The 284,725-nt window shown below is 45.5% G+C and overlaps 8 protein-coding genes, 1 non-coding gene and 1 pseudogene across 20 annotated transcripts in view; 6 read left to right on the top strand and 4 right to left on the bottom strand.

Moving 5' to 3' along the window:
• Window positions 1–10,628, bottom strand: part of UBE2R2 (ubiquitin conjugating enzyme E2 R2) — a 122,689-nt gene extending 112,061 nt beyond the window's left edge. Inside the window, exon 1 of the mRNA XM_047700165.1 lies at window positions 10,291–10,628. Coding sequence (XP_047556121.1) covers window positions 10,291–10,467 — 177 coding nt within the window. The 5' untranslated portion in view covers window positions 10,468–10,628. The remainder of the gene's footprint in view (window positions 1–10,290) is intronic.
• Window positions 10,629–19,625: 8,997 nt separating this feature from the next.
• NOL6 (nucleolar protein 6) lies at window positions 19,626–32,736 on the top strand. Its single transcript, XM_047700157.1, has 26 exons — window positions 19,626–19,921; window positions 20,919–21,125; window positions 21,210–21,326; window positions 23,185–23,364; window positions 24,162–24,330; window positions 24,552–24,686; window positions 24,771–24,934; window positions 25,021–25,141; window positions 25,363–25,421; window positions 25,505–25,606; window positions 25,815–25,930; window positions 26,093–26,270; window positions 26,668–26,790; window positions 26,956–27,104; window positions 27,260–27,335; window positions 27,589–27,729; window positions 27,872–27,989; window positions 28,067–28,221; window positions 28,325–28,488; window positions 28,824–28,976; window positions 29,211–29,308; window positions 30,065–30,189; window positions 30,315–30,404; window positions 30,823–31,017; window positions 31,136–31,237; window positions 31,459–32,736. The coding sequence occupies exons 1-26, from the start codon at window positions 19,868–19,870 to the stop codon at window positions 31,606–31,608; spliced, it is 3,441 nt and encodes a 1,146-aa protein (XP_047556113.1). The 5' UTR covers window positions 19,626–19,867; the 3' UTR covers window positions 31,609–32,736.
• A 9,745-nt stretch (window positions 32,737–42,481) lies between these two features.
• AQP3 (aquaporin 3 (Gill blood group)) lies at window positions 42,482–48,612 on the top strand. The gene is made up of 6 exons (XM_047700164.1): window positions 42,482–42,657; window positions 45,849–45,975; window positions 46,339–46,476; window positions 46,828–46,946; window positions 47,282–47,499; window positions 47,585–48,612. The coding sequence occupies exons 1-6, from the start codon at window positions 42,550–42,552 to the stop codon at window positions 47,751–47,753; spliced, it is 879 nt and encodes a 292-aa protein (XP_047556120.1). The 5' UTR covers window positions 42,482–42,549; the 3' UTR covers window positions 47,754–48,612.
• A 28,714-nt stretch (window positions 48,613–77,326) lies between these two features.
• Window positions 77,327–93,826, top strand: AQP7 (aquaporin 7). 5 transcript variants are annotated; one of them, XM_047700169.1, is made up of 8 exons: window positions 77,327–77,580; window positions 78,705–78,755; window positions 82,896–83,004; window positions 89,884–90,007; window positions 90,533–90,670; window positions 90,884–90,999; window positions 91,181–91,398; window positions 91,741–93,826. In XM_047700169.1, the coding sequence occupies exons 2-8, from the start codon at window positions 78,730–78,732 to the stop codon at window positions 92,009–92,011; spliced, it is 1,002 nt and encodes a 333-aa protein (XP_047556125.1). In that variant the 5' UTR covers window positions 77,327–77,580; window positions 78,705–78,729; the 3' UTR covers window positions 92,012–93,826. The 5 variants fall into 5 exon arrangements, with proteins under 5 accessions (XP_047556125.1, XP_047556123.1, XP_047556126.1 ...); XM_047700167.1 differs by having other exon boundaries at window positions 90,881–90,999; XM_047700168.1 differs by lacking the exon at window positions 77,327–77,580 and adding an exon at window positions 78,172–78,190 and having other exon boundaries at window positions 90,881–90,999.
• A 10,196-nt stretch (window positions 93,827–104,022) lies between these two features.
• Window positions 104,023–186,346, bottom strand: NFX1 (nuclear transcription factor, X-box binding 1). Of its 6 annotated transcripts, none has more exons than XM_047699664.1 (24): window positions 186,206–186,346; window positions 180,832–181,833; window positions 168,447–168,605; window positions 165,469–165,546; window positions 160,502–160,607; window positions 158,301–158,372; window positions 156,008–156,147; window positions 147,892–147,991; window positions 147,591–147,808; window positions 141,753–141,850; window positions 138,010–138,082; window positions 134,050–134,132; window positions 133,013–133,121; window positions 126,487–126,606; window positions 123,525–123,604; window positions 120,114–120,344; window positions 118,977–119,050; window positions 117,383–117,484; window positions 116,409–116,450; window positions 109,210–109,308; window positions 108,385–108,451; window positions 107,068–107,213; window positions 106,011–106,115; window positions 104,023–104,612 (listed from the first exon to the last, which is right to left on the bottom strand). In XM_047699664.1, the coding sequence occupies exons 1-24, from the start codon at window positions 186,228–186,230 to the stop codon at window positions 104,540–104,542; spliced, it is 3,402 nt and encodes a 1,133-aa protein (XP_047555620.1). In that variant the 5' UTR covers window positions 186,231–186,346; the 3' UTR covers window positions 104,023–104,539. The 6 variants fall into 6 exon arrangements, with proteins under 6 accessions (XP_047555620.1, XP_047555621.1, XP_047555623.1 ...); XM_047699665.1 differs by having other exon boundaries at window positions 134,050–134,129; XM_047699667.1 differs by having other exon boundaries at window positions 138,052–138,082.
• A 2,312-nt stretch (window positions 186,347–188,658) lies between these two features.
• Window positions 188,659–189,026, top strand: LOC125083327 (cytochrome c oxidase subunit 8A, mitochondrial-like; annotated as a pseudogene).
• Window positions 189,027–195,653: 6,627 nt separating this feature from the next.
• Window positions 195,654–211,095, bottom strand: CHMP5 (charged multivesicular body protein 5). The gene is made up of 8 exons (XM_047700491.1): window positions 210,851–211,095; window positions 209,998–210,102; window positions 208,591–208,637; window positions 205,774–205,867; window positions 205,569–205,640; window positions 201,577–201,685; window positions 198,507–198,619; window positions 195,654–196,359 (listed from the first exon to the last, which is right to left on the bottom strand). Exons 1-8 carry the CDS (start codon window positions 210,917–210,919, stop codon window positions 196,309–196,311), a joined length of 660 nt encoding a protein of 219 aa, XP_047556447.1. The 5' UTR covers window positions 210,920–211,095; the 3' UTR covers window positions 195,654–196,308.
• Window positions 211,096–211,478: 383 nt separating this feature from the next.
• BAG1 (BAG cochaperone 1) lies at window positions 211,479–235,495 on the top strand. 3 transcript variants are annotated; one of them, XM_047700489.1, is made up of 8 exons: window positions 211,479–211,803; window positions 213,158–213,286; window positions 215,350–215,432; window positions 217,394–217,507; window positions 219,857–219,964; window positions 221,108–221,170; window positions 221,665–221,755; window positions 235,244–235,495. In XM_047700489.1, exons 1-7 carry the CDS (start codon window positions 211,620–211,622, stop codon window positions 221,752–221,754), a joined length of 771 nt encoding a protein of 256 aa, XP_047556445.1. In that variant the 5' UTR covers window positions 211,479–211,619; the 3' UTR covers window position 221,755; window positions 235,244–235,495. The 3 variants fall into 3 exon arrangements, with proteins under 3 accessions (XP_047556445.1, XP_047556444.1, XP_047556446.1); XM_047700488.1 differs by lacking the exon at window positions 235,244–235,495 and adding an exon at window positions 223,858–224,111; XM_047700490.1 differs by lacking the exon at window positions 235,244–235,495 and having other exon boundaries at window positions 211,479–211,661; window positions 211,698–211,803; window positions 221,665–222,697.
• On the bottom strand, window positions 226,763–235,203 carry SPINK4 (serine peptidase inhibitor Kazal type 4). The gene is made up of 4 exons (XM_047700492.1): window positions 235,083–235,203; window positions 229,676–229,716; window positions 228,135–228,247; window positions 226,763–226,903 (listed from the first exon to the last, which is right to left on the bottom strand). The coding sequence occupies exons 1-4, from the start codon at window positions 235,141–235,143 to the stop codon at window positions 226,858–226,860; spliced, it is 261 nt and encodes an 86-aa protein (XP_047556448.1). The 5' UTR covers window positions 235,144–235,203; the 3' UTR covers window positions 226,763–226,857.
• Window positions 235,496–258,031: 22,536 nt separating the features above from the next.
• Window positions 258,032–258,138, top strand: LOC125084139 (U6 spliceosomal RNA). Its single transcript, XR_007122498.1, has one exon. It is a non-coding gene; the product is annotated as a U6 spliceosomal RNA (small nuclear RNA).
• The last annotated feature ends 26,587 nt before the right edge of the window (window positions 258,139–284,725 follow it).

Raw genomic sequence — 284,725 nt, 5'->3', positions numbered from 1 at the left:
GGTCATGATCCCACGGTCCTGGTCCTGGGATCGAACCCCGCATGCTCTCTGCTCAGCAGGGAGCCTGCTTCCTCCTCTCTCTCTGCCTTCCTCTCTGCCTACTTGTGATCTCTGTCTAATAAATAAATAAAATCTTAAAAAAAAAAAAAAGTGTTTGTTTGTTTGTTTGTTTTTCCTAATGACCTTTGCCCCCTTTAGAGCAAATGCCTCAGAAGGCTGGCCATACCTTCCCTCAAACAGTGCTACACCCACACTGCTCAAAACAATTCAGAATTCTTTTGAGAACGGGCTTCAGAACCTATTGTCCAACTTCTTAATGTTCTTATTAGTGACAAATCTTTTCCTTATTTAGTGTGGACTTTTGTTTCATTTAATATTTAAAACTGACTCAGATTCAACTTGGTAAATAAGGTAAATAATCTGAGTAATAATATTTTTCAATCAAAAGTGACTTGTGGGGGCGCCTGGGTGGCTCAGTGGGTTAAGCCGCTGCCTTCGGCTCAGGTCATGATCTCAGGGTCCTGGGATCGAGTCCCACATCGGGCTCTCTGCTCAGCAAGAAGCCTGCTTCCCTCTCTCTCTCTCTCTCTCTGCCTGCCTCTCCGTCTACTTGTGATCTCTCTCTGTCAAATAAATAAATAAAAAATCTTTAAAAAAAAAATGCCATCTTAAAAAAAAAAAAAAGTGATCTGTGAATATAGATACGCCTGAATGGCACAGTCGATTAAGTCTCTGGCTCTTGGTTTCAGCTCAAGTCTTATCTCAGACTGGTAAGACAGAGTCAGGTTCCACTCTCTGCACAGTCTGCTTAAGACTCTTTCTCCCTCTGCCTCTGTCTCTAAAAATAAATCTTTTTTTTTTTTTTTTAAGATTTTATTTTATTTATTTGTCAGAGAGAGAGGGAGAGAGCGAGCACAGGCAGACAGAATGGCAGGCAGAGGCAGAGGGAGAAGCAGGCTCCCTGCCAAGCAAGGAGCCCGATGTGGGACTCGATCCCAGGACTCTGGGATCATGACCTGAGCCGAAGGCAGCTGCTTAACCAACTGAGCCACCCAGGCGTCCCAAATCTTTTTTTTTTTTTTTAATGACATGTGAAAATAAAATACTACACACTAATTTTACCTGTGCCTCTGCCAACAATTTCAAAAGTTTCAAATTATATGAAGGATACTGTTTTGAATAATAAAACTTATTGCTTTGTCTTATTATATATATCAGGTATGACTATAAACTTAAAAATCTTATTTCTAGGGGCACCTGGGTGGGTTAAAGCCTCTGCCTTCCGCTCGGGTCGTGATACCAGGGTCCTGGGATGGACCCCTCATCAGGGTCTCTGCTCCTCGGGGAGCCTGTTTCCTCCTCTCTCTCTGCCTGCTTCTCTACCTACTTGTGATCTGTCTGTCAAATAAATAAATAAAATCTTTCCAAAAAAAAATCTTATTTCTAGGGCACCTGGGTGGCTCAGTTGGTTAACCATCTGCCTGTGGCTCAGGTCATGATCCCAGGCTCCTGGGATCAGGTCCCACAGAGGCTTCCCTGCTCAGAGTCTACTTGTCTCTCTGCCCCGTCCCACTACTGCTTGTGGAGTTCTCTCTCACACAAAAATGAATAAAGAAAATCTTTAAAAAAAAATCTTATACCAAAAACTAACGATGTACTATATGTTGGCTAATCAAAAATCAAACAAAGTTATTTCTACGGGCACCTCAGTGGCTGAGTCAGTTAGGCATCTGACTTCAGCTTGGGTCATGGTCTCGGGGGTTCTGGGATTGAGCCCTGCTGTCTGGCTTCGTGCTCAGACAGGAGTCTCCTTCTCCCTCTTCTTCTCCCTCTGTCCCTCCCTATGCTCATGTTCTCTCCCTCTCTCAAACAAATAAAATCTTTGAAAAAAAAACTTTTTTCTATAAGTTATTCTGTTTCTACAGAGGATTACTACATATTGCCCCAACTGCTGTAACTTCTCCAGTTCTTAATATTATCTTATAAATGGGGGCCATGGTTATCTTCAACAAGATAGTAATCATTTGATATTTACAATCTGAATGACTACGTATGTTACTAAGTGAGCCACATAATCTAAATTATTCCATAGGATTTATCCCTCAAATTAAATATCAGCTGCCCATGCAGCAAATACAACAAAACAGAAAAATAATGAATTATGAAATTTGGAAATCTAGATTAAAACTATGGCACTGGGCGCCTGGATGGCACAGTGGGTTAAAGCCTCTGCCTTCAGCTCAGGTCATGATCTCAGCGTCCTGGGATCGAGCTCCCTGCTCAGCAGGGAGCCTGCTTCCTCCTCTCTCCCTGCCTTCGTCTCTGCCTACTTGTGATCTGTCAAATAAATAAATAAAATCTTTAAAAAAATAAAACGATGGCACTGATCTAAAGATGCTATAATAGAGGTAACGAGTATCACTTAACAGACTCAGCTGAAAGAACAAAAAGGCTTTAACATTTAAAATTACTCAAGTTTCGGGGGCGCCTGGGTGGCTCAGTGGGTTAAGCCGCTGCCTTCGGCTCAGGTCATGATCCCAGGTCCTGGGTTCGAGCCCCACATCGGGCTTTCTGCTCAGCAGGGAGCCTGCTTCCTCCTCTCTCTCTGCCTGCCTCTCTGCCTACTTGTGATTTCTCTCTGTCAAATAAATAAATAAAATCTTTAAAAAAAAAAAATTACTCAAGTTTCCTATGACGCTTAAATTTACTTGGAAAAATATTAAGGCATTATTATTATTTTTTTAAGATTTTTATTTATTTGAGAGAGAGACAGCGAGAGAGAGCACGAGCAAGAAGGTCAGAGGGAGAAGCAGACTCCCCATGGAGCTGGGACCCCGATGCGGGACTCGATCCCAGGACTCCAGGATCATGACCTGAGCCGAAGGCAGTCATCCAACCAACTGAGCCACCCAGGCGTCCCAAGGCATTATTATTTTAAAAGCATAAACCAGTATCGCATTAAGAAATTTACACCCCCCCATCATCTTCCCACAGTCATTTCTATGAGACATGTATTCATTTCTAATTCCAAAACTAGTTTTAAGACTTCTATTTCTCGGGGTGCCTGGGTGGCTCAGTGGGTTAAAGCCTCTGCCTTCTGCTCAGGTCATGATCTCAGGGTCCTGGGATCGAGCCCCACGTTGGGCTCTCTGCTCAGCGGGGAGCCTGCTTCTCCCTCTCTCTCTGCCTGCCTCTCTGTGTACTTGTGATCTCTCTCTATCAAATAAATAAATAAAATCTTTAAAAACAAACAAACAAAAAAGACTTCTATTTCTCAACACTAGCACTAACCCACTCCCCAAAGTAATGAGAAAAGTTGCTATTAAATATATTTGCCAATTTAAAAAAAATCTTTCTGCAACAGGATTTATCATTCTCTAATTCAAGTAGTCCAAAAACAAAAAATCCATTTTTTCCAGTGAATTTATCATGACAGTGAAGTCATCATAACAATCTCGACCCATAATTTGGAGGAACAGATAATAATTACCCTTGGGACCTTTAAACTTAAGTAAAAGAAAATTTTTTCTTAATTTGGTCAGAGAAAGAGAGAGTATAGGAACAGGGGAGAGAGGCAGAGGGCAAGAGAGAAGCAGGCTCCCAGCTGAGTGGAGAGTCCAAAATGTAGCTCAATCCCAGGACCTGTGATCATGACCTGAGCCAAAGGCAGATGCTTAACTAACTGACTGAGCCACCCAGGTGCCCCAAAAGATTTAGTTTTAAATATGACCTTTCAAGCAAGGTGGAGTTCTGTAGTCCTAAGCCCTGAATTCTAATCCTTCCTCACTATTATTTCCCCATAACAGATTAGCAGAGGTGGCCCAATTTGTTAGATGGCTTCCTTTATTCACTTGTCTCCAACAAGTGAGGTTCTTCTGGAATCTTAAACTAGGAACAGTAATGCTAAGTTGCAAAAATGGAATAGAAGGTTTTATCATGATAGACTATAGTTATGTTGACAAATGCTCAAACTTTAAAGCTTTGGGGAGTGCGCTCAAACATGCCCGTGAGCTAATAGGTAAGGTATTTTTAAAAAAACCATAAAAACTTTAAAGTTTGATTTAAGTTACAATTTACAAACACGTACCTAACACTTACGCTTCACATTTCTGTAAAGTCTGCACAAAGATTTTTTTTTAAAAGATTTTATTTAAAAAAAAAAAAAAAGATTTTATTTATTTATTTGACAGAGAGAGAGATCACAAGTAGGCAGAGAGGCAGGCAGAGAGAGAGGTGGGGAAGCAGGCTCCCCCCTGAGCAGGAAGCCTGATGCGGGGCTCGATCCCAGGCCCCTGGGATCATGACCTGAGGTGAAGGCAGAGGCTTAACTCACTGAGCCACCCAGGAGCCCCAGCACAAAGATTTTTAAGAAGATCATTCATAAAAGCTCTATGGTTACCAATATCCTAATACTTTCCCTTACTATAGCTATTCTTCATATGGCGCTTTGCCTTTGGTGAGTACTCAGTAAAAATTACTAACACAAATCTCTCAAAAACAGGAGTCAACATGCTGCAATCAAAGTATTAACTAGGGCTCAAATCTTTCATTCAAAAAGTAACAATACCGGGGCGCCTGGGTGGCTCAGTGGGTTAAAGCCTCTGCCTTCGGCTCAGGTCATGATCCCAGGGTCCTGGGATCGAGCCTCACATTGGGCTCTCCGCTCTGCAGGGAGCCTGCTTCCTCCTCTCTCTCTCTCTCTGCCTGCCTCTCTGCCTACTTGTGATCTCTGTCTGTCAAATAAATAAAATCTCAAAAAAAAAAAAAAAAGAAAGAAAAAAAAGAAAAAGAAACAATACCTTATCGAATTTAAGACACCGAGTCTGGCATTCAAAAAAAATTTATTAGAAGATTTCAGTGAAAGGTTCTCTCACAACTAGGTCTCAAGTGCCACCTGGTTGATAGCAATTTTAAGGCACATCCCAATTTCCAACAAGTTAAAAACTTAAATTAAAAGAAAAAAAAAAAAAAGGCAGGGCGTCTGAGTGGCTCAGTGGGTTAAGCCTCTGCCTTCAGCTCAGGTCATGATATCAGGGTCCTGGGATCCAGTCCCTCATTGGGCTCTCTGCTCAGCAGGGAGCCTGCTTCCTCCTCTCTCTCTCTCTCTGCCTGCCTCTCTGCCTACTTGTGATCTCTCTCTCTGTCAAATAAATAAATAAATTTTTTTAAATTAAAATTTTTTTTAAAAAGCATATTGGAATCAACAGGATAAAAGAATATTCTATAAAATACTGAGGTGCTATACTTTTGCCATGTGGGGGCAGTGGGGGAACACTAAAACTACATTTACAGTAGTGCCCCAAACCACTGGACATTAACTATGTTTCCATTTACAGTGTTGCCTTAGTTCACTCAGCACTCAAGCCAAGTTCAGCTTCCAGAAAAGGTTACAGCTAAAAGCTCTAAGAGGTATTCTCAGAGAGACTGAGGAAAAATTAAGAAATAAGATACCTTTAATTTCAGAAAGACTCATTATATGATTATTTTTTAAAAGCACTATTTTTATGATTTTAAAGTTAAGTTGCCTATCCAAATCCTTTAAAACCGGAATTCTTAACCCGTCAGTTACCCTCTGAAAATGTATACAAACTAGTTTATATGTACCAATGTTTTCCTAAAGAAAACTGTTTCTCAAAAGAAACCATATAACAAAAAGACTAAGAATCACTTTTTTAAAATAATTGTTTCAACTCTATCTTAAGAATCAGAGTCACAAAATAGAGTATGCTATTGCCAGGCCTAAAGGTTAGTTTTGGTAGGGTTTTGGGTTGGGTTTTTTTTTGGGGGGGGGGCACCACAAAGTACAGAAAAGATTCATTTTATTCCAGAACAAATTAAAATAATACATATCCATTATTTTGTAAAACTATTGAGGAGTTTCTTTAATATAAATCAAAGTAGGGGCTCCTGGGTAGCTCAGTTGTTAAGCATCTGCCTTTGCCTGGGGGTCATGATCCCCGGGGCATGGGATGGAGTCCCACATCAGGCTCCTTGCTCAGCAAGGAGGAGTCTGCTTCTCCCTCTCCCTCTACCCCTCCCTCTATCCCACCCCTTGCCCATGCATACGCTCTCTCACTATGAAATAAATTAAAATCTTTTCTAGGGGCGCCTGGGTGGCTCAGTGGGTTAAAGCCTCTGCCTTCGGCTCAGGTCATGATCCCAGGGTTCTGGGATCGAGCCCCGCATCGGGCTCTCTGCTCAGCAGGGAGCCTGCTTCCTCCTCTCTCTCTGCCTGCCTCTCTGCCTACTTGTGATCTCTGTCTGTCAAATAAATAAATAAAATATTTTAAAAAATAAATAAATAAAATAAAATCTTTTCTAAAAGATGAATAAATAAATGAAAGTGTTAAGTCTGATAAAGAAGCTTCGATTAAGGAAAACTTATAGTATACAACAAACACTTTCCTAAATTATCAGTTTGAAATTTTCTAAAAATGGAAAAACCTGTATTTCACTGTCTCAACCACATTACTGAATAAAATCAACCTATGAAAAGTTAACTGCAATATTTTAAGTCTTCTGTATCATTTAAACTTTTAAGTTATGAACATCATGAAAAATACTTTCCTTCTTTTTTTAATCTCTCCACCCAACATAGGCCTCGAACTCATGACCCTGCAATCAAGAGTCACATGCTCTACCAACTACTGTGCCAGCCAGGCACCCCTAGGCACTCTTCACTTTCTGATCTCTAGACTCACTGCTACCGCGCTTTCAGTACATAATGCAGGAGCTCCAAGGAGTTCTATACCAAAGCAGCCATACTAAGTTATGATCACTAGCAGAAGTACTTGAAAAGATAGTGAACTTGTTAAGTCATCATTAACTGCTCACTTGATCAACAACTTATTTATCCAGTAACATAATAAAATTCCAACTTGCTCCACAGCAGCAAAATTAAGTTCAGAGGTGTTCTCTGTTCCAAGCCATTTCCTACTTTGTGTTTTTTAATGAGTGACCCCTAGAGGAAAAAATAGAAGCAGCAAAGACGTTCACTCTCTAAGTCTTAAGAGATCAAGACTGGGCAAAAATCAAGGCCAAAAAGATTTTATAATATCCAGAAATACAGGAACAAGAAACTACCTATACCCATCACACATGCTACCCCCAAATCCCAGAGCTAAGAAACACACAACTTGAGATTTTTTTTTTGAGATGTTTAAAAAACAAAAGCAAGATGAATAGAAAAAAATTTGTGAAATACGAAGTCCCAGTTTCTACCACAACAGATGCCATAGTTAGACTGGAGCCAACTATTTCATGGTGAAAAAGATCAATAAGAAGCCTATTAATATATAAAAGTAAAAGAGTAACATTATGAAAAATTTAAAAATGAATGGCGGTCTCACTGCCTTCAGAATCTATTATGCAAAATAAAAGAATTTAACTTGAAAATAAATTATACTAAATGTTCAAGAACTATCATTTGATATGGGAGAATAGTGGTAGAAAAAGGTCTGTGCCAACTTTTAACTGCAGCTGTAGTGGAATACACTAAAAGCCTTGTTTTATGACAAAAGCAATGAAATAAAAAACAATGGTTTTAGAGACCTGTCACCAGTATTAACTGCTCGTGACCATAAATTTGCCTTTTTTCCTTTTTTTTTAAAGATTTTATTTATTTATTTGACAGACAGAGATCGCAAGTAGGCAGAGCAGTCAGAGAGAGGAGGAAGCAGGCTCCTTGCTGAGCAGAGAGCCTGATGCGGGGTTCGATCCCAGAACCCTAAGATCATGACCTGAGCTGAAGGCAGAGGCTTTAACCCACTGAGCCACCCAGGCACCCCTTACCTTTTTTCAACAGAAGACTTTTGGGATAAAAGGCCATATGATAAGAAATAAAATATAAGAAAACAAAATTGACAGAATTCTCACACAAAACTAAAACATAAAACCTAAGAATTTTCATACATTATTAAATGTCCTAATTAAAGGTAAAAAAGATTGGGGTGCCTGGGTGGTTTAGCCAGGTTAAATGGTTAAGTGTCTGGTTAAGTGTCTGCCTTTGGCTCGGGTCATGATCTCAGGGTCCTGGGATTCACCCCTGGGTCAGGCACCCTGCTCAGCAGGGAGTCTACTTCTCCCTCTCTCTTTGCCTCCCCACTGCTCATGCTTGCTCTCTCTCAAATTAAAAAACAAAACAAAACAAACAAAAACTTTAAAAAATAAAATAAATGTAAAAAAATTAAGAAATCTAACATATACAAAGAAATTCAACCATTCTTTCTAGTAGGGCTGAAATTACAAAGCACTTAACTGAAATCAATGTTTGCCACCGTAGGAAATCCTCTTCCCATACTCCCTATTTCAAACTGAGAGAATTCTCCACAGTCCTTTTCCTGCTACTTAAGCAAAAATATTGCAATTTGCACCCATTATTTCCTTTCACATAGTTTTCAAAACACTAAAATAGAGATTATTCTAATTAGTACCCATTCACCTTGACTCTCAACTGTCCCAAATAATGACACTTCATGGAAATTAAACTTCATGTCACTAAAGTTAGCCAGCAGACACAGCAATACCTTCTCCAATTTGTCACTAATAACTTGTTCGTTAATATCTGCATCTAAAAGGTATAATGTACGGTGACCACAAGACATTAAGCATATAGTTGGTAAGAGAACTGCTCTTACACAATCTTCTAAAAATGTGTTTTTAGGGCGCCTGGGTGACTCAGTGGGTTAAAGCCTCTGCCTTCGGCTGAGGTCATGATCCCAGGGTCCTGGAATAGAGCCCCGCATCGGGCTCTCTGTGCGGCAGGGAGCCTGCTTCCTCCTCTCTCTCTGCCTGCCTCTCTGCCTACTTGTGATCTCTGTCTCTCAAATAAATAAATAAATAATCTTTAAAAATAAATAAATAAATAAATAAAAATGTGTTTTTGCTAGGTATTCACAGACTACCACAGGCGTGAACATTAAACATCTCCCTGTCAATTTTTCACATTTTCTACAAAGTTGACCCAATTTCAAAGCTGACAGTGAAGGTTCTACCTTAAGAAGGACAAAAAAACAAAACTGGATAGTCCTAAAAATGTACATCATAACTACATGACTAAGACACTCATTTTAAAACTTATGCCAACATAGCCCCTCCCTTCAAAACAAAGATTGACTCACTGCTCTATTTTACTTACTTTTGGAAATAAAATTAAATGGATTCCCTAGCATTAATTTTCTGTCTCTGCCTCCACTATTTAAAACATTCTACCTTCAATCTATGATTTGTCCCTATAAAAATGATAAAAGAAAAACAGAAAAAAAACAAAAAAAAAACAATAAACCCCAGTATCAACAAGTTATCTTAAAATTTAAAAAAAGAAATGGAATTTTTAAAAAAGAAAGAAAACCACTGGATTCAGGATATCATGATAATAACCACTGTTCTAAAATAATGGGTGCATAAGGAACAGTCCTACTCAGTGAAAACCTCTCACCTCAGATACTTTTCATCTGTGAAACCACCCCATTCGCTAGTGCTAACCACCTGAGTAAAACGTTTCTCTTCTGTCTCCCTGAAGTGGGAAACTATCAATCTCCCTACATAACACGTTCCACCGTCTGCAGATATTCCTACATGGGGGGGGGGGGGGGGGTAGGAGGTAGCCAGTAAAGTTGGTGGCGGGGTGAGGACAAAGGGCATTTTGAAATACCACTGAAGTAAACAGAGAGGGGGCTAAATTAGCGTTCCCTCAAGTAGAGAAAGACAAGGAAACGCTGGCACCCTTGTTTACCACCCCAGGGTCCTATTCATTACCGCCTACTGGAATGCGAAGTTGGAACTACCACCACGCAAGAGGCCCATCAAATCCTCAAAGTGTCAGGTCTCCAGGCAGCCACTGAAATGACAGACTAATACCCTTCCCCCACCCTCACCCCCCAAAAAAGAAAGATCCAATCCACTAAGCGCAGGTCACTCTGCCCTCTGGGGCAGTTCCAGCCGGCGCGGGGATGGTTCTGATGCGAAAACGAGACAGGAAAGACCACCTTTCTTCCCACACACCCTCAGCTGGGGAAACAAAACAAAGACAGCCCTCCTCCTCCGGTAGCCACTACCCTAGCCAGAGAGGCTTTCCTATTTCCCGGTGCAGTCTGGCCTCCAGCCCCCGCCCCCATGACAAAGAAAAGGCACTTGGTGAGCAAGGCCTTCCTGCTTCCACGGATGGGGGGAGGGGGCTGCCGAGGTGAGGAGCCCCCTCTACACACTCGCGCTCACACTCTTGGTCCCACAAGCCGCGGGGAGCGGAGGCCTCCGCCTGGGGAAGCCTGCTCTGGGAGGGGGTAGGGGTACCTTGAAGTAGCCGCCTTCGTAGAGGGTGTTGGGGGGTCCGAAGATGGCAACCTCCCAGTTGTAGAGGTCGGACTCATCCACCAGGGTGATCCGGAAGCCCTCCACCGGCTCCTCCTGCAGGGATTTCAGCTCGAGCATCAGGGCCTTCTGCGAGCTGGTCATCTGCTGCTGGGCCATCGCGGCGGCGGCGGCGGCGCCGGGCCGGAGCCCCAGTTCTTTCGCACCGGCCGGGCCGGACGAGGCCCCTCCCCTCCGCTCGCCCTCCGCCGGGCCGCACCGGGCCCCTGTCTTCACACAACCGGCGGGCCGGACCAGGCCCCAGAAGGCCCGTGGGCCGGCCCGGGTCCTCCTCACACACGACGCGGGCCGGGCCGGGCCCTTTTCCTCACACTCCGGCCAAGTGGGGGGAGGGGCCGAGGGAGTTAGGGGAATTCGCTCCCGGTCCCGGGCCTCCCCCCCCCGGAGGGGGCCTCAACTTGACGGGGGGGGGGGGGAGAGGGGGTGGAAGCGGAGGAGGGCGGCGAAGGGCCGGCGATGGTGAGGGGAGGGGGCCGAGCCGGCCCGGGAGCGCCGCGCTCGCTCGCCCTCTCGTTCTCCTCAGGGGCTGCCGGGGCCGAAGGGCGCGCGGGGCCGGAGGGCTGGGAGAGCGCGGCGCGCGGGGGTCTCTCGGCGGCGGCGGCGGCAGCGGCTGCGCGGGGGGAGGGGCGACGACGGAGGAGGAGGAGGAGGAGAAGAGCGAGAGCGCCTCGCGCCGCGGGAGCGACGGAGCCAAGAAGAAGGAGGGAGGGAGGGAGGGAGAGAGGGAGGAGGGGCGCGCGCCGGGAGGGAGGGCGGCTCTCGGAGGCGGGCGGCCAGACGCGCGTGCGCACGCCCCTCCCTCCCCCGCCCTCCTCGTCCTCCCCCGCCCTCCTCCGCTCATTTCCCCGCCTCCTTTCTGCCACCCGGCGCGGTGGCGGCGCTTTGTGACGCCGACGTGTGTCCCCCGCCCTTAAAGGGCCAAGCTGCTGTGCCCAGCGAGCGTAGCTACAGGGGATGCCCTTGGCCCCAAAATGACGGTGTGCGGCTGGACGCCGCGGTTTCTAGGGAGCTCCCAGGAAGGGACCACTGGTCCTAGAGCTGTCAGCGCCTTCCCTTCCACTCCCTATGCGTAGGTATCCACAGGCTTCCACAGCCATCCTCCGTGGAACCCTGGTCCTCTTCAGGCCTCTCTCCGTGACACAAAGTCGGCCGTACCTGCACTCAGTAGGTGCTTGACACGAATATGCTGAGTTTATGAATCTTATCGGTGGGAACAAGTGTCCCGACATATCTTATGCAGGGCCCTCAAGCCCGTGTGTTCTTTGGAGAGCAGTGTGTCACCCACCGGGGTGTGGAGGGGTGGGGTGGGGGAGCAGATTCCCATCCGAGAAATGGGGAAGGCAGATAGGCCAGCTTCTACTTCTCTTCTTAACTACAAAGAGGAAGTGGTGAGAAATAAAGAGAGAAGTAGTAACGCAGACTAAACCTGGGTTCCTAGACCTTCCCTGTGATTTGGGGCAAGTGCTCTAGGCAACCCTGTTATTTGTAAAATGAAGTACTATGGGAGCACCTGACTGGCTCAGTCCCGGAGCTTGAGACCCTTGATCTTGAGATAGCAAATTCAAGCCCCACCTTGTGTGTAGAGATTACTTAAAAATAAAATCTTTAACGAAAAAAAAAAATGTATACACACACACACACACACATGCAGGCGCTCTGTGGTTGAACTTTGACCCCTATAGATCTTTCAACTGGAAGGTCTGACGTGGAACTGAGGGACTTTTAAGATAATCATAACTGAAGTGAGATGCGGAGACAGTCTTAAATCCTCATGATTTAGAGTAGCCTGTTCTCTTGGGAAGGCATGTCCTGTGATAACCACTGAAATTTTTCCTTAGAAAAGTCAGGATAGGGGCGCCTGGGTGGCTCAGTGGGTTAAGCCGCTGCCTTCGGCTCAGGTCATGATCCCAGGTCCTGGGTTCGAGCCCCACATCGGGCTTTCTGCTCAGCAGGGAGCCTGCTTCCTCCTCTCTCTCTGCCTGCCTCTCTGCCTACTTGTGATTTCTCTCTGTCAAATAAATAAATAAAATCTTAAAAAAAAAAAAAAAAAGAAAAGTCAGGATACTGTGATAATTCCACACATTTAGAATTTGAAGATCAAAAAGATCCTAAGTTCCAACCCTAGCCCCACCATTTACATTATCCATTCCTTATTCATCAGCTTCTGTAATAAAGGGTTAATTACACCTAACTTAAACTATTATAAATATTAAATGAGATCATCTATATACAGCATTTGACACAATGACTAGCACAGGGTAAATGATCCATAAATAGGAGCTTCAAAGAAAGAAAAAAAAATTGAAGACATAGCTGTATTCTGGCTACCAGCCCTCAACCATTCTTACTTCCCTTCCTCTACCATTCAATTTAGGGACAAAAAGATTGCTGACCTGGAAACGTGGGAGATGATGTTGACACCTTTAATAACAAGGATGTGAGTGGACAAATAGGCAGAAAGTTCATCTTCAAAGCATTTCACCCTCATAAACTCATCACAGTCCCACCCTGACCCAGAAGATGGTAGATCCCTAGTCTAACCCACTGTAACATACACCTGACAGCCAGACCAAAAGCTGCTCCCTGAGTTCAAATAAACTCACAAATTCCTAGTTAACATCTGCAATGATCATGGCCCCAAGGTAGAGGGCTAATAAAGATGTATCTGTTGAAGGCTCATAACCTAATGTGATAATGAAGTGTGTACTAAGGTTCTCCATTCTCAGGTCAGAGGAAGTCTAGAATTTGTCTCATGCCTTTTTATCCTAGCAGGTAAGACATTGTATATTAGTAGGTTGCAAGTGTGTCTTATTCATGCCTGGAATTACAGCAACCAGCACATTGTTTGAAACAAAGTAGACACTAAGTAATTGTTCTCGTGAGCTTACAGCAAGAGCAGGAAAACAATCAGTAACAACAACAACAAATTGAACCCCACCCTCCACACCCATGTCTAATAGGATCTTTCAGATGCATAGTAGGTGCTCAAGATTATAAATTCCATAAGGATGACAGGTCTTGTTTGTACAAGGTTCTTTTTTATATACAAGCTACTACAGTGTTTGGCATGTTGTAGGTACTCAAAATATATTTGTCAGACGAATGGATGGCAGAAACAGCTTCCTAGAGCTTTCCTATAGTGTTTTGACAGGTAAAATGACTTGACTGATTGGTGCCCTCTGGTGGTAAAGAAAACAGGACACTTTCCCCCGTCTGTAGGGCATCAACTGATGCCCTTCAACCAGGGCTCTTTTTTTTTTTTTTAAGATTTTATTTATTTATTTGAGACAGAGAGAGAGAGGAGCGCACAACACACAGCAGGGGGAGGGGCAGAAAGAGAGGGAGAAGCACTCACCCCTCTGACCAGGGAAGCCCATCATGGGGCCAGTCCCAGAACCCTGAGATTACCACCTGAGCTAAAGACAGACATTTAACTGGCTAAGCCACCCAGACACTCCTCAACCAGGGCTCTTCTGAAGAATTGATTCTTTCTAACAAAGAGAAAAGATACGGAAATCTTGGAAGATAAATGAGAGGTAGGGGTATTTGTTTTAGAGAGGTTAATTCTGACCTTATAGAGTGACACGTTTTAGGGGACCAGCTTTTTTTTTTTTTTTTCATACTGTGTATGTTAACACATGTAAGTCAAATAGTGCTCTTAAGGAGCTACAATCTTTCTTTAATAATAATAGCTAGAAAAAAATAGCTAGCACATACTGTGCATCAGTATGTAACATGCTCTTTACAAGCAGTATCCTGTTTAATTGTCAAAAAATCCATGACATCCATACCAGAACATCTGTTTTCCTGAGTATAATAACTCTTTTCTTTAAGATTTCATTTATTTATTTGACAGAGAGAGATCACAAGCAGGCAGAGAGGCGGGCAGAGAGAGAGGGGGAAGCAGGCTCCCCACTGAACAGAGAGCCTGACGTGGGGCTCTATCCCAGGATCCTGAGATCATGACCCGAGCCGAAGGAAGAGGCCCAACCCACTGAGCCACCCAGGCTCCCCATTCCTGAGTATAATAACTTTTAGAGGGGAGCTTAGGTGGCTCAGTCGGTTAAGTGTCTGCCTTCAGCTCAGGTCATGATCCCAGGGTCCTGGGATGGAGCCCCACATTGGACTCCCTGCTCTGCTTCTCCCTTTCCCACTCCGTCTGCTTGTATTCCCTCTCTCACTCTCTCTTTCTCAAATAAATAAATAAAATCTTAAAAAAAAAAAAAAAGCGTTTAGAAAAGTTAAGAACGTTACCAAGGTCACCCAGTGCATAAATGTTAGAACCTGGAGTTGAACCTTGGCCATCCCACTTAAGCATGTCTGCTTTTAACCAAAGTATTATAATATTCCTAATCTAACATGCCCATAACAATCTGTACATATCATATCACTGCCAATGCTATATTGCAATTATTTGTTTACATCTTTCTCCTGGACTCTGAGGAGCTCTTAAGAAAGAGCCATTCATTTATTTGACAAATATTTATTGAGAGCCTGCTATGTGACAGGCCCTATGCTAAATGCCAAGGATACAGTAGTGAATGAGATGGAAATGATTTAGTCATGCTCTCATGGAGCTTACATTCTAGTGGCTGAGACTGAATCACACAAAAACAAGTAATTACTAGATAAATAATATCATTGCCAGTTTGGGTGAGTACTAATGAAGGTGATTAAAGTAGGGCCTAAAACTGAAAATTTTGGAGTGAATGCAATTTTACTTTTTACTATTCTTTTTTGGGTGGGGGGGTGAATGCAGTTAAAAAAAAATTATTTTATTTATTTTAGGGGGGTGGGGCAGAGGGAGAGAGAGAATCTTTAGCAGGCTCTACTCCCAGCACTGAAAGCATTGCAGGGCTTGATCTCACAACCCTGAGATGATGACCTGAGCCAGAATCAAGAGTCAGATGCTTAACCAACTGAGACACATAGGTGCCCCTTAAGATTTTATTTTTAAGTAATCTCTACTCCCAACGTCACCTCAAATTCACAACCCCTGAGATCAAGAGTTGCCAGTTCTACCAACTGAGCAGCCAGGTGCACCAGGGGTAAATATAAATTTTAAGTGGAGGCAGGAGAAAGGCAGAATAAGCCTCTTTGAGGTTACATTTAAATGAATACAGGGGTCAACGGCCTTCATATGCCCACCCTCTGCCCCAGATGGTGGATTATATACAGCTGTGGCGGGAGGACAGGGAGTCCTAGTGATTTTTCTTTGTTTGTTTAAGAAAAAGTTCCAAATCAATAAAGTGAGTTTGTTTCTTTGTTTGTTTGGTTGGTTTTGTATTTTTCTTTTTTTAAATGAATCAATAGCAACTTCCAGTTCTCCCAGGCTCTCTCTGCCTGCACCTGAGATGGTGGCAAACAGGATCCTGGGGCTAAGGCTGCAGCTCAGGGCAAAGCAGGACCAGATGTGGGTTTCCACCTTTGCTTGGCCTCAGGGCTGGCAACCAGATCCTGGAGCAACCCATCTGGTCTCTTGAATAAAGGTCAAAACTAGATCCAAAAAAAAAAAAAAAAAAAAAAGGAATAGAAAGACCAGCCTATAAAATGTGAGGGCAAGATCATAATTCCAGGTTTTTGACTTGTGATCATCATGTCTTATTTATCTCTTTATCCTTGAGACTGAACACAGTGCTTGCCATTTCTTAAATGGCAACCAGTGTGGAATGAGTGGTTGACTTAGCTATCTGATCTTCCTCAGTGCTTGATCAGATTACAACAGTGCTGCTTCTTCTATTCAGTCAATTCAAACCCAAATTATGCTTCAAGACTTAGCACAAACCCATCTCCTCCAGGAAACCTTCCTTAACCATCAAAACATTCTTTAACCATAAAGAAGGAAATCCTGCCTTTCGTGACAGTATTGACGAACACTGAGAGCATTATGCTAAGTGAAATAAAGTCAGATAAAGACAAATGCTGTATGATCTCAATTATATGTGGAATCTAAAAAAGCCAAACTTACAGAGAGTAGGTTGTGGGTGTCAGGAAGTAAGGGTAGGAGAAATGAAGAGATGTTGGTTACAGGATACAAACTTCCAGGTATAAGAGGAATAAGTTATGGGAATCTAATGTACAGCATGGTGACAGTAGTTAACAATACTGTATTACGTACTTGAAAGTTGCTAAGAGAATAGACCTTAAATGTTCTTACTGTAAAAACAACAACAAATGGTAATTATGTGAGACGAAGGACGCGTTAAATGTGTAAACTAACCTTACTATGGTAATCATTTTGTAACACATACATGTAACAAATTATCACCTTGTATACCTTAAACTTAAGGTTATCCAACAATTATATCTCAATAAAGCTGGGGGGGGGTCAAAACATTAAGCAAAAAGGATAGCAAGTTCAAAGGCCCAGAACAAAAAAGCGAGATAAGTAGGGAAAATCAAATAGTTCGATGGTAAGAGAGAAGATTGGAAGGTTAACAGTGGCTACATCCATTCACTCATTCATTCATTCATTCAGTAAACATTTATTGAGTATTTACAGTGTGCTAAGCATTGGCTATGTAAAACTGGTCCTTGTTTTCATGAATTTACAGTCAAGGACTAAGAGACAATTGATAAACAATCAAAACCTATTAAAAAAAAGAAAATAATGGGATCACAAGATAGGGGAAAACATATTTCAGATTAGATGGTCAGGGAAAGCCTAATTAAATAGGTGATACTTATCCTGACAACTGAAGGATGAAAAAGAGAAAAAGACAAGAAAAAGCATTCCAAGCAGAGCAAACAGCTTGGCTCAAGTTTCCGAGATGGGAAGAATGTGCTATAATTGAGAGGCTTATTTTGCTGAAGCTAAGTGAACAAGGGGTGGAGTATCAAAAAAAGGTTGAATGGGGCGCCTGGATGGCTCAGTCGGTTGAGCGTCTGACTCTTGATTTTGGCTTAGGTTGTGATCTCGGGGTCCTGGGATTAAGCCCTGAGCCCCAGTTGGGCTCCCTGCTCAGCTGGGAGTCAACTTGTCTCCCTCTCCTTCTGCCCCTCCCTCTGTTCTCTCTCTCTCTGTCAAATAAATAAATAATCTTAAAACGAAAAAGAAAAGGGATGTCATAGCCAGTAAAGCACTTTATATAAACTCATATCTCATCCTAAGTACATTTGGGAGCCACTGCTGAGGTTTTGCTTTTTGTTTTTTGTTTTAAGCTGGCTCCATGCTGGGCATGGAGCCCAACATTGGTAATGAAGGATAGGTGGAAGGCAGGCAGGTGGGATAAGGCCCCCCGACAAAGAAAACCACCCTTCAAAGGATTTTACACACAAGGAGCCCTCCACCCTTTCTCACAGGACAAAAACCTGATTGGATAACAGGCACAGGGAGGGTTAATCAGATTAAAACAGCCTGCCAACAAGCCCATAAATACTCCTAAACTTAGACATTCTGGTGGTAACCCCTTTGGGTCCACTCCTTCCTTGGGAGCTTTGTACTATCACTTTGCTATCACACAATAAACCTTACTTTGGTGTCCATCACTCTCTCTTTATCTCTTCATTCGTTTATCTCTTCATTCTTCAAAGTGGCATGATCAAGAACCAATGGAGAGAAAAATCCTGCAACAGGGGGATTGAACTCAGGACCCTGAGATCAAGACCCAAGCTTAGATTGAGTCAGACTTTTAAGTAACTGCGCCTTCCAGGAGCCCTGGAGGGGTCACTGGTGAATTTTTAAGAGGAGAGTGACATGATAGAGTGATAGTTTTGGAACACTCATTCTGGCAACCACATGGAAAGGGCCTGAAGGAGGACAAGACCACTCTTGTGAAAAACTCCTTTAAAAGCTATTGCATAAATTAATAAATTATTCCATGCTATTAGAAGTCAGGGTAGTAGTTACTGTTGGGGCATAATGACTAGGTGGCAGAATAAGGGGAAATTCTAAAGGTTCAGGAAATGTTCTTTTCTGGGAGCTGGTTACATAGGTATGTTTCATTTATGAATATTCAAGCTATACCCTTATGTAATTTTCTATATGTATATATGTAATTGTATGTATATGTAATCATATGCTTATATAATTATATGCATAGATATAATTCTATATGCATGTGTTATATGTAATTTTTATGTATGTATATTGTATATCACTTGTAATTACATATACACATATATACATATATATGTGTACTGTATGAAAAAGCTATTGAATGAAACTGTCCTATACTCTTCAAAAGTGTTGTCATGAAAGACCAAAAAAGGGAGAGCTCGCAAATGTTCTTAGATTAAGACAGAGAAAGGAAACATGACAACCAAACTGATGCATGATATTGCATCAGGAAATAAAATGCTACTATGTAAAGGGCATTATTGGGATGATCAGTAAAATTTGGATAGTATTGAATCAAGCTTAAATTTCCTGAATTTTATAACTGGACTATGATTAGTCCTTGTTCTTATTACATATAGGCCAAAGTATTCAGGGATGTGTGCAACTAATTCTCAAGTGGTTCTGCAAAATAGTATGTAAATACATAAAGACAAATTTGACAAAAGTTTTTCTTTTAACTTAAGATTTTATTTATTTGAGAGAGAGCGAGCGCGCAACAGAGAGTGCACAAGCAGGAGGAAGGGCAGAGGGAGAGGGAGAAGCCAACTTCCCTTGAGCAGGGAGCCCCAAGTGGGAATTGATCCCAGTATCCTGAGAGCAAGACTTGAGCAGAAGGCAGATGCTTAACCAACTGAGTCAGGGGCCCAAGACAAACACTAAGTTATGATGGGTAGGTGAAGGATATATGGGAGCTCACTCTATTATTATTACAATATTTTGGTAGATTTGGAAAAATTAATCATAAACTGGAGAGAACGTATTATAATTTTTAATATAACTTATTATATTATAACAAATTATATATATTATATTATATTATATTTATATTTTTAATGTTATATTATACATATTATAATTTATAATATAATCACAAGATGATGTGACTTGGACTAAATTTGACACTAAGGACAGAAAAAAATGAGTAAATTTAAGACATATTTTGAAGGTAGAACTGACAAAACTGGCTATTTGATAAGATGTAGTACACGAAAAAAAGAACAGAAGTCATTGGTGTAAAGAGCCCTCAGCGCCCAAACTAGCTCCACCCTTCGCCTTTCGACGCAACCTGCGGAAGTGAAGAAAAGAGAGCGACTGATAAACTGCAGAAAGGCTTCCGGTCTGGCGTCGCAAAGAGACCGTAAATGGGAGAATCCAGTTTGGCCCCTCCCCCATGATGGGCGGTCCTGGGGAGTGACAGATGCCAATGGCCAGCGATTCTTCCGGCACTCACCCAATGGCTCTGGAACTGGGCGGAGTCCTGCGGCACGAGGCTTGTCCCCACGCGGTGCGGGGAGTTTACCGCAAACCTTCGGCAGTTCTGTTGCCAGGCTTCTGTAATTCTGCGGAGGGCTTGGGCACTTCTGCCAACGTGGGAAGAAATTGTACAGAATACGTGGGCTTTGAATCCGAAGTGCTGGAGCAAGACCTGGACCCAGAATTATGGGGCCGGCGCCCACGGGAGGGCAGGATCGCGGAGCTGCTGGGGAGCCAGAGGTGAGTGAGCTGTATGGGAGGAAAGAGGACTTTCCACGTGCCAGAGGTGGCAGAGACTGGCAGTTCGCCGGCGAGGGGCGCGAAGGCGGTAGCTTCTGGAAGAGCCTTATTCCGTCACGTTTCCAGTCTGGGGCACTGAGACCGTCAGGGGAGATGGAACCTAGCGTTATTTGGATAGAAGCAGTAAAGCTTATTAAGCTTACTCCTTCGAGAACTGTGCACTTGGAAGAAACCAAACCAGGTCATTTTCCTAACCAGGTCTTCCTCGTCATTGTGTGAGATCTAACCTCTTGTGCCCGGTTCTGTGCTCGCCGCTGTAACAGGGCACAAGGTGGTGCTTCTGGAACCCTTCAGTAGAGCTCTCACCCGTGTGGGACCGTGGAGTGGGGGCGGGGCCCAGGGCTGTAGGGCAGAAGGTTTGGGATCCTACAGACCAGGCTGTGAAGCCTGCTTACAGCATATGCATACTAACTGTGGAACCTTGAGCTCAGGGGCTCCTTTCAAGTGTGTATTTTCTGTTGGGATTACTGAGGATTGGATGACTTACTGAGTCTATTTTACAGAGGCCACTTATACTGATGTAGACTATAGTCAGGCTTTCTGGCAGGGGTGGAGCCTGAGCAAGAGTGGAGGTGGCATTTGCAGATTCCCAGGACTAACTGAGCAGAAGAGGAAACTCCCTGGTGCATGGTACCGAAAATACAAGGAGCTCAAGCATTGCTTAGGCTTATTCAACTACTAACCCTACCAACTCCAGGCAGGGCTCCATGCTTGTGCTGTCACATAGAGGAGCCCTCAACTCAAGGTGTTTTCAGCCTAGGGCTCAGTAATGTTCTTCTAAGTAATGATAATCCTGAGTTTTACAGTTGGACTCCCATTCAAAAGAGTGAACAGGAGCCTGTGAAGATTCTGCCCACATCCTATCATGGTGGCACTTCAGGCAGTGGATGCTAGACATCTGTGACCTCACAGTGGCTTCTCTCCTCATTGGCCACAGGAGATGGAACCAGCTCCAGAGAGCACAGGCAAGGAGGGAAAGAAGGAGTCCTCAAAGAAGCGTACCTTGGCGGGGCCTCCAGTGGAGGGCCTCCTGCAGCCAGTGAAGCTTAGCCGGGCAGAACTGTATAAGGAGCCCACCAATGAGGAGCTGAATCGGCTTCGGGAGACTGAGAGTCTCTTCCATTCCAGCTTGCTTCGCTTACAGGTACTATTGGGTGGCTGGGGCTTTGGTTAGACAGTGGGCCCAGGACCCTGATGCTGAAGGACTCTCCCCTGTCTGTTTTTTCAGGTAGAGGAGCTACTAAAGGAAGTGAGGATACCAGAGAAGAAGAAGGAGCGGATTGATACTTTCCTACGGGAGGTCAACCAGCGGGTCCTGAGGGTGCCCTCAACTCCTAAGACAGAGGTAAGGCAGGTAATGTGAAGAAATGAAAAGCCCCGGAGAGGTCCTCAGTGTGGGCCTCTGAAACAGGGCCTCCTCTTCTCCAGAGGGGGTGGGGTGCTAGGGAGCTCATTTTCGCTGCCAGGAGGCTCAACTGGAAGTCCAGTCAGCCATGTGTTCATTTGTTCAGCAAACACCTAGTTCCTTGCAGTACTTGTATTCTTAGGATACATTAGTGAACAAAGTGGTCTGTTTTCTAGTGTTGGACTTAGAGATAGTAGATAATAAGCATGGCAGGTAAACCGTGTGGTAATGTTAGAAAGTGGTAAGCACTATGGACAAAGGAGAAAGTAGGGCAAGGTAAGGGAATTGTGGGGATATCAGAGGATGGGAATGGTCTGCAACTTTAAATAGGGTGGTTCAGGTAGGCCCCATTGAAGTGACATTAGTGTGAAGATTTGAAGGAAGTGAGTCAGCCATATAGATACCTAAGGGAGGAAGAGCATGCCGGTAAGGGGAAATAGTCAACACAAAGGCTCAAATGTAGGAGTAAGTCTGGTATATTCCTTGGATTGAATGAGGAGAAAATAGGAGATGAGTTCAGAAAGGCAATGGGGGAAGGAGGCATTTCAAATGTCAAATAAATAAAATCTTAAAAAAAAATAAAAATAAAAATAAAAAATAAAAACGTTCTCAGGGCGCCTTAGTAGCTCAGTTGGTTAAGCCACTGCCTTTGGCTCAGGTCGTGATCCCAGAGTCCCAGGATTGAGTCCCACATCAGGCTCCCAGCTCCGTGGGGAGTCTGCTTCTCCCTCTGACCTTCTCCCCTCTCATGCTCTCTCTCACTCTCTCTCTCTCAAATGAATAAATAAAATCTTTTTTTTTTTTTTAAAGATTTTATTTATTTACTTGACAGAGAGATCACAAGCAGGCAGAGAGGCAGGCAGAGAGAGAGGAGGAAGCAGGCTCCCTGCTGAGCAGAGAGCCCGATGCGGGGCTCGATCCCAGGACTCTGAGATCATGACCCGAGCCGAAGGCAGCGGCTTAACCCACTGAGCCACCCAGGCGCCCCGAATAAATAAAATCTTAAAAAAAAATAAAAACGTTCACTCAGACTGTTGTGTTAGTAGAATAGAGGAACGCGTGAGTGGCTCAGTTGGTTAAGTATCTGCCTTTGGCTCCCGTCATGATCCCAAGGTCCTGGGATCCAGTCTCCCATCGGCCTTCTTGCTTATCAGGGAGCTTGCTTCTCCCTCTGCTGCTCCCTGTGCTTGTGCTTTCCCAGACAAATAAAATCTTTTTTTTTTTAAGATTTTATTTATTTATTTGATAGAGATCACAACTAGGCAGAGCGGCAGGCAAAGAGAGAGAGGAAGGGAAGCAGGCTCCCTGCTGAGCAGAGAGCCCGATGCGGTCCTGGGCTCGATCCCAGGACCCAGGGATATGACCTGAGCCAAAGGCAGAGGCTTTAACCCACTGAGCCACCCAGGTGCCCCTGGCAAATAAAATCTTAAAAAAAAAAAAGTAGAATGGCAGGAGATAGAGGTAAAATCAGGGAGACTAGTTAGAAACCTATTATGTGATGATCCCCAAGAAAGTGGTAGTATCTCAGACTAGGATGGAGAAGTAGAGAAGTGGTCGGTGTCTAGATGCTCTTGAAAGTGGAATGGGTGTTCTTAATGGAGATGAGTGAAGGTGATTTAAATGTTTTGGGCTTGAACAACTACTGTGAAGTTGCCTTAATGAGGAGGACATGTTTACAGAAAGACTAAGAGTTTTCAAATATGTTGAAGTGTTTAATTTCAGATGTCTACTAGACGTCAAGGGGGACATGTCAGAAAGGCAATCAAATTAATATGTATCACTGTCTCTGTCCCCACAGCTGACTGACCAGACCTGGCTCCCAGCTGGGGTTCGAGTACCCGTCCACCAAGTGCCCTATACCGTGAAGGGCTGTTTCCGCTTCCTGCCTCCAGCCCAGGTCACTGTTGTGGGCAGCTACCTTTTGGGTACCTGCATCCGGCCGGACATCAATGTGGACATGGCAGTGACCATGCCCAGGGTGAGGTCCAGTATTTGGGTGATGAGGGACCTGTTCCTTGACCACCTGCAAATTCCTGGGTCCCTCTTTCTTTCCCATTTGCCACTTGCCAGGAGGTTGAAATCTGAACTGGAAAAAGGGCAGAAGTCCCTGGGTGGCTCAGTTAGTTAAGTGTCTACCTTCGGCTCAGTCATGATCCCAGGGTTCTGGGATTGAGCCCCACATTGGGCTCCCAGCTCAGTGAGGAGCCTGCTTCTCCCTCTCACTCCTGTTCGTGCTCTCACTCTCTCAAATAAATAAAATCTTAAAAAAACAACAAACAAAATTTGTTCTTTTGCTGTCTTCTTGAGGGCAGCTTAAATGTGCCCTTGGATCAGTTGCTGCTGTTTGGAATTTTGCCTTCCTTGTCTGAGAGCTAAGTATATTGTTGTTAGCCCTGGTTCGGACACTCTGGCCAGGAAAGACCCCTAAGGTTTCTTTCTTTCTTTCTTTCTTTCTTTCTTTTTTTTTTTAAGATTTTGTTTATCTATTTGGCACAGAGAGAGAGAGACCACAAGTAGACAGAGAGGCAGACAGAGAGAGAAGGGGAAGCATGCTCCCCGCTGAGCAGAGAGCCTGATGTGGGGCTCAATCCCAGGACCCTGAGACCATGACCTGAGCTTGAAGGCAGAGGCTTAACCCTCCAAGCCACCCAGGTGCCCCAAATATCCCTGAGGTTTCTAACTGTGACTCACCTTGTCTTCATCCTGGCCCCCCAGCTCTCTCACAACTAGCAGTTAAGTGCCTGGTCATCTCTCCCTTCTTGTGACCCTCCCCAGGAGATCCTACAGGACAAGGATGGGTTGAATCAGCGCTACTTCCGCAAGCGCGCTTTCTACCTGGCCCATTTGGCTCACCATCTAGGCCAAGACCCCCTCTTTGGCAGTGTTCGCTTCTCCTACACCAACGGCTGCCACCTGAAACCCTCATTGCTGCTTCGGCCTCCTGGTGAGAGGCACACACTGGGCCGAAGGCACAGTCTGGGGTGACAAATCCAGTGGGGGAGGTGTGGGGACCTCAAATCCAAGGTGAGTGGTTTGGGCCTCAGGTTTGAAGGGGAAGGTATAAGGACCTCAGATTCTAAGGTGGGAGGGCGTGGGCCCTCACTTAGGAGGAGGGTGGTACAGGGCACCCCCTGGCAGGATCTCAGCACTCCCTGTCTCCCCCAGGGAAGGATGAGCGCCTGGTCACCGTACGTCTGCATCCGTGCCCTCCACCTGACTTCTTCCGCCCCTGCCGCCTGTTGCCGTCTAAGAACAATGTGCGCTCTGCCTGGTACCGAGGGCAGAGTCCCCCAGGGGATGGTAAGCAGGCAGTGGTATCAAGATAGAGCTGAAGGGAAGGATGTTGTGGGGATTTCTCCTCCCGAGGCTTCCCCTCTCCCACAGGTAGCCCGGAGCCTCCCACCCCCCACTATAACACATGGGTCCTGCAGGACATGACCCTTGAGTCCCATATGCAGCTGCTGTCCACTGTGCTGGGCTCAGCCTTGGGGCTGAAGGATGGTGTAGCACTTCTGAAGGTCTGGCTGCGGCAGCGGGAACTGGACAAGGTGAGTTGGGAGTGGCACAGCTTCCATGCCTCACTTGGTGGCGGGCTGACCCTAAGCTTGGGCCGCTCTCTCCATCTCATTTTCAGGGCCTGGGAGGGTTCAGTGGGTTCCTTGTCTCCATGCTGGTTGCCTTCCTTGTGTCCACATGCAAGATCCACACCACTATGAGTGGCTACCAGGTCCTGAGGAACGTCTTGCAGTTTCTGGGTAAGGTGGCTAGACCCCGAAAGGCCAAGGATTCCACTCTTCCTGTGAATCCTCTCATCCTACCAGGGATCATTCAGTTTGTTGCCATCAAACAGTTGAACAAACTGAATTCTGGAGGCAGGCAGTTGTAGTCACCTGACCGGAGGCACAGTGTCATTAGGGCTGGGTCCCCTGGGAAGAAGATACCGTCTGATACACCCATCTTCTCTGGCTCACTTCAGCCACCACAGATTTGACAGTCAACGGGATCAGCCTATGTCTCAGCTCAGATCCCTCCTTGGTGAGTGGGGCAGGGTTGGGTCTGGACAAGGAGGCTTGATGGTAAGGCCCCAACCCTAACTGATTTCTCTCTGTGCCTCCAAGCCGGCCCTGGCTGACTTCCACCAGGCCTTCTCTGTTGTCTTCCTGGACTCCTCAGGCTTTCTCAATCTCTGTGCTGATGTTACTGCCTCTACTTACCACCAGGTACGAATCGAGTCGTCTCCCTCTCCTGGGTACCCCTCATGTCCCGGTCCAGATTCTGCCCCTTCTGCCAGTCCCAGAGCCCCAGAAACTCCTCTCCAAAGAGCTTAGGTCAGGCATGTCTCTTGGTCTGAGCCCTCAGGTCAATGAAGAGAGGGGTAGAGTGGTGATAGTTTCACATGTGAGTTACCTGTTTATCCTGTGGCCCCAGGTACAGCATGAGGCACGGCTGTCTATGGCATTGCTGGACAGTAGAGCTGATGACGGATTCCAGCTTCTGTTGATGACTCCCAAACCCATGATCCGGGCTTTTGACCATGTCTTGCAGTAAGTTTAGGGGTGGCAGGCTCTGTCAGTGGGGCCTTTTCCCCTGGGGCTGCAGTGATGGGGCAGATCTTTAGATCTTTAGATCTTCCTTGTTTTGAGGGGGGTGGTCTTTGAGGTCAGCAGCACCTCATTCTGTCTCTTTGTCCCTCTATGCCCCTCTAGTATCCATCCATTGAGTCGCCTACAGGCAGCATGTCACCGGCTAAAGCTGTGGCCAGAGCTGCAGGATCTTGGTGGGGACTATGTTTCTGCTGCTTTGGGCTCCCTGACCACGCTCCTGGAGCAAGGTCTGGGGTCCCGTCTGCACCTGCTGGCCCATTCTCGGCCCCCAGTGTCAGAGGTGAGGTGCTGTGGTGGTGGGGAGTTTGTGGGCCTAAGGGGGACTAGATCCAGAGTCCCATGGGATACAAAAGACACCATTCCTCTAGCTAGATCTACCTACCTACCTACCTTTCTTTATTTCTTCTTTCTTTCTTTTTTTCTTTCTTTTTTTTATCCATTACACAGAGAGAGTGTGCATAAGCAGGGGGAGGGTCAGAGGCAGAGGGAGAAGCAGGCTCCTCACTGAGTGGGGAGCCCGATGTGAGGTTTGATCCCAGGATCCTGGGATCATGACCCAAGCTGAAGGCAGACACTTGACCAGCTGAGCCACCCAGGTGCCCCTAGATCTTTATATCTGGGTTTCCAATCAAGCTGGGGCATTCTTGAGTTGAGCTCAGCCTTTTTACACCCTTCAGTGGGACCTCAGCCAAGATCCACCGAAGCACAGAGACTCTGGGACCCTGACCCTGGGATTGCTCCTCCGGCCTGAGGGGCTGACCAGTGTCCTTGAGCTGGGTCCAGAGGCCAACCAGCCAGAGGTGAGGAGCCGTGGTCTGGGGATGATTTGGGCCTGTCTTGGGAATCCAAGCTGTGCGCTGGCAGAAGTGTGGATTACCCTCATCCGCTTAGATTGCAGCCTTTCAGGGGTTTCTGACAGAGTCCATCTTTGTTGATTTCTCCTACCACCCATTGCCTTTCCTCAGGCTTCTGACTTCCGCCAGTTCTGGGGATCTCGCTCAGAGCTTCGGCGTTTCCAGGATGGAGCCATTCGGGAAGCTGTGGTCTGGGAAGCAGGCTCTATGGCCCAGAAGCGCCTTATTCCCCACCAAGTGGTCACCCACCTCTTGGCACTGTGAGTCTTAGCATCTGGATGCTGGGAAGCAGCCATGGATTGGGGAGCCTTTTAGGAGGGTCTGGCCCAGGCTTTGGGCTGAGCAGCTAAAGTCCAGTCGCTTATTCCAGTAGCCTCAATGCCCACACTGAGTCTGTGCTATGCCCCTTTCCCAGCCATGCCAACATCCCAGATACCTGTGTCCACTATGTGGGGGGCCTTCTGGACGCATTGATCCAAAACCCAAAAGAGGTAAGGGTTGTGTGTCAGGGCTGGGGTCAAGGTGGGGGGTGGTTGCTGAGCAGCCTGTGCGGTGGAATTCGGTAGCAGGTGGAGGGCACTTGCTATACCTCAGCCAGACTGCACTTCTCATAGTGTCCAGCAGAGGGGATGCTGGCTCTACGGCAGCCTTAGCTGTGGTAAAATCCCAGGTGGTGGGGGTGGAGTGGGGGAGGGGGGATGGGTTCCTAGGGTCCTGGTCTCCTGACTGTGTTCTCCTTCTTAGACCTCCAGCACAGGTGAGGAGGCCCTGGCAGCAGCTGTGCGTTGCTATGATGACCTCAGTCGCCTTCTGTGGGGGCTGGAAGGTCTCCCGCTGACTGTGTCTGCTGTGCAGGGAGCTCACCCAGTGCTTCGGTATACTGAGGTGAGGTGCAAGGGGACAGGGAGCCCTTTCTGCTTGGTGACCCTCTCGCCTCTGCCCCACCCACCCAGTATTGTCCCTTCCAATTCCCATGTTCACTCTCTCCCTGTCTCAGGCCCCTTCCTCAGCCCTACTTCTTCCATAGGTGTTTCCACCTACCCCAGTCCGGCCAGCCTACTCCTTCCATGAGCAGCTTCGAGAGCGGGCCTCACTGTTACCCCGGCCTGACAAGCCCTGTCCAGCCTACGTGGAGCCCATGACCGGTGAGGAGCCCTTGGGAGGGATGAGAGGAAACTCCCACTCCAGCCCACAGTCTCGAGACCACTTACTTTTCTTCTAGTGGTATGTCACCTGGAGGGCAGTGGTCAGTGGCCACAGGACGCTGAGGCCATACGGTGGGTCCGAGCTGCCTTCCAGCTGCGCCTGGCAGAGCTGCTGACACAACAGCACGGGCTGCAGTGTCGTGCCACGGCCACGCACACAGACGTCCTCAAGGTTAGGCTGGTGCAGGGTCAGGAGGCCCCAGGGAGGGAGGAGATGGGATGTGAGGGTGCTCCAGCCTGACCTGGATCTCTCACCCCATCTCCTCTTTCGCCAGGATGGGTTCGTGTTCCGGGTTCGTGTGGCCTATCAGCGGGAGCCCCAGATCCTGAGGGAAATGCGGAGCCCTGAGGGGTTGATCTCCTTGAGGGACACACCTGTCTCTCTCCACCTCGAGAGGGAGACGAGGCACTTGCCCCTGCTCACCAGCGCCTTGCATGGGTATGGCCCTGTCTGAGAGGCCAGATGTTATAATAGAGATAGGAGTTATGGAGTCAGGCAAATTCTAGAACCCTCGCCCTGCCACTTCACTGGCTATGTCCTTTTTGGGCAGGGCAGGCCCCCTGCTCCAGCCTTATTTCTCATGTGTGAAATGGGAATTTTATAGGACCAACCTGTTGGCATTAAATAGGGGTATGTGAGATTCTGTATAGAATGTGTTAGCACAGAGGGAGACTTCTGGGAAAGGTTGAGTGGAGAATGGTGGTGGAGATGAAGTACTGTTCTTGGGCCCTGATGGCCTGAGGCTCATTGCCACTACTCTTCCCCATCCGCAGGCTCCAGCAGCAACACCCAGCCTTCTCAGGTGTGGCGCGGCTGGCCAAGCGGTGGGTACGTGCCCAGCTTCTGGGTGCGGGGTTCACGGACGAGAGCCTGGACCTGGTGGTTGCTGCTCTTTTCCTGCATCCTGAGCCCTTCACCCCTCCCAGGTGATTCTCTTCATCTTTACCTTAGACAGAAAGTTCCCCTTGGGGCCAGCTTTCATCCCTTAGGCTATACCTTCAGTCCAAATGGGAGAGGGTAGCTGAAACAGGTGACAGAAGGGGTTCTGAGACACCCCCCACCCCCTAATCCCTGTCAAGGGGTCTAGGTTGTCTAGACCACTGGGTGAGCCCTGGGATGTGTGGTTGGGCCCAAACTCTTTGCTCACTCTTTTTTCTCAGCTCCCTGCAAGTCGGCTTCCTTCGGTTCCTTTTCTTGGTGTCAACCTTTGATTGGAAGAACAACCCTCTTATTGTCAACCTCAACAACGAGCTCACTGGTAAGTGATAGGACTGGGGTCAGACTACCGCAGGAAAGACAGTTTATGGATTGCAGAGAGGGCACATGAGGTTCTCCCTGTCAGTCTGTGAGGTGCCTTTATGTGTGTATGCCCAACCTTTCCCGGATATTTGTGCTTGACCCCAGTGGCCTTGGCGTGGGGGAATTACTAGGAAGAAGAGGCCTAGTCCCAAGTCTTTAGGGAGTTCTGAGGCTGGAGAGCTATGGTTTGCTCACATGATGATCAGAAACAGAATGGGCTAAGGGTGGTAAGCAGGCTACCTGGTGGGGGCTGTGAAGGGAAGAAGGGAGTAGAAGGGGACACTGAATGCTGAGTCAGAAGTCTTGTGTGGAGCAGGAAAGGGCCCATATTAGATGCCCAGACCTCTTGGGGAGTGGGGGTGATGATTTCCAGTTGTAACATGAGGAGCTCTGGTCCCAGCAGAGAGGAGGGTGTCAGCTTCCTAATTCCCCAGGTGTGTGGGAGCATAGGGTGGGAAGGGGTCAGGGGCAGGCCTCAGCCTGTGCAAGCCCGGAAACTAGACTGGGGTGCCAGGCAGTGGAAAATTCTGCCTCTGGGCTGAGCTTGGGAGTGTAGCGCCCCACCCAGCAGGGGCAGACATGGTGTCCTTTTCATTGCTTTGTCTGTTGGGGGAGGGCCATCAGAAAATCCCTGCAATGGGCTAGCAGAAGACCTGGGGCAGTAGAACACGTCGGGAAAGGAGCAGGCTGACCCAGGACCCCCTCTTGTTCACAGTGGAGGAGCAGGGGGAGATCCGCAGTGGCTTCCTGGCAACTCGGACACAACTCCCGGTTATGGTCATCGTTACACCCCAGGATCGTAAAAACTCTGTATGGACACAAGATGGACCCACGCCCCAGGTGCAATCCCATCCCTACTTCCAAATTTGTGTTTTTCTTCCCCTAAGGAAAAAGTAGGCCCAGTCTGACCTCAGAGAGACCCATGGTTAGGTCTGATCTGTTTGCTGTATGTGTATCCCCTCTAGATTCTACAGCAGCTTGTGGTCCTGGCTGCTGAGGCCTTGCCTGTCCTAGAGAAGCAGCTAATGGATCCCCAGGGGCCTGGAGACATCAGGGTAAGCCCCTGACCAAGAGTGGCTCTGGGGTTCTGGGGAGTCTGCCTTTGAACATTGGAAGTTTGGAGGTGTGGGGGCCCTCACTTGATGCTCTGTCTCCTTGTTTGGTGAGACTGAATCCACAGAAGGCATCAGAGCTGCCCACGGTGCCTGACAGTGCTGGAGCCTGCAGGACAACCAGGGTCCTGGCTCTCTCCAGGCTGCATGCCTCTAGCCTTTGCTCCTCCTGAGAGGGTAAAGCTGACCCCAGCTGGGGCTTGGTGTTCCCACCTTTAGATGAGCATTTGGGTCCCTAATTGGGGCGGGGTGGGTGACAGACAAAAGAGAAGGAGGAAACCGAGGTGGGCATGTAGGAGGCTTTGTGGTCCACCTCTCAACTCCCAGTGGGCACTGCTGACCCTGTCCTACCCTTCCTCAGACGGTGTTCCGGCCGCCCTTGGATTTGTATGATGTGCTGATCCGCCTGTCTCCCCGCCATATCCCCCGGCACCGCCAAGCTGTGGACTCGCCAGCTGCCTCCTTCTGCCGTGGCCTGCTCAGTGAGCCAGGGCCAACTTCCCTGATGCCTGTGTTGGGCTATGATCCTCCTCAGCTCTATCTGGCACAGCTCAGGGTAGGCCCTAAGGGACTGACTAAACCTGGGGAGGGGACTTCCAAGTGAACCTGGGGCCATGGAGGTGATTCTCAGGTGTCCAACACCTGAGTCTTATCTGTGTCCTGCCCTTTCCTAGGAGGCCTTTGGGGACCTGGCCCTTTTCTTCTATGACCAGCATGGTGGAGAGGTGATTGGTGTTCTCTGGAAGCCCAGCAGCTTCCAGCCCCAGCCCTTCAAGGTGTGCTGGCTGGTGATAACCATGTGTTTGTGAGTGTGTGCTTACAGTTCCATGTGGGCACGCCTGTCTGTATGTGGCGTGCTCTCTGAGTGACTGTGGGTCAGGTGTGGAGCACGTGTCTTGCATGTCTGTCTCCACTATTGCTGTTCCCCTCCACCACCCGCATGTCGTCCCTGGTGTACCTTTGGGACACTCAGTCTACATTTCTCTGCTTCCCCTAGGCCTCCAATGTGAAGGGGCGCATGGTGACGTCTCAAGGTGGGGAGCTGGTGATGGTGCCCAATGTGGAAGCGATCCTGGAGGACTGGGCCATCCTCGGTGAAGGCCTGGTGCAGGCCGTGGAGGCTCGAAGTGAAAGGTGGACTGTGTGATCTCCAGCCCTAGGAGCAAGCTGTAGGTGACAGCTGGACTTCAAACCTCTGGAATGGCATGACCTCCACCCTTGCCACATATGGATCCTTCGTGGAGTACCTGCCAGTCTGAACACACTGAGATATTCTCCCAAAGAAGTCCTGCCCCAGTTTTCTGTCTGATGCCTCAGCACTGGGGCAGAGAGTTCCCTGGGCCTGTCTGAACTCCCAGAAGAGGAGGGTGAGCCAGCTCAGAGAGGGAGCTAAATGAACCCAAAAGATCCATCTACCTGTCAGCCCTGGCCTGTCTTCCTAGGATGTTTCCAGAAGCTTGGAGAGGAGGACATGTGTCCAGGGCTGAGGCTCTGTCTCCTTCCTATTGCCAGGATATGTGTCTAGACCTTATAGTATGCCCTTCAGTGTAGGGTCTGAACTTTAAATAGGGCCCAGAGGAGGTGAGATACTTGCTGAGGGTCCCAGAATTCCCACATTGAGAGGGGTGCTGCTGCTTTCCAGGGTGGAATATGGAAACGGGACAGAGGGCAGAAGGGGCTGGCTGGGTGAAGGGGCGAGGGGGACAGCTGGTCCTCTAGTCCAGGAAAGCTGCAGAGAGCACCTGTGTCTCAGTCCCTCTGGCTCTGTGCCTCTGCCCGTTCATGTCACAAACTGCCCCCACCTCGTCCCTGCAGCAGGCGTGCAGAGGAGAGCAAGACCCTGATCCTGCTCTCCAGGAGCTCTCCATATCGGGGGTGTAGAGGGGTTGCTTCCTCCTTTCAGCCCGGTACACACCCCTCTTCCGGCAGCCTCTCCCTTCTCCATCTCCCCTAATCCTGGATGTTTTACAGACTCAGCTCAAATAGTGCTTCCTCCAACCCTTCCCATGCCCCCAGCCTGAGGTGCTCTTTCTCTTCTCTGAAACATTGGAGCAGTTTTTGTCTGTTCAGCTTACTTGGTGGTCACATTCAGTGGCATGCACCCTTCTGTTGTCTTAAACTTGGATTTTAAATTAAATTACTTACTTTTGGGGTACCTGGGTGGCTCAGTCGTTAGGTATCTGCCTTTGGCTTAGGTCAGGATCTCAGGGTCCTGGGATCGAGTCCTATGTTGGGCTCCCTGCTCAGCAGGAAGCCTGCTTTTCCCTCTTCTGCTTCCCTCTCTTGCTGTGTCTCTGTCAAATAAATAAAATCTTTAAAAAAATAATAATAATCACTTTCCCCATGTTCTTGGCTCTTCTGCCTTCTTCACATGGTTTTAACCTTGTCTTCTACACCTCTTTGGGGACACGTGACACGTGGATTTCTTGGTGCCTTTGTGGCACCGAGGACAGCGCTGTGCTCAAGAAGGATACAGATGTGTACAGAAGGGCTGATGGGAGCAAGCACCAGATTTCAAAGAAAGAGAATCAGGATTTTTACTCTGCCTAGAATGCGCGGGGTGGTGATGGTGAGCAGACGGTCATAAAGGGCTCAGTAAATGCCGGGTGCTATTAGGTTTTTTACATATCTTCTGTGTGGGAATGTGCTCACACAGTAATACCAGCCCCATGAAGTATGTGCTTTGACTTCTCATCTGAATGAAGGAGCAGGTTCAGCAGCAGGCAGGCCCCCTTGGCTGCCTGGCCATCAGGCTTCATCCTCAAGATGATAAGCCACCTATGGGAACCCTGATCTCCTTTTGTCCCAATTTTGTGAGTCTTCGTGAACCTATGCCAGTCCCTAGCTGTCACTGTTAAGCGATTAGAAATGGGCATAGAGAATATACCGATGAGCTATGTGAGCTGGAATTGGCATTTCCCCATGCCCCTGAGGCATAATCCCCAAAGGAAAGCAGGCAAGGCTTCACTGTCAGAGAAACACCTTTCAGCGCTCATGGATCTTGGGTGTGTGGTTGTCCCTGGCTGCTCCTCACTCACTTTTCCCCACAGCCCGTCCCTGAGGCTCTGAGGAGGGACAGTGCTGGCCTACTTCAGGCAGTCCTGCTTCACGCAAGGGTCAGCTTCAGTCCTTGGCTTCTGGCCTTTCCACAATTCAGTTCTAGAAGATCCCAGTGCAGGAAGGAACAGAATCTGCTCCTAGGGAGAATAGCAGGTGGCTCCAAGAGGGGCGGGCAGTGGTCTCCACTCAGGAGATGAGCCCTGGCCCTGCTACCTCCTCATGTGTCCTCGGGCAGGTCACACACCCTTGCTGGGCTCAGCCTTCCCACCTTGAAAATGGGTATGGTACTGGCCTTTTCAGGTGCACAACATGGCAAGGGAGGAGGCTAGAGGACTCAGACTCAAGAAGCCGGGCCATCCTTTTCTGCACTCCCTGCTTAGAGGGTGGGGTGTGGAGAGTGCTGGAAGCCCAGCCCCTAATCTCAGTCCCTCATACTGCAGCCCCAAGCTGTTTTCCTCATATCTCTGGGAAGTAGGTGAGGAGGCTGGTGTGGTCTAAGATGATCTGGAAGTGGGGGTGGCCTGAGGAGCTGGACCTTCACTGGAAGGGAAGCAGAGAGGACTAGAAGGAACTGTGTAAGTGAGGGTATAGGTTACAGCTCCCCATGGGTGCATCTGCCTCTGTGGGCTTCTGCATTTAACTTTGAAGGTGGACAGAGATGGGGTGGGAGTCTGTGTCTGATATATGGATTTGTCTGCTCCGTGTTGGCGGGTGTGGACATGTCTGTATGTGCCAGTCTGTGTGCACATTTTTGCTTCTAGTTCTGAGTTGCTGTAAAAGGGGAAATCTTTTTATTTTATTTTAATTTTAATATTTATTTATTTATTTTGACAGAGAGCACAAGCAGGTAGAGCAGAAGGCAGGGAGAGAGGGAGAAGCAGGCTCTCCGTGGAGGAGAGAGCCCGATGCAGGACTCGATTCCGGGAACCTGGGATCATGACCTGAGTGGAAGGCAGACACCCAACCCACTGAGCCACCCAGGCACCCAAATCTTTTTTTTTTTTTTTAAGATTTTATTTATTTATTTGACCAAGAGAGAGATCCCAAGTAAGCAGAGAAGCAGGTGGGGAGGGGGTTGGGAAGCAGGCTCCCTGCTGAGCAGAGAGCCCAATTCGGGGCTCAATCCCAGGACCCTGAGATCATGACATGAGCCGAAGGCAGAGGCTTAACCCACTGCGCCACCCAGGTGCCCCAGGGAAATCTCTGTTTTTGAAGAGCAAGTTAGAAAAGAGCTCTCAGATAAAAGGCAAAAACTCATTTTTTTCCCTGTGGATTTAAAGGCTTTAAACAAAAGCCTTTTCCTTGGGGCTTTGGTTTCTCCAGTTCTGTCAGACTTTTTTTTTTTTTTTTAAGATTTTATTTTTAGGGGCACCTGGGTGGCTCAGTGGGTTAAGCCTCTGCCTTCAGCTCGGGTCATGATCTCAGGATCCTGGGATCGAGCCCCACATCGGGCTCTCTGCTCGGCGGGGAGCCTGCTTCCTCCTCTCTCTCTGCCTGCCTCTCTGCCTACTTGTGATCTCTCTCTCTGTCAAACAAATAAAATAAAAATCTTTAAATATTTTATTTTTATTTGTTTGACAGAGATAGACATAGCAAGAGAGGGAACACAAGCTGGGGGAGTGGGAGAGGGAGAAGCAGCTCCCCACTAAGCAAAGAGCCCAATGCGGGGCTCAATCCCAGGACCCCAAGATCACAACCTGAGCTGAAGGCAGAAGCTTAACAACTGAGCCACCCAGGCACCCCTCTGTCAGACTTTCTAAGCCTGTCTACGTAGTTAGATTTAGGGAACTCTCAAACGGTCTGCTCTTCTGCCTGTGGTATCACCACCTCCTCCAAACCAGAATCCTTTTGGGACTTTTGGGTGATGCAGTCGGTTGGGGATCCGACTTGGTTTCAGCTCAGGTCGAGATCTCAGGGTCGTGGGATTGAGCCTTGGGACAGACTTCACACCAAGCCAGAGTCTACTTGAGACTCTCTGTCTCCCTCTGCCCCTCCCACTCATGCTCTCTCTCTCTAAAATAAACAAATCTTAAAAAAAAAAAAAAGTATTAAACCAGAATCCTTCTAGCTGAAGACCTATTTTCCTCTGCCCCATACCTTACTTTGGAGTAGAAGAGCAAGACCCTTGGGGTCCTTGCGGCAGGTTACATTCAATGAAGTCCTGAGGGCTGCTGAGATTTGGGCTAGCCGGAGCGCCCCCACCCCAGTAAATAAACATGTAACCTCCCCCCAACATCCGGTACTTGCTTTGTGAGTCATAGATTAATCCAGGTGAGAGATAAAGGGGAGGGGAAGCCTGGGGCACGTGAGTCACCCCTACCCTACTCACTAATAGGCTAGCCTGCTTGCCCATCCCTCTGCTGCAAAGAGAGAGGAGGGAGTGTGGGGGGAACAGGACTCTTAGACTGCCCATGGCTCTAATGGGGACCAGGGTGTTCCAAACCCAGAGGGAGACTCATTTCCCTTTCCCACTTCAGCTTCTGAGAGCAGGATGGGGAGGATAATTTTTTTGATTTGCACGAGGCCCAGAGAGGTGTCAGAACTTGTCCGGGGTCACAGAAGGGGCTAGGGGTGGAGACCCAGAGAACCCAGGCATCCTGGCTCCAGGCCTTGCTGCTGAGCCTGGGCTTTCCTGCCGCCAGGGGCTGGAGTGAGGAAAATAAAGGAATGGAGAGCTGAGTTCCAGATCTGTGCAATGGGGCGGAGAGGAGTACAAAGCCTGGCCCCGTCCCCTGTTCTCGACCACCTGCCAGTCTTGCTGCTTTCCGTCCACCCAGGGCAGTTGACCGAAGCTGTTAGCAAGACCTAGAGGAGCAGAACCAAGGATAGGGGAAGGATGGGAGTGTGCACACTCTGGTCCACCTTAGCTCAAGCCTAATTCTCCTCTGTCCCCCTAGCTGACAATATGGTATTATAATCAACAAACTTGCTAAGATACTAGACCTTACTTATTCCAGTCACTTAAGAAAGGACAATTATGTGATGGACGTCTAATTATCGCTACAATGGCAATCATATTATACGGCATAGAGAGATATGGCATCTTGGCCTTTGTCTAATCTGCCCCCACAAAATCCCCAACCCCATCTCCCAATCCATGGGGTCTCCCTGGAGTTCGGTTCCCACTGATCCCAGGTCTAGCGATCCTCAGGAAGTCATACTTGAAGTCTGACAGCAGAACCTCCTGCTGGAGCCTGTCCCCTCCCTTAGATCCTTCCCCTTGTGATGCCTCTTCCCTGGGGGCAGGCAGCTGGTAGCTGCCCTGTAATTAGCGCCCAGACTGGGCTGGGATGAGGGGAGAGAATACTGGGTCTCACACATGCCCATGACATTTCTGGAACACCAGATGGAGCCTCCTTCCTGTTCCCCATCCTTCCCTCTTCAGACCACAGGCCTCTCAGAGAGCAGTTGTCTTGGGCCCCATCTCAGGTTCAAGTTCCTGTCTTCCCAATTCTGCTCGCCTCCAATTTTAGTTCCTTGCCGACCTGCCCTCTTCTCTCCGCCCCCTAAATGCCCAAATCAAATCCTCCTCACTCCCCATAGCTATTGCCCTGCATCTGGCCTCTTCCCCTCCTCCATAGCTTCCTTCCAGGCCTCCTGGCCTCAGCCTCTCCCCTCCAACATATCCTCCACTTCACAGCTGGAGGGATCCTTCTAATGCCTTCCATTAACTGGCAAATGGAGACCATACCACTCCCCTGCTTTAAACCCTCAGGTCTCCGATCAGCTTTTACTCTTAGCAGTGAAATATTTGTCAATTATCATCCTGTTTAGAACCCTGATATAACATGGTTAAAACACTGTGCTTGAAGCAGGAGGCAAGGCCAGGGCTCTGCCTCCTTGGCATCCCTCTCCCCATTTCCAGTGGCAGAGTTACTTCGAGAACTCCCTCAGAGCCCTGGGGATTACAGAAGCACAGTTTGAGTATCTCTGGATCCTCAATAAGGTCCAGGCCCTTAGTACAGAACCCAAAGTCCTTCCCCAGTGGCTCTCCCTGGCTTGATGCACTACAGGTGCTCTCATCATGGCCTGGCCCAGCAGGCTCTCACCTGGAAGACCCTCCTTAAAATCCCCAGTCAAATGTTCCCTCCTCCAGGAAGCCCTCTAGTTGCCTCAGCCCTGCAAGAGCTCCACGCTCTCTTCCTGGCTGCAGGGGCCAGGCAAATGCCAGGCCTTAATTCAGGCCCCCCAGGAAGCCCATGAGCTTTTCTTTCTCCTAAAATTCTGGTCGTAACCCCTCATTCTCTGAGGCACCCATCTTCGTTCCAGAAGTTTCCTGCTAGTGAAGAAGGAGATAGGAAAACAGAAAACCCAGGGGTTCCGAGGATCTATCCCTGAGGTGTGAACCTGAGCCTTCCAGACACCCTAAGCCTGTTCACAGGGATAGCCTGGTCTGTGGCAGCTCCATGTCACTAACTCCCCTCCTCCCAGGCTGGCATGGGGCAAGCCCAAAGTCTCCAGATTTCTCAACAGATCCCCATCCTCTATCTCTGGTATAAACACTGGACCCAGACCCACAGCCAGGCCCAGGCAGGGACACACAGATATCATACAGAGCCCCTGGGACACACAAATGCACACACAGGCCCTCATGGATACACACACACACATGCATGGACCCCATGGTTGTCCACGTGTCCACGCTGGCCTCCATGGATACACACACACAGAGTCAAGAACACACAGGGACACGTATGTATATTCATGTAAGAGGACATGTGGCTCGGATTAAGGAGGCAGCATCTAGAATGAGCCTTTCTTTCTATGTTGACTACGTAATACAGTTTTTTTTTTTTAAAGATTTTATTTATTTATTTATTTGACAGAGAGAAATCACAAGTAGGCAGAGAGGCAGGTAGAGAGAGAGGAGGAAGCAGGCTCCCCGCTGAGCAGAGAGCCTGATGCGGGGCTCGATCCCAGGACCCTGAGATCATGACCTGAGCCGAAGGCAGCGGCTTAACCCACTGAGCCACCCTGGCGCCCCCGTAATACAGTTTTTAAAGCCTGAAGCACCCACAGTCTTGTTTGGTTCTTACAGAGGCTCTGGGTTGGGGGATGGGAGGACCCCATCTGGAAACTTCCAGGTGACTGATGAAGAAACTGACACTCTGAGGGCTGGGAGAAGAGAGTTTCCTCTCTCTTCTCCCAGTTGAGAAGTGGCCAAGCCAAACTTGGAGCTGAGATTCTGGGTCTGTGAAAGGGCTCTGTCCCATCAGCCTAGACTTTCTGACTCTGGGCCCTTCCTCAGCAAGGATTCTAGGCCTCTGCCCCATCCCTCTGCCTCCTCTAGGACTTTTTGCTGTCCCCAACTGGTGCCAAGGGCACCTGAGGGACACCAGAAGGTGAACCCACAATCTCCAGGATATAGGTCTAAAGGTAGATTTTTCTCAGGTTCCAGCTGAGGTCTAGCTGGAGGTGCCAAGGGGGTAGTTTGTGTTTATGGACTCTCTGCCACCTTGTCTGGAGACAGGGGGTGACTGTTGGCGCAGTGGGAGGAGACGCTTGCCCCTCCCCCAGTCTAGGGACGCTCATAATAGGATGATTCATCTCTGCTATCCACTCCCAATTCCAGTCCGGAGCCAGCCCCCAACTCTTGAGGCCTAGGAGCAGGAATAATGTCTAGCAGTGGCCTAAGAGTGGGACACATTCTAGAAAGGGAGCTCAAGTGTGGAGAGACTTAGTGGGTTCCTATGTTCTGGCTCCCCACTCCTCCTAGGCCTCAGACCTGAGGCTCCTGGCTTCTCTGCCCTTCTCTACCTCTCCTCCTCATCCCCATGGGGTTTGAGAATCCCAGCTTAACACTTAGTGGCTGAGACCTTAGCAGGTAACTTCTTTTCAAACCTCAGTTTTGTCCTCTGTGAAGCGGGGAGGGATACACTCATTTTTGGGGGTGGCTTTGCAAATGGGGGGATGTGCTTTCTAAATTTGAAAATGTCTGCATGTCTGCTTTGGTCTGCCACTCCCCCGATCCACTCCAGTGCTCTGGAGGAGACTAGGGGGTTTGAAGAGGCTGGGAGGACTGTAGCATGATTTGTTTTCCAATGTCTACACTCTTCTCTACCCCACTTGCTGACAGCAAGAACCATGTATCTTCTTCTTCTTCCTTTTCTTTTTTTAAAGATTTTATTTATTTATTTCACAGAGAGAGATCACAAGCAGGCAGAGAGGAAGGCAGAGAGAGAGATAGAGGAGGAAGCAGGTTCTCCGCTGAGCAGAGAGCCCGATGAGGGACCCGATCCCAGGACCCTGAGATCACGCCTGAGCCGAAGGCAGAGGCTTAACCCACTGAGCCACCCAGGCGCCCCGAGAACCATGTATCTTCTGATGGTTCAGGCTGCTCCTACTGAAGCAGAAAGAGTTTGGGGGGCAGGAAATGAAGGGTGTGCCACCATATCCCTGCCCCCTTACAGGGCCCCAGCCGGCCCCTCTGGTCCAGCAGGCTGAGACTTGCATCTTTAGCCCTTCCCTTGCCTGGGAACCCACTCCCCCAGCTCTGACCTCAAGGAGTCACAGCCTCCCACAGGGTGGATGGGCTGTCGAGGCCCCTTCCTGGGCTCAGCCCTCCCGCCCAGGTGAGACATAGACCTTGCTCAAGACGCCCTGGGAGGAGGTGGTGCCTCATCTGCATCCTCCCAGAGCTCCCAGGTGGGCTGGCTTCTAGCCTGCACTTGGCACTGGTTTTCCTTCTCAAAGCACAGGAGGGAGCCCAGAGGGCTATAAGTAAGCTATGTGACTCAGAGCCAGGCCCTACCAAGCTTCAATCACTTCTCCGTGAAGACATGCTTCTTTCTATCTTTTGCCCCAGGGGGCGCCATTGACATTGAACTATAATGCCCTACTGTGAGGTCCGGCTTCAGCCCCCAAACTCAGGCCAGCCTGGCACTTCTGGACAAAATCCCCAGGTCCTGACCCCTCTTAATCCCACATGAGGACTTGTAGGAATAAGGGACCCTTGGAAGGAATTGTATCCTTTCCCCTCTTTCAGGCCGACTAAGAAGCACGAAGCCCCTACCCATATCTTATCTTCTTAGCTCTGACCCAAACCATCCAATGTGCATGCATATGCATATGTATTTGTATGAATGTGTGTGTCCACGGGAATTTTAGATAGGGATGAGTTTGATGGGAGCACTTGGTGCAGCACATGTGAACACCTATAAGCTGAGTACAAACACGCGTGTTTAGGGGCCTTGTGTGTGCCTGCTGGTGGCAAAGCTGCCTCTGTCTTTCTCCTGTGCTCCGCTTCCAGGCCAGGCTAGGATGGGCCACGGTGAGGATGAGGTGCTCTGGGCTGGGGTTCCTTACTTTCTTCTAGTGCTGAGGAGCTCCTTGCCAGTTCCTGTCCTTTGCTGCCTTTGCAGCCCCATCTGAGGAATCAAGGGGCTGAGAAGCACAGCACATGATGGGGAGAAGAAAGGGCAGCACCATGGAGGGTGTGCCCCATATCCACAGTCTGGGCTCTGGCATCAGGAGTCTAGGGTTGCATCTTGAGTCACAGACTGGCAGTGGGGCGGTGGGTAAACACAGTGATGTGCCCGATTCACCATGGGGCCTCCCAACCCGTGGGGGCCTGGGGAGTGGGGGCGCTTCTCCTTGGGCCTTGGGGAGACCTCTTGTGTGGGTTACGTATATGTTTAAGCTCATGGCAAGGCTCTCACGTGAATGGGATCCCATGAACATGTGAACAGAGCTCAGTGTTTATAGGTGAGTGGCTGCCAGCTTTAGGATGTCTGTGTGTGTGTGCATGTGCGTGTGTGTAAATTTTCCCAAAGTGTGTTGCTAAATCTCTGGGCATGAGTCATCTCTGGAGCCCTCATTTCTGACAGCCACTCCGCAAGGGATAAGTCCCCAGGGGATTTAGACCACCTGGATTAAGGACCTCTCCAAAATGTGGTCTCCTCAAACCCATGGAAGAACAGCCCAAGCAACCACACCTCAATTTTCCAATTATTAAATGCACTATGGGGAGCAACATGGCCGCATCAGATGGCACTTCAGATGGCCTCATCAGGTGGCACCTCACCTCAGATGGGGCCGGCAACCCTCACAGTTTAGCCAGCTTAACCTCTTAAAGGGTCAAACTTTCCCCTGGCTGGGGATCAGTGAAGAGTGGGGGAAGGGAGGGTTAAAAACAGTTGGGACTCACCCTGCTGGCAAGCATATGGCACGTGGCGTGTCAGGACAACTGCCGCTCGGCCTCTGGAGCCATGTGCAAAACACAGGCAGGTCCATGTGTGGCAAATTGAGTTAAGCCAGCCAGGTTGGACAGGCACATGCACAGCCATGAGAAATGTCCAAGTGCGATCTGGTACACAGGTCAGACGCCATGTGTGGACACAGCTGTGGACAGAGCTGGTCAGGACATGCAACATGGGACAGGTAGTCAGCACAAGGAACCATGGCCCATGAATGCTCAGTATATGTTCTGTGAGCCCACCCAGGTCCGGACTAGAAGAGGGTCTCTTCACCTTTCCGGGCCCAGAGCCTCATCCCTCCAGCCCCGGACTGAGGAGGACTTGCTGGGGCCCGCCATCCTGTAGAGCTGGGTGGGGCCAATCCTTTCCTTTCCGACCTGTCTCTCTCACTGGCACGGTCGTGCGGATGACTGTGGGGCTCCAAGGTCTCTAGTGGCGGCTGCATGCTCCCCAGCCACGGTCCCGCACCCGCCTGTACCCCACCATTACCTCTCGGACCCGCGCAATCCCCTCGGCCCCTAACACGCCTCCTCCCCTAAGTGCCCTCCCCGAGCAACGTCGTCCCTAAAGCTCCTCACAGCCCCCCGCAGCCCCCTCCCTTCCTCCTCAGCTTCCCCCAGCCCAGCGTCGCCACCTGCTTACCCGGGCAAGCTTTGGGGGGCGGCTGCCCACACCTCGGGCGGGCTCGTGGCTCAGCGGGCGGGGCTGCGGGGCGGGCGGGCGGGGCGCGTGCCTCCCGCTCCTATAAAGGGCGCCACCCGGCGCTTCGGGCCACTGCTGCTGGCCCGCCGCGTTCGAGAGTCCGTCCCGCCCGATCCGGTGCAGCTGCAGCCATGGGTCGACAGAAGGAGCTGGTGTCCCGCTGCGGGGAGATGCTCCATATCCGCTACCGGCTGCTGCGCCAGGCTCTGGCTGAGTGCCTGGGGACCCTCATCCTCGTGGTGAGTGGAGGGACTCGGAGAAGCCCTTCTCTCTCCAGCCCCCATGCTCCCCGACCCCTCTGTTCACACTGGAGGCGCTTTTTTTTTTGAGGCAGGCGCCACCCCTCTCCCAGCTTTGCTCCTCACCTTGACCCATTCCAGAGTGGTCTTACCCCCTTGCTTTATCCCCGTCTTGGCAGTTCTGACTCCTGCCAGAATGCCAGCTGTTACTCCCACTGTCAGCTCTGATCAGTGGCCCTCTCACTAGGGCCCCAGCCCACCAGCTGGGGGCAGTGGTCTCCCCTGTAATCTGAGACCTCCAGGGTCCTCTCCTGGTCCTCACCTTCCTAGGTTCCCCAAGTCTCAGCCCTGGAAGGCAGTGGAGGCATTGGCAAATGGGCCAGTATTAGATTATTTGGGTCCTGGATATCTGGCCCCTAATGAATAATTAAACTCCAGAAAGTCCAAAAGTTCCTGTGATGTGAGGACAGTTTGCCATGGGTGGGGGCAGAGGGCGGAGGCCACACAGGTGAAAAGAGCAGAGCTGGAAGGAAGGAGGATCCAGAAGATAAGGAGGCCGTGGAAGGCAGGTGGACCCTGGGCGCAGAGTATGTGGTGTCACTCTTCCTGTCCTGAGTTGCTCCCAGACCAGACTCTGTCCATCACCCAGACAGATGCTATCATTCTCTGTGCCCAAGCACTCTGAGTTACTCCCCACCCTCTAACTCAATCTCTGAGTTTGTGGGTTCTCTGAATAGGCCACTTCACTGCCTGGGTTACTCCCCAGTCCATTTACTCCCTGGTTACACCACTTTTGTCTCTAGGTTGTTCCTGGGTGACTTTGTTTGCATATTTTGGGTCTGGCAGACAACACCACTTACAGTCTCTCATTTCCTATCCCACCTGCTCTCTGATTTTCAGCCCCTCATGTGGTTACACCTGTTTTCTTCTGGGTTACTTTTGGGTTCAGTTGCTTTAATGGGGTGAATGGGTTATTCTTTTCCTTGCCCCAGCTCCAACTGTAGGACTGTAGACCAGCCAGCACCCTGTGGACTAGGAGCTTAACTATAGAGGCAAGTAGGTAGGACTGGGGTGGCCCAAATGGGTAGTGGTGGTGGAGCAGGCTCCATGGTGAGAAGAGGTCTTTTTTTTTTTTTTTTTTAAGATTTTATTTATTTGACAGAGATCACAAGTAGGCATAGAGGCAGGCAGAGAGGAGGGAAAGCAGGCTCCCTGCTGAGCAGAGAGCCCGATGTGGGGCTTGATCCCAGGACTCTGGGATCATGACCTGAGCCAAAGGCTGAGGCTTTAACCCACTGAGCCACCCAGGGGCCCCGTGAGAAGAGGTCTTAGACTCACCTTTGGCTTCTGGGAACAGCAAGGGAGAAACCAGGTGGGGCACTCATCCACAGCCCCTAACAGGGCTAGTGGCCCTACCGTCATCCTTTTCCTTCTCTCCCCCTGCCTAGAAGGGAAGAGGGGCAGGTGCTTTTCATTGTGTCCCTCACTCCCTATCTGATTGATTGTCCAAGACATCCTTGTCCAAGAGCAGCCAGGACAGGGGAAGTCATCTTCCACATTCATAGAAGGGCCTCCAGAACCCCTCACACATCTCTGTTAGCCTCTCCCACAAAGGAGCAGTCAGATCTTTCTCTGAGCCCCAGGATCATTTGGCTTATCCTCAACCACAAAAGGAGGGTGTTACTTCTGTGAAGGCTTTCGGGCTCAGGTGAGTGGAAGGCATCTGGTGTCAGTGAGAAACAGAACCTCAAAGGCTGCCTAGAGAGGAGGGGCTTAGGCCTGGGAGACCCCAGAGTGGTGGTGGTGGGGCTTGCCTGCATACCTCTGTGGGCTGGGGACCCAGAGCCTGTGGTGGCAAGATCAGGGCTGGCCTTGGGAGGAGGGGAGCCCCTTTCTCTGGGGTACCTAGCAAGGCAGGGAGTGGGGGAGGAGGAGGAAGAAGAGGAAGATTAGCCCCAAGGTGGTGGAACTGGCTCTGACAGCTTCTCCCTCCAAGGTCTCCTGGGATGAAGCCAGGTTTGGGCCTCAGGCATGAAAAGAGCTGAGGCCAGGGCCTGCCAAGCCGGGCAGGGTGCCCTGGACCCCCATGTCCCCCCCTGCACCCCCCTCCACATACTAATGGTCTCTGATCTTTGCTCTCACCTGCCTCCACACCTTTGCCCAGCATCACTGCCGCTGGCTTCTCCACTATCTCTTGGTCATTCTGAGGGATGATAATCAAAATGCTTAACAGCTCAGTACAGCAGGACACTGACCCTTCCAAATGGATAAGGGCCCTTAGCACAAGTCTTGGGAGCTGCCTGCTGGCTAGGCATAACACTTAGTTATGGGGAAGTAGAAGAGGAAGCGTAGGGCAGGGGCTGGAGTAAGCTTTAAGGAACACTCTTCGAGGCTCAGGGCAAAGCTCTTTGTGGCTGGTGCAGCAGCATTTTTACATTTAAATAAGAGGAACAGGGTGTTCTGTACTTGCGGGACATCAGGGACCTTAGTCCTCTTGAATCTCCCCATCACTGCCAGAAACCTTAGAACCAGTCTGCCCACTTCGCACTGCCCTGCTGCCTCTAGTGAGAGGGACCACTGAGATACTGTCTTTAGGACCTCCACATCTGAGTAGGGAACCTGGACCCCTGAAGGTGGAGAGGTCAGGGTGGGTGGAGAGAGGAGGCTCTGGTACAGGAGCAGGGGCTCTGACATTCCAGATTCAGGCCTAACTTCTGGTCTTTTCCCTATTTCTCTGTGCCGTATGACAGCCCCCCCCCCCACCCCTAAGCTCTTTGGGACAAGGAAGGAGGCATGTGTAGGTGGGGGATTAGTGAGCCGGTGATGGGCTGCAGGAGAAACTGCTAGGGTGAAAGCTGCTCCCCTGTACTCCACTCCTACGGAGATTCCGAAAAAGTCAGAGAGGATGGTCCAGTCATTTTTTGGGCTCCCGGTTGTAGACTCTGCTTCCAGTCCCTTCCATGGGGCCCTGTTAAAGTTTGGGCATTGTGGGTGGGAGGGCATGTCTGCTTACTCTGCCAGGTACAGTTGCTGCAGGAGGGGTGTGGGTTGGATTCCCCTGAGAAGGGCTTCCCCAAAGTCTTCCAGATGACAGCTGGTGGAGGTAGGTGGTGGAATTCACCCGTTTCCTCTGGAATCAGAGAGCTGCTGGGCCTCACTCTCCACCTGCCTGGTTCTGTTTCCTGATACAGATGTTTGGCTGTGGCTCTGTGGCCCAGGTCGTGCTCAGCCGGGGCACCCACGGTGGTTTCCTCACCATCAACCTAGCCTTTGGCTTCGCTGTTACCCTGGGTATCCTTGTGGCTGGCCAGGTATCTGGTAAGGACTTGCTCCCCCTTCAGTCTTTACCCTCAAATGGCATTCCCACAAGGAACCCAGCTGGGGAAGCGGGTGGTGGAAGACCTTCCCAAGGACAAAGCATAGTTGTGGGCTTAGCTTTTTGAGCCTTTGGAAGAGGAGAATGGAGAAGGAACTCAATACTTTGAACCTTTGACTCTCACCTTGGAATCCGATGGAGGTTGGCCTATTACATAGTCCAGCCTATCCTCTGGTACAGGAAAACCCTTCTCTGCACCCCTGCTTACGAGGGCCAGAGAGGGGGACTAGGGAGGTTAGGGATCCTGGCTTTCCCCACTGTGGCAAGCTACAGTGACTAATAGGTCCCATCTCCCCTCTGCCCAGGGGCCCACCTGAACCCTGCTGTGACCTTTGCCATGTGTTTCTTGGCGCGTGAGCCCTGGATCAAGCTGCCCATCTACGCCTTGGCTCAGACGCTAGGAGCTTTCCTGGGTGCTGGGATTGTTTTTGGGCTGTATCACGGTGAGCATTCCCCACCCTGCCATCCTCCACTACCTCCCTCCCTCTGCTTGGGACCTGTTGGCACCCGGCCTTTTGATGACAGACAGCTGGGACCTGCCCAAGCCCCAGGCTCTTGACTCACTCATCTCCCTCACGGGCCCAAGGTGGGGGGCATCAGGGGAAAGAAACAAGTTGGGCAACAATAGAGTCCCAGGCTGTCCACCCTCCCACCCCCTGCCCCTCCACAGACTCCTGAGTAGTAACAGCAGCGATGTACCTCACCTGTGATCCCCCAGGAGGGTGGGTCCAGCCAGAGACGGGAGAGCGGGTCAGCTTCTGCCTTCACTCACTCTGGGTCTGATCTGTCACCAGATGCAATCTGGGACTTTGCCAAGAATGAGCTCGTGGTCTCGGGCCCCAATGGCACAGCTGGCATCTTTGCCACCTACCCTTCTGGACACTTGGACATGGTCAATGGATTCTTCGACCAGGTATGGGCCAGGGAATTGGGAACACAGGGGAGGATCAAGCTGCTCAGCTGCTCATGGGTGGCAGGAGGACAGGACTCCTTGTCTACAGCAGGGTTTCTCAGTTGGGTTTTGGGGGACACCTACCTCACAATCATGGCTGCAGGTACTTACAAAACAGGAATTGGCATCTTTAGCCAGTTATCCAGGGAATCCCTTTTGCTCGATCACATTCTAGCACCCCTGCTGGAAAGAGCTGAATATGGGAAATGGTAAGACTCTGGGAGCCCAAGGACAGAGGAAGGATCAGATGATGGGATGGGAGTAGCTCCTCACCCTGTTCTCCCCACACTCCCCAGTTCATTGGCACTGCCTCCCTCATCGTGTGCGTGCTGGCCATCGTTGACCCCTACAACAACCCCGTCCCCCGCGGCCTGGAGGCCTTCACCGTGGGTCTGGTGGTTCTGGTTATCGGCACCTCCATGGGTTTCAACTCGGGCTATGCTGTCAATCCCGCCCGGGACTTTGGTCCCCGCCTTTTCACCGCCATTGCTGGCTGGGGCTCCGAAGTCTTCACGTGAGTGCATTCCCCACCCAGCCTGCCCTAGCCTGACACCCCTCTGCTGCCCCACCCGCCCCCGACTGCCTCTGTCTGTCCCCAGGACTGGCCGCCACTGGTGGTGGGTGCCCATCGTCTCTCCGCTCCTGGGCTCCATTGCGGGCGTCTTCGTGTACCAGCTCATGATTGGCTGTCACCTGGAGCAGCCTCCACCCGCCACTGAGCAGGAGAATGTGAAGCTGGCCCATGTGAAGCACAAGGAGCAGATCTGAGTGGGCAGGGGCCCCCTCCCCACCCCCTCCTTCGAGCACCCACAGACTGTGCAGGGGCTGCTGCCTTTCTAGGAGCTCCCTCCTTCACGGCTCCCTCCCAGATGGAGAAGCTCCTGGTCTACTCCCACTCCAGTGGACAGCCCCCTTGGGGATTCTCCCCAGGACCCTCCCCAAATGGGCCATTAGGACACTGTCTTTAAGCAGTGGTGGGACAGGGAGTAGGGCCAACGTACCCTTAGTTTCCCAAAAAGAATGGGCTGTGTGTGTGTGTGTGTGTGTGTGTGTGTGTGTGTGTGAAGTTTCTAAGACATTCAGGGCAAGGGAACAAGTGGAAAGGATACTAATTGTGGGGGGAGCACAGAGGAAGGGGAGGGTCTGTCTGCGGTGTGTCCTCCCATCAGTGAGTGAGGAAAGTGTGAGAGGTCAGCGTGTTTCAGGGGCTCCATGTGGAGAAGGGTCCAGATATATGTGTTCTGGGTATGGGTGTGTATGTGCCCTTTTTTCTAAGCAGGGGACTTCTCTAGATTTTAGGGGAGGGCGGGTGGGACTATGGAGGGAGGGTGGGGCAGAGGAGGCCACAGCCCTGGTGTGTGTGGAGCTCAGAGCTCTGGCTGTATATAAGTAGAAACAGAGAACATAGTTCTGTCATAATGTAGGCACAAGGGTGGTGGGGTGAAGTCCAGGTCGTAAGTTTCTCGTGCTTGATTTTTTTTTTTTTTTTTTAATACAGCAGATGTTTGTTTTAGGGATGGGGGTTGGGAGACTCTATTTAAAATAGAGTCTTTACTCCTTTAATCCTCCACTCAAAAAAAGTACTCTTTTCTCCTTTTATATAAAAAAAAAAAACAATAAAATGTGTTCCTAAAACTGCCAGTTGTGCGAATTTCTCCCAGCTTGCTCCGCTGCTATTCTGGGGCTAGCTAAGGTGCTTCACTACGTCCAGCCACAAACGCCAGCCACGGGGCCCCTGCTTGGTGTTTCACCTGGCCAGGGCAGCAGCCTAGGGCTAGTACTTGGGGGCCCTGCTGGTGGGGTGAGGGGCAGGAGTCAGTCCCACAGACAGGTCAGAGCCTCTTCACCAAGCCTTTCAGTTTGAACTCCGTGGCCCCACACTTCCCCCAAGCTTTGAACCTCTTGCACAATGAACGGCAGATCTCCTTCCGACTCCTGCACCCACCCACCATCCCATGAAAGCAGGCTTGAACCTGGCTTAAGAGAAAAACATTTTCTCAGGTAGAGCTGGCCGAAGGGGAGGAGGGAGGACTGCTGCTCAGGAAGTAGTGAGCTTCCTATTGCTGGAGGAAACCAATCCGACCATGGCCCTGAATCGTCTTCTATAGCTTGCTGTTGAGGCTCTATCACCTCCACTCCAACCTTGGCCACAGCCCCTTTAGCGGCCCTCCTGGCGCCGGGCCTGCCCCAGCCAGACTCTATAGGAGCAATGAAGGATCTTTCTGACACCACTGTTGAAGTGGGCTTCTGTCCATGGCTCTGCCCGCTCTTTAGACACAACCCAAAACACTCCTGCAATCAGCGCCCCCACGACCGGGCCCGTGGTTCCTGTTTGTCCTCTCACCATGCTCCGTCGCCCGCAGACTCCTCAGTGCCCTTCTGTGCCTGCCTCCCTTTGGACCTTTGCTCCAAAGTGTTCACTTCGGAACTCTTCCTGGTCTTCTCTAGCATCTCCTCCTCCAGAAAGTCATCCTTGCTCTTCCCACCCTTCCACCATTTTCTAGAGTCAGTCGTCTGAACTCAGGGACCACATTTAATCCTGCCTCCCCCTCTTTTCAGTTCTTCAGTCTAACACTTCTGCTGCCCGTAAGCCTGGGATGGGACCTACTGACGCTGGTATCTTGACTGCCCCCAGGGAGGCAAGGGGCTCTGCACACCTGAGCCCAGGAAGCTCTGTGAGGAAATCATGTGCTCCTTCTCACCTTCTCCTTCCCTACCTCCTTACCAGATGCTCTTCAAGTTTCACTGGGAATAAAAGGGAAGGCGGGCCAAAGCTTAGCCCTCCTGCAGAGTTAACTCCATGGCAGCCAGAGGATCTCTGGGTCTGGCAGGAGAAATGTGGCCTTTAGAGATTAAGCTGGTGATCCCCAACCACGTCATAGATGAGGGGACTTGGTCCAGAGAGGGTGGGTGGCAAATGCAGGACCACACAGCCAAGACTCTGGGGGAGGTGGCGATGGGAGAATGCAGTTCCATCTCAGGTCTCCAACCCCTCCTTGTCCCCAGCTCCCAAGAGGTGTGTCTGGAATGTTGGAGAGACCTGAGCCAGAGGGAGTGTCCCCTTCCCAGGCCCTGGGGGGAGGAAGGGCCACCCTTGGGAGGGGAATGTGGTTTCAGAATTTCATTCCAGCCACACCAGTCCTACCTCTGGTGCCCCTAATCTGCCGTCCTCCCCAGTATGCCCCAAGCCTTCTCAAATCCTGCAGCTGATCTGGACCAGTCAGCCCCAAGAGTGGCGGGAGGCCGTCTGGTGCAGTGGTTAAAGAGTGGTCAAACCTGGATTCCAGGCCCAGCTTGGCTTCTCTTTAGCGGTTTGAATTTGGGTGGTCATTTTTCTTTCCCTGAACCTCAGTTTCCTATGAATTGGGAGATATTGAGTCGAGGAGGTAGTGAAAGATAAGTCATGAAAAGCACTTAGCAGAGTGACCAGCAGAGAGCAAATAGTCAATAAATGTCACCTTAAGATTTTTCCAGCAGAAGTGGGGAGGAGGGGATGGCGGTGGTGGAGAGATGCTGAAGGCTGTTTTTTAAAGGTCACTGAATTCAACATCCTCTTCCGCCTCAGATTCTTTCCATGGCTTTGAATTTCCTGAGACAGGGAGGAGGAATGGGGGTGATAGTTTGCTGTGCTCTGACTTGGGCCTTTCCAAGAGGGATCAAAGGGAAACACAAGAGGGTCGCATGCATAGGTGAAGGGGAACAGGCAGCCCAAGGAATGTGTTAGACGGAGGGTCAGACCGCCTGAGAAGGGGTGGGGCCTGATCAGGTCCAGAGCAGGAAGTCAGGGCAGGGTCTGGTAGGCACAAGAATCAAGCCGCAGTGTGCGACCCCTCCAGGCGTGGGAGGGAACCTTCCCCCCTCCCCACTCCTGTCCAGGCTCTGCCTCTCATTAGTAGTTCCTAGCTGATAACAAGTCAAAGAAATGTCTTCATCTAGTTTAGGAAAGTATTTTAATCCACTTTCCAGGGTGGGCTTGGAGGGAGTACCACCTTGCCGGAGGGTAAGGACCTCAGCTCTGTCCTTCCCATCTGGAGTCCTTTGAGCCCTCTCCACCGCTCACTTTGGAGTTACCTGTGTTTCTTTAAAGTTCTAACTTGTTTGTATAGAAATCAGCCTCCCTGAAACCTGAGCTCGGTTCCTGTTTCCTTGTGTGCCTGCCTCTGTGTGTGTGCACATGTGCGAGTGTGCATTTCTCAGTGTTTCTGGGTGTGGCTGGCTTTCAGTATCTTATTATGTCTCTGTGGGTCTGTGGCTCTGGCCGACCACGTCTCTGCCCCTTTCTGTGTTTCTGTCACTGCCTGGCTCTTTGTGTCTGGGTCTTTCTTTGTGTACCTCTAAGTGAACATCTTGTGTACCTCAGCCCTTCTGTGTACAGCTTACTTAGGAGTGACTCTCCTGCCAGCCCAGTCCCGCTCGTCTGACCCCAGGGCATGCCTCCTCCTTAATTCCTGGTAATGAGCTCCCTCCTTGTTGCTAACTCTTTCCCCTTGATTTTGTTTGTCTGAAAACCTGGGTGGGGCTCCCCCAGGCTTGGGGAAGCTTGGGTGGGGTAGAGTTGGGTGGGGTGGGAAGGGGAGAGTAGGGATGACTCCACCCCAGGCAGAGACCCCAGAGGCCAGAGGTGCCCTTGATCTTCCAAGGAAGGGGCTGTGGGGGTGCTACCCTAGGCAAGGCCCTGAAAAGCCTCATTGGGAGGAGGGAGCCTGTCCTGGGGTAGGTCCCCGAGCTGTGGGCCAGGGAATGCTGGTAGTGCAAAGAGAGGAGAGGCTGAGGCACTGGGGCCCTCAGGGAGACTGAAGGGGGGCTCTCTGTAGAACACCTCTGAATCCTAAATGGATAGCAGCTCGGGGTGGTCTCCTCTGGGACTCAGTATCACCTGAGGCCTCAGGCTTTGGTGCCAGGTTTATTTGAGGTAAAGGAGAGAGTGGCAGTGGGAACAGAGGCTCTTTCTGGTCTCTTGGCTCCTTGGCTGTCCCAGAGTGGCATGAAGGGGAAACTGAGACCCAGAGTCTCACTCAAGATCTCAGAGCAGCACGGCAAAGCCTGCATTAGAATCCAGTCTCCTGCCCCTAACCTGGATGCCTGCAGCCCCTTTCCAGACAGTGCTTTGCAACAGCTCAGGGAGCAAGGCTTTGGGTCCAGCTCCCCAGCCCTACCAACCTGTGGGACCTTAGGCATGTGGAGTTCTCCATTTCCCCCACATGCAATCTCTGGCCTGCTCTATGCCGAAGGAGGCTGATATCTATGGAGTGCACCCCCTGGGCCATCTTGCTGCTGGCTTACCTTGGCTTTGGCAAACTGGAGACACAGGCAGGAAACCAGAGGGCAGGGCAGATGGAGTGAGGGGAAAGGTCAAGGCCTTCACACTTTTTCCTGAGCTTTCACTGCATCCCAGTAACACTGCTCTGTTTGGCTGCCTGCTCTCAGTCCTCAGGCTTGTTCATTCCTGTGACCCCGATGGTGCCTCTGTACGTCATCCCATCCACAAGCTCACGTCAGTGAGGCCCTCTGAGGATACACTGTTCCCGCTGGATCCCTGACAGAGTCCCCCTCTCTGCTCTTCAGTTTCTTCATCGGTGCAATGGGAATAGTAACAGTCCCTCACCGGCTTGCATGAGGTAAAGATTAAGTGAGTAATGTCTGTATACAACAATGCCAGATGCAGAAGTAAGTGCTACAGAATGTAAAATAATATTGTTATTACTGTTATTATCATGCTTCCTTGTGAGCTCCCTGTATACTATGGGGAGGGAATGTGTGAAGCCAAGGTTGGTTTGGAGAGAAGTGCCTGACTCTCCAAGGCCCTCTCTTCCAGCTCCAGGCTGTTAGCCACTTCTGTGGGGCCTTAGTCAGCCAGGGGTCTAGCTTCAGTCCCTCCAACTCACTTGAACCCAGCTTTCCCTGAGAGGACTGGGGTGAGGGGAGATGGAAGCCAGAGCCCCCTTCCCACCCCGGCTCTTCTCCCGAAAACTCAGGCTCCTGAGAAACGGAGAGGTGACTTTCTCCACCATCTTGTGGGGCTTCAGGAAGCTGGTAAGGGTTGAGAGTGGTTGTAACAATGAATTAGGGGATCAGAGGGTGGTATATTTGGGATCAGGGAATAGAGTCAATCCTGGGGAGGTTGAATCCCAGGGGGAAGCAAAATCCCGATCTGTGTTTCCTAGTCTTGTCTCACAGCCTTATCAGGAAGTCCCACCTCAGGTCTCACTGCTGGCTTGCTTCAGCTACTCAAGAATGAGGCAGACCAGGACAATTAGCATGATCGTGGGGGGCCTTTGCTAGCTCTTACCAGTACACTGGGAGTTCCAGCAGCTTTGGGAGTAGGGAAAGAGTCTTGCATATGGTCAAAGCCCAGCAGGCACCAGGGGTGGGGGTAGGGAGGCACCAATGGGGAGGGCAGTGGCCAAGGTTGCCAGTGGGATGAGGTTATGAGCAGGCTATAAACAGACTCACCTGATCCCTCTTGGGGTCCCTTCCCTTGACCATATGGTCCCTTCATTTGTCAGAATGAGGTTTGGTGTGGTGTAGAAAAGGGGTAAGTGTTACCTTTCCCATCCCTAGAGCTCTCTGGGGACAAAGACTTAAACTAGATTAATCACCTTGATCAGCTCCAATTCCTTGCTGTGGTGTATTCCCACCATCCTCTAGCCTCTGTGTTTTTCTGGAAGCCTGAGACTAGTGATAGGCCTTTGCCAGGCTTCCTCACTGCTCTCAGGACCAAGGAGGCCTCTCTGGGAGAGGTTGGGTGAGGGGAGAGAGAACTCTGAGAGCCCCGATAATCATCTGGACATGGTCCACCTCTTGTCTCTACGGAGACGCCCCCCCATAGCCAAGGAGGCACCTGGAATGTCCCGCCCACCGCCCTCATCCTCTGCCTCTCTGCTCAGGGTCACTGCCAGGGCCTGGCCGGAAATGGGCTGAGGGAGGGGAGGAGGTGGCCTGGCCCAAGTTGGGAGGCAGGCTGCTGGTCAGACAGAGCTCTTTTCCTGGTAGAGGCAACCTTTAGATGGAAGATCCTTAGTTCCATGTCAGGAATGGAAAGGGGAGAGTGACCCCTGCCTGTGGATAAAATTTTCCCTTTAGGGGCGCCTGGGAGGCTCAGTGGGTTAAAGCCTCTGCCTTCAGCTCAGGTCATGATCCCAGGGTCCTGGGATCCAGCCCTGCATCGGGCTCTCTGCTCGGCAAGGAGCCTGCTTCCTCCTCTCTCTCTGCCTGCCTCTCTGCCTACTTGTGATCTCTGTCTGTCAAATAAATAAATAAAATCTTTAAAAAACAAAAATCTTTTTTTTTTTTTTTCAAAAATCTTTTCTTTATGGGAGTAAGGGTTTGAACGCAAGCCATTTTGGGCCCTTAGATGTGCATGTGTGCCCACATACACATGAAGGTATGTCTGCTGTGCCCCGGGGAAGACAGGGTGTGTGTTTACACTCACACAAATGCATTTACACCCTCACTCACCAACACCACCCCCCACTCAATCCATACTCAACCCATCTATACCCATGCATGCACACTCATACTCTGACTGATTCACACTCAGCGAGGCACTCAGGTGCTCAAACACATTTAGAACCACTTATGTGCACTCACATATGCACATAATCATATGGACACCATGTTTATACTCCATGTCCTTATACTTACACACACTCACAGTCATGAATGCTCACTCACTCTTAAACGCACACTTACCAACACTCACACTCGAATACACTCCTACTCATGGGTCTCCAGGAGCCACACACCTGTGGATGAGGGCAGCAAAGGCAAAGGATGCATCTAGCAGCTGAAAGTGTTGGGAGGCAGAGGTGGTGCAGAGACTGGGGACAGAGAGATGGGGGTCACAGGATGTGGTGTTGGTCCGGATGTGGAGTTCAGAAGCCTTTAGGTTTTGGGGTCACAACCCAGATTTTCAGAGCCAAGGGTCAGGAGGCAGGAGGTTTAAAGAATGTGGCTGAGAGTCCCAGTGTGTGGGCAGGGCACACAGTAGCTGTTGACAAACACTGGCTGAGTAAGAGAACAGCAGGACTGACTAAAACTCTCCATTTCTAGCTAGTAGAGCCTCCTGTCCGTCTCACTGAAGTTTAGAATCCCAGGCAAGAAGACAGCGAGATGGCAAGGGCCATTTCAACCCCAGCAGTCAATGGGCCCACATCTTCTCAGGCAGTTTACCCAACACGAGGTGAGTATAGTTGTGAAGGCTCTTCCACACTGCAAGATGACTCAAGTACAGGTGACTTGGACAAAGCTACTGCATAGGCCCGCCCAGGCAGGGGTCCCCGGTCTCAGAGTACAGCTTCTTCTTCTTTTTCATTTCTCTCTCTCTCTCTCTTTTCTTTTTTTACAAGCTTCATTCATTTATTTTTTTTTTTAAGATTTTATTTATTTTTTATGTATTTGACAGAGAGAGAGCTCACAAGTGGGCAGAGAGGCAGGCAGGGGTGGGGTGGGGGGGGAGCAGGCCCCCCGCTGAGGAGAGAGCCTGATGAGGGGCTCGATCCCAGGCCCCTGAGATCATGACCTGAGCTGAAGGCAGAGGCCCAACCCACTGAGCCACTCAGGCGCCCCTATTCATTTACTTTTTAAAGTAAGCTCTACACCTAATGTGGAGCTTGAACTCCCAACCTCAAGAGTCACATGCTCTACTGACTAAGCCAGGCACCCCTTAGCTTCTAAACCCAGAGAGACCCAACTGCAGACAGAAGCCACAGCAGACCCATCTGCCTGGGGATAAACAGAAAGTGACTAAGCTCTGGGCTGTCCCAGAGATTTGAGCCTATCCAGGAAAGAGGGGAACCTGTAGGAGTCTCTGGAGGTGTGCGGGATCAGGGAGACCTGTAGAAACTCCACTCAGGGGCTCCTGGAACCGTCTTGTGTGTAATGTAGTGTCTCTGTTGTTTCTGCCAGAGATCTTGGGTTTATTCATTCATTTGTTTGTTTATTATTTCATCAAATAGTTGTTGAGGATCTTTTTTGTGCCAGGTTGTGGAAGGTACCAAGAGTGCTAGAATGAGCATGATGCATATGATACCAGGTAGGAAGTGTCTGGATGCAAAAAAAGTGGAATTCTGACTCAAAGTGGCCTAGGCAATGACCCTAACGCACTGGCTTACGTAACTGAGAAGTTAGAGGAAACTTCAGGTGAGGCTTAATCTAGCACCCAGGTCCGTTCTCTCTCCCACAGTATCAGCCTCCCTGGAAGCCTTCCAGCAGGGAAGAGGGAACATGGGCCTTGGCTGCTCCACGGTGGCACCTCTGTCCCAGCACCTCATCCTATCCAGCTCCCTGGCCTCTGGCCACATCCCTGGTTTTCTTTCCTTTCTCATCTCCCCTCCTCACTTTCTGCCCCTTGGCATACCCTCAATTTTGTTTTGTTTTGCCCAAGTATTCAACTGAGCAAATGTCAAAAGGGTCACCAGCACAGAGCCTGAGGTTTCCTTTAATGGGACCCACTTTCCTCAGGTTTTGAAAAGCAGTTTGCAGCCCCTTCCCCACCCCAGCCCCCATCACAAGGGAATAGCACTCTCTCCTTCGATGATGATGATGATGACTGCCATTGACGTATCTATTCCCCAGACCAAGCTTCATGGAGATAGGAACCGAAGGTCTGGTTGTAAAAGCTAGCCCCTCGTATGCTGCAGGGGGCTCAATAAATATTTGTGGGATGAGTGGATGGGAATATTCAGACACCCCCATCTTGAAGCCCACCTTCCTTTCTCTCTCTTTCCAGGGAATGGTTATGACAAAACATTAGAAGCCCCAGAAACTTTTAATGGGGTCAGCTGTGGCAGATTCTAGTGGAATACACCTGGCTAGGGCACTTGTGGCAAAAGTTGTGTTCTCCAAGGAGAGGAAGGTTAGTAGTTCTCGGTGGACCTCAGATTGGTATGGATGTGAACCCATGGGGGAGGAGGCAGAGATGACGCTAAGGTTCCATACTTAGGTCCCTTGATGGGCCTGGACATAGCCAGGGAGGGCATCCAGCCAGCCCCTTTGGCACTGGCTGTGCCCGCAGATCTTATCTGGGACCGGCTATTGCGTGGTACTGAGTCATTGGACCTGCGGCCTAGGAAACAGTTCTCATGTTGAAATGGGCCCAGAGGAGGGAGTGGAGTGGGTGTCTCTAGTTTTGCCACAGCAAGACATCATCACCACTCACGCTTCCTGTCATCCCTGGGTCACCTTCATGGTCATCACTCATCTCTGACCTTGTCACTCATTTGTCACCCTCACTATCACCCCTGCGTCACAACCACTGGTCCTTTCTTAACCATGCTGCCACTTGACCCAGTTCCCATCCTTGTTTTACCTTCTTTAGAAAGCCACCATCCCTGTCCCCTCCTCGTTCTCAAGGCTCTTGCTCTCTGAACCAACCCTGTCTTCTTTATCAACTGCCTCTACCCCAAACCTGTTACTGGCTAGTTCCACTCCCATCTCACCTGTCACCTTGATGTCACCACCTGTCCCTGTTATCCTCATCACCTTTGTCACCCACCCCTACCACCTGTCCCAGTTTTGCCCATCACCTTTAAGTCTTTGGACTATAGTGGCTCCCCCGTCCCCTCTGTTGGTTCAGCAGCACTGTCCATCTCTGCCTCCCCGCTGTTGCTATTATCAACATCCTTGTTCTCTCTAGCTCCTCTTCTAGGTCCCCAATGGGCTTTCCTCTCCTGGTATAGATACCTCAACGTGTGCCGCCTAAGACTTTGCCCCAGCCTTTCCAGTCTCCAGCCTCCTCTGGGCTTCCCTAGCTGGGATTGCCACGCTGCTTCCCTGCACGCTCTGCCCTGACACTTGGCTTCATTTCACTCCTAGGGTAGCCAGACCTGGGGGCCTGGCACTTACTCCTAGGGTATCAAGGCTTACTGTCTGGGAGCCTTGCCTGGAAAACCCTGACTCTTCTCTACCTGCACCCAATGACATTGGCAATGTTTCACACCCCAGCCTGGACATAAAATCTCCCGCTTATTAAATTGATTATTATTTCCCTTTTAGAGTTCCCTGATGCCCCCTCAAACTATCACCTATCCCCTTATAATACACTCTCATGGCCCCCCAGTACCTTGTCATATCACACTTAGGATCAACTGCTTATTTGTATAATCGGAAGGCTGTCTTGCCCACCAGAGAAGGACACTCTGGGAAGGCAGGAACCTTGTCTGTCTAGGCTGCTGCCAGTCCCCAGAGCCTGGCACAGTGCCTCACTTCTGGTAGGGGCTCAGTGAATGTCTGTTGAGTGAATAAATACTATTTATTGAGTACTTAACAGTACCAGATACAGTGGTAACTGCTGTATACATACTAACGTTCATTCTCTGTCATGTTTTGGTCTCCCTTTTCACTTTATTTGCTTTTGGGCATTTCAAGGGCTTTTAGCTGATTTGGCACAAGCTATTTTGACAAAGTTCAAGCAGAGAAGCACATTTCCAGTTACTCATCAGAAAGTGAGGACACTTAGAGAAAGTTAGTTACTCACAGAACAAGGAAAAACACTTCCTTGTAATTAGGGCAAGAGAATTGCAATTGTAAGGTAACCTCTTGATTTCATTCTTCTGCTCTCTGAGGGATAGGTAGAAGAAGCTGGGGGCTAAGGTGAGGGGGCTGGGGGGTACCTGAAGAAGATCCCTTCTCATCTCCAGAAAGCAAGAATTAGATCCTCACCTTACACTATTAAACTGTGTGTGTGTGTGTTTTTTAAGATTTGTTTATTGGGGCGCCTGGGTGGCCTCAGCCGTTGAGTGTCTGCCTTCAGGCTCAGGTCATGATCCCAGGGTCCTGGGATTGAGCCCCACATTGGGCTCTCTGCTTAAAGGGAAGCCTGCTTCTCCCTCTGCCACTCTCCCTGCTTGTATTCCCTCTCTTGCTGTATCTCTCTCTGCCAAATTAACTAAAAGATATAAAACAAAAAAAAAAGAAAGAAAAGATTTATTTACTTGAGAGAGAGAGAAGGGGAGGGGCAGAGGGAGCGTCTTAAGCAGGACTCTGTGCTGAGTGGAGCCAGTGTGGGGCTCAGTCACAAGACCCTGAGATCACCACCTGAGCTGAAACCAAGAGTCAGTTGCTCAACCAAATGGGCCACCCAGGTGCCTCCAAACTGATGACTTTTTTTTTTTTAAGATTTTATTTATTGACAGACAAAGATCGCAAGGAGGCAGAGAGGCAGGCAGAAAGAGGAGGAAGCAGGCTCCCCGCTGAGCAGAGAGCCTGATGTGGGGCTCGATCCCAGGACCCTGGGATCATGACCTGAGCCGAAAGCAGAGGCTTTAACCCACTGAGCCACCCAGGTGCCCCCTGATGATTTTTTTAAAAAAGATTTTATTTATTTATTTGACAGACAGAGATCACAAGTAGGCAGAGAGGCAGGCAGAGAGAAGAAGGAAAGCAGGCTCCCCGCTGAGCAGAGAGCCCAATGTGGGGCTCGATCCCAGGACCCCGGGATCATGACCTGAGCTGAAGGCAGAAGCTTTAACCCACTGGGCCACCCAGGTGCCCCCAAACTGATGATTTTTAAGAGATAAATAAAAAAGCGTTAAAATAAAGCTGGATGTTTCTTATATTCTTTGTCCCAGTTATTTCATCCCTGGGAATTTATCCCTGGGAAAATAACTGGAGACGTACACAAAGCCTTTGTCCAAAAATCTTCATTGTAATGCTATCTCTACCACTGAAACATTGAAATACAAATATGTATTTATGAATGAAAAATATATAAACTTTAAAAGTTGAAAAGACAGATGGAATAAAGTGTGGTCTGACTCTTAGTTCCTGAAATCATCGTCTTGAAGAGTTCATTATTCTATAACCATGGCATTCAGTGAAAAGGGCATCATATGAACAGGAATCCGCAGAACTGTTTTCAGTTATGTCAACAGAGTACTCAGAAAGATCAAAGCATGAAAAGGAGCGAAAGGATTAATAGGTATTGTGTGGTTTCTGAATTGTGAGTAGTTTATTTTTATTTCTTGTAGTTTTCACCTATCTATAGTTGTCATTATCACTTTGATAATAAAACTTATGCATTTGTAAAAATAACAAGGGGCACCTGGGTGGCTCAGTTGGTTGAGCAGCTGCCTTGGGTTCAGGTTGTGATCTCGGGATCCTGGGATTGAGCCCCTGGCTGGGGGCTCCCTGCTCGGCAGGGAGTTTGCTTCTCCCTCTTCCTCTGCTCCCCTGCCCCCCACAACTATGTGCACATGCTCTGTTTCCAAATAAGTAAATAAAATCTTTATAAAACAACAACAACAGCAAGGAGGCAAGAATAATGTTTTATGTGAAAGTGTCAGTAGTTTATAGCCCCGTTTTTTGATTTACTGGATTGTCAATCCCAGGAGGCCAGGCTACTTGTCTATTTCTCAGTAGTAGGCCTGAAGGAGAGAATGACTGGTAGAGTGTGATGGAGTTAATGAAATATACTTTTCTGGGGCCACATCTCTCACTAACTTTTTTCCTTTTTTTCTGTTTTTAAAGATATCATTTTTTTTTAAAGATTTTATTTATTATTTATTTGACAGAGAGAAATCACAAGTAGACAGAGAGGCAGGCAGGCAGAGAGAGAGAGAGAGAAGCAGGCTCCCTGTCGAGCAGAGAGCCCGATGTGGGACTCGATCCCAGGACCCTGAGATCATGACCTGAGCCGAAGGCAGCGGCTTAACCCACTGAGCCACCCAGGCGCCCAAAGATATCATTTTTAACTGATCTCTACACCCACCATGGGGCTTGAACTCACAGCCCCGAGATCAAGAGTGGCATGCTCCACCAACTGAGCCAGTTGGGGGCTGTTCACTAATTTTCATTTTAATTCTTCAGAATAACCCCTTCCTACCCAGAAAGAGTGTTTTGGGGGCTGCCCTGATCTGCAAAACCAAAAACGCTCACACACGTGACGGCACATTGAAAAAGCAATGCGAATTTGAGCAATTCTTATCAGAAATATGAAAACGAGACCTGATTATGCACTAAACCTGCCCCTCCTTCTTTGTTCCTGGTTCAGAGCAGGGCACTACCCAGCCAGAAACCTGGAGTCACCCACACCTACTGCTCCCGCGCTCCCACAGTCCATCACACTACAGCACTTTGCGGCAGCCCAAACCCTTTCCCATCGTTAATGCTACTCTCCCTGAGGCAGCCGCAGCTTCCTGCCTTCATCAAGCAGAGCTGCCTCCTGACCAAGTTTCTCTGCTCCACTCTTGCTCTTCCCACCCAGATTCATGCCTTACAAGCTACGGCCATGCTGAGCATTATTTCTAATACTCTGATCCACCCTGTCATTCCCCTGTTTACAGCCCTTCAGTGGCTCGCCATCACTCTCAGGAGCAAGTACAAGATGGTTCACAATCTGGTTCAGGCCACTGCTGTCATCACCATGCTTCCCCCCATCTGACCACACAGAATTTCACTGGGCATGACCCAGGCAACCTCCGGACCTTTGCATGAGTTGTCTCTTTTCCTGGGGAAAATTATCCTTTCTGTCCCACACTTCCCTGCCTGGCTAACTCTTTCTCACCTCTCAGTTGTGAAAGTGGACGTCCCTTCCTCCAGGAAAGCTTCCTTGATGCCACTCTGCACTCGGTTCTGTCCCCCTCTTCTCAACTCCCACAGGCTTCTGTGCTTACTGCCTCTGATATCTGCATTGTACCTTCTTATTTTACTCACCATCTTCCCTGTGTGCCTTGGAATCCCTCCAGCTCTGGGACTGCGACTAGCTCTCCGTTGCAAATAGGCACCTCACCTTGGTGGGGCTTCCATGGCTGTTGATGAATGAATGAATGACAAATAAATCAAATACTCTTGTAAGAATTGGTTAATATTTCTAATATGCATAGGACCAGACATTCAGAAAAAGATGTCCTAAAAGGACCCATAAATTCTACCAAGGAGGTGAAACTGTCTTATGATCAAAGAAATACTGTGGATTTGATAGACCAGAATTCAAGGGTGAATCTGTATTTAGGAATAGTGGGAGGGGGCACTGGGAGTGGTCCACCCCATCTGGGAGAAGTATTTTATTACTGACATTGTTTTAGGATTACTGTTGTTGGTGATGGGAAGAAGCAAGATTGCTTTTAATCAGTTTGACTGTTTTTATTTTTTTTTAATTTTCTATTTATTTATTTATTTATTTATTTTTTAAAGATTTTTTAAAATTTATTTATTCAACAGAGAGAGATCACAAGTAGACAGAGAGGCAGGCAGAGAGAGAGAGAGAGAGGGAAGCAGGCTCCCTGCTGAGCAGAGAGCCCGATGCGGGACTCAATCCCAGGACCCTGAGATCATGACCTGAGCCGAAGGCAGTGGCTTAACCCACTGAGCCACCCAGGCACCCCAGTTTGACTGTTTTTAAATTGTCTGCTGCTGATACACTCTTCCTGCTTGTCCCCAGGTCGGACTGCTTCCACCCTGTCCCCATTTAGTATGCCACTGGTAAGAAACCCTGATTACGGAGTGACCCATCCTTCATTTATTTATTTATTTTTAAGATTTTATTTATTTATTTGACAGAGAGACAGTGAGAGAGGGAACACAAGCAGGGGGAGGGAGTGGGAGAGGGAGAAAAAGGCTCCCTGCCGAGCAGGGAGCCCGATGTGGGGCTCAATCCCAGGACCCTGGGATCATGACCTGACCCAAAGGCAGACTTAATGACTGAGCCACCCAGGCGCCCCTGTTTTCCTCCCTTCAGCTCAGAGCCGGGAGTAATTTCAGAGGTGTCCAACCTCTCAGAACTCCGCTGAGCATTGTTGTCCTTGACCAGAGTTGGGACCCTTCTGTGACTCCTCTGGAACCCAGCTTCCTCAGGGGAACCCTCTAAGTCTGTGACAAGGAGGCAGAGATGGAGGACTATGCATGGGGTCCAGCCCCAGATCGAGCCCTGTCTTTCCACAAACACCCTTGAGGCCTTGGGCTGGTCTCAGGGCCCACATTCTTCAGTCCTTCACGGCTTCACTTTGCCCACTCATAAAACTGGGGCATTTAGTGACCTGGGCCCTGGGGTCCTTCATGAACTTCCCAAGTTGAGAAAGGGATGCCAGCCATGGGCACAACGGGCATTTGCTCCCTCAGGCTCCCTCTTTCTGTTCCTCTCTCTAACTTGAGTGAGACATTCAACCACCTGGGACTCACTGGTTTGGGTGTATCACCTAGCAGGATGGCAGGCGAGTCTGGACAGGTGGACAGTGGAGCCTGGGCTCCAGGTTGGGGTGTGTGTATGTGTCGTGGAGACTGGGTAGATGAGGTGTATTCCAGGCAAAGGTCAAGGATGGGAGAGGTGGCTCCAGCAGGCCGGCTGCCCTTTCTTGGTGACAGCCTTCAGGAACTGCAGAGACAGAAGCTGGGTTGGGCCAGGCCCTGGCTCTGCCATGCGGCTAGGGGGTGGAGAACAGCCCTTTAGTGAGGTCACTTCTAGGGTGGGAGCCAAGGGCCCTTTCTGGGAAGGAAATGTGATGTCATGAATGCAGAAGGGATTCAGGTTAGACTGCCGGAGGGGCAGGTGATGGTGGATCAGGGAACGTGAGGTGCTTTTAATTAAGCTGTTTCCCAGAAGGGAGGGGAAGAGCTCTACTATCTAGCCCCTCTATGGGAGAGAGGACTGTCTTGTCAGTAGGCAGGGGAGTTGGACAGGATGAGCTGAAGAACAAGGTAGCCTGTAGCCCTTAGCCAGGTTTGCAGAATTCATAGCTGAAGAGGAAGTCCTGGGACATCTAGGGCTTGGGTCAGACACCTGCCAGCCCTGGATCTCAGTCATTCCTCAGTGAAATGGAGAGAATCTTCTTGGTCCTTTGCCTGCCAGAGACAAAGTGTCCCCTAACCTGGTCACAGAAGACCAGGGATCTCTGTTATAAGTTACTTGTGAAGTCCTGGGAGCTAAGAGAAAACTCAGCTGAAATTTGGGCTAAGTAGGGTGGAGATGGGGGAGCCTGGACCTTCTGGGGGCAGAGTGGTGCCTTTGCATGCAAGCACCTGCAAGCTCCCTGACAGCTAGGGAACATTCTTACCCTGTCTTCCCAGACATTCTGAGCCCCCGATGAAGTCCCTGTCATCAGATCCCCACTTCCCTAACCCTGTCTCTTTCCCCCAGTGTCCCTCTGCAAGTCTCCTCAGCCCCTCCTGGTTGCATTCCATGAACATTTATTGAGTGCCTTCTATCTGCCAGGCATTTTCGAAGCCCTAGGGATTCAGAGGTGAACAAGATTGTTGGTCCTGGTGCTCGTTCCCTCCCTCCGCCACCCAGAGGGAAAAAAAGCCAGAAAGTGAATGAGGTAGCTTAGCCGTCACTGGCCATGAAAAAAAGCAGCGAACATGGCTGTGGGAACCCAGGGGAGGCCCCACGTCCACCCTAGGAAAGGTCGGGGCAGAGGTAACAGACCAAGTCTAGAAGGGCCAGCTGGCCTTTGCTGGGGAGGCTGTGGGGGATGGGCGGGGCAGAGGTTCTGGAGCCGTCCCAACAGGCTCACAAGAGCGGTTCCAGGAATTTTTACAAACCGCTTACTAAACATAGCCATTATTAAACATTAAATTATATAAATTATTTATTTTTAATATTTAATTTTATTTATTTTTAAATTTTATTTATTTATTTGACAGATAGATCACAAGGAGGCAGAGAGATAGGCAGAGAGAGGAGGAAGCAGGCTTCCCGCTGAATAGAGAGCCCGATGTGGGGCTCGATCCCAGCACCCTGGGATCATGACCTGAGTGGAAGGCAGAGGCTTAACCCACTGAGCCACCCAGGCGCCCCTATTTTTAATATTTAATTTTAAAAAAGATTTGAGTGAGAGAGAGTACACGAGCATGAGCAGGGGGAAAGGGCAGAGGGAGGGAGAGAGAGAGAGAGGATCTCCAGCAGAGTCCCTGCTGAGCATGGAGCCCAACATGGGGAGGGACTCGGTACCAGGACCCTGAGGTTATGACCTGAGCCAAAATTGAGTCAGATGCTCAACCGACTGAGCCACCCAGGCATTGCTTAAGATTTTATTTTTCAGTAATCTCTACACTCACTGTGGGGCTGGAACTCACAAGACAGAGAACAAGAGTTGTATCTCAGCCAGCCAGGAACCCCTAAATATAAATTACTTAGAACAAAGGTGATAAACTCATCACTTTCTAATTGTTACTGCATTTTACTATTGTGTGTGCTCTTGAAGTTATTTACATCAATTGTACTTTTTTTAAATTGTACTTTTTAAAAACTGTATTTACTTGTTTATTTAAAAGATTTTATTTATTTATTTATTTGAGAGACAGAGAGAGCACAAGCGGGTTGAGGGGCCGAGGGAGAGGGACAAGTAGACTCCAAGCTGAGCGCAGAGCCCTTAGGTAGGACTCGATTCCAGCACCCTGAGATCATGACCTTAGCCAAATTCAGACACTTAACCAACTGAGGCACCCCAGTGCCCCTTTACTTATTTATTTTTAAGTAATCTCTACACTCAATGTGGGGCTCAAGTTCATGACCCTGAGATCAAGAGTCGCATGTTCCATAGCCTGAGGCAGTCAGGTGCCCCTGTTTACATCAATTGCATATTTTTTTTTTTTTAAAGATTTTATTTATTTATTTGTTAGAGAGAGAGAGAGAGCATGAGCACAGGCAGACAGAGTGGCAGGCAGAGGCAGAGGGAGAAGCAGGCTCCCCGCTGAGCAAGGAGCCTGATGTGGGACTCGATCCCAGGACGCTGGGATCATGACCTGAGCCGAAGGCAGCCGCTTAACCAACTGAGCCACCCAGGCGTCCCTACATCAATTGCATCTTTAAGATGGAGAAGCCATATAATAGCGCGCTGCTACTCACGTCTTCCCAACTCCTTGTTCAGTGACGTCATGTAGGCAGAGGAGGCAGCTGAGGCAGCTGAGGCACAGAGAGGTTAAATAAGCACCAAGCGGCAGAGCTGGGATTGGAACCCAGGGGTCTTCAGAGGCTGTCCCTCAACCACTAGAGGTCACATTTTCAGACTAGGAAAATAATGAGACCCAGAGTAATGTGTTTTGTTTTGTTTTGTTTTGTTTTTGTTTAAGATTTTATTTATTTATTTCACAGACAGAGAGAGAGGAAGAAGCAGGCTCCCTGCTGAGCAGAGAGCCCGATGTGCAGCTCGATCTCCGGACCCTGAGACCATGACCTGAGCCGAAGGCAGATGCTTAACCCACTGAGCCACCCAGGCGCCCCTAGAGTAATGTTTTTTTATCTTAATTCACACACAAAGTTGACCATATATTCACAGACAAGCCTGGAATATAGTAGGACCTTGAGAACAGTCTTCAGAGCAGTGGGACTTGAGTTGGTGGTGATAACAGATTATGAGGAACCAGGGAAGGGGGCATTTACTAGGCTCCCCCATTTGTTGGGTGATACACTCACATGTGCTACTCTGCCCTTCTGGTTCTCTGTTTGTGGACTGTGCCTCCATCCTCAGGGAGCTCGTATTCTCAGGGACATATCTCCTGAGCAGGAATACAAAGGTGGGGTGCACTTGGGTGGCTCCATTGTTAAGCGTCTGCCTTTGGCTCGGGTCATGATCCGGGGGTCCTGGGATGGAGCCCCACATTGGGCTTGGGCTCCCTGCTCATCAAGGAGTCTGTTTCTCCCTCTCCGTCTGTCCCTCCCTCTGCTTGTGCTCTCTCTCTCTCTCTCAAATAAATAAAAAAAATCTTAAACAATGACGAAAAGGAATACACAGGTGGGAGAGGGCAGTGAGACTGCCCAGGCCCAGAGTGGGGCTGTCGGCTCAAGTATATACAAGCTAAGAGGAGTGAGAGGTGTGAATTATGACGGACAGGGAGGGTTTCTGTGGAGGGGCATAGATGGAAGGCTTGGGTTTGGACAGGGGAGAGGAGAGACAGTAGGTCCTGCTACCCTCTTGGTTTTTCCCACCGCCTGTATGGCAGAAGTTTGATGGTAGCCTTCGAGGCACAGTGACAGACAACTCAGCTGTCGATACATATATAAAAATATTATTTATATATATATACATACATATATAAAATTGAAATTTGAAAGGAATAGAGGTGTTTTCTGGGGAAATGGGGTATTGGGGTTTGCTGGAGGCAGGTGGCAGGGCGGACCCCACACAGGGTGTTGGTCCCTTGAAGCCACATCTGTCACCTTCGGGCTTCCCATTCTGCTGGCTCAGCAGGTCCCACAGGTTGGCAGGTGATTCACGGCTCTCCCTCATATGACCTTGGTCCAGGAAGGGGCAGGGGGTATATGGAATGGAGCCCCTGTGTGCTCCTGTGTGTAGGGCATATGCTGTGTTATGTGCTTGTGTGTGAGATGTGTGCCCATGTCTGATTATGTATATAGGCTGGTAAGTCCCTGGGCACACAGCCATGGGAGCCACACAGAGATGTGGGCCATAGGTGTGGAGGGTGGGCACAGTATAGGCAGGGGTGATGTGGGGGAGCACATAGGTCTCCCTAGAACACATGTGCATGGGTGCAGGTCTCTCCCTGAAAAAGAAAGGCAGCTTCAGAGCCTGGTGAGCCACCAGAGGAGGCTTGGGTGGTTGGCAGGTGAGAAGGGTTCTCTGATGACAGCTCATCCACGCCGAGGAGGGCTTGGCAGAGCCAGCTGGCAGGGCCGGGCAGTCTAAGCCCATGGTGACAGCAGTGGTTTTCCCTAAGCTTATTCCTTAAGCCCCTGGCTGCAGGCCAGGGTGGCTCCCCCATCTTAGCCCTGAGAGGACATGCACACCCTACATGCCACACAGGGAGGTCAGGAGCAGTGACTGTGTGATGGGTGGGCGCTGAGCCAGAGCTTTCTCTCATCCTCTAAGGGCAGGAAGGACAGAGGGTCTGCATGACGTCTGCTCTGTTGGGATATGAGGAAAGCATGTCAGCCCTGGGCTGCCCATGCCCCTGGTTTGGGTGGGATTGTGTGTGCCGACATGCAGTCTATGTGCGTACCCATGTCTGGGTGTGCTGGTCCCTGCCTCAGTGCCCAGGGCCTTGGGCTGCCTTCCCATCATGCCTGGGCCAGGGCCTGGGTTAGCACCTGGGAGGCCGGGGTTCTCCTCCAGGTTTTCTCATAGTGACTTCGGAGAGGTCCCTTTGTCCTCTCTGGGGCTCAACTTTCTCATCGTAAAGTGCAGAGGGGCAATAATCCCTTCAGGGCCACCTCTCGAGGCTGAGGTTTGGAAGGCCTGGTCCAGGGGCTTCACAAGGGGAAAGGCAGCATTCCCTGTGTTGTTCAGCTGTAGGACTAGGGGGTGAAAGCAGGTAGCGACCTCTAGGGGACCTGCACTCTGCCCTACAAGGGGTGTTCAAACCTCCTGGGGAAGTGAGGTCTTTAGCGTTCCGGGGCTGAGCTTCAAAACCAATTAATGTTACAGGCCAAGACCTGCCCTTGGTGAGGCTGGGAAAGTCTGCCTACCCATCTCTGCACCTCCCAGCCCTGCTTGCCTGCTAAGGGAGGAAGAGCAGTGCCCCCTAGGTGGAGGTTGGGAACCAGCTCACAGTTCACCCTCTCTCATATTCCATCCCTTCTCTCCACTCCCTGCCCCCCACCCAGTCTCCACCCCCAGCTTGCTGTCTTTCAGGTTCACACTTCCTCCGTTCAGAGTTTTTCATCCTGGGGCTGTAGGCTTAGCCAGAGCAAACAGATAGCACTAATGTCAACAACACCAAAAGAAAGCTGCACAGGAGATATGGAAAAGAAAACTTGGAAGCCATAATGAAGGTGTGTAGGCTGGGCAGGATGGAGCCATGTGTCTCCTCTCACAGCAGCACCCTGGGGCTAAGGCTGGTCCTGCCAATATCTTATGGGGTATCTGAGAAGGGGGTTCATGGGGGTGCCTCCGGGGGACCCAGGTCAAAGAAGTGAGATGAGATCATCAGCAGGGGGTTCTAGTGCCCACACTAATGAGTGCTGTAAAAAGGATGTGGTGGCTAGGGAGAGGGGATGCTTCTGACTGCCCCCCCCAACACACTCCACGGTTGCTGCTACCTGGAGGCTAGGGTTGTGGGTGGAAGCAGGTAGGGATTCGGTTAACAGTCTAGAACAGGAGCAGAATTGGAGTTGGGGCTCTGTGCCCTGCCTCAGCTGCTCACCTCAGGGCTCAGGATCCTGGAGTCACATTCCCGGGATTCCCAAAACATGCTCCCCTGCCCCACCCACAGGCATAGTCGTCCTCCCTGACAACCTATTCCTCTCCACTCAGGGCAGGTGGAGCTCAGTTCTCTTAACATATGTTTGTTGTGCACCTGCTAGGCACAATATGCTATCAGGCTGGGGCATCCCCAGCAGGCGGCCTGTCCCAGGTCCTGTCATGCCTGGATCCCCCAGAGGCCTGGGAAGCTGACTGCTTATTGATGGAGCTAGTGATTGTAGGGCGCCTGGGGCAGCCCCACCCCTGGACCTGAGAGGGCAACCAGGGAGTCAGGTCCAGGTTGCTGAGTGGCCAGGCTGCACTGGGAAGGGCAGAGAGACCAGACTCACCTGGCTTGAGCAGCCTGGAGTCTGGGTGGAAGTCCACTGGCTGTGGTCTTGCTGTCTGTGGAATGAGGGTCATGTACTCCGCGCTCAGCCCTTCTGGCTTGGCCCTGGCGTCAGGCAAGAGTTGGTCAGGGCACACGGGTGGGGTGCAGGGTCCCTTTCTCAAACAGGCATCCTCTCCACCTCTCCACCGGGTGATTATTCTCTACCAGGCACTTGTCACGCCACCTACCAACTCAGTCTATTCTCCAACGCCCCTCTGAGGTGAGGAGTAGTAGATCTCCATCGCACAGATGAGGACACACAAATGTCTTGCTCAAAGTCACCCAGCTCCAGTTAAGAAGCTGAACCGGATGGGCGCCTGGGTGGCTCAGTCGTTAGGCATCTGCTTCGGCTCGGATCATGATCCCAGGGTGCTGGGATCAAGCCCTGCATTGGGCTCACTGGGGAGCCTGCTTCTCCCTCTTCCACTCCCTCCATGTGTATTCCCTTTCTATCAAATAAATACAGAAAATCTTAAAAAAAAAAAAGAAAGAAGAAGCAGCAGCAGCTGAACTGGATTCAAGCTCAGGTCTGCCCAGGTATAAACCTGAGCCATGAACCATAACTTACCACCTGGATGGGGGAGGCCCCCCTCAATAGCCAAACCCCAAACCAGCCCCAGACTCAGGCTCCAGAACAGGAGGTCCGTGGGTTTTCCACTGCTCCTTTCTGCCACCACCTCAGTCTTTCACCCCTCTCAGAAAGCCTCCCTGATCCCGACTCTCCTCTTCATTCTACTTAAGCTGGTACCTGACACCCCACCATTATTAGACCCCTTCTTTTCTACTGTGGAAGGATTTTGAAGTTGATGAGGTAGAAATGAAAGAAGAGGAATGGTTGATGGGGAACTTGACAAGGGAGGGATCAGGCTGCCTCTGTCTGGACCCACTGACTGGTCAGCCTTACTAAGCAATTGGACATTATCTCTGAAAAGGACAGGAAAGGAAGCACAGAGCACTATCTACAGGATAAAGGATCCTCTGCCCCTCTGCCTGCCCTTGACCCTAAATAAAATCACACCGTTAAAACTAACTTCCTGTATATTCTACAAAATGCAGGGGATGGAGGAGAAGTTAAATGGCAGCACAAAGAACCAACAAACAAAACCAGAACATGGACTTCCCACAGAACCACGTTTACTCAACAAGTCAGTGACGTGAACAAATCAAAGGGAGATGGGGAGCAGCTGTTTAAGAGAGACCTTAATCCAGTGTAACGTGTGACCTTGTTTGGATCTTGACTCAAACCAACCAACAAATTAATGCATAGAGACATTTTGAAATAATTGTGGGGACTCTAATTCTATGGGCTTGTTCATTTTGTTAGTATGGCATTGTGACTATTTAAGAAAATGTTCATATATTTTAAAGATGAATATTGAAGAATGTAGGAGGAAAATGACAACATGGCTGGAATTTGTTTTAAAATACTTCATAAAAAATGGGGCGCTCAGGGCACCTGGGTGGCTCAGTCAGTTAAGCGGCTGCATTTGGCTCACGTCATGATTCCAGGGTCCTGGGATTGAGTCCCATGTCAGCCTCCCCGCTCAGTGGGGAGTCTGCTTCTCCCTCTCTCTCTCTCTGCCTGCCTCTCTGCCTACTTGTGTTCTGTCAAATAAATAAATAAATAAAATCTTCAAGAAAACAAAAACGAAAAAACCGGGGCACCTGGGTGGCTCAGTGGGTTAGGCCTCTGCCTTTGGCTCAGGTCATGATCTCAGAGTCCTGGGATTGAGTCCTGTGTTGGGCTCTCTGCTCCACGGGGAGCCTGCTTCCCCCTCTCTCCCTCTGCCTGCCTCTCTGCCTACTTGTGATCTCTGTCTGTCAAATAAATAAATAGAATCTTTTAAAAAATAAAATATTTCATAAAAGAGAAACTGATGAAACTAGAATGGGCAGACTTGGGAGAAGTTTCAAGGAGGCTGGACTGAAACTGGTGAAGGTAGACATGTTTATTAGATGAACGAAAAAGAACAAGAGAAGGATGTTAGAGCAGTGGGGTGACATGTGGGCAGGCGACAGGCCTAGGGAGATGGCAGCATTTGTGTGGTGGGAGAGGACACTGGGGACGTTTGGGGCTGACTTTTCCATTGGACACAGAAGGTGCTGTGCCTGCCAAGATATTCTATTTAAGGACCAACAAAAAGATGTTTTGTTTTACAATTTAAAAAATGGACTCAGGGCGCCTGGGTGGCTCAGTGGGTTGGGCCGCTGCCTTCGGCTCAGGCCATGATCTCAGGGTCCTGGGATCGAGTCCCGCATCGCGCTCTCTGCTCAGCAGGGAGCCTGCTTCCTCCTCTCTCTCTCTGCTTGCCTCTCTGTCTACTTGTGATCTCTGTCTGTCAAATAAATAAATAAAATCTTAAAAAAAAAAAACTTAAAAAAAAAATAAAAAATGGACTCAGTTGAAGAAAAGGTTTTAATACACAACACTGATATATTTGTCTTTACAGCAGTGTGTTTGTAAAATATAATTTTTATTTATTTATTTGTTTTTTTATGGAGGAAGGGGCCCGAAAAGGCAAAGGTGACAAGGGCAGTAGTTCAGAATGTGGCCACAGGGTGGGAAAGAAATGCCCAGAGATGGAGTCTGAGGGAGGTGAGAAGCCTCTAAGTCTGCACTGTGGGGAGCACTCACCGTCCTGGGGGTCCTCCTCCTCCTGGGAGTCATCCTCCTCCTTCTGTGCTCCATCCTTGCATCTCCCAAACAGAGATGCCTTAGGACCATCCTCAAGCTGGGCTAGACACCAGGACACCTGGTTTGAATCACTCTGGACCCTGGGCTGTGCTCAGAGCAGAAGACACTGTCTCCGCTTGTCCAGCCCAGTCTGGCCCAGACTTCACTCCAGGGACCAGGGTAGGGTTGGGAAGAACCTCCACGGACACTGGGAGATGCCTGGGAACTGGGAGGCCCCACCCCGCCTGGGGTCTCCGTGTTCCACTGAGCCTTCCTGGTTGAGGCTCAGTGCCTGTGGGTGCCTGTGCCCTCGGCCTTGCCCACATAGACTTATGCACAGGCTCTTTGCGCAATCACTGTGTGCCCCAAAAGCTGTAAATTAAACCCCCTCTTCCCACACGCTAACTCAGTCATTTTCAAAGCTACTTTCCTGCTGAAGGGGGGGCACCCTGTGGGCATTTCCTTAGGGTCTCTACCCTTGTTTGTCCTCAGTGGCACGTCTGTGTGTGGAAAGGCCTCAGGATTTGGGCAAAGGTGAGGGAGGCAGGAGGTAACTCAGGGAGCAGCTGGCTTTACCCTTCGGGAGGCAGGCAGGGAGGCTGCCCCTTCGGGAGTCCCTACTGTGAGTTGGGAGATAGGGAAGTCGTCTCACATTGGAGCTGCCTGGCCTCTGGGCCAGACTCCTTTCTCAGGCAGAGCAGGAGAGTAGAGAGAGAGAGTAGCTTTCTCTGGGGAAGCTGAGATGGGCTCCCGGCCACCCTGAGCCCCCTGTTCCAGGCCCCAGCTCCTGACCAGATCAGATAGGGCACGTTCCTGCTGTGAGCTGCCTGCTGACTGGGACTGGGCTGACGCAGGCAGGAAAATATTAACCCAGTGGAATGGGCACATGTAAATGTGTGCATGACTCCGTGTGTTTGTGTGTGTGTGCGTGTGTACGTGTGTACCCACAGAGGTTTTCACATGCAAGGCCAGACACAGATATGTAGGTATACATACACACCTGTCCATTCACACATATAGATGCTCACATACAGACATACACAAAGACACAAATGCTTCTCACACATGCAAATTCCCTCAGGATCATCCTCCAAATTCTGTCAGTGAGATTGCCTCCACTAACAAGCCCTCCCTGATAGCTCTAGCTCATACTGGGAAGTAGCAGGCCTGAGCTCTGTGCCTGGTTTCTGATGCTAAATTAGGCAACATGACATAGGCCTTAGAGTGGAACAGGCTTGTTTTGAATTCTGGTTCCTTGTTTGTCCTTGGGCCAGTGGCTGTGCCTCCTGGTCCTATCTTCATCGGTCTCTGTTCCCTCTGTCCTGGACACCCACGTATGACTCTGAAAAGGATGAGAGGCTGGGCTGTGGGAAGGGGAGTCTGGTCATTGGAGAAGGTCAAGGTTACATGCTGTCCTGGGTCGTGCTTGTGCCCCTATCCCTCCCCAACCTAGCCCCTGCTTCTCCTAGGTAGGGGGCCCTGGCCTCCTAGGGCAGGGGACAGAGCCCTGATCTGGATATTCTAGGTCTGGGTGATCTTGAGCAAGTTGTTACCTTGCTCTGAATCTCAGTTTCCCTATCTCAAGAGTTTGAAAGGTGACACTTACTTGGGTGAGACTTAAGGGTCCTTTCTTTTTTGAGAAGGAGAATCTTTATGACTTCAGGTGATTTCAGAGAGACCAGGGTCCCTTGAAGAACGCACGTTGTGTTCCCACAGCCATCCCCGCTCCTTCAGCCAGAGCATTTTCTTTCTTACTGATTGATACACAGGCTCCTAAGTTATACACCGTATTCGGTGGCTCAAAAGAGTCTGAAAAACCCCAAGCGTAAAACAATTTGGTTTTTTAAAAAATAAAAATATCTATAGTTATATATATATATGTGTGTGTATATATATATATGTGTGTGTGTGTGTGTGTGTGTGTGTATATATATATATAAAATCTATAAGATTTTATTTATATATTTGACAGAGAGATAAAGAGCACAAGTGCAGCAGCAGGCAGAGGGAGAGGAAGAAGCAGGCTGTCTGCTGAGCAGGGAGCCCAATGCAGGGCTCAATCCCAGGACTCTGGGATCATGACCTGAGCCAAAGGCAGATGCATCACGGACTGAGCTACCCACGCACCTCCTTAAACAATTTGACTGAAAGTAGTTTGTGTGATAAGTTAATCAAATAGAATATTGGTTGAAATAAATAATTAGCTGAAATGATTAGGTTTTTTACACATCAACACTTTGGTGGATATTTTGGGGAAAGTTCAGAGAAGTTTTAACATCTTTTGGCAGTTTTCTTTCCTTATTCTGATTTTTAAAAATTTTTATTTGCATTTTCATTCCTAATTTTGGATTTTGGCCTCTTGTATCTGCTCCATGTTGTTCCTAATAGGGAGGAATTGGAAACATTTAAAATAGGGGACAGGGGCGCCTGGGTGGCTCAGTGGGTTAAGCCGCTGCCTTCGGCTCAGGTCATGATCCCAGGTCCTGGGTTCGAGCCCCGCATCGGGCTTTTCTGCTCAGCAGGGAGCCTGCTTCCTCCTCTCTCTCTGCCTGCCTCTCTGCTTACTTGTGATTTCTCTCTGTCAAATAAATAAATAAAATCTTTAAAAAAAAATAAATAAAATAGGGGACAGTTGTGTCCTGTATAGTCACATATAAGATATGGATATAGACCTGTTAGCATGGAAAGATAGTCTCAATAATGTTAGAGGGGAAAAAAGGCCTTTACAAAGTAAGTTTCATTCTACTTATTATTGACCAAGTAGGAAGGGGATATGTGTATATATAAAAGGATTAGAAGGAAATCTACCAAAATGTTAATAATAGTTGTCACAGACGGAAAATGGGTCTTTTAAGTTTTCTTTGGCTTGTTTGTATTTTAGCTCAAAACAGAATAAAAGTATCTGAGATTCTTTTTATTTGTTTTCTATTAAAAAAATTTCCGCTCCAATGATAGACAATTATATCTGCTCGACTTGCTTGGCTATGTGTTCATAAATGTTTAAATTTTCAGTTAGGTTGAACATTAATGTCCCCAATTACCAATTCACATTGTAAGATTTTTAGTGTAGTGAGTAAGAAACAGGAGGTGGAGAGGACCTGGCTGGCTCAGTTGGTATAGCATGCAACTCTTGCTTTTGGGGTTGAGTTTGAGCCCTATGTTAGTTAGGCTTAGAGCTTACTTTAAAAAAAAAAAGAAATAGAAGGTTGATGAGCACTGGGCTATTTCCAAATTTTCACTAGCAAAAGAAAAAATGTATTGCAGACAAAATGAGAATAAGAAAACTAAATTTCTTCAAGAGGGACTAAATGCTGAGAGGTACATCACCATTTGACAACTTGCCCTGTAGCACACTAATATTACCACTTCATTTTCAACCCATTTATATTTCCACTAAATTTGTTTCTTACTTACTGGGCCACTGTGCCTCCATAAACCTTTTCTTGGGCCTGGGTGGGAGGGACCACATATCCTCCCACCCCATTTCTCAGGTGAGGAAACAGAGGCCCAGGGGCAGGATGGAGCCACTTCTCTAGCCCTCTGCAAGCCACTCACAGAATGTGTTAGGTTTTCTCACAACCCCTCTGGGGTTCAAATGGCTTCACATAACCACCAGCACCGCACCCTCCCTCACTCACCTTGGAGCACTCAGCTTCCCTGTCATCTCTTCCAGATGATTCTTGCCTCCCTCCAGGCTGGCTTAGCTGCTGCCTATATTCCGTCCACCTTATCGCGGCGTCTCCTGTGTCACCTGCTGTTTATCCATCTCTCCCAAGAGACAGACAGGACCGTGTCTTCTCTACATCTGGGTCTCCAGTACCTCGCCCAGTAAATGAGCCAGGGTCTCGATCCCTGACTAACCAACATGGATCCTGAGTCCCTCCTTCACCAACCTGATACCCGCCCAATCCAGGTCCACCCAAGCACTGCCCTCATCCAAGACCCCAGCTTCACTTTTGACCCTTACCTTACTGTGACCCTGACAGTACACACCAGAAAGGAATAAAGGCATGTGTCTCATATGTCCAAAGGTTATATCTCTCCCTTCCTGAAAGAAGCAGTTACTATCCTGAGCCCACCTGAGTCTGCAGAGTGGAGTGAGGGGCAGAGCCTCAGTTGCAAGGGGGCAGCAGTGGAAGAGTTTGCTCCTTAAGGACAGCTTCTGACCGGGAAGCCCTCAGATTGCAGCCTCCCCCTGCCTCTGCCTGCAGAGTGACCTGCAGGGCAATTTGGGGTTGGGACACGGACAATGTGCGTTCAGACCTGGCTTGGTCTATTGGCACCCTCTAGAGGACAGTTCTGTTACCAGAGCTAGCTTTGGGCACCCCAATCCTATATGGCCTCCCCACCAGCCTCAGTGCTCCCGGACTTACTGCCCACTGCCCACCACTCCCCCTGGCAGGTCTCCTCACAGTCTGCAGAGCAGCAGCCACTCCCCGTGTCTCAACCCGAGTCACCCGCTCAAACACCACAATGCCCCATCCTTGGAGGCCCAGTAATGCCCTGGCTCCAGAAGTCCACTCAGATGGCAGCTAATCCCCTAGCTCACTCCTGACCCCACCTTAGTTACTAAGTTTCTGTAGCTCTGCCCTGGGGCCCCATACTCTGGTCCAGCTTTGGCCCCTTCACAGAGGTCTTGCTTGCTGTTCCCAAGGGAGGCATTTTCCTGAAGATGGGGCATAGGTTTTCCCTTCCCCTGCTCAGATGGGGGTTCCCAGGAGGTGGCCCAGGCTTCTCTCTGCCAATAGACGAGGGACCCCAGAAGACCAGGCTTGGCTCTGTCTCCCTTTTCAGAGCGGGGTTTCCCTGCTAACATGGCTTATGTGTCCTCCTTCCCCTGAGATGGGGAGGGGCCTGAGTTTCTCTTTCCTTCTCCAGAATGGGGGTTTCCTGAGGATTGAACTAGGCCTCCTCCCCAACCCCTCCACCTGGCTGTTGATCTCCAGATCTTCCCATCTCCAGTCCCCATTCTGCACAGCTTTTCCCACAACCAGGGGCTCCAGAGCCTCTGTGCCCTCCCTCAGGTCTGGGGCCCCGGGAGGACTTGCTCTGGCTTTGGGGTTGACACCCGGCTTGGAGGACAGGCCCTTCCTCTGGGACCCATCCTGAGCTCTACCTCTGACCTCACAAGGGCTGCCTCAGAACCTGGTCTCCGTGGCGCTGCTGGCAGGAGAAGGGATGCTATTTTAGGCAGTGTGTCTGGACTTGGCCCAAGTGGCACGGGCCAAACCCCTGCCCCACTGACCTCTCCCCTAGAGGAGCAGAGCAAAGCAGTGCGTGGGGCCACCCCAAGGGGGGGCCGAGAGGCGGGATTTAGGCTGGGGACACAGGGACAGTGGCGTCACAGCCAGGGGTGCAGCCAGAGCCCGGGCCAGTCATGGAGGAACAAGACCAAGACCTCCTGTAACTGATAAGCCGCCAGGGTGGATGCTGAGGAACATAAGGCCTTTCAGTAGAGTGAGTTGTGTTCCAGGCAGGGCTGGAACAGGGGGCCTCGCCTTCGGTTCAAGCCTCAGTGCTACTTCCTAGGGGACATATGGTTTCGGGAGAGATGACCATGGGACTAGCTGGGGAAGGAACTCCAGCTGGGAGTTAAAAGCCAGGATGTTGGTTCTGGTTTAGTCCTGAGTTGCTGTGTGACACAGGCATGTCCCACGCTCTCTCTGGGCTCTAGTTTCCTTACCTAGAATTTGGCTATTGGGAGGAACAGCAGTGCCGCAGAGGCCGGGAGGCCGTGTAGGGCTGGGGTGTCAGGAGAGCGCTGGCCAAGGAAGAAGGAGAGCAGGCAGACCAGACCCTGGACCAAAGCAGAAGGCATGCAGATCAGAGAGATGGTTCGATTGCTGGCTTAGCTGGAGTGGTTTCTCCCCTGGGAGTTCCCTCCTGAGGAGCTGGGGCTGGGGGTTGCAGGGTCCTGCAGTCAGGACTAGGGATGTGATCTTGTGCTGCAGCTACAGGGAATCTGGCTAGAGAACCAGGGGACTTACAGAATGGGGAAACTCAAGGGTTACCCCTGTGAGGTCATTTGTGTGGACAATGGGAATACGCTGGGGAATTTTCAGGAAAGGTAAGAGGGTGGACTTTGTTCTGAGGTGGCACTATGGACTAAATGAATTCTCAAGACTTCACTTGTGAGTGTGTGTGTGTGTGTGTGTGTGTGTGTGTGTGTGTGTGTGTACTGGAGGAAAAGGCCCTGGAAAATCAGAATTGAAGTCAGCAGCAAGAGGGCTTGAGGTTAGACTCAAGGCAGTAATACCCAGATATATGAGGGTGGCACCACTGAGGGGAGGCTGTGGGCATCTCCACTGTCCAAGCTGGCAACCTGGGGAAATCAGGAGGACCTGTGAAGAGCCTGGTCCAGGGGTCCCGGAGACCCGCAAGGGTGAGGGGGTGGGACTCCAGGGCCTTTCCCCATTGGCTGAAGCACAGCCACACCCCTCCTTGCCAGCTTGGCTGGTTGAGAGATTGGAACTGGCAGGACCTGTCCCTGTGTCTTCCCCGCTGGGAGACTGAGGTCTGATGAGAATGTGGGGCCAAATTCTGTGCCCCCTAGCCCTAATGACCTCTCTTTGGCTCTGCAGCATCTAAAACTCTCAAAGACGGAACATGGCTCAAAGAGATAAGAAGAGGAGGTAAGTACCCTACTCGTTTTCCTCCTCCAGCCTCTCATCCCCCACCCACCTGCACACCCCTACTCTCTGCCTCTCCCTCATGGCAGCTGACCCTCCCCAACCCCCCTCCTTCCCATTCCCCGCTGGGTCAAGAGGCTTAGAAGAAGGGCCTTTCCCTCCTGGGCCCTAGGCTGGGCCCTGGAGGGTGACAGAAGGCTGAGAAAGAACTGGGTGAGGGCCAAGGAGTTGGTGAGTGGATTCCAGCTGCCTTTATGTAGGTGGTGCTCAACAGAACTGAACTCACCGCTTCTCATCCTCGCGGGGTCAAGTCTCTTTGGGGTACAATAAAAGCCAAGGTCCTTGCAACGGCCCAGGGCCTGCCCTTCTAGTCCTGGTTTCTTCTCTGACCTTCCCCCATGCTGTCCCTGCTGTCTCCCACTCCAATCACACTGACCTCCTTTCCTTTCCCTCAAATATGCTCAGAATCCTTCAGTGATTTCCCCCTCTGCCTGCAATGCTCTTCCCTCACCTCCTCCTGTCACCTTCTCAATGAGGCTTTCCCCAACTGCTCTACTTAAAATCATACCCCACCCCGTTTCCTTGCTCTATTTTTCTCCATAGGCCATACTACCTTCTTCCTTCCTTCTTTCCTTTCTTTGTAAGATTTTTAAAAATATTATGAGAGAGGGACAGAGAGCACAAGTGGAATGGAGGGAGGGGCAGAGGGAGAGGGAGAAGCAGGCTCTCAGCAGAGCACCAACTCTGACACTGACGCGGGATTCACCGCCTGAGCCGAAGGCAGCCGCTTGACCACCTGAGCCACCCAGGCACTACCCCCATAGTACGCAAATGTACTTGCTTATTACATTTCATCGCTGCCTGCCAGCTCTGTGTGAGCAGAGAGTTTTGTCTGTGCACTCCTGCACAGACAGAATGAATGGCTCCCCTTTGTGTTGGACTCTCTCTGGGGCCTTAGACACTGTTTCCAAAGATCCACTGGCATCCCAGTTGAAAACAGCCTCCATACCCCAAGCCCACTCCTCTTCCCGTGACCTCAGCTCAGCCCAGGATCCCTTTCTCCACTGCTCAAGCCAGAAGTCAAGACCCTGTCCTTGACACTTCTGTCTCCCCATGCCTCGTATCAGGTCACATCTCCTAAAATATCTAGACTGTGCTCACTCTCACCATTCTTTCCCCCTCGACCCTCCTCCCTCACAGGCACATTAGGCCACCACCTGCCCACTCTTCAGAAGTCTCTGCAGGCCTCACCTCCCACCCCCGGCTTCTCAGCTCTGATGGCGCTGCCGTTAACCATCAGACCCACTAGATGAGTGATCCAAGGGTGGAGACTCGGTTTGTACACTGACTGCTGGGGCCCGGCTGGCTTACAGGTGGTTGGTTGATTAGATCATTAAATGAGCTGGGGAATAGGAGACTCCGTTAGCTGGCCAAGTTGCTAGATAAGTCGTTAGTTGAAGGGTTGGTTGGTGAGTTATTAGCTATTTAGCTCCTTCATAGGCAGGTACTTAGATAATTATCAGGTTGGCCGTTAGCTTCTTGGCTTGTAGGCCGGTTTTTCTCATTCTACACCCTTTCCTTGAGCTATCTCATCTCTGCCCAAGGATCAAATGACCACCTGTGACCTCTGGATGTGTGTCTGTAAATAAGACACTACCAGCTGCCTCCACATTACCGGCCATCTCCACCTAGATGTCCAGGAGGCTCTTCAAACTCCACACAGCCGTAGGGACTCCTCATGCTCTGCCTAAGCCTGCAGCTTATCTCCTCTGCTCGCTTGTCATTCTGCTGTTCTGCCCGAAGCTGAAGACATCACTGACCCTTCTTCCCTCTTCATTTCCCTCTTTAGCCAAACACAAAGTGTGTCATTTTGACTGTCTTCTGGCCCTGAGGCTTTCTGCCATCTGGCCTTGTGCCCTCTCTGCCCACCTCACGCTACTTTCTCTCTTTCTCTCTCTCTCTTGCCAGCCCATCCTTGGGGAGTCCATCTACACACTGTCTTAGCGGCAAGCCTCTGCCATGCCATTCCAAGGCCCAATTTCCCCTGACTCCCAGGATGCTCCTTCATCTGGCCAGCCTTCCATTCTCAGCCCGTTTCCTCTTCTCTGGGTCCCCCTCCCACACCCCTCCTCGAGGTCATTTGTTTCCTCCCTGCAATCCAGTGATGCCACCTTTCGCCTGTGGCAACACTCCTCACGCTTTATAGTGATTACTTCATTGTTTTTCTTCTTGAGAGTTTTTCTTCCTGAGATCAGGGGTCCTGACAATGTTTTCTATGACAGCGCTTGATTGTAGTAGGCATTTGATAAATCTCTGGGTGAGTGGCTGGTTGGTGATTTGTTGCTTACTGTGTCTCACCAGCTGTGTGGTAAGGAGGAAGGGGTCACGGTTGGAAAGTTCTCTTGGTGTCCTTGGCTCCCGCTCTGTACACCTCTCCACTACCTCTGTGGTACTTTCCCAGGACCATCTTGGGTACCTGCCTGCCTTAAGCTACTCACAGGCCCTTCTTCAGGGCTGAGGAGCTGGTAACAGGGGCAAAGAGACCCCCCCTCCCGTGCCCCACCATGATGCTGCATGGGAGCTGGAGCTGGATGGACATTGGTAAATTGTCCCTTGACTCTATATAACCCTCCATATGCTCAGCCCTTGGTTTGTTTTCCTGGGATGAGAACAGAGCAAGGACCCGGGTGGGTGAGATTAAACACAGGGTCTCAGCCAGGAAAATGGAAGGTGTTTTATTCATGCCTGATTTACGATTCTTACTCCCTTTACTTATTCTGTGCTGCTGTAGGGCCGGGGAAATCTCGGGAAGCCTGGGGTGCGGTGGGGGTGATGTTGCTATCCCAGGATGAAGAGGCAGTTGAGGGCCTGGGGTCAGCTTCAGGCATTCAACAGGAGCAGGGTCACCAGTCTGACAAGCACTAAGGCCACACTTAGAGGGCTCTGTAGCCCTCCTCCTCCTCTTTAGCCTCCAGACCTCATCTCCTTCCCCAAACCAGAACTCTCTACCCCACCCCCAACAGATGATGGGACCCGTAACTCATTTTTTTGTCTATCTCTTCATCCAACCATGCATTTATTAAACAAATATTTTTCAAGCATATACCATGTGCCAGGCCCTGTAGGAGATTCTGGGGATCTAGCGGAGAGTACAAGAGATGAATTCCCCAGTTTTTATTCAGTGGACAATATCTGTTGCACACCTACTCTGTATTTGGCCCTGTGCTGGGCAGGTGAGCATACAACAGAGGGGAAGACCCAGTCCCTCCTTGCCTCCCTCTTCTCTCTCATTTGTTCATTCCTTTATTCACGCACAGAAGTCTGTTTGTGTCAACCTGGTTGCGGAGCCTGCTGTACTTCGCAGATACTTTCCCCTCTGGCAGAACCTGATGCAAGTTTCAGGCCTCAGTGTTTAAGGAGCCCTGAGCGGCCTTTGCCACACCCTGTGTTTGCAAAGTGCCTTGCTATTAACAGGTCCTGCCTGATGCCTGCCCTGTGTTCTCAAAGCTTTGGCTCCTGCAGACAGGCAGGCAGACAGACTGACGGGCAGCTGAGCCCCCTCTTCTGCCTGCCCTCTCCCATCTGCTTCTCCTCTGGGACTCACTGGCACCACAGATGGCACTTTTCGGCTCCCCATTACCTTCTCTGCAGAATGACCTCTTTAGTGCACCCTTCCCACTGGTCCAGTCCCCTCCAGAAAGAAGGGACCTGGGGCACCTGGGTGGCTCAGTGGGTTAAGCCGCTGCCTTTGGCTCAGGTCATGATCTCGGGGTCCTGGGATCGAGTTCCGCATCGGGCTCTCTGCTCAGCAGGGAGCCTGCTTCCCTCTCTCTCTCTCTCTGCCTGCTTGTGATCTATCTCTGTCAAATAAATAAATAAAATCTTAAAAAAAAAAAAAGAAAGAAAGAAAGAAAGAAGGGACCTAGCCTGGCCATCTAGCACCAGTCCCTCTCCACATTCCTGTGGCTCTTAGTCATCTCTCATCCCAGCTCTACCAGCTGCCCTGGGCAAGAGGAGGTGTGTGTGGGTAACCTCTGGGTTACCCATTAACTCAGCCATGACCTAAAGGGCCTATGGCAGCGAGTACACTCGAGTCTCTTTCCTGCCCATGGGCTTGGGCTGCTGCTCCATGTCCATCTGCAGCTCCAAGATGGTCTCATCGCCCACGGTAATCACAAGGATGCAAGCAATCATGCAGAAGGAGATGGTGCGAGAGTTCCTGGCTGAGTTCATGAGCACGTATGTCATGATGGTGAGTGGGTAGATGGCACAGGGTGGGTGGGTTCTGAGGGAGGGACAGGAACCTCAAGACCTCAGGAGGGTGGGACTCAGTGAAAGCAATCCATGACCCCCTCCCCACCACTGACCTCTGGGTCACATTATCCCTTCTCCAGCCTTGGAGCTGGGCTCCTGAAGGAGAAGCATAAGAAAGTAAAGAGAGAGCTCTCTTTTCCTGGCCCTCTTTTTGGGAAAGAAAGAGATCATAGTATGTGGGTAAAGAACAAAACCATGGGCTGGGGTGCAGGTGTCAGAGGGCATGGTTGGAACTGGAGAGAAGGGAAATTAAGAATACAGAGATTAGAGAGAAGTGTCACTGAGCACCACACTTTGAGAATCCTGAGAGCCATGAAGAGGTGTGGAAGGTTTTCACGCTGGGGAGTGATATGTTCACATTTGGATTTTAGAAGGTGTCTGGGGTGCAGTGTGAGCCTTAGCAGAACTGGCAGAACTGGTGGGAGGAGAAGCAGTTAGGAGGCTGTTGACCTAGGATAGAGAGAGGGTGATGACTGGTCCAGGGATGGAGGAGAAAGCATACAGTTGAGGGAGCTGTGGAGGAACCAAGACTTTGCAAGCAGCAGATGAGGGTAAGTGTTGAGGAGGCCACTCTGGAGCCCAGGACCCACTTCAGGGTGAGAAGCAAGGTCAGTCTGGGTGTGCTCAGGTGAGGTGCCAGTGGAGACGTCTGGGAGCTTGGATATGAAGGTCTGGAGCTCCAGAGAGGGACCTGGGCTGCAAGTAAGGAGTTAGAGCTCATCAGAATATGGATGGTGGTTATAAAAGTGTTCGGTGAGAGTGCACAGAAAGAGAAAAATAAGTTGAGGACAGAACCCTGAAGAGGAGCACGCAAAGAAGCCTGAGGAGGAGTGGTCAGAAAAGTGGGAGGAGAAGGGGGGGCTGTTATAGAAAGGAGGGCCCACAGGGAGGGAGTGGTCAGCAGTGGGAGGCTGCAGACAGGCCAGAGAAAGTGGCTGCTGGCAAGGGTCTATAGGGATTAGCAACATGGAGGTCACTGGGGACCTCAACAAGGGCTCTTTTACTGGCTGATGGGACAGAAACCAGACTGCAGGTGGGATGTGAGGTTTCTTAGAAACACCCGCCCTCTCTCCACCTACAGCAGTCAGCCTCTGCCCTGAAGCTGTAGCCATCCCTGTCTGAATCTCATGGAGGCCCCAAGTCCATGAAAAGAAGGGGCAGCTCTGGGAAGGAAAGTCAACGTGGAAGTGGGGATGAGAGAGTATGAGAGTGCCTGAGTGCATGTGGTTATGTGTGTGCACAGGGGGGAGTATTACTGGTTGTATGTGTGTGAGTGTGCATTGAGCCACAGTATAGGAGACACTAAGTGTAGGAGACACTGGACCTAAGAATCCTGATTCTGCCACTGAGTCACCAGCTGGACCTGAGCCAGTCTCTCTGCGACTGAGTCTGTCTTCTCAGGTATTTTATTTTTATTTTTAAAAGATTTTATGTATTTGTTTGTCTGTTTATTTGAGAGAGAGAGAGATAGAGAGAGAGCATGAGCAGGGTGCAGGGGCAGAGGGGGAGGAAGAGAGAGACTCTTTCAAGCAGACTCCACCCCTGAGCTGGAGCCTGATGCGGGGCTCGACACCATGACCCTGAGATCATGATCTGAGCCGAAAGCAAGAGTCGGACGCTCAACTGTCTAAGCCATCCAGGCGCCCCTGTCCTGTCAGTTAATTAGCATGTTGTTGAATTGGACCTTCGTGGGCTGTGGAGCTGTTTGAGTCCTGCTGTCTTCTCAATGTGTGATCTTTTGCAAGTGTCTTGACTCTTTAGAACTTTAGCTTCCTTGTCAGTAAACGTGACACTAACATCAAGCTGGCAGACACCCAGTACACATGCAGGACATATGCGCTGGTCTCTGGTCATGACATGTGCTCGCAACTGCCCTCCCCTCCCCGCCTCCTGTGCTTTTCCCTTTCCCCATTACTTGCCTTCCTGTTTTGACTCCTGAGCAGTGAGGACAGCAACTGGATGGTGTCCAGCCTTAATCCAGGGCAAAGTCATTCATTTATGACAAGACATTCCAGCCTCGTGAGGGCTGTTAAACCTTGGAACCATGGAGGTGGGAGGGCACCTCCTCAGAGTGCTCTTAGGGGAAGCCGGCACCACCCACATGCACTGATGCCTTTCCATGTCCCTGTTTCTCTTCCTTTTTTTGAGATTATTATTGAGCTGTATGCCAGGCACGATGATGACAAGTCCCTTACATATAGTATCTTCTCAAATCCGCACAGCAAAGCGTTGTGCTCCTCCTATGAGGGAGGTTCTATTATTATCCCCACTTCACAGGTGGGGAAACTGAGCCTCCATGAGACTAAGTTACTTATCCAACGTCACATTTTAAGTTAAGATCAAATCCAGTCCAACCTAATATCACAGCCTTGACCCTTAGTTTCTATACTCTCTATCCCTTAGCTTAACTACGGCAGGATTTACAACACTCTGGCTTGTTTGTTCTCCCCCCAGCTGAGGTAAGGCCCTTACTTTCAGGCTTTTGGTAGTCTCTGGGCCTCAATTTCCCCATCTGTAGAACAAGAGCAGAAACATTTGCCAGGCAGATCTGCTGTGAGGTTGGAAGGGAAATAACACTTACAAAAGAACTCTGAGGTTTAAGCTCATATAGGACATTGTGTTGTTGTTTGCAGTTGTTGGGCCTGTGCCGAGAAGTGGGGGCTTTTTCGGTTATAGAAAGCTCAATGAGTCATCAGGGCGAAGGTTTTGCCAGAAAAACTAGTGTGACCTTGGGCCCCATTTACTGCAGCCAGGATGAGGGACATGGACTGTTCTTCCGGAGCCTCCCAGAGTGCTGTGCTCAGGACTGGCCTTGTGGCGATGGGGACTGGAATGGGCTGGGCCACATCCACCCACCAGGGAGAGGAGGAGCTGGGCCATTAGGGCCCTGGAAAAGCAGTTGTCAACAGGAGCCAGAGAGGGAGGAGTTGCAAATGTACACGCCATGGGGACCAGACAGTGAAGTCAGAGTGGTGGGGACTGTGGCAAGCGGCAGAGTGCCGGCCTGCACAAAGGCATCTCTGCCACTAGCCCAGCAGACTGTCGACACACAGGGCGGGACGCAGGCCAGCGTTGCCCGGGCTTCTGATTTTTCAAGGAGCCTGAAACTTCTGGTGGTCAAAACCAAGGTTCCCAAACAAAACCTTTGCTCTGGATAGACTGGCCCATGGGCTGCCAGTTGGCAACCTTGACACAGGAGATCATGTGGGGTTTAGTGACTCATTCATTATTTTTAGCAAATGGTTTTGAGCTCCTGCTTGGAAATGTGGACCCTCGGTCTTCAGACCCTCCATGTGTGCTCCAGCCTCTGCACCTCCTGTCAGCCCATCCTGGCCTCACACCCTACACCCTACCCCATCTGTTCCTGTCCTCTCCTGCCTCATCCTACCCTTGACCTAAGTTTTCCTACGTCTGGGCTCCCCTGCACCTGTCCTAGAGCCCTTGGGGGACCTACGTGGCCCTGCTCAACTCTTTCTCCCCTACCCTATGCAGGCAATTCCACTTATTCTCAGGCTTTCCCAAAGCTGCTCTGTACTCTGCCCCCCACCCCCTGCTTTTTTAAATCAGCAAATGGCTGGATTGCTAGCTTGACGGAGAAAACCATCAGGCAGGCTTCCTGCGTCTGGCTTCTCACCCACCCATCCCTGCAGCACCAGGCTCCACTTACCTGTGCATCCACATTTTTGGCGAGGGCGGGGTGCCTCCTTCATGGAGAGCCCCCCACTCCGGCACCAGTCCCACCCTCCAGTCCACTCAGGTACTTTGTTCCATCCTGAGGCAGAGCGTCTCCTTCTCTCAGCCTTGCCACGCTGAAGTCTCTCTACTTAAACCGGCACAACACAAAACATTCCTCCCTTCCCCCGTGAGCCCCTTCAATGATCATGCTCTCCCCCTCCCTCCCTCCTCAGGCAGGTTCTCAAAGAGATGTCTGCACTGGTACCCTTCAGCTCTTCTTCACCACCTACTTACCTCTCAATTTCTGGGATCTGGTTTCTGTTCCCATGGCCTGATGATGCGGTGCTCAGCACATTATAAAGGACTGCCGGATTGTCACATCCAGAGGGATGCTTTTCAGGCCTTCATGCACTTGACCTGGAGGCTGCATGTGGCCTTGGGGACCACACCCTCCTGGGAAACTCTATGTCCAGGGCACATTCTCCCTTTGTTCCTCTCCCATTTCAACACCTCCATCTGGGGTTTCTGACGCCAACCTACATGGTGCAGCTCACAGTCGACCATCCTCTTACCTTCATCCTCCCTGAAGGCTCAGCTAGAGCTCCCATGTCCACAATTCTCTAGGCTTTCTTTTTTGAAAACACTAGAACAGAGCTGTGCAAGGGACATACAATATGAACCACATATGTAATTAAAAATTTTCTAGTCCTCACATTAAAGAGGTAAAAAGCAACAGGTGAAATTAATTCAAAAAAATTATTGCATTTAATCCATATAGCCAAAATATTACTACCAGTTCAACATGTAATCAATATAAAATTATTAATAAGATATTCTACATTCTCTTTCTCCTACTAAGTCTTTGAAATCTGGCATGTACTTTATTTACACTTAGCGTGGGTCTCAATTTGGACTGGCCACATTTCAAGTACTTAGAAGCTGCCTGTAGCTAGTGACCATCATATTGGAGGATGAATCTAGACTTCCATTTCCAGCAGCCTTGATATGTATAGGTCCCTCAGAGACAGCGTATCGAAAGCACAGGGAATTTTCAAAGGAGGTGCTTTCCAGGTGTGGCTTTAGAGTAACGAGTTTTCAGAATCTGGCATCTGGAACTCCAGACAGAGGGAACAGCACATGCTAAACTACAGAATCATTCAAAAACAAGGCACGCAGGGAGCAGTGTGGTTGTTTGGTGTTGAGGCTGTTTGGCATAGCTGACTGCCTAGATTCGAATCCTGGCTCACCCCGTGAGGGTTGTGTGCTTTGGACAAGCCGCTCAACTTCTCTAGGACTTGGTTAACAATCTGTCAAATGGAGAGAATAAGAGCACCTAACACACAAGCTGGTGTGGTGTGAGGGTTAAAGGAGGTGATAGATACAACTTGCTTACAAGTGCCTGACACACAGTAAGTGATCAATAAGTGGTTATTATGGCTTAGTAGTAATACTATTGCTGAACGTAGAGAACACTGGAGCAGATAGGAAACTGAGAGGCACCATTTATACAGGGTCTTAAATGGTGCCCTACTGAGTTTGGACTTTATCCTAGAAATGGAGGGGAGCCAGTAAATGTTTGAACAAGGGCAGACAAGATCAAATTTTTCTGCTAGAAAGGTCACTCTGGCTGCAAGAAGGAGGCTGGGTGAGATCTGGATAGAATGAAGGCAGAGCTGACTGGTGTGAGGGATGAGGAGGAGGAAGCTCTCACTTGTGACATCTAAGTTTCTGGCTTGGCCGACTGGGATGGGGAACATAGGATGAGGATCACATTTTCTGGGAGATGGTGAGCTTTCAACATAGAACCTTTGAAAAACCCATAGATGCCTTTGAAAAACCCAGGCTCCCAGCAGGTATTTGAAGATAGGGATTTAGCTCGTAGGTGGAAGTTTGGGGCATTTTAGTGCATCAGGCTTATCTGAAGCCATAGACATGGTAAGAAGGCCCAGGAAGAGTGACTGGAGAGAGACATGAAAGCGGTCAAGGATGGAGCTCTGGAGTCACCCATATTCATGAGGCAGATGAAGGAAGAAGAATGTGGGAAGGAACTGCAGAGAGGGAGGCTGCGGAGGTAAGAGAAAACCAGGGGAGACAGAGATGTCGTGGAGGCCAAAGAGGGACTTTCCAGAAGCCCAGAGTGGTTAAGAAGGTCAAAGTTAGCAAAATCAAGTAAGACAATGTCTGAAGGGATCATGAGGAAATCAGGAGGCTGGAGCCCTTGGGGAGACTTTTGGTGTCTGTGACATGTGGAAGCAGGAGCCAGACTGAAGAGGGAGAGCTAAGGAAGGGATCAAGGAGCCAGCCAGTGTGTCTTTCCTAGACCCTGGCCCACACAGGGAGGGGGTGTCCAGGGGTCCATGGCAGGAAGGAAGAGACCCGAGCCTCTGGGAGCTGTCAAGGGGAGGGTGGAAGATACAGGCAAGAGGGAAGTGACTGGAGAGGGATAGAGAAGCTAGGCACAGGACCAGAGCTAAAGGGGAAGGCGGATATAGATTCCAGTGGGAGCTGCAGGAGGTTAAGTGAGGGCCTAGCTTCAGGCCTCTAATCTTCCTGTGAAGGGGGTCAGTAGGGTTTATTTTCTGAGGCGATCCAACAGTTAACGGATGAGCAAGGGCAAGAAGTTCAGAAATGACACCCAAGGGCATTGGAAATGTTGCTGAAGGCAAAGGAAGTAGAACCTCATTGGGCTCCCGGGGCCACTATGTGTGTAGGGGCTGGGGTTCTGGCAGAGTCCAGTCCAGAAGTTTGAAGATCCCTTGAAGAAACTTCCTGCAGGTTAGGCTGAAGTATAAGATACTCTGAGGGGTTCAATCCACACCGGCCATGCCCTCCTTGAAGCCCTACCCCTACCCTGAACATCAGGTGGGCTTGGGGACTAGGGGCCTGGATGTGTCCTTAAGAGCCCCTCACATTGCCACTTTCCTCCCAGCTCCTTGTACAGCCCCACTTAGCTCTCACTGGTCACATCGTAAAGGAAAGTCAGGGAGGAAAATTTCTGGAGGAAGAGGGCATGACAGAGGGTCTCCAGCAGCAATACATGGTGGCCTGGGGCATAGGGGTGAGGAGCCCAATCTGAGCCCGAGCCCTCCTGTGAGGTTGGGGCTTCTGTGCAGGTGATCCCCTCAGAGGCCCTCCCTTGCAGGTGTTTGGCCTCGGCTCCGTGGCCCATATGGTTCTAGGAGGTAAATTTGGGAGCTTCCTCGGTGTCAACTTGGGTTTTGGCTTCGGAGTCACCATGGGAGTGCACATGGCAGGGAACATCTCTGGTGAGTGCTCCCGGGGCCCCATCTGATCAGCAAGGCCAGGTGTCCCCTGCAGGCTCTTCCTGCCTACCTTCAGGCAGCCCCTTCTCTAAGTCCACCCAAACCCAATACTCATTGGCCTCGGGGGAGGGAGAACACCCTGAACCCCTTTTTTCTGACCCTCTCTGCCCAGAATCTAGAATCTTCATAAGCCTGGCCCCACATTTTTACTAGCTGGGTCAACTTAGGCAAGTTATTTAACTTCAGTCTCTCACTTTCCTCAATGGTGAAATGGGGATGGTAGTCCTTGCCTCGTGGGGTCTTTGTGAGGATTAAATGAATCCATTCCATAAATACTAGCTGTTATTATTATTATTAGGCTAAGCAGGGAGCCTGATGCAGGGCTCAATCCCAGGACCCCAGGATCATGACCTGAGCAAAAGCAGACGCTTCACCGACTGAGCCACCCAGGCGCCCTGCTCTCATATTGTGCGTTATTTTTGTTTGTCTCTGTTCTCACACCTCTGACACTTCTGCCCCTCCCCGCAGGGGCCCACATGAATGCAGCCTTGACCTTCACCAACTGTGCACTAGGCCGCATGTCATGGAAGAAGTTTCCTGTGTACATCCTGGGTCAGTTTCTGGGTTCCTTCCTGGCTGCTGCCACCATCTACTGCCTCTTCTACTGTGAGTGTCCTGCCCTGGGTTGTCCATCTCTGGCCTCAGCCTCGTCCTCTGAAACATGGGCAGATCCAACCCCAGTGTCCTCGTCTGTGAAAACATCTGGGGGAGAAAGCCTTGGAGGTGCTCCCCACCCCTGGATCCTACAGCTTTAATCCTGGGACTCCAGTGGGGTTTAGCTGGTGGTAGGTTCACACTCAGTCTGTGTCTCCACAGCAGCCATTATCGAATTTTCGGGCGGACGTCTGACAGTGACTGGCCCCATAGCCACCGCCAGCATTTTTGCCACCTACCTTCCTGACCACTCAACGCTGTGGAGGGGCTTCCTGGATGAGGTCAGTGGCCCAGCGTGGATTCCCCTCCTCAAGCCCTCCTCACCTAACAGGCAGCCCTCACAGGAGAAAGGACAAGAACTCTGGTTGGGCTCTCTGCTTGTGGGTTGGGGCTGGGGGCACTGCTGAAGCTCTGTGGTTTGGCTAGGGGCCCCAGAGGGCTACCACGGTGTCTGCTCCCCAGGTGCTGGTGACAGGGTTGCTCCAGCTATGTCTCTTCGCCATCACGGACAAGGAGAACAACCCAGCACTGCAAGGGACGCAGGCCCTGGTGATTGGCATCCTCGTTGTTGTCATTGGCATATCCCTGGGCATGAATACAGGATATGCCATGAACCCATCCCGAGACCTGCCCCCCCGCTTCTTCACTTACATTGCTGGCTGGGGTATACAGGTCTTCAGGTACTGCCCTGCCCAGCCCATTCCTGCACATTTTCTTGTGGGTGCCCTGCATGCAGGGGGTTGGGGGTGATGTGAGGAGCAGCTCGGGAGAGTCCTGCCCAGCTCCCAGGTGGCCTGGGGAGACAGGTGTGGGACCCCATTTCCCCCAGATGAGCACCAATGCAAATCCTGCTCTTAGACTGAATGTCAGTCCTGCCCCAGGACAGGCTCAGGGGCAACTCTAAGGCTAGAATGGGGGTCACTCCTCGACTCTCAGGCCCTACTCTCTGTCTCAGCCTGAGTGGACATGGGTACTATGCTGGGGATCAGTGCCTTCATCAGGCCTTTGCCTCTTGCCTGCAGGGCCCGGGACTGGTGGTGGGTGCCGGTGGTGGCACCGTTCCTAGGTGCCTACTTAGGTGGCATCATCTACTTGGTCTTCATTGGCTCCACCATCACACGGAGGCCCCACATATTGGAGGACTCCATGATGTCTGAAGACCGCAGAATACCTGTGTTGCCCAAGACCATGCCAAACCCAGCCATGACGTCTCCCCTCACCCCTGTTTCTGTGTCTCCCACAGTCCAAACTGTCCCCCCCTTAAGTGACCCCATCCTCCTAGAGCAATTCTAAGAAAGATTATTTGTGACCCTATCCCCCCACTCCAATAAAGAAAGCCTTGTCCAACACAGCGGCACCCCCACTTCCTGGGTGCCTCCTGTGGTTGGGCTTCCCTACTGGATTCTTCCAGGAACTCCAGGGTTATGCAGTAGTACAAAGCTGGAGCACAGAGCTGAGGGGTCTCTAACTCCTTCCAGCTTTGGGAACTGGGGTGGAATGGGGGAAGAACTAACCTATGGCCTCAGTAGGAACAGGAGATTAAAGGATGCCAGACACAGAATGATGGACTTTCGAGGCATAGGGTAGGGGAGGGATGGTTTTGGGGAAAGGACAACAGTTAGCTGGAGGTAAGCTCTGGGGATACTTTGAGCTTCCCTGGGATGGGACTCCAGACTCTCTCAGTTTTGGCTAGTCCTAGACCAGACAAAGCAAGGCCCAAGCATGTAGATCCGAGTTTCTCAACTTTTTTATTTTTTTTTCATTATTGCTCCCCTTAGAAGCCTTTTAGACATTTTCTTTCTTAATCACATGGTATTTTAATACCACAGATGTACTATATGTGTTTAAGTATTGTGTGTGTATATATATATATATATATATATATATATATATATATATATATGTGCTTTATACAAAATAGAGTAAGATTTTTCCATCTTCCTCTTCCAAGAATCGATGTTCTTACCTTTGGAGGAAAAACCACCCCCCACCTTGAAAAGGTCTAATGTAGACTGAAAGTAGGTGAAGGGTTGGTTTCCTCTTTTTGCCACCAGTGCCAGAGCTCTCCTACACTCTTTCCAGAGTCAGAAGGAAGATGCGGAGAAGGAAGTTCTTCCAAAAGATGCAGAGACAGGAAATGGCTTCATGGGGTTCAGGGGACAGGCATAGAGGCTGGGGAGCGGGCGGTGGCAGCCAGCATCCCCACTCACTCTGGGATCAAGCAGGAATTACCCGGCTTTCTGGGACTCAGAAAGCATCATCCATGGTTCCTGTCATTGTCCATTTAGCCTTTCAACAATTCCTGAGAACCTCCTGTGTGCAGGCCCTGCCTGGGCAACGGAGATGTTGAAGTGGATGAGGCTGAGCCTCTGCCTTAGAGGAGCACAGTCTGATGAGGATGGGTAATCATGAGGAAGGAGCTAAGTGGCAGAGAGGGGGGCTGTGGGGCTCAGAGGGGGCTCACCATCCAGCTGTGGGGCAGGGGCAAGGGATGGCTTCCCAGAGAAGGAGGCAGAGCCAAGTGGAGGACAAGTGTTGTCCTTTCTGGGGTTGGTTGCTGCACTTTGCAGTTTGAGGAGATGGAGGCGAGGAGGCTGGGCTTTCTTTGGGAGTTGGGACATGGTGAGATGAGATTTAGCAAGCCCGCCTGAGCTGCAGTGTGCAAGCTGCTGGGAAAGGGGGAGATTGGAGCTTGCGAGGGTGTGGTGAGAGGCAATAATCCAGGAGGAGCAGCAGATGGGAGAAAGGGGATTCACCAGATACGGAGGAGGTAAAGCCCACAGGGCTTGGGCTCAGATTGGGAGGAGTGGGCAAGGATGCGCTGGCGATCAGGCTGACTTCAGTTTTTGGCTTGGGCCTGGGGCACTGGAGATGTGCCACCTGAGCGTTCATGGGAAACAAACTGATTTGGAGAGGAAGATAAGTTACATCGTGGGCATGTTGAGTTTGAGTTGCCTGTGGGACTTGGGGGTAAGAGGTGTGTATCTTGAGCAAGTTATTCCACCTCTCTGGGCTTCTGTTTTCTCATTTGTAAAAGGGATCGTGTATTACCTACCATTTGTGTTGCTGTGAATATTCAATGACATAAAATGTGTACTATGCTGAGAACAGTGCTTGGCACAGAATAAGTGCACAATAAACAATTATGACTTATATGTGGTCTGGAGATCAGAAGAGAGTTGAAGACAGCGATTGAGGAAGTCATGGTTGTGTGGATACCACGGGGGCCATGGGAGAGTGAAAGGAGGGTCAGTGAACCGTCCTAGGAGCATGGCTGGGAGGTGGCTGGGAGGTGTGGAGTGCGCACCTGACTGAGGAGGTGCGCAAGGTGGGTGATCACAGGGCCTACAATCAAAGACAAATGTCCATCAGGAGGGGAGCAGATACTTACCTTGCCGTACAGTCACAGACAACAGGACATGACACATCGGTGAAAACTGAGGCACGACAGCTTCCTATAACAACACGGACAAAGTGTGGAAGGCATAAACAGTAGACTATATACAGAATGACACCAGGGGTATCATTGAAATACAAGCCAAAAGGAATATATTCTTTGGGCATACACGTGCGATAAAACTACTTTATTTTTTAAGATTTTATTTATTTTTGCAAGGGAGAGTGAGCACGAGATAGGGGAGGGGCAGAGGGAGAAGCAGTTTCCCTGCTGAGCATGGAGCCTGACATGGGGCTCGATCCCAGGACCCTGGGGTCATGACTTGAGCCAAAGGCGGATGCTTAACCAACTAAGCCATCCAGGCATCCCCAGATAAAACTACTTAAAAAAAAAAAAAGGGGGATAGGGGTGCCTGGCTGGCTCAATCTGTGGAGGTGTGACTCTTGGTCTTGGAGTTGTGAGTTTGAGCCCCACATTGGGTTAAATAAAATCTTTAAAAATAAAAATAAAACAAAATCTTAAAAAAAAAAAAAAAAAAGGATGATTCGTCCAGGGAGACAGAAATGGGAGATGAAATGGGGAAGAGCTTTGGGTAGTACAAACTATTACTTTTCTAGTTCTGGAGTTGGAGGTCAATTTATAGGTTTGTAAATGATTGTGCTTTGTAACATATAACTGTGATATATATTCATTTGTAGGTATCCTATGTTTTAAAAGATGAAGAAATAACCACAGCATGAGAACAGGTTATTGAAAGTGATAGGTATGGAAGGTCCAGGGATGAAGGGGAGAGGTTTGACTCCCTCCCCAAGTCAAGAGGCTTGACTATGTCTGACATCTCAAAGTGAGAGGAGCTGAGCCAGCAAACCAGGCCTGGGAGTGACCAGGGAAGGGTCCACAGCTGGAAGTCCCAGCGAGATGCCTCCCTCTCTCTGCCTCAGTGACGTGGTGAACATGAGAAGGGTGGCCTTTTTCATTCCTGGCATTCCAGAGCAGAGTGACCCTAAGGCCTTAGTCACAGGTGGGAGGTGTATGTGAGTCCAAGGGCTCTGGCTCCTTCTCTCCTATCCCCCTTGCTGACCACTTCAGCCTTCTGCCACCCTCATGTCCCAGGGAGGTGGCCTTGGAGGTAGGACAGTCAGTGGGTCCATCCAGAACCTGCCTGCTGGCTACCGCTCTGCACAGAGATGCACTAGGCCCATTATCCAAAATACCCTGCAGATTCTGATCCTGATGTCAGGCTCTGATGAGCCCTGACCATGGTCACAGAGTGTTTCTGTGCACAGATCCCTTTCATTTTCTTGGCAGAAGTTGGTTGAAATTCTACAACATGCCAGACACCATTTTGGTGCAGAGGATATAGGCACAAAAAAAGAAACTAAATTTCTTGCTCTCATAGAACCAACATTCTGTGCAAGACACATGGTGTGTTAGTGATACATACTAAGGAGGAAAAGTAGCAAAGAGGGATAGGAAGCATGTGGGGCTGTAAAGACCAAAGACCTTACTGAGAAGGTGACTCTGCTTAAAGACCTGAAAGGGGGGAGGGAGTGAGCCATGTGGACACCTGGAAAGGGAGCATGCCAGGCTGAGGGAACAGCCACTGAAAGGCCCTCAGGTGGGAGTGTGGAGGACTACTGCTGGAATGGGAAAAGGGAAGAGTGGAAGAAGAGAAGGTCAGACAAGCAGGTTAAGGTGAACTGAGGGGCCAGGCCCAGGGGAGAGGTAAGGCCAAGGCCTGGCGCAGAGGTAAGGGAAGTCTCTGGAATAGAGAGGCAGATAGGCAGGCAGTCAGGCAGAGGTAGGGTGAGATGGGGTGGATATCACCATCCCTGTGGATTCCTGGCTCTTAACTCTGCTATCTGTCTGACTGACAGACAGACACACACGCAGAGTCTTTTGTAACCATGCCCTGGCTTGGATCCAGGAGACACAGCTGTTTAGCTCTGAGAGCCAGGTTGGGATATGAGACAAGGAAGTCCTGTCTCTTCTCTCATTCTCCTAGGTGCTGGCCCAACACAGACTGGCTGTGTGACCTGGACAGAACCCCTCTCCTCTCTGGGACTCAGTTTCCCTCTCTGTGCATTGAGGCTTGGATTTGTTGGGGCCTGGGGGGAGCCCACAATACTTTGCAGTCTCATGTCATGACCTCACTTCCCTTTCTCCCACCCCAACTGAGGCTGTGGTTGAACGGCGGACAGGGTAGGGCAAGAGCAACTCCCAGCCCCAGACCAGGCTCCTCCAGGACTTTGCAGATGAAGGTTTGGTCCTCAGCCTGGTGGTCCTGGCTTTGGGAGGGACCCTGACTCCCTGTCCTTCCCTGCCCTCCCACTCCCACTCAGGCCCTCCAAGGGACAGGAACTCACAGACAGCATTCCGTTCTGGCTAGTCTGTCTGTCTCCCTCAGATGGGGTCCTGCAGCCCAGAAAGAGATGGGAGCAGCCATCTCGGGCAGGTTGGGGTGCTGATGCCCCCAGTGGGAGGAGGCTGTGGCCCCTGAGAGCTGTGCAGCCTGACCATGACTAGGCACTACCTCTTTGCTGACCCTCAAGTGGGAAAGAGGAATAACCCAGCTCCCCTGGGTGCCACAGGGCCTATACTGTGGCCCCCGAGAGCACAAAGAGGGCAGCCAGGCTGGACGCAAATGCTGGCTCTACCGCTCACTAGCTGGATGATTTTAGGTAAGACAGGGTAATAACAGCTCCCACCTCACAAGGCTGCTGGGATGAGAAAACGAGCCCTGCCTGGCATGTGGGCAGTGTGTTTGCTGTTACCACTCCACACCCTCCTGGTCCTCACATCGTCCTGCCCATCTTACATCCAAGGAAGCTGAGGTCTGGGGAGATTGACTCGGTAAGGGGTAGACAATAGGGATTTCAGTGCTTACCAATATGGGCTTGGCTAGTTTTTTTGTTTGGTCTCTAAATTGTGAAATACATCCTATAAACAAGCATATATAACATACAGGTATAGTTAAAATAATGAAAAACTCAAAACACAAAGACCCCTAATGAACAAATAACCCCAAACAATCAAGTACCCTCCACTGAGATTTGGCATGTTATTGAACCTCTCTGGGCCTCACTTTCCTCATCTGTAAAATGGGGATAATGAAAGTCAGAGGAGTGAGGTTTCAGTTTTGCCACTGTCCTTTTGCTGTGATGAAGCAGGGTGAGGAAGAATGTGCCAGAACTCATGGTCTCCCCTTGTGTCTGTGCTCAGGAGTCAAGGGGTGGGTGGGTGCTGGAGAGTGTGTGCAGGGCTTTTGGAGGGGATGCTCAGGTTCTGGGCCCAGTGGGGGATCTTGATGAGGGCAGCTAGAGCTTCACAGGCTGGGTCAGGGGCAGAGAGGGAAGGCACACAGCTCAGAGCCAGGTACACCCTGGCACACAGATGAGGTCATAAATCTAGGACTGATACTTTGAGCCCTCCAGGGACCCAATGAAACCTCCATTGGTTGATAAAGAGGATTCCTCAGATGGGGGTCACTGATGGCCCTTGGCACAGTTCAGCCAGGGCTAGCAAGAATGTGTTCCTGTCCTCCCCACTGCCCCAGAACCCCCACCTCTATTCTGGCCTCTGGCCCCAGGTCAGGAACATTAGGGGAAAGCTGAATTCCTGAGGGAGACTCAGTGCTGGGGTAGTGGAGACTGGAAGGTAGTGGATATACTAGGAGACAGTTTGGAGGTTGGACATGCTGAACTAGAGGTGCTTGTGGGGCATCCAGGGATAGGCACAGGCTGGGCTAGAGATAGATAGAGCCTTTAAGCCCAGAGTGGCAGGTAAAGGCTTGCAGGTGGATGAGGTGGCCCAGGGAGAGATGATGGAGTTCTGGGGAGTGCCCATGTTTAAGAGATGACTAAAGGGGAGGAGGCAGCCAGGACCCCTGATCACTCCTGGCCCCAGGAACCCAAATACTCTGGTGCCTTAACTGACTTGTACCATGGGGCCAGTCCCTTCTCTCCAATGAAGGTTCCAATGATCAGGGCAAGCAAGAGAAGCCCCAACTCTCCTAGGCAACCAGGAGGAAAACTCCAGAGACCTCCACCACACAGGACTTCCCTTTAGCACCGAGTCTTCCAACTTCAACCCCCAGCTCTGGCTCCAGAATTGTCAGACTCCTGCCCTATTCCTCAGCTCCCTGGGCTCTAAATGATGGAGCACCCAGGGCCAGGTCCTTGGACCTCTTCTCTTTCACCCTCCTTCCCAATGTGACCTTACCAGGCTGTAAATACTATTATATGCCAACAGCTCCCCAAATTAGATCTCCTGTCCAATCCTGTTTCCAGACTTTAGACTCCCATGTACAACCACCCACTGGACAGATTTTCATCCCTCAAGACTGTTCCTCCCACACTCTTTCCTATCTCAGTAAATGGCAAATTCAATCTTCCCGCTGCTCAGGCCAAAATCTTTGAAGTTGTGCCTGACTCCATTCTCTCTCACACCCCACCCACATCCCAGCTGTTAGCAAACCCTATAGGTGTTACCTGCAAAATTATCTAGAAACCAACCCCTTCTCATCACCCGACCACCATCAGCCAGGTTTGAGCCACTGTCACGTCTCTTGGATTACAGAAGTGGTCCTCTGATCATCTTCCAGCCTTTTTGTTCTGAGTCACCCCTATAGTCTCAAGACATCAGCTGGAGTATTCCTTTCAAAAAATAAGCCAAATCATAACCTTCATTCCTCTGCCCTAAGCCTTCCAAAGGCTTCCAGGCACCTGCTTCTCTCTCCTATTCATTCCCGTATAGCTGGATGGCTTTGCTGTTCCTTCAAGGTACATAGCATGTTTCCACGATGGAGCTTTGCAATGGCTGTTTCTTCTGCCTGGGATTGTTCTTCCTTCAGATATCTGCGTGACTTGTTTTCCCCCGTGTTTACATGGTTTATGTCAACAAACAGAAAACTGTATTAAAAAATAGGGAGGTGATAATAATGATACTGGTTATAAACTCTACTAAAAAGTTTTAAGGGGCGCCTGGGTGGCTCAGTGGGTGAAAGCCTCTGCCTTCAGCTCAGGTCATGATCCCAGGGTCCTGGGATCAGGCTCTCTGCTCAGCAGGGAGCCTGCTTCCTCGTCTCTCTCTCTGCCTGCCTCTCTGCCTACTTGTGATCTCTGTCTGTCAAATAAATAAATAAAATCTAAAAAAAAAAATTTTTTTTAAGTAAGAGGTATTTTGAGGCCAAGAGGAAGCACTTACCCCACTCCTCCCCAGGCTTCTGGTTTGGGGATACATACTGCCCCCTCGTGGCCATTCTAGGAAAAGTACCATCTTCAGGTGGTTGCGGCATTCTCTACGTTAGGACATAGTGTATAAACTTCCATCCCACCTGTCCTGATCTGCCAGACATTGCAGTATCAGCGACTCCAAGGTAAACTGTGTGAGCTGTCCCTGTCCTGTGTATGTAGTGGAGGACACAGGTTTTGGAGTCTGGCCTTACAGGAATTTCAGATTCCCAATTATTCATCGGCTGATCTTGGGCAAGTGACCTAACTTCAAACTTTAGTTTCCCCATTGGTAAAAAGGAGATAGTAATATGTAGTTCAGGGGCACCTGGGTTATGCCGTTGGTTGAGAATCTAACTTTTGGTTTCGGCTTAGGTCATGATCTCAGGGTCGTGGGACTGAGCTCTGTGTTGAGCTCAGTGTGGAGTCTGCTTGAGATTCTCTCTCTCTCCCACCACTTGCATGCATGTTTTCTCTCTAAAATAAACAAATGGCTCTCCAAATATATATATGGATGCCTGGCTTAGCTGCTTAAGCATCTGCCTTTGGCTCAGGTCATGATCCCAAGGTCCTGGGATTGAGTCCTGCATTGGGCTCCTTGCTCAGTGAGGAGCCTGCTTCTCCTCCTGCCTGCCAATCCTCCTGCTTGTGCTCTGACAAATAAAATCTTTTAAAAAATTAAAAAAAATATATATATATACTTTAAGGGTCTTTGAGGAATAGATGATCACAGTGCTTGGTGCATATTAAGTGCTCAAAAGTTATTACCCACTATCAGAAGAGATTGTTGGGCAATTTGGGGTGCTGCATACTTTGGACTCTCTCACCCTTGCATCAAGCCTGGGGTGACTGAAAGGCCCAGCTCTTGCCAGAGCAGCTTCACAACTGCTCTGTTCCTTCCCCCCAAGCAAGCTATCTTCTGAGACGGTCCTGGGATGGACTGGAGGCTTGATTGTGCTAAGATGCCACATGACACTGGAGACTCTCCCAGCCTCTCAGATCCTACCATTGCCCTTCTAGCAGGTTGGGACGACACACGGGCAGGAACTATTACTGATGTCACAGATGGGGAAACCAATGCCCAGACACTGGAAGCAAACTGCCCACGGTTCTCAGAGTGAGTTGAGGCAGCCAATCAGGCATCCTAGCAGTTTGGCTGGCTTATATTCAGCCAGGTCTCCCAAAAGGGTATGCCTAAGAAGAGTACCCACATAAAGCCTGAGGCTGAGGGTAGCCTGGGCCACTGGGAAGGACTCCCAAGGGAATTCTGTTTGGGGAACACAGTTTCCCTTTCCTTGAGGACTCAGACACTTCCTGACCTAGAGGCAGTTCTAGGCTGTGAGACCCGAAGCCTGGATTCAAGTCTTGGCCTGGCTCACAGAGGGACGCCATGGAGCCTTGTCCCTTCTGGGCTAAACCTTTGTAGCCTGAGGGGTTGGGCTAGCTTAGAGCTCTCTCTGGGGACTTGTGGGCTCTAAAAAGCCATGAGAGATTGTCTGGGATACCCGTGCTAACATCATGTAGGGAGCTTGGAAAGAAAATTTGCTATGGATATGGCAGGACATATGGGAGGATTAATAAAGAAAGATCTGTGAAGGTGACCAGGCATTCACACCCCAATTTCAGAAAGAAGGCAACACTAGCAGGCTCCCCATTAAGAGAACAAGGTCTCTAGGCTTTCAGGCATGAAGCAAGAAGGCTAATACCATGCTGGAAGGATCCCCTCCCCCAAACCTTAATCATAGGACCCACTGTTTGAGACTTTGAACCTCTCCCACAGGACTGATATTCTTTTTCCCCTCCCATGGTCTGTTCTCTGGCCTGTCCAGGACAGGATCCAGAGCTGCTTCACACAGACCCTGAGATCAGGAAGGCTGCTTTCATCTCCAAGCCTGAAGACAATCTCCCACTGCACCTCAGACTGGCACCACCGCTAAAAGGAGACAGTCCTGCTGGACAAGCCAGAGGGAATTCCAGAGATAAGAACTTGGGTCTCTGAAAAGCTCTGGCCCCATAAGTAATCTCCTGCCTGAAGGAGGATAGGGCTGAAAGGGGAAGGGATGCTATCACCTGATTCTCAGGGAACAATAATGTGGGGTCGTTGTGCCCACGGGATTCCTCCACAAATGGCTCCTTTTAGTCCACTCACGTAAAGTCTTGCCAAGGCCACTACTCAGTGGAGAATCCGTCAAACCCTGAGAAGCAGCTTCCCCTTGCTGAGGAAGTCTGGGGCTCCTTTAGTGACCCTAGGGGTTAGCTCCCTGCTGTCCCCAAGCATCCAATCTCCTGAATCTCTTCTCTTTGCAGCGCTAACCCCCCACCAACCTCATCTTTCACTTGGATCACTCCCTATAGCTCTCGGCTGGGTCTCTTGCCTCCAAGTTAATCTTCTAATTCCTTCTTTACACTCTGCCGAGAAACTGCTCTAGAAGGGGGTGGGCAAACTAAGATCCTTGGCCAAATCCAGCTTGCTGCCTGTTTTTATACAACCCATGAGCTAAGAATGGTTTTTACATGTTTTAATAGCTGGAAAAAATATTATTTTGTGACACATAAAAATTGTATGAGATTCTAATTTCAGTATCTGTAAAAATAAGGTGTTGCTGGGACAGTCATGCTCATTTGCTTATGTACTGTCTGTGGCCACTTTCACAGCATGATGGCAGAGTTGGATAGCTTCAACAGAAACTCTAAGACTCACAAAGCCTAAAATATTTGCCGTCTGGACCTTTACAGGAAACATTTGCTGATTCCTACTCTGGATCAAAAATCCAGTCATGCCATTCTCTGCTTAGGACCCTCCAGTGGCTCCTTGTGTTTTTCCACAGCTGACCACTTCCTTCCTACCTGTCCAACCTCATCACATGTCCTTCCAGTTGTCTGTCCACTCTGGACAACTAACCCTTCCTCAACTCCACCACAAACCAGATCCCTGGGCTTGTCTTATGCTATTTACCCTTTCTTGCCCTGCTTCTCTTCTCCTAATAGCAGTCTACCGTCATTAAGACTCAGACCAAATGTTTCCTCCCGTTTCCCTTCTCCCAACCATGAAAGCGATCCCATATCCTACCATGCCACAGGAAATTCCTCTCATCGATCTACTCAGCTTTTAATAACAGACTATGGACTTATTTGTGCCAGAACAACTAATTCTATTATAATTATTTGTTCAGTTATGTGTCCTCTGCTGGCTTACTATGAAAGAACAAGCCACAGCCCTAGCATAGGGCTGTATGGGGTAGGCATATACACGTTCACCGGAAGGGGCCTGTTTAGCATTCTGTACCTTAACTTGGCTAATAGTATGAAGGAAGAAGATGCTTATGTATTTTCCAGATATTAAGTATCTTTTTTCTTTTTAAAGAGAGGGAGAGGGAGGGAGACAGGAAGAGGTGGGTGGAGGAGGGGCAGAAGGAGAGGAAGAGACAGAATCTTAAAGCAACCTCCATGCCCAGTATAGAGCTCAATCTCACAACCCTGAGATCATGACCTGAACTGAAATCAAGAGTCAGAAGCTTAATGGACTGAGCTAACCAGATGCCCCTCATTAAAAAAAAAAAAAAAAAAAAATCTTGAACTTGAACTCATGACCCCAAGATTAAGAGTCAGATGCTCTGCCAGCTGAACCAGTTAGGTGCCCCCAAGTATCATTTATATAAACTTTCAGCATTCATGACAGATCAGGAATCTACATGTATCGCAACTCATTTAATCCTTACGAGGCAGGTGATACCTCCATTCCACCAAGTGGCAAGCTATGTATGTGGCAGAGCTGGCAACTAGAATCAGTCTCCTGCCTCCTGAATTCTGAGATGTTCTCCATGAGCAGTTCATCCACTGAACCACTGCTTCAAAGATGTAACAGATGCTCATGGGCTTCCTGATGTCTTCACGGCCACTGACCCTGTGCTAAATGAGTCCAGAGAGAAGTGGTTTTTAGTTTTCCATCTCTTCCCTCCAGTTGCTTCTTCTTGCTCCTGTACCGGCTGCCTCTCAAGGTAGACTATCTGGGTCAGGATCAAAGAGTGACCCTGTTCTTCCTGTGAAAACCAAGTGCCCGTTTCGTGATGTCACTTCTGAAATCTGTTGCTCTGGGGCTCAGGCTTGCTCTGGACAAAGAAGTTGTTGGAAGTCTGGCCTCTAAGCCAAAGGGGTGCCAAGGCAGAGATGACCAAACTAATGTTAACTGTCAATGCACCTGCCTTAACAAAGACTCAAGAATATCTCCAGAGGGCTGCTGGGAAAAGTCCTGGACCATCCATATACTTCTATGATTATTTAAACCGAAGTTCAGAGCTCGGAGACAAGGAGAGCCAGGACAGCTGCTCCTGGCCTGGGAGAAAGCAACACAGGAAAGGTCAATCCACCTGAAACCCTTTCTCAACCAAAAAGGAGTTAGAGCTAACTGGTCAGTATACAGAGGCCACAGTGTGAACCAGGCAGGAGGAGCGTGCTCTCTGTCCTCTACCATCATGGCATATCTAGCTAAACTGTCAACAGGATAGGCCCAGTGATGTAGTATGAGCCACGCCCCTGAGCTCCAGAAAATGGGAATTCTATAAAGCATCCTGACTCCTTTCCTAGGTCTAGAACTGATGGCATTAAGAACCCCTAAGATAAATTCAGCCAGACAGACCTATGAGAGTTTTTGGTTAAAGACTCAGATATGATAGCGGGGTTTAACACAACACGTGTGATTCTGGATGCATCTGGTATTTTGGACTAAGAAGTTCACTTGTGCTCTTCCGAAGATTGTGATCAGTTTGGATTAATCCAAAAAGTGAGGCGCAGCTGATGTTGCATTTTTAAGAAGAGTATGGAGAATTGGGACAACTGAGTCTATGACTAAATACCACTTTTAGGCTAAAATTCTGGTTTGTTCAAATCAAACCCAATGTTCCCCCAGCCCTCTGAGCAATCACAGTGATGGTGGAGGCTCTGCAAATACATAACCGAATCACCAGTGACCATCTAGTCAGAGATCTGGCCGTACTGAAACACTTTATACACACAGAATAGAGGACAAGGAGATTTCTGACACACTCATGCTTTGGACGTATCAGTACAAGACAGTATCTGAGATTGTGTGTGAGTCCACCAGGCAGTTAACTGGGAACAAGCATGATTTATCTGCTGGCAAACGAGTCTCCATCACACCTAATCATTCTTTTATCTAAGTGCATCTTGATCTTCTCAGTCCTGGACATCAAAGTAGTCAATTACTGGTTCCTTGGCTATTTTCTGTAAATTACTGCTTGCAGGATTTCTGAAAAGCAAACAAAGAATAATCAATCTTTTCTTGTTTGGGGGAAATAGACTGAAGCCTACAGAAAGTTAAGAACAGCTAATTTACCATTTGCAAAGCTTTGATAAGACAGTGGGGCCCACCTGAGCAGGGAACTGTTTAAAATTTGGTGATGGGCACACAGGGGTTCACTCTATTAACACTATTTCTCTACTCTGAGAAGTTTTCCACAATAAAGTTTTATACTAAAATAAAGCAAACAAAGGGGGAAAAAAGCATGGCATGAACAGGCCAAAGATCCCACATGGTTATGATGAGGTGGTACTGGACACAGCTGTGGAACATCATGTGGAATACCTTCATGTTTCCCAAACCACTGCCCATGTGGATATGGAGCTAAGCTGACTAGAATCCATGCCATCTGCTCTCCAGGGGTGAAGCAGGGCTGGTTCTGGGGAACTACGTTAATCCAGACAATCCCTGCCAAGGTTATACCCAGTGGGCAACACCTAGCTGTCCTGTCCAGTCCTCGGGAACACAGACTGCCAAGGCCACCATGGTGACCCTGTAAAACTGCCCTTTCCACCCTCCCAGAGGTTTTGTATAAGAGGTTCTGGTAGGGCTGCTGTGCGGAAGGCCAGAACAGCATTAGGGGACCCTGCCTGGTTTCAGAGCAACTTTCGGCAATGCTGCCTCAGTCACAATAAGGGAAAAAGGGATGGTGCTCCATCCCTGCTCCTGAAACCTGCTGCTTGCCAATGTGGTTTTCTTTTCTCTTTAAATTATGAATACTTTTTTTTTTTTAAGATTTTATTTATTTGATAGACAGATATTACAAGTAGTCAGAGAGGCAGGCAGGGAGAGAGGAGGAAGCAGGCTCCCTGCTGAGCAGAGAGCCCGATATGGGGCTCGATCCCAGGACCCTGAGACTGTGACCTGAGCTGAAGGCAGAGGCTTTAACCCACTGAGCCACCCAGGTGCCCCTGAATACATGTTTTTGTTGTAAAAATTATTCAAACCATATAGACGACAGATCAAAACACAAAAGTATCCACTTTCACTGCAACCCTGAGCCACTATCTGACTTTCACCTCCAGAATAACTTTGTGAACCATGTCATGTTCCTAAATCCTCTGGTGTGACCGACTGAATCCACTTCCCAGTGTCACCACCTACATCACAGAAGTTATGTCCAGTGATTTTTTCCCCAGAGGGGAAGTGGGCACTATGAATATCGAACTTGGGAGCTCTCTGGCATGAACAAATGTCTGACATTCCAGTCAAACCTGACTTATTTGAACCAAGCACCCCAAGGTCAGGTCTGAGAGGCAGCCAATGGCTAGTGGAGTTCCGGACAATACAGCCCCTCCTGTCTCCTCTGAATACAGGGCCTTTGGAAAGCAGCTGAAGGATTCTTACTTGTCGGTCTGATGTCTGTGGTGAGGAATTGGTGGTGGAGGCCGTGACTGCATTTCCCTTTCAAGGACACCTGTCAGCGTGGTAGGAGGACAAATAGACTTCCCTCTGATAAAAGTCAGAACACAAAGTATTAAAAAGTAAGAATTGTTTGTGGAGATAGGCAGACCGCTGGAAATCCAGTCATGACTTTCAAATGTGCTGCTGCTGAGTGCTCTGATGTGACCCATCTCCCTTCAGGCATGGTCACCTTCATTTAACCCTCATCCTTCCACCCGCCTCTCCCTGGGCCTGTTATCTGCTCCCTCTGGTCCCGCGCTTAAGTTTTCTTCATTGGTAAGGACCTACTCTGTCAAGTTCTGACAGTGATCCTAGATCCTATCACTTCCCAGCTCACACTACAGCCTTAGTTTCCTCTAATGGCAAACACTGTCTATGGGGGATGCCCTGAATCAGAGTCCAGCATTTTTTGTTTTCATCATGCCAGAAGGACAAGGGAAAAAGGGATAGATAGATGTGATGGCCAGGCACTCAACCCAGGCCCTTAGGGTCTGTTCCCTGTGCCTGGCGAAATGCTACCTCCAGTGTTGCATAAATTGGGCAGACAAGAGGCTTGAATGTCTTTAGGCATGTCTTTCCTGTGGACTGAAACATGGGCTTTGCTCTCTGTTTCAGACCTTTATTTATTTTGTTTTTTTTTTTTTTTATTTTTTAGAGATTTTATTTGACAGAGAGCATGCACAAGCAGGCAGAGTAGTAGGGAAAGGGAGAAGCAGGCTCCCCACTGAGCAAGGAGCCCAACGTGGGCTCAATCCTAGGACCCTGGGATAATGACATGAGCCGAAGGCAGTTGCTTAACTGACTGAGCCACCCAGGTGCTCCCTGGCTCAGACCTTTAGATCAGACCTTTTGATCATGTCAGAAAGGCTAGCCCAGAAGCAGATTTTCTATCTATTCTTCTAGGAGAGGAAGTAAGGCAAGCAAATGTTGATAGACCTTGCTTCCGAGGTCCAGTTTGCTGCAATGAGCAGTTCCTCCTGTGATAGAAAGATCAACCCACCTGACTGCAGTGACCACGACATTGCGCTTTGGTTCACTGTCATAGCTCACGCTCTCCAGGCCATACACTTGGGCCAGGTCATGGATGATCCGGCGATGGTCTCTGTTCATGGGAGGGAAGCAGTGGCTCTTCTTACTATTCTTTCCCTGTATTGAGGGAAAAGATGACGGATTGAAAAATCATCCTGAAAACAGAATATACTTACAAAGGTCCTTCCCACCACACCAAAACAAAGAGGTTTTTGGGCTGACAAAGAGGTGGATGAGTTTTAGAGCATAGAGTATTCTGCTGGCTGCTAAGCAAGCCGAGGAGTTTGGGAGGATGAGGTCTGATGCACTTCCTTTATCTATTCTGTGAGTCACAACAGTAGCAGCTGGCCAGGATTAGGGATCAGGGGAAGTGAAAAGAACCTAAGAGGACAGTATAATGGTTCCTCCTAATGGGCTGGTAACTGGGGAGTAAGTGATATACCGAAGAAATGACTAAATAAATTGAAGACATAAAACCAGACAGTCTCATTTCTTATAAAAATACGTCCTATGCTAAAAATTTTTAATGTGCAGATACACTGGAAAGCAGGGAAATACATTAGTGTATGTTTGCTAGTTAGGAGAGGAACAATGATTCCATTTTCTTCTTCACGTCAGTATCCCAGGAAATGGGAACAGAAGGAAGGGAGAGAGGAAGGGCAGGGGCTAAGGGAGATGACGGGAAGGAACTCCACCTTCATTAGATATGGAGCTAATACAGGCATCTCATCCTCACTCATAGTCTCCACAGAAAGAGAGAGCGCCACCCTGGGGTTGGCTGCTTCTGACTAAATTCGAGACTTTTCTCCTTAGAGCTACCTCCAGGACAAGGGCTTCACTATCTTAAGGGAGTCTATCTCACTACTCTTCAGGTCTAGTCATTCAACTTTTGATCTTTACCCAAGGGCTTTTAGCCTGCCTTGGAGGTAATAAAGAACAAGTGTGCCCTCTCATACAATAGCCCCTCAGAGATCAAGTCTTCCTAAGTACCCCACAGTCATTCAGCTGTCACTACTAAATGCCCCCTGTTGTCCAGAGCTTCTTCACCCAATCTTAGCCACTGAGCTAAGATTTTTTTATTTATGCTGAATTTGATCGAGAATATCTTTGCTGAACCAGGACAAGGCTTCCATGGATGTTATAATGGCTGGGCTTTTGGGGAAGATAGGGATCGTCAAGAAGTTGTGATTTTTTCCTATAACTACTCTACACTGATGGTGTTTCTGGGACTTGATTTTTTATCAAGCTGGCCTTAGAGACATGTCCAGTTGGATGTTTTGACTTCAACCTTATTCACGGCCTCCACAAGGGCTTCCATTTCTTTTTCAATGTCACTGACAAACTTTAAATCCTTCCTGAAATGAGAAATCATCACAGTTAATTTCATTTGTTTCTGCTCTTTGAGAATCCCTTCCACCCACATTCTCTGCCCATAATCTGCAGACAATGAACAATGTGGGCAGAAAAATGGCAAAGGGCAAGAACTGTCAGATAACAGAAGGCTGACTGTGACTAACGAAGAGAAAAAGAGGAAACAAGTATGGGAGAGGAGAAGACAGAAGGAGAAAGAGCTGTCTGAAAGGCCAGGAGACAGGAGGAAAATAAGAGCTGTTACTGCCCAAGTGAGGGCCCATGTTGGCAGCCCATCACTCAGTTCAGGCTAGTCCAACTGGGCCCTAGGCAGGCCCAAACTTCTACTTCAAGGTCCACACACCCACAGCCCCCAAAACCCATGCACAATTCTTCAAGGGGACAATTGTGAGAAACCAAGAAAGGATTTTTATTAAACATCATAATCACTTATATGTATAAACTTCAACTGGCTCAATCACAGAGGAGTACTTATTAGTTACTACAACTTAAAAGAGCAAACACTCTTGCAAACCACACTTAAGAAAGCTGGTAACAGGGGAGCTTAAGTGGCTCAGTTGTTTAAGCATTTGCCTTTGCCTCAGGTCATGATCCCAGGGTCTTAGGATCAAGCCCCACATCGGGCTCCCTCATCAGCAGGAAGCCTGTTTCTCCCTCTCCATTTCCCTCGCTGTCTCTCTCCGTCAAATACATAAATAAAATCTTAAAAAGCAAGCAAGCAAGCTGGTAACAAGTTACATACCTGGCATCCTCTTTTAAACTGTCACTGAATTTTGACCCTGAAGAACGTACATTGAAAGGATCAGAATCCTCACTAATATGAAACGCCTCTGCTAACCGCCTGAAAATAAGAGAGAAGTAAGTAAATAAAAGGAAAAGGGCAAGAAAACTTTTTTTTTAAAGATTTTATTTATTTATTTGACAGAGAGAGATCACAAGTAGAGAGGCAGGCAGAGAGAGAGGGGGAAGCAGGCTCCCCGCTGAGCAGAGAGAACCCGATGTGGGGTTCGATCCCAGGACCCTGAGACCATAACCTGAGCCAAAGGCAGAGGCCTTAACCCACTGAGCCACCCCGGTGCCCCAAGAAAACTTTTTAAAGTAACACAGAGAGCCCACCATGTCTTAAGTTTTTAATGTACTAATGACGCCATTTCAGCAAACATAATTACTAAGGAAGGAATAGCAACAACTTGGGAGAAGATATGATTTTGTCTTCCTAGAAGAAAATAAACAAGACAAATCTATGTGGGTCTGAGTGAACCAAATGGGCTGATACTGGCAACTTGAGTTATCTGGTGAAGAGAAGGGGGGCAGAAAATGAGAGCACTGGGAGTGCAGTGGGGCATGGCAGTCTCTGAGGTTTCACCTAAACATCACATACATACATACATAAGGTAGACATGTACACATTAAAACTAGAATCATCTTACAGAAAATGTAAATAAAGAGAAGAATTCCATTAACAACCTACGCACAAAATTTTAGTACACTTCCTTTCAGATTTTTTTCCCTTTAAGTCATTGCAATTAGTGTTTATAAAACTTGGCATCTGGGGCACTTGGTTGGCCCAGTCAGTGAAGCATGTGACTTGTGATATCTGGGTTATAAGTTCAAGTCCCACAGTGGGTGTAGAGATTACTTAAAATCTCAGGGCGCCTGGATGGCTCAGTCAGATGGGCATCTGCCTTCAGCTCAGGTTGTGGTCCTGGGATCGAGTCCCGTGTCAGGCTCCCTGCTTGGTGGGGAGCCTGCTTCTCCCTCTGCCTCTGCCCTTGCTTGTGCTCTCTCTTTATCACTCTCAAATAAATAAATAAATCTTAAAAAAGAAATAAAATCTTAAAGGAACACAATTAAAAAATCCCAATTTGGCACCTTTTTTTCACCTATCATTATATGATTGGCATTTCTCATATTACATTTGTTTTTCACATTTACTGTTTTAATAGGTGCATAATCTTCTAATTATGTATTTACCAGAATTTACCTAAACATTCCCTAGTTTATTTAATAGTTCCCCAGTTTCTGAATATTTTAAGTGACATGATATCACTGGGCAAAAAACTTTTAGGGTTTTTCCTCTGGAAAAGATTTCCAGGTGTGGGATTACTAGATAAGATGGTCAGACTCATGAGCAACACAGTCTGAGAGCTTTCCGCAGCTGCCCATTTGTGTTTTGACTGCCAGTGAACGAATCTCACGGGATCTCAGCAATATCCAGTTATGTCTTTCTTTTGTAAAGTGAGATAAAATTCAGGTTAGCACTTAGTACAATTTTTTTTTACAATGAAATAGGGGTCTCTTGCAAGTTTAATGCCCATACATATGAAATCTGACTTAAGCTTAATTTAAAAATTTTCAAGAGAAATTTTTTTGAGAGTTTTGATGTTTTGATTAGTCAGCCAAGAATTAAAATTTAAACACCAATAAAACCTATCTGTGGGGTGAATTTGGCCTGCCAGTTTTTCATTTCTGCAACAGAATATATGTTTGCAACTTGAGATGGTATTTTAAGACTTAATTTTTTAATTTTTATTTTTTTGAAGATTTTATTTATTGATTTGACACAGAGAGAGAGCACAAGTAGGGAGCACCAGGCAGAAGGGAGAGGGAGAAGCAAGCAGCCGATGCGGGGCTCAATCCCAGGACCCTGAGATCATGAACTGAGGTGAAGGCAGATGCTTCACTGACTGAGCCACCCAGGTGCCCCTAAGATTTTTAATTTTTTTTTTTAAAGATTTCATTTATTTATTTGACAGAGAGATCACAAGTAAGCAGAGCAGCAGGCAGAGAGAGAGGGGGAAGCAGGCACCCTGTTGAGCAGAGAGCCCGATGAGGGGCTTGATCCCAGGACCCTGAGACCATGACCTGAGCCAAAGGCAGAGCCTTAACCCACTGAATCACCCAGGCACCCCAAGATTTTTAATTTTTTTTTTAAGATTTTATTTATTTATTTGACCAATCACCAGTAGGCAGAGAGGGAGGAAGCAGGCTCCCTGCCGAGAAGATAGCCTGATGCAGGGGTCGATCCCAGGACCCTGAGCCGAAGGCAGAGGCTTTAACCCACTGAGCCACCCAGGCGCCCCAGATTTTATTTATTTATTTGACAGAGACAGACACAGAGAGAAAAGGAACAGAAGCAGAGGGAGCGGAAGAGGGAGAAGCAGGCTTCCTCCTGAGCAGGGAGTCCGGTGTGGGCCTTGATCCCAGGATCCTGGATCATGACCCGAGCCGAAGGCAGCTGCTTAACAATTGAGCCACCCAGGTGCCCAAGATTTTTAATTTTTAGAAAATAATCTCTACACCCAACATGGGGCTCAAATTCGTAACACTGAGATCAAGAGTGGCATGCTCTACTGATGGAGCCAGTCGGGCACCCCATATATTTTTTTAAATTGGCATTTCTTTTTCTCCTAGGTCAGTGGGTATTAAGAAAGAATCTCTATATAGTGAGGACCATCATAGGTCATCACTCTAAAATGGAGGAGAAATTCAAAAACAGAGAGCCAGTTATTTTTCTTAAAAAGATTTTATTTATTTGAGAGAGAGAGAGAGGCAGAAAGAAAGCACAAGCTGGGGAGAGGGAGAGGCAGGCTCCCTGGATCCCAATGTGGGGCATGATCCCAGGACCCTGGGATCATGACCTAAGCCTAGGGCAGATGCTTAACTGATTGAGCCACCCAGGCACCCTGAGAGAGCCAGCTCTAATCAATAACTAAATTTACTGAGGATAACTAATAACTAATTTAATCCTCACAACAACTGTGGAAGGTACATATTGTCACTGTTTCCACAGATTTTTAAGAAAATTAAAGCTTCAAAAGAGAACATGACTTGCCGAAGGTTACATAGCTAAGTGATTTGTGAAGGCAGTATTCAAATTCAGGCAATCCGACTGTGGTCTACTACATAAACTGTCTCTCAACTACACAAAGGTGCATTTCTACGCTTTAGAAGCCTTCTGTGTATTCACTACAGCCATTTCTGAATACTCATGACTCAGTTCATATTTTTTAACTGAGAACACTTCGACTGATGGTTCCTAGAGATCAAGAGTTTGAACAGCAGTTATTACAGAGTTCACCAGAAGGGTCAAACCAAGGGAAATTTGGGCAGCACCATTATTTATTATATACTTCCTATGCATTTAGCCATTTAAAGAGGTACTGTTAACAATAATGGAAAGTCAAATTTCAAGATAAAACAGGACTGTACTTTGTCTGCACTTGTCTGTTTTTGTTTAACAAAATATGAGAATATGAGAAATTTTCATATTTGAGAAATTTTCAAAGTGACAAAGTATTATTTTATAATAATAAAACCATCATAAATTCAAAATATTTTAAGTCAAAAATGCATTTAATACCTCTAACCTACCAAACATCATGGCTTGGCCTAGTCTACCTTAAAAGTCCTCAGAACATTTACCTTAGGTTACAGTTGGGCAAAAAATCATCTTACATAAAGCTCATTTATTTTTTAAGATTTTATTTATTTATTTGAGAGAGAGAGTGTGTGTGTGCTCATGCAAATTCGAGAGTGGGGACAGAGGGAGAGGGAGACAGTCTCAAGCTGACTCCCCACTCAGTGCAGAGCCTGACATGGGGCTCAACCTCATGACCCTGAGATCATGACTTGAGCTGAAACCAAGAGTCGGACGCTCAACTGACTGAGCCACCCAGGCACCCCACAAAGCCTATTTTATAATTAAGTGCTGAACATCTAATGTAATTTACTGAACACTGTACGGAAAGTGAAAAACATGATGGCTATATGGGTAGAGAATGGCTGTAAGTGGATGGGTTGTTTACCCTTGTGATTGCATGGATGACTGGGAGCTGTAGTTTGCTGTCACTGCCCAGTGTCATAAGAGAGCACTATACTGTATATTGCTAGCCTGAAAAAGATCAAAATTCAAAATTTGAGGCATGGTTTCTACTAAACGTATATTGCTTTTGTACCACTGTGAATCTGAAAAATCGTTAAGTCACTATAAGTTGGGGACTGTCTGTATCCCAGTTCACCTAAATTCTCCAACTGTTAACATTTAGAGGGCTATACCTTTTAATCAATCTCTGTTAGAACCAGGAAGTCTGCTGGTCACTGAATAAATGCCCCTTAATCTAAGAAAGAACATCCTCAAATGACTAACAGAAAACATCATATTTAGTGGTGAAATATTCAAAGCTGTCTGATATCAGTAATGTCTATTATCACTACCTCCTACTCAACACTGTGCTGGAGGCTCTAGCCAGTGCAAAAAGGCAAGAAAAAGAAAAAAGTTAAGAACTGTAAAGAAATAAAACTACTATTATTGGAGGAGGGCATGAAATAGTAAGTGAATTTAGCAAGGTTGTGAATACAGGTCTATAAACACCAATTCTATTTCTATACAGCAGCAATAGGCAATTAGAAAATTAGTTTTTTTTAAGAAAATTAAATTTTAAAAGTGATACAGGAAGGGAGAGGAAAGGAGGTAGCTGAGCAAAAAGAAAAAAGAAGTGATACAAGAGAAATTACCATTTAAAAAAGTGTCCAAGAATATCAAATAGCAAGGAACAAATCTACTGCAAGTTGTACAAAATCTGTATACAGAAAACTATAGAGTATTATTGAGAGAAATCAAAGAATACAGGAATAATTGGAAGGATATACTTTGCTTATGGATTAAGAGACTTAACACTATAAAAATGTCAAATCTTCCCCAACTGATCTATAAATGAAATGCCAATTCAATAAAAATCTTAGTAGTTTTTTTGGGCAGATATTGATAAGCTAACTCTAAAGTTTAAAAGGAAATGCAAATGTTCATGAATAGCCAAGTTAATCTAGAAGAAGAACCATGCTTGAAGAGACATACTATTAGATATTAAGACCTTTATTGTTATAAAGGTACAACAACTAAGAGTGTGTGATACTAGTGTGATGGAGGATAAGGAGTTCAGCAATAGTATGAATATGTGATTTAAGACAAATGGCACTGGGGCGCCTGGGTGGCTCAGTGGGTTAAAGCCTCTGTCTTCAGCTCAGGTCATGATCCCAGGGTCCTGATATCGAGCCCCACATCGGGCTCTCTGTTCAGCGGGGAGCCTGCTTCCCCTGCTCTTTCTGTTTGCCTCTCTGCTTACTTGTGATCTCCATCTGTCAAATAAATAAACTATTTAAAAAAAAAAAGACAAATGGCATTGGAAAGACTGGGAAAAGGACATCTTGATGACAGTATTGGTCACATGAATATGCATATGGAAGAAAACTGAATTGTAAACTCTCCTTAAACCATGCTCAAAAAAATCAGTCAACTGTAGCTCTAAATGTGACAGGTAAAATGATACAGCTTTGAGACAATAACAGAGTATCATCATGACCTCAGGAAAGACATGTTTACTTCTTAAACAGGACATAAAAAACATCAGTCTCTAAGGAAAAGACTAATAAACTGGACTACATTAAAATTAGAAAACTTCTGCTTATGAAAAGATACCATTAAGAGAGTGAAAATTGAAAGCATGAAGTACAGGAAAATATACTATATAAAACCAGCGGGGCGCCTGGGTGGCTCAGTGGGTTAGGCCGCTGCCTTCGGCTCGGGTCATGATCCCAGGTCCTGGGTTCGAGCCCCACATCGGGCTTTCTGCTCGGCAGGGAGCCTGCTTCCTCCTCTCTCTCTGCCTGCCTCTCTGCCTACTTGTGATTTCTCTCTGTCAAATAAATAAATAAAATCTTAAAAAAAAAAAAAAAAAACCAGCAAAGGATTCACATCCAAAATATATAAAGAACTCCTACTGATCAATATAAAAAAGAGAACACAATTACAAAATAAGCAAAAGAGCTGAATATGTACTTCACAAAAAGGGATATCCAAATTGCAATAAACATATAAAAAAGTATTCAACCTTATTAGTCATCAGGGAAATAGAAACTAAAAGCTCAATGATATCTGGGTATACATTCACAAGAATAGATTAAAATTAAAAAGACTAACAATTCTAACAGCTAATAAAAGTGTAGAGAAATGGGAACTATTACCCTGGTGGTGGGAGTATAATGTGACACAATCATTTTGGATACTGTTGCATAGAGCTGACTAAAGTTGAACGTATGAATACCCTGTTAAATCAGTAATTCTACTCCTAAGTTTATAACTAGCAGAAATGAGTATGTATATACAGCAAAGGGAACATACGGATATTCTTAACAGAGCATTATTTGTAACAGCCCAATATTTTTAACAGCCCATTATTTGTAACAGCCCAACCACACACGTACCTATTAATGGCAGAATGATAAATTATATTATCTTAATACAATAAAATATCATGGAGGAATTCAAATGAACAAAGTATTGCTACATGCAACAAGAGGAATATCACAAATGTCATAAAAGCCAGACAAAAATGCAAACTGTAAGATTTCATCATTTATATAAAGTTGAAAATAGACAAAACTAATCCAAAGTGTTAGAAGTCAGGATAGACATTTTAACTTGGTGAAGTAAATGAAAGTATTCTGGTAATTTTCTATTTCTTGACCTGGGTGCTGATTACACCACTGTATTTACTTTGTGATGACTCACTGATCTGTACACTTCCACTCTTTCTATATGTATGTTATACTTTAACATAAAAGGTCATTAAAAAAATTTTAAGCTTCTTATCTCCACTGGAATCAGGAATTCTGCCAGTCAGTGAGTGAGTATGCTGTGGCATGTGATGTTTATACCATGCCCCAAACCAACAAGCCCATGTTTCAGAAATATGCTGAAATCACCTAAGTGCTTTATCCTTAGATACTTATATTTCAGTTCCTGATGATTGAATTTCTCCTGATCTCCAACAGCAGCAAAAGACTCAGAGCAGGTGCTGAGTGAATGCTTGAATGGTTGCTCCTTCCTATTAATTTCACAGAGCTCAAGAACAAGTAGATAAAAAGCAGGAAATGACTTACTTTTTCCTTTCCAAGGCTAAACACTCCTCGTCACACTCCAGCCTTAAGAAACAAATGAAACAGACAAAGTCAGGGCACAGATTTTCACAACTCCTACCCAGCAGTAAGTTCTTTGTCAACCTGGAAACAGAGCAGACTCTGGCCAAAAACATGGTTACATGAGGTCCCTCTCAAGAACAGGTTGGGGGGCCTCTGGGTTATTGGACCCGAATCTAGTAGGAGTCCTCAGAAGGGCCTCAAAGGGTCTCCAAAACACTCCTAATGACCCCCTGATAGTCCCACCTCTCCCCCCGCCACTTTTTAAAGATTTTATGTATTTATTTGACAGAGAGAGAGATCACAAGTAGGCAGAGAGGCAGGCAGAGAGATGGGGGGAAGCAGGCTCCCTGCTGAGGAGAAAGCCCGATGTGTGACTCGATCCCAGGACCCTGAGATCATGACCTGAGCCAAAGGCAGAGGCTCAACCCACTGAGCCCAGGCGTCCCCTACCTCCCTCTCTTGACACAGCTGGTTCTCTTGGGTTGGGCTGGACACATCTAGGTCTCTGCTCCCTCTGTTTGAAGAGAGGCCTAGAAAAGTCTCTTCTAGTCATAACTATATCCTGAGTAAGATTTGTGGCATTGGAGTGAGTGTGGTCTTTTAACATCAAGTGTCTGTTGAAACACCTGTGTGTGCAAGGCTTTGCTGTGGGAGACAGACAAATGAATGGTTCCTGCCCTCTGGAAATTAATTCTTTTTCTTTTTTTTTTTTTAAGATTTTATTTATTTATTTGACAGAGATCACAAGTAGGCAGAGAAGCAGGCAGAGAGAGAGGGGGAAGCAGGCTCCCCGCTGAGCAGAGAGCCCAATGCGGGGCTTGATCCCAGGACCCTGAGATCCATGACCCAAGCCGAAGGCAGATGCTTAACCCACTGAGCCACCCAGGCGCCCCTGGAAATTAATTCTAACACAACACATACATTTTAAAAATTACCTGGCTTGGTGAATTTCCTTCTTAGTAATTAACTTGCTGATTTCCACTGAATCGCCAAGCTGCATGTCTGTTATTTTAGAGGCCATGGAAATAGCAGCTATTCTGAAGTATAAAAAAGAAAGGAAGAAAAGGCATTGCGGTTTCACAGGAATGTCCTAATACTAGGTATATAGAAGACTTCAAATCGAATCTATGCTGGACAATTTGTGGGCCTCAGAAACCTACGTACTATGAACTACCCACACGCTTATGTCCTATCTCCTTAAATTCTAAGTAGCTCCATTAGAAGCAATGAGACCGTCTATTCAATCCCCCTTGCATAGCCAGGCCAATGCCTGGCATTCAGTCAGTATTCAAACCCACTAATGTCAGAGCCACTCTGATGTCTTCTTCTTACTCCAAAAATCCCATCTCCATGACACATCTCTGCATGTAATCAGAGACACACACAACCACCCATCCCTAACACCTTCATCTCCTTACTGAGATCCCTTTCTGGCCACCCAGTCCCAGGATTTAAGGAAGCTGCAAAGACAATTCAGAGAATAGTCAGAAACCCCCACTACAGAGGAGGAGCACAGACTTTTCCTGGCTGTGCCACCACAAGTGGCAGGATGTTAAAGCAATTCATGAAACTTCAGGACATCTTCCCTTCTGAACCCATGGTGTAATAAGACCAGAAGGGAAAGAGACAAAGAAAGAGGAGGAAAAAGAAAAAGGATATTTTACAAATGAAAGTTAGGGAAGGAAAGGGATACAAAGCAGTACTTTTTTCTTTGAACCAGAAAAACTAGATTCAGGAAATTTTATTTCATTAATTAATTATTTTTAGAAAAATTTATTTTAAAAAACTTTTCAGGGGGCAGCTGAGTGGCTCAGTCAGTTAAGCATCTGATTCTTGATTTTGGCTCAGGCTGTGATCTCAGGGTCATGGGAATGAGCCCTGTGTTAGGCTCTGCACTCAGTGGTGAGTCTGCTTAAGATTTTCTCTCCCTGGGGTGCCTGGGTGGCTCAGAGGGTTAAGCCTCTGCCTTCAGCTCAGGTCATGATCTCAGGGTCCTGGGATTAAGCCCCGCATCAGGCTCTCTGCTCGGCAGGAAGCCTGCTTCCCCCTCTCTGCCTGCCTGCTTGTGATCTCTCACTCTCTCTCTGTCAAATAAATAAATAAAATCTTAAAAAAAAAAAAAAAAAGATTATCTCCCTCCACCCCTCCCACCACCCCCCAGCTTGTGCACAAACTTTCTTTTCTATTAAAAAATATTTATTTATTTATTTATTTGAGAGAGAGAGCTAAGGAGCACATAAGTGGGAGGGAGGAGAGAGAATCTGAAGCAGACTCCACGCTGAGTGCAGAGCCTGACTCAGGGCTCTATCCCATGACCACGAAATCATGATCTGAGCTGAAACCAAGAGTTGGATGCTTAACCGACTGAGCTAACCAGGCGCCCCTGCACAAGCTCTTTCTAAAAAAAAGAAAAAACTTTCCAAACTTGACAAAAGTTCCAAGGACTCCACAATAAACACATGTATACACATGTGTACCTTCTGTAAACTGAGATCCACTACTGTTAGTTAACATTTAAGTAGCACTAACCTTTGATAAGTACTGGAAGCTTCGGAGCAAACCATCATCTCTTTTCTTCGTCCACATTCACACTGCAGCTCTATCTGCAATAAGATTAACATGGAGGAACTTTTAGCACATGGAAACCATAGGAATAGGTAGGTTTCACTTTTATTTTTTTAGAAGATTTTATTTATTTATTTGAGAGAGAGACAGTGAGAGAGAGCGTGAGAGGGGAGAAGGTCAGAGGGAGAAGCAGGCTCTCCATGGAGCTGGGAGCCTGATGTGGGACCTGATCCCAGGACTCTGGGATCATGACCTGAGCTGAAGGCAGTTGCTTAACCAACTGAGCCACCCAAGCACCTAGCAGGTCTCACTTTTAAAGCCTCTCTGAAATCAAACCATGGCAGAGGATACAATGAGTGTCTACCCTTCAGCATGGAGGAAGCTAACCATGCATGCAAACTGATGTGGTAGTTGACATGCTAGGAGCGAACGGTTCACTGTATGGTGACTCTTTCTGGGAATTACTACTGGCCTTACTTAACCCTACCTGAAGGGGCAGGCCTAGAATGAGGTTTTTACCACTGAACCTGGCCAGGACCACCCAAAGCCTAATCAAGTCCACCTCATCCGTCTGCTTTCATCTCCTCAGGGAGGCCTTGCTTAGATCCCTCAGAACAGACTAAATTGCCCACTCCCATGTTCTTATAGCACCCTCTACAAAGGTGAAATTTCTTGTTCACCACAGTCATAATTCATTATCTGAGTAAGGAGGCAGTATCTGTCCCAACTCAGGGAAGCGAGCATGTGTTTCCTGTTTACTGGTATAGCTCCAGCACCTAGCAAAACATCTTGCACAAAACACTTATATATTTGTTGAATAAACAGAGCAGGCAATTGGAGTCTCTCTTCAGAATCTGCTCTAAGGGAGAGAGACCAGGTCAAGTGGCAGTGGGTACCTCCTGAACTAAAAGGCCGTTTCAAGCTGGGCACAGAAATCTGTGTAATTTACTCCACCTTCCTCTTGCTAACTTAACTTGTGGTACCTTGCAATCAGTGATTTCTGATTAGAACGTGTGCCCAGGTGCCTCTGCAAGCAGTTCTGGACTCACTAGCAGCCCTAGAAGCACAGTCAACGTCCTATCTGGAGCCAGAAATACGCACCTTGGCTTTACAAGCCGTCATGGGGCAGGGTGAGCTGGGGTGGCAGGGTGCCATACACGGGTGGCCACAGTTAGCTCTGGGGGTGGTGCAGGGCTGCTTGCAGGCCTCGTCCACAAGACACTCGCCTTTGTGACAGAGTCTCTGACACTTGTGCATCCCACATGGTAGTGTGGCATTGCAGGGTAATCCGCAAGAGATATCAGCCAGGTGACAGGGGATGTTGCTTCGTAACTAGGAGAAACAGAAGTAGCCAGATTCTTATCTCCATGTGGGATTTGAGAGGAGTTTTAACTTCGTATTTAAACATTTCTGAATTTTCAGAAAGTTACTTTTATCTGAAAAAAATTAGGCTGATATTCAAAATTTGAAAGGTTAGCTTGAAAATAAACAAATCTGAACCTTATTTAATAATACTTGTTATGATCCAAAAGAATTTGTGCTAGAAACCAAGTGTGACTTAAGACATACACTTCCCAGGGTGGGTAACAAGTACATGACACCAGGTAACTAGGGAGTATCTGAAAATGCTATGACCAACTGAGAGGATCAGATGATCCCCGCCCACTCCCACTCCCCCAACCCCCTCCCCCGCAACTCTGCGCAAACAGCTAGGGCACTAAGCTGACACATGAACCCTGAGGGCTGGGGACACCCTTGACCCAAGGTTTCAAGACTGCTGGCAGGACCATTTTATATAAATACATCATCAACTCTCCTCACATCTCTTGACTCATGGTCTCCATAGCTTTAAGCAGCTTTGTCACTTAAAAAATTAAGGGGCAACATGCCATGAAACCCCAAACTCATTTTTTACATCTTCCAGGATTCCTTCCTCCAGGAAAAAGATGCTGGAATTTTATTTCTGTGGAACCAAAGCTTACTCTTATACATTCACTCAAATTCTTTTGAGAACCCTCAAAATGAGGAATATACTTTGACTCTAGGGACACATACCTTTTACTCTTGAAGAGGCGTCCAAAGTCTAGGACATACATGCTTCTAATTGCTTTAGAACCATTTTAGAAGTATTTTGGTAGACTGTAGTTCCCAATTACTAAAAACCTACTTACACTATTGCCAGGGTCTAGAGATAATTTTTACACACGCTATATCCTCTGTTGTCCCCTCCTATCATTACTTGCCTACCTTCTCATTATCCTTTAGGAGGTCACTTCCTCTACAAACACCAACCCTGGGTGTGGGATCCTTCCATCCTGCTCAGTACTTTGTACTTCCCCTGCCACTGCACTTATAATTGACTGTTTAAACACCTGCCTCCTGACCCACAGAGAAGGCTCTACAAGGGCAGGAGTCACACCTATCTTGTTCTCTTCTGAATCACTTGAACCAGGCCTGTTATACCAAGCACTTAATAGGTATGCAATAAATATTTGTCATATGAAGTCCAAATGAGCCATCAACACAAAGATAATACATGGATGTGTTAGAATGGGTACTCTCAAAGGAAGTGAGATTTATAGAGATTTATAAGGACTATAAGATTTATAAGGACTATGACTTGAGAACCACTCACAGGAAATAAGGGGAAAAAATATGTCCATCAAGATAAAGATACTGAAAGCATGTTGTCTTAGATATTAAGAGTTTCCAAAACTGTTGACTAACATGTTATGAAGTAAAAAGGTTACAAATAGGGGCGCCTGGGTGGCTCAGTGGGTTAAGCATCTGCCTTTGGCTCAGGTTATGATTCCAGGGTCCTGGAATAGAGCCCTGCATTGGGGCTCTCTGCTTAGCAGGGAGCCTGCTTCCTCCTCTCTCTCTCTGCCTATCTCTCTGCCTACTTGTGATCTCTCCCTCTCTCTCTGTCAAATAAATAAATAAAATCTTAAAAAAAAAAAAAAGGTTACAAATAGTATAATCTTTTTTTTTTTTTAAACGTAGGCTCCTTGGTGGGCATGCGTCTTGCAACTCACAACCCTGAGATCAAAACCTGAGCTGAGATCAAGAGTTAGGACACTTGAGTGAATGAGCCACCTAGACACCCCATAAAAACCGTATGAACTTAATAGAGTATGAGAAAGTGTGTGTCACATATGCCTGATAATCTAGGCATAAGAATGTTAAGAGTATTTCTTTCTGGACTGCAGAATTGTATATTCTTTTTTTTTTTTAAAGATTTTATTTACTTATTTCACAGAGAGAGAGATCACAAGCAGGCAGAGAGAGGGGGAAGCAGGCTCCCCGCTGAGCAGAGAGCCAGACGTGGGGCTCGATCCCAGGACCCTGAGATCACGACCCGAGCTGAAGGCAGAGGCTTAAACCACTGAGCCACCCAGGCGCCCCAGAGAATTGTATATTCTTAATTGTCTACAGTGAATATGCGTTTTTTTAAAATAAAGAATTTTTAAAAGTGCTTTCAAGGGTCTATAGTCAATGGTGCCAAATAAGCTTACAAGTTGAGAATGAGGATGAAAGTCCTTCATAGTAGTGGCATTGCAGAGGCATAGATGAACCTGGAGGAAGGTATTTTGATCCAGTGGCCAGGACAGGAAGCTGCACAGGGCATAGAGGAAGGAACAGCAGCAGGTGGTGGAGAGACCACCTCCACTCTCTGGGTGCTCTCACTGTTAACACCTTTACCCAGGCTAGCAACCTCTTCCATGCTAGTTAACCTAAAAGTTGTCTCTGAACACAGCCCACGTTTCTCAAGGCCACTGACTTTCATTTGATTGCAACCAGAGTCAAAATGATAGCAAAGAGGCCTAAAATACTACCCACTGTATGATTTCATTTATGTGACGTTCCAGAAAAGGCAAAACTACTGGGACAGACAGATCACTGGTTGCCAGGTCCTGGAGACAGAGAGCAAAATAACTAGAGACATGAAGGAATATTTGGGGGTGAATGAACTATTCTACATCTTGACTGTGGTGGCAATTCCATGACTGTACTAAAGTTTTTGTCAAAATTCAAGGACCTGAACACTTAAAAGAGTAAATCTTCAGTTTTTTAAGATTTGTTTATTTTAGGGAAAGAGACAGAGAGAACAAGACCATGCAAGCGAGGGTAGGGGCAGTTGGCTGGTGGGGGAGAGAGAGAGAGAAGCAGACTCTATGTTGAGCGCGGAGCCTGACGCAAGGCTCGATCTCATGACCCTAAGAGATCATGACCTGAATTGAAACCAAGAACTGGACACTCAACTGAGCCACCTAGAGGTCCTGGATTCTTCTATTTCTTCAACCAGCATTTAGCCACAGTGTGGTGGTAGATAAATTTTATTTTGTGCAAATTATATCTTAATTTTAAAAAATAAAGAAAAAAGTGGCAAAAGCAAAACTCTACTTCTTGGAGTGTTTTTTACTTTGAGAAACAATAAGACTAACAATTCCAAAAGTAATTCAATCATAAATCTCTAACTGGAACAATAAACACTTGAGAGAGAAAACTTACCTCGTGTTTTCCCATGCACCATTTCTGAGTTAGGAAAGTACAAGGGGGACACTTCTCTTCACTATGACAAGAATGATACACTGTTAAAAGAGAAAGGAAATTAGGAATTATATTTAGGAATAATGTTCAAATAAAGCCACATAAACTGAGGCACCTCAGTGGCTCAATTGGTTAAGCATCTGACTTTGGCTCAGGTCATGATCTCAGGGTCCTGGGATTGAGGCCCACATCAGGCTCCCTGCTCAGTGGAGAGTCTGTCCCTTCCTGCCAACCCCAGTTGTGCACGCACTCTCTTTCTCTCAAATAAATAAATCTTTAAAAAAATAATAAAGCCACGTAAACAATTATATATGTTATAATGATATATAACATGGAACTGTAAAGTTTAGAAGCTGGGAGTACTTTTTGTTTTATTTTATTAAAGATTTATGTATGTATGTATGTATTTGAGAGAGACAGACAGCATTAGAATGAAGGGGGAGGGGCAGAGGAAAAAAAGCCTGATGTGGGGCTCAATCCCAGGATCCCGGGATCATGACCTGAGCCATAGGCAGATGCTTAACCGACTGAGCCACCCAGGTGCCCCTGGGAGTACTTTTCAAAATGGAAAACAGGAAAGTAAAAAGTAGGTGCTTTAAAGTGTTGAAGGATGAGCATGAGTGAGAAAAAGAAACCTCCACTGAGGCAGGACAGACACATGAACAGAGAAGCAGAGAGGGAGGCAGTTTCTCCACTCATCTCCTTCGGCACAGCCTCTGGTCTGTCCATTCTACTCCATCATTCTTTTGGTCCTACCTTACATGGTAATTGCTCACTCTTGCTTAGCTATCTTTACTACTCATTCCATCTGACATGCTCCCGATTTCTCTCAATTTCCTTGCTGCCTGTAAGAGACAGTTCATCTGGGGGCACCTGGGTGGCTCATGGTCATGATCCTAGGTCCTGTGATCGAGCCCCACGTTGGGCTCCCTGCTCAGCAGAGAGCCTGCTTCTCTCTCTCCCTCTGCCTGCCTCTCTGCTTACTTGTGTTCTGTCTTTCTGTCAAATAAATAAATACAATCTTAAAAAAAAAAAAAAGAGTTCATCTGAACTCATCTCCTACAACAAAGCCTTCCTTGGCTGACCATAACTGACCTTGAGCTCTCTTATACTCCCTGATGTCTGAGATCTTTTACAGATGGTTTGCTACCATATTATCTGGCCCATTTTCATGTAATAGTTGGTTGTGTCATGGGCATGTAACTACCACCCTCTTCCCCTTGGGAAGAATGTAAGAATTTCTACATCATCGGCTACTTTTTTCTTCCTCTGAACCTCTGTGTGTCTGATACCATGTTGGATATACAACACTTAAAGACCAGTTAAATGAATGTTAACAAATGCAGGCTAAAACAACACACCTCATAAATGGGTTAAGTTCTCACTATGGACATTAACCACCAGAATATGGACTTCATCTGTATCATCTGCAAGGGAGTGTAAAGGAGGAAGTGGGTAAGTACTGGCTTGGGCACTTAATTCATGCTGGTATGAACACTGAAGTATGGGCTTGCAGACTAATCTGGGAGGGCCATCCTAAGGTCCCCAGGAAAGGAGGGACTCTTTACTTCATGAGGAATTCACTTAAAATTCTATTTTACTCTAGTAACTTAAAAAACTGAGAACTGGTTGCCTATTTGTCAGTCTGATTCATATGGAATCTGGTGACTGGAGTTATTTCAGGTTTGCCTCTGGGACTTGGTAAAATGAAATGATGAGCCCAATATGGTCCCAGAGGAAAGCCAGTAACTAGAATGGACAGAAAATGGATGATGTTAAGTAGCTACAGGCCTGGTATCTCCAGCAGTTTATGAGAGAAGATTTGGAAACAACTTAATTGTCCAGCAACATGAGACTAAGTTATGGCCCATCCATGTAACAGTGTACTCGCTTAACTATTAAAAATCTATACTGTAGAGGGGCACCTGGATGGCACAGTTGGTTGAGAGTCAACTCTTGGTTCTGGGTTGAGATTGATCCCTGCATCGCATTGGGCTCGCATAAGCAGAGAGTCTGCTTAAGATTCTCCCTCTCCGGGGTGCCTAAGTGGCTCAGTGGCTTCGGCTCAGGTCATGGTCCCAGGGTCCTAGGATCGAGCCCCACATCAGGCTCTCTGCTTGGTGGGGAGCCTGCTTCCTCCTCTTTCTCTGCTTACTTGTGATGTCTGTCTGTCAGCTGGATGAATAAAATCTTAAAAAAAAAAAAAAAAAAAGATTCTCCCTCTCCCTCTGCCCCACCTACTCATGCATGCCCTCTCAAATAAATGAATCTTGAAAAAAACCTAAATATTCACTGGTAAGAAAAGAGATTCAAAATACAGTAAGAGGAGAAAATCTAGTTAAAATAAATTCAGTGGGATCTCACTTTTATGTTATGCAAAGGAAAAAAAATGCAAATGTATATTTTTGCCCATGGGAAAAAAGCACCGAAAAATACTAGTATATAGTAGGGTGTAATTCCTGCAAGGCGGGATAATAGATTGTTTAATTCCAATCTTTTGACTTTATTGACTTTATCTCACTCTCTTTCTTTTTATACAATAAACACACATATTACTTTTATAACAACGGTAACAACAAAAAACAAGTAGATTTCAATTTTGCAAAAAGATGCTCAACCTTGAAATATACATCCAAATTGGAGGTAATGAGAAAAGAAGAAAAGTCCCTGAAAGGTAAGACCAGATGGAGATTCTCCCAGCTTTTCAGGTGTGTGTGACATCCACAGAGTACAGATAGGGACGGCACTGTGATTCCTAGCTGTGGCCCAGATCACACACTCACCTTCACAGCAGTAGCCCCTGAGAACAGGGAACAAGGGGTGGCAATCACAACATGACCTCAGAGCAGTGAAGACTGTCATGCTACCTTAGAATGACAGTGCGGGCAGGCTGTGAGGTGCAGAGGAAGGAGCTGGGACCCACCTGGATGGTCACATTCATGGACTCTGGCGCAGGTCTGGGTACACTCAGGGGGTCTGGTACCACAGGGAACTGGCGGGTAGATCACTGATGCACCACAGTGGCAGGTTAGTTCATCAAAACCTGATGGAGAGGTGGGTGAAACAAAACAACCTTTCTGAGTTTGGGATGTGCCCACACATATTCACACAGACACAAACCACACACACTTTTATTTTTGGCTTTTTTTTTTTTTTTAGGGGACTGCTTTTTTCACAAAAGGTTTTTATTTTATTAAAGTTGAGCTGGTGCCAAAGGAGCAGAAAGGTATGTTACTTGCAACAAACTTTAAGTCCATGAGTAACCCAGGACACTTTCGCCTGTATTTTATAGACAATAGATCTATAAACCATCTCTTTTAAAAGAATAGGAGACTTCTACTAAAGTATAGTGTTTTTTTTTTTCTTCAAACTCCTTTGGTTAGAAAAATGGATAGAGATTATGAAAGCCACAGATAATTAGCAAACATACAAAAATATGCACTTGAATAGAAACCTCAGAGAGACACTGAAGCCATTAAAAAAATTTTTTTTTAATTTAAAGATTTTATTTATTTATTAGAGAGAGAATGAGAGTGGAGAGGAGCAGAGGAAGAAGCAGGTTCCCTGCTGAGCAGGGAGCCTGATGTGGGGTTTGATCCCAGGACCGCAAGATCATGACCCGAGCGAAGGCAGACACTTAACTGAATAAACCATCCTGGCGCCACCCCGCCACAAAATTCTTATAGGTATAATCAACATGTATCATGTTAGAAATATGAAGTTGAGGGCGCCTGGGTGGCTTAGTGGGTTGAGCTTCTGCCTTTGGCTCAGGTCATGGTCTCAGGGTCCTGGGATCGAGGCCCACATCGGGCTCTCTGCTCAGCAGGGAGCCTGCTTCCCCATCTCTGTCTGCCTCTCTGCCTACTTGTGATTTCTCTCTCTCTCTCTCTCTGTCAAATAAATAAATAAGTAATTCTTTTAAAAAAAAAAGAAGTATGAAGTTGAAATGAAGCACAGAGCTGCATTTGGGTTCATGATGCACAGTTCCCAAGGTAAATCAAAATGATGACTCACACTGGATAGTTCCAACAAGCAGCCCACCTCAAGAGCTCTAACTCCTAACCCACTCTTCTTCTCCGGTCAGTACTCTTTCCACGAAACCCTTCAGAGGCTACACAATGTGGCAGAAAGAGCCCTATAAATATAATCAAGAGACTTTGGCTTCAAGTCCTAGACCTACTACTTACCTGCTAAGTAATTGTGAGCTGATAAAATTTTTTAAGATTTCATTTATTTGACAGAGAGAGACAACTAGAGAGGGAACACAAGTAGGGGGAGTAAGAGAGAGAGAAGCAGGTTTCCCACTGAGCAGGGGACAAGATTCGGGGCTCGGAACCTGGGATCATACCCTGAGCCGAAGGCAGATGCTTAAGGACTCAGCCACCCAGGTGCCCCAGTGTGGGCTGGTAATTTAACCATTCTCAACTTTTTATTGGTGAGGTGGGGATACCAAACTTTGGCTTATCCACTCAACAAGCTTATTATAAGAAGTAGCTATGTAAAGGGAATGGGGCTACATAAGTTGTTTTCATGGAATCCATGTGTGTGATTTATTTATTTATTTTTAAAAGATTATTTGACACAGAGAGAGAACAATCAGGGGGAGCAGCAGAGGGAGAGGGAGAGGGAGAGGCAGATTCTCCACTGAGCAGGGAGTATGATGTGGGGCTCAATCCCAGGACCCTGAGATCATGACCTGAGCTAAAGGTAGATGCCTAACCGACTAAGCCACCCAGGTGCCCCCACGTGTGTGATTTTTATTAAAACACTGACACAACTCTTCTTGAAAATGAAGTAGGCCTAGCATTCTAGCAAAGACATTTTGGGAAATCTTGATCTAAGCCAATCTTTTAATGTAGCAGTTCTCTAAATGTGCTGTTGATTCCTAAGGGTCCCTGAGCTCCTTTCAGGGAATCCGTAAGGCCAAAATTTTTATTTTTTTAAAGATTTTATTTATTTGACAGAGAGACAGTGAGAGCAGGAAAACAAGCAGGAGTAGTGGGAGAGGGAGAAGCAGGCGTCCTGTGGAGCCAGGAGCCCGATGCTGGGCTTGATCCCAGGAACCTGGGATCATGACCTGAGATGAAGGCGGTTGCTTAATGACTAAGCCACCCAGGTGCCCCAAGGGGTGCCTAATAAGACTAAGATTTTTTTTTCCCACTATGCTGACATTTGCATTGATGGTGCAAAAGCAATGGTTAGTAAAACTGCCATGGCTTTAGCACAGATCAAGGCAGTAGTGCCAAACTGTAATCATGGTATTTTTCACTGCCAAGCACTTAGAATAAATAAAAAATGCGGGGCGCCTGGGTGGCTCAGTGGGTTAAAGCCTCTGCGTTTGGCTGAGGTCATGATCCCAGGGTCCTGGAATAGAGCCCCGTATCGGGTTCTCTGCTCAGTAGGGAGCCTGCTTCCTCCCCTCTCTCTGCCTGCCTCTCTGCCTACTTGTGATCTCTCTCTGTGTGTCAAATAAATAAATAAAATCTTTAAAAAAAAAAAAAAAGAAAAGAAAAAAAGAAAGTCCTTGATGAAGCAGTAAAGGAAAAAAACAACCTAGCCCTTAAATATATGTCTTTTCCATTATCTGTGAAACAGAGTGGGAAATCTGCATAAAGCACTTTTGTTGCATACTAAAATATAACCTGGTTGTTTTAAAGAAATGCACTTGTTGGAGTTGTGAGCTAGAATGCCATTTTTACTCAAAAGAATGACTTATAAGCTATAGTTATTTAGACTTAGGCATTTGGCATACTTTTATAAAAAATTACCAAAGTGAGCCTATCATTTCAGGAAAGCCAACTTTGTTGCTAGTGATAAAAGCTTTCAAGCTTTCAAGTGAAAACAGAATTTTGGAAAGTATGTATTTACCACTATGAGCTTGACAACTTCCTAATACTTTTCCTAAGACCTTTCTGGTAAGTTATATTAATGAATGTAAATGTTTAATATTGTAACATAAAATTTTTCACTAGTTCAAAAATTTGCATAACACAGTGAATAATTCATTTCCAAATGATCAGTATATGATGCTATCAAATTGTGCATGGGTAAAAGATCCATTCAAAATATAAGAAAAACCAATGAATTTTAATGTGACTAAAACCCTGACTCAAGTCCTTTCTGAAGTGAGGCTCAGGTTTGGTGTAATTTCAAAAAAAAAGAATATTCATGGGGCGCCTGGGTGGCTCAGTGGGTTAAAGCCTCTGCCTTCGGCTCAGGTCATGATCCCAGGGTCCTGGGATCGAGCCCCACATCGGGCTCTCTGCTCTGCGGGGAGCCTGCTTCCTCTTCTCTCTCTCTGCCTGCCTCTCTGCCTACTTGTGATCTCTGTCTGTCAAATAAATAAATAAAATCTTAAAAAAAAAAAAAAAGAATATTCACCATTATTACACCTTCTTTTTCCACTATATATCTATGTGAGGCCAGATTATTTCATTTCCTTCAACTCTATACTGCAACAGATTAATATATAAATAGATATGAGACTCCAACCATCTTTTTTTTTTTTTTTTTAAAGATTTTATTTATTTATGAGAGAGAGAGAGAGAGAGCATGAGCACAGACAGAGTGGTAGGCAGAGGCAGAGGGAGAAGCAGGCTCCCCGCCGAGCAAGGAGCCCGATGTGGGACTCGATCCCAGGACGCTGGGATCATGACCTGAGCCGAAGGCAGCTGCTTAACCAACTGAGCCACCCAGGCGTCCCAGAGACTCCAACCATCTTTTATTAAATCAAGCATCTGTTCTTTTAGTTAAAAAAAATAGTTTTAAAAATATGTGTAAGGGACGCCTGGGTGGCTCAGTTGGTTGAGCCGCTGCCTTCGGCTCAGGTCATGATCCCAGCGTCCTGGGATCGAGTCCCGCATCGGGCTCCTTGTTCTGTGGGGAGCCTGCTTCTCCCTCTGCCTGCCACTCTGTCTGCCTGTGCTCACTCTGCGCTCTCTCTCTCTGACAAATAAATAAATAAAATCTTTAAAAAAAAAAAAATATGTGTAACGGGGCGCCTGGGTGGCTCAGTGGGTTAAAGCCTCTGCCTTGGGCTCAGGTCATGATCCCAGGGTCTTGGGATCGAGTCCCGTGTCAAGCTTTCTGCTCAGCAGGGAGCCTGCTTCCTCCTCCTCTCTGTCTGCCTCTCTGCCTACTTGTGATCTCTGTCAAATAAATAAATAAAATCTTTAAAAAAAAAATATGTGTAAGGGTGTCTTTGTGTCTCAGTTGATTAAGCATCTGCCTTCAGCTCAGGTCATGATCCTAGGGTCCTGGGACTGAGCCCCACCCACACTGGGCTCCCTCCTCAGGGGGAGTTTGCTTCCCCCTCAGCCCCTTCCAGATGACTCAAGCTCTCTCTCAAATAGATAAAATCTTAAAAAAAAAAAAAAGTCATTTATGTTAATATGCAATGAGTATATTACCTTTTTTCTTTTAATAATTTTTATTTATTTATTTGTCACAGAGAGAGAGAGAGAGAACAAGCAGGGAGAGCTGCAGGCAGCAGGAAAAGCAGGCTCCCCACTGAGCAAGGAGGCCGATGCAGGACTCGATCCCAGGACCCTGAGATTATGACCTGAGTTGAAGGCAGACACTTAAATGAATGAGCCACCCAGGCGTCCCTATATTACTTTTTTTTTTAAGATTTTATTTATTTTTTGACAGACAGAGATCACAAGTAGGTAGAGAGATAGGCAGAGAGAGAGAGAAAAGGGAAAGCAGGCTCCGCACTGAGCAAGGAGCCTGATGCAGGACTCGATTCCAGGACGCTGAGATCATGACCTGAGGCGAAGGCAGAGGCTTAACTCACTGAGGCACCCAGGCGCCCCCCTATATTACCTTTTTTTTTCCCTTAAATATTTGTTTAGGGCAGCCTCCTGGCCCACCATCTTTCTTTTTTTTTTTTTTTAGAAAATTTTATTTATTTATTTTGACAGAGATCACAAGTAGGCAGAGAGGCAGGCACAGAGAGAGGAAGGGAAGCAGGCTCCCTGCTGAAGAGCCCGGGGCAAGGCTCGATCCCAGGACCCTGGGATCATGACCCAAGCTGAAGGCAGAGGTTTTAACCCACTGAGCCACCCAGGTGCCCCTATATTACCATTTTTGAAAAGATTTTATTTATTTGGGAGAAAGAATGAGTGGAGGAAGGGACAGAGGGAGAAGCAGGATAAATAAAACCCTCAAAAAAATTTCTCAGTTTTAATTTCTAATATGGTAAACAGATATAAATCACATAAAAAGAGCTCTTTGAGGGTCCTTGATATATTTTTTAAAAGATTTTATTTATTTATTTGACACAGAGAGAGAGAGAGACAGAGAGAGGAGACACAAGCAGGGGGAGTGGGAGAGGTAGAAGCAGCCTCCCTGCTGAGCAAGAAACCTGACCGGGGATCGGGGGTGTGTGGGCGGCAACGGGCACACTTGTTCCTGAGCCAAAGGCAGATGCTCAACCACTGAGCCACCCAGGTGCCCTGTGAGGGTCCTTGATAATTTTTAAGAATGCAAATGAGTCCTAAAACCAAGCTTCCAAGCAGCTGCTAACAATATAGAGAAAGAAGACTATTGAGGACAGAATCTGTCAATGATCTTTTTTTTTTTTTAAAGATTTTATTTATTTATTTGACAGACAGAGATCACAGTAGGCAGAGAGGCAGGCAGAGAGAGAGGAAGGGAAGCAGGCTCCCCGCCGAGCAGAGAGCCCGATGTGGGGCTCGATCCCAGGACCCTGGGACCATGACCCGAGCCGAAGGCAGAGGCTCTAACCCACTGAGCCACCCAGGCGCCCCTGTCAATGATCTTTAAGAGTAACCCAGTAATGGGGCGCCTGGGTGGCTCAGTGGGTTAGAGCCTCTGCCTTCGGCTCGGGTCATGGTCCCAGGGTCCTAGGATCGAGCCCCGCATCGGGCTCTCTGCTCCGTGAAGAGCCTGCTTCCTCCTCTCTCTCTGCCTGCCTCTCTGCCTACTTGTGATCTCTGTCAAATAAATAAATGTTTAAAAAAAAAAAAAAAGAGTAACCCAGTAATGAACCAGATCTCATCTTAGCATTGTTGCTGTATCCCAAGCTTTGTACATTCGGGGAAGACAATACAGCACTAGAATAACTTTTTTTTAACATCTCAACATATCTGAGATACTTAGGCTTAGTTCAGTATCCCACACCAAGTTAAGTAAATCACTCCCTCAAAATATACTATGCTTGGGGGCGCCTGGGTGGCTCAGTGGGTTAAAGCTTCTGCCTTTGGCTCAGGTCATGATCCCAGGGTCCTGGGATTGAGCCCTGCTCTCTGCTCAGCTGGGAGCCTGCCTCCTCCTCTCTCTGTCTGCCCCTCTGCCTACTTGTGATCTCTGTCTGTCAAATAAATAAATAAATAAAATCTTAAAAAAAAAAAATATATATATATATATATACTATGCCTGAACTTCTAGAAATCTCTTATAATAAAGCATACAGTGAAGACACTCACTGGCTTGCCAGCATGACTGGCAGTTCCCGCGATGACAAGGTTCTTCACATCTATGAAGGCCACAACGGAGTTTCCTCCCACAAATCAAAGGACACTTGTGCTCCTTATCCTACAAAGAGATTCATATTTGTTTGTAAAATTATCTCCATTTACACTTTCCACAGACAACAAGAAGGTAATAAAAAAGGCTCTCCAAATTTATGGTGAAATGATGTCTGGGATTAGCTTCAAAATAATCAGAGGGAGTAGGTGTGGATGTGGATGAAATAAGATTAGTTAAGAGTTGGTCATTACTAAAGTAGGATGTTGGATATGTGAGACTCATACTAATCTCTCTGCTTTTGTATATGTTTGAAATTTTTAATAAGAGGAAGTCTTTAAGCCTTCAAATACTGATTCATAAGTAAGTCTTGATACGTTGTCCAATTTTATCACTCTATATCTTGTCAATATGTAAACTTTAAAAATAACAATTACATGCAATATACATATATAGGTGAGTGTACACATGCACTACTTTGGTACTGGCACTGTGTTGCCTTGTTTATACACAAAACACACACGCACAACATGGTAACACATTACTGCTGGGCAGTGCTTTCTTTATTTAGTTCCATATAAGTCAATTATTCAGATAACTGAAACGTGCTCCTTTCAAACTGCCTTACTCATTTTGCCTACTGACCTGATCCATATTGTATGTGAAACCCAAAGCCTGACTTGCTAAGACCAGCCCAGTCTGTATGTTGGGACAGCACATAATCTCCTGTGGAGGACTGTATGCTTATCTGGTGATCTTGGATTCTGGAGCCTGAGGCCTTCTGTCTTTCTTCTTTCTGTCTTTCTCCCATATTGCCACAGGCTGACCTGGCTAGGACCTAAAATGGCCTGTCTCTTTGGGCAACTCTCTTACTGCTGCCCAGGGGCCCCTCCCAGTGATTTCTAAATCTGGGCTACATTCCAGATGGCTGAGGCTTCTAGATGCCCAGCCCTTGGATGAATGCAATCTGACTGTACCTAATGATAGGTCCACTTACCACACAGCAGATCTCATTACATTTATGCCGTCCACACAACCGTTTCTTGTTACACCGCTTATCACACATAAATGTAGCATCTGCTGTGGCCAATTAAAAAGAAAAAAAAAAGGGCAAAGATATAAACATTCAGCAAATATTTGAGTGACTACAAGCTGAAGAAATACAAATGTAATAACGTAAATTAGTTAGTTATGGTGAAAATACATATAAAAGATACTTTTCATTTGTCAGTCTGTCAAAAAAAGACAATGGAAGACTGAGTAATATTCATTATGGGTGAAGGTATAGAGAACAAGGCACACTCAGTGGATAGGAGTATAAAGTTTTGGTGTACATAGTATCTATCAAAAATTTCACTGGAAATTCTATCTTAAGGAATCATTCCTACATATATACTTTCAAAAGTGGCTAAAAAAAAAAAGTGTCTAGAGCACCAAAAGCACAAGCAACAAAAGAAAAAAAAACAAATTGGGATAGATCAAAATTAAAAGATTTTGTGCACCAAGGACACCATTAAGAATGTGAAAAGACAGCCCACATAACGGGTGAAAAGATTTGCAAATAATCTATCCATACGGGTCCAGGATCCAAAATACATAAAAACTCTTACAACTCAAAGAGAAACTACCCAATTAAAAGACTGGCAAAGGACTTAAAAAGACTATTTTCCAAAGATTATAAATGGCAAAGTACATAAAAAAATGTTCAATGTCACTAAGGAACAAATGAAAACCTTAATGACATATCACTTCATATATATTTAGGGAAGCTATAATAATAATAAAAAAAACCATAAAAACCCAACTAAAACAAAACAAAAAATAAGCATTGGAGAGAATGTGGAAAAACTGAAACCTTCAGACATTGTTGAGGGGAATGTAAAATGATGTAGCTGCTATGGAAAACTGCTGTGGCAGTTCTTCAAAAAATTGCACACAGAATTACCATATGATCCAGCAATTCCACACGTAGGTACATATCAAAAAAATTTTTAAACAGATATTTATTTTATTTTTTTAAAAGATTTTATTTATTTATTTGACAGAGATCACAAGTAGGCAAAGAGGCAGGCAGAGAGAGAGGAGGAAGCAGGTTCCCCGCTGAGCAGAGAGCCCAATGCGGGGCTCGATCCCAGGACCCTGAGATCATGACCTGAGAGGAAGGCAGAGGCTTTAACCCACTGAGCCACCCAGGCGCCCCTAAACAGATATTTTAACCAAAACTTGTGTACGAATGTTCACAGTAGCACTATTCATAACAGCCAAAAGATCAAAACCACCCAAATGTCTGTCAACAGATGAACGAATAAATAATTGTGATATATTCACACAATGAAATATTATTCAGTCATAAAGAGGAACGAAGTTCTGATATGTGCTACAACATGGATGAATCTTGAAAACATGCTAAGTGAAAGAAGCTAGGTATAAAAGGTTACATATTATGAGTCCATTTATATGAAATACTCAGAATAGGTAAACCCAGAGACAGAAAGCACATTAGTGGTTCCCAGGGGTTTGAGGGATGAGTGAGTGAGGAGTGAAAACTTAATGAATACAGGGTTTCCTCTTGGGGTGATGAAAATGTTTTGGAACTAGACAGAGGTGATGGCTGCACACAACACTGTGAATTTACTACATGCCACTGAATTGTATACTTTAAAACGTTCTCTTCTATGTTGCGTGAATTTTATCTCAATTTTTAAAAATGGGCTAGGTACTGAAGTGTTTATGGGTGAAATAATGTTCGAGATTTGTTTTCAAAGTATTCTAGTGAAAATAAAAAGTAGAGAAGGGAGGGATGGGTGAAACAAAAAAGGAAAAATGCTGATAACGGATGATGGGTGACAGGTACTTAGGGGTTTATTATACTAATCTTTCTACTCTCACTTATGGTTGAAATTTCATCATAAAGTTTTAAAACATCAGACAAGATGGCTACTGCATTATCTGTAATGGGGAAAAACTGCAGACAACCCGAATGACCACCCAAAGGGCAATGGTGAACTATAGGTGAACTATAGGGCGGCATCCCCACATACAGAATACTGAGAGGGAGAGCTATATACACTGACATGGAAAAATGTCTTTGATATATTACTGAGGGGAAAAAAAAAACCCAAGGTGAAAACAGCATGTTTAGTATAAATGTAAGTTTAGAGGAAAAAACAAAACTAACGGGATGTGTATACATCTAAATGAATAGAGAAGGGGCGCCTGGATGGCTCAGTGGGTTAAGGTCTCTGCCTCCGGCTCAGGTGGTGATCCCAGGGTCCCGGGATCGAGCCCTGCATCAGGCTCTCTGGCAGGGGACCTGCTTCCCTTCCTCTCTCTCTGCCTGCCTGTCTGCCTACTTGTGATCTCTGTCAAATAAATAAATAAAATCTTAAAAAAAAAATAAATGAATAGAGAAAAAGATCTAGATCCATACCCAAGAAACTAATAACCGTTTCATCAGGGAAGTGAAACTAGGAGGGGAAAATTGGGTTAGGGTATATTTTCACTTTTTACTTTATATTTTATTTATTTTTTCACTTTAAAAGTGTATTAGTGTTATTTTTTCAAATTATGTCTTTAATAACCAGAATTTTGACTATGGGCTTAAGGCGGATATTTCTAGTCCCCTCCCAAACAGCCACTCCCCACCTCCTTAAGGCTAATAGAGCCTTAATTTTGTTCAGAAATTGGGTGCCCCTGTGCTCCTCAGTTCAAGGTTGACTGTAGTCTATCTACCCTGTTAATTCCATTCCCCTTGTTAATATCCGGGTTAGGTAGGAACATGTGACACAGAGTATACTAAGAGCCTCTCAGGACTGTTTTCCTTGCTGGTAAGAAGGAAGGGAAGCTTGGGGCACCTGGGTGGCTCAGTCAATTCCACACCAGACTCTTGATTTTGGCTCCAGTCATGATCTCAGGGTTGTGAGATCAAGCCTCAAGTTGAGCTCTGTACTCAGTGGGGAGCCAGCTTAAGATTCTCTTTCCCTCTGTGCCTCCCCACCTCACTTGCTCTCTGGGAGGGGGGGGGGGGGACAAAGAAAGGGAAGCTTAAGAATCTCTTTCCTTTAGATGTTGTTGGGTAAGATGTGTGGATTTGCTGTAGCTAACTTACACCCATGAGGAGAAAACCAAAAAAATCAGAGAGGCTGACTTGGTGTTCTGCAATCAGTGAGACTGAAACTACCCAAGCCTGGACTTGTTCTGCCTCCATACTTCCTATTATGTGAAACAGTAAACTCCTTTACTGCTGAGGTTACTTTTCCCTGGGTTTTCAATACCTGCAAACAAAAACTTCCTAACCCAATACAGCCTTCTTCCTGGCCAGAATAACAGCTTTTATTTTGTACACATTTAACTTCTATCACTTTTCCAAGAAGGTTTTCAGGTGGCTTAAACAAAAGACTATGAGATGGTTAGCAAAGGACAGAATCATAATAGTATGGAATGTCAGATCAAGGAGAGAGGAAGAAAGAAAATGGTAGTCCTCAAGGCTAAGAAGGCTGCTGGTTGAGTATCTGTTCCAGGTATGCAACAGCCATATCAAGCCTTATGGGGATCAAGCATCAGAGTTAGTGTGTAAGAAGTTTACTGTATTACGGATTATTCACCTTCACCTCTACTACAATCATTTTATTATGAAAATTTTCAAACATATAAAGAAGTTGAAACAACTTTACAGTAACTATCCACATGCCCATTACTCAGATTCTATCACTACTTTTTCACATATCTACCATTCTATTTATCTTAATATTTGATGAATTTCAAAATCAGCTGCAGATATGAGTACACTTACCCTATCCTAATTTTAGCATTTCATTAACTAGAATTCAATTTATGATTTTTACTTTTCTTTTGAGGTAAAAGTTATATACAATGAAATGCATAAATCTTAAGTGTACCTTTACTGAGCTATGACAAATACATAACCCAAACCCCTTTCAAGATAGAGAACAATTACTTTTATCCCAGAATGTTTCCTCTTGTCCCTTCCCAGTCATACCTTCACTTTTGAGACTGGTACATGGAAGCTCCTATGGAAAAAGGAAAAAAAAAAGTGACAGTAACTCCTTTAGGAATAAATGAAATGACACAACTATAGTATAGTGCTAAATGTAGCATGTATATCCTAAATATCCTGTACTTCCCTGGCAGTCACTTATTGACTATCTGTCTGGAAACTAGGTTGGCTCAGTCTCTGTATTAATATGCTTTACTCACAACAGGGCCCCAGGTTTACTGACACTTCATAATATAATTGTACAATCTTTGTGGTCTGGCCTCCTAATTTAAAGTAGATAAGGAATTATAAAATCTGAATGGAAAGAGGGGCTGCTAAATGTATACAAAGCAAAGAAAAATAATTGCCTGGCAAGGGTAGACAGAAAAAGCCATAAAAAGCAGAAAATGTGAAAATATGTAATAATGTAGTACTAGAAGCAAATAGCTCAACACACTTGAGAGCAGCCCTGACATTGCTGAAATGCAGCAAAGAAGAATACAGTAGTTATTCAGTATTCAAAGTATTACTGTAGTAATTATATATGAATGACCCCAAAGATCACACGTAACTTGCTGAGGCATGATCCCAAGTAACAGGTGTGGAAAGGCAGCTGTGTGGGAGCAAGCCAGTCATCTCGGGGAGAGGGAGGCTGGCTGCCTACCATCTACAACTCAATTTGTCTTTGATGTCTCTCACAGGTTGCTATGTACTCAGAAACTAGCAAAATGACAAAAATATGCTTTCTTAGTGAAAATGACCCTGAAAAAAGATGCAGCTGTTAGAGTTGAAAACAGAGGTAAAAGGGTCTAAGAAATGGAAGATTCTGGCTAGAAAGATGTTTTAGATAAATTTGTTGGCTAGGTTGGATGATAAGAAAAAGTTCCCCATATGTCTTCTAGAATCCTGAGTAGCCTCAAGTAAATTGCTTGAGTGAATGTTCCAGCTAATGCAAACACTGGATTATAGAGTAGAAATGACACACTAGAGTGGTATCTATAATTGCAGGGAAAGGCAGAGTTCCTATAGATTCCTAAAATCAGAATGAATTACCAACAAAAACTTAAATACAGTACTTTTTGTTAAGAGGTAGTAAGATGTAGCATACATTTTTCAAAGACCCCCACCAAAGTGATTAAAAGAAAACCACCATTGAAGCTTTAAGAAGTAAGTTTTATTTATCGAGAGAACTCACTTCCAGGGGCGAGGGGTAGCTCAGTCAGTTAAGTGTCTGCCCTTGTTTGGCTCCGGTCATGATCCCAAGGTCCTGGGCAAGAGCCCTGGAGTTGGGTTCCCTGCTCAGTGGGGATCCTGCTTCACCCTCTCCCTCTGTCTCTTCCCTACTCATGCCTTCTCTCACTCTTTCTCTCTCAAATAAATAAAATCTTAGTTTTAAAAAAAAGGAAAAGAGAAAACTTACTTCTAATAGAAAAGCCCATTCCATCACAAAAGACATTTCACGAAAAATTTGGCTAAACAACACGGCGATGCTTAACAGTTTCAACGAGATTTTTCACTTTGTCAAAAGGTTTCAACAGAATTCATACTGATAGTGAACGGCTCCAGCAATTTTAGAATAAAACTTATTTGCAAAAATTCTATTTACATGGGGCACCTGGGTGGCTCAGTGGGTTAAAGCCTCTGCCTTCGGCTCAGGTCATCATCCCAGGGTCCTGGGATCGAGCCCCGCATCAGGGAGCCTGCTTCCCTGCCTACTTTTGATCTCTTGTCAAATAAATAAATCTTTAAAAAAAAATTCCATTTACACACAGCTTTTCATGAGTACACTCACTGCCATGGGATTCACTATTAGAGAGAGTGAGGAAGGATAGTGAATGAAAAGCAAAAAAGCAGAGAAATGGGATTGCAGGGGAGAAAGAAACAAAATGACAGTAGACATTGCTAGCTCACACACCCCAACCCTGCCTGTACATCTTGGTCACAAAGAGCACCTCTGTGCATTACTAAAATTGTGATTACTACATTACAGTACTTCACAGTCTTCAAGGTGCTGTAGCTGACATTCAAAATATCTCTACTGCCCCATGTACTCTGCAGTTTCTTTCAGAAAAGAAACACACGGGGCACCTGGGTGGCTTAGTCAGTTAAGCGTCTGCCTTTGGCTCAGGTCATGATCCCAGGGTCCTGGGATTGAGCCCCATATGGGCTCCCTACTCAGCAGGGAGCCTGCTTCTCCCTCTCCAGCTCCCCTGTGCTTGTGTTCCCTCTCTCACTATCTGTCATAAATAAATCTTTATAAAAAAAAAAAGAAAGAAAAGAAACACACACAACTTTTGCCACATGTAAACCGCATTATTTTTACATTTTTATTCTAAAGCTTACCTAATAAGCTAGCTCCCAGTTTATGGACTATATCCTCAGAATCATTTGCAAGTCAGCAGCTACCCAGACCTTGGGCTTGGTAGCAGTGACTATGCACTGAAAGTGGGTCAGAAATGACAGACTTATACTTGGTATGTTCTCCAAGCTGGATTACCCAAAGATTTGCACAGCAAGGCTCCTACCTTTGGTTACAAGCAAAGGAATGGTAAAAATGTTAAGATGTCCCTTTTCTAACCAAGAGGCCAATAAAAACTGCCCTGGGCAGAAAGTAGAAATTGACAAAACAGTTGTATAGTTAAGAATTAACCTTCCTCAAAGGATGGTTGACCTTTGCCATTGGCTTCAGGGAGGTAATCTCTAAACCCTTGGAATATCATGCCTGACAGAAGGAGTGGCACTCTTTGCCTGAGGCCTTGGGTCATCACACAGTGTAACATAACTTAGGGTACAGGCTGGCTATACTGAAAAGTCTTAAGGTGGGGACTGGCTACACCACGAAGACCAATGATTTACTTCAGGGTGGGACTTTGGGTCACACAGTAACCATAGACCTCTGGTGACACTGAAGATTGATATCAGCCACATGGGCAGTCAACCATGTGTACACAATGGAGCCTAAGTAAAAACTGCACACCCAGGCTTGGGTGACCTTTCCTGGTTGGCAAAACTCCATGCATATTATTACCAACTGATGTTGAGAAAGTAACATTGTTCCAACTCCACAGGGAGAGGACAATTAGAAGCTTCATACTTGCTATTTCTTGGACTCTGCCCGGCATGTTTCTTCCTTTGGGTGATTATTAATCTGTAACCTTCTCCCATAATAAACTGTAAGCACCATTATAACAGCTTTCAATGAGTTCTGCTGAGTCCTTTTAGTGAATTATCAAACCCTGAGGGTGGTCTTGTGGACACTGGACTTGCAGTTAGTATCAGAATTTAGGGTGGTCTTGTGGACTATTCTAATTCAGCAGTGGTCTAAACTCTTGCAGTGGGTATCATAAATGAGGGTGATCTTGTGGACTGCGTTCTCTCCAACTTCTTAGTTAGCTAATCTCTTGTAGTAGTGCTTTTGCTCTATACCAGCATCTAGCATTATCACCACTTGTATTTGGTAGAGCTATCTGTATGCTTGCTTAGCCCCATTACTGGTCTCTGAGCCTGGAATGCTACTTCCCTCTACCCCCAATACCTACCCTACAACTGGCCCCTGGTTGCTGTCAGCATACACCGGCTGGATTGAATGAATCATACATAGTATGATAGGAATAAAACATTATGATGTTATATTGATTCTTCCCATCCCATCATCACTAATTTAAAAGGTATGGGTGATAACTCTAACATTGTTTATGATTTACCTTTGTTCTGAAAGAGCATCGGCAGGAAATAACTGATGTACGAGAGCATGGTCCACAGTCTCCTTCATGGCAGAGTTTTTCGCAGGTATGAATGAAATCTTTAAAAAAATGAAAAGACCTAGGAATGAACACTGCAAGTACTCATTTTCAGACTCTCAAGTTCACTAGCCGCATTAGTCTTCTAATTCTATGCCCCGCAACTCCAGAATCAGAGTTGAGGGAAGAAGAATGTGTTCGAAGCCTCTTCCCTTATCTTTCCTTCATCTGGCAGGCTGGGCCTTTTACGGCAAAGGCAGTGCTCAGAATTAGTCCCTGGAATAGTCTCTGGAATGCATAATGCTTTGCCTAAGTAAAAAATCAGTTCTGACTTCCTTTAGGCCTCAAGCCTCAAGGCTAGACTTGAGAAGATCCTTAAAATTAGAGCCATGGATGACTTTACTGAAGTACTCTTGACTCTGAAAATCTGGGGATCATAAACAATCAGAAACCATGATCCATAACCTCATTGACTCCAGCTCCGCGACTACCTGATGGTAAGAGGCCCACCATTCATTCTGCTAAACTAGGTTTAGGACAAATCCTGTTTCAAGGACCCCTCAGGGACCAGCCACAATCTCTTATGGCTGCTATTTAAATGTGTTTCTTTCCATCCTTTTATTTTTCGGCCTAGTTTTATTTTTAACTCTAAAGTCAGTTTTCTAAAGATACCACATAGTAGGATCTTGTGCTTTTAAAAAAATTTTGGTTGGATAGCCTCTGATTTTTAGTAGTTTAATCCATTGACACTAATGTTATTATTGATACAGTTGGATTATATCTGCCATTTAACTTTTACTTTTCGTATGCCTCATGTCGTTTTTGTTACTCTAATCCTCCTTTACTGCTTTTTTGGCATTAAGTTAATATTTTCTAATATAACATTTTTTCTCCTTTAATAGTATTTTTCACTATTTTTAAGGTTTTTTTTTTTTTTAGTTTTTTTTTTAAATTATTTTTATTAACATAAAATGTATTATTTGCCCCAGGGGTACAGGTCTGTGAATCATCAGGCTTACACATTTCACAGCACTCACCATAGCACATACCCTTCCCAATGTCCATAACCCAACTACCTCTCCCTAACTCCCCCACCCTCCAGGAACCCTCAGTTTGTTTTGTGAGATTAAGAGTCTCTTATGGTTTGTCTCCCTCCCGATCCCATCCTGTTTCATTTTTTCCTTCCTTACCCCCCAAACTCCCGCCCTGCCTCTCAAATTCCTCATATCAGAGAGATCATATGATAATTGTCTTTCTCTGATTGATGGGGGTGCCTGGGTGGCTCAGTGGGTTAAGCCTCTGCCTTCAGCTCAAGTCATGGTCTCAGGGTCCTGGGATTGAGCCCGGAGTTGGGTTCTCTGCTCGGCGGGGAGCCTGCTTCCCCCCTCTCTCTGCCCGCCTCTCTGCCTACTTGTGATCTCTCTCTCTGTGTCAAAATAAATAAATAAATAAATAAATCTTTTTTAAAAAAATCGTCTTTCTCTGATTGACTTATTTCGCTCAGTCTAATACCCTCTAGTTCCATTCACGTCATTGCAAATGGCAAGATATCATTTCTTTTGATGGCTGCACAGTATTCCATTGTATATATATACACATCTTCTTTATCCATTAATCTGTTGATGGACATCTAGGTTCTCTCCATAGTTTGGCTATTGTGGACGCTGCTGCTATAAACATTTGGGTGCACATGCCCCTTCAGATCACTACATTTGTATCTTTAGGGTAAATACCCAGTAGTGGGATTGCTGGGTTGTAGGGTAGCTCTATTTTCAACTTTTTGAGGAACCTCCATGCTGTTTTCCAGAGTGGCTGCACCAGCTTGGATTACCACCAACAGTGCAGGAGGTTTCTAGGGGGATTATTTTATGAATAGTTGTTCTAGGGCTTACCATACACATCTTATCAGAATCTACTTCAGATTTATACAAATTAATTCCAGTGAGATATAGAAGACTTATTCCTAGGTAGCTCTATTCTCGCTTCTTTTATGCTTTATTGTTGTATATGTCTACATGTTATAAACCCACAAATACATTATTAGATTACTTTCTATAATTTCTATTAAAGCTAGGAAAAGGAAAGCAAGCATATATTCATGGTTTGTTGTATTGATCATCTTATCTACCATTTCTGGCTTTCTTCATTTGTTCCTACTGATCTGAGGTACCACCTGGTACTACTTCCTTCCTCCAGTACAAGTGTGGTCCCATCCACACCCTTTGTGCTCTTATTGTCAAATGTATTTCCACATCTTATAAGCCTAATGATATAATTACACATTCTTATACAACCGCTTCTTAAGTCAGTTGCAAAGAGAATATGCATTTACACTGTCCTTCAAAATTACGAAATTACTGTTACTTTTTGATTTTTCATATGAATTTAAATCTGGGTTTATTTGCTTTATCCTGAAGAACTTCCTTTAGTATTTATTATGAAGTGATCTACTAGCAATAAATTCTCTGCTTTTATTTTCATTTCTGGAAGACAGTTCTGCTGGACAGAAGCTTCTCAGCTGGCAGTTCCCCGCGCACCCCTTCCTCCAGCATTTGAAAAGTTCATTCCAGTGTCTTCTTATTGTGATGTAGTATTCTCCATTGATTCTGATGAGAAGTCTGCTGTAATCTTATAGGGGGTTCTCTTGTATGTGAGGAATCCTATTTCTCTTGCTTTCAAGATTTTCTCCTTGTCCTTGGCTTTCAGCTTTTTACTTGTGTCTAGGTGTGAATCTCTTTGAATTTATCTTATTAGGTAAGTTGAGCTTCTTGGATACACAGATTAATGGTTTTCTTTTTTTTTTTTTTTAAAGATTTTATTTATTTATTTGACAGAGAGAAATCACAAATAGGCAGAGAGGCAGGCAGAGAGAGAGGAGGAAGCAGGCTCCCTGCTGAGCAGAAAGCCCGATGTGGGGCTTGAACCCAGGACCTGGGATCATGACCTGAGCCGAAGGCAGCGGCTTAACCCACTGAGCCACCCAGGCACCCAGATTAATGGTTTTCAATAAACTTGAAAAGTTTTCAGTTATTCCAATACTTCTTTTGCTTTCTACCATTGTGATATTCCCATTATACATATGCTTATGGGCTTAAAAGTGCACTCCATTTGTATGAGGTGCCATTCACTTTTCTTCATTCTATTTTCTCTCTGTTGGGCATAAATTGCTCAGCGCTCTGATCCAATGAAGTGTGGGTAGGGGTAGTCTTTGAGTCAAGTCTGTGAAGTTTGTTCTGACCTCAGAAGGGCTCCTCTTAGCTATCTCTTTCCCTGGTTCTTTCTGCTGAACTAGCTGGCTTACATTTTAGCTTATTGCCCTTAATTAAAAAGAGGTGTTATTTTTTAAAAGTCCTTAAGGTCTCAACTTCTCCACAGTGTTTCAAATCAAGGTCTATTCCTTTGGGGGACTACTTTGTAGACTTTTGGAAAAAGTCTCAGTCACTTACTCTTGGTGTCAAGTGGGACAGGAGCCTCTGGTTTTCTTGGCTTATTTTTCCAGCGTGGAACATCTGCTCTAAAAAGTGAGCTGTGCTGAAGATGACTGGTGCCCCAACAGTCTAGCCTGTTGTGACTGGGGAAGAACTGACTTATGGGTGGGGCTGTATGGAAAGGAGCCCCCGACCTCTCAGCTGTGCTTATCAGAAATTTAGCCTCTTCAACTTAGTTAGAGGGGATGAAAAATGCTGGCAGTCTGTTCTTCCCAGTGAGATATGGTAACCCTTGACTGGGAGCTTAGGGGTAGAGGCAGCCTCATCTTCCTGGCACACCTATCCTGAGTAGAGCTTTTGTTAAGTTGAGCTCGGGGAGGAAGAAAGGAAGTGGACTATGACTTAAACGACACAGACTCTTGCTGTTCTTACTGAATTTTAGATTTTCTTTAATAAATACTTCTCCATTTGATGTATGCTCATAGGACAATTTCCAGAAACTTTAAATGATTGCTTTGTAGTAATTTTCCCTAGCTTTGCCTGTTTTGCTGGGGAGTGCGTCCATGTAGCTCATGTTCCCATCCTGAAAGCAAAACTCTCCCTAGTGTCTTGTACTAAAGTGATCTGTCTAGGATAGAAGTTCCTATTGAGTGAGCTACTAAAAGATCCCACCAAGCTTTCTACAGATAAGCCAGATCTGAATAAACTTGACATTCATTGTTTTCACTAGCCATAGGCTTATCTTTGAGCTTCTTAATCCAACAGCCTAATTCCTTACAAATTTTTCATGATTAAAAACTTGTTGAGGTACAGTGGTTAACCTCAAATCCTTCATCTGGTCTTGTCCCACCCCTGGGCCTGTTTATACAGACAATTACTATCTTTCTCTTGGTCAAGTCCCCATGCACTACCCAATTTACATTTCCTCTTTCTCTCATTGCCAACATATCTTAGCCCCACAGTGGGATTTTTGGTCTTCATATATGAAATCATTACAAAACTGACCCATGAGCTTTCTGAAAAGGGAAGACCCTTACCATCCTGGATTTTGAAGCCATTTGATATCCATTTTACAGAGCTTATCTGAAGATACATTTTTATAGTAGGCAAAGAGAACCAACACACTTGTTTTCCCAATGCAGTAAAAATATGTATTAAAATATGAGAAAAGAGCATTTCTCCTCTATACATAATTTTAAAATCACACTGAAAAAAATAATTAGGGTGTACCTACCAGTTTTTGCTGCTTCTGGAAAAAGTACGAAATCCCTCTTTTTGAGAAACATGGAAACCAAACCCAAAGATTTTAGCTTCACTAATTAGTTATAGGAACACCTCTCTTATATAAACTCCATTGCCCATGTCTATTTTACACAGCCTCTGAACACTCACCCAAGAGAGAAGGTGCCAGGTCATTGTAAAACTATACAGGTATATTCCCCAAGGACTGCTTCAGAATGTCTCAGAGCTCAGACTATTACTTTAAGGCTAATTCCAACAAACTTTTTTTGGTTTCTATATCCAAGTAATCAGAAGCCACAAGTCAGAAAAAAGGGAGAGTCACTAATGGTAGGCACACAGACATACTAAAAGCAATGACAGGAAAATAAACAACCAAAAACTTTAACTAGTAGATAAAGGAATTCAAACTGCACATTGGTGTAGGGAAATTGCCTGAGAAACCTCAGCAGACCCTAAGGGCATCACTGTACCCAGCATACTACAGTAACTGAGGTTCCGGAAAATGATTACTCTGGGTCAATAAAGAAGAAAGAAATTATCTTTAGTAATCTCTGTTTAAAGAAAGAAAATGTAATTTTTAGAAAACCACCCTTCCAAAATGATGTTTAGGAGGTCTTTTCCAACTAGATGGGAAACTTACCTATAGAGGAAGTATTTTTTGAGTATTCCAAATGGCTAAAGTTTTATTGTACTTATTAGCATTTTAGTTCTTAAATATCTCACCCATAGTAATTTAACATGTTCTTATTATATGAAAATGCCTTTAAACACTCACTGACCCCTAGATTGGTAAAAGGATATGTGGTGTTCATATTATGGCAGGCTACTAAGAGAAGTTATAACCCACCCACCCCTACCCCACCCTGCCACCCCACATGGGACAGTATCTCACAACTGTCCTTAGTTAGTAATAAAATATCCGAAGCAGAAGGAGAGATCACTTGGGCATATTTGAGCTTTTACAAGTATACTTTGAGGAAGAAAGGAAAAACGCCCACACAAATTTGATCATTAATATTTTCAAAAGCCTCTGATATTATAACTGAAATTTAACACTATTCTGCTTATATAGTCACTGCTGCCAAACATTTCCATTCAGATTGTTAAAAATAGCTATATGCCTACTGGTTACCTAGGGAACCACATGGCAGAGGCTTGCCACACACTTTTCCACATGAAGGGACAGGATCCATGCAAGTTTTCCGACCACTACTTCCAAGTTCTAGCAATTGGCTTAGAGGAGTTTGGCCACAAGGGCAACATCGCACCAGCTGGGGGAGCCGTGGGCATGGCTGGCAGGGCTGAGGGTGGCACACTTGAGAACATGTATGGTTCCCACATTTCAAATCCCTGTTAAGAAAAACAACAGACTATTATGTAACTGTTGCATAAAACATGGCTCTATTCTATCTGAGAAAAACATAAAACCTTACTTGCCACATATCTTTAAACAGCCAAAGTCGCCAAATCCATCAGACTTTCCTACATCTGTTCCACATAACACATCTCGGGAAGTGCTGCCACAGTAGCATACTTGAGGACACAATTTCAAAAACAAAGGTTAGTAAACTGTATGGGTTCTTAAAATATTCCAAACAATCTATAAGAACCTAGCACAAAATGCTACTCATTAGTGATTAGACCTGATGCAGAAACAAATGTGGCTTCTACAGCAGCTCTAAGGACCAGCTAAGAGGCTTTATCATAGGAAGAAGTAAAAAAGGCCTTGTAAGACTGTCGGTATCCCCTGGTGCCTCTGCAGCACATCCTCAAAACATCATTAAAGTGAAGCAACCTTCTAAATTAAGAGACTATCTGGCTCATAAGGCCATGGCTGAGAACCATCCACCCTCAGGCTCCCTGGGGTCCTCTGGTTACAGGAGATGGAAGCTAAGCTGGTGACAGTCATGGAGTGAGTGGAGTGAGGACTGGATCCCCACAATCTTCACTCCAACCCAAGCAGCACAGATTTAGTACTTTATATATTGGGGTACACTTAAAATGCTCAGAAAAACTTTCTATTGCTAAAAAGGATTAAGAAAAATCAGCGTAATATAAAATCCTTAATAATCTGTATTCTACTACCATTGAATTTGAAGTAATCATGTTTGAGTATTCACACCGAGTAGAAAGCTCAAACTCTTAAGACTTTTATTTGCTAGATAAAGAACCCCATCCAACATCTATAGATCGTCCTGTGGGTTCAAGAAATAATGAGTTCCTTTATTTCTTTTTTTTTTTTAGTTCCTTCATTTCTTAATATTAGCAAGAAATATGTGTTATATTTAAGGAGTTAGGTTTCTGATGTATTAATATGTAACAAGGTGGATAAGAATTAATTTTCATCAATTTATATAGTTTTTTCTAAGTGTCACTTCGCATTTTCAATTTATAATAAAAAATTTATCTTGTTAAAAATCAATCTGGCAAATACAGTTGGCCCTCATAATAGATGCAGACCAAAAGAGTAGAAACTAATTGAAATCTTGCAGACTTAATGATGCTCTCCTTCTTTCTCAGTATAACTTAGATATCTACTTGCACAGAAAATCAATATCAAAATAAATGACATCTTAAAATCACATATTAGTAACATTAGAAATGTTTATAAATAAAACACTGTCGTGAACAGACCAAAAACTTTCAATAAGACACGAGAAGCAGGAAAGTCTCAAATCAATAAAGACCTAGATGCTTGATTTTTAAAATCTACATTCCATCTTCCAGTAAGTACATTTGCAATTTCATCTCCTGTTCTGAAACTGATTCATTCATTCAATAAAGATTTACTGAGTGAATACAGATGTAGGAAATACAACCGATATTATGGAATCAACAAACCCTAGTAACTGGGAATTTCTGCAAGGAGGCTTTTCTTTGTTAAGTTTCTGCTCAGACAGAAGAGAAGCACTTTTTTTTTGGCGGGGGTATGAGCAGACAGCTGTGAACAAAAGAATTGAGGGTCAGAAATAAACTCACACCCAGGAGCACCTGGGTGGCTCAGTGGGTTAAGCCTCTGCCTTCGGCTCAGGTCATGATCCCAGGGTCCTGGGATCGAGCCCTGCATTGGGCTCTCTGCTCAGCAGGGAGCCTGCTTCCCCCTCTCTCTCTGCCTGCCTCTCTGCCTACTTGTGATCTCTGTCTGTCAAATAAATAAATAAAATCTTAAAAAAAAAAAAAAAGAAAGAAACCCACACCCATATGGTTATTAATCTATGACAAGGAGGCAAGAATATGCAATGGGGAAGTCTTTTCAGTAAATGGTGCTAGAAAAATTTAATAGCTACATGTAAAAGAATGAAACTAGACCATTTTCTTACACCATACACAAAAATATCCTCAGAATGAATTAAAGACATATATGAGAGACCTGAAACCATTAAACTCCTAAAAGTAAACATAGGCAAAATCTCTTGGACACTCCCCTTAGCAACATATTTATGGATATGTCTCCCCAGGCAAGGGAAATAAAAGCAAACATAAACCATTGGGACTACACCAAAATAAGAAGCTCTTACACAGCAAAGGAAACCATCAACAAAACAAAAAGGCAATCTAATGAATAGGAGAAGATATCTGAAAATGAGATGTCTATGAGGGGTTAATATCCAAAATATATAAAGAATTTATGTAATTCAACACCAAAACTACAAACAATCCAATTAAAAATGTGTCAGAAGCCATACACATTGCTGACAGATACGCAACATCACTCATCATCAGGGAAATGTAAATCAAAACCACAATATCACCTCATGCCAGTCAGAATGCCTAGTATCAGAAAGGTTAGGATGAGGCACCTGGAAGGCTCAGTCTGTTGGGTATCTGTCTTCTGGTCAGGTCATGATCTTGGGATTGAGCCCCACATTGGCTCCCTGGTCACAGGGAGCTTTGCTTCTTCTCCTCCCCGCTCATGCTTTCTCTCTGGCTGTTTCTCCCTCTCTCTCTCTCAAATAAATAAAGAAATAAAATCTTAAAAGGAAAAAAAAAAAAGAAGATAAGGACTAACAAGTGTTGGTGAGAATCTGGAGAAAAAGGAACCCTTGTACACTGCTGGTGGGATTATAAATTGGTACAACTACTGTGGAAAACTGTATGGAGGTTCCTCAAAAAATTAAAAACAGAAATACCGGGCCACCTGGGTGGCTCAGTGGGTTAAACCTCTGCCTTCGGCTCAGGTCATGGTCTCAGGGTCCTGGGATCGAACCCTACATGCTTTCCCCTCTCTCTCTGTCTGCCTCTCCACCTACTTGTGATCACTGTCTGTTAAATAAATAAAAAATATTAAAAAACAAACAAACAACCAGAAATACCATGATCGAGCAATTCTACAACTAGGCTTTTATCCAAAGAAAACAAAAACACTAATTCCAAAGATACATGCACCTTATGCTTGTTGCAGCATTATTTACAACAGCCAAGATATGGAAACGACTCAAGAGTCCAAACAGATGAATGGATGAATATGTGGTATGTATGTATGTATGTATGTATATGTATGTATGTATGTATGTATACACACACACACACACACACACACACACACACACAATGGAATATTACTTAGCCACAAAAAGAATGAGACTCTGTGGAGAGCCCAGGTGGCTCAGTTGGTTGGGCGACTGCTTTTGGCTAGGTCATGATCCTGGAGGCCCTGGACTGAGTCTTGCATTGGGCTCCCTGGTCAGTGGGGAGTCTACTTCTCTCTCTGACCCTCCCCCCATCATGTCCTCTCTTTCTCAAATAAATAAATAAAATTCTTAAAAAAAAAAGAAAAAGAAAAAGAAAAAGAAAAAATAATGAGACCTTGCCATTTGTAACTATATGGATGGACCTAGTGGGTATTGTGCTAAGTGAAGTAAGTCTGACAGAGAAAGGCAAATACCGTATGATTTCACTTTTATGTGGAATCTAAAGAACAAAAACAAATGAACCAACAAGCAAGCAAAAAACCAAAGAGACTCTTAAATACAGAGGACAAACTGGTGGATGCCACAGGGGAAGTGGGCAGGGGGATGGATGAACCAGGTGAAGGGGATTAAAAGGTACTAATTTCCAGTTACAAAATAAGTCATGGAGATGAAAAGGACAGCACAGAGAATATAGTCAATAATACTACTACAATAACGATATATGGTGACAGTCTACACTTATTGTGGTGAGCACTGAGTAATGTATAGAGTTGTCAAATCAATATGCTATATTAATGTAACTAATGTAACACTGTTAATTCAGCTCAGTAAAATACAAAAAATAATCAAGGATCAGAAAATTGTGACAATAAAACCAAAACTGAGCCCCTGATCAATCAGGAAATAACCTGAGTACAACATTAAACCCTGTTATGTATGCCAAGCCACAAGAGACAGCAATATGAGCTGGTGACAGAAGAGCTGGGTGGTCACTGCTGGTTGAAGATTATTAGAGAATCAAAGGCAGTCTGGAAAAAGGTCTCCGCTGCCAGCTTTAGCCTATTCAGCATTTTTGTCAACATATGAATGAACCCCTGGGAGGAATGCTTATTAAATCTCTAGATAAGGCTGAAAGGGATCCTAGAAGAATTACAAATGAAGATAAATAAGTATACTTGTAGCCCTAATAACAGTCTCCTAGATATTTACTGCAGACAAAAAAAAAATGTTTTCAACTGGGTTTGAAAAATCACCTACACAAAAACAGAAAAGGCAGAGACTGGGATCCATACAAATCCGTACAAAAAAGACCTGGGTGAGTTAGCTGAGAAAAAGCACAATATTCATCAAGAGCTAAATATGGGGGCACCTGGGTGGCTCAGTGGGTTAAGCCTCTGCCTTCAGCTCAGGTCATGATCTCAGGGTCCTGAGATGAAGCCCAACATCGGGCTCTCTGTTAGGCAGGAAGCCTGTTTCCCCCTCTCTCTCTGCCTGCCTCTCTGCCTACTTGTGATCTCTCTCTGTCAAATAAATAAATAAAATCTTAAAAAAAAGTGCTAAATATGGTCCACAAAGGGACTCTCCCACACCATAGTCTATACTGCTAAGACCAAATGGACAGTATATACTTCACTCCTGTCTTATCTCAAATGGATCTGGGGTAGCATATAAGGATATATGAAATATAACAAAGGAATATAAATTTAAAGATGTGAAAAGTAGAACAATGGCAGAGATATTGAGTAAATTATAGCTAAAAAAAGTACACTATAAAGACAAACATTAGGTCTGTTACCCAGGGTTCCCAAGATAAAAAGATCAATCATCTTTGAAGAAGAACAACTAGTCTTGAAACTAAGGCCAGACAGGAATTTCTCCCAAGAGGACCCATAAAGAGGACAGTTAAATAATATACAGCACAGTTCCTTACACGAAATCCTCATAGTACACAACATAAAACATTTCATAGAGCTGTTACTTATTTTAACGGCCAACATCGATCAACAGCATCACACCAAAGTAAAATTTAATAAAATGAAACTCCATAGGGCACCAATACATGGTAGCCCACGATCCCTGCAGGTCAGGGGCTATTGTAAAAACAGAAGTATGTGTTTCTTTGTGGCTCACTTCTCTCACACAGCATTGCGTTTTGGAGATTCACCCACTTCATAGCATGTATCAATATTACATTCCTTTTCATGGCTGAATAATAATCTGCTTTATGGTTACATTTGTTTATCCATTCATCAGGTGAAAGACATTTTTTTGTCTTGTTTTAAAGATTTTATTTATTTGAAAGAGTGACAGAGATAATGAGAGAAAAGCATGAGGACAGAGGGAGAGGGAGAAGCAGACTCCCTGCTGAGCAGGGACCTGACATGGGGCTCAATACCAGAACCCCAGGGGTCATGACCTGAGCCAAAGGCAGACACTTCACCCATGGAGCCACCCAGGCGCCCCAGGTGATAGACATCTGAATTGTTTCCACATTTTGATTATGATGAACAGTACTGCTATGCACATGCATTTACAAGTTTTGTATGGACACATACTCCCCTTTCGGTTATATGACTAGGAGTAGAAATGCTGGGTCATATGGTAAAATTCTACATTTAAACTTTTAAGAAACTACCAGACTGTTTTCTAAAGTGGTTATACTATATTACTCTTATTGTGGTTTTAATTTACATTTCCTTAGTATTTAAAGGTTTTAAGCAACTTTCACATGTCTATTAGTTATATATATATATATTTTTTTAATTTTTTTAAAATTTTATTTATTTTTTAAATGTTTTATTTATTTGACAGACAGAGATCACAAGTAGGCAGAGAGGCAGGCAGAGAGAGAGAGAGAGGAGGAAGCAGGCTCCCCACTGAGCAGAGAGCCCTACATGGGGCTCGATCCCAGGAACCTGGGATCATGACCTGAGCCAAAGGCAGAGGCTTTAACCCACTGAGCCCCCAAGGCGCCCCTATATGTTTTCTTTTGAGACGTATCTGTTCAAGTCTTTGTTCATTGTTTAAGTTGTTCCTATTTTTTTTTGTTGTTTCATAGAAGTAATGGGATCTGCAAGTAATTTGTTCATTTTGTTAATGGTATCTTTTGATGAATAGAAATTTTAAATTTTGATTAAAGCTCAATGTATTGGGATCCCTGGGTGGCTCAGTCATTAAGCATCTGCCTTCAGCTCAGGTCATAATCCCAGGGTCCTGGGATCAAGCATCACATCAGGCTCCTTGCTCAGCGGGAAGCCTGCTTCTCCCTCTCCCACTCCCCTGCTTATCTTCCCTCTTTTGCTGTCTCTCTCCATCAAATAAAATTTTTAAAAAAATAAAAAATAAAAAAAAATGAAGTTCAATGTACCAGTTTTTTCTTTTATGGTTAGTATTTTTGTTTCTCTGTCCAAGAAATCTTTACCTAACCCCAAAGTTGTGAAAATATTCTCTTATAGTTTATTCTGGAAGCTTTGTGTTTCTGGGTTTTTACATTTAAGTCTGTGATCCACGTAGAATTCATTTTTGTGTAAAGAATAAGACAGAGGTTGAGGGTTTTTTTCTGTTTGTTTGTTTTTAGTTATTTAATTGACAGAGAGACAGTGAGAGAGGGAACACAAGCAGTGGGGAGTGGGAAAGGGAGAAACAGGCTTCCCGCCAAGCAGGCAGCCCAATGTGGGGCTTGATCCCAGTACCCTGGGATCGTGACATGACCTGAGCTGAAGGCAGATGCTTAAAGACTTAACCACCCAGGCACCCCAAGAGGTTTGTTTTTTCTTATGTATACATCCAGTTGTTCTAGCAACATCTGTAAAAAGACTCTCCTTTTCCCACTGAATTAACATTGTGGTTGAAAATCAACTGACTATACATATGTGGGTCTATTTCTGGACTTTATTTTCTTCCATTTATCTAGTGAGATACCAATAACACCAATAACTGCACTGTCATGATTACTGTAACTTTATAAGTCTTGAAATCAGATAGTTTAAGTCTTTCAACTTCATTCTTTCTCAAGACTTTTTTGGCCTTTCTAGATCCTTTTTTCTTCTTTTTCTTTTTTTAAAGTAGGCTTCATGCCCACTATGGAGCCTAACACAGGCTCTCTCTCAACCCTGAGATCAAGACCTGAGCTGAGATCAACACTAGGGGCGCCTGGGTGGCTCAGTCATTAAGCGTCTACCTTTGGCTTAGGTCATGAACCCAGGGTCCTGGGATTGAGCCCCATGCTGGGCTCCCTGCTAGGTGGAAAGCCTGCTTCTCCCTCATCCACTCCCCCTGCCTGTGTTCCCTCTCTTGCTGTCAAATAAATAAAATCTTAAAAACAAACAAAAAAGAGTCAAACACTAAACCAATTGAGCTACCCAGGCACCCCTCTAGATCCTTTTCAAGAAGTTTCTTTTTAAAATAATTTCCCAAACACTTACTTTTATTTTTATTTTTTTAGATTTTTTTTTAAAGATTTTATTTATTTATTTGACAGAGATCACAAGTAGGCAGAGAGGCAAGGCAGAGAGAGAGGAGGAAGCAGGCTCCCCCACAGAGCGGAGAGCCCGATGTGGGGCTCGATCCCAGGATCCTGGGATCATGACCTGAGCTGAAGGCAGAGGCTTTAACCCATTGAGCCACCCAGGCGCCCATATTTTTATTTTTTTTTTTTTAAGATTTTATTTATTTATTTGACACACAGAGAGAGATCACAAGGAGGCAGAGCAGCAGGCAGAGAGAGAGAGAGAGAGAGGGAAACAGGCTCCCTGCTGAGCAGAGAGCTTGATGCGGGGCTCGATCCCAGGACCCTGGGACCATGACCGGAGCTGAAGGCAGAGGCTTAACCCTCCGAGCCACCCAGGCACCTCCCCCAAACACTTACTTTTAAACAGCATTTCAAAATCTACTGTCCAAATTCCATAGGACAAAGGCCTATACTGGTATTATGAAACTAAACACTGAACTTAAACAATACAACTAAACACTGAAACCATCTAAGCATTAATGTATCTCCACTTTTCTCCACCCAGGGTACAGTGCTACTAGAGGCCTTGTAACTATAGGCCTGAGGCCAATCTATGTCATCAAGAAAACTATAAATAAGGTTCTAGAAAATACACAAATATCGCTGGCTACTGTGCCCACCACTTACCCTGGTTCAATATGATCCGACAAGGCTGGCATTGACCCCCATGGCACAGCTCAGCACAGTGGTGCTGACCACAATTCAAAAGATTCTCACATGGATTGGAACAGTGGACTGAGGCGGCCTGACCACAGCGAACTGTGTGTCTGGAAAGAAAACAGATGTACAGACAGTGTTGGTCTGATGCTGGACAAGTTTCTACTGGATAGCTAAACTAACAATGAAGCCCAAAGTTTACCTCCCAAAACTATGAAACCTTTCTCTTGACCCCATTTCCCTTCCTTTTCTGTTTACCTCCTTTAATCTTTATTTCCTTAATAACTCTTCTCCCCTCCACTCTTTCTTCTTCTGCTTTGCTTTCCTTATTTCCCATCCTGACTTTCTCTCTCCCTATATTCTGACCAGTGAAGAAATGAAGTTCCTCTCTGTAGATTTCTTCACTGAGTTCCCATGAAGTAGCATACAGGAGGGGAAAGAGCCGGGAGCTCCCACAGTATCTTATAGATGGAAGTAGGAAAGCTGGGGGCGGGATGGAGTGGTGAAGGGTTAGTTTTAATGTATACACTAAGACTGGAAGTACAACGGCATTCTCCTGGGCTTTGGTACTCCAGCATTTTGTGTAGTTATAATACTTAAGAACTATACCGTATATGACTTTGATTCAGGATGGGAAAATCATTCTGGCTTTGTTCCAATAAGCGTCCTAATTTAATTTTGCTGACTTATTGGCTAGAGAAGGATTTTTGGACAACTATCTTCAGGTTTCTTTCCAAGGTAGTGGTTTAGAGCTTGGAGTCTACTCTCCTACAAGAAGAGTTTTATTCTATCCCCTACTTTCATCTCAACTACGTATTTTGTTTTAAAAAGTCATTGTTACATACACAGATGATGTTTCCAGTGCTCAGCATCATGGCTAACATCAACCCCTGGAGGTGTACACTATTATTTCTATTCTGTGATTAAAAAAATTAGGCTTAGGCGCCTGGTTGGCTCCATGGGTTGAGCGTCTGCCTTCGGCTCAGGTCATGATCTTGGGGTCCTGGGATCGAGCCCCGCATTGGGCTCTCTGCTCAGCGGAGAGCCTGCTTCTCCCTCTCTCTCTGCCTCTCTGCCTACTTGTGATTTCTCTCTCTCTCTCTCTGTAAATAAATAAATATAATCTTTAAAAAAAAAAAGAAAGAAAGAAAAAATGAGGCTCAGTGAGACTAAGCAACTTGCCCAGGTCAACAGCTAATTAGTGGCACAGCCCAGATACAACCTGGTCTTTTGACCCAGAGGCCTTACATGTGATTCTCAGGCCACACTACTATCCTTGTAAGTTCAGACAAATGTGATTCACTGATAATTGGCTGAATCCCATTTTGTCTTGTGGTTCAGAAATCGTATGGGCCTCAGAAACATTCCATAACTATCAGTGATCCTTGCCCTGATGACGGAGAACTTGTATTATAACAAAAAGAGGATGGGCTCTGGGGTTACTTATTGGTTCATTTAACAATATTCATAGAAAACCTCGTTGGTGCCAGATATAATGCTAGGTACAAGTAAATGGTCCCTGTCTCCTGAACCTTAATAGGTCTGGATTTATTGTTTTTTTTTTAATTATTATTATTTTTAAAGATTTTATTTATTTATTTGACAGAGAGAGAGAGAGAGAGAGGTCACAAGTAAGCAGAGAGACAGGCAGAGAGAGAGGGGGAAGCAGGCTCCCTGCTGAGCAGAGAGCCTGCTGCGGGCCTTGATCCCAGGACCCTAAAATCATGACCTTAGCTGAAGGCAGAGGCTTAACCCACTGAGCCACCCAGACGCCCAACAGGTCTGGGTTTAATCCTGATTCTTTCATCCACAGACAAATTGAGAAAAAAGTTCCTGTCATCTTGGCATTCAACTGAAATGGGTAATCTCACTGTGCAAATAACTTCTTAATCACCTATAAGACTGCAAAGAACTAGGGCAGCAGAGTAAACTAATATTTACAAAAAAGTACTATTTAAGAGTGCGTATGTGGCTCAGATGGTTGGGCGTCTGTCTTTGGCTTGGGTTGTGATCTCTAGGTCCTGGGATTGAGTCCCATGTCAAGTTCCCAGCTCAGTGGGGAGTCTGCTTCTCCCTATCCCTCTGCCTCTCCCCACTTGTGCTCTCTCTCTCTCAAATGAATACATAAAATCTTAAAAAAAAAAAAAAGTATTACTTATGCCTTCCACTTATTTATATCTACCTACTAATTCTTACTTTAGAAATTCACACATAAATCATCAATGTGAAAACTGAAGTCTTTAGAGAGCAGTTCTAACTTTACCTGGTTCGTCCACATTCGCATGTTTTAGTCATAAAGGCAGGGCAGGGTGGGCAAGGTCCAGGATGGCAGAGACTAAAAGAGAAAGGCTTAGATTAGTAAATCATACTCATGTATCCAAACCTGAACGAAGTTGCTCCTACTGGGTCTTATTGGGAATGTGCCAACAAATAAACCTACCATGAATGTTTTAGTATTTGCCTAAAGTTGATTAAGCTATTTAAATGGAAATATCAGGGGTGCCTAGGTGGCTCAGTGGGTTAAAGCTTCTGCCTTCGGCTCAGGTCATGATCTCAGGGTCCTGGGATCGAGCCCCACATCGGGCTCTCTCCTCCTCAGAGAGCCTACTTCCTCTCTCTCTCTCTGCCTGCCTCTCTGCCTACTGGTGATCTCTGTCTGTCAAATAAATAAATAAATAAATCTTTAAAAATAAATAAAATAAATGGAAATATCAACAATGTTTTCATATAGGAAGAATTGGTGGCATTATCATCTTAGACTATTTAACCAGGGGGCGCCTGGTGGGTTAAGCCTCTGCCTTCAGCTCAGGTCATGATCTCAGGGTCCTGGGATCGAGGCCCGCATTGGGCTCTCTGCTCAGTGGTGAGCCTGCTTCCCGCTCTGGCCTTGGCCTGCCTCTCTGCTTACTTGTGATCTCTCTGTGTCAAATAAATAAATAAAATCTTAAAAAAAAAAAAAAAAAGAATATTTAACCAGAAAAATAAAGCCCAAGTCAAAATACTGGTTTTATTTGGTTCTGACATTCAAAGATGACATTTCCAAATATGGTCTTAGCCCATTTAGTGAGATGTTTTAGGGCCTCCTTTCCCTTCGGACATGGTGTTGACCACCTAATCTGCGTAACTTTAGATGTTCTCTGGTAGTCATGACAGTAGGCCATTTCTGCAAAAGAGTTCAGAAAGAGGGTTCATGCACAGGGATAATTTATTATTGAATATACCTAAAATGCCAACTGAAGGAAGGAACAGTTTAAACAGATGAGTCCCTGGGTTTTAAGGAAGGACCCATGGAAGGAGTAAAAGAGCAGGCAGCAGGCCAGGCTGTGTAACCCTGTCTGGGCAGCTCTCCTATCACAGGCAATTCCCTAGCACCTCCCCCACATCCTGACCCACAAGGCCTCTGGCCCAACATTTAACCCTGCTCTGAACAGCAGAAGCACCAAGGTAACACTTTGACGTCTGTTTTACTTTTAGATTTGGGTAATAAAAACAAGTTACCATTACTTGACCATTTACCATATGCCAGATTCTGTACCAAGTCTCTTAGATGCATTAACTGAATATTCATAGAACTCTGTAAGTACTGATGCTCATATCATTATTATTTTACAGATGCAGAAAGTGAGGCTTAGAGAAGTTAAGTAACTAGCCCAAGACCACACAACTGTTAAGTGACTTGACCCCAGGAGTTAAATATTGGTCTGAAGTCAAAGCTGTAGAAATTTGTCCTTTGTAACTAATCAATTGTTAGTATTGGGTATTCCTCTCCTTATTTAGAAGCTGACTACATACACTGTAAAGCTGGCTATTTATTGGATAGAAGGGATTCACGACCTAAAAACACTGTGCAATAGGACCCTACACAATTGCCTTTTCAGGACAGAAGTCTGTCCTATTCCCTCTTGTGAACCTGGATATCACTGAGGGATATTTCTTCCTAAAAGCCAGCAGTATAGTGCCATGGAAATCCCATCTCCACCATGTCCTAGCACTATGACTTTGGGCAAGATATTTGGTCTTTCTGAGCCTCATCGGTAAAATGGAGATGATAAATATTTATACATAACCAGGGTGTTGTAAGGATTCAATGAGTTAACTTTTTTTTTTTTTAAGATTTTATTTATTTATTTGACAGACAGAGATCACTAGTAGGCAGAGAAGCAGGCAGAGAGAGAGGAGGAAGCAGCCTCTGCTGAGCAGAGAGCCCAATGCAGGGCTCGATCCCAGGACCCGGGGATCATGACCTGAGCAGAAGGCAGAGGCTTTAACCCACTGAGCCACCCAGGCTCCCCTCAATGAGTTAACTCTTACAGAGTGCCTGGCCCAGTGTTAAGTGTTCAGTAAATGGTACCATACTGCCCTTCACCCCATCCTGCTACACGCTGACCAAAAGATATAGGTACTCAGAGTCACGAGCAAAGTGTATCTACCAGGAATCCCCAGGGGTCTAGTGTTCCAACTTACAGGTTACAGGAATGCGGGCAGTCCTGGCCAGGCTGTTTCTTTCTACAAACCTCACCACAACTATGTGGAATTTCATTTCTGCTCCATTCAGGGTTCTTCACCTTGCCTAAAACATATCAGATCAGAGAGTCAATGGTATAAACTTCAACTGCATCTTAGACTTTAATGAAACAACACAATATAGCTAGACAGCATGAACTTCAGTGTGGTTTTCATTAGTGTGACAAACATATCACCCCACATCCTAAAATAAAAAGATGACTGTAATGCAACTCATCAAAAGCTTCACTGAAAACAAAAAACAAAAACCAAAAGCTTCACTGAGTATAATAAATCCTAAATTCTGGAATACCTGGAAAAGAGAAATAAGTCATCTTTACCTTGACTAACTTTGACTAACAGACATATTTAATCTAAAACAAAAAACCCCACAACTTTTGTAAATGGACCCGTGAACAGATATGGGAACATCTGCCATAAGGATTTGAGAGAAGAAATAAGGGAAAAAAAAAAAAAAAGATGAAAGAAGAAAGAAGAAATAAGGGAAGAGAACAATGGGGTGGGAGACGGGGCAGCACTAAGAGATGGAAAGGACAAAAATCCCCCATACAGTAGGAACTTGCCAAATCTAAAGCTATGAAGTAGGCATAAGAGGGCTATAATTTTATAATTAGTGTGTATCTGGATATCTTTTTTTTTTTTAAAGATTTTATTTATTTATTTGGCAGAGAGAGACAGAGATCACAAGTAGCAGAAAGGCAGAGAGAGGGAGGGGGAAGCAGGCTCCCTACTGAGCAGAGAGCCTGACGCGGGGCTCGATCCCAGGACTCTGGGACCATGACCGGAGCCGAAGGCAGACGCTCAACCGACTGAGCCACCCAGGCGCCCCGTGTATCTGGAAATCTTTAGTGACTTCTATGAACTTAGCACAGAGGTAGGAAGTGTAAAACTGAGGCACAGGACTCCTCCATGCCCTTGAGGACTCATCTTTACTTGGGCAATTTACACCCAAATGATGGCCTGTCCCCAATGTTTGGCCTCTGCTGCTCTATCTTGTTTCTTTCAGAAGCTTTATTCATGTTGAGAGGTTTGTTATACCTAAAGGCCTATGAGTCCCAAATCTACATTTTTTTTTTTTCCTTTTACCCCCCCAAATCTACACTTTCTGCACTGCCCTGAATCCTCAGTTCCGGCCCTCTCTGTCCAAACATCTGCTGAACATCTCTGTGTGAGGTATCACAGTCACCCCAAACTGTCTACATTTACAGTCAAAGTTAGTATCTTCTCTCTGAAGCCCCTCCTTCTTCAGTGTTCTCTATTTCTGTCAGCAATACCATCACTGTTAGAGTCACAGACTTAAAAACTAGAGTCATCCCCAACTCCTCTTTTTCTTTCCATAATCTACTTAATCACCAAATTTTCTTAATTTCCCTACACAGTGTATCTCACACCTCATCTCCCTTGCTACTTTTACTCTTGTCTATTTGCCAGACTCATCTCCAGTCTATTACAAAAACTTCCCTACGGGGCGCCTGGGTGGCTCAGTGTGTTAATAAGCCTCTGCCTTCGGCTCAGGTCATGATCTCACGGTCCTGGGACTGAGTCCCTCATCGGGCTCTCTGCTCAGCAGGGAGCCTGCTTCCTCCTCTCTCTCTCTCTGCCTACTTGTGATCTCTGTCAAATAAATTAGTAAAATCTTAAAAAAAGAAAAAGAAAAAGAAAAACTTCCCTGCTTCTGTGCTTTCTTGCTTTATTACAGTGCTCTGGTTTCCCCCTACCATCTTTCAATGGCTCCACTTCTTTTCCCTGACTCTAAATGATGTTTTTTCTTCTTTCTGCCAGGGTTCTGCATTAGGCTCTTTTCACTCCTTACCCTTCTATCCACTACTCTCAACAACAACTATCATCCCTAAGTCCTCATCTCTCTTTAAATATTCCTAACTCCCAAGGAACCTGGGTGGCTCAGTCAGTTAAGTGTCTGCCTTCAGCTGGGGTCATGATCTCAGGGTCTTGGGATCAAGCCCTGTATCAAGCTCCCTGCTTAGTGGGGAGTCTGCTTCTCTTTCTCCATCTGCTTCTCCCCCAGCTCATGCTTTCTCTCTCAAGAAGTAAAAAAAAAAAAAAAATCTTTAAATTTTCCTAACACCACCTCTTACTGGAGGCCTTGTTCACTCATCCCATTCAGTGTTTATAAATTGAACTCACTGTCCCCATCAGTCCTGGTGGTCTGACCTGCCTTTTTCTGTCCTTGGTATCATCATTTTCAAAAGCATGAAACTTTGGAGCCACATTTGGGTTCTTCCCTTTCCCACTGTTATTAATTCCTATTTACCTTTGAAATCTGGTACCCCCTTCCTTTTTCTCCCACTCTAATACCCATTATAGACTTTTATTATTTTTCACCTGGGTTCTTACAAAATCCCCAATGTTTAGGCCCCCAAACACTCTATTCCCTCCCACCAGACTAATCTTTATAAAAAATCACACTGACACCCTCAGTGGCTTCCCACAGCCTGCCAAATGAAGTCCCTGCATCTAAGCCTGGAATCAAGAAGTCAGCCCTGGGGCGCCAGGGTGGCTCGGTTGGTTAACCATCTGATTCTTGATTTTTGGCTCAGGTTATAACCTCAGGGTTTTAAGATCCAGCCCCACAATGGACTCTGTGCTGGGTGTAGAGTCTGCTTAAGATTCTCTCTTTCCCTCTGTTTCTGCCACCCTGCTGCCCTTGTATGCACACACGGGATCTTTCTCTCCCAAAAAACAAAACAAAACAAAACAAAACAAACAAACAAAAAACCAGTCAGCCCTGCCTTTCTAGTCATTTCCCATGCCTTCACCTTTACAGATCCTGGGTTCCATAACCAATGACTCTCGTTCTCCTAAAAGATCCTAAGCCTTCTTATTTTTAAACTTCTGCTTATGGGCGCCTGGGTGGCTCAGTGGGTTAAGCCTCTGCCTTTGGCTCAGGTCATGATCTCAGGGTCCTGGGATCGAGGCCCGCATCGGGCTCTCTGCTTAGCGGTGAGCCTGCTTCCTCCTCTCTCTGCCTGCCTCTGCCTACTTGTAATCTCTCTCTTTCTGTCAAATTAATAAATAAAATATAAAAAAAAAAAATAAACTTCTGCTTATGCTACTCACCTCAACAAATCTTTCTCCTACCAAGATTTTACCTAGTTTTCAAGCTTAGTTGAATTGTACCTCCTTTTTTAAGGATTCCCTAAATCATCTAGCCCAAAGTGAGAATTCACCCCAAAGATCTCCCACAGTTCTTTGGACTTACAGAACATCAAGTTAATTGTGTCTTAGCTCTTAGACTGTAAACTCTGGGAAGTCAAAAGCAGTTTTATTCCCCTGTTTCTTCATGATGTCTGCTACTAAGTTCTCAATAAAGTATATTATATTAATGGTTTCCCCAAAGAGCAAAGTGACGCAAAGTCATTAGGTAAATATAAGACCATTATTTGCATTCCTACACCATTTTACCTTACTCAGATCATCTTGACCTTCAGCTCTCATCTTCTACCTTCTTAAGGCCTCATATCTAATTTGTCAGTGAAGGCTTTAACAAGATTTTTAATTCCAGTGTGGTGCTTTTATGTTTAAAAATCCTTTAAAATAAGGTAATTAAGCCTTGGTATTGGTCCAATTTGTATAGATTTACATGGATTTCTTGCTCCCAGCTTCATGTTGCCTTTCCAATAGTACATTCCAAAATACTCATCCCTTCAACAAATATTATTTTAGTATCTTTTAAGGCTCAGATTTTGGCAATAAAAGATCAGATTTATTTGGCAATAAAAGATCAGACATAAAAGATCAGCAAATTCCAAATAAAAGAGTGGCCAAAGTGGGAGAGGGGATAAGAAAGGGAGGCTTCCTTTGGAAAACAATGTTTGGGGTCTGATATTGAACGGATGAGTCAGTGATGGAGATTTTAGGATGGGAAAGAACATTCTAGATAGTTGAGTTCACCAAGAGACTGAGTCTAGAAGTTGAAGACTTCGTGACCAACTTTTAGTGAAATGCTAGTTAAGTAATGGGAAAGAAGAAATAGGAGCAAATTAAAGCTTACAGAAATAAACAGGAAGAGTTAGTCATTTCAAGAAAGGAATGGCTAAAAGCTCCAAGAGCTACTGTGCTGCCAAAAAGGTTAAGAACTTATAAATCAGCCCTGGATTTGTCAGGAAGGAGCCACTGATGATTTCTGAAAACAGGTGCAGCAAGGTGAGGAGGACAGAAGCAAAAATGCAATGGTCAAGAAGGGTGACAGATGGTTAAGAAGCAAAATTTGAAAAAAATCAAGAACTATATGAAGGTTAGCCATTAAAAGGCAGGAAAGAAAAAAGAATACACGTAAAAGAAAAGACATGCAGAAAACAGACTAGCAGCAAGAATGGGCATCTAGACTGCAGAAAGTTCTCCCTAACACATAGGGGAGTTGAGTTATTCAAAAACGGGAAGAAGTATTCCATAAAGAGGGAGGATAGAGTTTGTAATGTAAAAATGTAAAAAGAAAATTTTTCTTTATTTTAAAGACCCCAATCACTGATTTTCCAGGTTAAAATAAAGTATTTTTCAACACCACTCTTTCCTCATACTGCTCAAATCTGGAGTATCAAAACTGTTACAGTTAAGGGTGAGAAAGAGCCCATGTCTAAGCCTGCCTCCACCATCTGGTCAGCTCTGGTCTAAAGGTAAGATCAAGGAGACCAGAATCACAGCTCAGAAGTTGCATTAGCCTGGTGGGCATGATGAGAAGGCCAGGTCCAGAACAGCTTGCCAAAAGCACAAAGGCCTGTGACTCTGGCTGTGTGATGGACCACAGGCAGATGATGTTGGTAGACTCCTGAACTTTTAAGTCTTATTAGGAACTTCTAAAACATGCCTGGCACATCACTTCTTCTGGGCTGGAAAATGAGTTACAATGCATGAAGTGGAAGAGACTGAAGTGAAAGCAAAAAACTCACCACAGAAACAAGTGTAAGTATTAGGAACATGTGCAGAAACATTCTGACAGGCAGGACATCTCCAACCACTTTGGCCATCTGTCAAGAAAGACAAGAGGAAACCACAATAATTTCCTTACAAAAGCACATGTAATTTTTAAAAATTTAAACCTAAAAGAAGCCTTAATATTTAAGTAACAGTAGTCATTTTATGTTAAAAATATCAGATATTAAGGATATCAGGATTTTTTTTTAAAGATTTTATTTATTTATTTGACAGACAGAGATCACAAGTAGGCAGAAAGCAAGCACAGAGAGAGAGAGGGAAGCAGGCTCCCCACTGAGTGGAGAGCTCAATGCAGGGCTCAATCCCAGGACCCTGAGATCATGACCTGAGCTGAAGGCAGAGGCTTAACCCACTGAGCCACCCAAGCACCCCAAGGATATCAGGATATTAAGAAACAAATTCACAATACTGAATGCTCTGCTTAAATATTACATTTGGGCTTATATTTATAAGGGCTTTAAATACAGTAATCAAACAGGTACCCATTTTTTAAATGTCAGTTGAGATATAATTGACATATAACACTAAGGTGTACAACATGCTGGCTTGATACATTTATATACTATAATAAGATTATCACAGTCACATTAGCTAACACCTCAATCACCTCACATGATTATCAATTTATTATGTGGTTCTACTATTGAGATAAACACTGAACTACATCTTGGCTTGAAAAAACAAAAGGATAAAATATTTGAGTGAAGGGGTGCTTGGGTGGCTCAGTGGGTTAAAGCCTCTGCCTTCGGCTCAGATCATGATCCCAGGGTCCTGGGATTGAGCCCCGCATCGGGCTCCCTGCTCCTTGAACAGCCTGCTTCCTCCTCCCTCTCTGACTGCCTCTCTGCCTACTTGTGATCTCTGTCAAATAAATAAATAAAATCTTCCAAAAAAATAATTTGAGTACATTCAGGAAAACCCAAAGTCTTCTGTTTTTAAGACTTTAAGTCATCTCTACACCCAACACAGGGCTCAAACCCACAACTCTGAGATCAAGAGTTGTATGCTCTACCGACTGAGCCAGCCAGGTGCCCTCAGATGTTTTAAATTAGAAGAGTCACAGATCAGAAAACAAATGATATTTTTTCTTAAAAGGAAATTTTAAAAGATTTTATTTATTTATTTAAAAAGCTTTTATTATTCACTAGAGAGAGAGTGTGTAGAGCAAGCAGGAGCAAGCAGAGAGGCAGACGGAGAGGAACAAGCAGACTCCTGGCTAAGCGGAGTGCCTACGGCAGGGCAACATTCCAGGATCCTGAGATCATGACCCCAGCCAAAGTCTGAGGTTTAACAGAATGCGCTACCCAAGTGCCCCTATTTTATTTATTTTAGAGAAAGAGAGAGAGCATGAGCTCACGGGGCTGGGGGCAGGGGAGGCGGGAGGAAACACAAAGGGGGCCAAAGTGGCAGAGAGATAATCTTTCATCCAGACTCCACACTGAGCACAGAGGCTCAGCTCTTCAGGGCTCAGATCTCATAACCCATGAGATCATGACCTGAGCCGAAATCACAAATTGCCTGTTTAACCAAATGAGTCGACCAGGCGCCCCAGCAACTGCTTTCTATAAATTTCGAAAGCAAGCTATACAGGAAATGTTTTCTGTAATTGATACCTGGATAAAAGTTACCATTTTCAATAAATGTGACTGATTTTTTGTATTCCAAATATACTTTGGTATTGTTAGGTTAAGCTGTTTTTAAAAATCTCCTTCTTTAGGAGTGCCTGGGTGGCTCAGTTGGTTGGGCAACTGCCTTCAGCTCGGATCATGATCCTGGAGTCTCGAGACTGAGTCCCACACTGGACTCCCTGCTCAGCGGGGAGTCTGCTTCTCCCTCCGACCTCTCCCCTCTCATGCTCTCTCATTCCCTCTCTCAAATAAATAAAATCTTAAATAAATAAATACATAGATACATAAATTTCTTTCTTTAAAAAATTTTATTTTGGGGTGCCCGGGTGGCTCAGTTGGTTAAGCGACTGCCTTCGGCTCAGGTCATGATCCTGGAGTCCTAGGATCGAGTCCCACATCAGGCTCCCTGCTTGGCAGGGAGTCTGCTTCTACCTCTGATCCTCCCTCTTCTCATGTTCTCTTTCTCGTGCAAATAAATAAAAACCTTAAAAAAATTTTTATTTTATTTTTTCACTTTTTAAGCTCTATGCTCAACATGGGGCTTGAACTCACACCACTGAGATCAAGAGTTACATGCTCTACCAACTGAGCCAATCAGGTGCCCCTTAGTTCTTTATTTAATATCTACAGCTTCATACTAGTCATCTGAAACATGTGTTCAAGGAAACAGAGCAGATAAAATATTCAAGAGGAATTAGTTATTTTTATTAAAGATTTTATTTATTTATTTGACAGAGAGAGACACAGCGAGAGAAGGAACACAAGCAGGGGGAGTGGGAGAAGGAGAAGCAGGCTTCCTGCTGAGCAGGGAACCCGATGTGGGGCTTGATCCCAGGACACTGCGATCATGATCTGAGCTGAAGGCAGACACTTAATGACTGAGCCACCCAGGCACCCCAAGGAATTATTTATTTTTAAATCTAAGTTTAAGGGGTGCCTGGATGGCTCAGTCAGTGGAACATGTGACTTGATCTCAGGGTTGTAAGTTGGAACCCCACGTTGGGTATATTTAAAAATAAAATCTTAGGGATGTCTGGGTGGCTCAGTTAGTTAAGCATCTGCCTTTGGCTCAGGTCATGATCCCAGAGCCCTCGGATTAAGTCCCACATTAGGCTCTTTGCTCAGCTGGGAGCCTGCTTCTCCCTCTGCCTGCCACTCCCCCTGCTTGTGCATGCGTCCTCTCTCTCTGACAAATAAAAAGAAATAAAAGAAATAAAATAAAATCTTTAAAAAAAAAGCTAAGTTTAAAACCTGAACATATCAAATGAGTGAGAATAACTATTCAGAAGAGGAAAACAACTGACCTGCTTGAGATGCTGGAGACCTTGCCCATTTCTTTATGCAGTTCAAATGAAACACATGATAACAGCTCTGACAACTCCACACTGGCGCTGTGACACGAACCAATTCACAGCACACCATGCACTCATATTTTTCTGTAGTTAACTGTTCAATTAGAGAACCTGTTTAAAAACAAACAAACAAACAAATTAATTCAAACACAGAAAAACATTCCTTACTTTAGTCAGCCAAGGATCAGCAAGGGATTTAAGGGAAATCTCCAAACACAAAGGTTTTAAGTATGTCTGATTCTGAGTAAGGTGGCTGTTCAGTGTTTGGGGCAAAGAAGAACAGGAGTATGCTGAGGAAGAAGACTTAGGAAGTGGAAATTCAGGTGGGGATTTGCACAATTGAGGAAACAGTCCCAGGAAACTGCCCAGGAATTGCCCAGAATAGCCAAATGCCCCTTATAATACAGCAAGTTGCTTCTGTTCCTCAGAAGCAACAACTGTAGCACCTTGTCCTACCTCCTATGAATCTGATCCAGATCCATGAAGTCAGGCTGGGAAAAAGCTCACGAAACTGCAGTGGTCAACCGAAAGAAACCTAAGCCTTGATAGGTTCCAACCACCCAGGGTGGTAAACCTCTTTTCTAGTAGTTGCCATGAAAGTCTCATCTCAAAAAAAAAAGATGTCTCATCTCTTCTAGTAGTTTCCATGGAAGTCTTCAGTTGATCTACTCAAAAAAGATGTTCTTGGTGTTTACCATAATGCCATGGAGGGGTTACTAGACTGAAGGAGACACAAACCCTGGTTCCAGAAGCCCAGCATCTGGTGAAGGAGATCAGCATCATTAGGAATCCTCCCAGGTGGATTCCTTATTACCTTCGCTGACTTCCAGATTTTTCCTCAAACACGATCTCAGCAAAGCCTTTTTAGATCCGAAGTAGAGTCAGGCACTATCAGATATGTGTATGTGTGTGTGTGTGTGTGTGTGTGTGTGCGCGCGCTAAAGAGAGAGAGAGAGAGAGAGAATTTCTTCTGAGCAGGGAGCCTGACATGGGGCTCAATCCCAGGACCCCAAAATTATGACCCGAGCTAAAGGCAGACGCTTAATTTACTGAACCACCCAGGCGCCTCTTTCAGTCTATACTTAAACAGCATTTATTTCATAATACTATTTTATTTGTTATTGGGTCCAAATAGGTTTTAAGAATAAACTAACCTTAAATACATCATGCCAAGTGCTGTGCTTATGCACTTTACATATATTTAATTTTCGTAACAAGGCTGTAATATAGGTACCATTTTATAGATGAAGAAACTGAGGCTCAAAGTAGTTCAATCACTTACCTAAGGTCACAAAGCTCACATTTTAATCATTTTAGAGTATTAGCTTTCGTAAGATTACTTTCTGTTTGTCTAATTTAATGGCAAAAGAAATACAAAACACAAGAACTATAAGGTCTGTGAGACAGGGTCAGGGCCTTGTCTGCCTTGCTCACTGTTGTATTTCCAGTGCCTAGCCATTAGCAGGTGCTCAGTAAATATTTATTAAATGAATGGATGAAGAAATAAATGAGTATCAGCTCTCTCCCTTGAAAGTTTCAGGCTTCAGTAGTTTCTATCTATCTATTTATTTATTTGACACAGAGAGAGAGAAGCAGCATGAGAAGGGGGAGTGGCAGAGGGAGGGGGAGAAGCAGGCTTCCTGCTGAGCAGGGAGCCTGATGTGGGACTCGATCCTAAGACTCCAGGATCATGATGGGAGCCGAAGGCAGTCGCTTAACCAACTGAGCCACCCAGGCACCCCAGGCATCAGTAGTTTCTGAGATAGCTCTTTTGTTCCGACAAAAGCCCGGAATAAAGATTTTGTGTGGTCGATAAAGAGAAATCTACTTGCTTCAGGTAAATGATAAACACATCAAAAAACTGAATTATATTGGGGCGCCTGGGTGGCTCTGTGGGTTAAAGCCTCTGCCTTTAACCTCTGGCTCAGCTCATGATCTCAGAGTCCTAGGATCAAGCCCTGAATCTGGCTCTCTGCTCAGCAGGGAGCCTGCTTCCTCCTCTCTCTCCTGCCTGCCTCTCTGCCTACTTGTGATCTCTGTCAAATAAATAAATAAAATCTTTTAAAAAGAAAAAAACTGAATTATATAAAAAAAAAAAAACAAAGAACCAGACTTAGATTCTTTCTTAAAAGCAGGGACACTCTACCCTGCATTGGTTAACATCTCTGAATAACAAAGTTAATTACATTCCTACCATTTAGTATGCTACATATGAAAGATTCTGAAGGGGTAAGTAAGAGAGAGCTCATTAAAGAGTAAGATTATGAGTGAGTCATCTACATACAAGAGCCTGACTGTGCAGAGGAACAATCTGTGAGAATTACATTTGGAATAAATTTTGTAGAAAGTGCTATTGACTATTCTAGGACAGAACTGAGAAGTGAAGGACACAAAAAAGTAAGTGAGGTTGGGAACATACATGAGAATCCTATGATTGACTGTTGTTTTGATTTTTGCCCTGAAGGTTGTCTTTTTATTTTATTGTTTCTCTTATTCATTAAGTTTCTGGTTTGTTAATAAATAATTATTGTTTTATTTTTTTTTTAAATTTTTTTTTATTTTTTAAAGATTTTATTTATTTATTTGACAGAGAGAGATCACAAGTAGGCAGAGAGGCAGGCAGAGAGAGAGAGAGGGAAGCAGGCTTCCTGCTGAGCAGCGAGCCCGATGCGGGACTCGATCCCAGGACCCTGGGATCATGACCTGAGCTGAAGGCAGAGGCTTAACCCACTGAGCCACCCAGGCGCCCCATAATTATTGTTTTAGATGTGATGTTTCTAAATCTAGTCACAGTGAAACTGACCACTAGGATGCACATATATATAGCAAAGTGGGAACAACTGCCAACTTTGAATAACCCACAAAGCTCTACTAAGCCCTCTCCAAAGGCTGTTTCTCTCACATCCCAGTTTGAATCTGACAGTAAATCCTGCTAGCACTATCTTCACAATTCATCCAGAATCCAACCCCTGCTGCTATTACTATGGCCCAAGCCACTACCTATTCACCTGGATTATTAAAATGGCCTCCTAACTAGTCTTCCTACTTCTGCCCTTGCCCTACTTCAGTCTATTCTCACCACAGCAGCCAGAGGAAGCCTGTTAAAATGCAAATTAGATAATGCCACTCAAGTCCAGAACTTGCCAATGGTTCTGACTTCACATGTCTGTAAAAGCCAAAGTCCTCACAATGGCCTTTATCACTTCCGGTCCCCACCTGCTATTTCTCTTTCCCTAAGTCACTACTCTAAGAACACAATGGCCTCCTTCCTGGTCCCAGACTAGCAGGCAGATTTCTGTGTGAGGGTCTTTATAACTTGTTGCTCCCTCTGCCCAATACTACTGCCTAGACATTGGCATAGCTCAGTCCCTTACCATCTTCAGGTGTTTACTCAAAATGTGATCTTCTCAATGAGAAGACTGGCCTTGGCCATATTTTAAAAAATTGCAACCCGCTCCCTCATCATTCCCTATCACTTTCCCATACTGTATTTTCCTCCACACCACTTGAATCTTATAGATCATTTATTTTCTCCACACCACTTATATATCCTGTCTTTTATAGCATATATTTTACTTTTTTCATCTTATTTCCTAACTCTATACATAAAATGTACACTCTCTCTTTTTTTTTTTTAGAATGTACACTCCTTGATGGATGAGGTTTTTACCTACTGCTGGTTGGGACATAGTGGGTACTCAATGATACTTGTATGAATGAATGAATGAAAAGAAATAAAAATATAGCAATAAGTTCCCAGAAGACCTAGGAAGAGAAACAATATAATCCTTTCACCAATAATACTTCAGTTTTATCAAAACATGTGTAACACATGTAAAATATGGTACTGTCCCAGAATAGCTCTGTCCTGGTAAACTATCACATTTCAGGCCCAAGACACTTGTCTGCTGGCTGCCAGCCCTTGCCTGACCACTGGCTTTTCTTCAATCTTAAATTCTTTTCGATTAGGGTTTCTCCATAATTACTCAGTCACAGCAATGTCTACTCTATACTTCTACTTTGAAAGCATGTCAGTTAAGAGGGTGATGTGCCCACTGAAATAATCAGAAGAGAACGGAGTGAAGTGTTAACTGACTACAAACTTCTCAGATGTACCAATAAATAACTGTTAAAAAAAAACCCAAAAGCAATTCTGCTTTGAAGAATCAAAGAGAACACTGTGATTAAGTATAAAAAGAAAGAAAGAAAGAAAGAAAGAAAGAGCCATTAAAAAAAAACACATGTACACTAAAACTAATCTGATATCTGGAATTTAGTTTAAAATCAGCAAAAATAAAAAACAGATAAAAAATGGGAGACTGTGGGGGTGCCTGGGTGGTTCAGTCGGTTGAGTGGCTACCTTCGGCTCGTGTCAGGATCCCAGGGTCCTGGGATCAAGCCCCGCATTAGGCTCCCTGCTTAGCGGGGAGCCTGCTTCTCCTTCTCCCTCTGCCTGCCACTCTGCCTATTTGTGCTCTGCCTCTCTGTCAACTAAATAAATAAAATCTTTAAAAAAAAAAAAAAAGGGAGATTGTTCAAATATTAATGCTTATCTATTTTTATTGCATATTATATGTTTAGAACAAAGTGTAAAGATTTCTTAATGAGCAGAAAAATATATAACATAAGCAAAAAGATGAACACTGTTTATATTACATGATTTTAACAATGTAAAACTGAGCATTGGAAAATTCTATAAGAAAATAGAACAAAAGGTTAAAGCTGGTTATATCTGGATGGTGGGACTAAAGGTGAGTTACCTACTACACTGACTTTATTAAGTTACTTCATTTAACGTGAGGCAGCTGTTTTTAAAAAGCTAATACATGGGCTCCATGCTCAGTGCGAAATTTGCTTGAGATTCTTTCTCCCTCTGCCCCTCTTGCCCGTGTGCGCTCTCTCTCTCTCTAAAGTAAATAAATAAATTTTTTTTTTTTAAGATTTTATTGATTTATTTGAGAGACACAGCGAGAGAGAGGGAACACAAGTGGGGGGAGTGGGAAAGGGAAGCAGGCTTCCCATGGAGCAGGGAGCCTGATGTGGGGCTCAATCCCAGGACTCTGGGATCATGACTTGAGCCAAAGGCAACTGCTTAAGGACTGAACCACCCAGGCACCCCAAGTAAAAAAATAAATCTTAAAAAAAAAAAAAAAAAAAAAAGAAGCTAATACAATATAAACATGGTAAACATGTTCAAGATGGTTATGCTGAGAGACTCCTGGGTGGCTCAGTTGGTTAAGCATCTGCCTTCTGTTCAGGTCACGATTCTGGAGTCCTGGGATCAAGTCCTGCATCTGGCTCCTTGCTCACTAGGGAGCCTGCTTCTCCCTCTGCCTGCCTGTTCTCCCTTGCTTGTTCTCTCTCTCTCTGACAAATAAATAAACAAAATCTTAAAAAAAAAAAAAAAAAGATGGTTTTGTTGAGTATGAAGCATACGTCAGATACCACATTTATTTATATGAGTCTGAAGCTTGTGGCAGAGCTTAGGGACTGGAGGTAAAAGTTTAGAAGTCAGCACAGCACAGAGGCAGTGGCTGAAAGAAATGGAACCAGTTGTAATCTTCCAATGAGACCTTAATCAAGTAAGAAGAACAGAGGGCTAAGATAAAGCCCTAGGAAACACCAACATTTAAGAAAGAGGTGGGGGGGGGCCACCTGCGTGGCTCGGAGGGTTAAGTCTCTGCCTTCGGCTCAGGTCATAGTCTCAGGGTCCTGGGATCGAGCCCCGCATCGGGCTTCCTGCTCAGCGGGGAGTCTGCTTTCCCCTCTCTGCCTGCTTGTGATCTCTGCATGTTAAATAAATAAAAATCTTTAAAAAAAAAAAAGAAAGAGGTGGAGGGGCGCCTGGGTGGCTCAGTGGGTTAAAGCCTCTGCCTTGGGCTCAGGTCATGATCCCAGAGTCCTGGAATCAAGACCCACGTCGGGCTCTCTGCTCAGCAAGGAGCCTGCTTCCCCCCTCTCTCTGCCTACTTGTGATCTCTGTGTCCCAATAAATAAATAAAATCTTTAAAAAAAAGAGGTGGAGGAAGAGAAACTTGAAAGACACAAGCAGGAATAGCCAAGGAGAACAAGGAGGATCAGAAATGTGTAATATCAAGGAAGTAACATTTCAAGGGACTCCTTTGCCTAAAACTCAAAGGGAAGCCCAGGATAAGGACTGAAATACATCTGTCTGATGGGTGTGACAAATAGAAAGGCAATAAAGATTTACCAGTAGCTGCGAGTCAAGGGGTGATGATGGCAGAGGACTGAGAAGTGAACCAAAATAGGTAACAGGAAATAAAGTGGTGATTCTTGATTAGACTAGAATGGAAGGAAACACGGGGCGGAGTGGGGGGACAGCGAGGGGGACATATGACAAGGGAAATTTTTTCTTTCAGAGTGTGTGCAGACTTGGGAAGAGAGCTTCAGGCTGAAAACTTGGAATGGTATGTGTGAAAAGGCTGCTGAAAGAAAACAAAGGAGATTTCAGAATGGGTGAAAGAAGAGGATAGGCACAGATGTCTCCGAGTTTGCATTAAAGGGAGCAAAATGCTGAGAAAATTATGCCTGATGATCTCCCCTTTGTCTGTGAAGAGGCAAGGAGGTCCATTGAGTTTGAGGGAGACGAATGGCAAGAAGGTCTGAATAAGACTGGAAAAGATTTGGAGTAGTCTTAGATGAAAATGAGAAGGGCAGCTAACCAAGGCCATATAAGGGGAAATGTGCAGTACTCAAAGTCAACTGAAGTTGGAGAATCACAATCAAAAATGTTTACTGAGAACCTACTGTGTGCCAGGCATTGTTTAAACACTAAGAATACACGGTAAACAAACCAGACAAAAATCTACTGCCCTTAGGAAGTTACTATCCAGTAGGGGAAGGGAAACAATAAATAAATAATGAAAAGTTATTGAAAGTACATGAAAAAGCATAACCATAGATAGTATGAATTTCAATTCATCATTGAATAGTGATAAGTGCTACGGAGAAAAATAAACCAGTAAAGGATAGGGAGTGCTGGTGGTGGGGGAAATACTCGAGTTCTAAACAGGGTGATCAGGAAGACTTCCCTGAGAGGGTGAGTCTGTAGCAGCACCAAATCTGTACTATCATATGATTTCCTGGAACAGCATTCTGTTAGTCAGATGGAGCAGAAAAGGTAGACTGCAGTATCAACACAGGGTGGGGGTTCTGCCAAATGGCTTGGCAGAAGGATAATACTTTAAAATTACATTAAGGCCCAGCCTGAGGAGGGAATAAAGAATGAGAAACAGCTGATGATACAGTTAGTGGGTGGAACAGACTCAGAGTGTCAGAGGACAGGAGGTTATGGTCAGAAAGTAGTAGTGGGTGTGGAGGGATAATGAAGGTGAAGGTCACTATGGTTGAGAAGATCAAAGAATGTGAGAATGGTATAATCCATATGATCACTAAAGTCTTGCAGAGTAATAGCAGGATTTATGGTAAATCAGTGGTTCTCAAATCAGAGTCACTTGGAGGCTTGATAAAAAATAAGACTACTGGGCCCTACTCCCAGAATTTCTATTTGTTAAGCCTGAGGTGAGACCCAAGAATGTGCTTTTCAGCTGCTGGTCTGTAACTATACTTTGAGGATCACTGTGGAAGAGGAAAGATATAGGCAGGAGGCATTAATAAATGACACTAGGGCTGGGAGATTGGAGGCTAAAACATGACAAAGATAAAGAGACGTGGGAGGTGATGTAGCCAAAAAGTGATGTACCGGTAAGCTCAAAGGAGCAGGGATTCTGAAACAAGGTAGAAATATAATGGTTCAGAAAGGACACTGGGAGAGGAGCATGCTCTTCCCGTCTTCCCGAAACTAAGGAAAGTGGGATAAAGGAAAAACGCATGCTCTGAACAGGCTGCAAGGAAAGGGGTGAACTTAAGAGAAGGCCACAGATTAATTAAAAGCAGGAGCAGAGCAGAAATGGACTAAGGATATAGGGGATCCTGTTACCAGAGAAAGAGGGATCCAGAGAGCTTGGGAGAACGGGAGCAGTGCTCATTTCTCTCGGTATAGAACAAGAGTAAGCAAAGACCACTCTCAAGCAGCCAGGGAGACTTTTATCTGGGGTCACCCTCTCTTTCCATTCTAATCAAGCTTTCACCTCCACTACTCCACCAAAACTGCTCTTCTCAAGACCAATAACCTTCACACCACCAAATCCAACAATCAATATGAAGTTGTCCTCTTGCTGGATGCATCAGCAGGATTTGGCACAACTGATCCTTCTTGAGCTCTTTTTTTAGTTTGGTGTTTAAAACATGGTTAACTTCTGGGCACGTGGGTGGCTCAGAGGGTTAGGCCTCTGCCTTCGGCTCAGGTCATGACCTTAGGGTCCTGGGATCGAGGCCCACATCGGGCTCTCTGCTCTGCTCAGCCTGCTTCCCCCTCTCTCTCTGCCTGCCTCTCTGCCTACTTGTGATCTCTCTCTGTCTGTCAATAATTAAATAAAGCCTTTGGGGTGCCTGGGTGGCTCAGTGGGTTAAAGCCTCTGCCTTCGGCTCAGGTCATGATCCCAGGTCCTGGGATCGAGCCCCACATCAGGCCCGCTCAGTGGCGAGCCTGCTTCTCCCTCTCTCTCTGCCTGCCTCTCTGCCTACTTGTGATCTCTGTCAAATAAGTAAATAAATAAAACCTTTAAAAAAAACAAAACAAAATATGGTTCACTTCTGTGATGCCTGGGTGGCTCAGTTAAGTGTCTGCCTTTGGCTCCGGTCATGAACACAGGATCCTGGGGTCAAGCCCTGTATCGGGCTCCCCGCTCAGAGGACAACCTACCTCTACCTCTCCCTCTGCCATTCCTCCTGTTTATGTTTTCTCTCTCAAATAATAAATAAATAAATACTTTAAACAAACAAACAAAAACATGGTTCACTTTCTAGTTCAATTCCTACTCATTCCCCATCTCTTTTGATGGGCCCCTATCTTCTAACCTTAAAAGACTGAGGTATAGAAAAGCTCTACCCTCCAACCTTTCTTCTCTAACTACACTCACACCTTAGGTGACCTCTAGTCTGTTAGAGGACTCAGTGCTGAGAGTTCCCAAATTTAAATCTCCAGTCCAGATCTCTGCCTGAATTTTTAACTCCCTAATTCTCTTAATTTTCTAAACAAGGAGTAGACAAAACAAAACATATCCAAAAACATCTTTTCCAACAAGGGAAGACTAAGAAAACCTTTCCAACAAAAAGACTAAGAAAGACTGAGAGGAGATCAAGGAGACATGATGGATGACTAATTTCAACATGGTATCCTGGACTGGATGCTGGAACAAAAAAGGATGGTAGTGGGAAAAAAATGGCAAAATCCAAATGAAGTCTACAGTTTAGTTTGTACCAGTGTTAATTTCTTAGTTTTGACCAAAGGCCAGAGTTGGTTATATAAGATACTAACATTAGACAAAGCTGGGTGAAGGATATATGGGAATTCCCAGTACTATCTTTGTAACTTTTCTATAAATCTAAAATTATCTCAAACTAAAGAGTTTTCAAAACAAACAACACCTTTTCTCTCCCAGCAGTTTTACCACTTCAGTATCTGGCAATTCTGTTTTGTTTTTTTTTTTAAGATTTTATTTTTAAAATAATCTCTACAGCTAATGTGGGGCTCGAACCTATAACCCAGAGATCAAAGTCACATGCTCCACGGACAGAGCCAGCCAGGCGCCCCAGCAATTCTAATTTTACATTACTCAGACTCAAAAGCCTTGGCTTGGTCCTTGACCCCTCTCATTCTCTTGCAGGCAACATCTTGTCTATTTGCAAATCCCAACAGTTTTATCTTCCAAATACATCCAAAGTGTAACGCTCTTACCTCTTCCAACACTACTACCCTAGTCCAAGTCTCTATCATCAACTATGTGAATTACTGCAACAGCTTCCTAACTTGTCCCCTTGCTTACTTAAGAGCCAATTCTCCAAACAGCAGGCTAAGTGATTGTTTTAGAGTGCTAGTGATATCATGTCATCCTTTTCCCCCAAAACCTCTAGCTGCTTCTTCATATTCTTTTTTTTTTTTTTAAAGATTTTTATTTATTTATTTGACAGAGAGATCACAAGCAGGCAGAGAGGCAGGCAGAGAGAGAGGAGGAAGCAGGCTCCCCGCCGAGCAGAGAGCCCGATGCGGGGCTCGATCCCAGGACTCTGAGATCATGACCTGAGCCGAAGGCAGCGGCTTAACCCACTGAGCCACCCAGGCGCCCCTGCTTCTCATATTCTTAATCAGAACCAAGTCCAAGGGCTTCACATGATCCAGTCCTTGTGACTTCTCTGACCTCCTCTACTGCCTGCCTCTTCTGTTGCTCACAATGTCTCCCCTCCCACCCGAATCTAAACTTGATTCTCCCTCTGCTTGGATAGTCTTCAGAGAGCCACATGGTGCGCTGCTGCATTTCCTTCTGGTCTCTATTCAAGCGTCTCCTCAAACAGACGAACCTAGTTAGACAAATGCTGCTGTTACTGTCCTTTTAACCTGCTTTATATTCTCTTTAGCCCTTACCCATCACCTGGCATATTAAATATTGGTTTAAGAACTTTCTGCCTGCCTTCCCTACCAGAATGTGAATTTCACCAGTACTGTACCCCCAGTATTGAGAACAGTGCTTGTACATAAATATTTATTCAATAAATGTGAATAAAATATTCTCAAAAATATGTGGGTATGTGAGGTCAAGAGAGATTTCTTAGAACTCTAAGATGGCCTCTCTACAGGTGTGTGTGCCCTGAATAATCTCCTCCCCTTGAGTATGGATGGGGCTGATCTAATCAGGTGAACCCTTTAAAAAGAGTCTAGGGATCAAAGATAGAAGTCAGAGAGAGATTTGAACAATCTGTAACACATGTGTTCTTATAGACCTTGAAAAAAAAAAAGTACCATGTTGTGTAGAGGGCCATGTGGTAGGAAATTGCAGGTAACCTCTAAAAGCTCAGTGACCGCCCCCCAGCCAATAGCCAGCAAGAACATGGGGGTCTCATTCTACACCCATAAGGAACTATATCTTACCAACAACCACTGAGAGGAGAAGAGAATCCTATGACTCAGATGAGATTGCCTCCCTGGCCAAATTCTAGTCCTGGGAAGCTCTGAGTAGAGAACTTGGCTAACCCCTAACCAGACTCCTGACCCAAAGAAACTGATACAATAAATGTGTTCTCTTAAGCCACTACACTTGTGGCAATTTGTTATAAAGCAAAAGGAAACTATTAACCAACCTTATGAATTCAAAAACAACTCTAGTATATCATTACTTTGGTTCACATACAGGTTGACATCCCAAGAGGAAGAAGTGCCTAATGAAGCAAATGAGAACTAGAACTATTAAGCCAGTGTGAAAACAGACCCAGGCAGGAGGTAACTTCATGTGTTGGGCTGGGCTATGTACATTGAACTGGAGGGAGACCAGATGGTGAAGGTCCATGAGGAAGAGCTACTGAAATGAAGATGGTTAGCCTAGATGAAATACATACCTAGGGCAAAATGAGAAGTGTCTTCAAATACCGCAAAAAAGTTGATGTGCAATTAGGGGGAGGGAAACTGTGAGGAGAGAGACTGGTTGCTGTGTTGCTTCAGAGGGGAGAACTTTAACCAGGGCATAGAAAGTATTTACTGGAAAGAAGTTTTCAGTTCAATGTAAGGAAGAACTTTCCAACAGCCAGAGCTGAGTACTTATTATGTTCTAAGAGCTTTGTTAAGCAACAGGGATATAAAAATGAAGAAAGAGGGGTGTCCGGCTGCTCAGGTGGTTAAATGTGGGACTCCTGATTTTGGATCAGGACATGATCTTGGGGTCGTGAGATTGAGCCCCGCATTGGGCTCTGTGTTCAGCTGGGAGTCTGCTTGGGATTCTCTCCCTCTACCTCTCTCTGCCCTCTCCTGATGCTGGTGTGACAGATGGACTAAGAGAAAGAAACCGAAGATGGCAAGAGTGGTCAGGACCTCCTGCAGATAAGCAGACAAGAGACAAGTTCCTTGCAGGCTGGAACGAGGAGAGGTAGTGGAGATGTCATCATCCCCTACTTGTGCTTTCATGATTAAAAATAAAAAATCTTATAACCAAACATCTGTAAGACCCGTATCTGCATTTTAAAAAACCCTTACTAAATTTCTTGTCTGTTAAGAAAAGAAGTTCCCTATTTGTATTTGCTTATGATATATATAAACTAAGTGGTTACCTACTGGGGTGGGGAGCAAGTGGTGGCAGGACCCAGGCAGATGATGAACAAGGATAGAAAGAGCCGTTTCACTGTGATTTCTGGTTCCTCAACTGTGTGAATTTATTATCTATTAAAAATAAAACAAAACAAAACATTTCCACCCTCTAGATAGATTTACCTGTGTGAGTTTCCACATTCTTTAGCACATGGTTCTGTTTGCCTCGGGGGAAAGATGTTACTTGAGGATCCTGCCTCCTTACAGCACATTTTTCTGGGTCAACCCTTCTGGAAGACTTGTTGATGACTGCCAAGTTCCCATTGTCACAGGCAGATTTTGCTGGTCTTTCATTAGGATTATCCTTTGGAATGGGGGCCATGTTGTTCCTGGGTCCGGCATTTGTAAGTCGTTGGCCCTCTTGTTTTGGTGGATTCCTGCCTGGTCGTGGCCTGGCCCCTTCCACTTCCCAGGGAGGCCTTTTCTGTGGGTATCTTCTCTGCTCGTTGCGTCTGGCTGCATATCCATCCAATACTCCTTTTTTAAAGGATGTATCCAAAGAGTCAGGGTGCATAACCCCCAGAGGTTTGGTATTTTCAGGTCCAGCATCCTCGGATTTTGGAGTCATTCTGTAACTCCACTCACATTTGAGTTTTCCCTTGACTTTTGGTCCTCTACCATAGCTGTACACAAACTGGGCTGCTTTTTTGGGTTTTGCTCCCCTGGGATCTGCACCAACAATTTCCTTCTCATTCTCAGAAGGGCTGTGTTCTCTGGGGTTTGTCCCACTCTCTGACCTACCCACACTTTCTAAGCCAGCTGCATCTGAGGTCTGGTCAGTGAGATTCTGTACTTTCTTAACTTTGATATGCTGTTTTTCACTCCTCAATTTCTGCCAAGGTTGGTTCTGAAGGCCATGGTTCTTGAGTGATTTGTTAGAAGCAGAGGACTGAAAAGAAATCTGTTGACTTTTAGGTTTGCTTCCCAAAGGATAACCATGCTGATGAACAGCAGAGATGTCATCATAAGGGACTTGCCTGGAAAGATGACAGGGAGGTGGTGAACTATAATTTCTCCTACCAATCCTATTAGAATCTAGTCTCCTTTGACTCCCACAACTTAGGCCAGAATTTTTTCTCTCCTGAGGAATAAACTCAGCAGCATCAGTGTTGAATTTAAAAGTACCTAGGACATAAGAAAATAGACATGTCAGTGAAGAAATAAATCATCACCCATGAAGCCCAGAAGACTCTAAGTCATTATCTAAACATTACTTTCCTAAAGACTTGTATAAATACAACAGGCTCTTAGTGAGGCCTGTGTTTCCTGTGAATATGATGGGTTCAAGATGCTTGTGGAACGCTGACCATTCCATGTCCAGTAACCTCACCAATAGCCACTGATAAGAACTACTAACTAAAACTGCTCACCTGGGTGACCAAGCATTATTATTATTTTAAATATAAGCTCCATGCCCTATATGAGGCTTGAAATCACAACCCCAAGATCCAGAGTCGCATGCTGTTCGGACTGAGCCAGTCAGGCATCCTGATCAGGCATGATTTATGTATCTAGTTACTTTATCAAAAAATTTCAAGTCAGCAAACAATTTGGGGGTGAGAATCAACGAGCAGATTCCATGTGGTCTTTCAAAACTCTTAAGGTAGCATTGCATAATATCAAGTAAACAGGTTTTGGAGTCAGCCAAAATCAGTTTGAAGTCTGGCTCTCCAATTTATCATAGGAGCTTAGGAATATCACTTGATTGCTTTTAGCCTTCATTTCCTCATCCTGAACAGAAGATGATACTATTTCAAAAGGCTATTGTGGGGACGCCTGGGTGGCTCAGTTGGTTAAGCCGCTGCCTTCGGCTCAGGTCATGATCCCAGCGTCCTGGGATCGAGTCCTACATTGGGCCCCTTGTTCTGTGGGGAGCCTGCTTCTCCCTCTGCCTCTGCCTGCCACTCTGTTTGCCTGTGCTTGCTCTCTCTCTCTCTCTCTCTGACAAATAAATAAATAAAATCTTAAAAAAAAAAAAAGGCTATTGTGAAGTTTAAGTAAGATTTCATATAGATAGTACTTAACATAATGAGTATATTAGTTCCCATCTCTTCCCCCAACCCAGGAATATATTTTAGGTTTACCATATATAACCTTTATAATATAGTCCAGAATCCGAGTCCCCAAAATTAAGTATATGCCTCTTCAACCCACTCATTTCCTTCCCCCAATGTGATTTTTTTTTCCTGAAGCCCAAAGAGTAAATGATTTGCCTAAGGACACAACACTAGTTAGTAGAAAAGTCAGAATTATGTGTAACATATGGATTATACAGTTGACCTCTGAACAACACAAGTTTTGAACTATACAAGTCCACTTATATGTCAATTTTTTACAGTACAGTAAACATATTTTCTCTTCCTTATGATTTTCTTGGTAACATTTTCTTTACTCTAGCTTACTTTATTGTAAGAGTACAGTATATAATACATATATCATGCAAAATATGTGTTACTTAACTGTTTATGTTACTGGTAAGGTTTCTAGTCAATAGTAGGCTGTTACTTGTTAAGTTTCTGGGGAATCATAAATCATCATGCGATGTTTAAGGGTCAACTACGTTACGAATCAGTGGGGCTTGGAAGACATGGGTTTATGACCCTGCCATCACTTGTGTCTTTATGCAAATGACTTAACCCAAATTTTCTTATAAGGAATGGAGAAAGTAACAATCCCTACATCAGAGAGTTGCTATGAAGAATAAAGCAAATTAGTGACATACATAAAGTGGTTAAAATGGTGCTTTATTTTTGCAGTTAGGACTACAGACTAAAACACACAGACCTGACCTCAGATGGGTGCAGTGCAGAGTGTGGGTTTCAGGTTTAATAATAAATGCTAACACTTACTAGGTAATTAACATGTGCCAGGCACTATTCTACATACTTTGCATCTGTTAACCTATTTAATCCTTACATTCCTGACGAGAAAGGTGACACTGAGAAATATACTTGCCAAAGGCCACAGAGGTGTTCCAAAGCAGACTCAGGATTCCACCCCAGGCTACATGGCCCTAGAGACCACACTCTTACACAGCACTGTCAGAGGCTGGGAGGTGGGTACCATAGAAACATATACTGAAGAACTGAACGAGATCATAAAGGTCATAGGATAACCTCTCACTCAATTCAGGATGTGTCCTGAAAGCATTCACACAGGCAATTCTGGGGATTGGGTGGAAAGCCTTACAAAACAAAGAGGATTATAAAGATTCAGAAGGTGGCAAAGGAAATGTTCCAGAAACATAAGAGAGAACATAAAGGTGGGAATGGGTAGATTAGATCAAGTGGGTGTCATATAGTCCGCTCCTTCTTGAAGAAACAAAGTTGGAAAGAGGCAGAAGAAAAGTCAGTTAAGTTGTCCGAACAGCCTAGTAAAGGATGGGAAGAACGTGTTCCATGCTAAGCAAGGAGTCGATGCAACTAGGGAGTCTAAACAGGGCAGCACTATTCAAACACAGTATGGTTCCATTAGACATGAGGTAGTTGGTAATGCCTTCAGAAAGACCCTTGAGAGATAGGAGGAAGGGAAAAAAGAGCACAAAAATCAGGAATCTGCACCTGAGACACAAAGATGTGAGATACCTTCTTTTTCTCCTCAGTATTTTAAGTAGCTGGAAGTTACTCAGTAAACAGGATATAAGTGGTACCCTAGATCGAAGATAACACAGCAGCATAGTAAGTGTCCAACAGGTGAGAGGAGAAGAAAAAGGGGAAATCCAAGAGATTATGAAGTCAAGAAACAAAGCTGGCATTGGAGAATCTGCCCATGGGCAGAAAGATATACCTGAACCTGTTATTGAGGACAGAAGTGGGCAAGAGAACTAAACCCTGAGTGGAGATGGAGGTGTGGGCTAAAGATGATGCTGAAATAAGAGCATGGAATAGGAACCAAGACAAAAGCAAACTAAGGGGGACACCGGGGTGGCTCAGTTGGTTAAGTGTCTACCTTCGGTTCAGGTCGTGATCCCAGGATCCTGGGATTGAGCCCCGCGTGGGGCTCCCTGCTCAGAGGGGAGCCTGCTTCTCCCTCTACCTGCTGCTTCTCCCTCTGCCTGCTGCTCCCCCCACTTGTGCTCACTCACTCTCTCACTTGGGCTCTCTCTCTGACAAATAAGTAAATAAAATCTTTAAAAAAGAAAAGAAAAGAAAGTAAACTAAGGAACAGGAGAGGGACTAGAGAGGTCTCTGGACTAGGGAAACATGCCATAGTAGATGTGGGGGTGGATAGCCGGAACCTGGGGCACAACAAGGAAGGCCAAAACTATACCTCACAACTGGCCTCATCCAATCCTGCCTCAAACACTGAAGGGTGTAGAAATGGGCCAGAAGGGAGCCTGAGGATGGGAAGATCAATGGATCCAGTTTAGAAGATCTGGGGGGAAAAATGGGTGGGAGAATAACAAAACACCACACTAACCTAAAAGGTTCCCATCCCGCAAGATTTAAAACCTAAATCAGGACTATGGTTTGACAAATAAAACTTTTCTGACCAAGACCCAAAGTAACAAGTACATTTTAGTGGCCACCCAGTACACAAACATACATATACTCTTCTTGGTGCCCCAACACCAGTAAGTGGCAGAACTAAGACTAAAATCAATGTTTACAAACCACATGCTGCAAACTGCTCTCCTGTTTTTCCAGAAAGAGTGGGTCCTGAAATGAAATCAATGTAGTGGGTTGTGACAAGTATTTCTTCAAAGAAAACAGAAAATAGTGTATTGCAGTTAGTAAGAAAAAGCATTACCTCCTAAAACTTTCGGTTCTTTTTTATATTATACACATATATGTACTAAATCAGATGTAAAATGTTTCTTTTTGGTGTCTGCCCAAAAGTTTGGAGAACAAAGACCTAAAGTACACCTTGAAGGAAATGGAAATGGATGCTACATGAACAGCCAAACGAAGCTGTTCTACACACAGAACCAACCCCAAGATAAGTGAGCTAACAATTACGGAACAGGTACCGTACAGGGCGGGAGCCTTCACAGGAATTTACTTATTTACCCCCAGACGACGGATGAGGAAACTAAGACTCAGCCACACTGCGTGGCAGTCTGAGAATGGAAACCATTGGTGTTCGGCTCGCGCTCGTTCTGCTGCCCCAGGACGCGCCAACCCGCCACGCATCGAGAGCCCGCCACCGTCACGGGCGGTGACTCGGCCGACGCCCGCCTGTTGGAGATTAGTGCGGCCTCTGCCCCAGTAGAGCCGGGCTGAAGGCGGGACGCCCACATCGATTCACTGGGCGCCGGGACAAACCCGCTCTCCCTGGAAACCCAGCTGCGGGGCTTCACGACCCAGTGGAGGACGGTCGAGGTCTTGGTACCCACGACGCGCGTGGCTTGGCCCTTCCGAGCCACTATTCCGAGCCCTGGTTCCCACTATCCCGACCGCCACTCTCGCGGTATGAATGGCCGGAGCCCTAGGACTCGCCACTGACCCAACTTCCGCCCCCCGAGAGGGGCCCAGTCCCGCGCGAGCCGGGACAGTACCTGAGACAGGAGGCGCCTCCGCCATCCCGTGCCGCAACACCTAAAGCGAGCCCTGCAACCTAAAGAGGGCTGTCACCCGGTCACGTGTCTTTGACTTCCGGCGCCGCAAGAATATCCGCATCTGCGCGCGGGGTGGATGGCCACGGAGGTTGCGCGGCCCAAGTGAACTGGGAGGTGCGTCCGTGACGTCAGACACAAGCGCCAGGCGCTGGCCTGGAGGAGGAGATTAGAGGCTGTTTGTAGGTGGGGAGGATCACGTTTGTGTGCTGGCAGGAATTTGCGTAGTCATTGTTTTTCATTTTGAGATTCACGGTGTTTTTTTTGCTACTGTGCCCTTCTGTCCTGGCACCCAACTAACTTCACCTGGCCTTCCGCAGTTAACTGAGACATCACTTTCTACCTGGAGTAGTGTGGCTTTGGGGTTAGAAAACAACAACAAAAAACCCCGCTAAGTAGTCAAAAGGGAACCTGAGTGAAAATAGGCGCAAAACAAACAAACAAAAACCCGATAAAGGGCTAATATACGAAGAATGCTTAAAAATCAGAAAACGATAAGTCAAAAGAACCTAAAAAAAAAAAACCCACAAAAAACCCCGATTAACCATGGATTAGAAATGGTAAAGAACTTGAACGGGCAGATGACAATAAAATACAGATGGATACTGAACGTGAGGGGAAAACTTTGGAGGCACCAATAATTTACAAAGTAAAATTTTAGGGGCGTATGGGTGGCTAAGTTGGTTAAGTATCGCCTCACGCTCTCTGCTCAGCGGGGATTCTCCCTCTTCCTCTGCTCCTCACCCAGCTCATGTTCTCTCTCTTAAATAAATAATAAAATAAGATCTTTAAGAAAAAGCAACAAAATTTTATTTGACATAGAGATGCCGAGAGAGAGAACACAAGTAGAGGGAGTGGGAGAGGGAGAAGTAGGCCTCCTGCTGACCAGGGAGCCCTATGTGGGATTGGATTCCAGGACTCCGGGATCGAGACCTGAGCTAAAGGCAGATAGGCACCTCAAAAATAACAAAATTTTAAATGAATGTATGTAGTTCGTTATTGCATTACTAAGTAGAGCACAACATGTAAGCGTGAAACATGTGTATTTGTAACCTAATTCACTGGTCCAGGCTTCCCCCAAAATACAAAATAGATTCATTTATTCATATGTATTTTAATGCAGACTCTCCTAGGCATTGCTTTAAGTGCTGGAAGTAAATGGTGAAAAAGACAAACATGGTCCCCACCCTCGTGAAGTGGATTGTCTAGTAGAGGAGATTAAGAACTAAGTAATTAATATTTACAAATTAATACGTTTGAAATAATTTCAAATTATGTTAGCATTGTGAAAGAAATAACATAAATCATTAATTTTGACAGATCAGTTCACCAAACCAACCAACCAACCATACAGTCACCTTTAGAAATTACCAGATGTTGGGGTGCCTGGGTGGCTCAGTGGGTTAAGCCTCTGCCTTCAGCTCAGGTCATGATCCCAGGGTCCTGGGATCAAGCCCCACATCAGGCTCTCTGCTCCTTGGGGAGCCTGCTTCCTCCTCTCTCTCTCTGCCTGCCTCTCCGCCTACTTGTAATCTCTGTCAAATAAATAAATAAAATCTTAAAAAAAAAAAAGGAATTGACTAATAAAAAAGTAAAAAGAACTCAAATAAAATAGGATTAGCAATATAAGGAACAGCCACTACCTCTATGGTTAAGATAAACTGTCTAATGAAGATCACCCCAGAGCTGAAGTGCAGACCTTGTCAGAGAGCATGTGGTCCTGGCTCACTAGATGGCAGGGAAGTGGCTGTGGTGCTGCAGTAGCAGAAGCTGCCAGAAATCTAGATTTCTGTAGGGGAAAGTCATTCTTGGGGAGGTGTCTCAGAAGAGGCACTCTACTGAAAACCACCTGAGAGGGTGCCAAGAGAAGTTTGTGGCTGTTCACCACCATAAACTGAAAAGGCCAGGTCCTGAAGAAGCCCTGTAAGTTGCAGGAGCCAAATACTGGAGAAACTGCCCACAGCCCAAAAGCTTGCCTAACTGAAACACTAAAAACAGGAAACAAAAGCTTTTCCTCCTGTAATATCTCTCTGGTGCCCTCTACTGACAAATCTTCATATCTGCCAGCTGATAAAGGATAAATTAAAAGGGTGCTAATCATTTCACAGAGCAGGCAACAAGCATAAATTTGGAACAATGGCAATATTCATAACTGGAATACTAGGGAATCTTCTCATTATTTTTTAAAACATCTAAAAACTGGAAGCGAACATTTATCCTGTCTTTCCTAGACAAACAGTACTTCATACAATATACCAAAACTTATGATACACTTGCATTGGAAAACAAGTGCAGGGCCTCCCCTGGCGCCAGAATTTCTGGCCAGTGTGGCCATTTTGGCTTCCCGACCTTGGACTACTACTGCTGGTCACTGTCTGCAGCCATTCCGTGTGGCCATGTCTGTGCCTACACCGAAGCTGCTGAGGGACCTCACAGGCTTCACCTAGCGGCTCCCCTACAGCATGCCCAGATCCATTCCAAGCCACTGCTGGAGGAGCTCGGGACCATGGATGTCGCCATTGGGATCACTGCCTGCTTCCTTTTTCCTCCTGCCATCAGGTTGGGTCCTGTCACATCTGGAGTGCTACAAGAAGCGGGAATGAATGGGGGTGTTCTGTCCCTCACCCTGTGACCTGAACACCCCTGCCCTCTCCTGATCATGTCTACTGCATTCCTGGCCAGCCATCCCTCGATCATGTCTTTCAATTACAGTGACCTCTTTGGCAATCATGAACTCTCAATTTCTCCATGGTCACATCCTCAGACCACATATATTGGTGTATAAGGCCCTACTCGTTAGGGCTCTCCTTGTAACAATAAAGTCTATTTTTTTTAAGATTTTATTTTTATTTATTTGACAGAGAGAGACACAGCAAGAGAGGGAACACAGGGAGCGGGAGAGGAAGAAGCAGGCTTCCCACTAAGCAGGGAGCCCAATGTGGGGCTTGATCCAGGACCCTGGGACCATGACTTGAGCCGAAGGCAGCCACTTAATGATTGAGCCACCCTGGCGCCCCAATAAAGTCTATTTAAACCAAGGGAAGCAAGGGCAAAAATGAACTATTGGGACTTCCATCAAGATAAAAAGCTTTTGCATAGCAAAGGAAACAGTCAACAAAACCAAAAGACAACTGACAGAATGGGAGAAGATATTTGCAAGTGACATATCAGATAAAGGGCTAATATCCAAAATCTATAAAGAACTTATAAAACTCAACACCCAAAGAACAAATAATCCAATCAAGAAATGGGTGGAAGACATGAACAGACATTTCTGCAAAGAAGACATCTGCTCAACATCACTTGGCATCAGAGGAATACAAATCAAAACCACAGTGAGATACCACCTCACACCAGTTAGAATGGCTAAAATTAACAAGTCAGGAAATGAAAGGTGTTGGTGAGGATGTGGAGAAAGGGGAACCCTCCTACACTGTTGGTGGGAATGCAAGTTGGTGCAGCCACTCTGGAAAACAGTATGGAATTTCCTAAAAAAGTTGAAAATAGAAGCTACCTATGACCCAGCAATTGCACTACTGGGTACTTAACCTAAAGATACAAATGCAGTGATCCGAAGGGGTACGTGCACCCCAATGTTTATAGCAGCAATGTCCACAATAGCCAAACTATGGAAAGAGCCCGGATGTCCATCAACAGATGAATGGATGAAGAACATGTGAAAAAATACACACACACACACACACACACACACGCACGCACGATGGAATATTATGCAGCTATTGCAATTTGCAATGATGTGGATGGAACTAGAGGGTATTATGCTAAGCGAAATAAGTTAATCAGAGAAAGACAATTATCATATGACCTCACTGATATCAGGAATTTGAGAAGACAGAGGATCATAGGGGAAGGAGGGAAAAATGAAACAAGATGAAACCAGAGTGAGCGACAAACCATATGAGACGCTAAATCTCAGGAAACAAACTGAGGGTTGCTGGAGGGGAGGAAGGTGGGAGGGATAGGATGGCTGGGCTATGGACATTGGGGAGGTTATGTGCTACGATGAGTGCTATGAATTGTGTAAGACTGATGAATCACAGACCTGCAACCTTGAAACAAATAACACATTATAATGTTAATTTAAAAAAAGGAAATGCAAAAAAGAAAAGTCTATTTAAACCTTAAAAAAAAAAAAAAAAAGTCCAGAGGTGCCTGAGTGGCACAGTTGCTTAAGCACCCAGCTCTTGATTTCAGCTCAGGTCATGATCTCAGGGTTGTGAAACTGAGCCCATCATCAGGCTCCACATCCACCAGGGAGTCTACTTAAGATTCTTTCTCCCTCTCCGTCTGTACCCCTCCATAATAAATAAGTCTTTAAAACAAATAAAAATAAATAAAGTCCAGACACTGTAATATTATTTGCTACTAAGAAGAAATGAGCTGTCAAGCCATGAAAACACATGGAGGAAATATAAATGCATATTACTAAGTGAAAGAAACCAATCTGAAAAGGCTATATTATATATGACTCTAATGATATAACATTGTGGAAAAGGCAAACCATGGACATAGTAAAAGCTCAGTGGCTTCCAGGATTCAGGGGGAAGGGAAGGATGAATGGGCAGAACACAGAGGATTTTGGGGGCAGTGAAACTATTCTTTATGATACAATGGTAGTTACATTGTCAAAATCTATAGAATGTACACCAAAAGTAAACTCTATGTAAACTATGGACTTTGGGTGATACTAAAGTGTCAGTGTAGGCTCATGGATTGTAACAAACGTACCACTGTGGTGAGGGATGTCTATAGTGGGGAAGGTTGTGCATGTGTGGGGACACGGCATATCAAAAGCTTAACTTTCTACCTTAAGAAAGTAGAAAAAGAAGAACAAACTAAACCAAAACAAGTAGGACGGAAACAATAAAGGTCAGAACAGAAATAAAATAAAAATAGAAAATAATCAACAAAACAAAGTGGTTTACTAAATAACGAGACCAAAATTGACTTACTTTTAGCTAGACTGACAAGAAAAAGAAAGAAAAACTCAAATTATTAAAATTAGAAATCAAAGAAGGGACATTATTATTGACCTTAAAGAAATAAGAATTATGGGCTGCCTGGGTGGCTCAGTGGGTTAAGCCTCTGCCTTCGGCTCAGGTCATGATCTCAGTGTCCTGGGATCGAGTCCCGCATCAGGCTCTCTGCTAGGCAGAGAGCCTGCTTCCTCCTCCTCCTCTCTCTCTCTCCCTCTCTGCCTACTTGTGATCTCTTTCTGTCAAATAAATAAAAGATCTTAAAAAAAAAAAAAGAAATAAGAATTATAAGGGGGTCCTATGAACAACTTTACGCTAACAAATTAAATCACCTAGATGACATGGACAAATTCCTAGAAATACACAAACTACCAAAATGGACTAAATAAAAACAAACAAACCCAGAAAAATTTGAATACACTTATAGCAAGTAAAGAGATTTAATTAGTAATAAAAAAGCTTCCCCCAAAGCCCAGGCTCAGGTGGCTTCACCAGTGAATTCCACATATATATTTAAAGAATTAACACCAATCCTTCACAAACTCTCCCTAAAAATAGAAGAGAAGGGAATATGTCCCAACTCAGTTTCTGGATGAAAACTGCCTTAGAGTAATCAGTGCTTAGCTCTCCATTTGCAGAAAACGATGGCAGCATGCCCAGACTCCTTGTCCATGAAAACAGAGTCAGACTGATCAGGCATCCTAGGGCAGTGGTTCTTATTTCCGGCTACACATAAAAACAGCCTGGGGAGCTTTAAAAATCCGAGTGCTCACACCATATTCAGATCTATTATACTAGAATCTATGGGGAGAGAAAATATAAAAGGAAAGCTATGGGATATGAATAGAGGCTGAAGTACCAAACTTTTACTTTCTTACAGGATCATTCCAATCTCCTCCACCCTTGCTAAAGCTGACAGATTACAACTTAAGGAGACTACTTGCACTCAATTCTGCGTCAGAGATGCTGACTGGTAGCAGCTATAGGACTGATCAGCAGAGACTATGCTGTGTCTGGGACTGACTCTATCACAGGAGTCATCTTTTCCACTTTCCTTAAATTCACTAAGACTGACACAGACCAAGGCCTGGCTTTGGTCTTTTCCAAGTACAGCAAGAATTAGCAGAATGATAAAGGTGTTAAGGAATCTCCAGGGAAAGATATGGTTAGAGGCAGGGAATCATGACTTTATGATGGAAGTGGGGGAACTGGAAGCTATTAGTACAGCATAACAATGAAAAGTGGGACACAGCACAGAGAGAGGCTGCAGAGAAATTTTGCAGACTTTTATTGGCAGGTGACAGGAACCCAACTCCAACTAGTTTAAGCAGAAGAAGGGGTGTGCTAGCAGAATTCTCAGAGGGTTCACATAATTAAAGGAAGAGTTGCCAAGACTTGGAGCCCTCTGGGAATCTCTAGGATCAGAACTCAGGCCTTAGTGCCATGAGGATTCTTTCATTTGGCCTCTCATCTTGTCTCTTCTCTGGCCTCAATATCTTAAGCTTCTCATACTGACAAAGAATTTGGGGGGTAGGGGAAGAAAGTTATTTCCCTTAGGTTTCCATTTAGAAAATTCAAGGGAAGAACTTCCAACAGGCACAGCTGGGTCACAGGCCCACTCTCACAGCCTGGAAGATTAAGGGTCGGGTTACTCTAATTGGTATTTTTGCAATAATCACGTGGTTATATTGCGGAAGCAGTTCTGTAAAAGAAAAGAGAATGTTGGGGCACCTGGCTGGCTCAGGCAGAAGAGCATGTCACTCCTGATCTCAGTGTCATGAATTTGAGCCCCACACTGGGTGTAAAGATTCCTTAAATGAATAAATAAAAAATTAAAAAGAAAATATCTCCATCTTAAAAAAGTGAATGTATTTTTTTAAAGATTTGTTCATATGAGAGAGAGAAGAGAGAGAGAGAATGAATAGGGAGTGGTAGAGGGAGAGAATATCCAGGCAGACTCCCACTGAGCATGGAGCCCAATGTGGGGCTCAGTCCCCAGACCCTGAGCTCATGAACTGAGCTGAAACCAGGAGTTGGATGCCCAACATATTGAGCCACCCAGATGCCTATTATGTTTTTTTTTTTTAAGATTTTTTTTTTTTTAAGTAATCCCTACATCAAACATGGGCTCAAACTTATAACCCCAAGATCAAGAGTCACATGCTTTACCAACTGAGCCAGCCAGGCACCCCAGAGAATCTTGTTCTGAAAAGGCTAAGCAATAATATTACAGAGAGGTAGGGGCCAAGTCGCAGGAAGCTTTGTGTGTCTTGCTAGAGGTGTCAGGGAACCATAAAAAACTTTAAGGAGTGACTAGGTCAGATTTGTATTTTAAAAAGATAAATGTAGCTGTATGCGATGTATGGACTCAAAGAAGTGAGACTATGCATGAAGAGAAAGCAAATCATTAATTCCAAAAGACACTTAGGGTTAAAAGCAGGGTTTGATGATTAATTGAATGTGTAGGGTGAGGCAAAATATAGGCAACAAGGATAACTCAAGAGCTTTCTGTTTTGAATGATGGAGAATAATGGTTCCATTAGCTGAGATAGGGAAAACTGGAGGAGGAGATTCAGGTCCGAGGGAAAGATAATAGTTGTCTTAGCCATTTGAATGTCATGTGTTTGTTGGCTTCAGAAACCTCCAAATAATTGCTAGGCAAACAGCTGCGTGTGAATAGGATCCTGAAACTTGGGCAAGATCTGGGATAGAAGTATAGATTTAAAAGTCAGAAGTTAAAGCCAAGAGAATAATTGAGCTCAGTAAATATCAGTGATCAGAGAAAGTATGGTGGATAAAAACTAGAATCCTTAAAAAAAAAAAAAAAGTTAGAATCCTATGGAACACTAACATTATGGATTTGGAGAGATGAGGATTTCAGAAAGAAGTCTTAGAGAAAATAGAAGAACAGGAAAACCAGAGAGTGTTATAACAAAAACCAAGGCAGTGGAAATCTTGTCAGAATGATTGCTCACAAGTATCCAATGCACTAAAGAGGTCTAGTTGGAGGACTAAATATCACCCATTAAAACTGGCAATATATGGCACACTGATAACATTAGCAAGATAAGAAATAGAGTGGGAATATTTGCTAAGAGTGAATCCCAAGATAATAAGCTTAATTTGGATGCCAGATTTTATTTTTTTGAATTAAAAAAAATTTTTTAAAGATTTTATTTATCTGACAGAGGGAGAGATCATAAGTATGCAGAGAGTCAGGCAGAGATAGGGGGAAGCAGGCTCCCTGCTGAGCAGAGAGCCTGATGCGGGGCTCAATCCCAGGACCTTGAGATCATGACCTGAGCCGAAGGCAGAGGCTTAATCCACTGAGCCACCAAGGCACCTCTGGATGTCAGATTTTAGATAATGGTGGGACATTTAATTAGTAATGCCCAGGACTGAAAATAAGAATAAAGAAAAGGTCTAGGCTAGTGACAGTTATTTTGAGTCCTTAGGTACAGGTAATATTTAAAATCTTGGGTGTGATACATTTCAAGGATATATCTTTTGATATATCTCAAATCCAAGATTGAAACTATAGTGGAAGAAATATTTAGAGCTGAGTGAGAAACTGTAGAGAAGCCAAGGAAGGTTTCAAGAAGTTAATGATGAACAGCACAATGTTTGATCCCACTGGAAGGTTTCTTGTGAGGGTGAGATTAGTCCCCACTAATGGATCATTAAAGACCCTGAAATTGGGCAGGAGTTTGGACTGGCTGTAGCACTTCTGGAAACTTCCAAGAAAAGAATGAAGCTCCTATTTTTTTGTTGTTGTTAATAGCCCACATATGAGAATAGCAAGTTGCAAAGTACAGTTAACACATGAACAATGTGGGGAATAGGGCACAGTTGAAAATCTGCAAATAACTTTCAACTCCCCCCAAACTTAACTACTAATAGCCTACTGTTGACCAAAAGCCTTACTAATAACATAAACAACTAACACATATTTTATATTCGTATTATACACTGTATTCTTATAATAAAGTAAGCTACAGAAAAGAATATGTTATTAAGAAAATCACAAAGAAGAGAAAATACATTTACAATCCTGTACTGTAAAAAATCCATGTAGAAGTGGATTGTGTTCAAACCTGTGTTATTTAAGGGTCAACTGTACTCATGCCCATTACCTCAATTATTCCTCATAAAAGCCTTCTGAGGTAAGCATGATTGTACTAATAAGGAAAAAAAAGTTTAACGTAGTGTGTAGGCTGCTTAGAAGTTATTAGATGGTAGATCAGGGCCCAGGCCTGGATTGTTCTTTGTTCCTTCCTCTAATGCTAACACTTAAACTTGATTACTATAGTGGAGTTTTTAGGTGAATCAACATTAAAACTATGTTAAGTTTTTTTCTAGAGGTTTTAGGCTGAAGTGATATTATTAAAATTATATCCTTTTGAAAAATATTTATTGAGTATAAATAAATGTCCTATACATTAAATATCAAGAAATAGTCATTATTGATTACAAGTCAGGCTGTAATACTGAGGGAACCACAGAATCAAAATATCCACTCATGATACAGTAGTGATAATTCCATTCCAATATCAGACATAGTAATGATTTACTCACAAGACACAACAAAACCCATCAAAAAAGGCTATCACTTTAACCAACCTATAATACCACAATAGAAAATGGTTTTGAATCATAGTATGAACCATCCCAATAATCTCATCTTTGTCTTATCAATTTGTAAGGTCAGTTTGAGATTGTGGAGTTACACTATCGCAGGATTTAAAGATTCCCTTTCCTTGGTTTTATTTCAAATTATTATTAATAAATGAAAACAAGTCATACATAGTCACTGATACTTTTAAGTAAGTTAGTCTTTCATAAGAGAAAGGAAATAAAATTTTAGTATGAAGAAAGCATCCCCCAAACAATGAATCTTTTAACGGAAAAAAATGAAAGAGTAATGTAATTAAACTTTCCTTTGAAGAAAGGAAAGAAACCTAAATCTGTTATGGTAAATTTGGAAAGATAAATATTTCCTAGTCCCACAATATGTGTTTATTTTACACGATGTACTTGAATGATGCAAGTCTATGAAGCAGGGATCTGTGGCAATCCAAATTCATCCACCAGGACTCCATCCTGTAAAAAGAAAGCAATGTTCAGTGCCACTGTTTTTCAATTGATAAAGCAGATGATTACGAATATTTAGTAGTCAAAACTCTTTTCTGAGTGTTTAACCAATGAACACCAAAATACCCCTAAGAAGATGAAAAAGCATTTTCATGAAAGGTAAAGGGGGAAGTATTAAACCAAGGAAAGACTGAACAAGCTCAAAATGGGTGGTTGTTTGCAGGGTAAAGGAAGAATGAGAGAGAAATAGACTTAAGAATAAACCTAGGTGGGGCACCTGGGTGGCTCAGTTGGTTAAGCATCTGCCTTTGGCTCAGGTCATGATCCCAGGCGCTGCATGGGGCTCCTTGCTCAGCAGGAAGCCTGCTTCTCCCTCTCCCTCCGCCTGCTGCTCCCCTGCTTGTGTTCTCTCACTGTCTCTCCCTCAAATAAATAAAATCTTAAAAAAAAGAAGTAAACCTAGGAAGGGGACATGGGGGCTGGGAAGGTCTGGGAGGAAAGGCTGAGGAGTTAGTCCCTGCCTCCAGATTCCCGTTTTCACTCTGATTCTTAAAGTGAGCCACTACCTTTTGTAGCTTTCCCAATCTTTAAAGGAGCAGTGCCCTAGGACAGGCAATTACTTCCATATCGTACTTTACTACAAACTTACAGGCAGTGATACCACTATCAATTAAGAAATCACATCTCAACAGCACATTTAACTCAGGAATCTGTGACAAATAGATGATGGAAATATAAATGATTGAAAAGGTTGAGTTGTGGTAGGTAGCATTAACAAAAATTATTTCAGATATGTTGAGAAAAAGCAACCTATGCTCCTGGAACCTTGAAATGTCAGAGGCAGGGGTGGGGTGGGGTGGGTGGGGTAGAATGGGTGGTAGAGAAAGGTAAGATTACTCTAGACTCAAGAAGGGAGGAGTACAGCAGGAGAAGATGCACATTTATAGAAATTAGCTAGAAGGGACCTGAGAAACTACCTACTCTCTACCTTTTGCTCCGCACATTTCATAGGTGGGAAAAACTGACCAGGTTCAGACAGAAAACAAGAATTTTTAATTTGTGCCAAATCAGGGCCCCTGGGTGGCTCAGTTGGAGGCTGAGCATCTGACTTCTGGTTTCGGCTCAGGTCGTGACATGATCTCAGGGTTGTCCAGGTCTGTGCTGAGGGGGAGTCTGCCTCAGGATTCTCTCTCTCTCTCTGCACTGCCCCCACCCCCGCAACCTGTTTCAAATAAATAAATAAATATATATATATATATATGTGTGTGTGGGGGTATATATATATATATATTTCTTTTTATTTATTTTTTTTTCTCCAAGTCACACAGTGAATAAAAGCAGAGCTGAGGAGACTGGCTCTCACTCAAGGATTCTGTACACTCAGTGTGCACGCTGGGAGATAATGCAAACTCAGGACAAATGGCAATAGAAAAAAATGACATTTATACCAGGAACTAAGATGGAATGAACAGGATTTCATAAGTAACAAAATTTTATCTGTTTATAAAAATGACAACCATGCAGCTTTGGACAGGGCTTTCATATCGCCAAGTCCTTTTAATTATAAGATCTAACTTGGGTCTATACAACAGTTATGTGAAATTATTATAATTATCTGCATTTTAGAGATACAAGGAACAGAAGAATTCAAAACAGTGATTTGCTGAGGCCTCACAGTCAGTTAGTCATGGGGCTGAGACTTAAACTCTGGTGTCCTGATTCTTTACCTTGTTAAATAAGAACCTTTCTACATTAAGTTTTATATTTAAATTCTTAATCCTCATTTAAAAATTTCACCCTGCAACTAAGCAGTGTGTATGGAGGACAGACTCTCCTTGCCGTTGCCTAGCATGGTTCATGTGTCAGTGATACTCTTCCAGGAAACGCTGTCTAAAACCTGTAAATGGAACCCAGTGCAAACCCACAAGGGTAATTATGTCGATTATACAAATTGTTAATGTATAAAAACACTCCTGGGCTTCAGTGACACAATGTACACCGCCTGTCCGCAGTTTAATGCAAAGGGTCCCAAAATAATGACTGAGACAGTCTTTCCTTCTTCTAACTTAAGACTACCTTGCAGATTCCCAGACTGGTGACCAAGCATAAAACCTTTACCTTTTTGCAGAGCTAACGGAAAGAGAAAAAGCTTTCACCTTATTCTTTGTGTCAGTGGGAACGCCTTCTGGAATTGCAGGTGCAGAAGCTGCTTCATCCAAGTAAGAGCTGTCTTCATCGGCCAGAAGCTCATCACCCAGGGCATCCAACTCTGAGTTGAAATAGTCAACATTTCAGTAAAATTTACACACAAAAACTGGCAGCTAATGGTAAGAAAGTTAGCCAAATTATTTGCTATAAGACAAAAATTTCAAAACAAAGGGAAAAGGATTATTAATTTCTATTTTCTTTTTTTTTTTAAAAGATTTTATTTATTTATTTGACAGAGAGAGAGCACAAGTAGACAGAGAGGCAGGCAGAGAGAGAGAGAGAGAGAGAGGGAAGCAGGCTCCCTGCTGAGCAGAGAGCCGGATGCGGGCCTCGATCCCAGGACCCTGAGATCATGGCCTGAGCCGAAGGCAGCGGCTTAACCCACTGAGCCACCCAGGCGCCCTAATTTCTATTTTCAAAATAAAAGATGACTGGGGTGCCTGGGTGGCTCAGTGGGTTAAAGCCTCTGCCTTTGGCTCAGGTCATGATCCCAGGGTCCTGGGATCGAGGCCCGCATCCGGCTCTCTGCTCAGTGGGGAGCCTGCTTCCCTTCCTTTCTCTTTGCCTGCCTCTCTGCCTGCTTATGATCTCTGTCTGTCAAATAAATAAATAAAATCTTTAAAAAATAATAATAAAAATAAATAAATAAAAAATAAAAGATGACCATTATAAGAAACTTTCAAGGGAACTGATATGGTAAAATCTATGAGAAACAAAAATCAAAATAAAACAAACAAAACAACCATTCCCCACAGGTTTAAAGGCCCTAGTCTTCATGAGAAGATTCTATAGCTATCACTTGGCCAATTCAAATTAGAACATCTGGACAATAACAAATATACAAAATTCTCTCTCATTTATCGATGAACTTGAAGGAGGCAGTGAAAGGAGGCAAGAGATTGTCATCTACTGATAACCATCATATGAAATCAGGCTTTAAAAACACGTCTACAGTAGGGGCGCCTGGGTGGCTCAGTGGGTTAAAGCCTCCGCCTTCGGCTCAGGTCATGATCCCAGGGTCCTGGGATTGAGCCACGCATCGGGCTCTCTGCTCAGCAGGGAGCCTGCTTCCTGGGCAACCTGCCCCCCTGCCTATCTCTCTGCCTACTGTGTGTCAAATAAATAAATAAAATCTTAAAAAAAAAAAAAAAAAGAAAAACACGTCTATAGTAAAGTGAGTTGGAAGTGACCAAGAGGAATGACAATACCAGACAGAGATTCATCAGGGCAAACTCAGGATGGGAAATAAATCAATGGGGAAAAAAAATACTACAAAAACAGAATTGGGGAAGAGAAGGAATGGGGTGGGTGAGCGAGGGGGGAGAGAGAGAGAAGGAGGAGGAGGAGGAGGAGGAGGAAAAGGAAAGGAAGAAGGAGGAGGAGGAGAACAACTGAGACATGGGAATCATGTGACAGAAAATCCAGTGTGAGGTACTTTTGCCATCTACCTAGTTACTCATGCTAGAAACTGACATACATCCTTGACCTCCCACTCCTTCCACATTCACTTTTCTGTTTCTGCTATTACCACCTTAGTTTTAACTACTATCATCTTTTTAGATTTTTTTTTTAAACATTTTATTTATTTATTTGACAGAGAAAGATCACAAGTAGGCAGAGAGGCAGGCAGAGAGAGAGAGGAGGAAGCAGGCTCTCCACGGAGCAGAGAGCCTGATGCGGGGCTCGATCCCAGGACCCTGGGATCATGACCTGAGCCGAAGGCAGAGGCTTTAACCCACTGAGCCACCCAGGCGCCCCATCATTTTAGATTTTTAATTACTTTTTAAATTCCAGTATAATTAACTGTTACATTAGTTTCAGGTATACAATATAGTGATTCAACAATTCTATACATTACTCAGTTTAGTACTCAGTGGTCATCATGGGTAAGTGTACTCTTAATCCCCTTCACCTATTTCTCCTATCCCCCCACCCATACCTCTAGCACTTTGTTCTCTATAGTTAAGAGTCTGTTTCTTTGTTTCTTAAATTCCACATATAAGTGAAATCGTATTTGTCTTTCTCTGTCGGACTTATTTCACTTATTTTCACTTACTGTTTCCATGTCTTGGCTATTAAAAATAATGCTGCTGTAGACATAGGGGTGTATGGATTTTTTCAAATCAGTGTTTTCGTTTTCTCCGGGTAAGGATTCCTCTCCCTGAGGCCACTCAACAACACCTCCCATTTTTTTCCTGCTAATCCCTACTCATCCTCAGGACCATGCCTGTCTCCACTCCCAACCAGGTTAAATTCCCCAGCTATGGGCGCCTGGGTGGCTCAGTGGGTTAAGCCGCTGCCTTCGGCTCAGGTCATGATCTCAGAGTCCTGGGATTGAGCCCCGCATCGGGCTCTCTGCTCAGCGGGGAGCCTGCTTCCTCCTCTCTCTCTGCCTGCCTCTCTGCCTGCTTGTGATCTCTCTGTCAAATAAATAAATAAAATCTTTTAAAAAAAAAAATTCCCCAGCTATGTGCTCCATAGTACCCCATAATTCTCCTTCCCAACAGTTTGTGTTCTTGCTATGAATTACTTGAACCAGTTTCTTACCCCTGGCTAGAGAAGCTTCATGAATGCAGGGATCATATCCGCTTTCTTCAACGTTAAACCCCTAGCACCTAACATAGTAACTAGCATTCGGTATATGCACACTAAGTATTTGCCTGTGACTATTTCTTGATCTGCTTTGCTGTTCCTCTAAGGGAGAGCACTCTAATAAGAAGGAGAATAAAATCCAAAGAAAAATGGCAGGGAAAGGCAGTATTTAAATATCAAGAACCAGGTCAGCAGAGACCTTTGCCCCGCCCTACCTTTGTAGCTTTTTCTTCCTGGAGTTGTTGGTGAGGCACACAAATCTGACAGGCCTGCCTCCCAAGCTCTTTGCCCAGAGACTGTGGCATAAACTAACTCTCACAGAACCATCACAGGAATTTTCTCTAGCATTTGGGAAAAAGTCCCAGGAAGTCATTCCTTTCAACTCCGAAAACTTTTTCCCCCCTAATTGCTTTTCCCACAACATACCTGCTTCCAGGTCATCTTCATCTAATTCTGGGGTGCCATAACTACGGCTCAGCGCTTCTTGGATTTCATTGGCATCTTCCATCATGTCTTCTAGCTGGTCTTGTAAATCCTTATAGAAATACATATGACAGCTTCCATTCATTTCTTTTTTTTTTTTTAAGATTTTATTTATTTATTTAAGAGAGAGAAAGCACAGAGGGAGGGTGAGAGGGAGAAGCAGACTCCCTGCTGAGCAGGGAACCTGAGGTGGGGCTCAATCCCAGGACCCTGGGACCATGACCTGAGCGGAAAGCAGACGCTTAACTGATTGAGCCACCCAGGCGCCCCCTTCTGTTCATTTCTTACTATTTTCCTCTAATTATCCCTCCACCCTATTCTTTCCTCTGAATCTTAGAAACAATTTTTAAAAAGATAATGTGCATAAAATGCTGAGAACGTATCAGTTCTTAATAATTGTTACTTCCCTTCCCTTACTCCAGTCCTTGCCTACTGATTCTTTTTAGTCAACAATGGAGCACGTGTTCCTCTAAAGGATGGGTCTCAGTAACTCCTGAACGTCCTTTCCAATTAAAAGTATAGGAGAGCTTAATAAAAGCTCTATATAAAAAATCATAAAACTGAAGATTCCCCTAACAATAACTGTGAATGCCAATGATCCACATAAACCTCTTTAAAATTTATTTATTTATTTATTTATTTGACACACAGAGAGAGATCACAAATAGGCAGAGAGGCAGGCAGAGAGAGAGGGGGAAGCAGGCTCCCCGCCGAGTAGAGACCCCGATGCAGGGCTTGATCCCAGGACCCTGAGACCATGACCTGAGCTGAAGGCAGAGGCTTAACCCACTGAACCACCCAGGCACCCCTTTTTGGTAATAATCCTCCTTTTTGGTAATAAAATGTAAACTCAAAAATAAAAAAGAATTAAATTGGGGGACCTGGCTGGCTCAAAGAGCATGTGGGTCTTTGATCTTGGGGTTTTGGGTTTGAACACCACTCAGGTGTCTGAACACCACCCTAGGTATAGAGATTACTACAAAAACATAAATAAACTTAAGAAAAATAATTAAATTGGTGATCTTGCATTTGAATTTAAGGTGCCTCATGGAAATCCAAAGTCCTATTGCAAGAACAGATGCGTATCAGCACTCTGTCACTACAGAAAGTTTACCTAGAATGTTAACTCCAGCAACATCTACACTATCAACATATTTCCAGTTTATGGAGAAAAGCAGGTAATAGAGACAAGCAAATTAATCTCAAGTCAGCTAAAGACTGACTACACTCTACAGGGGAAAAATACAGTAGTGGAAACAACTGGATGGTACTAAAAGTTCTACTAGGCCTAGGCCCACCCTGGTTGGAGAAACAGAAATGGGATTAGGACAGGCTTGATATCAGAATCCAGGCTGGTGAAAATAACTGACTGAGAGCATAAGTCATCTGTGAATGATCTACCCATGATTAACTGGAAGACTACAAGGCCAAAAATAATGTAAAACCAATCGGAGAAGTGCTACAACATAACATAGGGCAGCTAATATAATGGTTAGGAGCACAGACTCTAGAATCAGTTATATAAAAGCTCAAATTTTGCCTTACTTAATGAGAAATAAAGTCTCTAAGCCATAGTTTTCTCATCTGTAAAATGAGATTACTAATAGGCATACCTCAGAGGGTTATGTAAGGCTTTACTGCAGTAATACATGTAAAACATAAGCACTTAATACTACATATCTTCCATTGTATTAAAGATATGCAGAGAGGAGTGCCTGGGTGGCTCAGTTGATTAAGCGTCTGCCTTCAGCTCAGGTCATGATCCTGGGGTCCTGGATCGAGCCCCATGTAGGGCTCCCTGCTCAGCAGGGAGTCTGCTTCTCCCTCTCTCTCTGCAGTTCCCCCTCTGCTTGTGCTCTCTTTCATGCTTTCTTGCTCACGCTCTCTCTCTCAAATAAATAAATAAACAAAATCTTTAAAAAAAAAAAAGGATATGTAGCGTAATAATGTGCTGTCATAAACTTAAATTTCCACAGAATGGGAACAGACTAGTGTTGATAATGCAGAAAGTCCAAATAGGCACCCTTTATCCTTCAGAATATTTAGAGCAATGCAAAACATCTGACAACTCCTCCTGGCCCCCAAATTGGAGGTTTGTTTTTCCATTTAAAGAAGACAAGACAGAAAATAAAATGAAAAACACGAAGAAAAAGAAAACAATATGCTTTTCTGTGTTTTCTAGTGCCAAACTACCACACTGTACACATGTGACATTCTGCTATATAGAGAAGCACTGGCTTAAAACAAAACCACACAAAAGTGAAAACACAGAGTAAGCTAATCAAGTCAGTTTCTGCCATGCTATCACACATATCGGGACAAGTATCCTTGTGGACAGGATTCCTCACAACAGACTCTGTGAAAGACACACACACACACACACACACAATGATCACACAAAGAATTAACAGGTTCAGTAATAGATAAGTAACACAAAAGTAGTACGAACAAATACAAGCAATAGACTTAATGTGCAGAAACTGAAAAACAGGGAGGCTAGAAACAGAGAACACGGGCAAAATCCAAAAACATGAGAATTATAAAACAATGAAAATGTTTTATAAAGTATTTTAGGAAAACAAATGAAATTCAAAAGGGATAGCCCATCCGACAACACACAAAGACAGAGGCACAGGCCAAAAGGGAGAGAAAGGAGCTCTCTACCTGCCATATGGGCAAATCTACGAGGAGACAGGAAAAGGATAATTAGATAGTGAACCAGACAGACAACTACAGATAAAAGATGGAGAGACGTACAAAAACCCCAGAAAGACCATAATTTCTATCTTGTTGACATTAAATAGCTCTAATTAAAACATAAGAAACCGTATAAACAGAAAACAAAATTCAGTTTCATTATATTATTAAATAGTATTGTACAAATAAGACAAATGTACTTGGAACATGTCACTGAGCTTAACTCCGTGTAAGCAGAGACTTGTGGAGGATTAGAGAAAGACAGCCACGGGCAGTCCAAGGCAGGGTGCTTGAAAAAAGTAAGATGGAAGGAATGCCCTCACTTCTAGATCTGCACTCTCGGAGACTACCTCTTCAGAGGCAGTAAAATGCCAGGAAGATAGTAAATAACCAACAAATACAGCTTGAATCAGGCAGGACTGCTTTAGCTCCTTTAATAGTCTCTTGTTCATTTGTTCATCATCCATCAAAAACTTTCTGAGCACCAACTATGGTCAGGCATTGTTCAAGGCATGACAGTGAACAAAATCAAGTCCCTCCCCTCATAGAAAGAGACACGTTACTGGAGTGGGGTGGTAAAGTAAAGACCACCACCATTCTGGCAGAAAGGCCTCTTTCCTCTGATCAGTCCCGCTCACTCCCTCTGCTATCCCTGCCTGCCATCTAGGCTGTTCACCTGACAGAGATGAGGAGCTAAGTGCATCAGGCTCATCTCCCAGGTAAAGCACAATCTAAAAAGACATGTTAATTTTAAGAACCTAATGGCGTTATTATTAAATATCTAAAGAGAATTACCAGAAAAGGGAACTAGCTCTGCCCCAGGAACTGTGTCAAACACCTGACATATACATCTTCAATTTAATACACGTGACAATCCTGGGGGATGGGTGGCAACATCACTACTTTTCAATTGAGGAAACAGACTCAAAATCATTAAGTGAGTCAGAAGTAACGGGAAACTGGTAGCTTATTTACTGAGTGTCTATTATTTGCCAGGTATTGTGTGCATAGAGACACCAGCTCATTTATTTCATCCTCGTAATAACCATATGTGGCATTAGGATCCTTGTGTTAACAAGGAAACAGAGACATTTGGTACCCTTTCCCAAAGTCACTCTATTAGTAAATGGCAAGCCCAAGATTCAAATAGTCTTCTGTGTTGTTTACATCACATACACATTCATTTAGACTCTTTCCAAACTCGTGTACATTCTTGCAGAAACCAGTATATAACTCACCTCAATCTGGTCGATTTTCACCTGCTTATATGCTTTCTTCATTTCCTTTACTCCCAGTTTCATAGCATCAACCTAAAAAAAGATAAAAGAGAATACAATGTCTTCAGAAGCCATGTTGGTGAAATTGTCTTTTAAATACTGTGGGAAAAAAACAGAAGAGTAAGAAAATAAAATAAAATCATGGGAAAAGATGCTATGGAAATACCGTGGTCTTGGTGTCCTTCAATGACTGGATGGTGTAATTGGCTTGTTCCATGTTAAATGACTGTTGGGCAAGATTGTCCCGCTGCTGCTCATACCTTTTTAGAATCAATTAAGAATGGTAAATATAAGAAAGATAGAAATCCTCAGGAAGAAAGTATCTCTAACACTAAATAGGAATTTTCTTTAAAAAAAAAAAACCTTAAAAAAATTAAATACACAGAAAAACTAGCAAAAACAATGTAATCACTCTAACACAAATATCATTTGATGTACCCTGGCAGTCTTTTGTCTTTGTATCTTAATTATGAGACTATTTTCCACTTAATATTATAGCCTTTGCTGTTATCTATGTTACTATATAACCTTATTGTGTCTTAATGATGTTTCAAATGATCTCCTATGATCAATCCGCAAAGTGGAATTCTTTGGGGCACAGGGTAAGATGATTTTTTTTTAAAGATTTATTTATTCATTTGAGACAGAGAGATAGAGAGAGAGAGAGCACAAGCAGGGGCAGAGGCAGACGGAAAGGGAGAAGCAGAACCTCCCGCTGAGCAGGGAGCACGTTGAGGGGATCAATCCCAGGACCCCGGAGATCATGACCCAAGCCAAAGGCAGACGCTCAACTGAATGAACCACCCAGGCGCCCCAGGATAAGACAAGATTTATGGCTTTTCATACATATAACTAAACCAGTTTTCCAGTAGACTGAAGTTCTTGAGGACAGGTATTATTTTTTATTAATCTTGTATCCATAATTAGGTAATTCATCTAGCCTGATGTAATACGTGGTGTTCAAAATGTTTTTTTTTTTAAGTTTTTTTTTTTTTTAATTCATTTATTTGACAGAGAGAGATCACAAGCAGGCAGAGAGGCAGGCAGAGAGAGAGGAGGAAGCAGGCTCCCTGCTGAGCAGAGAGCCCGATGCGGGGCTCGATCCCAGGACCCTGAGATCATGACCTGAGCCGAAGGCAGCGGCTTAACCCACTGAGCCACCCAGGCGCCCCCAAAATGTTTTTTTTAAACAAAGTTTTATGGGTGCCTGGGTGGTCAGTGGGTTAAAGCCTCTGCCTTCGGCTCAGGTCATGATCCCGGGGTCCTGGGATTGAGCCCCAGATTGGGCTCTCTGCTTAGCAGGGAGCCTGGTTCCCCCCCCCCCGCCCGCCTGCCTCTCTGCCTGCTTGTGATCTCTGTCCGTCAAATAAATAAATAAACTCTTAAAAATAAAATAAAATAAAATAAAGTTTTATATCAAAGTATGATACTACTCAAAAGATTTATGTCAGTATGGTCTTTACATAATATTTGGAAACCATCTAACTATCCAACCAGAAGAAAATTGGTCAATTCACGGTGCAGGCAAATGGTAGTAGAACTATCACCACCCCATTAAAGCTTCCAAAGAATGTGTAAAAGGAGAGAAATGCTCACGATATAATGTGAAGTGGAAAGGGACAGCCTATATTTACACAGTACAATTTTTCTTCAAAAAAGCTATATGCAGATTCCACGCATGCACAAGCACAGAAAAGAAACTAAGAAATGGTTATTTCTGGTAGTAGGACTCTAGGTAAATGTTCTTTTCTTCTGTTCACGTTTATGTATTTTCCAAGCATCTATGATGAATATACATTCCTTTTGTTAAAAAAAAAAAGTTACTTAAATATTGCAGTGCCACCTACTAAGAAGAACAGGTTTACCGTACTCTCACCATTATCAATTTCTTTTTCCAATTTTGTCTAATTTAGACGGAGGAAGGTGGTTATCTGATAAAAACGCATTTTAAAAATAAAAATAGGGGCACCTGGGTGGCTCAGCGGGTTAAAGCCTCTGCCTTCAGCTTGGGTCATGATCCCGGGGTCCTGGGATTGAGTCCCACTTCAGGCTCTCTGCTCAGCAGGGAGCCTGCTTCCCACCCGCCCTCCGCCTGCCTCTCTGCCTACTTGTGATCTCTGGCTGTCAAATAAATAAAATCTTAAAATAAAATATAAATAAAAATAGAGATATCGGGCGCCTGGGTGGCTCAGTGGGTTAGGCCGCTGCCTTCGGCTCGGGTCATGATCTCAGGGTCCTGGGATCGAGTCCCACATCGGGCTCTCTGCTCAGCGGGGAACCTGCTTTCCTCTCTCTCTCTCTCTGCCTGCCTCTCTACCTACTTGTGATCTCTGTCTGTCAAATAAATAAATAAAATCTTTAAAAAAAAAAATAGAGATATCAACAACCTTTCTGGCTCCTTATAAGCTGCTTACATCTGACCCCTGCAAACCTGCAGAAGGTCTCATCAGCTTACAGGGGTAAGCACCAAAGATGCTACTTGACTTCTGCTCAAACACTGAGACATAGTCACCTAAAATAAATTAAGGACCCTTAAATCTATTCTGGTTGGGAGGGAACAAGTATTCAGGATTCTCAATTTTACAGACAAACAAAAAGGCTTATGTAATTAAATAAATAATGGAAGAACCCTATAGATCTGGGTGGTTTAATACAGAAGCCACTAGCCACATATGGCTACTTAAAGTATTTATTAAACACTTTTCAAGTGTTCAAGACCACACGTGGCTAAGAGCTACTGTACTGAACAGCGTAGATACCGAACATCTTTATCATAGCAAAAAGTTCTGGTTAGACGGACAGTGCTGCAACAAATAGTGCTGAACATGCAGGGGGAGAAAAACCCAGCTCACCAGATAGATAAATGAAATTTGCAACTAAATCAAGAATGCTTATAAAATAGTATGAAAAACTGAAGAATAAAAGACCATTTCCCTTTTAGTTAAACCTGCTAGAGGAAAGGACGTCACACTTATAAACTTACATCCGCTTTTGCTTTAAAACCCTCAAGGCTTTCTGTTTGACCATATTCTGGGGAGAAAAACAGATTTTAATTAAAAGAAGTAGAAAACACACATATAGTAAAAGAAATCTCCCATATCCTTGGACTTACATATCTACTTTCTTCTTCAAAGTCGTAGACAGAATAGCTCCTGGACTCTTCTTCACCTCCCAAGCACAGTCTTTAAGCCTCAACTCGTCTCTGTCTTTGGATCCTACATCTCAGGGTACTGAACTGCACTCCCTTTAGTGCATAGTTGCTCCATGGTGACCCCTAATACTGCCTATTTGTACATCCAGTTGCCTTAGGGAGATTCTCAACTTGGACATCTTGCTATCCACTCAAACGCAACATGCCCCAAATCCTCAACCTGCTCTCACCAATATTAACAATGGTCCCACCAATCTTTCCCTTTTCTAGGTTAAGAAGCTTTATATCAACCTTGTATTTCCTCTGTCTCTTCATGCAGCATTCTTGTTACTGATTTTCAGAACTCACTTGCAAACTGATTTTCCTGTCATTTTCCTGACCACCACCATGGTTTAGGCTTTCATCTCAAATCTAGATGAGCTTTCCTGCCTCTGGTCACTCTTCATTCCATCCAACTAAGATGGCTGAAAAAAGCCTCTTGTCACTTCCCTTCCTATACGGTTTCATAAATCATTTTATTTGTCTCCTCCAGTGAAGAAGGAAAAGCAGATATTATCTCACAAATGATAACAATATCAAGCATTTATTATTTATGAATGTTCCTATGTACCAGACACAGTGCTAGATGGGTCACATGAATTACCTCATTTAATCTTCACATTAGAAAGTAGGTGTTATCCCCATTTTACAGATAGGGAAATTGAGGTTCAATGACACTAAATAACCTAGCTCAAATAGTTAATAAGTTACAGAGATGGGGAAAAAAAAGAAGGTAGTTCTATATCCACAGTCCATGCACTTAAGTATGGTAATCTCTGTTTCTACCTAATAGAAGAGGAAAATAAGGTATTAAGTGATTTATGATGGCTACAGCTAGTAGATAGTGATGGTGTTATTAATAAAACACTGGTCTCCAGAAGCCTAGTTCAGTAATTTTCCCAGCACGCCATTCCTTAACCAGCCTATTATACCCGCCCAGCCTGGCAATACACTGTTCTGAGATTGCCACCTTCTCAGTAGAATGTATTAATTCCCTGTACATGCTTCTGGACCAACTGCTAGCAAATTCTCTCCACCAGACTAAACCCCAGTCTTCCTCTCATATCAAGATGCAAACCCTCCTCCTTGAAGGATACACCTTCACATGTTTTCTCCTTACCAGACTACCAGTGGGCCTTACTTCCAGAGGTGCTCAAATTAGGCTACTGCAGCAACTTCTGCAGCTGCCGCCTACCTTACCTTGGCGGGACCCTCTCTCATCTTCTTGATCTGATCCTTATACTTCACAAGCTCAGCATCCAGTCGAGAAATCTTCTTGTCAATGGATTCTGCCCTGCTGTCCACCTTGAGGAAACAGAAGTAGTTAGGACAATACACTTAGATGAGAAGGGGCAGGAGAGGAAAGAAGGAGGGACGGTGGTTCCCAACTAGGGGGAGATTACTAGTCAGAAACACGGAGAGGCTTTATAAACTATATTCCACTCCTCAGATTCTCATATTCTAGGGCCCCTTTCAAGTGTGCTTGAGCAGAAAAGAATTCAGGAACCACTGGGCTGAGGTGCCATTCTTCTACAATCAGAGACTAGTCAGGCTGGGGACTCAACCAGGTGTGTGAAATGGGCTAGGCCTGTAAATCTATTGCTGTTCGCTTAAATAAAGGGTGGTGGCTTAATGTGAGGGGTCAGAGTCCTGAGTTTCCTGTTACTGAGATCCAGGATTGGGGTACGTATACGTTGACCTAGGATACCATGTTGAGGATCCTGATCTGGGCGAGGGATGAAGGACAAAAGGGGGGAAGGGGTCGGGCTGGACGAAATGGAAACGATGTGGGCCTATGGCTGGTTGGGGCAGAAGGAAAAAGCGAGTAAACACGGCAGCGGACCTCAGAGGGGGTTGGGTGCAAGCAGGGTTGGGGGGTTCCTGGTTTGTGGCGTCAGGAATGACCTGGGTAACAGGAACGAAGATAAGGTGGAGAGGCCCGAGGTGTCCGGAACCGAGAATGGAAAGGACGAGTAGGAGCTTGGAACCGAGGGTGGGCGGGGTCGGGAGTGTCAGAGTCCCTAGGTCTAGTTATGTGTGGTCAAGTGCCCACCGTGCCAATGCAGTCAGTCAGGCTGGGCGGCGGAGCCTTGGGTTTCGCTTTCCCGAAGAATCGGTTCATCTTGGGCGGCCACGAAGAAAACCTAAACACTGGAGCAAAACTAGAAACGGAAGCAGAATCACCTCCGCCTCCTCCTTGACTTCCGGCCCCCCCTGCGCAAGCGCAATGTGCTTATTGGCGTTTCCCGACTCTTTTTCCGGGTTTTCAGCGCGGCCTTCCGGGGAAGGAGAGCTCGGGGAGGTTGGAGCTGGCGGACAGTCAACAGGGGCGTGGCCTCGGTGAAGGGCGTGGGGCGGGGTTCCAGATGAGTGGGGCGTGGCTTCGGTTGAGTGGGTGGGGCCGGGGAGGCTTTGGCTGAATACAGCCGGGCCAGAGCCGGGCGTGCCCCGAGGGGCGGGGCGGGTAGGCCGGGCGGGCCGGGGCGGGCCCGGAGCCGGGCGGGCCGGGGCGGGCCGGGAGCCGGGCGGGCCGGGGCGGGCCGGGAGCCAGGCGGGGTTGCAACACGCCGAACTCAGCGCCCTCCGCTGAGTGGTCAACAAGCGCGGGTCTGGCGGAGCGCGGTGGCGCTCGAAGACCGCGAGGCGACCGGGGGCGGCTGGGTTCCCGGCGGCGCGACCCCCGGCCGGGCCGGGAGCCACGCCAGTCGGTGCCCCCGGCCGAGCGCGGTCCGCCTCGCTCTCAGCGAACATCCATCCGGAGTGCGGCCCGCGGACATGCCAGAACCACCAGGGGCGCCGCCGCCGGCGCTCGAAGGCCGCGGATGAAGAAAGTGCGGCCTCGCTCGGCCGGGAGCGAAGAGGTGGCCCGAAGTGAAGAGGTGGCCCAGAGCGAAGAAGAGGCCGGGAGCGAAGAGGTGGCCCGGAAAGAAGAGGTGGCCCGGAGCGAAGAGGTGACCCAGAGCGAGGAAATGGCGGCAGCCGGGCTCAGCGTGACCGTCACCCACAGTGAGCTCGGACAACCGGGTGGGCTCCGTGCCGGGTGGGCGCGATGCGAGTCTACCAAAGCCCGACGGGGGTCTGTGGGTTTGGCCACGTGTCCTCCAAAAGGATGTGTTCTTGTGTTGGTCCTGGTGTTCGGAAGTGTGGGATCTTGTTTGTATTTGAGACCTGCTTTTGTGCGGGTCTTGTATCAGCACACCTGTCCAGTGGCCGCTGTATTTTGACTCAGGCCATTTGTTTTATCGTCTATGTCCGTACTTCATGTCGTCGTCTTGGTTGTATGCGTTAGTTTGTGCCTGAGCAGTTATTGTGGGTCTTAGTATCAGGGTTGTATTTGGTCGTGCATGTATGACTGCTCTGTGTCTGGACACCTATGTGTGTGCGGAGCCTAAACTCACGTCCGTTCTTTGAGTGGGCTGTGGATCCAAGCATACTCTCTGGGCACCCTCTGGGTCTGTCTAATGTTGGACTTGACATCGATCTAAAAAGTCAGTTTTCTCAAGAGCTCTTCAGGACTAGCGGAGACCCGAGGGCCTCAGAATCTGAAGATTAGCATTCTAGATCCTTCAGTTTTGAGTAACCTTGGGATGTCTTCTTTCGAGGCTTCTGGTTTCTTCCCTGTGAAGTAGAGTTGGTAGCACTTGTCCCACTAACTGCATGTGACTCTTGTGCAGGCTCAAGGCTTGGCATAAGCTCTGGGCATGGGCTGTCTCCTCACTGTCCACATACCTGGAAAAGAATTGACATTTCTGGGCAAAAAAGTTTTTTTGCTGTTTGAGTTTACTCACTCGTTGTCTATTTACTGAGCACCAACCACGTATGTGTCCAGGTGTGCCCAGTGGGAGAGACTTGGTTGGAGGAATCCCTTACTCATGACAGCAAAGGAGACAAGAACATTACAGAGTACAAGGCAGTTAGGCCACAGGAAGCAGATGGCTTCTGATGAAAAAACATGGCCTTAGGAATCAGATCTGAAGTCAGGTCTTTACTCCTCATTTGAGTCTCCAGGGGCAGGTCTTAACTGAACGGAACTTAGTTTGCTTATCTGTATATGGGGTTGTTCTGAGAATTAAGTTAGATAATGTTTGAAATGAGCCTGTCAGTCCTTTATGCATGTTAAGTGCTTAAAATGCTAGCTGATATCACTAAATTGTTAGTTATTATTATAGAGGAAACAAAAATTCTTGGACAGGTCACCAGATGAAGCTGGGAAGATTGGGGGGGGGGGTGGGTCAGACTGTTTGGAGTAGGTGGCAAATGAACTGGGCCTTGAAGGCTGGGTAAATAAATATAATAGTGTCAGCCTGTAATGGTTTATGTGAAAGAATTTTCTTCATTGAACACTCTTCTCTCTCCCCAGGCAATGAGAAGCACGATCTTCATGTTACCCCACAACAGGGCTGTAGTGAGCCAGTTGTCCAAGACCTGGCCCAGGTTGTTGAAGAGGCCACAGGAGTCCCACTGCCTTTTCAGAAACTTATATTTAAGGGTAGGCATTTCTCTTTCAGCTTTGAGTCCTAATGGCTAAAGGGCCTGTTTAAAACTACTTAACCTTATGTAATGATAACTCTTAGTTTTTAAACTGGGATAATTCTTTTTTTTTTTTTTTAAGATTTTATTTATTTATTTGACAGACAGAGATCACAAGTAGGCAGAGGGGCAGGCAGAAAAGGGGGGTGGAGCAGGCTCCCTGCTGAGCAGAGAGCCCGATGTGGGCCCCCCCTAAACTGGGATTATACTTACTTGCTTGTTTATTCATGCATTCCTTCAACACATTTTATTGAGGACCTACTATATACAGGACACTTTCAAACACTTGAACAGGTGTTAGAGTTGAAGTCCCGTGAGGATGGCAGAATCTTACCATTTTGGGTAAAAGCACATGGGTAGTCTTCCCTGGCTATGTTAGATCCTCTTCCCATCATATGTGCATATGGCACTTCCTATCACTTCTGCATAATTTGTATTGAAATTACTATTAAATAATTGTTTTCAGGGGCACCTGGGTAGCTCAGTGGGTTAAAGCCTCTCCCTTCGGCTCAGGTCATGATCCCAGGGTCCTGGGATGGAGCCCCACATCAGGCTCTCTGCTCTGCAGGGAGCCTGCTTCCTCCTCCTCTCTCTCTCTCTCTCTGCCTGCCTCTCTGCCTACTTGTGATCTCTGTCTGTCAAATAAATAAAATCTTTAAAAAATAATAATAATTATTTTCATAGTTGCTGAACATCTTATTTCTCTGTTAGAATAACTAACTCTTTGAGGGAAGATACTCCTGTGTCCAGTGCTCAGCATAGTGCTGACACAGAGAAGATGTTGAACAAACTTACCAGGGGTGGATGTGGCAAGCCCAGTGGATGATGCTGATTTCTACTAGGACCCACTCCCTTTCTATCCCATTCTTTCTTCCCATTCCCATGGGAACTCATTATAGTATCTGATGGGGCCAAATTTATCCCATTTGGTGCCAGTTATAAAGGATTTAGTGAAGGGGGTGGAGAGGCGCCTGGGTGGCTCAATCGGTTAAGCATCTGCCTTCCGCTTATATCATGTTCCCAGGGTCCTGGGATCGAGCACTGCATCTGGGCTCCCAGCTCAGAGGGAGCCTGCTTCTTCTTCCTCTCCCTCTGCCCCTTCTCTGCTCATGCTCTTTCTCTCTCTCAAATAAATAAAATCTTCAAAACAAGAATTTAGTGATGGGAAGCATTTTTATTTATACATCATAGTGCAACTCCTTGTGTTTTTTTTTTTTTTTAAGACTTTATTTATTTATTTGACAGACAGAAGTCACAAGTAGGCAGAGAGGCAGGGGGAGAAAGCAGGCTCCCTGCTGAGCAGAGAGCCTGATGTGGGGCTCAATCCCAGGACCCTGAGATCATGACCTGAGCCAAAGGCAGAGGCTTTAACCCACTGAGCCACCCAGGCGCCCCTTGTGTTTTCTTTTAAAAACTCTTTTATTATGGAATTATAAAAGGCAGTAGACACCATGTTTCAAAATAGAGGAAAGCACAAAGAAGAAAATGTTCTTCTGGATAAAACCCCTCATCACATTTCAGGATATTCCTGTTGATTTGTACAGGCATCCTGAAGTGTGGGTTTGTGTGTGTGTGTGTGTGTGTGTGTGTGTAGTTGATAAACTGAGATTATATTGACTATACAATTTTTATAACATTTTTCTAATAAAACTGAGCCATCAACATTTATTATGGCATTAAAGTTTCCTGAAAAAATTAGCTTTAATGCCTACAAAGTCTTCTGTTGTACTGATGTATAGTTAATTAGCCCCAGTTCCTAAACATTTATCTCTTTCTAGTTTCTCGCTATTATGATTAAGCTTTCATTGAAAATTATAACACTTACTGTGCAGGCATATATTCAGTTATTTGTTTAGGAGAAAATCTGAAGTGAAATTACTAGATCAAGACACCTGCGGAAAAGGTTATACCAATTTATCCTCTTCTTATTAGTGAACACACTTGTCTATTTCCTGTAACCTTGGTAGAATCTATTTTCAGTGTTGTACAGTTGTTACCACTTGGCTTATCTTCTCTTTCCAGGAAAATCTCTGAAGGAAATGGAGAAGCCACTGTCAGCACTCGGAATACAAAATGGTTGCCGAGTCATGTTAATTGGGAAGAAGGTAAATTGCTTTTTCTACCAGAATACCCCAGAATCAAATGACTAAGGTCTTTTTTTGTTTTTTTAAAAGATTTTATTTATTTATTTATTTGTGAGAGAGAGAGAGAGAGTGAGAGCGAGCACAGGCAGAGTGGCAGGCTGAGGCGGAGGGAGAAGCAGGCTCCCTGACGACCAAGGAGCCAGATGTGGGACTCCGTCCCAGGACGCTGGGATCACGACCTGAGCCAAAGGCAGCCACCCAACCAACTGAGCCACCCAGGCATCCCTGACTAAGGTCTTCTATACATATTTCTATTTAGAAGGCCTAATTGGGGACCTACATTCTACATTAGTGAAATAGTTCTTTCTAAACAGATGTAGTTCCATTTATTTGATGTCGCGAGGTTTGTTATTCTCATGCCCTCTGGCTCCTATTGGTTATGGCTTTTGTTCTGGGAATTATGATCAGTTATGCCGCATCAGTAACATAGCTCTTATGTTGGTGATGGATCTCAATCTGGTTAAAATGGTGCCTGAGTCAGGTCTTACTCACATGGAGGGGATTTGCAAGAGAAACTTCTATTGAAATAAATCCTCTGCAAATTTCATGAATCTGTCTCCCTTTAAACACCCTTTCCACTAAAATCTTCCACAAGGGAAAGCCCTCTTTGGTTAGAAAGAAAGGTTCAGACTAAAGAACCAAGGGAGGAAGGGGTGCCTGGGTGGCTCAGTCAGTAAAGTGGCTGCCATTAGCTCGTCATGATCCAGGGTCCTGGGATTGAGCCTTACATTGGACTGCCTGTTCTGCAGGGAGCCTGCTTCTCCCACTCCCTCTGCCTGCTGCTCCTCCTGTGTTTGCTCTCTCTGTCAAATAAACAATATCTTTAAGGAAAAAAAAAAAGAGCCATGGGAGGAAAAGAGTCAGTTGGTGAGGACAGTAGCCCCTGGGGTGATGAGAGAGGGTTATGGCCAGCCCTGCATTATGACACATTGAAACTGCTGGTCATAGGAAGTTTCCTTACTTTGAGTAGGTGGCTGATTCAGCGTGGAGAGGGGACAGAGATTAGCAACATGAAGGCAAAGAAGATCTAGTCCAGCCGCAGAACAGCCAGAAGTCTGGCACTCAGGATTTGGCCACAAAGAAGAATGTGAACAGTTTGGGGTAGTGTAAAAGCAGGAAGCTGCTGGCCCTGACTACTAGTTGTTGAGATGAGAGAAGGGGAAGTGTTCTAGATTTCTTGCTCAAGGGTCGGGGAGAATAGTTCTGGGTGATGGGCAGAACCTAAGGGTTGAGTCTGAAGAAATTATAGAACCCCTAATTGGAGTTGCCCTGGGGTATGTGAAGCCAAGTCTGATTCATGTCTCAGTTCCACCTCTTTTGGGATGTGTGACCTTACCTTACTTTATATTAAAGTTCAGTTTCATCATCTAAAGCACTACCTTCCTCACTGGCTTGTAGTAAGGCTTAAAACAATAGTACAGATGAAGTGTTTAGTATAGTGGAGGGAATGCCCAACGAAGGTATTCATCATTATCATCGTCTTATTAAATGGGAGAGCTCAGCTGGTGGGTGACACTAAGGAATTCATTTAAAGGAATGGTAGGATTCCACCTGTCTCACCGTTCTGGACTCCTCACAGGTGTTCACTGTCATCTGTTCCCCCGGAGGCTTCAGTCTGGAGTCAGCTGCCCCAGCCTCAGGTTGACTCTGGCACTTGGTTTGGCTCCTTTCTCTCAACCCAAGCTGTCTGGGTCCTTGCAGAATGTTTACTTAGTTTCTTCACTCTAGTCTAGAGTGTTTGTAGGTAGGAAACCTCCATGTGTAAACCCTCCAGCTTGCTTTCCAAGGAGCAGCAGAGTTAAGGTTATTTTTTCTAGGTGAGTGGTTTAGTCCAGTTATGGTCAGAAATTATTTTTTTCTTTCCAGTTAGAAGCCAGTATTCTTGGTGATTATTGACTTCATTTTATTCTTTAACATTTTAGAATAGTCCAGAGGAAGAGGCTGAACTAAAGAAGTTGAAAGGTTTGGAGAAGTCTGTGGAGAAGATAGCTGACCAACTGCAAGAGTTGAACAAAGAGCTTACTGGAATCCAACAGGTCACTGTCTCTGGGGAGATACAAATGTGTGGTTGTGAGGGCAGGCTTTCTAGTCTCCCTGGGTTCAGATCCTGGCTTTACCCTTTCTACTACTGTGGGCAAATTTGCCGGGTCTCAAGTTCCTTAAAAGGGAAAAATGATGGTACCTCCTCTCAGGGTCGGTGTGAGGATTAAATGATGCAGTTCGAGGGGTACCTGGCTGGCTCAGTCGGTAGAACATGTGACTCTTGATTTTAGGGTCGTGAGTTCAAGTCCCACTTTGGGCATAGAGCTTATTTAAAAAAACAAAAAACTGTAGTTTGAGTCTGATGCATACTAAGTGCTTTAGAAGTATTCTTGTCATTGCCATTTTCAAACCCCAGCCAGCATCCATTTGTGCTCCTAGGAGAGCACCTGCCATTCCAGGGTCACATACTGTCTGAAACAGAACAGGTAGATTTTCTCAGGCCCAGCTGTTAGAATGTGTTTAGCAAGACAAAGAACATTTAAGGTCCAAGTTGAGCTTGATCTTAGCAGGGAAGGCGGGGGGTCATCCTGTTCAATTCCTTGTATTAGAGAAGGGGTACTAAAACTAAGTAAGGGGGTGCTGGGTGGCTCAGTCAGTTGAGTGGCTACCTTCTGCTCAGGTCATGATCCCGGGTCCTGGGATCGAGTCCCACATTGGGCTCCTTGTCCGTGGGAAGCCTGCTTCTCCCTCTCCCTGCCTGCTGTTCCTCCTGCTTGTGCTCTCTGTCAAATAGGTAGATGAAATCTTTTTTTTTTTCTTTTAAGGATTTTATTTATTTATTTGACAGAGACACAGCAAGAGAAGGAACACAAGCAGAGGGAGGGGGAGAGGGAGAAGCAGGCTTCCTGCCAAGCAGAGAGCCCAATGTGGGGCTCGATCCCAGCACCCTGGGATCATGACCTGGGTCGAAGGCAGAGACTTAACTGAGCCACCCAGGCCCCCCGGTAGATGAAATCTTAAAAAACAAACAAACAAAAAAACAACTAAGTAAGGATTGTGATCTAGCCCCAAACCACATATTTTTTTCTCCTCTCACTTTATAACGTTAATAGATGTAGGTTTCTGTTTTAATTACAAAAGTAATACATGGAGGTTGTATAACTTTTAGGTAAACATATGGGCACTAATACCTATAAGGTCCTGACTCAAAAGATAACCAGTACTGAAGACTGGAATATGCTTTTTCATCTTAAAAAATTTGATACAGTGTTATGTATACTTTGTAAATTGTTCTTTTATTGGATAAAAAAATTGAGCATTTTCTTGTCATTAAAAATGATCATACTTGGGGTGCCTGGGTGGCTCAGTCGGTTGAGCATCTGCCTTTGGCTCAGCTCATGATCCAGGGTTCCTGGGATCGAGCCCTGCATCAGCCTCCCTGCTCACTGAGGTGTCTGCTTCTCCTTCTGCCCACCCCCCTGCTCATGCTTGCTTGCTCTCACTCTCTCTCTCTCTTTCAAATAAATAAAATCTTTTTAAAAAATCATACTCTCTGAAACTTGCATAGTAATGTTAATGTATCATGGTTTACCTAACCAATTCTCTATTGTTTATCACCGAATGTTATTTTACCATTATGCGTTAATGCTTCTCTGAACATCCTTGAACATAAATCTTTTTTGACCATTTCTGATTTTTTTTGGGGGGGGGGATAGAATAAATTCTTTGACTTGGAATTGCTGGCTAATGTTTAAAGCTTTTACTCCATGTGGTCAAATCTATATCTTCGATAAACATCCTCAGAGATCCTGGCTGTCTACCCATTGTCACCAGCTAACTGGTCACTAGGCCAAGCAATGTGATAAATGGGAAGACAGTTTAATAAAAACAGTGTAAATGCTGCCAGTTGTTAGCACATGTCCGTGTCAGGAATTCTATTAAGAGTCTGCTTATGTGTGTCTTTATCCTCAGAGTAATCCTCTGGGGTGTGTGTATCATAATCTTCATTTTAAAAATGAGGACAGTAAGGCTCAGATGGGTTAAGCAACTTGCTCACGATCACAAGCCAGTAAAAGGCAGTTAGAATTCAAGACTGGGCCTGTCGGACTTTACACCCTGCATTCTTAATGTCTGCCTCTTACGTGTGGGTATACGTTGGTGACTGGAGCTTCACCAGAGCCAGGCCCCAGGAAGCATTAGCAGCCCCAGTGGGCCATGGGAGGTAGAGTGGCCTGCAGCCTATTGTGGTGCATGGGGTGGTGCACCACAAGAGATAAAGTTGCAGGTCTGAGGTCTGGCCCAAACTATTGGGCGAATGTGGGTGGCTGCTTCATCAGTGCCTTGGCCTGGAGTTTTCTGTCAGCCTCAGGAAACCCTTGCAATAATGCATTATTCCTGCACAGGGTTTCCTAGCCAAGGATTTGCAAGCTGAAGCCCTCTGCAAACTTGATAGGAGAGTAAAAGCCACTATCGAGCAATTTATGAAAATCTTGGAAGAGATTGACACACTGGTAAGTACATATTCAGCCGAGAACTAGTTTGCTTTGACTGTGTTTCAGTCAGTTTCACTCTTTCATTAATGCACTCTTATTTTCTGAGCGTACTGGGCGCCTGCCATGTGACAGACACTGCCCAGCCCTTGCTGGGTACACAGAAAGACAAGATCGTTCCGATTTTTAGGCACTCACCTCCCACCAACATAGGGATTTTTCATTTTTATTTATGTATGCTGGGGCGCCTGGGTGGCTCAGTGGGTTAAGCCGCTGCCTTCGGCTCAGGTCATGATCTCGGAGTCCTGGGATCGAGTCCCGCATCGGGCTCTCTGCTCAGCAGGGAGCCTGCTTCCTCCTGTCTCTCTGCCTGCCTCTCTGCCTGCTTGTGATCTCTCTCTGTCAAATAAATAAATAAAATCTAAAAAAAAAAAAAAAAGATTTATTTATGTATGCTAAAAGCATCTAATCCTCACAAAGTTGGGACCCAAATGGACGGCGATTTTATAGGGCTTCATGCTACTCATGTGACCGGTACCCCACTGGGCTCATTACCTGAACAGAAGTCAGTCAGACCCGCTCTTCTGAGACTGTTGAGGGTCATCGACTCTCATGTTCCCTGTTATAGAATGGCAGTAATGATATTTCTAGCCTGCTGCCTCATTTTAAAAAAGATTTTATTTATTTTTGAGAGAGAGGGAGCACAAATAGGAGTGGGTGGCAGAGGGAGAAGACTCCCCCACTGAGTAGGGAGCCCTGTGTGGGAGTTAATCCCAGGACACGGGGATCATGACCTGAGCCAAAAGCGCCTGAGCCACCCAAGTGCCCTGATGCCTCATTTTTGACGGTGAATTACTCTGCCTGGGATTCTGAGGGAGTGCGGGTGGTTATAAAGAAGCACACGGAGCTCATGACGTGGCCAGGACACAGTACCTGTACACAGGGAAAGGACAAAGTCCATGTTATACATCAGTTTCCATGACCCAGACCCTGAGAACAAAGGATAGGGGTAAGAGCCATGGTAACGGCCACATAGGATACAGATCAAGGAAAATCATTCTTGAACATGCACGTCTCATTCATGTTGGTGGACTGTGGGTATTCTGTCATGTTGTTATGTCACTTTTATTGAGATGATTTATGTGTCAACTTATTCTTCCACAGATTCTGCCGGAAAATTTCAAAGACAGTAGACTGAAAAGGAAGGGTTTGGTGAAAAGGGTTCAGGTGAGTTGTGTGGTGAAGCATTACAAAGTTTAATGTCTTGGTGTGTGTGTTTATCTATTCAGAGTAGGATACGGTAAAGGTGTGCTATGTGGTGTGGACTTTCTTTTGATTGTGATTTCGTGAGCCCAGAACATAAGAGCTCCTTTCATGTCCCTGTAATTATATTTGGATTTAAACTCACTGGGGAGGAAGATCAGTGGAGAACAGTTATGATGCCACATTACATAATTCCAGGAGGCACTATTCATGTGAACACTGTTCCCTGAAATTGTGTAGTACAGTGGCAAGGCTTCCTGTCCTCACCACCCTTCTGGGGGGTTGTTGTCAGAAGCCCTGGTCCTATGCTGTGCTCTGCCTCCCTCCCCTTACCTGGGAGCTCAGGCTAGCTCCATCCCTCCCCGCGGGTTCCCCATAATGGTTGAGCAAAGAGCCTCGCATGGGCAGGGAGAGGTTAGCCCCAGGTGGTCCTTCACTGTCCTGCACTTGTGTTTTAGGCATTCCTAGCTGAGTGTGACACGGTGGAACAGAACATCTGCCAGGAGACAGAGCGGCTACAGTCCATGAACTTGGCCCTGACCGAGTGAGGTGAGGTGGAATGAGGCGGGGCTGCCCGAAGAACAGTGCCACCAGCTCTGCCCTCTCTGGGACAGAAGTGACCTGATTTCTCCAGGGCTGCTGGGGACAGTTGGCCACTTCGCAGTTTTCCTGCACCTACCCTGTTCCCGATGAACAAGTATTCTCTACAGTCCGCAGTGGAGCTCCTGTCTTGTTTTCTTATTCTGTCTCCATGTGGCTGTGCCGTCCAGCAGCCCACCTTGTCTGGGGGACCTCTCCTGCCCATCTTGCCAATTCTTTCAACCTTGGGGTGCTTTCCTTGGGCTGGGGAGACCTCTCATTTGTGTTGGAGTAATTCCTATAGGGCACCCCTGTCTTCAGATTCATGAGGCCTTTTTGCCCTTATGATTCTGTAGCCTGTCGATGTTACCCAGAATCACCAGGTTACATCTAGGGAGTGGCTCAGAATAGGTATTTGGCTCACGGGGTGGTCCAGGTATCCCTCATTGTAACCAAATTCTAGAACAGGTGGCTGGGTTGTTGTTTCATAGACCTTGATCTCACTTCCCAGTGACCCTGCCCAGCCACAGGCCACGAGACCTCAGGCCCATTCCTGGGGTTGGGCTTGTATTGATGTGTGGACTTTTGTGCTTAAGTAAATCTTTAGAAGGTTAGAACCTAGTAATGACCAAAGCTCTGCTTGAAACCAGGTCACAAATACAAAGTGGGGGGACAGAGAAAGGAACCACAGTGATGCAGGTGGTGAAGGCAACCATAAATTTCTAAGGCGTTCCTCAAAGGTATTTCTGTTCACTGTACCCTTCTGAGGTCAGTGTTTCCTTCAAGGCTGTTCCTGTTTGTTTTGTGGCCCCCTCCACTGTTACAACATTTTTTTTAAAAAGCAGTTTATGTATCATCAGCAAACAAAAGAATGTTTAAACCTTTTTTGATTAAATAGGAGCAGCAAAAGCCTTCTGTGGTTCTAGCTGTAATTTGTGTTGAATAAGTCAAGAGTGGCCTGTAGGCTACAACTCTTAACCGAGTCAGCTGCTGTCACCCCATTTTTTCCACACAGTGCCCGGGAGACAGGCTTCCAATAGGCCACTCTGAGGCCAACCTTATTTGGCAGAGAGGAGTGACTGAAGCCCCAGGAATTTAGGCCTGTGCGGGTGGGACCTAGGACAGGGGTGGATAAGTGGATGAGGTTCAGCTCAGCCTAGCCCACTCCCCACTTTAATCAGCAATTCAGTATTTATCTGATAGTTTTTATAAGCTAGCTGTGTGGCGCTGGACCAAAGCATGTAATGAGAGGTCCCTGTGTGCGAGGTACTGTTCTGAGTTCTTCAGGTCTATTAGTCATTTAATGCTCATACATTCTAGGAGGCAGACAGATACTGTCCCCATGTTAGAGGTGAGGAAGCAGAGAGCTTAGGTAATTTCTCAAGGTTGTAAGTGGCAAAGCCAGGATATAAAGCTGGTAGTTTGACTCTTCACTGTACTTCCTCCCCACAGCATGGGCCTGCTGGCTCTTATCTCTCTCCCTCTCTCTCCCTCTCCCTTGTTGGTCTCCACTTCCTCTCTGGCCTTCCAAAGAGCAGCTTCCCTACAGAGCAGCCAGAGTGGCCATAAAGTACCAATCTTAGCATGTCAGGCCCCTGAGGATAAAAGCCAAAGTCCTTACCCTATGTGCTCTCCCTTTTATCCCCGGCCACTGGCCTGTTTGCTCTCTGCTGGTAGGCACGCTGGTCTTCCAGATGCTGTGTGCCTTCTGCCTTGGGGTCTCTGCATATGCTGTTCCTCTGTTTGGACAGCTCCTCACCATCTCTCTCTGCCCCCACCTCCCCGACCCTTTTCCTAAGAAACTCCTGTTCATCCCTTGAACTTAACTCAAATATCTCTCTTCCATGGAGAAGCCTCACCTATTGTCAGGGAACATCTTAAACCCCCCGGTGATATCCTTTCACAATTTGCTGTAACTTTTCTTTATGATAAGTAGCATGATAAACCATGATTTATTTGTGGAATTATTTGATTAATATTTACCTCTAACCCTAGACTCTAAGTTTCTTGGGTTAAGGGGCTTTTTGTCTTGTTAACAGCATATTTCAAGCACATTGTCTATTTTATAATAGGTGCTCAGTAAATATTTGGAGAATGAATGAATGTCAGACGCACACATCTACAATGATATTCCCACAGCTGCATTCCGTCAGCGCTGGAATTTACTGCATCAACAGCCATTGTTTGATTAAAGGGTGGAGAAGAGAGGCCCTGCGCCACTGGGGACTGGGCACGTGTGCAGGGTGGTGACTGGGGCCTGTGCACAAGCCCCCCCACTCCCCTCCCCTCAGATCTGCACATCCACAGGGTGTCTCTGCCAGTGAACAGGGAAAGAACACTCCCCGCTGCCCACTTTTCCTGGCACATAGCCAGTCTTACTATAAGGGGAACCAATGGGGCTCTGTGATCCCATAAACATCCTCAGCCAATCAGAGCTGGAAGAATTCTCCCACACATAGTTTTAATCAACAATTTCTACTTGCGGGGCACCTGGGTGGCTCAGTGGATTAAAGCCTCTGCTTTCAGCTCAGGTCATGATCCCAGGGCCCTGGGATCGAGCCCCACATCGGGCTCTCTGCTTGGTGGGGAGCCTGATTCCTCCTCTCTGCCTGCCTCTCTGCTACTTGTGATCTCTGTCTGTCAAATAAATAAATAAATAAAATCTTAAAACAAACAAAAAAAACCACAATTTCTACTTGCTTTAAGACTCAGCATTAAGGTTACCTTCTCTGAGACACCATTCCTGCTTTGGTAGTCAGGATTCTTTTAACTGAAAGCACCAGAAACCAAATTCCGAAGAGAATGTTGAAACAGAAAATGTACTGGGGCACCTGGGTGGCTCAGTTGGTTAAACATCTGACTTTGGTTTTAGCCCAGGTCAAGATCTCAGGGTCATGAGATCGAGCCCCACCTGGGGCCTGTGCTCAGCAGGGAGTCTGCGTGAGATTCTCTCTTCATCTGCTCCTCCCCCTGCTTAAACTCACTCTCTCTTAAATAAATAAATCTTTCTTTTAAAAAAGGAAAGAAAATTTATTGGCAGGATGTCAAGTGATCCCACATAGCTTTGGGGTGTTCGAGGGCAGTTGGGCTTCAGGGATTCAAACACAGCCTGGAATCAGTCTCTGCATCTCCTTCTTTGCATGCCGGCATCATTCTCTCAATCCTGCTTCTTCCACAAAGTAGGAAATGTGGCTGTCAGCAGCCCCCACATCACACATCTTTCAGCTTCACTATGAGAGAGGAACTGCCTGTTTCCTTATTTGCGATTCAGAAAATCTGGCGGAGAATTTTTTGGCTGATTGGTAATAGCCAGGGCAGCAGGGTCATGTGCCACAGATAGGGCCTTTGGGGACCCAGTTATGTTTCCAGAGACAGGGCCAAGTTTCCACATCTGTAACATGGGGAATTAGGTATTTCTTCCAGTGTTGTGCTTGGCACCTGGGCACATTGTTCAGGTGTGATCTTTGGGATCCCTCATCATGGCTGTGGAAGCCTGGGAGGGGAGGGTCACTGACAGGAAGCTTGGCTGAGAAGCTGTGCCCCCTGAGTGTAAGAGGGGCTTCCCACTTAGGGCAGAGGCTTAGAGATCACCAACAGTCACTCTCCTATAAGTGAACTAATTTCCACCTTAGCACATGGCTCACCAGATAATGGTTTTCCCCAGTCTTCTTGTGCTAGCATGGCCAAGAGACTCCATTTTAGGCAATGGGCTGTACACACAGTGTGTTTGTCTTATGGGGAATCATCTTCAGAGGCAGTATAGTGCCCTTCTTAGAGCAGCTGTCATGTACACTGAAGGGGAAACTAATGAGGATAGCAGAGTAACTATATAAGGAGCATGAAGTTAGCACACTGCAGAGGTCCATGTGTGAGGAAAATGAACTGTTGAAGCCACTGTTATTTTGGCATTTGGGTTTCTCACAGCCAAACTCAATACCGCCATCATTCCTATGCAGGAGAGGAGCAAAAGTTTCTGTTACCAGTGGCAGTAAGTAGTAGGGCCTGTAGATGACCTCTACCTGCAGGTCTATCAGCAACAGTTCCTGTCCATGCCCCCATTTCAGTTGTCTGGGGAATGCTGGTTCCTGCCTTTCCTGCCCTGGCTTTCTTCCCAATGTGTTTTCCCACAGCACATTTCCTGCTCAGTCGGGCCCCCCTAAAGCAGGAATCTGAGTCCAAGTGACCCTGCTTCTATTGGCCAGGACTTGTCTCCACACTCTTTTACTCAGCCACCATTATCAAGTGGCTCCTTCTATTCACTTTGGCCAAAAGAGGGTTATTTGACATGGACCACAGGCTAGGGCCTCTGTGGTGGGATTTCTGGATACTCTGTGTTTTTGTGAGCCATTGTATAGGTACACATGTGGTGTGTATGCCTGGACTTGTGTCCAATGCCAACATTAACAGTCAGAATGGATGGTGACCAGAAGAACAGAGCAGGGTCTGGATGTCGTCCTGCTGTGGGTGGCCAAGGTGCAGGGAGACACTCAAAGGCCCGGGGCAGCTATTTTTAACTGTTACAGACCTAGGTCAGTAATTTAACAAGTAGTTTAGATATATTGTGTATGCTATCTAAGTATTAGTATCAGAGAGTGTGTGTGTGTGTGTGTGTGTGTGTATGTGTGTGTGTAAGACTTAAGACTTGGGGTGCTGGTACAACCCAGGGAGAAGGCCATGAGGGGTGTAGGACTCTCCCAAAGGCTGGGTCCTGCTCTCTGACAATGGGAGAGGGTACAGAGGTCACCTAGGGTTCTTGACAAGCAGGCTGGGGCAGACAAGCGTGCTGGGGACAGGGACTGACCTCTTCAAGAAGCAGAAGAGACCTGCGACCTCTAGGGGAGCATGTGACAGTGTTGAGGAGTGCTGGAGGAATGGAGAAGATATCAAAGTAGGGAGGTCAGGGCAGAATCCCTACCACACCCACCTACCACCAACAACCACCTCATCAGAGTCCCCAAAGATACTGGCTCACTTGGCTGAGTTGGACTGGAACTTTTATTCATGTCACATCCTTCACTCCCAGCACTGTGGTCTAGCCCGAAACTTTGTGGCTTAAGAGGCTGCTATGGGGATCAGCATTTGCCATCCTTCATGATCTGGATGTCCTGTTTGGTTTTCCTAGGATCACAGGAGACAAAGATGAGTCCCATCTCATCAGGGACTAGGACAGACCCTTCAGGGACTCTACCCTGCCTCTCTAGCCAGAATGCTATAGCTGCTGCTGCTGCTGCTGCTTCTTCTTCTTCTTCTTCTTCTTCTTCTTCTTCTTCTTCTTCTTCTTCTTCTTCTTCTTCTTCTTCTTCTTCTTCTTCTTCTTTTTTAAGATTTTATTTATTTGACAGAGAGAGATCACAAGTAGGCAGAGAGGCAGGCAGAGAGAGAGAGGGAAGCAGGCTCCCCGCCAAGCAGAGAGCCCAATGTAGGGCTCGATCCCAGGACCCTGAGACCATGACCTGAGCTGAAGGCAGAGGCTTAACCCACTGAGCCACCGAGGCTCCCCAGAATGCTGTAGCTTCTAAAGACTGTCTTCCATGATCCTGATTAGCTCTGGCCCAGCTCAAGGGTTTTATTAATGAAGAAAGGGGATCAAATAGGTGATCAGACATACTGAGGTCATGTTCTAGCCCTTCTCACCTCTCGAATCATTTCTTGCCTCTCCCCACTTGTCTTTAAATTTCATACTCCACTGTATCCAATTTCTTACATTTTCTCAAATACAAACTTTTTTTTTCTTTCTTTCTAGACATTTTCCAATCTAATTTCACTACTTGGAATTACCTTTCCTTGTTCCTTCTCTTTCCAAGCCAATATCAGCTTATCTTTCAGAGCCGAGCTGGAAAGTATTCCCTGCCCTTGTCCTTGCCCTGCACTCACAGAACCCTGAGTGCCCCAATCTGAGCCTTGAGCATTCTGTGCTACAGTTGGCTGACCATTAGTTTGACTTCCTCCTTAAACTACTACATGCTCCAGAAGGCCAGGGATGCTGTCTAACTTATATCCTATTGTATCCCCAGTGCCTAACATAGTAGACACTCAATAAATAATTATTGGTTGGAGGAATAAATGAGCAAATGAAGTCAACTAGTTTGTCAGGGGCAGAATGAGGGAAAGAACCCAGGGTTTCTGCACCCTCCCCAACCTCCTACCAGCTGAGACTTTGTACTTGGAACCACGTGCCTTCTTTGAAATATACTTGTGCTCATTCTGTTAGGGGCAATTTTGGAGGACTCTTCTCAAGCCAAGGTATGTGAAGGAAGAGGCAGGTCAAGTCTTGTTCCTTTCACACTTGAATGCACCAGAGTTGGGGCCCGCCCAAGCAAGCTGAGGGGAAGGTATGGGGTGGACTTACAGCCGGGTCAAGCAGATCTGACATTCATTGTCATACGTGACACCATCAGTGCCACAGACCAGGTTGGATGTCTGGGAACAGACAGGAGACTCCTCCATGTGCTCACAGATGGGCTGTGAAAGAGAGGAAGGGAGGGAGGGCACTCAGCACTTCAGGGGCAGTGAATAGGGACCAAGGGACTTTGCTTGGAGTCAGGGGCACCAGGGAAGAGCCAGATTCTAGAAGGCCCAGTGTTGGTCCAGTGGATATGAAACTAATCACTCAGGGCCCCTTGGCATGTTTGCTTAGATGTGCATGCATGACTAGGTGTAGGGCTGTGCCTGTGTACACAAGTGTGTACCTGTGTCTGCTGAACCCAAGTCTGTGGGCATTCAAGTGTGTGTCTGTGTGTCTGTGTGTCAGGTGAGTTTATGGCCTCAAGCTCCTGGGGATGGGTTCATGCACTTTTCAGAGGGTCTAACTAGAACCTCTGCTGCAGGTCCCGGTGAGGAACCCAGGAGACAGAACCACCAGCACTCCCAAGGGGCCTCTCCTCACTGAGGGCTTCTCCACTCACCCTGGCTGACATGAGCCATCAGGCCCCTGGTGCTGGAAGGCTGAAGAAATGGGACAAGGCTTGGGTCTTAAATGAGGCTAGTCTGAAAGAGTTTCAGGGCAGGCCCGAGGTCAGGGTGGAAGCTGGGTCAGGACTGGGATCGGAGTGTGGGACAGGATGGGGTGAAAGAGGCATTCTGGTGGTGGTGGTCATAAGACTGAGAGTCTGACTTCCACGCTTATGAGTTGTGTGAAGTTGTGAGAGCCATCTCCACTCTTGGACCCTCAGCTTCCTCCTCTGCATACACTGTAAATGAATAATAGTATTCTTCTCATGCAGGATTAATTGAAATCATGTATGTAGAAGTACTTGACTTCTTTGGCCCAATAATAGGCCTGGGTCTGATAGGCTGACAGTGGAGATGCCAAGGCTGCTGGATGGGAAGGCAACTTTGAGGCCCCTTGGTGAAGGCTGGGTTGAGGGTCTCAGGGATGCCAGCACCACTGCCTTAGGATCCCTGCGGACATCAGGCCCAGGGCCAAGGTGGAACCAGGATTCAGGGACAACTTGGTGTCTGTCCTCCAGAGTGAAGGGATGGATGAATGATGGGGTGTGGTTGGGGGAGGCTGGCACAGACTGGGGGCGCCAGAGTATCTCTGGCCTGAACCCCATAGCCTGTCCATCTTCACTACACAAAACAGAGTGCACGCTCAGTCCTGCTGAGCCCGGGCAGGGGATTTCGCTGGAGACCAGGTTAGGGAGATCTCTTGAGGTCCTGGAAGCCAGGTTTGAGACCTTGGCAAAGGGGCAGGGCCAACTCAGCCTGGAAGGGCAGCCAGGGGAGCCTGCAGGCTCGGGAAGCTACCCTAGCCACCTCGGAGCCATCAGTTACTTGAACAGGAGTACAAAGAAGAAAAATGCTGGTTTCTTAGCATGGATGCCGAAGGAAGACCAGGAGATACCAGGACAGCAGCCCTGGAGCCCAACCTGGAAGGGGCTGCCTTACCATTCTTGGGGAAATCAGGCTTGTTGCCGACACGGGCGTCTCTGAAAGGCAAAAACACGAGTTAGGTGATAGTGTCTCTAGGCGCAGGTCTGGCATCTGAGGACTGTTTCGGGAGACCTGTTCCAGCTACTATCTAGTCTGGAATTCCTCAAGGAGGGGTATTGAGTCACCAGACCGTGGGGGAATCTCAGAAAGCTGCTATAACCTTGGGTTGCTGGAGCAGAGACAGAAAATCTAGGGCTAGGGAGGTGGCAGTCCAGCCTCTTCTTATTAGTCAGATCCCACTAGGATTGTTATATCCCATATAATAATGAAAGTAATTGAATTAGCATGAATCAAGCATGGAGAACACATGATCTTAACTCCTCTTAACATCTCTATCACTGTCGTGTAACAGGGAGGGAAGGATGCCGCGGTCCACTACCCACATCCCACTCGCAGGCCAGACTGAGGTGCTCATTTCCTCAGCTGCTGTGAGTATTGGCCACTCACACCAAATCCCTTCCTAGAAATGACTCTCAGAAAAAAGAGTACCTCACCCATGGTCACATCCCCTACCCAAGAACAGGCCATATCCAATGACAGGTCGATGTTGGTACAATGGCCAGAACCCCTCATTTCTACTAAATAATGCGGAAGGGCCACCCCAGCTCCAAAGCTCCCTGTGGGATCGTTGGGCAGAGCTGGGACCGCACACAGGTCTGCCACTCCCCAGCCTGGTTCTTTTCATACACACAGTTGTGCCTCTTGGCTCTTAAAGGTCTCGATGCCCTGCTTGCAGGACATGAACAAGCTGATGTGAGTGGAGAACGTGACAGGCAGATGAGGGAACGGAGGAGCCACATCTAATGCCACAGGTGGAAGGAAGGGTGTCTATGTAAATTGGAGAAGGGCAGGCTGCTTCCTGAAGTCTCTAAAGGGCTATCCCAGGGCCAAAGGAGAGAGGATCTCTTCTCAACCTTACAGGGCAGAGCCCATTCATGCGAGGAAGCTGTAGGGAGGCAGGTTTGAGTTCCAGAATTTTCTCTCAGTGGAAACTCTGCCACAGTGAAGGAGGCTGTCTCCAGAAGCAGAGAGTTCTCCCATCACTGGAGGTGTGCCCACCACTGTGGTTTTAGCTTTTCTTGGGGTTGCTATTATAAGAGATTTCCAAGGTAGATAGGGAGAAGGGAATTGAGGTGAAGTGACCCCTGAAATGCTGTTTAAGCATGGCACATTAAGATGCAGACCCAGCACCACACTGCTCAAAACTCTCCTGTGATTGTGAAACTAGAAATGAGAAATTACCCAAGTGTCCTTCAACAGAATGGGTAAACTATGATACATACATACACTGGGATACAACTCAGAAATAAAATGAGCAAACAATGGTTATATGCAACAACATGGCTGAATCTCAAAACATTGAGCAGAAAAAGCCAGACACAAGGCTATATACTACATGGAAGGGGCACCTTAGGCCAAGGTCAAGGGCAGCCTCGGGATAAATACAGCTTACTATGTGACATTCTAGAACAGGCCAAACTAATTTATGGTGGGGGGAAAAAAAGCAGTGGTTGACTCAAGGGTTGGATAAGGGAGAGGACTGACTAGGATGAGGGAAGTTTCTGGGGTGTTGGAATTTTTTTTAATTTTTATTTTAAGTAGGCTCCACACCCAACATGCGGCTCCAACTCATAATTCTGAGATCAAGAGTCTCATGTTCTACTGACTGATGCAGCCAGGTGCTCCAGAAATGTTTTGTATCTTTAAGATTCTATTTATTTGTCAGAGAGCGCGAAGAGGGGCAGAGGGAGAGGAAAAAGCAGGGGGAGGGAGAAGCAGGCCTCCCACTGAGCAGGGATCCCTATGTGGGACTCAGTCCCAGATCCCAAATGCGGGGCTCGATCCCAGGACCCCGGGATCATGACTTGAGCTGAAGGCAGACGCTTAATGACTGAGCCACCCAGGCACCCCTAATGTTTTGTATCTTGATAGAGATTTGGGTTACACATGTATGTGCATTGTCAAAATTCATTGAATAAGATTCACTGAGTGATAAGATTTGTTTATTTCATGGCACATAACTGTTGTACAAAAAAAGCATTAAAAAAATAGGGCGTCTGGGTGGCTCAGTGGTTTAAAGCCTCTGCTTTCGGCTCAGGTCATGATCCCAGGGTTCCGGGATCAAGCCCCGCATCGGGCTCTCTGCTCAGCAGGGAGCCTGCTTTCCTTCCTCTCTCTCTGCCTGCCTCTCTGCCTACTTGTGATTTCTGTCAAATAAATTTTAAAAAAAATAAAATAAAATAAAAAAGTATAAAGGCCTTCCATGGCTCCTGTGATCTCAGAGCTCCTTCATCTTTTAGGGCCCTATGTGAGCTGATCGAAAACTTCCTCCTAGACTCACTTCCTACGACACCTCCCTATGTTTCTATGCCTCAGCTATTCCTGTCTGCTCATTTTTCCAGGACAGGCTCTGCTTTAGCTTATACTGTTTCTGTCTAGGTGAAATGTCTTTATCCCCCTTCTACTGATTTTGTCTTCATTGTAAGGCTCAGATGCTACTTCCCAGGGAATCCTTCCCTGATGTCCCCCAGGGTTTCCTGAGGAGACCTGGATTTAGCCTCCAGTTTTTGTCTATTGTCCGTTTAGCTGCTAGAACAAAATACCATAAACTGGGTGTCTTAAAAACAAGAAACATTTGTTTCTCACAATGCTGGAGGCTGGAAAGTCATAAGGTCATGGCCCCGGCAGATTTGGTGTCTGGTGAGGGCCCTCTTCCTGCTTCAGAGCTGGTGCCTGCTTACTGTGTCCTCACGTGGTAGAAGGGGCAAGAGAGCTTTGCGGGGTCTCTTTTGTAAGGGCATTAATCGCGTTCATGAGGGCTGTACCCTCATGACCTAGTTGCCTCCTAAAATTCCCACCTCCCAATACCAACACTTTGGGGATTAGAATTTCAGCATATGAATTTTGGGGCCACAGACATTCAGGCCACTTTCATACCACAGGCTGTCCCACTCAGTGAGTCACTTGCCTCCCACGGACCTGAGTTCCTTGGGGCTCCTATGCTTCTGCCCTCATGTGGCAATGTGCCCCACAACTAAAATGCATCTTAGGGGGGTGGAGTGCAGAACTCTGTATAGAGCTTCTTCCTGGAGGGTGTGGGAAGAGGTTGAATTTACTCTCAGGGTGCTTTTGAACCCCTTCCTCACCTGGCCTCGGCAGGAGTCTGAAATGGGCATAAGAACTCTTTTCCGGACAGGCCTCCTCAGTGTTCCCAGTGGGAGAACTGCTCAGGGAACGGATGCCATGCTGGGAGTAAGCAGAGCCCCCAAACCCATGCTCTGTTGTCCCAGCACCTAGGACTGTGTTCTCAGCTAGGGGAGTGGGAGTGGGACTGGCCATGAGGTCAGTGGTCTTCCAGAAGTGTCCTAAGTAGTCTTCCTGCTTCCCCCGTTAGTCTGTTCTCAACACAGCAACTAGAGTGATCCTTTTTTTTTTTTTTTTTTTTTTGACAGAGAGATCACAAGCAGGCAGAGAGGCAGGCAGAGAGAGAGGAGGAAGCAGGCTCCCCGCTGAGCAGAGAGCCCGATGCGGGGCTCGATCCCAGGACTCCGAGACCATGACCTGAGCCGAAGGCAGCGGCTTAACCCACTGAGCCACCCAGGCGCCCCTAGAGTGATCCTTTTAACACACAATTCTGCTTGGGGCACCTGGGTGGCTCAGTGGTTAAAGCCTCTGCCTTTGGCTCGGGTCATGATCCCGGGGTCCTGGGATGGAGCCCCGCATCAGGCTCTCTGCTCAGCGGAGAGCCTGCTTCCCCCCTCTCTCTGTCTGCCTCTCTACCTACTTGTGATCTCTCTTTCTGTCAAATAAATAAATAAAATCTTAAAAAAACAAACAAACAAAGAAACAAACAAAAACCCTGCTCAAAATTCTTTAGTGTCTTCCATTTCACCCAGAGGGAAAGCCAAATTCTCACACTGGCCTTTAAAGCCTTACCCAGGGACGCCTGGGTGGCTCAGTTGGTTAAGCATCTGCCTTCGGCTTAGGTCATGATCCTAGAGTCCTGGGATCGAGTCCCACATCAGGCTCCTTGCTCAGCAGGGAGCCTGCTTCTCACTCTGCCTGTTCTGCCTGCAGCTCTCTGTGCTCCTGCTCTCTCTCTCTCTCTCTCTCTCTGACAAATAAATAAATAAATAATCTTAAAAAAAGAAAATTATTTTTAAAATAAATAAATAAATAAATAAAGCCTTACCCAGTATAGTATAGTTCCCAGTTGCCTCTATCATCTCCTTTCCCATTGCTCTGCACCCTGCCTCTCATTCTCCTCCTGCCACACTGGTGGCCTCCTTGCCATACCTCCAACACTCCAGCTATGCTGCTCCTATCTCAGGGCCTTTGCACTGCCTGTCAGCTTTGTCTGAAAACTTCTCCCAGATACCCACATGGCTTACTCCCTTGCCCCCTTGAAGCCTTGCTGTAGGAGAGAACCCCCTGATTTAACATGGCAGCTCCCTCTTAACCCTAGCCAATATTTTTTCTTTAGCCTTTATCACCTTCTTCTTTCTTTTTTTTTTTTTAAGATTTTATTTATTTATTTGACAGACAGAGATCACAAGTAGGCAGAGAAGCAGGCAGAGAGAGGAGGAAGCAGGCTCCCTGCTGAGCAGAGAGCCCAATGTGGGGCTCGATCCCAGGACCCTGGGATCATGACCTGAGCTGAAGGCAGAGGCTTTAACCCACTGAGCCACCCAGGCGCCCCCTTTATCACCTTCTAACACTGCATCTATCTTGTTTTCTGTTCCCTTCCATCCTACCCCATTGGATTTAAGCTTCATTTGGGTAGTTCTCTTTCTGTTTGCTCACTGATATGTCTTATCAGGCCCAGAATATGCCTGACACATGGTCGGTATGAGACCACAGATGTGCTCCAGGCCCTGAGAAGGCTCCACTCCAGCATGTGTCTAGCCCGGGGAAAGGGGCTACCCTTGGCTCACACAGCTGCCATCCGTCCCACAGGCATCACCTGTTACAGCAAACAGGAGCTCAGAGGACCCGGGCCAGGCTTCCTTCAGCACCTACTACCTTGCAGCCAGCAGATTTACCTGTCTTTCCCGAGGTAGGCCTGCTCCCTGCTGCTTCCCACATCTCTTGCTGAGGAGTTGCTTAGAGCAGCTTTGAACCAGAAAGACATCCTATGCTACAGCTGGAGAAACAGAGGCCCCAAGAGAGGAGGGGTTTTTGCAGTTCTGGGCCAGAGCTTTTCTCCTAACCCAGAGCTTTTCCCAACCACAGTGGAGAGGTACAGAAAGAAGGTATATGCAGAAAACCGAGGCCTCACAGGATGCTTCAGGGCCTGTCTCTGCCCCCACCACAAACTCATCTACCATCACCAAGTCAGAGAGTCCAGGCTCTGCCCACTCACCCCTGTCCACAATGAGGAGGGCAGCCACAGCCAGGGCAACCATCCACAGGCGGACGGCCATGCTGATCCGGGGCTGATGCGTCCGAGCTAGCTGGGGTCCTGGGCCAGGGGAATGACTGGGGCCTGTTTATAGGGCTGATCCCCACCCTTATCTTATCTAGGGCCAGATGGAGAGACTGGGAGCGGCATCCACAATTAGGTACCTGCACCACAGTACCAGAGATGCCGAACCTGGGGCAGCCTGGGGCTGTGCCTGCAGAGCTGGCAGATTTCCAGAATGAGGTGAAGTTTGGACAGCCTCCAAAGTGGCCACTAATCTGAGGGCTGGAGCATGTGAGGGAGGAAAATGGAACTAGAAAAACAGAGACACCAAGTCAGAGAGATTGAAAGAGGAGAGACAGATCAGAAAGGAGGAAAAAAACAGTCACTGAAAGGGGGCAGGAGGCAGAGAAGAGAGGTTGGAGCCATGGGTACCTTTGTTGGGGTCTGCACCAAGCACCTATGAAGTGGCAGAAAAGACACTTTCCTTCCTGAGGCCTGTTTACCCACATGCACCATGTGGAGATGGCAGTTCTGACTCTGTCTCCCTCCTGGGGCTGCTGTGAAGAGGACAGTGGGGACAGCAGATGGGAAGACATCTTGCAGAGGATGAAGCAAGGTGTAAATATAAATGAAAATGTTTCTTTTCATTTCTTTTTTTCTTTTCCCACCATGAAAGGGCACAATTGATATGGCGGGCCCCCGGGGAAGGGGTGCGGTGGGGGCAGGGCATGGAGCCTGCTTGAGAGTCTCTCTCCCTCTCCCTCTGAGGGCCCCCCCAACCCCTCACACTTTGTCTTTCTAAAATAAAAAAAAAGAAGATGCCCTCATGTTTTGGATGAATTATGTGCCATTTGCATTTTAGTGGGTTAAATACAGACAAGATTCTTTTCAAGAAAAATCAGTATATAAAAGCCCCTAGGGGGGGCGCCTGGGTGGCTCAGTGGGTTAAAGCCTCTGCCTTCGGCTCGGGTCATGATCTCAGAGTCCTGGGACCGAACCCCACATCAGGCTCTCTGCTCCGTGGGGAGCCTGCTTCCTCCTCTCTCTCTCTGCCTGCCTCTCTGCCTAGTTGTGATCTCTGTCAAATTAGAAAAAAAAAAAAAAAGCCCCTAGGGGCACCTGTGTGGCTCAGTCAGTTAAGTGTCTGCCTTCGGCTCAGATCATGATCCTGGAGTCCTGGGATCAAGTCCCACATTGGGTTTCTTGCTCAGTGGGAGTCTGCTTCTCTCTCTTCTCTGGCTCTCTCTCTCAAATAAATAAATACATAAATACATAAAATTTTAAAGATTTATTTATTTATTTATTTGACCGACAGATCACAAGTAGGCAGAGAGGCAGGCAGAGAGAGAGGAGGAAGCAGGCTCCCCGCTGAGCAGAGAGCCCAAAGCGGGGCTCAATCCCAGAACCCCGGGATCATGACCTGAGCCGAAGGCAGAGGCTTTAACCCACTGAGCCACCCAGGTGCCCCAATAAATAAATAAAATTTTAAAAAATAAAATTAAGATTAAAGAAAACAATAAAACTGCCCCATACTTATACATTTAGTTATACATATACACTCACACTTTATACACTTTATACACTTTATACACTTTATACATATACACTTAAATATACACTTCACTTATACACATACTTGTACATACATTATATACATACTTATACACTTAGATATGAATGAGATATTTGGTTATCTGCTTTCAAAGAATTTCTGATTTATAAACAGAATAATAAAGTTTTATTTATATATGCATTTCTTTTTTTTTTTTAAAGATTTTGTTTATTTATTTGACAGACAGATCACAAGTAGGCAGAGAGGCAGGCAGAGAGAGAGGAGGAAGCAGGCTCCCTGCTGAACAGAGAGCCCGATGTGGGGCTCGATCCCAGGACCCTGGGATCATGACCTGAGCTGAAAGAAGAGGCTTTAACCCACTGAGCCACCCAGGTGCCCCTATATATGCATTTCTTGAATTAATTTAGATTAGCGACTTTTTAGTTCCATCTACAGATTCAGTTTTCCTGGGGAGAATTTATTTATTTATTTATTTATTTTTTAAGATTTTATTTATTTATTCGACAGAGAGAGATCACAAGTAGGCAGAGAGGCAGGCAGAAAGAGAGGAAGGGAAGCAGGCTCCCCGCTGAGCAGAGAGCCCAATGCGGGACTCGATCCCAGTACCCTGAGATCATGACCCGAGCCGAAGGCAGCGGCTTAACCCACTGAGCCACCCAGGCGCCCCGTCCTGGGGAGAATTTAAAAGTACAGACGTGAAGCCTCTTTCCAAAATACATAAATCCAAGTTTCAAAAAATTTTTAAAAATTGCTTTAATTTTGAAAGATTTCAAGGCTATAGGTAAGTTGTAAGAAAGTTAAATGAGTCAATGGGAAGGATTCTTATTCATGATTAGCCCCTTTGGGGGCTACAGGCAGCCAGCCAGACAGTAACCCCTACAGGCTGATAGGGGCCCCAGATGTGCAGCCAAGCCTATGACTCAGCTTCAAGATCCTCCTGCCCCTCCTCAGGAAACTTGTAGGCCCAAGGACGCCCCTGAGGCAGGTGGCAGCTAACCTTCCATTGCTTAGCCAGGCAGAACAAATATTTAAGGATGATTTCCTGCCCTGAAGCAAAAACATCTCATAAAGTGTGGGGAGGTAACTTTCAAGGTCATCTAGGTCCTGTCTATCATCTTCTTCCTCTTAGACCTTCTGGCAGCAGCCCCACCACGAAGTCATTCAACCTTTAGGGACGAGGAGCTCACGACCTACCAGTTTCATTGTTGAATGGCTTTGAACTGAGTCCTTCCTCATACAAGAGGTCTGCTTCCCCGAGACTCCTTGCCGGGGTCGGAGTGGGGTGGGGGTTGGTTCCCAGCTCTGTCTCTAGCCTCCTCCACTTGCATGAACCCCAGGTGAGCACCTCCGGGCTAAGCAGGTCCAGCCCTTTGCTGGCCCCCACCCTTCTGCCTGAGGAAGCTCTTGGACCTCTGCATTTTTCATCTGGCTCCCAGGTCTGTCTGCCTGTGATCCAGGTTAGAGTGAGAAGGGGACAGGGGGAAACAAAGGAGTTTGTCACCTCCCTTGTTTTTGGACCTTACACCTTTATCAATGTGGTGGGAATGTCTGCTGATGGCTCTAGCTGCTTCAAGGGACCAAGAAGCTTGAATTCTGGATCCTTTGAAGTTCAGAGGAAAATCTAGTGCAGCCTGTGGGGCGCGGAGCCCACTTACTATGCTCCTTATCCAAAGTCTCTTTCCCCAAACAAGCACCTCCTAGATTCATTTATAGTGACAAAGTTCAAATCTGTCCTTCATCAAAATATGAGCCTGACTCCTATATCCAGTTGTTATTGGGAAGCACCCCTATGAATGTCAATATAGCCAAATAAACCTCATTCATTAATCCAGAATCCACTCATTCACTCAACAGGAGTTTAATAAGCAGTTAAGCTCCATGTGTTTGGCTATAGCTGGGAATAAGTCAGCACAATAGCTGCCTCAAGCAGCTTGTCCTTACGTGGGAGACTGGTACCCGCTGGCGGGGGCAGAGCTGTATCATCGCCACTGGAATAAGTCCCACAAATGAGACACACTCAGTGCTTTGGGAAGATCCGAGAGTGACCTATCCATCTGGGAAGTCAGAGAAGGCCAAGGGGGGCAGTGCTTGGGGCAGGCAGTAGCAGAGTGGAACAGTGTTACAGACAGAGGAAACAGAATGTGTGAGGGCCCTGAGGCAGGAAGAAGCTTGGCGCATCCAGGAAACAGTGCAGTCAGTGAGTGGAGAGGAGCATGCAGTGAGTCTGGAACGGGAGATCAGATCACTGCTCCCCACCCCACATCCCACCTTCCAGCAGTGGAATCCAGAGGCTGACTCTGTGACCCTGTTTGCCTTCCCACTGAGTATATAGGTTCTGCTTCCTGAATCACGTAAGCAAGAAGGAGTGAGATCTAGGGGAAGGGTCTGCCAAGAGGAGGAACTACCGGGCCAAGGCCCTGGGACAGAAGCAAGCTTGATATGCTCAGGAAGTAAATACCAAGGAGATAATGGTGGTTAGAATAGAATGAACATGGAAGTGAGTGACAGGAGGAGATGGCCAGCTCATACTCCCGGCCCAGCCCAGACCAACTCGTTGGGGTTAACTTGAGTGCATCCCTTCCTCCCTTCGGCCTTGTGTAAGTTCTCCCATCTGGGAAATGGGCCCACTGACATTCCATCATCAGCATGATTTCCAGGGCAGCTTTGAGGACCCCAGAGAGGAGAGTGTGAGGTGAGATGTGTGCAGACACTGTGATGTCAAGGAAGCAGCTTGAGTGTGGATTCCTGGAAGCAGAACAGAGGCCAAGCGCTAAAAGCCCCAAGCACCTATGCAAGTGCTGGGATCAGTACAATAAAGACAGAGATGCCTTAAAACGGGGCTCTGGCAGGGGAGCTAGTAGTTCCTCCCTGTCTTGCCCCAGGTCAGAGTGAGAGCTGGGATACGTGTGCTGGCTGAGCCCACACTACCCAGACTCGTCCAGCAGGCTTCATGCTTCCTGCCAAGTCTCTGACCAACGCCCAAGGAATACAGCCCCCCCTTGGTGACGACAATGCAGGATCCATTAGCTCTGAGTCACCAGGCCTGCCAATGGGTGGAGGAAACAATGGCCTTGTTTGGTTCAAGGTCGGATGAACGGACCTCAAGCAGGTCTTGGGCCTGCCAGATGGCATGCTCAACACGGCTACCTTGCCCCTGGACTGTGTTTCCTGGCCCCTCAGGCCACATCCTGCTCCACCTTTTTCCAACCTCAAGTGCCTCCCCCCAACACATCTACCTGTGATGAGCAGCCCAGGATGAGTATGGGCACCCACTCCTGGAAGGCCGGGTCTAAACCAAGCCAGCTCCATAGCCTGTCCTGTCTTGGGTTCCTGAGCCACCCGACTCCATGTCCCAGGTCTGGCCACTTCCCATTCTGCCTGGTCCAAACTGAAGGCCCCCACAAAATGGCAGTGAAAGGAAAGGGTACCCCTCTATTCCTTTATTTTTTTAAATACTAACTTTATTTTTTTAAGGTTTTATTTATTTATTTGACAGAGAGAGAGAGAGAGAGACAGTGAGATAGGGAACACAAGCAGAGGGAGTGAGAGAGGGAGAAAGAAGCAGCCTTCCAGCTGAGCAGGGAGCCCGATGCGGGGCTCTATCCCAGGACCCCGGGATCATGACCTGAGCCTCCTAGGATCATGATCTGAGCTAAAGGCAGACGCTTAACGACTGAGCCACCCAGGCGACCCCACCCACCCCCGCCGACTCCTTTAACAGGAGATTTCATCTACTTGTTCAGGATCTGATTCCAAGGAGGACTCAGTGATGGCAACAGACTGATGTCATTCCTCTTTGGGGGCACCAGCCCCACCATTCAACCTTATTAAGCACCTATTTTTGGGCATGAGTCATTGTGCTAGGTCCTGGGACCACAGAGATGATGGATAAATGGATCCCTAGGGTCAAGAAGCTTGCAGTTCACAAGTAGTAGAGGTAGAATGGACACATGGACACTGAGCATTTATAAATTTATGAAGATGTTTATAAAATGCTGTGGTCAGGGCAGTGATGGAAATGGTGGTAGATATATCCCATGGACCCCTCACTCAGTATGTCCAAAAGTCAATTTGCCATGTCCTCTCCACCCAGAGATAACCCATGTCCCCATGTCTCCATCTGGGTGGATAGCACCGCTATCATCCAGGTGCCCTGGGCAGACCTGGGAATTCTCCTGAACTCACCCTTACTACTACTACTACTACTGCTGCTACTACTACTACTACTTCTTCTTCTTCTCTTCCTCTTCCCTCCTCCTCCTCCTCCTTTTTTTTTTTTTAAGATTTGATTTATTTGAAAGAGAGAGAGTACAAGGAGGGGGAGGGGCAGAGGGAGAGGGAGAAGCAGCCTCTCCACTGAGCAGGGAGCCCAATGTAGGGCCCCATCCCAGAACCCTGGGATCATGACCCAAGCTGAAGGCAGAGGCCCAACCCACTGAGCCACCCAGTTGCCCTCACCTTACTTCTTCATTGTTACTGATTTCACCTCTTCCCCCTCTCTCATATATGTCACCTCCTCTGCATTTCCTCTAACTCATCCTCCATACTTCTTCCAGAGAAATCTTTCTGAGATGCAAAAATGACCACATAATGCACTGCTTAATACTATTCAATTATGTTCAGTTCATTCAATTAATATTATTCAATCTCTATTGACTCAAGGATGAAAACCAAATTCATTGGCATGGCATACACGTTCTTCCATGACCAGACCTTTGCTGGCCTCTCTACATCTCTGGACACTTAACCCTGACTCCATTGCACAGAACCACCCAGAAGGCTTTTACTCCTCCAGGCGTTCATGTGTTCATGTTCATGTGGCGCCTCTACCTGGATGCCCCCCGACGACCTCCCCCGGGCTCTCTTCCTGGGAGCTCGGCCCTCCCTGGTTTGGGCCCCTCATCTGTACAGACATCTATCCCAGCAGCCCGTATAATGTCCCAAGGTCCTTCCTTGCTTATGTGACTATGTCCTATATTTCCTTACAGATAGGAATGGGAGGACGTCTGGTTCACCCCATGTCCCCAGTGCTCTGTGCAGGGCCTGGCACCTGTGTGTTGACTATAGGAATACATCCAAGACTGGAGGCAACTTCAGGACAGCAAGGAGCCCAGTTCCAGATTCTGTCAGCTGCGCTCGTGGACTTTTGAGAGCTCCGAGGAGCTGCATTTGATCCAGTCCATATGGGGACAGAGGTGGCACTCTATTCCAAGGACCACATTTTTCTAGTTCTTGGCCCACCTCTCAGGACCCCCAAGAACTCGGCTTCTATTCTAAGACCTAGATGTGGTGCTTCAGTCCACAAGCTGTCCCAAGCCCATCTGTAGGACTCAAAAGTAGTGACCCAATAGCTGCTTTCTCTTTCGGTGTGTGGGATCCTGGCTTGATTATCATCAACCAGGAAGAATATTTAGGTCAGTCCTTACTCTAGAAGTGGCCTGGGGTCACAAGAGACCTGGTGTTCTCTGGTTATGTGCCATCCAAGGAGTTCCATTCACACAAGCATAGCTCAGAACTCCAGTTTTCTGAGCTTACATACAAAAGACAAAGGCTCATGAGACCCTCTTTTTCCCATTTCAGAGCTCTGATGGTCTTTAGAAAAAAGACTATTTTGCTAAGCGAAATAAACCAGTCAGAGAAAGGCAAATACCATATGATTTCACTCATATGTAGAATTTGAGAAACAAAACAGATAACCATAGAGGAAGGGAAAGAAAAATAAATTAAGAGGAAAACACAGAGAGAGAGGCAAATCATAAGAGACTCTCAACTACAGGCATCAAACTGAGGGTTGCTGGAGGGATGTTGGGGTGGGTAACTGGATGATGGGCATTAAGGAGGGTACTTGATGGAATGAGCACTGGGCATTATATGCAACTGAGGAATCACTAAATTCTACCCCTGAAACTAATAATACACTCTATGTCAACTAAATTAAATTTAAAATTTTTCAAAAGATTTTATTTATTTATTTGAGAGAGAGAGATAGAGAGAGAGAGAGAGCACAAGTGGGGGGGGTGGCAGGAAGAGGGAGAGGGAGAAGCAAACTCCATGCTGAGCAGGGAGCCCTACATGAGGCTTGATACCAGGACCCTGGGATCATGACCTGAGCTGAAGGCAGATGCTTAACTAACTGAGCCAACCAGGCGCCCCACTAAATTGAATTTAAATTTTAAAAAAATCTTTTTTTTTTTCCCAAAGGACTATAGGGGGCACCTGAGTTGCACAGTTATTTAAACGTCCAACTCCTGGTCTCGGCTTAGGTCATAATCTTGGGTCCTGGGATTGAGCCCTGCGTCAGGCTCTGCAACTCAGCGTGGAGGCTGCTTGAGATTCTCTCTCTCCTTCTCCCTCTCCCCACCCACTACTTGTGCTCTCTCTCTCTCTCAAATAAAAAAATAAATCTTTAAAAAAAAAAAAGACTGTAGGTTCTTATGGCCAAGTGCAGTATCACATCCCTCCAAACCACTGTTAATTCTGATAGGATCCACGACTTGCAAGCAACAGAAACAGATTCTTGACTACTTAAGCAGAAAATAGGAATTTTCCAGAAGAGGATGTAGTTTTTTTTTTTTTAAGATTTTATTTATTTATTTGACACAGAAAGAGAGATCACAAGTAGGCAGAGAGGCAGGCCAAGGTGGGAGGGGGAAGCAGGTTCCCTGCTAAACAGAGAGCCCGATGTGGGGCTTGATCCCAGGACCCTGAGATCATGACCCAAGCCAAAGTCAGAGGCTTAACCCACTGAGCCACCCAGGTACCCCCAGAAGAGGATGTAGTTAACTTATGTTGGACTCATTCAGGAGCAGACCGTGATATACTAAATTTCAAGTAGTTTTCCAGAAGGTAATACTGGGAAGCACCGGCGGAGGAGTCAGGATCAATAAGGTTGGGGAAAGAAGGGAACCAATAGTATGTATCACTGAGATTATCACTGTGGGAAACCAGGCCTCAGTCCTACTAGGGATGGATGGGACACTGTGTGAAATCCCTCTCAGTTATCCCCACTGAGGGGCGAGGGAGCTGGGGTGTATAGCCACCCATCAGTCACTGACTGAGAACGCTAGAGCAAGGTCCTTAACTCCCTGGCACTAAGGGGCTGCCTCTCTCATCCAGAGAAAGCCAGCAGCCAACGGATTGCAAGGGTTGTGGATGGAAATGGGGGTAGGCACAGGAATGGTGAACGCCAAGGAGATGTGGGGCGGGGGGCACTGTATAATTCCATGTACACGAGGTTCTACAACAGGCAAACCTTATTTATAGTGACAGAAACAGATCAGTGGTTGCTTTTAGGGTAAGGTGTAAGAAAGGGCAGAGGGAACTTTCTGGAGGGATGGAAATGTTCTCTATCTGTTTAGGGTGATAATGACACTGATGTACACAATTGCCAAAATTAAGGAATTAAACATTTAATTTCTGTGCATTTCATAGCAAATAAATTACGTCTTTTAAAAAATGTAATTGAAACAGACCCGTAAGTACAGAGAACAAAAATGATGGTTACCAGAGGAAAGAGGGGTGAGGGGATGGACAATATGGGTGAAGTAGAGTGGGAGATACAGGCTTTCAGTCATGGAATGAGTAAGTTGTATGGACAAAAGATGTACCATAGAGGATCACCTTGATGGTTCAGTAGGTAGAGCATGTGATTCTTGGGGTTATGAGTGTGAGCCTCACTTTGGGTGTAGAGTTTACTTAAAAAAAAAAACTTTTAAAAAGGGTATGGCATAGGGAATGTAGTTAATAATTTGATAGGGTTGTATGGTGACAGATGGTAGCTACACTTGTGAGCATAGTATGATGTACAGAGTTGCTCAATCACTATGTTGCACACCTGAATATAATGTAAGACTGTGTCAACTATACTTCAATAAAACATTTTTTTTAAAGATTTTATTTATTTATTTGACAGAGAGAGATCACAAGTAGGCAGAGAGGCAGGAAGGGAAGCAGGCTCCCTGCTGAGCAGAGAGCCCAGTGCAGGACTCGATCCCAGGACCCTGAGATCATGACCTGAGCCAAAGGCAGCGGCTTAACCCAATGAGCCACCCAGGCGCCCAATAAAACTTTTTTTTAAAAGACTCTATTTATTGACAGAGAGAGCGAGAGAGCATAAGCAGGAGGAGCGGGAAGCCGTCTCCCCGCTGAGCAGGGAGCTCGATGCGGAGCTCGATCCCGGCTTGATCCCAGGACCCTGGGATCATGACCTGAGCCAAAGGCAGACGCTTAACCGACTGAGCCAACTATACATCAATAAAAATTTTTAAAAATAAAGCTATGTTGTGATATCACCACACACTGGCCAAGATGGCTAAAACAAAAAAGACAGGCAATATCAAGTATTGCCAAAGATTTGGAGCAAGCGGAATCCTTAAAAAAAAAAACAAAAACAAAAACCCCAACCAAAAAACCAATCTGAATTGTGCCTCAATTTTGAATTGCTCCCACCAGGTGGCAGTGGTGCCCTATTCCTAAGAGTTCACCTGTAAAGCTTGTGTAATGAGTAAGATCTGAGAATCATTTTATTTGTGAGTTCTTGAAAGCATGAGACATTGTTTTGTGGGCATGTATTTTTAATTTCAATCAAGAGTATCCTGCTGGAGGTCTCTTTCTCTTCCTTACTCTCAGTTCCCACCCACCCCCCCATTCAGCATTGTGTTTTATTTTATTTTTTAAAGATTTTATTTATTTATCTGACAGAGAGAGAGAGAGGGAGCCAAAGAGCACAAGCAGAGTGAATGGCACAGGGGGAGGGAGTAGCAGGCTCTCCAATGAGCAGGGAGCCTGATGTGAGGTTCAATCCCAGGACACTGGGATCATGACCTGAGCTGAAGGCAGATGCTTACTGACTGAACCACCCAGGTGCCCCAGGACTGTGTTTTAAAGATCTGTCTACACTGTGTGTATATCTGGCTTATCGGTCCTTATTGTGATTGAATATTCCAGTGACGGATGCCTCACTGCATCCAGCCCTCCAACCACCACAAACAATTTTGTGTTAAGGTATCCTCTTATATGTCTCTTCACGCACTTGGGCAAGAATTTTTCTAATTGCATGGCCAGGAGTGGGATTCTCCTCATCTCAACTCATAATATTTATTCATTTGTATCTCTTTATCTCCTTCTACTTAGTAAATTCCCCTGAATTTTTTGTGTTGAAACAGGGTAATCTAAGTAACAGCCTAAACTTTTAAAGGGAAACATTTGCTGTGAGTTGTTTTATTTCTATAGTTCCTTGCAAAACATAACCTCTTGTTTGTGATGTGATTTCACCTTACAAAATAGTGTTGTTGCCTCAGATTTGGACCATCATATTGATGATCATGGATTTTCTTCGACCAAATAAACTTTCCCCAATTCTTTGCTGTAAAACAGCTAAATTTAAGCAACATCCTAAATTTTAAAGAAAAGGTGATATTTCAGAAACGGTTTCTGAAATATTTAAAGCACAGTTTCTCATTGCGGGCACTGTGACATTTTGGCCTTCTGATTCTTTATTATAAGGAGCTGTCCTGTGCATTAGAGGATGTTTAGCACATCCCTGGTCACTACTCACAAGATGCCAAGAGCACTTCTCCCCAGTTGTGACAACCAAAAAACATCTCCAGACATTGTCAGATTCCAATGATGGGGACAAAGTTGCATTTAGTTGAGAACTATTATTTTAAGGTAAATGAACTCTGGGATTCACTTGGGGGACTTTTTCTAGAAGCTCCCTTTTTTTCCAGTTTATTTCAATCCTAATACCAGCTACAGACTTGCTGTATGTGATCCCTTTTAAAACCTCCCCCATTGGGGCACCTGGGTGGCTCAGTGGGTTAAAGCCTCTGCCTTTGGCTCAGGTCATGATCCCAGGGTCCTGGGATCAAGCCCCGCATCGAGCCCCGCATCGAGCCCCGCATCGAGCCCCGCATCGAGCCCCACATCGAGCCCCACATCGAGCCCCGCATCGGGCTCCCTGCTCAGCAGGGAGCCTGCTTCCTCCTCTCTCTCTCTCTCTCTCTCTCTCTCTCTGCCTGCCCCTCTGCCTGCTCGTGATCTCTGTCAAATAAATAAATAAAATCTTTAAAAAACAAAAACAAAACAAACAAACAAACAAACAAAAAAAAACCTCCCCCCTTGCTTCCTGGCTACAGTAAAGCTCTTCCTGGTTATTCTTACTGGAGCTCTTAGCCTTTTAGGGGACTGACCTCCAAGCAGTTTGCCAGGTTCTCTTTTCTCTAGGTTTCCTCACCTCCCTCTGGTGCATCATTAGCCACTCTGGTGCATCAGAGAAGAAAGAGGGAGTTCCCTCCCTGGGAATCCAGAAGAGGAGGGACACCCACAGTGGCTGATAAGACCTTACAAGTTTGATGACTCAGTCTGCAAGGGGCACAGACACAGGAGTCTCTTTTTTTGGCTCTCATATCCTCTCTTCCCAGGAGGCGCTATTCTCTCTAGCTGCCCCATGTAACTTGATTTTATCTACAATCCTTTATCTACAATCTAACACCCAGAGTGATGACTGTCCCCTATATTCCTCAGCACCTTAGACCTATAAGATGCTTCTGAGGAAACTTTTCTGTGGTCAAATAAATAATGGTAATGTTGCCTACTGGATGTCTCTCTTGGACACCGGCAATGAGCATCAGTTTATTAAAGGCTTTGAGAAGCTCTTCAAATGTCTATTTTTTTCTAAAGATTTTATTTTTAGGGGTGCCTGAGTGGGTCAGTCAGTTGAGCTTCTGACTCTTGATTTTGGCTCAGGTCATGACCTCAGATCGTGAGATCAAGCCCCACATGGGGCTTGTGCCCAGCATGGAGTCTGCTTGAAATTGCCTCTCTCTCTTTTTTTCTGCCCCGCCTCCTGCTCATTTGCTCTAAATAAATAAATAAATGACATATTTAAAAAGAATATTTTATTTTTAACTAATCCCAACACCGAATGTGGGGCTCTAACTCACAACCCTGAGATTAAGAATTGCATGCTTTACTGACTGAGCCAGACAGACACCCCCAGATGTCTATTTTTAGTTCAGTACTTCCCAGATGGCCTATAGAACCTTCCCACCACACCTACCACATCTTTTAACCACCATCCCCCACCCCCAGCCACCGCATAACTGGTATCCCAAGGAGCACAGTTTGGAAAATGTTGTCCTAGCTATTAATGACCTCCATTTTTTTATAAGATGCCTTCAAAAGCCATTAATGTGTTCCTTCATTTATTCAAGAAACAGTTGTGTGCCCACCATGGTTGGTATTAGGATTACAAAGATTACTTGTCTCAATGACCCCCAGTCTGGCAGGAGGACAGAGAAGTCAGGTTAGACTGTCGGTTAGAAGATATGTCAAGGACTGAGCCAGACGTTGGGGGAAACAATGGAACCCTGTGATGAATTCTGACACTGGAGTTCTAATAATCTTCACAGCCCCAAGCAATACCTTGCTGAGTCTAAAACACAAGATCGGATCCCTTACATCCTTGCAGTGTCAGGAACTTGTTAGAAAGAATCTTGGGCTCCAAACTTGGAGCTGCCAAGCCAGACCTTGTGCTTTAACAAGATCCCCAGGTACTTGACTTGTACACCTTACTGTTTGAGAAGTGCTGCCTTAAAATGAGCACACTTTTGGATAAGAATGTCAACAGAACCAAGATGTATTTCTGAGTGGTACCCTGGCCAAAGGCTGACCTAGTGATTTCCAGGCCCAGCCAGACAGACTGACTAGGAAGGGAAGACTGGTACGGGCAACGAGTATCTTCTCTTCTCTCCTTGCCATCACCTAGCAATGACTGATTCACCAGGTGAAGTTGCAGGATATCATCAGGGAGCAAGAACAGATAATGAGGCCACACCTGTAGTCCTTCCTGCCTCGATGTCTGCCACAACTGGGTAGATGTAATGGCGAGGACCAGGAAGAAGGGAATGAGCAGGGGTCGGACGGGGAAGGGATATTTGCTGTTCTCTTCCCAGAGATACCAGCTCTGCTCTGGACCAGACAAAGGGCCAGCCACTCAGCCCAGCATTCAGGGTCCTGTATGGAGAACTTTTAACTTCTTCCTCTTGATCCCCAACACTGGTAGAAGAAGGAGGTACAATGAGGATTGATGGCAGCCTGACCCATCAGGAAGCAAAGGTGTTCAGGATGAGGGCACCCAGCAGCTGAGCCAGTCCAGCTTTAGATTTTCTTCCCCTCGTAACAGATCATGCCCTTGTCTGACCTGGCCCTGAGTGCTGCTGGCATGAGCTCTACTGGCCACAGGGAGAATGCAGGGAGGCTGGGCCTTGGCTAGAGGCCTTGTTGAGGACCTGGGGGAACACTCTTCCCATAGACGTGGCATTTGATGATGGAGCGTGACTAGCCTAGGTGGTTGGGCAACTATAGGGAGGGAAACTGAAAACCACAGCATCAACGACCACAACAAAGGGTGGTAGAACAGGCCATCCCCAAAACACACCACTTTGGGGTTTGATTATGTTGACTCATAGGCATTTGAAAAGCAGCAGATGTAGAGAGAGTCTTTCTCTAAATTCTTATCTGCCTAAACATGGATCTTCCAAAAGGAACTCATTTATCATAGATACCCTCCCCTGAGGTATCATCCACCAGGGAAAATTGTCTCATAACAGGAGAGGGGAGTAGAAGTCAATACTACACCCAGAAGACAGATTTTGCCTCAAACTATTATACCTCCCATCTATTCTGACAGCCCATCTTTCCTAAAAATTAGTTTCTCTCCTCTCAAAGGCCTATATTCCTCCTTCCCTTTTCCTATTAAGATTGTATTTAATCTTGAATTCTAAACCACCTCAGGGACCTACTGGGTATCTCCGTATCTGGGTATCTCCCATGTACGCATGAGGTATATATGTTAATAAACTCGGCTTTTCCCCTTGTTATTCTGTTGTTTCTTACAGGGGTCTCAGCTTAAGAACTGAGTAAGGGTAGAGAGAACATTATTTTTTTCTCCTCTATAACAGCAAAACAAAACAAAATATCGATATACCTGCACAGCCCTTCAGCATACTTCCTGCCCTACTCCAGAAGGCCTCATGTTTAATTCATCCCACAGCAGGGGGCACTGTCTGGACTCTTCAGAGGGTTAGCACAGAGCAGCCAATGCTTGGATCCACTAGGATGAAGACTTCCTGCTATTCTACCTAGATACTCAAGGATACGCAGGAATCTGGTAGACAGAGATGGGATTTCTAGAAGAAAAGGCCCACTCGAGGGCCCAAAGCCAGGACCACATTCACCTGGGTGGGAAAAGGGACATTAACTTACACGTCTCTATCCAGTCCTGAGTAAGCTGGCCTTACCATGTTTTCCGAGCTCCACGGACACTATTCGTAGCCTGTGCATGTCCCTGGGGGTAGAGTCCCATGTTTGTTCCTTAAGGATAGGACTAGTTCTGGTTCAACTTATTTCCTGGCAGTCCGCTAGAGATGGCCCAACCTAACCCTGACCCGAAGACTAAGAACTTCTCATATCTCCACAGCAAGTGCTCAGGACAATTGGATCCATTGTAGCAACCCATTCCTACAGGTAGGCCTCATCAGAACGGTCCCTGCCTTACCGCCTCCTACTCTTTTCTGAAGAAAGAGTTAACTCAGAGAATTGTTTGCTGAGGTTCCTGACACTAATCAGGCCAAGGCGTATCTGGAAGCAAATTCCTTGGCTGGGACTTGCCAGGGTCAGTCTGATTTGTTTCTAATAGTGTGAGTAGAGCATGATGTATGCGTTCTCTTAAAAAAAAACAAATAAAATTCTGGCTACAAAAGTATTTCATGCTCATTGCAGAAAAATTATAAAATAAAGAGAAATGTAAAGGAAAAAAGAAATACTAGCCCTAATTCCACTACCTAAAGGCAACCTCTTTACATTTTGGTCAATTCTTTACAAGTTTTTTATTTTTATGTATGTATGTACATATTTAACACAGTTGAGATCAAAATGACTCTAAGTTTCATGCCTGACTTTTTCATTTGGCAATACATTATAGGCTCTTACTTATCAAAATTTGCTGTAATCAGCATTAATATTTCATCTTAACCATCTATCATTTAGTTAACCATGTCCCTGTAGTGGTGACAGTTTCATATCACATTTCAATTGGGAATGTGCAGAAAAGCTGTGATTTCTATGTTCTTTACCTGATGTAGCCTCCTGTACAACTTCCCACCCACTTAGCAGGGAAAATTAACCATGAGTCTAACTAAAGAATATTGTATGAAATAACCTTTTTTTTTTTTTTTTGAGAGAGAAATAAAGGGATGAGGGGCAGAGGGAGAGAGAGAGAGAACCTTAAGCAGTCTCACAACCCTGAGCCGAAATCAAGAGTTGGATGCTTAGCCTACTGAGCTACCCAGGTGCCCCTAAGAACCAATTTAAATAGCCTGCCTTTAAGGCTTTTATCTTAAAACACGATCCTATTTTGCAGGGCAGAAACCTCAGTCTTCCTCTTTGCAAGCCTTCTGTAATAAATTCTAACTCCTGGTCTCCCCTCCTTCTCATGGGTGCTGAATCCCCCAAGGCTCAGCAGAAAACAGATGGTTTACTCGATGTGTCACTGAAGGATTTAATGGAAGGACTATTTACAAAGATTCCAGCAAGGCTCAGGTAACAGATAAGAAATGACGAAGCACTCAGGACTAGAGATGTAAGAGGGCATTACCACCCCTAGTCCTGAAGGAGAAACAGTGAAAGCTTTACCCACGGAAGAGAGACTGTCCAACAGGAATTTTGGTGGAGGAGCGCAGCTATTGGCTCCCCATGTTCCAGCTAAAAGAGAGCCAGGGGAGTGATCACTCTGACATCTCTCCACCTTCCCTCAGATCTCTTCCCAGTGCCTTCCATTAGCTGAACTGAACTGGAAGGCAGAGGAATAAATATTCCACAAGGTCAGCCTCTCGGCACACAGAGCAGGTAGGAAGCGATGGGACAGTGGATTTGAAAGGATAGATGGAGGGTTGCTGGGGTGGCTCAGCGGGTTAAGGCCTCTGCCTTCGGCTTGAGTCATAGAATTGAGCCCTGCATTGGGTTCTCTGCTCAGCAGGGAGCCTGCTTCCCCTCCTCTCTCTCTCTGCCTGCCTCTCTGCCTGCTTCTCTGCCTACGTGTGATCTCTGTCTGGCAAATAAATAAATAAAATCTTTTTAAAAAAACATTATTTATTTATTTGACAGAGAGAGATTGCAAGTAGGCAGAGAGACAGGCAGAGAGAGAGAGAGAAGAGGAAGCAGGCTCCCTACCAAGCAGAGAGCCTAATGCAGGACTCAATCCCAGGACCCTGAGATCATGACCTGAGCCGAAGGCAGCAGCTTAACCCACTGAGCCACCCAAGCGCCCCTAAATAAAATCTAAAAAAAGAAAAAAAAAAAAAGAAAGAAAGGACAGATGGAGATAACCACCCCAGTGATTTGTGCAGAAGAGGGAAAAGATGAAAGAAACATGCACATTAGTAATTTTCAAAATGTATCTATTATTGGACTTTTAAGTCTCATTTTCACTTTTATAAATAATGTTTCAAAAGGGGATATCTCTCGAAATGTTCTAATGAAATTAATATATCATGAGAGGAGGTGCAATGTCCTTCAAAGTCAGATTGTCTTAGTTAAATCTCTTTGAATAGAGACAGAGTGTCCAGGGCAGGGCTTCCCACCCCCACTCCCAGAGCTGTGATCTAGACCTTGTCAGAGGGGGTGTGACTGTGGTTCATTGGACAGTAGAGACATCACAATGGTGCTGCACTGGCAAAATGTGCTTGGGATGTATTCACTGGTATCATTGCTCTACAAAAGGGAGTAGAGGAGAGTGCCAGGGAAATCTGGGGGCCTTTGGACGATGCTGGCCACCATGCACTGCAGGAGCTGATGCTGAAGACACCATCTGAGCTGCAGGAACTTGATGCTAGAGAAGTCGCTTGCATTGCAGGAGCTGGATACTGGACAAGCCGTCCACGCTGTAGGAGTCAGGGCTTGCTGAGCAGAGCACACCTGAGTCAGGAACCAAAATTCCTCTTGCAATGTCTCTCCAGTGCCCTCTACTGACAAAGCTTTACATTTGAAAAAAAAATTGAGATCCTCTACTATATTTTTGTAGAGTAGATGATGAAGGCTAAATTTGGAGCCAGAGGCAATGGATTAATAACTAGCACAATCCCAAGTCTGTATGCCCAGAGAAGGGATGATGATTGTAGAGCCGGTGCCATGCTGGACCGGTCAGTTACTTGTGCTGAGAATGAAGCTGCATTCATTAAAAAGAGAAGCAGCAAGGTGGAAAGGCAGGTGCAAGAAAGCAGACCGCTCACCGAAAGAGCCCCTGCTCTTCCAGGAAGAGAAACTCACCATGGCTTGAAAAATAGTCCTCAAGAATTCCCATTTCCTTTTATTCAGACATGCACCAAGAAATCCTCTGATTTTTCTTACAATCTACCCCAGTATCAGCTAAGGGACAGATCTTGGGCAGTGGATACATGTATTTTGCTGTTTGGAAAGGGATGTCATCCACTGTGATCTAATAGATTGGCCTTTGATGGTTATATAAGCCTTGGGTGGTATTAGTGAAAATCTGTTACCAAGACTCTGCTCTTAGTTGGTGCACTAAGAAAAGTCAGGTTCTGATCCTGAGAAGCTGAGAACCAGGTTTTGGACTTGGGGGACCCAATCAGGTGCTCTCCTAAAGGACCTGTAGCCCGCACCCCAGACAATTATTGCTGCCAGCACATCCCCCAAGGAAGAACTCTGCCGAACACATAATTGGGCATGTATAAATAGTATTCTATAAATGTCTGACCAACAACCATTCTGTAGTTGCTGGACTTACAGGTATTTTTCAGTCTTTCACTATTACATATAACAAAAGATGAATATCTTTGTGACCAGTGTTCATTTTGCTGTTCTTTTGTTTGTTTCTGTATTTCAAATGATTCCTTTAGGATTGATGGTCAGAATTGGAAATAAATTGGTGTCAAATCACAGCTTCTTTTGGGGTGTGTGTGTGTGTGTGTGTGTGGAGGGGAAGCATGAACATTTTATTAGGTTTGAAGACCTATTGCCCAATGATTTCAGAAATGTACCAATTACAGTTCCACTTGAGACAATTTCAGGACATCCTGATTCACACAGAGTATTGCATTCTAATGTGTGTGTGTGTGTGTGTGTGTGTGTGTGTGTGTGTGAATGCACATGCCCATATACATATGAAATCTTGCTTTCTTTACGTTTCTTTAGTTAATACTGTTAGATATTCATGGTCACAAGAGATGGTCAACCCTCTTGCCTTCTCCTGAGAGTCATCTGTTCAGATCCTTCACAATTGAGACGAATTTTATTTCAATCTCTGGGGAGTTTCATGTCCCAGATTCTTCATACTGTCCTCTTTTAGATGGAAGGGAGCTCTTCTCCCACCTCTAACTCTTTTGGAAACTCCTTTCTGAATTCAAGTGTCTTTGCTGTAGGAGAGCTGGGCTTGGGTGGCCATGAGCTTTGATGAGAATGGATGCAAGTATATGGAAGTCTGAACCCTGCAAAGCAGGTCGAGTTTCATCCCTGGGTAGAGAGTCCTCAGAAGGAAGGAACTGGTCTGTATATAGCTTTCTCTTCACTCTCCATTTTTAAATTCCACAGAGGGATCCTGGGTGTTTTTCTTCTCCTTAGTTGACTCAAATTGAGTCTTTAAATAAAACATACTTCTTGTAGGAGCCTAAGACACATATTTAGAGGAAATGTGTCACTGAAAGTGCTATTTTGAAGTCATGTGGTAAATTACCAGAGCAGGAATCTCCTCACCCCCTCTGAGCTCTGTGCCTTCTTTGGCTCTGGGGGTTAGAGAAAAACTTTCTTTTCTTCCCTCTCCCATTTCCTTCGCCTTCTAAAACTGACACAGAGAACATGGCTTGCCCTGAGAAACTTGCAGGTGGTGAGCAGATGGCAGGTATGAGGCAGTTGTGTGTTTTGAAGTAAGTGTGGATGTGTGTGTGGGAATGCAAGAGGTGACAGTAACTCATTCATGTGGGGAGTGGGATTCAGCAATGGTAATCAAGGGAGCTTTGGGGAAGACGGGCCATTGGTGGTCACCTTAAATGATAGACAAGGTTTGGAAATAGAGCAAAGGAGTCAACTAAGTTTCTGTTAGTCTTCACTCCTGTCTCACTTGTACCACCAGGAATCCTGGTTCTCCATGTTCCTGCCAGAGACAGTCATTCATCCATGCATACATACATATATACATAAATCTGACAGTTCATTCAGTCATTTATTCCTTTTCCAATGGTCTTTCCATCTTCACATCTATTTTACACTATCTGTGAAGGCTCCACTCTCTGCAGCACAAATATTAATAACACAAGATTCTCGCTTTCAGGGTGCACATAGTCTAGTGGCTAGCTGAACAACTTAAAAACAGATAACAAGGGGAGCCTGGGTGGCTCAGTGGGTTGGGCCTCTGCCTTTGGCTCAGATCATGATCTCAGGGTCCTGGGATCGAGCCCCATGTTGGGCTCTCTGCTCGGTGGGGATCCTGCTTCCCTCTCTCTCTCTGCCTGCCTCTCTGCCTACTTGTGATCTCTCTCTCTCTCTCTGTCAAATAAATAAAATCTTTAAAAAAAAAAAACCACAGATAACAATACAATACAATATGTGTTTAAAGTATGCCTGGATAAATGTCTCTTTTACCTGAAAGGCCTTACCTGATCACCCAGTCCGAAATAGGTTCTAGTCATTATTCTTTTTCATAATATTTTTATTTTCCTTTAGAGCATTTATCACAATGTGTTATTATATACTTAATAGTATGTTTATTTGCTTCATATCTATCTTCCCCCATTGACTGGAAGCTCCTGGGGCTAAGTTCTATGCCTGCTTTGCTTATTCCTGAATACTCAACACATGGCCTATGTGCAGCATACTGCAGGCCTGTAGGAAACGTTCACCAAATGAATTAATAAATAAGCACTGATCTTACCCAGGAATGATCATTTCTTGCATTCAACCAGTGGTTCTCAAAGTGTGATCTTGGGACCAGCAGTATCACTTAACTAGAAATGAAAATTCCTAACCCCACCTGTTGGTTCACAAACTGGCCTTGTACACAGAAGGCAGAGAAAGAGACCAAAGAAAGAGGCAGGCCACTCCAGATTGGTAGGTGGCAGGTTTAATAAGCAAGGAAACTTACTTAAAAGACTTGGCTTTTGTGGCCACAAGAGAAGTGTTATCTCTGCACCCACACACCTAATCTTCAACATTTATATAGAAGCCTTAACTGGGTTCGCCGTGTCTTCAGTCCAGGTGGTCTCAACAACACCTTCTTCTCTCAAAGCTACATCCTTGGAATGGCTCCCTCTGGGGGATCAGTAGGCAGAATGTACATTCCAAGGACAGGCGAGGGAATGAGGAGCCTCCCATTGCCCAGGTCCTGCTTGAGGGTCGACAAGCAGTCATGTCCTCTCAGTTACCTCCTCCCACCCCACCCACCAGAATTAGAATCAGAAACTTAGAAATCAACAATTCACATTTTGGATGTGAATCAGAATCACATGGGTGATCCTGATGCATGCTGAAGTTTGGGAACACTGTACTAAATTAATAAATGGCAATTCTAGTCCACCTTCGACATCTATAGATTTCAGTGCAGAGACAAGAGTAATTGTGTCGGGTTGCCTGGGTGGCTCAGTCGTTAATGGTCTGCCTTCAGCTCAGGTCATGATCTCAGGGTCCTGGGATGGAGCCCCGCATCGGGCTCCCTGCTCAGCGGGAAGCCTGCCTCTCCCTCTCCCACTCCCCCTGCTTGTTTCCCTCTCTCACTGAGCCTCTCTCTGTCAAATAAATACGTAGAATCTTAAAAAAAAAAAAAAAGAGAGTAATTGTGTCTGGACTGGGGAATACTTCATGGAGAAAGTGATATTTTCAAGGAAGCCTTGAGCTAGATGAGTCAGAGAAAGGCGATTAAGGGCAGAGAACTCTCAGGCAGAGAACTGTATAACCAATGTATGAATTAGCCTGGCTTTTGAAGTAGTCTGCATGGCAGGGAATGCCATGAGAGGAGGATGGAGATGTAAGCCAGGGTCTTGAATGCCAGGTTTCAAGTGAGGAGGTAACATGTACTCCACTTCCCCTCCCTCCAGCTGTCCAGACAGGCCTGAGTCAGATTTCCCTGGACTCACCCCTTCCTGCCCTTCTCCTCCCTCCTTTCCCTCCTCCCTCTTCTCTCATCTCCTCCCTTCCCCTGGGAGTAAGACAGCTTGGCTCCCAGGCCAGCCCCACCCCGCTGTCCCCTTGCCAACCCACTGATGTCAGTTTGGTGGGGTGAGTCTGGCTGGAGCTTTGGAGCCAGGCCTAGCCACTTGCCTCACAGCTCCCAGCTTTGTGGGAAAGCCCGGGATGTGGATACGCACTAGCTGCTCATTGAGGGCTTCCAGTGCTCAAGAGAAAGAATCTCTTCCTCTGGAGACATCATACTCTGGGGGAGGAATAGTGGTGTCAGACCAAGGGTTTCTCAGGACCCAGGCTTACGTCATTCCAGCTCCAGGGGACTGGCTCTGGGCCCTCTCCTTGCCGAGTGACTCACAGCAGGCCTCGTCTCCAGGGTCCTCCATCCAACTATGCTTCGAGGTGATGAAGCTGGTAATAGCCTTAATGCCAACAGGTGCACCTATCGTGTTGGCGCTGTGAGTTACCTACACCTTGTAGCTCTCCACTTTATGCAACCCGATAATATTTTTCAATGCTGTTTTTATTTTATTATTTTAAGATTTTATTTATTTAAATAAAATCTTTAAAAAAAAAAAAAAGGGGGCGCCTGGGTGGCTCAGTGGGTTAAGCCGCTGCCTTCGGCTCAGGTCATGATCTCAGGGTCCTGGGATCGAGTCCCGCATCGGGCTCTCTGCTCAGCGGGGAGCCTGCTTCCCTCTCTCTCTCTCTGCCTGCCTCTCTGTCTACTTGTGATCTCTCTGTCAAATAAATAAATAAAATCTTTAAAAAAAAATAAAAAATAAAAAATAAAAAAGATTTTATTTATTTATTTGAGAGAGAGAGAGAGCAAGAGAGAGCGCAAGCGAGAGCGTACAAGCAGAAGGAGGGGCAGAGGGAGAGGGAGAAGCAGGCTCCCGGCTGAGCAGGGAGCCTTATGCAGGACTAGATCCCAAGACCCCAGGACTACAACCTGAACTGAAGGCAGACGCTTAACTGACTGAGCCACCTTAGCGCCCCTTCAATGCCATTTTTAGCATTCTTAGATAACAGAACCAACCTGCAACACGGTTTCATAATATGAAACCAAAAAAAAAAAAAAAAAAAGCCACAATTAACTTAAAGGAGGAAATAAAAGGTATTTTTAAAATATAAGAATATATAGTCCGTGCTTGCTTGGGCAGCACATATACTAAAATTGGAATGATACAGAGAAGATTAGCACAGCCCCTGTGCAAGGACAACATGCAGATCTGTGAGGCGTTCAATACAGAAATTCCACCACGACTGGCAGGTTTAACGAAGCAGTCTTTCTCTGTGAACTGCCAACAACTACGAACACATACTGATACAGGTGTGTTCCATTACTGGCTCCAATACTACCAGCACTGTTGCCATTCAATTATGATTTCATAATGGTGAACTCTCCTGCTAAAGTTCCAAATAATAATAAACAGAGTTCAACCTTCCCTTAATTGACATGGTACCCTGCTGTCTTTTGTTTGCTCCTCCAGATCCATTTTTCCCCCTGCTCTTCTTTTCCCTGCTCTTGGCCTTGGGAGCCTGACACGTCAACCACACTCATGTCTTCTGATTTCCTGTTGGGTTTGGCCAATGTAAGCCCTGACAGGAGACGGGGTGAGGGACGGAAGGGAGATTGGGGTTTTTATTTCTGTCTCCCTTCCTGCCTATATCCCTTATCATAAGGTCACTGCTGTTCTCAAGGTAGCTATAGTGGGTTGAATGAGAGCCCCCCAAAGCTATGGCTGTGGAGTGACCTGATATGGTGGAGGCTGGCACAAGCAGTGAAAGAATTCACCCCAGGCCCAACAAAGGAGATAGAAGCTTACTGAATACACTGCAAGGGAGCAGCGGGCAGGACAGCAGAGGAGAGACCGTCTGCCAGAAGGCAATGGTGGGGAGCTATTGTTGGGGGGGGGGAAGGTAAGGAGGTAATGGAATATGTGGAATTTTCCTTTTTTGGTATCTGTGCCCAGTTGTAAGCAGCCCATTGGTCAGCTAGGGCTTGTGGATATTTTGAGGTGGGTCACCTGATGGGCCTGTTTGCATTCAGGCCAGTGGTCACTGTGCACCTTTTTACCTTACTCAGGTTTCCATTGCTCGAGTGTTGCCTAAAAGTGGCCTCTACAATGTTCACATTCTAACTTCTGGAACCTGTGGATATAGCCTTATTTGGAGAGAGGATCTTTGCAGATACAATTAAGGCTCTCGAGATGTGAATCTTCAAAGCCACCCTGTGAGATAGGATTGCCCTAGATGATCTGGGTGGACCCTAAATTCAGTAAGTGAAGAATAAGTGTCTTTTTAAAAAAAATGTTTATTTATTTATTTTTTATTTTTATTTATTTATTTTTTAAAGATTTTATTTATTTATTTGACAGACAGAGATCACAAGTAGGCAGAGAGACAGGCAGAGAGAGAGGAGGAAGCAGGCTCCCTGCTGAGCAGAGAGCCTGATGCGGGGCTCCATCCCAAGACCCTGAGATCATGACCTGAGCCGAAGGCAGAGGCTTAACCCTCTGAGCCACCCAGGCGCCCCAATTTTTTAATTTTTTTAAGAATAAGGGTCTTCATAAGAGACAGAAGAGAAGACACAGAGAAGAGGAGATGGCCACGTGAAGACAACAGAAGAGAGGTGCCTGGGTGGCTCAGTTGGTGAAGCTTCTGCCTTTGGCTCAGATCATAATCCTGGGGTCCTGGGATGGAGTCCCGCTTAGGGCAGGGTGTTGGTGGGGGTGGTCCCTGGTCCCTGCTCATCGGGTAGCCTGCTTCTCCTTCTCCCTCTGCCACTCCCCCTGCTTGTGCTCTTTCTCTAATAAATAAATAAAATATTAAAAAAATTTCAGGAGCACCTGGGTGGCTCAGTCATTAAGTGGTTGCCTTTGGCTCAGGTCATAGCGAGGAATGTGCTTCTCCCTCTCCCACTCCCCTGCTTGTGTTCCCTCTCTAGCTGTGTCTCTCTCTCTGTCAAATAAATAAATAAAATATTTTTTAAAAATACAGAAGCAGAGACTGGAGTGATGCAGCCACCCAAGGAAGGCTGGGAGTCGCCCGAAGCTGGCAGAGGCCAGGAAGGATTTTCCCCTAGGGTCAATGGAGACACTGTGACCCTGCTGCTGCCTTGATTTCAGACTTTTGGCCTTGAGAATTGTGAGAATAGATTTCTGTTGTTTTAAGCCTCCAAAGTTGCGGTAATTCGTTGTGGCAGCCAGGGGATCTAATACTCTCAGCAGTACTTCTCCCCTCTCAGGTTCTGGTAATCTTGCCTCCGCTCACACCTTGGTTATAGTGGTGGTGACAGCTGTGCTGCGGCTGGACCTGGGTCTTTGCCCTGTCCTGTCTGGCTTCCTCACACCTGTCCACACCCTTGTAATTAGTCATTTTGCAAATCAACCCCTCCCTGAATTATCCTAACTTGAGTGTGCTGATTTCCTGTCAGGGCCCTGACAGTTACACAGGGCAAATACATTCCTGGAACATTCAATAGATACTAAAGCCATGCAAAAATATGTTGTGATTCTTTGTAAAACAAAGTTTAGTGTCTAGGCTCACAAACTGCAACGTCAGATAGATGAATGTCCCGTGGACCATATGAAAGCCGTGGGGCAGGAGCGACAGCTTGTCACCGTGTAGGAGTGTCCCAAACATCACAGGCCCCAGCATCTCTAGTTAGAAGGGCTCCACAACCAAACATTACCTTACAATTTCTGGGATATCATTCTGTTGAGAAGCACTGATTATGTAATATTTTTAAACCCTACAATGGCATTTTGACTGGGTACCATCTCTATTTTACACATGTGGAAACAGGCTCAAAGAGACAAAGACACCTGCTTGGGTCCATCTGGGGTGGGGGTGGGATCTGGGGTTCAGACTCAGATATGACTGGATTTAAGGCCTGTGTTCCTAATCACAAAGCTGTACTGCCCTTTTGTAGTTTGGGTCTTTGTCAGGGTCAAAGGGCAGAGACAGTGCTGGAGGAGATCAATTCTAACTCATCACGGGGGCACCTGGGTAGTGCAGTCAGTTGAGCATCTGGCCCTTGGTTTCAGCTCAGGCCCTAATCTCAGGATAATGAGATCAGTCCCTGAATGAAGTCTCCTTAAGACTCTCTCTCCCTCTACCTCTGCCCCCCCTCATACATGTGCTCTCTCTCTCTCGAATAAACAAATAAAAAACTTTTTAAAAAGACTTGAAAAAAAGTCTAACTCATCATTGAGGGGCTCCATCAAAGATGAGCCAGTCTGGGAATGCTGTGCTACATATAATAATATATAACTTCAAAATCTCAGTAGCTTCAGACACAGTAAAGATTTCTTTCTTGCTCCAGAAAAGTCCTATGTAGATCTTGGTGATTCCTGAGCAGCTTTCCTCCAAGCAGTGAAATCAAGAGATTTGGTCTTCCTCCATTAGGAAGTTTTACCATCTCAGAGCCTTTTGTTTCCAGCCTCACAGATAGAGGAGAGAGGGTGTGAAGATAACCTAGGACATTTTATGTGCAAATGTGGAATTTCTTCTACTTTCCTACTATTGGCTGAACTCAGTCATATGGTCCATACTTAGGTGCAAGGGGGCCTGGGAAATGTAGTCTACGTCTAGTGAACACAGCACTGTCTCTGCAGAAGAGTTGTCAAGCTCTTCTGGTCCCTACATCAAAAGTATAAGGAAGAGAGACTTAAGTCCAAGTGTTGTCTTTGCTATTGATCTGCTAAATCACCACCTTCATCATATCCTGTTCCTTTATAGAGCCTCAGCTTCCTCATTTGTCAGACGATTTTGGAAGCTCATCTCTCAGAGATACATGATGGCCAGATGTAAGAGGAGAAATAGAGTGCTGGTTGGAAGAAATCCTGGAGAGAGCTGCTCCCACCAGAGTTCTGACTTTGCCCAACAGCTCTCCCAAATCCACTTTCCACATCTGCAGCCAGGAAAGCTCGGCAGATTCTCCTGGCTGTTGAGAAGGGCCTCCCTGTGAAGCTCAAGTGCCTGTGGTATCTCTGAACGCTGGTATTGTTGGGGAAGAAGGGGTTTTGGGGGAATGAATAGTGTTGGAAGCTAGATACAAGAATCTACCAGAGAACTCTGGCAATGGTCCTGAAGACCCAGTAGAGACCCCAGAGATCTAGGCATAAATCCAAGGAGATGATGGAGTTGTGGCTGAGGGGGTGGGGCTGTGTGTGTTGGGAAGCCGATGCTCACCCCAATGGACATCCACTGTTGGGTCTGCCCCAAACCTCTCTTCCAGGAATCAGCTCCCCCATGCCCAAACTTCAAGGTTCCAGTGGGAACTGCTATGTTTCTACAATATGACCTTGGTCCCTAGTCACTTGATTGGTCCAGGTCAGGCACCTGACCCATACTGGAACAATAATTTTTCTTTTTTTAAGATTTTATTTATTGATTTGTGTGTGTGAGAGAGAGCACAAGCAGGGGGAGCATCAGGCAGAGGGAAAAGCAGGCTCCCCACTGAGCCCCTAGGGAGCCCAGTGTGGGACTCGATCCCAGGACTGTGGGATCATAACCTGAGCTGAAGGCAGATGCTTAACCGACTGAGCTTCCCAGGCTTCCCAATGATAATTTTTCTGCTTGGAATTTTGAAGAGATAGAGATGAGAGAGGAAGAGCTATTTTAACTTCTCTCCAGCTGATTGGCCCAATAACATATAACTCTGAGTTCTTCTTGACAGCTATACTTTCCTCACTGTGTAGAACAAGCAGGAGAACTGGTCTGATGAGAGAGAACAAAAGATGAGGAGACTCCCAGGGACATCTGAATTTCTGGTTCTGCTCCATTCCTGAGGACTCCTTGTCTCTGTGACAGTGCCCCTGTATCATTATAATTAACCTTCTCCTTGATAGTGCAAGTGGATGTTTGTTATTCACAATCCAAAAGGAATAATATGAACTTTTAAAATCAGATATATTTATTCATTCAAGTGCATTCTTCTGGTGCAACTACTATGTTCAGGTACCATGCAAGGTGCTGGAAATCCAATGATGAATAGGATAGACATAGTACATACCCTAAGGGACCTTACGCTTGGAGAGGGGATAAAAGGCTAGGCAGGTGAGACCTGGAACAAGTACTATACAGGTAAAATCCAGGTTTATGAGAACTTATAAGAAGATAATGAGAACATACAAGCTGAGAACTGACAGACTGAGCAGGAGTTGAGTGGAAGGAGTTCGTAATTAGGATGTAAAGGAAGGAGAACATTCCAGTCAGGAAGAAGAACATGAATGATAACTCTCTCATGAGGTCAGCATCCTCTGGAAAGAAAGCAACATTTCAGTTAAGGGTCCTGGTTTCTCACCTACCCCTACTTTGGGCCCCCAGCTAATATGCTGGTTAGAAGACTCTTACCTTTGGCCTGGAAACAGCCCAGCAGGGACAACCTTCTCTTGTCCAGACTCTTCTATTCCTTGTTGAGATACTGCAAGGGGAGAAACACAAAACCTTCCCTTTCATTCATTCTCCTTTTGGTAGAGAATTGCTAGATTTCATCCTAATAGCCATTATCCTCACCTTCCTAACTCCTACGTTGGGGGCAGCAACATGGCTGGCTAATAAAATCACATTTCCCAACCTTCCTTGTAGAGAGGGATGGCTAATGGAAAGTCAGTGGAAGTGACTGGGTAGGGTTTTTAGAAAGCTGTTTAAAAGGGTTCACTTAGCTAGCAAGCAGCCCTTTGTCCTTCTCCTGTTCTTGCTTATTTGTCCCTGGGACATAAACTTGAGGGATAGAGCGCCAGCAGTCATTTTCATCTGTGAGTTGAAGTCACGTGCTAAGGATGGCAGAGCAGAAGATAGGACTCCAGCTTCTTAGACTTATAGAGTCCCCATACCACCCTGGTCCACCTGAAGACGGTTTATCATGTGAGAGGAAAATAGGCCTCTATCTTATTTAAGCCACTGTTATTTTGGATCTCTCTTACTAATGGCTGAACTAAAGTTCTCATTGGTGTAACCCTAAAAGCCCTCTCATAAGTCAGTTTCTCTTCACTAAATAGTCCCCAAGTCATTCAATCAATCATTTACTCATTCATACTCACTCAAACACTCTCTGATTGAAGATAACTATCCTATATTCTGAAATGAGATGAGATTACACGGGCATAAAAGGGTGTTGTAAATACTAAAGCGTTAAGCACATATTAAGTTGTGTTACTATTATTTTATTAATATTATGATTTATTATTATTCAAGAATTCAATTAAAAAGTTTTAGTATGTAGGGATGCCTGGGTGGCTCAGTCGTTAAGTGCCTGTCTTCGGCTCAGGTCATGATCCCAGGATCCTGGGATTGAGCCCCATGTTGGGCTCCCTGCTTGGCAGGAGACCTGGTTCTCTCTTTCCCACTCCCCCTGCCTGTGTTCCCTTTCTCGCTGTGTTTCTGTCAAATAAATAAATAAAATCTTTAAAAAAAAAGAGGAAGAAGTTTTAGTATATAATATGCAATTTGTTGGAGGGAAACTCCTGTTAATTGGTGTGAATTACTGAAGTCCAGTGCTATGCTATTTTGGTAAAGAAAAGATGTGGGGTGCCTGGGTGGCTTAGTTGGTTAGGCATCTCACTTCGGTCAGGTCATGATCCTGGGGTCCTGGAATCGAGTCCCACACCAGGCTTCTTTCTTGGCGGGGAGCCTCCTTCTCCCCCCTTGCCTGATGCTCCCCGATTGTGGTCTCTCTCTAACAAATGAATAAATAAATAATCTTAAAAAAAAAAAAAGATTCTCTTTCTCCCTCACCCCTTCCCCTGGCTTGTGCTCTCTTTCTCTCTCTCTCAAAAAACAAAAGTTAAAATTAGGGGTGCCTGGGTGGCTCAGTGGGTTAAAGCCTCTGCCTTCAGCTCAGGTCATGATCCCAGGGTCCTGAGATTGTACCCTGCGTCAGGCTCTCTGCTCAGCAGGAAGCCTGCTTTCTCCTCTCTCTCTGCCTGCCTCTCTGCCCACTTGTGATCTCTGTCTGTCAAATAAATAAATAAGTAAATATTTTTAAAAAATTAAAATTAAAAAAAATGATCTCCCATGCTTCAGGTTATCTTTATCAGGTCTTTGACTATTTAAGAAAACTCTTTTAAAAGTTTTTAATAGTTCTCTAAAAAAATTACCTAAGGGTTTTTAAAAACCATGTAATTTTCTGTATTTGCTGAAACCTTTAGTAGTCGTTTTGTCTAAATCTTTAATTATCACTCTATCACTTAATTATTCTATAGGATTTCTGGAACATCTCAAAAGATTTGTTCTTCCTCCTTTATAAAAAGAGGGACTAGGTTTTTCTGACATGTTAAATTACATGGGAAGGATTGTCAAATAAGTTATGTGCAACCTTCTTAGGTTATATTTGTATGGCTATATGTTCTTAATATGTGTTCGAGAAATTGTATGAAATTCCTAGAATCTGATACATCCTGGTATAATGTCATCAGTCACAAGTTCAGTTATCATCTTAAAATGTTGTATGCCACAGAGATCATCAAATTTCCTTGTCAGTTGCATTTAAAGGAACTATAATCAGATCTTTAATCATGACAATTTTTAAGTCTTTGGTCAGTCGGTCATTCTTTTATTCTGATATTTGTCTAAAAGCTTTGCAAGCAGCAATGATCCAAAAATGCTTTATCTTCAGAATGATTCAAGGAAAGGACTCTGACAAGTTCTCTAGATTTCAGGTTTCTCACAACTTTAAGGTTGACCATTGACCAGGGTAAGAATTTCCAGAACTCTAATGAAAAAACAAAATGATTCACAAAACTTCTAACTCAGAACCAAGCAAAACAAGAATTAATTACATGGAGCTGAATAAACTGGTGAAGATGATTATAATTTTTATGACTTTTTGTTTGAAACATCACTGGTTCTTTAATGTCTTGTTTTCCAGATTTAAGGAGACTTTTCTTCTTTTTTCTTAAGTAATCTGTGACTGGCTGCCAGTTGGTAAAGTATACCTACATGAAAAGAATTGAGGCATTTATCTTTTCTCCCTACCTGATCCTGCTAGAATTCAGAAACTCTTGAGTATTCTTATTTTCATGGCAATATACCTATCTGCCTAAGTTCAGTAAGAATCTTGTAATAGGACACAATTGGAAATACTGGTGATTTTACCAAGGCTTCGACTGGAATGTCATATTTGAGAGTGATGAGCACAGATTAAGATATAACCAGACAGATTTAAGGAAATAAGGTTGCTACTAAGGGGCCAATGCTTATTAAACCCCTTTTTGAGAAACCACCTGGTACCTTTCAGGGTTTCCTGTCTTACCAGGTGAGTCCTGGCAGACTCAGTCCCCTCAGGATATTTTTGGGACCTCAAACAGAGAATTCATCCAAGTGTAGAGATATTCATGTGAAGTCTGATGCTGAGTTCTGGTGTGGCTTTCTAGCCTTGAGAGGCTTTTGAAAAAGTTCATTCTGAGATTCCTTATGAAAGTTCCAGCAAAGCAATTTTTGTAAAAGATTTTATTCACTTATTTTTGCAAGAGAGTGCACACAAGCAGTGGTTGAGGGGCAGAGGGAGAAGAAGACTCTGCTGAGCAGGGAGCCTGATGCAGGACTCAATCCCAGGACGCTGGGATGATGACCTGGGCTGAAGGCAGACTCTTAACAATGGAGCCACCCAAGTGCCCCACAGATTGTGAAACTTCTCCAAGAATTTTCAAAGGTGGGGAATGAAGGGTAGCAGAAAGTGCCATGCCAAAATATGATAACAGGAGTTCAGGACATACTACCCCAAAATATGCTGCTTTGGGGTGATGACTATTTTGAGCTGTAGACACTTGAAAAATAGCAAATGGCCCGAGAGTATTCTCTAAATTCCCCTTATCTGCCTAAAGACAGATTCCCCAAAAGGAACTCAACTGTCATAAATCCCCACCCCAGGAATTTCATAAACCAGGGAAGATTGATTCTTGTCATAGGAGAGGAGACTAGAAGTTAACACCACACTCAGGCAGACTTTGTCACAAAACATCCCATCTCCCATCTATTCTTCTAAAGACCCACTCATCTTTCCTAAAAATCATGTCCTCTCCTCTAGGAGGCCTATATCCCCCCTTCCTTGTCCCAATTCAGATGGCATTTAATCCTGAATCCTAAGCCACCTCAGGAGTTTACTCATTTTCCCTTGGGTATCTCCCATGTATACATGAGGCATACATGTTAATAAAGTTCTGTTTGTTTTTCTTTTGTTAATCTGTCTTTTCTCTTTTTTTAAAAGTAGGCTCTACATCCAAAATGGGGCTCAAATTCATGACCCTGAGATCAAGAGTCACATGCTCTATGGACTGAGCCAGCCAAGCAAACCTAACCTGTCTTTTATTACAGTGGTCTCAGCCAAGAATGCAGAAAGGTAGACGGGAAGTTGTTTTTCCTTCCTGGAAGGTTAACAAATTTTAATTTGCTCTCACCCTTACCTCATTCATTCCTACCTATCAATTAGTCAGTTAGTTCTCTATCCGGGGTGCCAGGGATTGAAAAATTGAGTAAGACACCAAAGGTGGGGGCAGGGGTAGATAGATATATTTAAAAATACTTAAAAAAAAAAAGAAGTACAGAAGGAAGGAAGGAAGGAAGGAAGGACAGAAGGAGGGAAGGAACGAAAGAAGAAAGAAATTACCATATGGTATGATAAATGCTATTAAGAGAGACAGGTTTAGGGGCCTGTGAGAGCTCAGCAGAGTGGTACATCACTCAGATGACCAAGAAGATAGGATAAGAAGATGGTACCTAAACTGCCTCTTTAAGAATGAATAATTATTGGGGCACCTGGGTGGCACAGACAGTTAAGTGTCTGTCTTTGATTTAGGTTGTGATCTCGGGTCCGATCTTGGGGTCTGATCTTGGGGTCCTGGGATGAAGCCTGGAGATGGACTCCACTCAGTGGGAAGTCTGCTGCTTTCTTTCCCCCTGCCCCCCCACCTCTAAAATAAATACATCTTTAAAATTAAAAAAGAAAAAAGAATAATTGTTAATTAGTTAGATGAGAAGAAAAGAGGAAAGAGAAGGATGGATGAAAGAGGATGCAAGAGATTGCTTAATAAAGCCAATTAGATCTTCAAAACAAAACAAAGAATGACAATTGGGTAGCTTGGGTGATGGACAAATACGGTGCCAGTTGTGAAGACAGATAAGACCAGAAAAGGGACAGATATAAAAGAAAAGGGATTGATTAGGTCTCAGACATGCTGAGTCTCGGATGCTTGTAGATGACCAACAGCACTTCCAAAGTGTGTTCTAGGAACCTGAATTCCAGGAGATATTACTATTCCAGGGAAAAGGGGAGGAGGAAGACTGTGGAAAGCTGTTTTAGCCCAGATTCCCTGGGAAACAGCTGGTGGCAAGAATTAATTATATGCTGCTGCCTTTTATGAAGGTGCAAAACCTAAGCCTCAAGAAGATGTAAAAGAAGTGAGGCCAGGAGGGGTGGGAAACAATGCAAGATGCAGGGAGGAGCAGCTGGTGAACCACAGAACTACACTGTTGGCTACAGTTTAAGAAAAGCTAAAGGCTAGGGGTCCAGGCCTCAGGCAGTGGTAGCAAAAACTGAGAAAACACATTGTATCCAATACAGATGTCAAATAAGTTTAAGAGATATTGGATATTATATGCCCCCTCTTGGAAATCTGTTATGCATTTTAGCACGTTAACAGTTCTAGAAGTAACTCAGCAAGGAAATAAATTTCATTTTATTTAACACAGTATTTACCAAACTTGTATGACCACAGAAGCTTTCTTTCCTGCCCTGCTTATCTGTAGAATTCAGTTCTGGTCTGCTGTGGATACTGCAATCTGGAGCAAAGGAGATAGTATGGATTGGATGTAGGGATTTGAGAAGCATATGGGTCGCGTTTGAAGGCCAGAGGATAGAGGAGATCATCCAGGAAAAGTCTGTAGAATGATCCTAAGCCAGAGTCATGGGTTACACCAATATTAAGGGACAAACACAGGAAGAAGATCCCTTAAGAGAGAAGGAAGAAACAGTGACAGAATTTGGATAATCCGAAACCATCACCAGGTAAAGCAGAAAGGAATTTATGAACAGGTATAGATGAGCAGAGGATACCCTAGGACTGAGTAACTCAAAAATCAATCCTAACCATCATACACTACCCAGGAGCTTGTTAGAAATGCAAAATCTGAGATCTCAGTCCGTATCTACCCTTCACCTGTACCCTCGGGCCATTCACATGAACATTAAAGTTTGAGAAGCTCTGGCTTATAGCATTGCTGCAAGGAGTAGAGGAGTAGTACAAAACGGAGCTTCCAGAGATACCTGTAAACCCTCAGAACCACCATGCCTCTGCCATCATGAGTAAGAAAGAAGCCATAAAAACACTAGTACTGCAGGAAGCTGCGGACTTAGGACGCTGGTGATCATGAAGCCAGCCAGCCTCTATCCACACCAGCAAAATTGATGCCTCGCCTGCTGCTACTCCCCTCTTCATTCCAGGATCAAGTCTCATGTAATTTCATTTAATTGGCAGTTCATAAATCACATGTGGAATGCCAGCTGCAAGAAAGTCTAGGAAGTGTAGCTTCCCAGCCATAATGTCCTAGAAGGAAGTAGAAAGGGTGAACCAGTCAACAGGATCCATTCTTGGACGCATCCTGGAAGGTATGACAGGTACTGATAGCTAACCCCCAACATCCATCCTACCCTTCATTCATGGTTATAGGATCTTCAGCTTGGCACATGTCCAGAATAAAGACATCTCCCAGCCTCTCTGCAGACAGATAGTATCATGAGACTAAGTTTGGGCCAATAAGGTAATGGAAATGTCACAAACCAGCTTCCAGGAATCTTTGAGAGACAGGAGGAGTATACGCTTTACACTCTTCTTTTTCCGTTACTCTCCCATGCTGTTTGGAGCATGAGATGACATCACCTTGGACTATGAGCTTGAGGGCTATATCCTGGGGTTGGCAGAGCCAAGCCTGAAAGAGCCTGAGTCCCTGAGGACTTCCTAGGTGAGAGATACCATCCCTGCTCTGGCAACTTACATCTGTATCCGTGAAAGACTAATCAATCAACCATCGGTTTTTTTGGATCATCCCTGGAGGAACCTAATCCTAGACAGCACAGATGTCAAAGGCACTGGTTCTTAGCACTGGCAATTCATTGATTCCTTTGAGAATGTAATGAATATCCTAGGCCATCCCCCTAAAAAGGTGCACATCTGTACAACTCTTTGTATGACATTTTCAAGGACTGCATGTTGGGTTTTTTTTTTCCTGAAGACAGTCTAAGGACTCATGGAACCCTGGTCAAGAACCCCCAGAGTGTAGATTTTCAAGAAGAAAGGATTATAATCCAAAGGCAAATGGTTCAGAGTAAAAGTAAGAACTGAGAAGTGGTCCCTGGTTTCTGGTCCCTGGTCCAGTCTGTTGATGCCATTGGTAGGAGCAGTTTCAGTGGGGTAGAGTAGCATGGGGCAGAAACTAGATTAAAGAGTTCTGGGAGAATGATAATCAAGAAAGTGGAGGCAGCAAGTATTGTCAACCATTTGGAGTAGCCTAGCCGAAGATGGTGGTGGCTTGGACATGGAGGACATGGGCTTCAGAGAGGGTTTTCCTCTGCTTTAGGACCAGACCAGTCAGAGTGAGGGTGATTTGGGATACCCAATACCGTTCCATGTTGCAGCCCATCTGGTAGCCTATTTTTGGTTCACTGCCTTGGAAATTCTGGTCTCCTCTCAGAAAGGAGGGGAAAGGAGGGAATAGAAAACGTTCCTGAGCAAATGAAGGCTGGAAGATGATTTGGGCTCAGCCAGAGTACATGCTATTAAGACCTGCCTCTTCAGACACTCCATACTAGGATGCCTATGGGCATCCTTCAATGAGAAGGTTATCTCCTCTACCCACTCTCCACACCTCTGGTGTTGCTGCTGTAGCTGGATCCCAGCCCTAAAACCAGTGCATCCAATAGCCTTGGCATAGCCTTGGCATACCCATGGAGCTAACGTCAAAGCGAACACAACTTGTCCTCTGGAGAGAAAAGAGAACCACATCACGTGTCCTGGTTTCTCTTCTTACATGCTTCCCTGCAATCAGACTGGCATTCCTGATGTGCCTCCATGATTTTCTCCCCCTGTACCTCATCAGCCCTGCTCTGGGATCTCAGGCTTGTCCTGTTCCTACACCCTAAGCTGTTCCTCTGCATCATCCCCTGAACACATGAGTCACACATTCTTTCAAATGATTATCAAAAGATTATCAAAAAAGTAATCAAAAGATTACTGTGCAAGCACCCTCCCCAGCTTCCCCTGGTGGTGAAATTAGAAAATGTCTAATCCCTTGTGGGAAACTGGAGACAGAAATGGCTCAGATTTACACAAGAGCCCCAGGGAACAGCACTGGCAGAGGGGGCCTATCAAAGAGGCTCTGCTCCAAGTGGCCCAGCTTTTACGGAGACACAAAATGCTCATTTATCTCCTATTTTGGGAGGAAATAAGGGTCCTCACTGGGCCCTGCATGTGCCAGTTAGCCAATTGCTGAACCAAACTGTTGGGTTTTAGTAGTCCCTCAAAGGCCTCAGGCTCCCGGGAGAAAGCAAGGGTCCCAGGTCAGAGCCCGTGTGGGATTTGCTCTCACCTCTGTGGCTCCCACTTCCTGTGCCATGTCCCTGCTGCTTCCACCCCAGGATAACTCCGGAGAGAAGAGTAGGCTTACAAGTGGAAATTGTCCAACAGAACTTGTAAACATCCCACCTGTACCCCTCCCACTCCTCACCCCCTGGGGACCCAGTGTTTGAAAACCTTGACTGGAGATAAGAGCTGAGCCAACAGGTGGGGCTGGTTCCTTAGGGCAGCCTCTTCCTCCTCCCCAGAGCACCATTTCCTTTTTTTTTTTTTTTAAGATTTTATTTATTTATTTATTTATTTATTTATTTATAGAGTGAGCGAGCACAAGCAGGGGGAAGCAGCAGAGTGAGAGGGTGAAGCAGGCTCCCCGCTGAGTAGGGAGCCTCACGGGAGGCTTGATCTCAGGACACCGGGATCATGACCTGCGCTGAAGGCAGACACTTAGCCAAATGAACTACCCAGGCACCCCAGACCAGGATTTCCTGGGTGAGAAGGAAGAACTCAGTCAAAGGAATTTGCTTCCCCAGAATTTTAGCAAGGTGCTGAGAAAGAAATATGGGCTCTGGCCTCTGAAAAGCCTGGGTCCCAGTCCAGTCCCTGCCATTTACCTGTTGTGTGACTTTCCCTTAACCTTTCTGAGTTTCCACTTATTTTCTCAACTGTAAAATAAGGATTATAATTCTTCTTATATAAGGTTGTAAGAATTAAATGAAATAATGTATGCATAACTCCTGGCTTTTTTTAAATCGTTACTAATCTGCTTGAAGATGGAGCCTCTACATAACTTGTTTCCCATTTTCAGAAATTGTTCTCTCTGGTTTCAGCTTCCTCTCTTCTCTCCTCATTTCTCTCCCCAGCACCTAGAAAGATCTCCTAGGACCCTATTATTCAAAGATCCAGGATAGACGCCTCACCTAAGAGCTTGTTAGAAATGTAGAATCTCAGGCCTACCCCAGACTCTCGAGTTCAGAATCTGCATTTGAATGTTACCTAAATTCTTCTCTGTGCAGATTACAGTTTGAAAAGCACTTGCACTGGGTCATCCCTTGCGGCCTTTTTTCTTTTTCTTTTTCTTTTTCTTTTTTTTTTTAAAGATTTTATTTATTCATTTGAGAGAGAGAGAGAGGCTGGAGCACGACTTAGGGGAGGGGCATAAGGAGAGAGATAGCCAGCTTCCTGTTCAAGCACGGGAAATTATTCTGACTAAACACAGAATCTTTGTTTTCTAGACAGATTATTTAAAAGGTAAAGAAGAACCTTTCACAATCTCTTATCCAGAGTAGGCCAATAAAACAGGACCACTATCTTACACCATGTACAAAAATGAAATAAAAATGAATTAAAGATTTGAATGTAAGACCTGAAACCATAAAACTCCTAGAAGAAAACATAGGCAGTAAGTTCCCTGGTATAGATCTTTTTTTTTTCTTTTTTTTTTTTTTTGCATTTGACCCTAAAAGCAAAGGCAATAAAAGCATGAATAAACAAATGGGATTAAACTAAAGAGCCTCTGCACTGCAAAGGAAACCATCAACAAAATGAAAAGGCAACTCACCAATGGGAGAAAATATTTGCAAATCACGTCTGATAAGGGGTAAATATCCAAAATATATGAGGTGCCTGGGTGGCTCAGTGGGTTAAAGCCTCTGCCTTCAGCTCAGGTCATGATCCCAGGGTCCTGGGATCGAGCTCCGAGGTCAGGCTCTCTGTTCAGTGGGGAGCCTGCTTCCTTCTCTCTCTCTCTCTCTGCCTGCCTCTCTGCCTACTTGTGATCTGTCAAATGAATAAATAAAATCTTAAAAAAAGGGCGCCTGGGTGGCTCAGTGGGTTAAGCCGCTGCCTTCGGCTCAGGTGATGATCTCAGGGTCCTGGGATCGAGTCCCACATCGGGCTCTCTGCTCAGCAGGGAGCCTGCTTCCCTCTCTCTGCCTGCTTCTCTACTTGTGATCTTTCTCTGTCAAATAAATAAATAAAATCTTAAAAAAAAAATCTTAAAAAAAACAAAAAACAAAAAACAAAATATACAAATAACTCATACAACTCAACGCCAAAAACCTGATAAAATATCTGATATCAATCTGATAAAAAATAGGCAGAGAATCTAAATAGACATTTTTCCAAAATAGAAATACAGATGGCCAGCAGGAACATGAAAATATGTATTTCAATCACTTAATTCAACATCACTAATCAGGGAAATTTAAATCAAAACCACAATGAGGGGTGCCTGGATGGCTTAGTCCATTGAGCTTCTGCCTTCAGCTCAGGGTAATAATCCCAGGGTACTGGGATTGCCCTGCCCTGTGTTGCCCTGCCCTGTGTTGGTTTCCCTGCTCAACGAGGAGCCTGCTTCTCCCTCTCCCTCTGGCTGCCCCTCCCCTGCTTGTGTTCTCTTTCTCTCTCTGTGTCAGATAAATAAATAATAATAAAATCTTAAAAAAAAAAACTACAACGAGAAATCACCTCACATCTGCTAGAATAGCTATTACCAAAAAGTGAAGAAACAACAAGTATTGGCGAGGATGTGAGAAAAGGGAGCCCTCAGGCTCTGCTTGTGGGAATGTATGTTGGTGCAGCCACTATGGAAAAGAGTACGGAGATTCCTCAGAAAATTAAAAATAGACCCACTATATGATCTAGCAATTCCACTTCTGGGTATTTACCCAAAGGAAACAGAAAACAACTTAAGTGTCCACAGATGGATGAATGGATAAAGAAAATGTGGTTTATACATATTCAACGGAATATTACTTGGCCATAAAAAGAACGAGAGCTTGCTATTTGCAACAACATGGACAGACCTTGAGGGCATTAAACAAGTCAAACAGAGAAAGACAAATGCCGTATGATCTCACTTACATGTGCAATCTAAAACACGAAAAACCACCCCCGCCCCAAGATTATACATACAAAGAACAGAGTTGCCAGAGGGGGTGGAAGGTGAATGAAATAAATCTTAAAAATTCTCATTACAAGAGGAAAAAAATATAACTGTGTGCTTATGGATGCTAACCAGACTTATTGCGGTGATCTTATAGACATATACCAAATCACTGTGTTGCACATCTGAAATTAGCATCATGTTATATGTCAGGTATATCTCAATTTTTTAGAAAGAGTACACCAATAAACCAAGAGAAATTTTTCCTTTTAACAGATGAAAGAAAATTAAATTTTAGTTTTGCATAGGCACACTCTTGATACTAGGCTTATTTCTTTTTTTTTTTTTTAAAGATTTTATTTATTTATTTATTTGACAGAGAGAGATCACAAGTTGACGGAGAGGCAGGCAGAGAGAGAGAGAGGGAAGCAGGCACCCTGCTGAGCAGGGAGCCCGATTCGGGACTTGATCCCAGGACCCTGAGATCATGACCTGAGCCGAAGGCAGCGGCTCAATCCACTGAGCCACCCAGGTGCCCCATACTGGGCTTATTTCTAAAACCCTCTTAACAAATTCATTCTGTTTTGGCCAGTTTGACTACATGAGATGAGAGTCTCTGTCTCATTCTCACTCTTACTCTCTCTCTCCGACTTTCTGTATCTATCTAGTTTTTGTCCTTTGTCTTATCTTTTTCTTTTCTTTTTTTTTTTTTAATTCTTCTCTTTTTCATTCTGGAATGACCAGTTATTCTATTTTAGGACAAAATTACTCTTTTTCCCTTAACAAAAATATGTCTCCATAACACATGCCTTTTCTTACCAAAAACAAACACTACTTTTCTTACATATTTTGCATATAGAGCTTTTTTCTATTAGTTTTAATTAAATACATTAATTAGAATTCTGAACTCTTAGAAACCTTAATTTCTTTCTTTTTTTTAAAAGATTTTTTCTTTTTTAAGATTTTTGAAATTTATTGATTTGACAGAGAGATCACAAGTAGGCAGGGAGGTAGGCAGAGGGAGAGGGGGAAGCAGGCTCCCTGTTGAGCAGAGATCCTGATGTAGGGCTTGATCCCGGGACCCGAGACCATGACCTGATCCTAAGGCAGAGGCTTAACCCACTGAGCCACCCAAGTGCCCCAGAAACCTTAATTTCTAGTTAACACTAAGAAGTAAGCAACTGTGAACTGTCACACCAATATTCTGTGGGTGTCAAAATAGCTATTATTCCTCTGTAATAAGAAGACAAAAGGGGGAGCCTGGGTGGCTCAGTGGGTTAAGCCTCTGCCTTTAGTTCAGGTCATGATCCCAGGATCCTGGGATCGAGCCCCACATCGGGCTCCCTGCTCAGTGGGGAGCCTGCTTCTCCCTCTCCCACTTCCCCTGCTTGTGCTCCCTCTCTCGCTCTCTCTCTCTCTCAAATAAATAAATAAATAAATCTTTAAAAAAAAATAAGAGGGGGCACCTGGGTGGCTCAGTGGGTTAAAGCCTCTGCCTTCAGCTCAGGTCATGGTCCCAGGGTCCTGGGATCGAGCCCCACATCAGGCTCTCTGCTCAGCGGGGAGCCTGCTTCCTCCCCTCTCTCTCTCTGCCTGCCTCTCTGCCTATTTGTGATATCTCTGTCAAATAAATAAATAAAATCTTTAAAAAAATAAGAGGACAAAAGTAGTTAGACTTATATTTAGCAATTAATGTTTCAGTACATTATCTTATTTGGAAATGATCTTGGTATTCAGTGAATATCTGTCATTTAACTTAGTAAAAATTTAAAGTTTCAAGTTACCAAAAAGATTTTGGAAATTTTTAAAAAAGATTTTATGTATTTATTTGACAGAGAGTGAGCAACAGAGCAAGGCAGGGGGAGCAGCAGAGGGAGAGGGAGATACAGGCTGCCCACTGAGTGGGGAGCCTGATGTGGGGCTCAGTTCCCAGGACAATGACCCGAGCCAAAGGCAGATGCTTAACCCACTGAGCCACCCATGTGCCCCTTGGAAAAAAAAATTTTTTTTAAAGATTTTAGTTATTTATGTATTTGTCAGAGAGAGTGAGCACAGGCAGGCAGAGTGGTGGGCAGAGGCAGAGAGAGAAGCAGACTCCCCGTTCAGCAAGGAGCCCAATGTGGGACTTGATCCCAGGACACTGGGACCATGACCCAAGCCGAAGGCAGTGGCTTAACCAACTGAGTCACCCAGGTGCCCGGAAATGTTTTTAAGTAGACATATTTTATAAAACATAATCATTGTTGAAAAGATAACTTACAAACTTTTATGCCACCTATGTTTAGTTGATTCACTTTTTCTTAACAATTATGTTTAGATCAGTCACGAAAATTTCATGAGACATTAGAAAAAGTTAGGCATCATTTTAAGTTACTATTTTTCCTGACAGATGTTTGACTAGTATACCCAGCTAGAATAAAATTGTATGTTTGCATTATTTTTAATGCTGACAGTTCTTGAAGACATGCTGATTTTTTTTTTTTTAAACTAAATCAACGATATTCTTGTTTACCAAAGACTACCTAGGGGCACCTTGATGGCTTAGTTGGCTAAGTAAGCATCTGCCTTTGGGTCAGGTCATGATCTCAGCATCGTGGTGTCAGGATCCTCATTCAGCCAGGAGCCTGCTTCTTCCTTTCCCTTGGCCCTTCCCCTGCTTGTGCTCTCTCTCTTTCTGTCAGATAAACAAATAAAATCTTAAAAAAATCCTCTCCACACCTTATTATCAGCTGGAACAAACCATAACTATTTCTGACAGTATTAAACTTCTTCTTTTTTTTTTTTTTTTAACAGAGAGAGAGATCACAAGCAGGCAGAGAGGCAGGCAGAGAGAGAGGGGGAAGCAGACTCCCCGCTGAGCAGAGAGCCCGACATGGGGCTCGATCCCAGGACCCTGAGACCATGACCTGAGCTGAAGGCAGCGGCTTAACCCACTGAGCCACCCAGGCACCCCTAAACTTCTTTTTAAATTATTTTTTTCCTGGGGCGCCTGGGTGGCTCAGTCAGTTGATCATCAACTCGATTTCAGTTCGGGTCGTGATCTCAGGGTCATGGAATCCAGCCTGGTGTGTTGGGCTCTCCGCTCAGGCGGGAGTCTACTTGGGTGTCTCTCTCTCTCTCCGGCCCCTCCCACCTTTCTCTCTAAAATAAATGAATAAATCTTTAAAAAAGAAATAAATTAGTTTTTTCCTTTTTCTTTTAAACCAAAGGTATACTCATCAAGTGGCTCAAAACAAAAACTAACAAGCCTTTTGCGACTTAACATGGATACAGGTCATACCCCTTAAAGATGGTGCAAAAGAGACAACCCTGCCAAGACCGGAACTAGTCACGTGCATGCACACGAACCAACAACCTGCATGCCAAGTCAAACTCTCAGGATGCAAAACGAGACACACAGGAAAGCAATAGCTGTCCCTGGACTGTAAAGGATAAATAGCCCAAGGGTATCCCCAAAACCAAATTCATGAGAGTCACACTTCAAAGAATTCATTCTTACAAATGTTTTTCTCAGCAAATCTGAATTTGAAGACGAAGGGACAAGATAAAATTTTACCTTCCTCTTTCAGTTGGGCACCATAGACAGAGATCCAGGAGAGCTGATTTTAATAAGAACTCTTACCCTTCTGCCAGTTTTCCCAGTATTTCATCAGGGCAGAGTTTCAGCAATCCCATCCTCAAAATTTTCTCTCTATCCTTCTGAGTTGGCTGAGATTCCTGCAATAAAGCACAGAATAATAAGAGGAAAACAAACAGAAGTTTATTAATATATATACCTCATATATACAGGGAGATACCCTGGAAAAATTAATGATTCCCCAAGGTGGCTTAGAATTCAGGATTTGGGGCGCCTGGGTGGCTCAGTGGGTTAAGCTGCTGCCTTCGGCTCAGGTCATGATCCCAGGTCCTGGGTTCGAGCCCCGCATCGGGCTTTCTGCTCAGCAGGGAGCCTGCTTCCTCCTCTCTCTCTGCCTGCCTCTCTGCCTACTTGTGATTTCTCTCTGTCAAATAAATAAATAAAATCTTTAAAAAAAAAAAAAAGAATTCAGGATTAATGGTACCTTGGGTGGCTTAGTTGGTTAAGCAGCTGCCTTCTGCTCAAGTCATGACCCCAGAGTCCTGGGACTGAGTCCCTGTCAGGGTCCTGGCTCAGCAGGGAGTCTGCTTCTCTGCCCCTCCTCTGGTACCAATGCATTCTCTCTCTCTCTTACTCAAATAAATAAAATCTTTTAAAAAAGAATTTAGGTTTAAATACCATCTTAATAGGGAAATGGGGGAGGATGTAGGGCTTAAAGAATAAATGATTTGGGGGGAAGTTGAATTGGCCTCTAGAAGGATCGGAGATATAATAGTGTGCAGCAAAGTTTGTCTAGGTGTGGTGTGGATTTCCAGGCTGCTCTCTTGTGATGAGAGTCAATCTTCCCTGCTTGATTAAACTCCCTGGGATGGGTTTTATGACAACTGAGTTCCTTTTGGAGGATTTAACAGAAAAGTTACATTCAGAAAAAGCTGCTCCCTGCATTTGCTGTTTTTCAAGTGCCCACAGCTTAAAATAATCAACATACCAAGGCTGCAGAATTTGGGGTGGCATGTCCTGAACTCCTGCAGTCCTATTTTGGGGTGGCACCTTCTGCTACCCTTCAGCCTCTGCCTTAAGTAAAGAGAAAGTGCTCTGAGATTGGGAGAAATACATGTTTGCTCTGCCCTATGTTAAAGTGGCCGGAAACTACATTTTATAATCAGCTCCAAAGCACCACTCAGAGATACTAGATAACGTGGTCAAGCAGGACTACTGCCGCACACTCCAGCAGGGCCATAGACAGGCTCCTGGCTCTCAAGGAGGCACTCTCTCTGAAGATCAGCACTTGAAGAAACCAAAGAGGAACTGCCTCCTGAAATTAAAACAAAACAAAAACCAAATAGGAATTGCCTCCTGAAATTAAAAAAAGAAAGAAAGAAAGAAATTCCTGCCTGAGGCTGTATAAATCAACTCTTCTACACAACAACCCCAGTAGGTATCACTGTTGTAGTCATTATCACCCTTGAGAATTATTACCTCAGGGAAAAAAGGCACAGAGAGGGTAAGTAACTGTCACAGATCACACAGCTAGTAAATAGAGATGGAGCTGGGATTTAAATCCATTTAATCTAGCTCCAGACCCTATAACTTCCTATTTTGTTATGTTGCCTATTCACTACAGAAGGAAAGAAAGTAAGGTGTTGGGCTGTGAGGAAGGAACCTTGACAATTTCTCCTGGGAAAATTCAAGGCCCAAGCTGAGGAGCCTGTGAGAAATGATTGGTCCAATGTCATGGGAATCTAGAATAAAAAACACCACCACCCATCTTAATCTCACTGGAGATATCTGAAAAGGACTGTTTCATTTTGACTTTTTTTTTTTTTTTAAGATTTTATTATTTTTCAGTAATCTCTACACCCACTGTGGGACTTGAACGCACAACCCTGAGATCAAGAGCCACCCATTCCACCAACTGAGCCAGCCAGGCACCCCTCATTTTGACTTCTTTTTTCTTCCATCTTTATTTACTTAAAGTAGAATTAGATAGAGCCAAGAAAAGCAAATGTGAGAACAATGAGGTCCCATTTTCACCTATTAAAAATTTAAGCAGCGGTAAATAGCCATGCTGGCAATGGTGGGGAGATGGCTTGCTTCTAAATGACTGGTGACAGGATAAAGTGGTCCAGCCAGTAAAAAAAGCAGTTTATTCGGCCATGGGGGTCAAGAGCTATAGAAGCTTTCTTTAACTTTGACCTGCTAACCTCAGTCTTCAGAGACAGCTCATGGAGTCACAAAATAAAACCCACCTAGCGCTGCGTGCAAGAGATGCATCTAAAATAATGTTCCTCAGAAATACTGAAAGTAAAAGAGTAGGAAAAAATAGAAAACAAGAACAAATGCCATACATGCAAATACAAGCAACAAGAAAACAAAGGTTTTGCTATTAATATTAGGCATGGTTGAATTCACAGAAAATCAGAAAATAAGATACAGGAGAAAATATTATAATGATAAAGACAGACAGCAACAATGAAGATCTGTCATAAATAATAGAACATCAGAATTCATAAAACAAAAACAATAGGAAATACACAGAGAAATGGACATAAATACAGTAACAGAACATTTTAATTCACCTCTCTTAGCGCATGACTGATCAATAAACCATACAAAAAGTGAAGCTATAGAGGACTTGATTTGTTAAATTAGCAAGGTAGATTGAATTAAAGCTATCAAACTCCGTATCTTGAAAACCTAGAATGTGTACTTTGTTAGGCGTCCGTGGATCATTACCAAATGACTACACGTAAGGCCATAAAAAAAATGAACTAAAAACCCCTCAATACATTCCAAAAAGTGGAGTGAATACAGACAACAGTTTCTTACCACAATGCACTAAAACTAGGAAGTAATAGCAAAGACAGAAACTGTAAACAATAGAAAAGCTAAAAATTAAACAAAAAACTGGTATCTGGATGGACTATTATTCCACGTTTTTTATTTAAAAAAGGAAATTCTGACACATGCCACAAAGGACATTACACTAAGTGAAATAAGCCAATCACAGAAAGACTAATACTGTAGGATTCGCTTATATGAGGTGTCTAGAGTAGTCAAATTAATAGAAGATAGAAGTGGAATCATCATTTCCAGGGGAAGCAGGAAGAGTGAGGAATGGGGAGTTGTTTAATGGGCATACAGTCTCAGTTTTTGCAAGAAGAAAAAGTTTATTTTGTATATTGCACAACGATGTGGATATATGAAACATTACTGAACTAAATGCTTGAAAATGGTTGAGATGATAAATTTTGTGTTATATGTATTTTAAGAGATTATCTTAAGTAATGCTCAGAGTGTAAACTATCTTTTGGAAAAAAGTGATCATTCCCAAGGAAACAGTGCGAAAGACAGGTCCAAGGAATGGGCGTTTTCATGGTTCCTGGCTATATCTTACATAATCTTCAGGTGAGAATTCGGAGGGATAAATTCAGAGCAGTGCAAGCTCTGAGATGGACATAGTGTGTTTTAAAATGTTGGTTTTCTTCCTGCATTATTTAGCCAGCTGGTGTGCCAGGCCCTGTATTAGGACCTAGAGAGACCAGAAAGGGTGGAGTTTATCTCTACCACAGAAGCAAAGGCCCAGAAATCAAAACAAAATTCTGTTAAACTCCACCAGGTAGTTCTAAGTAAAAAGAGAGCCAAGGGAGTTCAGATGGCCAAAGATTAAGTTCTTCTCTGAAGCTGAGCCCTTCCTCACCTGGGCTTCAGATTGTGGCTTCCTTATTGTGACCATAGGTAAATCATTTTACCTCTCTGCAAGTCCCTTTTCTCATCTACAAAATGGAACTGATAGTGCCACCTGGTTTTCGGAAGGAACAGATGAGATAAGTGTATGAAGAGTTTAGAGCCTGACACTGATTGAGCACACAGGAAATGCTGGTTTGCTGTGGGGGCATATATTTTATAGACAGTCCTCCAACTTAGCTACATTACTTGCTCTGTTTGAGGGTTTTGATATGCCTGGTTCTTTCCTTCCTAAAGTTCTTCCAAGATTCTGACTACACACTTCTACACCAGGTTGTCAGCTCCCTGAGAAAAGAGACGAAGTTGATGCTCCCTGGTATCTTCAGGACCTACTTGGTTTAAAAAAAAAAAGACTCCATAGCTTCAGGCACCTCATCAAAGTCACAGCTGCTCTGGGGTGACAACCGATGTGCCATGAACACCTGGGCCTCAACAGGCACTGCAGATGAACACATCTAGAAGGTCAGTAGCAAGTTCATATCCTTTGGAGGCTCTCCTTCTCTCCCTGCATCTGGAAGACAGGATCCTCCATGCTTAGTAACTTAGTTTATTTGTTAACTAATTCATTCATCCACCACAGAAACATCAACAATGAACAAAAATCACACTAGAGATCTGTGTAAAATGCAGTGGGAACTAGGAGGAGCAGCCAAGCCTCACTGGGCCTATCAAGGCAGGCTTCACAGAGAAGTGGCATGAGCTGGACTTTGAGTGATCTATAGGAAAAGGACAGGGGGGTAATGAAAGAATATACAGTTAAAGAGTAGAGCGTGGGGCCCTTGGAGTTTCTTGCAAGGCTGAGTGGCTGTTTCTCATGAGGCCATGCCCAATGGAAGGAACACAGCAGCCATGAAACTCTAGAGGCCTCTCTACACATCCTCTCATGGCCTCAGCCCCACTGGCTTTACATCATTGGTCAGGGCTTTCCCCTAGGGAGAACCAAGCTCTGCCAGAGTCCCATCATGAGCAGTAATGGAGCAGAGATTAGGATCTGACAGAGTTATAGTCCTAGCTTTTCTATTCTTAAGTCTTGGGCTTTTATGGAGCTCTGGGAGCTGAGCTGCCTTTTAAAAGCCCACACATGGAAAGCATGGTGGGTACAACTGGCTCACCATTAGGAAAAAATTTAAGTTTAGATTTCCAAGTCATGGCTGACATTAGAATAAATTCCAGATGGTTGAAAGATTTGAATGTAAAACATGAAATTACAAAAATAGTAAAAGAAGAAAATAGATGAATATTTATAATTTTGGAAGGGAGAGGGAGTACAGAAGACCATTCTAAGTTTAACACCAAAGGCAGATAATAAAAGATTGGTTAAAAAAATTATATATATACATATATATATATGTATATATGTATTTTTCATTGCACAAGAAGAGTGGCATGAAAGTAGAAATGTTAACAAAGAATGGAAATTTCAGAGTTAATGAGTATAAGGAAAAGAGACACCCTGGACCATTCCTTGGAGTGGTTAATTGGGAAAATGCATTTGGAGTATCTGATGCGGTTGATCCCTTCCTTCTCTCACATTTGTGCTAACTAGACAGCTGCAAGAAGGATTCTCCCCAGACCAAACCAGTCAATATGGGCTCTTGGGCCAGAGACAAAGCCTTGCCCCAAACAACAACTAATGCCTAAGAGGGAAAGAAAACTGCTGTACTTGAAAGACAAGACAGGTCCTCTTCTTCCTTTTATACACCCCCACATCTCCAACCAATCAGCACATTCCACTCCTCCACGAAGTTACTACATGCAGGCTCAGTAAACAGGACAGACAAGAACAAGAATGCATAACTTAAAAATGAACAAATGTCTAGAATTACTAAACATTTGAGAAAAGTCAGAACAATAAAACAGGGTCATCAAAATCTATCATCAGAAACTCTCAACATCCAAGAAACAGAGTTAATAACCACCAAAGAACAAGACTTCAGATTAAGCTTAAATAATGTTTTCATAAGAAATGTGAAAGGATATTTCATGTTTTAAAAAGAATCAACAGGTGAATTTGGAACTTTAAGAACTTGTTTTTCCAAATAAAAATTCAATGGGCTGAATCACAAAATAGATATCAATGAAGAGTCAACAACAGAGTTAAAAGGTCAAGTGGAGAAATTCTCCTAAAATGCAGTTCAAAGAAACAGAGGTAGGAGGTATAAAAGAGAAATTAGAAGCAGTGGCAGGCTTAGCCCATTAACTAGATTTGCCAACCTCTGCTCTATGGCTCTCACTTCCCTCATTTGTAAAATGAGGGCAATAATTGTGCCAACTTCAGAGGGTTGTTGTAGGAATTAAATGGGGCAATGTGTCAAGTACTTTTCCCGTTGCCTGTTACACAATAAGCAGCCAATAAATGCTAGTTATTATTGATTTCAGTTGTTCGGGTAGGTGCTAAGAATGAAGAAGGAGGTCACTGTGCACACAGCAGACCCAAGTCTTAAAGGACTTCATTTTATTATTTTTATTAGTCACGTAATTAAAAATACCTCATGTAGAAAGGGAAACCTTCCTACACTGTTGGTGGGAATGCAAGCTGGTGCAGCCACTCTGGAAAAGAGTATGAAGGTTCCTTAAAAAGTTGAAAATAGAGCTACCCTACGACTCAGCAATTACACTACTATTTACCCTAAAGATACAAATGTAGTGATGCGAAGGGGTACGTGCACCTGAACGTTCATAGCAGCAATATCCACAATAGCCAAACTATGGAAATAACCTAGATGTCCTTTAACAGATGAATGGATAAAGAAGATGTGGTACACATACACATGCGTGCGCACGCGCGTGCGCGCGCACACACACACACACACACAGACACACAGGAGTATTACACAGCCATCAAAAAAAACCGAAATCTTTTGCAATGACGTGGATGGAACTAGAGGGTATTATGCTAAGCAAAATATGTCAATCAGAGAAAGATAATTACCATGTGATTTCTCTGATATGAGGAATTTGAGAGGCAGGGTGGGGGGTCATGGGGGGTAGGGAAGGAAAAAATGAAACAAGATGGGATCAGGAGGGAGACAAACGATAAGAGATTCTTTTTTTTTT

The sequence above is a fragment of the Lutra lutra genome, chromosome 13, assembly GCF_902655055.1.
Source record: "Lutra lutra chromosome 13, mLutLut1.2, whole genome shotgun sequence".
Lineage (NCBI taxonomy): Eukaryota > Metazoa > Chordata > Mammalia > Carnivora > Mustelidae > Lutra > Lutra lutra.
Note: the sequence above shows the minus strand (reverse complement) of the source record. Positions and strands in the feature narration are given on the sequence as shown.

What these genes read in the sequence shown, in the direction of transcription:
- NOL6 (XM_047700157.1), top strand. Translation starts at nt 19,868, where the DNA reads ATGGGGCCGGCGCCCACGGGAGGGCAGGATCGCGGAGCTGCTGGGGAG. An exon ending in GAGCTGCTGGGGAGCCAGAG is followed by an intron (nt 19,922 to 20,918) that starts GTGAGTGAGCTG and finishes CATTGGCCACAG; the next exon opens with GAGATGGAACCAGCTCCAGA. An exon ending in AGGGGCCTGGAGACATCAGG is followed by an intron (nt 30,405 to 30,822) that starts GTAAGCCCCTGA and finishes ACCCTTCCTCAG; the next exon opens with ACGGTGTTCCGGCCGCCCTT.
- AQP3 (XM_047700164.1), top strand. Translation starts at nt 42,550, where the DNA reads ATGGGTCGACAGAAGGAGCTGGTGTCCCGCTGCGGGGAGATGCTCCAT. An exon ending in TGTGGCTGGCCAGGTATCTG is followed by an intron (nt 45,976 to 46,338) that starts GTAAGGACTTGC and finishes CCCTCTGCCCAG; the next exon opens with GGGCCCACCTGAACCCTGCT. An exon ending in TGGGGCTCCGAAGTCTTCAC is followed by an intron (nt 47,500 to 47,584) that starts GTGAGTGCATTC and finishes GTCTGTCCCCAG; the next exon opens with GACTGGCCGCCACTGGTGGT.
- AQP7 (XM_047700167.1), top strand. Translation starts at nt 78,730, where the DNA reads ATGGCTCAAAGAGATAAGAAGAGGAG. An exon ending in TGAGCACGTATGTCATGATG is followed by an intron (nt 83,005 to 89,883) that starts GTGAGTGGGTAG and finishes CCTCCCTTGCAG; the next exon opens with GTGTTTGGCCTCGGCTCCGT. An exon ending in CATGGCAGGGAACATCTCTG is followed by an intron (nt 90,008 to 90,532) that starts GTGAGTGCTCCC and finishes CCCTCCCCGCAG; the next exon opens with GGGCCCACATGAATGCAGCC.
- NFX1 (XM_047699664.1), bottom strand. Translation starts at nt 186,230, where the DNA reads ATGGCGGAGGCGCCTCCTGTCTCAG. An exon ending in GGAGGCGCCTCCTGTCTCAG is followed by an intron (nt 181,834 to 186,205) that starts GTACTGTCCCGG and finishes CTTATGTCCTAG; the next exon opens with GTACTTTTAAATTCAACACT. An exon ending in TCGGATCATATTGAACCAGG is followed by an intron (nt 147,992 to 156,007) that starts GTAAGTGGTGGG and finishes TGTGTCCTCAAG; the next exon opens with TATGCTACTGTGGCAGCACT.
- CHMP5 (XM_047700491.1), bottom strand. Translation starts at nt 210,919, where the DNA reads ATGAACCGATTCTTCGGGAAAGCGAAACCCAAGGCTCCGCCGCCCAGC. An exon ending in TGAGAGAGGGTCCCGCCAAG is followed by an intron (nt 208,638 to 209,997) that starts GTAAGGTAGGCG and finishes TTTTCTCCCCAG; the next exon opens with AATATGGTCAAACAGAAAGC. An exon ending in GTTTTAAAGCAAAAGCGGAT is followed by an intron (nt 205,868 to 208,590) that starts GTAAGTTTATAA and finishes GATTCTAAAAAG; the next exon opens with GTATGAGCAGCAGCGGGACA.
- BAG1 (XM_047700489.1), top strand. Translation starts at nt 211,620, where the DNA reads ATGAAGAAAGTGCGGCCTCGCTCGGCCGGGAGCGAAGAGGTGGCCCGA. An exon ending in CAGCGTGACCGTCACCCACA is followed by an intron (nt 211,804 to 213,157) that starts GTGAGCTCGGAC and finishes CTCTCTCCCCAG; the next exon opens with GCAATGAGAAGCACGATCTT. An exon ending in AGCTTACTGGAATCCAACAG is followed by an intron (nt 217,508 to 219,856) that starts GTCACTGTCTCT and finishes ATTCCTGCACAG; the next exon opens with GGTTTCCTAGCCAAGGATTT.
- SPINK4 (XM_047700492.1), bottom strand. Translation starts at nt 235,143, where the DNA reads ATGGCCGTCCGCCTGTGGATGGTTGCCCTGGCTGTGGCTGCCCTCCTC. An exon ending in GCCTGATTTCCCCAAGAATG is followed by an intron (nt 228,248 to 229,675) that starts GTAAGGCAGCCC and finishes TCTCTTTCACAG; the next exon opens with CCCATCTGTGAGCACATGGA. An exon ending in CAGATCTGCTTGACCCGGCT is followed by an intron (nt 226,904 to 228,134) that starts GTAAGTCCACCC and finishes CTGTGATCCTAG; the next exon opens with GAAAACCAAACAGGACATCC.